Source organism: Sylvia atricapilla, chromosome 2 (genome assembly GCF_009819655.1).
Source record: "Sylvia atricapilla isolate bSylAtr1 chromosome 2, bSylAtr1.pri, whole genome shotgun sequence".
Lineage (NCBI taxonomy): Eukaryota > Metazoa > Chordata > Aves > Passeriformes > Sylviidae > Sylvia > Sylvia atricapilla.
The window spans coordinates 46,189,907-46,476,281 of record NC_089141.1 but is presented as its reverse complement, the minus strand read 5'-3'; the positions used below and the strand labels follow the sequence as shown (position 1 = coordinate 46,476,281).

General features: G+C 42.3%; 2 protein-coding genes across 4 annotated transcripts; one reads left to right on the top strand and one right to left on the bottom strand.

Moving 5' to 3' along the window:
• Positions 1-57,261: 57,261 nt before the first annotated feature.
• SLC7A1 (solute carrier family 7 member 1) lies at positions 57,262-89,702 on the top strand. 3 transcript variants are annotated; one of them, XR_010742928.1, is made up of 12 exons: positions 57,262-57,331; positions 68,871-69,254; positions 73,266-73,424; positions 75,632-75,806; positions 77,651-77,775; positions 79,309-79,531; positions 80,316-80,455; positions 82,156-82,258; positions 83,975-84,186; positions 84,522-84,670; positions 85,501-85,692; positions 86,818-86,900. XR_010742928.1 is itself a non-coding variant. In XM_066313134.1 (12 exons), the coding sequence occupies exons 2-12, from the start codon at positions 68,885-68,887 to the stop codon at positions 87,628-87,630; spliced, it is 1,875 nt and encodes a 624-aa protein (XP_066169231.1). In that variant the 5' UTR covers positions 57,262-57,331; positions 68,871-68,884; the 3' UTR covers positions 87,631-89,702. The 3 variants fall into 3 exon arrangements, 2 of the variants coding, with proteins under 2 accessions (XP_066169231.1, XP_066169232.1); XM_066313134.1 differs by lacking the exon at positions 85,501-85,692 and adding an exon at positions 87,521-89,702 and having other exon boundaries at positions 86,818-86,926; XM_066313135.1 differs by lacking the exons at positions 84,522-84,670; positions 85,501-85,692 and adding an exon at positions 87,521-89,702 and having other exon boundaries at positions 86,818-86,926.
• A 4,151-nt stretch (positions 89,703-93,853) lies between these two features.
• MTUS2 (microtubule associated scaffold protein 2) lies at positions 93,854-255,852 on the bottom strand. The gene is made up of 13 exons (XM_066340362.1): positions 252,447-255,852; positions 246,219-246,459; positions 236,578-236,784; positions 154,015-154,176; positions 140,216-140,424; positions 114,228-114,294; positions 108,682-108,896; positions 104,916-105,021; positions 103,067-103,140; positions 101,510-101,608; positions 101,045-101,164; positions 98,613-98,710; positions 93,854-95,528 (listed from the first exon to the last, which is right to left on the bottom strand). The coding sequence occupies exons 1-13, from the start codon at positions 254,736-254,738 to the stop codon at positions 95,312-95,314; spliced, it is 4,107 nt and encodes a 1,368-aa protein (XP_066196459.1). The 5' UTR covers positions 254,739-255,852; the 3' UTR covers positions 93,854-95,311.
• Positions 255,853-286,375: the final 30,523 nt, after the last annotated feature.

Here is a 286,375-nt window from a genome sequence, read left to right as displayed (position 1 = left end):
TGATCTTTTCCCTATGCATGAAATAATAGATGTCATGAAGGAAGGGGAGGATGATCTGGAACCCTTCTTATTCTGAAATACCATGAAGGGACTACATCTGTCTCCTATACCATTGTGCGTGTGTTATAAACAATCACACATGTGAGGAGTAATATTGTGGTCATAGCCCAGAGGTCTGTGCAGCCCTTCAGAAGGACCTTGATGGGGTGGAGAAATAGGCACAGAAGAACTAATAGTCAGAAATTCAAGAGGCAAATGCAGGGTTCTCCCCCTTGCACCAGCACAGGCTGAGGGAAGGAGCTCTGCAGAGAAGGTCCTGGTGGACAATAAGCTGTCCCTGAGCCAGCAGTGCCCTTGTGGCCAAGAAAGCCATCGGTGTGGATTAGGATGGAAGAGCATTGCCAGCACGTCGGGGGAGGTGATCCTGCCCCTCTACTGTGCCCTGGTGAGGCCACGGCTGGAGTGCAGTGTCCAATTCTGGCCTCTGCAGGACAAGAGATGTGGAGCTCCTGCAGCTGGTCCAGCAGAGGATGCCTGGGGGACTGGAGCATCTCTCTTATAAGGAAAGGCTGATGGAACTGGGCTTGTTCAGCCTCAGAAGAGAAGACTGAGAGAGGACCTCATCAGTGTCTGTAGGTATCCAGAAGGAAGTGTTGGGACAGCTCCAGGCTCTGCTCAGCAGTGCTGAGCAATAGGGCAGAAGGCACTGGGCAGAAACTGATGTGCAGGAAGCTCCACTTGAACATGAGGAAGAACTTCTTTACTGTGCAGTGACTGGAGCACACTGGAGCAGAATGCCCAGAGAGGTTGTGGAGTATCCCTCACTGGAGACGTCCAAGGACTGTCTGGGTGCAATCCTGTGTCATTTACTCTGCGATGGCCCTGCTTAAGCAGGGAAGTTGGACCAGATGACTGACTATGTTCCCTTCCAGCCTGGCCCATGCTGTAATATCTGGTAGCAGTGAAAGGGCTCTTCTGTTTTCTTAAAGGATAGCAAAATTATGGCTTTGGAAACAGTCATGGGGATTAGCTCAGCTGCCAGAGGAAGGAAGCGTGGCTGTGTAATATTAGAGGCTTTGCTAAGGTGCTGCAACAAGATTCATGTAATGCTGATCTCTGCAGTTTATGGATACCATTCCTTAGTACACTGCATTTGTGACAAGAAGGAACCATAATTTAATTTAGCTGGGAAACATACAGCACTTTTTATAAAAACTTCCTTCCTCTCTCCAAGTAAGAAGGCAGGCAGGTGTTTCTGGGCTAGCCAGAAATCAGGAGTGGTTGCTGCTGCTTTCCAGGGGAGTAAAGCTTGTGTATTTTGTAGCTCTGTGTGTGCTCTGGTAAGATTTCTTACACTAATCTTGCTTCAGGAAGTAAATTGAGGGATGGATATACTTCTCCGTCTAAAACTATCTTGCTAACTTTATATTAAGTGGTTAAACTTAAGCAGATTTTGAGCTGTATGTCCTTTGTAAATTGGAGCATTTAAGAGCAGTTACACTATTGAAAATGGGGAATTCTGTGCCTAAATCAGAGGAAATGCCAAGATCTAAATATGAGTTATTTTCCTTCTTTGTTTCTGCTGCAGTACTGAGGTTCTTCCTAGATACCCTGTCTTGGCCATAGCTGTGAGTTTCAAGCTTATTTTCAGAGCACAATAAAAGGTTTAGTACTCAAGAGGCTGATGATACTATATGGTTCATGATAATAAGCTGTTAACAATTCTAAAAAATAGGATAATAAAGACATATTTGTCCTTTTGTGCCACATGTACACACCTGTGAAGAGATTTAAAATGTGACAGCTAGTTTGCTTGCCAATTTATTACACTAGACTGTATAGTTACAAAAGCCTGGTTATACTCTGGGTTTTTCCAATACTTTATTATTGACTTTTGCTGGGCTTTTTTTTTTTTTTTTTTAATTAAAGTTGTTGTTGTTGTTAAAAGTTTAGTTTGGGGTTTATTTTTAATTAATCTTGAAAAGGAATGACCAGTGAGATAGAAAATAATGAAGGTTATGAAAGTCAAGCTCACCAAAAAAAAAAAAAAAAGAGACTGTAATGGTCTTTTATCAAGCACATGGTGTGGATCATAGTGACAAATGAAGTTGCAGTTTGGAATGTGAAAGACAGCATAGGTAGAGGAAGCAAAGTATTCTAACAGCTCTTATTTTTGAAATTATCTGGACCAGTCTGTGTCTGAGTTTTGGGCATCATGGGTAGATGCTTCGTATTTCAAGTTCCTTAGGATTTTGAAAATGCTAACAAAAGTAGTGAGACAGCAGAAATATTACAGAGAAATTGAAAAGAATAAGAGATTAAAATAGCTACAGTGATGATTAACACAGACAAAATAGATGGAGAACTTTTATTTTTATCTTGTAGCTTTATAGGCCCAGTTTTTACATTTGTAAAGTAGAGGTGACAAATTCAGATTTGATAGAAACATTTTTTCATTAAATGAATGGCACTCACTGCCACCAGAAGTAATTTGAGGAGAACAATTGAACTAGATATAAAAGTAAAAATGGCTTATTTTATCAATGAAAATTGATAGAATTTACAGAATTATCAACATTAGTGATGCCAAACTCTTTCCCAACAAGGTAGTATTTTTGTCCTTCAGACATTATGTTACTTTCAGTGAAGAATCCAGCTTTAAGGGGAAAAATACTTCTGGCATGTTACCACCTCCATTATGTACAAGCAAGTGCATAATGTGAGCCCCAGGGCCAGCGTATCGTGTGCTCCAGCAGTTTATCTCTACAAACCTCCTGCTTCCCAAGAAGAAATTTTGGTTAGAGTCGAGGTGATGTTTGTGCTTTCCTGGAGCAGGCTGGAGGGAATAATTTACTGTGTTTTAGTGGGTAGAGAATGTGAACTACAGTACCTTAGGGCACAAGCTGCTGCCTCTTGAGTGGTGCCAGATGCAAGAACCCTGCTTTTATCAATTCCAAGGATGCTGAATTTATAGGTAATAAATGTTTTGACACTTCTAACAGAAAATACTCTTCAACTACTATTTTGTTTAGATAGAGGCAAAGTAGGGGGATGAAACAACAATTTTCCTTTTTTTCTTTCATCTATTCCTTGAACTAAAAATCAGGAAGAAACAATGAGAGAAGTTTTATGTACCTACCATAGGATCAACCATTAAATGTCTGGTGAAAATAAACTGACCAGCAGCTATCCATGCAAAAAGGAGCAACTGTAGGAAAGAAGTGATCACTGCCCACAGTCAGCAAGTGATTGCCAGGGTGAAGTAGCTCAGGTTGAGAAGGAGAGGCAAAATGGGGTGACAAGTTGTCACTTTGGGACTTTCAGATAGCAAAAAAAGGAGAATAGGATCTTGCACCAGTCATTAGGGAGCAGAATAACAGAGGGGAACTGCCTGTAGAGGTTCGATTGGAAAATCAATGTTTTAAAAACTCCATGATACTGAAACTCTATAGTGGATGGATGATATTGGACTTCCAGAATGAGGGAAATACATACTGGTATATGTCTTACTTTCATATGTCTGTTGCCTGTGCTGGCTAATTTAAAGAAAGATTGCGTTTCAGATCTTGAATTTATGCAGCTTGTGTGTGCCTAAATAAGGTTGTTAATCCCCAATAGTCCCAAGGTTATGGCTGTGCTGGAGCTGGCAGTGGAGCTCCAGGGTGCCCTGCTGACTGAAAAGTCATCCCTGCAACTGTGCCCACTGTGTGAGAGTAAAAGCACAAAGGTCTGGAGCGGTAGAGAATGTGAGTTGGTAGGGATAAAATGTGGGATTTTTAAAGGGCTTGAGTGGGATAAAATATCAGTGTGGTGACTCAGCAGGTGTCCAGACTGGGGAACTCTGCCAAATCCATGGGACTGTACCATGAAGCTGTCTTTCGGTGAGTTTGATGGGTGCTCTGGAAAGCAAACAGGCAAGAGTCTTCTCTTGCACTCTTGCATTAATCGAGCGGTGCCAGCCAAACCTTTTGGTTCCTGTCACCATAACTGACAGCAGCCCAAGAAGGGTCTGCTCTCAACAAACAGATATGAAGGCTGCCTCAGGCTGTATTTTTCTTGTGCCCTGAGCAATGACCGTCTCTGGCTTCATCACCAAAATCTTTGAGCATCACATTGTTCTCCTGCCGGCAGACAGGACCCCTCCATGGCTCTGGTTGTTGAACTGCCTAAAGGAGAGGATATGGGTAGTCTGAACTGCCTAAAGGAGAGGAACATGCTTTGAGCTTCCACTGAAGTGCAGACCCACTGATCATGACACTGGCCAGCCCCCAGCTCCAGCTGCATTTGCCTCTTTCCTTTGGCTAAGACTGTGTTGCAGCAGAGAGCCTCACTGGTGACCAAATTAGTGAGCTACTGGCCCTCCTGCAGCTGGAGGGCTGTAACTCCTGGGGTGCTTTTCCAGGTCTGATCATGCGAGTTGATGTGGGTCAAGAGCACCCTAAGCTCTGCCCCTACTGCAGAGGTGAGTGCTGTGCTGGCTTCTATGGAGACCATGGGGAACAGGCAGGGGAAGAGAGCTTGTGGGGGATGGTTTGGGACCTGGCCCTGTTCCTCTTCTCTGCTGCTGGAACTCCTTGTCACAGTGGACCAGAGCTGGGATCCCAGGCCCTGGCTTCAGCACCCCGAGCTGCCCTGGGAGGAACTCGCCTGGGGGCTGCTCAGCTGCCAGTGCATTTTACCATCTCAAGGTTTGCAATGATTAGAGTAATCCTGAGCTCCCGGTTGGGAGGCTGGGATGTAACTGAAGGGCCGGGACAGCCTGAGGCAGCCCTGTGCTTGGAGAGCCGCTGGGGAGGTGCAGTCAGTGCAGATCACTTCTGCCAGCTCCCCGTGGCTGCACAAGTGCTCATCTGTGCCCCAGCCCCTTGCGAGAAGTGACCTTGATTACCACGGTGCTGCACAGCCTGACCTGACTGCCAGGGAGCAGCCTCACTGCCCCTTCTTGTTCCCGGAGCCAGCACCCACACCTGAGCTGGTAACTCCTCAGGAATCGAATGCTGCCATCAGCTCCCTGGAGGCATGCTGCCACCAGTGGGATGGGGGGACCTGAGCTTCCAGGAGGTCTTGCAGGGTACCAGGTCTAAGCTTTCCTTTCCTCACTGGCCCGGCAGCTTGCCCTGGGCTCCAGGGATGTGGGGGTTTTGTCTTCAAAGACACAGTTTCTTCTGCCTGGCGGTTAAAAGTCCGAGGAGGTTTTTGTTCGTCTGTGTGCCTGGCTGTTCTTTTTTCCTCCTGAAAGTTAATAGTTAAACCCTGGAGACAGCAGCCAGGCACGGAGAAGCCTGTCTTTACCTCTGGAAATTAAGGCAGCTGGAAGGTGTGCTGGTTTGTTGCCTGTGTAGGTGCCAAACGCCCACCCTGCCTTTGAGGAGGGCTGGGTTATCAGTGAAGTAGGGTTGTGCATGGGTGGGAGGATCTGTCTGTGGCAAGGCTTGCATGCACAAGTTCATGGGCTGCTTGAGGGAGCCTGGTCTTAAAGACGTTGGGTTGGTGTTGTGGTATCTACATCTCTAAGTCAGCTTCCCTTTGATTCAGTGAAGAACTTTTCTCCCGTTTCCTGGAAAGGGGAACCAGTGTGCAGAAGTTCATCAGCTCTGGTAACAGCTCTGCTGGAAATAGCTGCCTGGAGGGCAGGTGTAGGTATTCCCCTGTGCTCCAAGAGGGAATAGTTGGCCACAGATAGCAAACATGGAGATTCCTCGCATGCTCCTTGGAGTGAAATATTGCTGCTGCCAGGAAAAATCTGACCGGTTCCTCTGATCCCGGTAGGCTGATTCCAAAACCTAAAGAGATACCTCTCCTTTCTCAGGTGAAAAAAATTGAAAATGGAGACAAGAGACATTTTTGTGTTGGTGGATTAGGGCAAACACTCTAATCTTACACCCTAACACTTTAAAACATACTAACACTTAAAAAAAAAAAAAATAGAGCCTGGAGATAATGAAGCTCCTGAGAGTATGACATAATTGGCGTTCAACAGCTCACCTTTTCAGACACTGAGAGCTATTCAAATGTGAGTGGTTCAGTTCCTACCCCCTGGGATGAATACTCCCTGACTCACCAGATGTTTCTTTGAAGAAGGCAAATGGGATTTGCAAAATCTCAGAGTGAAGCTTATTATGTGCTGAGTGAGAAGGTGACAGAACTTGATAGCCCTCCAGAGTTCCTGGCCTTGTGTGGGGCCAGAGAGTGGCAGCCCCAGCCCCACCGGCACCGGGGTGGGACAAGGGAGAAGGGAGAAGGGAGAAGGGAGAAGGGAGAAGGGAGAAGGAGCCCAGCAGCTGCGTGATGGAGCTGCCTCAGCCCTGCTCACCTGCATGAGGAGGTTTAGATTAGCAATGTGGGCATCCCTAATTGCACCGTGGGGCCAAACAAGTCAAAAGGGTTGTGAGCCAAATCTGAAACAAAGTATTTGTGGAAGGAGAAAGAGATCGTAGGTTCAAATCCCCTGAAGCAGCATTGCTGTCAGAGATGCCAGTTTCCAAGGTGAAAGAGAGCACGGTAATGGAAGGGGAGGAAAAAGGCAGAGTGCCATTCAGCTGGAGAAGCAAGCAGGCTACTGCAGTGTCTCAGCATCAGCAACAAAAGGCTGCTTGTAAATAATGCTGCTTCCAGCACTTTGGGATTTTGCAGACTGTCATACTGAGGCTATATTGATCCCTAGATACAGGTACTAAATTTTGACATCTGATAGTCTGTTACAGCTGCATTTCTTGAGCTTGCTTCTTCATAGAAGTAGTTTCTACTGCTGAAAAGAGCTTTGGGTTAAGGAATGCTCCAAGGGAGATGAGCTGGTTTTGTAAGGAAGCACAGAAGTGACTGGTGAGGGGAGCTGAAGCCATAGCTTTTCATGTGACATTTGTGTCAGGTCCTGACAAGGGACTCACTGCACCTGCAGATCAGGACTTTCCTCCCTGTACCTACTGCCATTACTGCTTCAGGGTGTTTGTGCTTACTGGTATTTTTTTAAAGGGTGAAAATAAGGTCTCACCAAAGGATAATTACCAGAGCAGGCCCTTTTTGTCACCTTTACAGTACTGTAAAAGTAGCTTGACTTTCAGTCCCAGTTTTGTAATGAAAACGGTATTTTTCTACTGAAAACTGGAAAAAAAGGACTGTGTATGATACACTAAAGATGCAGAAGCTTGTAATAGATGCTATTATTAATTTCTAGACTGAGAAGCCTGCCATGATGTTGGCATCTGATTCAACAAAAATTTCTTCTTCTCCTGTGTGATGTCCCTTCTTTATACCTCTTTTGAGCACTGAATTCACTTGATCAACATGAAAAATCACCTTTCTGGGCAATGTGACATCTTGGCAATGCTGGACCATCAGTCATGCTGTGGTGAGAAGTATTTTATTCTTATGGCTACTCCATCACTGCTCCCTCTTGGGACTGCTGGCCCGAGCATGGACAGAGGCAGAGGTCACCACCTCTGCTCTCAATCACACCCTGGATGAGGCTGCCAGGTTTTCAGGTGCTATCGAGAAGCTATGAATGGGCAGGCCTCTGAACTTCTTTAGGAAAACTCTGAAATAATTCCCCATTTTGTGTCTCTGTATAGATCCTGTACCAGTGGTCAGTGCACTTATACACATACCTTTTTTTTTTTTTTTTTTTTTTTTTTTTATGTGGCAACTACAGGATTTTGTTGGCCAAGCTGCAGCAGCAGGAACCAATCTCCTTTCCTCCTGTGAGGTAGGCATCTTTATGATGCAGTTGTGTGCAGAGCAATAGCTGTTCTGCCAGTGCAGTCATTACTAAGCAATCCCAAGGAAGGTTCAGCAAAAACAGACGAGAGCTGCCTCACACACATCACACGGGGAAGGAGGAAATAAGGCTGCTGTACTCTGACACCATATAGAGAAGGCTTTAGTCTATAGATGGGAAGGTGGGCTGGTGTGCAGGTGCACCATGTGATGACTGACTTTGGGCTGGTGTAAACTAACATATTGGAACCCTGGGGAGTAAAACAGAGGGCTATCTGCTCTCACCAGCAGCTGTTCAACAGCCACATTCTCAGATTGCTCTTCCAGTGCATCCTCTCTTTTGGGCTATTTTGCATTTGTCTTATGCCATGCTGCAGGATTGCATTCACCACGTGTTGAGAAGGAGGGAAGAGATATTTTTTTTCTGAGCAAGTTAATACAACTCCAAGCTGACATAATATCCCCATTAGGGAAAGGGCAGACGGTAAAGGAGCTTGCACTGACTTTGCCCTATTTAGCTTCACTCCTGTGTTGGTCCCTCAGTGCTTTTTTGCATCTGTCTGAAAACCTGAGGATTCACCTTATATGAACACTTGAAGCTCGTGTGTTACATGGTGCTGCTGTGCCAACTGGTCTGTTAAATCTGTCAAGCCTAACTGGCCTGTTGGACTATTGGAGGGCTATGTCTGTCAGATAGATTTTGCTCAGTCTTCCTCTGCCCAGACTACCCTGGGATTATCAGCAAAGTGAAAATTGCTGCAGTTTCCATTCCTTCCCTTCAAAGGCTCCTTGGTCAGCCGTTGGAGCCGTTTGGTTTGGCAATTGCATGTTGTTCTCTCAGCAGGCACCTGTTCTGCTGAAAACATTTTGGAAATCAGAAAGGCTGATGCTCATTTACATGAAGGACTGCATGTGCCATGAGGGAAGTTTCAGCATTAACAGATGGGAAATTTGCATGTGGATGGAGCCTTCCGTGCCTTTGTGTCAACAGTGATGCAAAGGGCTTACAGCCCATTGAACCTGGATGACACTCGCATCCTTAAAATCAAAGCAATTCCTAATGGACAGGGGACAGAGTCCTACCTGAGCACCACAGAAGAGTAGCAACTGCAAAAGGACTCATGAAGGAGCTAAGATCTCTTGGAGTCTCCTCCAGGAGAAATTGTTTGAAATGGCTTATGGCATGCTGGAGACCCACTTGTCAACACAACCGTTTTACAGTCTTTAATTAGCTGAGACTTCATTTTGTCAAGCTGTCCTTGTTGCAGGAAATGATAATGCACTAACAGAAGCAGCCAGTGCAAGGCTATTGATTTTCAGATGTGTGCTGAAAAATGAGGAGCACAGGAAGCAGACTTGGCTAGTCTCTGTAGTGGTTTGAAACAAAACGAGTGAGAGGCTCCAAGTCAGAAATACAACTTAATGAGAAGAAAAGGGAAAAAAGGTAAAATAAAACAAATGCAATAATACAAAAAGGCCACTGACAGAGTCCGAATACAACCTGAGCAGGGTGATGGAAGCAGTCCAGGTGAGGTGGTCTTCCTGAAGCAGTGATCCCGTAGAAATGTCTGGTAGCTCTTGTCTTCTGGGAATCCAGTGGGTGAGGGCTGCCTGTACTGTCCCAAATCCCAGCTTATACCCAGGTGAGAATGCTTGGCTCCTCCCCCTGGGCAGAGCATCTCACAATGGGATGATGAGTCATACAGGGGGTCCTTGATGGCCCATTAAAGAGAGATAACTTCTGGAGGGAGTTATCTGTGAGTCATGGGCAAGGCATTGATGGGTCATTAACAGAAGGCACCCCAGAGGGAGGGGGGCCTGGGAAGAGCACTGCTCCAACAATTGGATTCATCAGTCCGTGAGGATGGTCATAAAATGTGCACATCCTATGCTACAACCCAGAACAGTCTCCAAGGACTGCCAATGGGGAGGAGTAACAAAAAGAAAAAGGACTGAGAAATGTGGCTGTCTTGCTCATGGAAAGTTTTCTGTTGATTCCAGTCATTGCTTTGTTTGCACTTGGCCTGTGTACCAAACGTGGTGATGATGTAAGTTTCCCAGTGAAAGACTTCATCCCTTTTCTGAATGCAGGATATCTCTGCCCTTTTCAAGACCACAGTCAAGTCCCTTTGGGAGGAAGATCCCCCTGGATATCTGAGTAAGTCAGCAGGCTGGATCAATCTTCCCCTCCCACAGTTTTCCTTTGAGGACTTCCTGCAAGGGTCTTTCTCTTGGTGCCTTGTTGTTTTGCTCTGTTGATAGGACATGAGGGCACTTTTATCTGCCCAGATTATTATAGTAGCTCTTCACAGGTTCTGTTTTATTCCTCCTCATCTTTGTCATGTCCACTCCTTGTAAAGCAAGCTACTGATCTCACAAAGACTATGGTTAGCATGCTTCTAAATAATTACTGAGAAGAGTACAAAATTCGTGAAGAGAGGAGAAATTAGTTGTGCCACTAGAAACCAGCTTTTTGAATTTACCATCCTCATCCTACTCTCCGCTGTGTTGAAGAGTAAAAGCAAAAAGCTGTCTAGATGAGGGGATAATGGGTTGTGCTCTACCCACAGCCCAGTAAGTGGGGTACCAGGGGCCATCATGGGCACCTGTCCTGTTTAATTGTGTTAACCAATTACCTGGAGGAGGCAACAGAGGGCACTTATCAAGTCACAAATCTAACCTTGCTCTGGGCAGCAGGTTGGACTAAAGACCTCCTGAGGCCCCTGCCAGAAGCATCCAAGGGTCCTAAGATAAATAAAACTCTGAACCATTGTTGGAGCTACAAACTATAGCCTGGTACAAACTTACCCTCTCACACACACAGCAGCTCTAGCCTTGTTTGGTGTGTATCTATTTCCAAACAGTTTCCTGACAACTACAAAAAACCCCAGAGATACTTCCATTAAAAATTACTCCAGTGAGCAGTCATACCAAATTATGTTGCTGACTGCTAGAGCCAAAAGCTATTTACTCATGATTTTTTCCCAGAAACCTTCTTGCTTTAAACCAGGGAGAACTACAAAACTGTTTGTCACGATGGAAAAGGCAGTCCTGGTCTTTGAAGTGGCCCTGGGGTGGATGGGAAGAGCAGGAAGAGCTGTAGCATCCTCTGAGGAGGATCCATGGGGACAGGAAAAGAAAACAGTGACATGCATGCTCTGGTCTAGAGGAGGAGAAAACTCTGACCCTGCCTGGAATGATGGCAGGTGATGAGGACCCTTACATACTTAAAAGCTTTTGCCTTCCAGATTCGAGTGAGGCAGGTAACCCACATTAAGGTAAATGTAAGAAAGGTCAGGCTGAAAAGGGTAATTTATTTTCTCTCTTACATTTAGCAGTGTGTACAGTTCAGGTAATTCTGCCAAAAAAATACATGGGTAATGAGACAGGAGTAGGAGGCAGTTTGTTTCCTGTCTGGGCCATTTTTTCCTCTGGCAGATACCTTATAGCTTCAAAAAAAAAAATTGTACAGTTTCTGCTAAATAGCCCTGGCTTTCCTGTGCATCCTCTGCATGAAAGTGGTCTCCAAGCCCCCAAATCAATACATTCCTTCCTGTCCTTCTGAGATCACTTATCTGCCATGGCTTCACTGCTCTTGCTGCAGACTGCTGAGCTTGTTGCTTTGCTGGTAGAGCTGGGTGCACTGAAAGAAACCTTCGAATTCCCATGCCCCAGCTCAGTTTGCTGGTTCAAAGGCATTTTCCTCTTGTCACAGCAAAGGACAGTCCCTGGAAGCTGCAACTTGTGCTGCCACTCCAGCCTGTGCCATATCACCATTCACCATTGGTGGCATAAAAAGAACGGAGTTCCTGATGAATGAAAAAACCTTCTTTACAACAGACTGAAAGTGCACCTGGCCTTCACTACAAGCCCATGCAGTGGAAACCCAGTGTTTATTTTGGAAGGTACCGGGGGGGCTGTGCTGATCCCCCTGCTGTCCTTGTCTGTGCTGTACTCCCAGTTACTCCTGCACCACCCTTCACTGGGCAGTAAGAGGTGACTGAAGACACTTTTACTCCCTTTAACGTGTTTTGGCTACTGCTTAGCTAGATTTTGAGCTTTTGGATTTTGGACTCAGATGACTTTAGGTTACACCTTGATATAATGTTGATGGAAAGCCTGGGGAAAACCCTCCTGAGCTCCATTCAGTGCCCCCTGGGTGTGTGCCCCATGCCAGGGGCTGCTGTCTCCCCCTCAGCTCTCTGCCCTTGCCAGGACCTGCAGTGCTGCTCCCAGGTCCCATGACAGGGACTGGGGCATGTAGCACGCACCACAGCTTTCACAGGATCAAATGGTTTCTTGTCTGAATAGATGAAATCCATCTATTTCATAGCAATTTAGGCAGCGGAGCCACTCACAGTGGAGTTTCAGGGACAGAGACAGCAGCTGCCCACTGCTGCAGCCCTGAACCTCAGTGGGCTCAGACAGACCCAGAGGCACCTCCAAACCAGGCAGTAGGGGATGAGTGGGGGATAGCTGTTCTAGGGTGACTTTATGGCCTTAACTCAGGACAATAGCTCAGCCCTGGCCCTTCCCCAACCACAGACAGTGTGTGCACATGGGTTTGTTCTGGCATGTCTCTCCGAGGGGTGAATTTCATCCTTGATGCAAAAGGCTTCCCGAGCCACAGGCATTGTGGATCCAGGAGGCTGTATTGGCACCTACAAGCTGAAAATTTTTCCCTCACCTTCATAATTGACATAATTATCCAATTATAGGAGTGAGATGTTGAACGAGATTCATGTCAAAGGGGGAGCCAGGAGGATGGCTGCAGTCAGGTGAAATTCTGGCTAAAATGCAAAATCCCTCAGCTGAGGCTTCTGCTTGAACACCAGGAAATTTCCCCTTGTCCCTGCCATTTAACAGAGCCACTTCCATTTTCTGGTGTTCCTGATTTTCAACAGGAGCCAACCGGGACTCCTGGCAGAGGGTAGGCATTCTTTTGTGATTTCAGGAACACAGAAAGCCTGCTAGTGTGCCCTTGTCTGGCCCTGATAGATGGGCATATTCCTGCCATGGGAGAGCACCCTGAAGGCAGCTCATGATTGTCAGGGTACAGCATATGCTTCGCCTCCTATAAACCACAGAGAAGAGAGAGAAAACGGGAGGAAATTCATCCTGGGATGTATTTAGCTTATATGCAAAACTTTATTTTATTGGCTATTTCATGATGGCAGAGTCTGCTCCAGATCAGAAAGCCAGCTTGGCTGCTGACACTCTGCCTGCAGAGGAGGGCATGGCTGGCTCTGGTGGCTGCAGGTAATTGTTCCCTGTTTCTCTGCACAGTGTTGCTGCGTCCTCAGCACAGGCAGACTGCAGTGAGGAAAAAAGGGGAGGCTGCACACATCCCCGGCAGCACTGAGCATGCTGGCTGCAGGAAAGCAAAGGGGGGGTGAATAGTGACCCCTTCCCTGCCTGAGGAACCACCCCTGGGTTTTGCCCATCTATTTTGTTGAAACTGGTCTCTGTGCAGTGGTGCAGAGCCATGGCTGAGCTCTGAAGAAAAGAAGGCATTTGGGCTCCTGAAAAGGCTTCACTGAACTGAAGTAACTGGAAACAAGTTTCAGAAGGGCTTCTGGCCCCTTCCCTGCCTGCTGCTGCTGGCATGGCCCTGGCATCCCTCTTCTTGCACTGGCTTATTGACCCAGCGATTGGACACAGGAGATGCTGGTCTTGTTCACATCTCTTAATGATACTTTTAAAATTTGCTTTTTGATCTTTTTCAGTGCCATAGATCTAAAAGGCTGTCATCACCTTGTAGGGCAAAGCCTCTTGTGCCTTCCTCCAAGGAGAAAATGGAGGGTTGGCATAAGTTATCCTTGGAGTAGAGGTGATAGGCTGTTTCCCCTGGGCCCCCTGCTCATCTTTGCTGTGTGGTGCTGTAGGTGTGCTCTTTGGGGAACACCCTGGGTGTCCCTGTCTGTCCTGCCAAGAGGGGTGAAAGGAGAAAAGCAGAAAGCTACAGCTGCAGAGAGCTCAGGGGGGCTCTGGCTGGGCACCACCTGAAGGTTGTTTGTGTTGTTCTGCTGTGACTGCTGCTAGACAGAGCAGAAGGAAACATGGCAAGAGAAGGATCAATCTGCTCTTCTCCTGAAGTCAGAAGCATTCCACAGATAATGCCTGGCAGGAGCCTGGCAGGCAGCAGTGCTGCCCCTTACAAAGGGGTGGATGACTCCTGCACCCAGCCTTACTGCTTCAGGCCACTTGTGCCCTCCTTTCCCAAATAAGATGGATAAAAATGGCAGAACAGGCTTTGTCCTGGACTCAAATGGTGCACAGCTTTTTCTGCAAGGGAGGCTCAGCTAAATAAGGCTTAACTGACTCTTTTCAAGGAAGCTGAGCAGCAGGTGAGCTGGGAGCCAGTGCTGTGTGAGTGAAGGACCTGCTGGCCATGAGGATGTCTCTGGAAGATGCCCCACCAGAAGCGTGGAGGGAGGGCAGATGCACAGTCTGTGGGCAGCAGTCACACATCCCCACTCTGGACCTGGGTTGGGGCCATGGGTACCAGATGAGGAGCACTAGGCTGAATTCCTATTTAAAGGCTTTTCCATCCTTATTTTCTGTGACGCTGCTTCTGGGCTCAGGAATGAATTTCTTTGTCAGCCATAGAAATAAGAAAGTCTGTGTTAACAGGAGATTTTTATTGCTAGATATCTGTATTATTTGACGTTTTGCTCTTGGTTGCCCAGGACATGGAGTGAGGCCAGAACAACCTTTTCACATCATCATAGAAACCACTGCTGTCACGGCACAAGCACTTAATTTTAGCTTAAATTTCAGAGGAAATGAGGTCCATAAACTCACACAAGGCATCTGTCCCACCAGCCAGGCTCTCAAGCTGGGTCTGCTTGCTCTCAGCAGCTTCTGATGCCACTGATCAGCTCCATCTCAACCTGCCAGGCAGGTGTTGGTCCCAGCAGTGAGAAGATCATACAGGTGATGTTAGGAGTGATGAATGGCTGCATGGGTGAGAGGTCTGGAGACCCAGATGGGAAAGGCAGGACTGTGAGCTCAGCTATCCATTGCTACTGTGATCCACTGATGGCCACACAAGGAGCTAGGGGCACGACACCAGCATGTGGAGATGGCCTGCCTCCCACTGGGGACAGAGGTGGGAAATAGGACATGAGTTCTGCTGTGAGAAAATTTTCGACCCAGTTCTTGAGGAAACCTATCTTTTCTTCCTCTGCTATCCCCAGGAAAATCACTGCCTGCAAAGTGGAGCTTGATCCGGACAGCCGGGAAAGGCAGAGGTGGGGGAGAAGGTGCCTGGGGCTGGCCTGGGAGGCACAATTATTTCCCCCTGTTTCCCTGTGGTCAAATCAGGGCAATGCATCTGCATTTTGTGTGAGGTCAGAGGAGCCAGGCCCTTCAGCTCCCTCCCTGCCTGCCCCTGCCTCGGGGCTCTGCATGCCTTTAGGCAGCCACATGTTCAGTATTTCAACTCCTATTGCGTAGGTTGCGACCACAGCTTGGGAAATCCTGATTTATATTGCCAGTGAGTGCAAAGCCTGGCAGACGGAGGCCAGAGCACCACTTGGCACAGAACAAGGAGACAAACACTCCTTTTTTCTCCTCTGGATGTGCTCTCTGAACTCAGGACATTCTGGGTTCATGGACTCCACGCTGCAGGACGATGGAGTGCAGTGAGGAAGGGTTTTTCTATTTTAAATTCAATATTTTGAATAGCTGAGAGGAAATCCTGCCTCATTTATCCTCTTTTCTGTTTTTCAGACCCTTTAAACATATAGGCTTCCTTTAAAAAAATCTTTGTGAGATTTTACCCTGAAATAACTCCAAATCTCATAAATTCAAACACACTACGTATTCAGCTGCCAAGCATCATAATCCTCACGGTGAGACTGCAGGGGGAAGCACATTTAGATATTATCAGGGCTTGCTTTGCCACATCACTGGTTTTATGGGAATAAAACTGTGTTGCAAACTGAGCTGCAAGAGCCAGTGGCTTAATGACCTTAACTTTCTCTAGACTGTTATAATAACATTTTTAACAGATCCCAGGTGAAAAGTAACCTACTCTGACTTATAGATGCCATTTTGCTGTATCCTAACAGCTAGCCAATATTTAGAGACTTGAAAGCTATTTTCATCTGGAGAGAAAATAGCCCCAGAATGGTATCCAGCGTATTTCAAGTATTTTTTTCTGCTGTTGCTTAGCATTTGTGTTTGTTCCCATTGGTCTTTTTACTTCCCTTTTTAACATTATGCCTGTTCAAATCTGTGAATATCCAGGCAAGCAGTTTGTTGTCTGCAATGATGTAGAAACTGCAGACATCTTATATCTGTCTGGAGTAGTAGCTTTTGTGCCAGCTGACATGGATGGGAACTCCAGGCTCCCATGTGACAATGAAGCTTCTCAAGGGCAAAAAGATGACCAGGTTTTGACTGGTGACCTCCTGTGAACCAGATTGAGTTATGCCAGAAAACACAGGTTTGAAACCCTGAAAATCCTTTTGACCCCAGCTGATGGAGTCAACTGTGCATACATCTGTTTGCGTGATGTGACTGTGCTCCCCTCAGACCCCTCAGAGGAGCAGCCTTCCTCTGCCAGGACTTGCTCTTTCAGGAGCCTTTTTCCCTTCCTGAGCACTTCCAAACCAATGAGCTGTGAAGCAGAGCCCTGGGGTAAACCCTACCACATCCAGAGGGTTCATATCCCCAGCCTTACCCCCCCCTCCCCCCCTCCCCATTCCAGGGCCTGCACATCTTCTCCGTGGGTGTTCATCGCTGTGATGGCTTGGGTAATGTGGAGTGACTGTATGTGCCCATAGCTCCAGAGCAAACAATGCCATGATACAACGCTGGGCCCAAAGCATGGGGCAGTGGGGATGCAAAGGTGGGGGGATCTGAGCCATTCTTCACTTCCCACCTTCCCAACCCAAGCAGCAGCAGCGTTGCAGACCAGCTCTAGGGACGTCCTCTCTCACTGGACCACGGGAGGAAGGATGCAAAAAAATCAATGGGCAGTATCCATTTACTGTAATGGGCTTTTGTTTGGGTCAATGGGCTTCTTCCTCCTATTAATCACCACTGCAGTCCACTATGCAAAGGCAGCACTTGAAGCTAAAAGGGAATAAAATCCCATCGCTGCAGGGGATGAAGGCAACCCATTAGCTGCGCATGCGATGCTCTCTCACTTGCGTAAGTCCTGCCTATCTGTCTGTCAGTCTGTCTGTTGAGACCGACGTTACAAGGAGAGAAAGGGCTGGGCTCTGCTTATATACCCATTTTTCACTGCTCTGAAAGATTACTCAGAAATAAGTGGCCAGCACACAGGTTTCCCCAAATAATCCTTGACATTTCTGAGAGCCAGACATTTTCCCGTGCTATTCAGCTTCCTGACAACCTTCTGACTTAACTGGTGATGAAATTAGGTTTTAAAATTACCTAGTAACCCTTGCAGCTCCTTATGGAGAAGCCTCTATCAGGAGTTTGTCCCATGATGGGAGCTGGGTGAGGCTCCCAGCTGTGTGCCATGAACAGTCCTGTGGCCTCATGTTCTCCCAAATTCCCTCTGGGAGCCAGCTACCGCACATGCTCTCATTGCTCTCCGTGCTCAGGGATGAGGAATGGCAACAGGTGTGTGGGAAGCAGACCTTCCACCCCTAGGGCAATCTCTCATATGCCTCTCCCAGCGGAAAGCAGCAGCAGTGAGGCACCTATAGAGGGAAAATTGCTCAGCCACCAGCGCTGGACCCAGGTGCAAGATCCAAGAGCTGGTGGGACTTGGTGAGAACCAGGGCTTGGCTTCCGCCAGGCTGATGAGCCTGTGAGTGAGAAATAAAACTCTTGGTGATTAACAGACTTTTAAATAGAGCTAGGACTTGGAAGCAGTCCAGGGAAACACAAGCTGCTCACAGCTATGCCATGGCACACAAAGGAGCTACACCCGTCAGATAAATTATTCATTGCCACTTTCCCAGCTCAGCTCTCTTGATGACCTGGTACCACTGATGAAAAAAGGACTGCAGGGAATAACCAAGGGGGGACTGAAAGATCAGAAAGTCTGGAGAGAGGCTTAGCATGCAGGTGAAAATCATGTCAAATGGAAACCAACAGGAAGAGGCAAAGATTGAATTGGGAAGTGGAAAGGGAGGACAAGCTGAAAAACGTGGTGAAGAGCTACTGGAAGTGACTAGAGCTGTGAAACTGGCACCAGGAGGGGAACGATTCTAGAAACTGCAAGGACTGCGTGCACTCCCAACATTTTGCCAAGTTAGGAGTGCATGCGTTTAAGATGGCTTCACTGAATGGGTCAGGATGTGGAGCATGGGAATGGCAACAACTCAGGGATGGGGACCACAGAAAAAAGCCAGAGCTGCAGAAAATAAAAGAGGATGTGATGAGGGAAACAGCTAGTAGGAGAAGCTTCCCTGTTACTGAAGTGTTGGAAAAGACAGCTGAGATGACTTGGATGCATGTCAGAAATGTCGCCTAAGAGATGCCTTACATCACAATGCACATGAGAGTGCCAGGAATAGAAGAGAGCTGAACACAAGGCAACCAGTGAAGAGCAAAACTGAGCTAAATAGTTTGAAGGCAAGGGAGATTTCTCCAAGACCAACAGGGTAGAAAGAAAACCCTACTGAGCTAGGAAATAAGCTTGGATGGACTGGGAAAACAACATAGAAAGCCATCATCATTTTCTTGGTTCACCCAATTAATAGAAGAGTTTTAAACTCAACTCATCCAAAGAGCACTTCTCACCCAGCTGTTGGAGATACTGCTGGTTCCTAGGAGGGCTGGCAGGGAACTAGAAGGAGCTGCCACATCCTGGGGAGAGGATTAGGATCCAGCACTCACCTCCAGCTCTACTCATAGCCAAGACACCGGAGTGCACTCATGGTCCCTTGTGTGTTTGGTGGACACCATTCACGGACAGGACTGAATATTTTATTGAAACCTTTGAAATAACAATCCTCAGACTGTCTAGGCACCTACACCTCACTGTAATCCTTTGAGTGGGGCTGGTACTGGAAGAGCACCATTCTTCCAAATTTTTCTGTTACCAGGTAGGAACCATGAGGCATCACAGCTGCCTGCTGTGAGTGGGGATAGTTAAGGAAGATTCTCCATGCAGCTATTATATGGTTTTCCGAGGTTCATCTTTGCTTTGATTTATATGCAAAGAAATTTATATGCACCTAGCTCATGCTTTGGAGCTTTGAAGTGTACTTCAGGTAGCAGCAAAGGGACAGTGGATATTAAATGAATAAGGAAAATGAAGAAAAGCAGTAAGTAGAAACACAGAGGTATCTATACAAAGAAACTGTCTCATCGCCTTTTTTCATAAAGATTAAAAAAGTGCCTTATGTAGGCCAGGATATTTGGCTTTCAAGAATTCAGATGGGAACGACTTAGTTGAAGGAACAAATATGGTCAAGAAAGAAAGCAAGAATTTTGATTTACATTGTAGAAGAAGTGCTCCTCCTCCAACAGGACGGCTTGCACTGCAGTGGTCCTCATGCCCGCCAAAGCCAGGAGGGGGGCATGCCTTTGGGTGCAGCTACCAGGGAAAACTGGGATGGGAAGCAGTGCATCAAGAGAGAATATGGTTACTTAAAATTCATTAAAAGCAGCACCTCACAAGCTGATGCAGGCTGTGCGTCTCATTCTTTGCTTTGGGGGAGACACCCCAAAGCCAAGAATCTCCTTCCTCCCCACCATCAGTGAGGTGCACTCCTTGGCATGAGCACCTGGGTTTGCAGGACCTCTTCACTACAGGAGGATCATGATTTATCGAAAACTAAGGACGTGGATAATGTGTTTGCATATTTTTCTTACTGAAAACTTGTAGCCTAAATACACATGCAGAGCTGGCCTTGTTGATAGATCCGTCAGGGCTTGCTTCTCCAAGATTAAGCTGTCAACCTGTCAAAAGCAGCTGCTCAGAGCCTGAATTTTGTTCCTGCTCCCAGTCATTGAGTCTAGCTATTAACCCAGCACTGTCAAATCCACCACTAAACCATGTCCCTCAAACATCTACTCGTCTTCTAAATACTTCCAGGGCTGGTGACTCCACTGCTTCCCTGAGCAGTCAGTTCCAGTGCTTGAGAACCCTTCCCATGAAGAAGGTTTTCTAAAATCTCACCTAAATCTCCCATGGAACAACTTGAGGACATTTTCTCGTGTCCTGTTACTTGCCACCTGGGAAAAGAGACCCCCACCTGGCTACAATCTCCTTTCAGGAAACTGTAGAGAGCAGTACGATCCCCCCATGAGCCTGTTTTTCCAGGCTGAAAAATCCCAGGTCATGATCAGGATTTTGGCAGAAAATAACCATTTTCTGAGAGAAAAAGAGCTGTATCACCAAATTTTGCACATTGTTAGTGTTTCACTCAGAGGAATGGATATTCTCCAACAGATCTGGATAGCTCCTGGTACTATAACCAGCTTCAGGTGCTAGGAAGGTCACCCACGGACCCTGAAAGCTCTCATTCTGAGACATGGACTTTATCAGGGGAGATCAGGGCACAAACAGGACCAAAAGGCTTGTGAAACTGATGAAACTTTTAGTTCTAAAGAAATACTTCTGACTTGTGGTGTTTGATGTGGATGCTAACAGCCACGTTCTTCATGTTGTCTTACTGTGATGTGGATTTAATGTTTAGATTTTTTTCTTTATAGAAAAAATAATTGCTTCATCTATTTTTTATTTCATGTTTTCATTTATAAGACACAACTATTGTCAACCTGGAATACTTATAGGGAGCAATTAGGATAATTGTTTTTATTAAGGTAACACCAGAAAGCCTTCAGTGAGGGAGAGGTCGCTATTATTTCACGCATTGTTCAAAGAAAGGGCAGAGACTGTTTTTGTTCTACCTTGTTGTCTCTGTCTTGCTCTTTATTTATTTGAAAAGGTAAACAAGCCCAGAATACAGACTGAGCAAGAGCTGAGAATTTTGCCCAGTGATGTTGTTGCACAGTAGAGCTAATGCTGTGGAGAGTTGTCCCCAGGATCACAGCTTCCTCCCAAATGAAAAGCCTGGGGGGTGCTTTTGGGTTCAGAGATTGCTGAGGCACATGAATCACTGCTTTGCTGGCTATGGAAATATTGTGTCCAGCACCACTGCAGTAGGAAGTGCAAATCATGTGGACTGAACTGTACCAGGTGTAGGACGCTGAGTACTCACAACCTCATGCCAATGCAGAGCTGCTTTGGAGGCCAACAGAGAGGGTGTTCACTCTGTGGAGAGGGCTGTGGCACTGGAATCCTGCTCTACGTAGGCAGTAGAGATGAAACAATCTGCAATAAAACCAACCTGGATGGTGATGAACAAACTTGTCCAGTGAACAGCGCTACTAAGGGCTAAGCATTAACATAACAGGTAGCTGAACCCTTAAGTGTCCTGCTCAGACGCTCCTTATGACACTGATATCCAAAAAAGTGGTTTAGACAGACTTCCCAGTGTTGGCTCTGTATAGACTCGGAGGAGCAGGGCTTGTGTTCCAACCACAGTCTACTGGCACCTCCCTAGGGTGTTCTGAATGCTTCTCTTTACAGACCATGTAATCAGGCAGGGTCTGGGCATGCTGAAAAATAGGGCTTTGAATTGCTCATTACTCTCTCAAACATAAACTCCACAGGAGGCGCCAGTGACAATTGTTGGTATCATAGAAAATTACCTCAATATCATCTTAGTCACTTTCTGAGACGTTTGTCTAACCCAAGACAACCATTGATCTGGACATAGGTTCATTCTTAAATAATGGTTTTCCACAAACAGAGCTTTAGAAGATATCCCTGATTAAAAACTTAATTATTCCATAAACAACTTTTGCTTAATTGCAAGCTCCAGCTGAAGAGACCCACTGGGACATTAGGGAATTAGAGCTAATGCAAACAGAACCCTGACGTGTTTCTTCACAATATTGTGTTAAGTAAAATCCTTTAATTCCTCCAGTGTTATTTTAAAGAACTGTGTGTGATAAGTCAGCTTGGTTATATGTGCTTGTGTGACAAATTGCCAAACATCCCACAGGGCAAATATGAAAAAACAACAGAGAAGTCATTCTGAAGAAATGATACTTTATTGACTTTTTTGTCCCACTTTCAAAGGCCATCAATGACATATTGTTGAAGACTCTGATTTCACAATTTCATTGCAATTCCAGAGGGTGGGTAGCAAAGCAAATCTCACGTTGGCATAGCATCGATTGTATGATTTTTCTTTTTCAAACCTAAAAAAGAAACAAAGCAATTGAGGGAAGAGTGACAGAGAGCGAGGAAACAATGACAGTCCTTGATTCACTCCTTTCAGATATCCATGACAGCTGCTGCTGGTCTGTTACAAGGACAGGATTCACACAGAAGAGGATATGATACAAAAGCAAAATCCATCATCAGGGAAATGACTTTTGAGCAGATCAAGAAAATCTGGATCCTGTCCTTGGGTTAATTTGTTTTTGGTGGTTTTTTTGGTGGGTTGTTTTTTGTTGCCTTTTTTTTTTTTTTTTTTTTTTTTTTTAGAGAAATAATAACTAGAGACACAGGTATCTAGTTAGTCTAGAGTGGCATTTCTTTGTTTTCTTCTTTGCAGTCGCCAAATACTGCTGTTCCAGCAGATCAAAACTGAATAAGGGCTTTTACTCTGTGCCATATCATGCTTCTGTTCTGCAAATGGTGTTCACTGGGTAGAGGAAGCAGCGTATGACAAACCCATTTGCTCACGTAGGACCACAGCTGGGGTTCAGCAGCAACACCCTGGAGCTCAGCAGGTGTAGAGGAGCACAGCTGTCCCCATGGGCTCCACTCGTGCACAGCTGCACCAGCCTCCTCCATCCACATCACCATGAAGATTTGGGGCCTGCTCTACCGTTTGGTTTCTACCATCTTCTCCAAACCTTTCAAAGTCCCATATCACACACTCCCTAACCAAAGGTCACCCAAAGGTCACCTTTGATTATTCTCTTTGCCATATGTCTCATAGTTCAAGGGCTGGTTCTCTGTTGTGGTTTAAAAACAAACTAAGTAAGAGGCTCTAAGTCAGAAATAAAATTTAATGAGAAGAAAAGGAAAAAAATAAAATAGAATAAAATAAAATAAATACAAAAAAGAAAAAACCAGTGACAAAGTCAGAATACAACCTGATCAGGGTGATGGAAACAGTCCAGACGAGGTGGTCTTCTTGAAACAGAAATCTTGTAGAAAGGTCTGGTAGCTCCGGTCCTCTGGGAATCCAGTGGGTGAGGGCTGCTTCTACTGTCCCAAATCCCAGCTTATATCCAGGTGAGAATACTTGGCTCTTCCCCATGGGTGGAGCATCTCACAATGGGATGATGAGTCATGGAAGAGAGCTTTAATGGCCCATTAAAGAGAGAGATAACGCCCGGAGGGAGTTATCTCTGAGTCATGCAAAAGGCATTGATGGGCCATTAACTGAAGATGGTGATAGAATACACCCTAAACTACAACCCAGGACAATCCACCCCTTATTTTATTACCATCTACAACATGCCTAAATCAATACATTCTTACAGATGAATGCATATATACATACAGAATGAAACCTTACACACTGCTCTTACTTAAAATTAAGTTTCCCTGTGGTACACAACGGGTTTCTCTATCTTTCTGCATTACCCACCAAGTGTAGCCAGGTCTTTGAGCAAAGACAATTCCATGGACGGGTCTGCCTTTGCCTGAAGTGGGATTAATCCAAACACTCTTTCCTAAAATGCCCTTCATGTGTACCACAGGTACTTTGTCTCCATCCACTGTGTGTAAGGGTTCAGACTGGGCAGGACCACCTTGATTGACAGACCCTCGGGTGTTAACTATCCATGTGGCTTTGGCTAAGTTTAGTTCCCAATTCTTGAAGGTTCCCCCACCAAGTGCCTTCAGGGCAGTCTTTAATAGTCCGTTGCACCGTTCAACTTTCCCGGCAGCTGGTGCATGATAAGGAATGTGGTATATCTATTCAATACCATGTTCTCTAGCCCAGGTGTTTATAAGGTTGTTCTTGAAATGGGTCCCATTGTCCGACTCAATTCTCTCAGGGGTGCCGTGTCTCCACAGGATTTGTTTTTCAAGGCCCAGGATGGTGTTCCGGGCAGTGGCATGAGGCACAGGGTGGGTTTCTAGCCATCCAGTGGTGACTTCCACCATGGTCAGCACGTACCGCTTTCCTTGGCGTGTTTGGGGAAGGGTGATATAGTCAATTTGCCAGGCTTCCCCGTACCTGTACTTCAGCCATCGTCCACCATACCAAAGAGGCTTCATTCGCTTGGCCTGTTTGATTGCAGCGCAGGTTTCACAGCTGTGGATGACCTGTGAGATGCTGTCCATAGTAAGGTCCACCCCTCGGTCACAGGCCCATCGATATGTTGCATCTCTTTTCTGATGACCAGAGGCATCATGGGCCCAACGAGCTAGGAATAATTCTCCCTTGTGCTGCCAATCTAGATTTACTTGTGATATTTTCACCTTGGCAGCTTTGTCTACCTGCTCGTTGTTGCGATGCTCCTCATTAGCCCGGCTTTTGGGTATATGCGCATCCACATGTCGAACCTTCACGGTCAGCCTCTCTACTCGGGCGGTGATGTCTTGCCAAATGTCAGCGGCCCAGATGGGTTTTCCTCTGCGCTGCCAATTGGCTTTTTTTCCAGCGATTCAGCCATCCCCACAGAGCATTAGCTACCATCCATGAGTTAGTGTAGAGATAAAGCCTCGGCCACTTTTCTCGTTCAGCAATTTCTAAAGCCAGCTTTAGAAATTTCTGGACAGCTTTAAGCTCTGCAACTTGACTCGATCCACCTTGTCCCTCGGTAGCTTGTGCAACTTGTCGTGTGGGGTTCCATGCTGCAGCTTTCCATTTCCGGTTAGCTCCTACAATTCGGCAGGAGCCGTCAGTGAACAGAGCATATCGTCTTTCAGTCTCCGGTAGCTCATTATATGGTGGGGCTTTCTCAGCGCGTGTTACTTGCTTCTCTTCTTCTTCTTCTTCAGACGATAATCCAAAAGTTTCACCTTCCGGCTAGTTCGTTATAACTTCCAGAATCCTAGGGCGATTTGGGTTTCCAATGCGGGCGCGCTGTGTAATGAGGGCAATTCATTTGCTCCATGTGGTATCGGTGGCATGATGTGTGGAAGGAACCTTTCCTTTAAACATCCACCCCAGCACTGGCAGTCGGGGTGCCAAAAGCAGCTGTGTTTCAGTGCCAATCACTTCTGAGGCGGCTTGAACTCCTTCATAGGCAGCCAAGATCTCCTTTTCTGTGGGAGTGTAGTTGGCCTCGGAGCCTCTGTAACTTCTGCTCCAGAATCCCAATGGTCGGCTTCGAGTCTCCCCAGGCACCTTCTGCCAAAGGCTCCAAGACAAACCATTGTTTCCAGCTGCGGAGTAAAGCACATTCCTCACATCTGGTCTCGTCCTGACGGGGCCCAGGGCTACTGCATGAGCAATCTCTTGCTTGATCTGAATAAAAGCTTGTTGCTGTTCAGGCCCCCAGTGGAAATCGTTCTTCTTGCGGGTTACCAAGTAGAGAGGGTTCACGATCTGACTGTACTCAGGAATGTGCATCCTCCAAAAGCCTATGGCACCTAGGAAAGCTTGTGTTTCCTTTTTGTTGGTAGGTGCGGACATGGCTGTGATCTTGTTGATTATCTCTGTGGGGATTTGGCGACGACCATCCTGCCATTTGACCCCCAAGAACTGGATTTCTTGAGCTGGTCCCTTAACCTTGCTTCTTTTAATGGCAAAACCAGTTTTCAGCAGAATTTGGATAATTTCTTCTCCTTTCTTGAAGACCTCCTCTGGTGTATTCCCCCATATGATGATGTCGTCAATGTACTGCAGATGCTCTGGAGCCTCACCCTTTTCCAGTGCAGCCTGGATCAGTCCATGGCAGATGGTGGGGCTGTGTTTCCACCCCTGGGGCAGTCGGTTCCAGGTGTACTGCACGCCCCTCCAGGTGAAGGCAAACTGAGGTCTGCACTCCGCTGCCAAAGGAATGGAGAAGAAGGCGTTGGCGATATCAATGGTTGCATACCACTTTGCTGCTTTGGACTCCAGCTCGTACTGAAGCTCTAACATGTTTGGCACAGCAGCGCTCAGTGGTGGCGTGACTTCATTCAGACCACGGTAATCCACTGTCAGTCTCCATTCTCCACTGGATTTACGCACCGGCCAAATCGGGTTGTTGAAAGGTGAACGGGCCTTACTGACCACCCCTTGGCTTTCCAGTTTGCGGATCATTTCATGTATGGGGATCACAGAGTTTCTGTCTGTGCGGTATTGCCGACGGTGTACTGTTGCTGTGGCAATTGGTACTTCTTGTTCTTCTACTTTCAGCAGTCCCACAGCAGAGGGGTCATCTGAGAGACCAGGCAAGGTATTCAATTGTCTGATGCCTTCTTTCATCACTGCGGCTATCCCAAAAGCCCAACGATATCCTTTTGGATCTTTGAAATATCCATTCCTGAGATAGTCTATGCCGAGGATGCATGGGGCCTCTGGGCCAGTTGCGATAGGGTGTTTCTGCCACTCCTTCCCAGTTAAACTCACTTTGGCCTCTAATACAGTCAGTTCTTGGGACCCTCCTGTTACTCCTGTAATAGAAATGGATTCTGTTCCTACATACCTTGATGGCATCATGGTACATTGGGCCCCAGTGTCAACCAATGCCGTATATCTTTGTGGGTCAGATGTGCCAGGCCATCGGATCCACACAGTCCAGTAGATCCGATTGTCCCTTTCCTCTTCCTGGCTAGAGGCAGGGCTCCCCTATTTTTGGTTATCGCATACGTTGTTCTCTTCCTGTAAATGAGTTGCTGAGGTTCCTTCAAGAGGATCAGTCATATCATCATTCCTGTAACGTCTGGAGTTCTGTGCACGAGAGACTGGAGCAACACTGATTCTAGATGAGCTTTTTGTTGTAGGCATTTCTCTTTTCAGTTCACGTACCCGGGCTGCTAAGGAGGAGGTAGGTTTTCCATCCCACTTCTTCATATCTTCTCCATGCTCCCGAAGAAAAGACCAAAGGTTACCTCGGGGTGTGTATCCTCTCTCCCTGGCTGGGGGACGCCTGCTCCTAATCGCAGAGACTCTCGTCGGCTCTGGTGAAATATCGTAAATTTCTTCCTTAAGTTCTTTTTTCAGTTTCTGATGGTCTTTTTCAATTAAGTTCCTGACTTGCTCAGCCAGTCTTGTTTCCACAGATGAGACATGGGCACGAACTGGGGCGGTGACAGTGTCCTCGTAAATCCTTAGTTTATTAGCCAGGACACCCACCTTGTCCTCACCTTCTTTCCATTGCAGTGTTGCCAGGTAACGCGAGTACATTTCTGGTCCAAGCCGTGCAAATCTCAACCACATCCGTGATGTGCACTGGACATCATCTGGGCTCTTAGGAAATCTCTCATTTTCTGCAAAAATGATCTCCAGCACAGCCAATTCCCTTAGGCATCGGATACCTTGTTCTATTGTGTTCCATTTTCTTTGGTGCACTAGGAGGTCTTCTTTACAAAGGTATCTGTCTTTCACACTTGTTAGCAGTCGCTGCCAGAGGCTGAGAGTTTCTTGGGTTTTTCCAATTCCCTGGTCAATGACCACATCCCGGGACAGTGATCCCAGTTGCCTGGCCTCAGTTCCATCCAGAATAGTGTCATTGGCTGCAGCATCCCAGATGCGGAGCAGCCAGGTGAGGATGGACTCGTTGGTCTGACGGGTGAATTCCCTTCGCAGGTCACGCAGCTCACCCAGAGATAGAGAGCGGGTGATGATCTCTGTCTCTGTCTCTTCAGCTGAGTGCGAAGGTCCTGCTCCATCCTCGTCAGTCGCTATGCGGACTGATTTGCTCCTTGATTTCTTCTTCTGAGTGGTGGCAACTGCTACTGGTTTAGGCTGTTCCGGTTCAGTGACAGTTTGTGTGGAGATGCTGACAGCACTTTTGGTTCCTTTCTCCTCTGTAACAGTCTGTGTAGTCGTCGATGCTATTGCTTTGCTTCTTTTTACCTTTTTTACTTCTTTAAGAACATGCTCCAACACACCATGTAGTGTTTTGATTCTAAGCATGGTGCAGAGAAAACAAAGCAGGACTAACAAGAACATTATGCTGTCCTTGGCATCCAGAGGGTACTCAATGTTTTCAAAAACTGCTGTGTCCTTCCTGAAAAGCTGGAAAAAATCATTCTTTACTCCTCCCCACAGGGGCTGGGTGAGATTGTTGAGGCTCTAGACGTAGCATCCTAGACTAGAACAAGAATACAAAACTGGGTATATATTCTGAATAATGTTCATTGCCTCAGATTTTATCAAGCAATGGACATAATAGACCAGTAAAGCAATTTTAGTACCATATCCTGGTCTACGCAGGAGTATTAAGGCCGGCAGATAGTGCCCCACGTTTGGAAAAATATAGAGAGATAGGTATAAGACACATGTAAGCATGTTGGGCATCATAACAGACAGGTGTCTTCAATAAAATTGTAATTTCTGACTTTTCTTATTGCCTCTGCCCCACGTTGGGCGCCAAAAATATGTTGTGGTTTAAAAACAAACTAAGTAAGAGGCTCTAAGTCAGAAATAAAATTTAATGAGAAGAAAAGGAAAAAAATAAAATAGAATAAAATAAAATAAATACAAAAAAAGAAAAACCAGTGACAAAGTCAGAATACAACCTGATCAGGGTGATGGAAACAGTCCAGACGAGGTGGTCTTCTTGAAACAGAAATCTTGTAGAAAGGTCTGGTAGCTCCGGTCCTCTGGGAATCCAGTGGGTGAGGGCTGCTTTTACTGTCCCAAATCCCAGCTTATATCCAGGTGAGAATACTTGGCTCTTCCCCATGGGTGGAGCATCTCACAATGGGATGATGAGTCATGGAAGAGAGCCTTAATGGCCCATTAAAGAGAGAGATAACGCCCGGAGGGAGTTATCTCTGAGTCATGCAAAAGGCATTGATGGGCCATTAACTGAAGATGGTGATAGAATACACCCTAAACTACAACCCAGGACATTCTCTTTTTCCTCCTTGCTGTTTAGGCTTCATATTGAAGCTATCACCATCTTTTTATCTATTGATACATATTTTTACCTATTAGCAGTGTAGTCCCTATCTCAAAGAACATTGTGGGCTTGACAAGAGCAATCTGTATCCTCCAACACCTTCAATGGCCTTGAGCTGTTAATTGTCAAAGACTACTATGAATGACATCAGGGAAGGATCTGGTGCTGATCATTTACAAAAGCAATAATTTTTGAATGCAATCTTCAAAGTGAGCTTGTGATGTGAACAATAATGGAAGAAGGGGAACTGGGGAGAGCTGCATGCTGAGGAAGCAACAAGGGATGCCAAGAATGAGCCTAATTGCAGGTGAAAGGGTAAGACTACAGACAAGCCAGGCAAAAAATAACGAGGCAGCTTCTGCTAAATTACAGCACCAAGCTATGAGTGAATTGTTCCCATGAAGTGGTGTCACAGGCAAACCCAAACTTTGTGTGGGCCTTTAGAAGTTTTTCTAATATTCTTATTTCCAGATGTTGCTTCTCAGGTTTTGGGTCCTGCTGGAGATGGCACAACATTAATTCAAATGTTGGCAGTCATTGATGCTTCTTCCTGAAAGGCTGTGAAGTGCTGTTTTTCTTAACTTTTCAAATGAAATGTCCTTGAAATGTCAGTAAGTGTGACAGTGTGATGAAAAGGATTTACAGCAGACCTGCCTGGAATGTGTATGAGGGGACAATGACAAGCAAAAAAGACGAAAAGAAAGTAGGCAGAGCTGTAAATGAGTGAAAAATATAGGGTTTATTTATTAAAACAGAATTTAGTATCACAGTAACAATCTAGTTCTCCATTACACCAGAATATGTGTTATATGTCAGCATCTCCTGCAAGCATCAGAAATATCATCCTGTTTCTCTTAGCAGTGGGAGCCTTTCTTTCCTGCCAGATTTTGAATCTGATTTCCAGATTACCTTAATTACTTTCCAACTGAGTCAAGATACTGGAATGTTTCTTTTGGAATTGTCCAAAATGAGCTTTTTCTTCTTTTCTTGGAGATTCACTTCTATTTCTGGACAGAGTTCATGCAGTTCTGAGTGTTTAAATTTTCTTCAGCTGACCAGTGGCAACGGTAGTCCCACACACAAAAGGCTTCGTACAAACAGGTCCTTGGCACTCCTACAGATGAAATGCATTAAATGACCTGTGTGAAACTGCACAAATCAACAAGTATTTTCCAGCAAACTTAGAGGAAGGAGAATAACCTGGACAACCCTGACCAATTTTGCAGCTAGTCCTGTGGTGAGAGTGGCTGATGAGAAAGGAAGTGAAGGACGGAAAGATGCATTGAGACACTTATCTCTGTCATGTCTTGATTAATGCAACTGAAAGGCAGAAGCTGTAATTGAACACGGGGTCGGTCCTGTGCTGAAGTCTCTGACAGAGAGAGGATCATGCTTTGAGGAGAGCTCATAAGCCAAGATGGTTTTGGTACATGAATATTGCTATGTATTATGTTTACCTAAGCATTAAGGAGGGAAAAAAAAAAAGAGAGAAAGAGAGAAATGAGCTCTTCTCTGAGTTTAAAATATTAAACAGAAGCTAAATGATTGGTTCTGAGCCCTAAAAAGCCTCCTGACATGAATCATTGATGAAGTGAAGACATGGACCTTATTTAATACATCAGTTCCTAGAATGGGACTTGGGCTTTTTATCATGGAAAAATGTTCCCTGAAAGTAATGGCTTTGTCAGTGCAATCAGCACTATCCAGAGTTTACTGCCTTCTGAAATCAGTGATCCCTTGTGGGAGGTCCAGGACAATACTTGGTTCTTGTGAGTGCTTGTCCTTCCTCATGCACAGGTGCTTAAAACAGGGCAAATGTAGCTGGGTGACATAGCTATAGTTCATGGGACTGGATTTATCTGTATGCTGGGGAATGAGCTGATTGCTCTATGTTTTTCATGAGCTGAATTATTTTGCATTCTGGTTATGAATGTAATTCCTTACGGAGAAAGACTTCCTGACTGCAGTTATATTTGTTCTTGCTACAGAGCCACTCCCCATCTCAAAGTGCTTAATTTACTTTCCTAATGTTGTCAAGTTGCTCTCAAATTTAGAATTCAAGCTTTGATGTAACAAAAATACCAGGTAAGATTCTCCAAAGTACAAGTAGTCTGAAGCCTGTGTAGAATTGCTGCCCTGGAGACTGGTGAATTAGCTGAGAAATTTTTTTAGAAAAAGATATGGAATAAAAGAGCTATATTTGGATGCTCTTTTAAAATCAGTGGCTGTCTAAGAATGGTAGCTCCTAGCCAGCTTCATTGTGACTGGAAAATGGATCCATCCAGAGAGGTCAATCACACATATATCACACAGACTGACAGCTCACATTCTATTACCTTCCCTTAATGCTTCATTTCTAAGTTATAATTATTTTAATGGGTGATTATTCTATTTTTGAGCAGTTTAAGGAATTTCTGATATGGGTAAGCAGGTGTAACTTTTAAAAACCTTTGCTTCATATAAATTTTCTCTATAATTGATCATATCATCTCCATGATAGAATCCCTAAAAAATTATCTAAACCCTATTATTTTATCTCCTTTGAGATATATATATCCATTAGACAAGGTTCTCCATTCTTTCTTTAATTATTTGCTCTGGCAATAAAATCTTTGGTGCCTGTTTAAGAAATAAACCTGTAGTTCAAAAACTCCCAGTAGAAACTGTGGTGAATATAATTTCATTATACACAGCACAGAAAACATTCTATCTGCTGAACCCTTTGTGGCCTACTGGGAAAGTCCTGGAACAGAGAGAGGAAAATGCCTCCTTCTACGGGTTGCAAATTTGATCATATCTAAGTTTTAATTTTGAGCTGGGACCGCAGTGCCAAATGAGTCACTGGACAGATGAAGAAAAAATACAACAGACTCCAGTTTTCTTTTTTGTTTGTCAGCCTTGTCATGGCCCTTTTTCGCATGCAGGACAAAAATAAGAGTTCTAAGCCTCCTTTATTCTTGAGGAAACTGAAAAAGCAACTGTCTGGGCACAGGAGTTCCTAATTAGGTGGTCAGTGAATGAGAAAGAAAGGCATGGACATGAAAGCTGTTCACACCAAGTCTGTCAGGAGAGAGATTCAGGATAGAGTACTGTCCCTGCCAAGCAAACTGTGCTGAGTGGACACCCAAGGAAGAATATCTGCTTTTCAAGGACCACCATTGCAAGGAAAGGCTCTGGAGTTACTGGTGCATCTGCTTCTCAGGCTGAAGTCTGGTGTGGAGGTGGGTACATCTGTCTTGGATGTTCTCCCACTTACTGCAATTATGAAGAGGGGATTACCCAAGGGTTTTCCCTATTTTGAATGGTGACAAAGGCAGATGTGCCAGTCTGTGATGAATACACTGGGAAAGGGGAGCTGCTGCAAAACACTGTGTTCCCTTCTTACGGTCAGGAGGTAGGAGGGCAGATGGGTCAGGATCTGGTCTGGTCCTCTTTCATATAACCCCAAGAGGGTGGCTGGAAGGAAGCAAGGCAAGGCAAGCTGTGGTAAGGAGAAAAGTATATAGTTTTCAGATACAAAACAAAACAAATGGAATCCTGATGTTTTTTTTGACTAGTGTGTGAATGTACATACCATCACCAAAGAATAAATTCTTTCAAGAGGCCTGTGGTGTCCAAAATATCCACAATGTTTTCCTATGCTCATATTCCTACTCATTTCCTACTCTCTTATTCCTGATGAATATATATATATGTGGAGCAAAAATTTGTGATAAACTGGAATAAATGTGCTGGTAAAAAAAAGGACACAGTCACAGTATTACACAGTAAAAATAATAATAATAATAATAATAATACCTAAAAATACCTCATGTGTATGACCAGCTCCTGCTAGACAGATCCTCATTGTCTTCATGACTGTTTCAATGTGCTCTGTGAACAGGCAGGTCTCCAAGTGAGGTGGCAAAAGCTACAGCCTTTGGGAAAAGTCAGCTCTTTCTGGCAGTCCAAAGATTGACTTTAAGGGATTAAAACCAGTATTAGGATAAACCCCATGAAGTGCAGCTGGCCCAGAACTGCGTGATACTGGTCAGACATGAAACAGTATTATTTGCTGGTGAGATGAAACAAGAAATCTCCTCTTCTTTGACAAAGACATGGGAATGTTTCAGCCTGCACCGTTCTTGGATGAGCAGAAAGTATGTCTTTGTCAGCTCTCCAGGAGGATGGGTGACCTTTTGTCTGCATTCCTAGCTGAGCTTCATTCAGTGTCCTGAAGGGCAAAGCTCCTTTGTTTGTGTTTCATCAGCCTGATTTGCTGAGTAGGTTTCAGCCAACTTTTGATCTGTGGCTGGTACCACACCCCTAACAAGCCAACAGTCAGTTCTGCAGTCAGCCAGCCCCTGCCTTCAGGCAATTGGCTCTTGAGAGGGCACCTGCTGCGGCAAAAGGCTTCCCCTGGGCTGCCAGGACCACAAGCTAATTGCCTCATCCCTCACATTTGGATTCACTGCACTCCCTGGGAGAGCAAGCTAGGACAACCTAACAGGAAGAATTGCTAGTGATCAGCTGTGAGAGCTCCACAGAAGCCTGTGGTGATGTTTTTTCCCTCTGTGGGACAGCATTCCTGAGGCATATCCCATCAGCCCAATCTCACCATATCCTTCTTTCTCAGTGGAAGATCTCCTTTTTCAACGTCATGGCACTGGCACATTTTGCTGGCAGAAAAGAGGTGAGCTTTAAATAGAGCTAATGATCGTCTTGTAACATAATTCCTCCTATACCATCATCACTTCCTTTTCTGCACTTCAGTCAAAGTACCACGGTTCAAAGATTGCCAGGTGCCAACCATTTCGGGATACCGTTTTTTGTTTCCAATAAGTTGGTCACACCCAGGTAAGAGTTCAGCTCCTTGGTGGTGCTCTGTAGATGTCCTTAGCTGGCTCTTGCTGGGGGAGTACTGGACATGGAAATGAATGCTTTCTCTTGTGCATCCACATCTGCTTGCATTCAGATGAGTCTGGCTTTTTTGAAACAGTCACAGCATTTTGGCCAGATGACCGCAAAGCACCCAGACAATAAAGCCATGGACTACAATGTGGTGAAGGTCTTGTTTGGAAAAGCTGCTGCAGTGCAGATTATTGGTGACATTTCTTTAACTCTTGGCATCAAGTAATAAGATGGTCGATGTTTCTTAGGGGACTACTGGACCTTGCAATGTCACCTGCTGCTTCTTGGAGTTCTTGGTTTGTGTATCTGCTGTAATTGCTTTCCCTGGCATCAAATCAGTGTCAAGCTACAGCCTCTCTGACACCCTGTGATGTCTCTCACAAAAAATAAAAATAATTCCTGTAACATTTAATCGTGAAACCTGCTGGTGAATTCCCTGTGCAGTGCTGGGAATCCACTACACTAGGCTTTTGCATTTTCAAAGGAAAACATTGAAGAAAAACGTGTTTTCAGCTCTTGGCCCACCAAATACAGAACAGAGCTGTTCTGAGGGTTTGTCAGCCTGATCCTTGGCTAGACTGCTTGAATCTTATTTTCCATTTGGTCTAATCATCCCCAGCCTTGAAAGAAATTGTTCTGGAGGCAGCATCTGGCAGTGGGAGAACCCAGACCTCAGGGCCATTGTTAGAGCTGGATTCCTGCAGAGAACATTCAGAAAACTCTCTCATTCTCTTCCCAAGTTTTTTTCCCCTCCTGTCACCATAGAGCATTTTCTCGTTTAAATAAAAGCTGCCCATCTGTTCTGGTCTCCACAGCGTGCTTCTACTCAGCTTTTAGCAAACTAGCCTGAGGAAGTGCCGTGCTTTCTGGGAAAAATCCCAGCAAACCCCCTTCTCCACTAGCCAGTAAATCAAAGCCCACACTCCGGCACCCTCTGGCAGGAGGGAGCAAAGATGGTATTACTGCAAAGGGGGAAAGAATCCCAGGAACACAGAGAATAATAACAAGACCCGTGATTGGGCATTCCTGAGCAATAGCAGTATTTTAGAGGCTTATGCCAGAGCTACTTAGGACATGCTGGTGAGCTGAAGTGAGGTTCCTGCGACACAGTGCTCAAAAGCCAGCGATGCTGAAGGGAGCAGCCTCTGCCACTGCCTTAGTCTTGAGTGATTACAGTATATGGTACCACATATGAAATAAAATGGAAAATACCCCCAGTGAAAAAGGGACGCCATTCAGCCAAAAGACACAGCACAAGGACCTGCAGGCTCTGTGGCAGACACCACAGAGATGATATTTGTCATCTGGAAGGAGATGCAAAACCTGCAGCAGCACCAACATTGACAGAGGTTGCCAGTAGGTGCAAAGCACACATGGATGATCAGCCCCAAACCAAACTGGATATTTATTTAAAACTGGACACAGATGGCCAAGCTGGTGCATCTAAAAACAGTTTTATCAACACTGGAAGCAACACCATAGATAAGATGAGACATGCAGTAAACCCTAGAGACTACACAAACTGATCTTTAAAAAGAAGGGTGTGAAAAGCAAACTGAGAAAAGTACCAAAGTGAGTGTAAATTTGTTACATTCAATAATGTGTATGTGCAGGAAACAGAGTCTGTGTTATTTGGGAAATCTCATATGCTGAATTTCAACAGAAGAGATGGGCACCAAAGAAAGAAGAGACTGAAAGAAGGAAGAGATCAGAACTCTCTGATGGAGAGATTTTAAAGGACTCCTGTAAACGTGTTGGAAGGGAGGGATTTTGCTACATGCAAAGGGAATTTTGTTTTTTAAAATATACTTGATGCCAGATATTTTTCTATACTTCATCATTAGCAGATCTCTGGTAAAAAGGCTGTAAAAAGACAGCACATTGTCTTGGTTTGGGAAGACAGGTATCTGCCAGGGAAAGCTGTAGCTTCCCTTGGAATGGAGAATGTAAACCACCACCACCCTTTTTCCGATTATAATTTTTCAGTTAAAAAGGCAAAAGATTTTGGAAATAGAAATAGCAATTCTTTACTAGTATGTATAATAAAGCAAACAAGCAAAAAAAAAAAAAAAAAAAAACCAAAAAAACCCTACAGCATTGATAACAAATACAGTACCAAGAACTTCGAGGACTTCGCTTCACAAAAACCCAGGGCAGTTTGGTCTCGGTGCCTCTGTAGGATCCTCAGAGCACCAAGCTGGAAACAGTGGAAAAGTCCTGGGCTGGTAGCTGGAGTGGCAGGATATTTCAGCAGGCAGGGGCAGAATGTCCTGGCAGGGGCAGGGTGATGTGGAGTCACACTGTAGCAAGAGGAGCAGTGCCAAGGAAACCGCGACGGCGGGGCAGGGCTGGCCCAGCTCCCGCAGGGTGGCAGAGAAGCTCAGAATTCCAGGGCGAGCAGATGACAGTAGATTTCCCAGGACTGGACTCCTCCAGAGACAGTGAACTCTTCTGGCAGGAGCATGAATGCAGCCGTGCTTTCTCTCCGAACACCGAAAACCAGAGTGCCAGGCTGCCCCAAGCTCTGTCCTTTACCTGCCCCAAAATTCACGTTATCCCACCCCCCCCTCCGAACTTCGATCATCCTTTTGTTTTGTTAAATAGTCTTAAGTACGACACTTATGTCTCCTTGGTAACTTATGAGGAAAAAATTCTTTGGTGTAAAAAGGAACAAAAGCTAACCCCCAACACACATTTTTTTGCCTTCTGTTTGAGAGATATTCTTGTCTCCAACCACTGCTTAATTTGCATTCAGCAGCTCAGAGGTTTCAACAGGTCAACCAACAATTGTTTCTTACTGTGGTGAGGGATGGAGACTGCCCTCACAAATCTTTCAAAGAGTATCTGGCATAGTGCTGGTAAAGATGATTGTTGTGGTTTGTTTAAGTTCCATTATGAATGAGCTGTTCTGTATCCCCATTTCACTAAATTAATGGCTCTGTCCCGAAAGCTGTTTCCACCCCTTGAACTGTGAGTTGCACCTAACTCAACCCATTCTTCCTGAATATTTTAAGTCCATCCTTCCCTTGGGCCAACCCCTATCTAAACCCCTTCCGGGAATTCCCCTAATCCACCATGCCCCATTGGCCCATGTGACTCCTCCTTGTTCTCCTCCCACATCCTCTCCCTAATAGTTAGAATTTGATACCCGCCCCAAGACCTCTCCCACTGATAGCTGTTGCAGACTGCATTCTGGATCTTTTTTGTCATTGACTGTTCAGAAGAATAAGCCCTTCTGGGTTACAAACAGACGACCTCCCTCTCATTCCTTGTCCCCAACCTGCGCCTCTCTAAAGACCTCTGTACCATAGAGCAAGAAGCTCTAAGCCATGTCTCTCATCGCCTGCTCGGGAGACGTGACGCACTCTTGCGCAGTGCTGTGGTGGCTGAGCTAGCTAAAGGACTCTGGCACAGCACCAGGTGATGCTGCATTTGGGCTAAGAACTGGAAACAAGACCCCTTAATTCTGCATCTCATATACTAAGACCTGGGAAAACAGAGTAGCAGAGATGGTGCCAGCACACCAAGCTGGTCTGACACCAGACCAGCTGGAGCACTTGGGGTAGAGCAAAATGACAATAGTAGAGGACAGCTGCAATATGCTTGTCCTGCCATAGAGAAAGGTTTACAGAAAAACGTGTGTCTTGTCTTCCTCAAGCAACACCTGGAAGCTGCATAATACAGATGGAAAAAAATGGGAAGTAAATCTCATTCGGGGGAAAAAATTGAAGGAATGCTTAAAATCCTGCTGTAAGGGCAACACTTGGTTGGCTGAGGTAGCTCTGGGCAGAGCCAGAGGATAGATTTGTCCAGATACTTCAGCACAAGTGCCAACACATACACCTCGAAAATCAATAAGACATTTTAAATGAGTGAGGTTGTTTATTTATGCTGGAAGCTATGTGTTATGATCTTTTCAATTCTTACTTGCTATTAAATTTGGCTTGAGGAAGAAAAAGGCTCTCTTTAAGGGAGCCTGGTAAGAGCCAGGCAGAAAAAGCTCTGCTTCCAGAGCTGTGTCAGGCAGCCCAGGATGGTGGACGTCCAGCTTTGAGGGAGCCTGTCCCAGCTGGTGTCCCTTGCTAGGACTTATTCCAGAACATATTTAGCTTTCTACCATTTAAATGTACAAATGACTGCTCTGTGACTCAATTAATAGCTCCAGTGCTTCTGGGCTGGCTCTTTTGCTTGAAGGGCAAAAGGCAGGTATCTGTGACTATTAATGCTCCTATAATGTTGCAGACTTGTTTTGATTTTCATGACTGTAGCACTCCAGACCCAGAGCACTCTCAGCTGGCTCTCCCAGACTTGCTTTCCCACTTCCAGACCAGTATGTCATATATCTCATTCCTCAGGGACAAAGAGTCAAACTGTTCCTTCTGTTTTTGAGGAAACTTGCTACCATTTCTGATAACACTAAATTTACCAGGAAGCAGTGAACATCCATCTCCTCCCCAGGCAGTGGGACTCACTCTTGAATTCAACAAGCAATTCTCCGTCACCCCTCACTGAGTGACGGGGAAGGTGGGAGCCCAGTGCCCCTCCTGCCTGTGCTGTGCATGGCCACTGCTGGGCCATGATCTGAGCTCTGGTGAGCTTCAGCACACCCAGGACAAACCCAGTCACTGAGTCACCGGGCAGGAATGCAGTGGGTCCACGGTGAGGGAGTGCCACAGGGTGACAGACAGTAATGGTCTTGTCAGGCTCAGTGAACCCTGCTCAAGGTCAAGGCTCTGGGCCAAGTGGCGGGCCCGGGTTTTCCTAGTGATGGAGACAAGTTTTCACATAACACTTCCCTGGCTTCCAAATACCAGGAGAACCAGGCTTGTTTGGGGTGAAAACATTGCATAAGGTGATTAGGTATTTTCTGTCTGAATTTAACTCTGCCAGAACCTGAGAAATGAAACACAGTGGGGGAAGTTGGAGACAGCAAACACCAAGCTGCTACACTTCAGAGACAGAAAGAGTCTGAAAGGACAGGGCAAAGATCAGAGCTGACTCTTGTTTTGCTACTCAGATGTTTTGCCTCAAACACTCGTTTTTTTACTTGGAGACTGGAGGATGATATGTTGCTCTAGAGACAAGTATTAAAGGCTACCAGTGGGAGGGAAAGGCTGGGGAATTTCTAGATGGCACCACAACTGGGGTGGAATATAATTACTTCTCTGGAAAAAATAGCATAAACAGCAGCCAAACCCCATGAGGTCTTAGAGAATTGCATGCAAGATGTGCATTAAAATAAAGTCATATTACAAACCTAGGAGAGGGTAGTAAATGACTAAGAATACCCAGAGAGGAATAGGCCACATTAGGCAAGCTTAAACAGGACTCACCACATGCACATAGTTCTATGCTGAAGTTAAATAGCCACCTTCAAGTTTCTTGCAAAGGTAGCCCTTTCTATTTGAAGATGGCATAAAACATTCCTTCATGAATTCCTGGTTGTGATAGGCAGCCATCTCAGAGCAGGAGAGGGAGACAAAGGACAGGGGCTGAGGAAAACTCACGAGCAAGCACAGTGGACAGATTTTGCTGGAAAGTTAGTGAGCAGAGATACAGGAAACACATTCCTCTCTGGGAAAGATGTCCATATCTGCTTCTCACCACCTTGGTATGGTGCAGCTCCAGAGAAGGAACAGAAGAGAAGGAAGAATTCTCAAAGATTCTAGCTTGGGAAATGCTGAGAGTCCAAATTTATTCAGGCAGGCCCTAGAAGAATCGTTAAAGCAATTCACTCCTGAATACGACATACAAATTTTACAGTATGTAGATGATCTTTTAATCTCAGGAGAAAACCAAGCTGAAGTTAGACATACAAGCATCAATCTCCTAAACTTAGGAAAAAAGGGCCTTAAAGTCTCCAAAGAAAAGTTACAGTTTGTAGAGTCCCAAGTCACTTGCCTCAGTCACTTAATCAGGAAAGGATACAAAAGGTTAAGTCCAGAGAGAATCTCGGGTATATTGTCCATCCCTGCACCTGTCACAAAAAGAGATGTCAGGAAACTACTAGGATTATTCGGCTACTGCTGAATGTGGATTTAGAAATACTCCCAAAATGTTAAATTTCTATATGAGAAATTAGTACAACCCAAGCCAGTTGTGTGGACCATAGAGGATGAACAACAATTAGAAGACCTGAAAACCAAATTATCCACCGCCCCAGTCCTAGGTCTCTGGACCTCAAAAAGAAATTCAACCTGTTCATTAATGTGGAAGAAGGTGTTGCATATGGAGTACTTACTCAAGAGCGGGGAGGCCAGAGAAAACCTATTGCTTACCTTTCGAAACTGTTAGACCCAGCAGCAAGAGGGTGGCCAGCGTGCCTCCAGGCTGTAGCGGCCACAGCCATCATCCTAGAGGAAGCACAAAAACTAACATTACAAGGGAAAATCACAGTACACACCCCTCATGATCTAAGAACTGTATTAAGCCAGAAAGCCCAACAGTGGTTAACTGATTCAAGGATATTAAAATATGAAGTAGTTCTGACTGCTGCTAGAGACATAGAGTTAACCACCTCAAAAATCTTGAACCCGGCTCAGTTCCTCTTGGGGGAACCTGCAACAGACTCTGAACATGACTGTTTAGAAGTCATAGACCTACAAACAAAAATGAGGGAAGATCTTGAAGACACACCTTTGTTGGATGGGAGAGTGTTATTTACAGATGGGTCTTCCAGAGTAGCTGAGGGAAAAACGGTCTCAGGTTACGCCGTAGTTGAGAGCACGGGAGATGAAAGAGGGAAGCTGCCAGCCAACTGGTCAGCCCAGTGCTGTGAGATTTATGCCCTGAAAAGAGGACTTGACCTGTTAGAGCAGGACCAGGTGACCATTTATACAGACTCCCAGTATGCATTTGGGATTGTGCACACTTTTGGAAAAATCTGGGAGAAAAGAGGTTATCTTAAGTCCAAGGGAAAAGACCTGATACAGAAGAGCTTATAAAACTGGTACTAGAGTCTCTAATGAAACCTAAGGAAATTGCTGTAGTACATGTGAAAGGACACCAGAAAGGAAATACGCTCGAAGTGAGAGGCAACCAAATTGCTGACCAGGCCATTAAATTGGCAGCACAAAGTCCAGGGGAACGAACAAAAATCCTTACCTTGAATAATACCCCAGATAAAAGAACAGTAAAACCAATTTCTGATAACATTGAACTAAAAACAATAAAAGAGTTAGAGTTATATCAGGGAGAACAGGGGGAATGGCTGACCCAGATGGGAGAAAGTTCTTAAATAAAGCATTAGCCTGGGAAGTGTTAGAAGAAATACATGCATTAACCCACTGGGGCATCCAGGGACTTTGTCATCACTTCCTGAGGGAACATCTGTGTGTAGGAGTGTATGGACTAGTCAAAGTGATTACAGAAGGGTGCCAAATTTGCCAAAACATATATCAGAAAGTTATGAGGAAAGCCAGGCCAGGGGGAAAACAAATTGCCCTAAGACCTTTTCAAAATGTACAAATTGATTTTACCAAAATGCTGCCAATACAAGGATATAGACGCTTGTAATCGTAGACCATCTAACACATTGGGTTGAAGCCTTCCCCACAAAAAAAGAAACAGCTCAGGTCATAATCAAGGTGTTAGAAAATATTATTCCCCGATATGGCTTAGTAAACAACATCAATTTGGACTGAGGCCCTCACTTTGCAGCACAAGTACTACAAAACATCATTAAAGCATTAGGAATTAAGTGGAGATTGCATACCCCTTGGCACCCCCAGAGTTCAGGGAGAGTCGAGAGAATGAATAAGACCCTAAAAAATGTATTAACTAAATTAATTGCAGAGACAGGCATGAATTGGCTCAGGTGCCTGCCTCTGGCACTACTCCAGATCCAGGTCCACCCCACCCAGATCCGATATTGGAGTCTCACCTATGAAATGATGCTTGGACTCCCTTTCTTGTTAAATCCCTACAGCTCTGGAGAATCCTAGACAGGGAGGCTGAAGCCCAAAAGTATGTAAAACCAAATGGAAACACATTGGCGGACCTTAGAAAAAGAGGGCCTCTTCCTTGAGTCTCTCCCTTAGACACAGATGTACATCACATAAAACCAAGGGACTGGGTTTTGATAAAATCATGGAACCTTACTCCACTAACATCTAAATTTGAGGGTCCATTCCAGGTCCTGCTCACTACTCACACCGTGGTAAGAATGAGAGAGAAAGGCTGGACCCATATTACATGGGTTAAAGGACCTCTACCACCACCAAGTAAGCCTCCAGACTCAAATCCCACTACTCCAACTGCCATTCCATCTGAGTAGACTGTTACTCGAGATCCCAAGATACTCAAAATAACTATGAAAAAGAAAGCCAGAACTGGCTAAAGGGACAAAAAGACAGTTGCACAATTCTAGTACTTTGTTGCTATTGTTAACAGTTCTGTGTTAAAAGGAATTTTTTTAGTTATTGTTAAGTGTTGGCAAAAGATTGAAAAAAATATTAAGCACTTATTGTAGTTGAAAGAGAAAAAAAAAATTATCACCAATCTCTCATAGAGCATTCTTTAGAAGGAGCAACTAAATTTGAGAAAGTAGGAGCAAATAAATAGAGGTGGACCAGAAAAGACTCTAGAAATATCACCTAAAGACTTAAGACTTCCTAACCCAAGAGGCAAGACCAGGCGAGATCAAAAATGATTTGTACCGGACTCTTGGAGAAGCTAATCGTACTCCTACTGCTAGCTAAGTCAGCAGAGGAGGCATGCACAAAATGTTACCAGCCCATCTACAATAGGGAGAGCCTCCAATCCCTAGTGAGAGTCCACACTTGGGTAAACTCTACTTGTTTTGATACAACAAAACTTTCCACTTGTCAGGAAGATGGAAAGTAATATTGGGTAGCCGAAAATGCTACAAATTTTAGGCAGCGCCTCACTGTAGAATGCCCTATTAGAGAATGGTTTTGTTTTAAAGAGCTAGATAATCAAAACAGACTTGCAGACTTAATAAAAGAAAAATCAGTAGTCCTGAAAAAGAATAAAATTCATGAACCCCCAAGTAAAAATCTATTCATTGACCTTATAAAAAAATCAACCACGAGCTGAATATAAATCAACTGTTGGATTTGTGGGAGCATGCAAATGACGGATGCATGGCCTTGGGAAGCAACGAGTTTGGCCCCTTTAGACATTCTTAGGTGGAAATTAATGAGGCAAAACCCTCCAGAAGAAGGGAAAAGAAGAAAAGAATAATGGGACTTAAAATCCACCATAGTGGGAGAGGAGGTCATAAGGAGGACAGGGAGTAGGTATAAAACTTTCGTGGGAAGAATGGCATGTAAGAGGTACTTAGTAATAAGAGAATTAGAGCAAGAATGGGTCCCCAGCGAGCCTGAAACTTATTGGTCTATAAGGAAAAGATCATGGTGTATCTATAATGAGAGATATGAACTGCATGAATGCACAGATCGGAGAATCAACCCCTTCTGGGAAATTAAAGAGATCTCAGAATATTGGGAACACCTCTTTGACACCCAAAATACCTCCTTGAAGGCCCCATAGCACCTCTTTTGGATATGTGGAAGCCAAGCTTATACATACTTACCCAGAGACTGGTCAGGTAGCTGTACTGTAGGAATCATCAAACCGGCCTTTTTCCTCCTGCCCCGAGAATCAGGAAACCATTTAGGCATACCCATATGATACCTTAAAAAGAAATAACAAAAAGAGGAGAACCATAATCGATATGGGTAGTACCCAGACTTGGAAGGGGAAAATCTGGACACCTGAAGAAAACTCAAAACCTATGGACTAGCGACATGGGCGCAGGATGGGTCCTGGGGGTACTGAACACCAATTTACATGCTCAATCGAATAATTTGGCTATAAGCAGTGTTAGACATCATATCAAAAAAAACCGCATTGGCACTTGACCATATCAGCAACCAACTGGCCCAAACCCGAGCAGCTGTAGACCAAATCAGATTAGCAGTAGACTACCTATTGGCTAACGAGGGCAGCATCTGTGGAAAGTTCAATTCCTCAGAATGCTGCCTCAAATTTGATGACAAAAATGAAGTAATTAAGAACATCTCAAAGGAAATCAGAAAAACTGCTTATGTCAATGCCCAAGAATGGAAACCTCTTGTGTCCATGGATTGGTGGGAAAATTTTTTGGTCCCTCAAGGGTGCCTGGTGGAAGAAGGTAATATTATTCATTATAGGCAATGCACTGGCTAGTCTCCTCCTCCTCCCCTGTATACTCCCCTGCCTCATCCAAACAGTAACAGCAACTGTCCAAGCTAGTCTCCAGACTCTTGGTAGGCCAACACACATCATGAAACTAGAGTCCCAAGAAACCAAACTTAGCACAGTAGAAAAAATATTCTACCAATATCAGAACCAAAAAGAAAATATGCTCCCATGAATAATAAAAGTTTATGTGGGCAAAGGCCGATCAAAGAAATAGAGGGGGGTTTGTGATGAACAAAAATTACACAACTCTGATTTATGAAAGTTAAAGACTATAAGCCACTAGTTATAAAGTTATGTTGTCTGATAAAAAGAGTGAAAATGTTATTTACCACTGGTTATAATTGTTTGTACCAACCCTCTACCCTCAAAACTTCCCTATCCCCTCTCCCCAAAAGGAAAACCCTCTTACCTCCTCTATTGCTGCTGCTCCCCGCCTCTTCTGCACCACGCCTCCTAGTCTGCTCTTCGCCCTGATGCTCTATGACTCTGTCAAAAGTCCCAGCTATGCCCACTCTCCACCTCTGCTGCTCCTCGCTCATCATTCAACTCATAGCACCACCTAATATTAAAATAAAAAAAATCCCATAATGCAGCACTCTAAAAAGACCGCAATCAGCGCTAATTACCCCACAAAGCAATGAGCCAGAAAAGAGCCGACATCTACAGTGAGTATTACAAGAAGACAGTCCACAACCGCTTCGACAAAACTCTGCTCCGCTGTCTGCCTCTCGCCGTAACATCAAAAGTACTCCAAAAGAGGGACACCCCAAGACCAACGTGGGCCAAAAGCTGGGTTCCTGGGAACGCTTGTGAGGGCGAACTCTCGGCTCTGCAGCAGATTTGCCTGGCACCTCCTTCTCAGCGGTGACCAGAGGGAGCAGAGGGAGCAGCAGCAGCGCGTGCCACCCCTCAAGACCCCCACAGGAGCTGATTATTTTAATAAAGGCATTCAAAGAGCTAACAATTGTCTCCTGCCCTGATTATTTATTACAGACAGCAGGGTCTAGATAGGGGAATACTGGCAAAAAGAAAAAAAAAATAAAAAGAAAAAGAGCCATTAGTTCAAAGGAACAAAAATTTGGTAGCCAGTAACAGACAGCAAATTGGTAAACCCAAGTAATATATGGCTTCTTGTGGTTTAGGAATGGTCTTCTTCAATTTAGTAGTCCCACTAAAAAAAAAAAAAAAAAAAAAAAAGTCATTCCTCTCCCTCCAGTTGGAAGCACAAAAAGCAAAGAACACGGGTTGAGATAAAAACAATTTACTGGAAAGAGTAATGAGATAAGAAAACAGACAGTAACAGCAACAATATTAATAATCAAAGTAATAAGACAAAGAAATGATGTACACAGAAAGCCCCAGTAAATACTGGCCAGCTCTTCCCCACCACACCATGTTCTCCTGATTGAAAAAAATGCCCTTCTCCATGGCAGCCAGAAAGTCCCTTACCCCTAGCCCCAGCAACTGGCGTGAGGTGGTATAGAATAACTTCCCAGCCATGTCCACACTATTCCAGGCTTCCCTTCCTTACAGCTACTGCAAAAATTAACTCTGTCCTGGATGGAAACAGGACACTTACGTGTTAGCAAAAACATGAGCTGTGGAGGGCAATGACCCCACGCTTCATGAAGCAATGGAGAGACCAAAAGGATATTTCTAGAGGGTGTCCAGTTTTTGTGGGGGAGATGATGGACATATGTTGAGGGTTGAAGTCCAGGCATTTTCTGGTGTAATTAAGCAGATCCAAGTAAAAGCTGCATTAATAGCTTCTTTTTCAGGTTATATGCCATATTTGGGAACCTTTAAATAGGAAGGAGGACACTTCCTTCAGCAGCATTTCTCCCTGGTCACATCCAAGAAGGCTGCTTTCATGGCAGTAGGAGCCAGACTCAGCCTAATATGATTTGAACCAGTGCCCAAGTGTGTTGTCTCCACTGCAGGCATCGGGATGGCTCAGCAGTCACCCCGCTCAGTGTCTAACCAAGACTTGGGAGACTGCATTAGCACCACCAGCACTCTGCAAACTCCATCTACCTTATTTAAGCCAGCCAAACCACCCAGCGTCACTAGAGCACAGTCCCTGGGTGGGAACAGTTTTCCCCTTAGATGTTCTCCTTTTTGTGCCATGGGTACAACGTAATTTCTGGTGGAGAAACACAACCACCACCTCTGTGGAACACAGGTGCTCCACAGCTACACAGTCGTGGTTTTTGCTTTCCTTTATTTTTATGTCAATAAAGGAGTTTTTAGGGGGTTTCTTGGGGAGTTTCTCCATTAGCCCAGTGGGAAATTCCACGTTGCCTTGAGAATGTGAAAGAAATTAAGACCCACACGTGTATTTAGGTATTAACATCCTACTGAAACTGGAGGATTTAGGTGCCCAGATGTCTTTGTAGGTTGGTTCCTTCTTGGAGAGAGGAAGGTTTGGCGGTCAGAGGTCAAGCCGGGCGAGCGAGGGTCCGCCCCTTAAAGCCGGCACTAACTGCTGGGACAGGAGCCCCCCCCCAAACCGTGGGGACCTCCGGGGTGCGGACACCTGGAGTGTGGCCCGGCGGGTGACAGGGCGAAGGCCCGGCAACACCCGCTGTTAGCTGGGCCTTGATCCCCGCGGAGCAGCCGCCGTTCCCGGGCCCTGGGCGGGAGCTGGAGGCGGCTCCGCCGACCCCTCGGCGGGAAGGGAACGGGAGCGCCGGAGGTGGGCGGCAACGCCCCTGTCGCCCGCACGGGGGCGCCGCAGGCCGGCTCCTGGGCCCGGGGCCGGCGGCTCCGGCTCTGCCGCGGGGCCGGGAACGGGCCCGGGATGGGCCCCGGGAGGGAGGCTGCTCCTCCCTCAGCGATTCCTGGGCATTCAGGGTGTGAACACGCGCTTGGATGCCGACGTGGTTCAGTGTAATCATGTACACTGTGCTTAGCGGGGGTAGCCACAGGCACAGCCTGGTCGCTTGTGGCATGGCTTTCCTGGTTTTTTCCCTGGACCTTGCTCATGTGCCCAGAAACCATCATCTAGACCAGTGGCAGAGCGCGAGATAAGAATTGGCTATCATGGGTTGCCTGGGTTATAAAGAAGGACTGGAAATGATGCAAGGCCACTGGTTTTGCTGTACAGAAGATGCACATGGAGCTCTACCATCACAGTTTGGTCCTGCTAAAGAAGAGACTGTCTCTAATTCAGGGAGGAAGGTAAAAATAACAAAACTTCTCTATTACTGCAAGGACTAAGCAGGGGGGAAAAAAACCCAAACAAACAAAAACCAAAACAAAACAAAAAAAAAACCCCAACTCACAAAACCCAGAAAAAAATATTCTCACTGGAGAATATTAAAGCACTATTTGGTTGCATCCTGTGCCATGTGTGCTAAGGATGACCCTTGCGCAGATGTCCCACTGTGGTCCCTTCCAACCTGGCCCATTGTTAACTGTATAAATAAAAACAAAATTTAAAAAGGAGGAAGTGGGTCTGCTGCGTACAGAGCAGGAGGCTCTGAGATCAAACACAGTATTTGGATCACACTTTGGATCATCAAGGGCCAGACCTAGGGGGGTACACAGGCTTGTAATGCCAGGAAGTTAATTTAGCTCTGGGAACAAAATGTACAATGCTGAGGAAGATATCTTATTCTTCTGGCTAGTAAATGAAAGTCATGTTTTCTAAAAATTTCCTAAATCTACAATAACTGGTGTGGTGTCTGAGCTGCTCTAGAGGAAATGCCAAAGCCACCTGTTGAAAACCGTCTTGTCTGGTTCTACATTCACAGCAAATCTCCAGCCTCCCTGGCTACACCTGTTTCAGCAGATAGATAATGGTGAGGGCTCAGGATGGTGTACAAGTCCTCAACTGCCCACGGTGTCAAACAGTTCCTGCCACAGGTATGGTCTAAGCAAAACAGCCCACTCCAAGGAAATGCCTGTGCACAGTTCGTGGGATAGAATCAGACTGCTCTTCCCACTGAGCAATTCGGAGGTGGTCACGCTGCTATGGAGTTGTTTTGGAGAAGAAAAGGGTTTTGCTGTATGGATGTAAGCTGTGCTGTGCCATGTGCCTTCAAAGACAGAGAACAAGCTCATCTTCTTTGGTAACATTAAGTTTAGCTTCTGAGACTGGGATGATACAAATGACTCAGATGTTGTTGGGATATCTTGGATGACCTCAGTCATGTACTGTTATTTGTCATTTACCACTGGATAACTGTTTTTTTGTAAAAGTGGTAGACAACTGCTGCGTTTCTCCATTTACACATTTTGTTATGTCTTCCCATTTGGCTTGATAAATTTTGCAGGAAACATTGAACTGCTTAGTCAAAAGCAGCTCTGCCCTCCTCACTGCCTTATCTATCATGGTCTTCTGGTAGACAAGGCAGTCTGGCTGACAATTTCATACATCCAGCCCACATCTGTGCTCGGTAGTTAAACATAGGGCATGTCCCTAAGCACTGTTCCACAAACAGCTGTATTGACTGCTTTTTTATTAGTCTACTAAGCTTGCTGAAGACATAACATGGGTTAATGCCCACACTATTACATCCGCTTACCCTCCAAAGTAGGGTGCTTGTATGTAAACAGGGAATGGCCATAGGCTTGTGCTAACAGCTCTAAGGACTATTTGAAATACTGGTAGTTCGTATGGAGTGTTCCACAGATAAAAATGAACTAGGACAGGCTGACCAACTGCTTAATTAAAGAGCGAGGAAGGATTAAGGTGTAACCAATGATTTTTGAACCGAGTTTAATTCTAGCAAAAAGAAGAGAAATTTCAGAATAATTGTTTGCTTGGGGTTGTTGTTTTGTTTTTTGGGTTTTTGTTTGTTTGTTTGTTTGTTTGTTTTTTCCTATTATTAATTGGTTCTCGGTGTTCTCGGGTACTTCAGCTTGGCATAAAAGAGGGGTTTTTTTCCAGAACAATTTTAAGATCCATTATCTCAGACCACCACTCCCCCTATTTATGCAACCACATCTACACAGGAGATGAAATAGGGCTCTATGGCAGTGATAGGCAGAAGCAGATGGCAACATGACAGGTATTGTTGATCTCACATGGAGCAGGTGATGAAGAAACACAGTGGTGAAACATTGTTTTAGGGGTTTTTGTGACTTATTCCCAAAATGTCCTCCAGCCTCTCCAGGGGGTAATTGTTAATGAGCATGGTGCAGTTGTAATTGACATTTAACAATTTCTTTCTTTCTTTAGTGTTTATGCCTTTGTCTCTTAATCACTGAAGGATTATTCTACTGCTCTACCTTTATCTTGGAAAAGAACAACAATTCCTTACACTCCTCATTAATGAATGTGGTTCTCACCAGCATTTTTTTCCGGATTCCACCAAGTAGATAGATTTCTGTATGTTTGAATGTCAAAATAAGCACTGTACTAAAGTTTCAGCACTATTGATTACAGCTTCATAATTACTTTCTGTGTACTACTGTTTTGGTTTGGAAAGAAAGGTGTCTGCCAGGGAGCTTCCCTTGGAATGGAGAATGTAAACTCCCTCCCTCCAAATTATTACAATTTTGCAACTAAGAGGCTTTCAGGCAAAGAAATGGGAATAGGAATAACAATTTGTCCTGGGTGATGTATCTAAAAAAACAAAGCGTATTCTATTTCACCTGTTGAAAGCAGTTGGAGAGATTTTTTTTTAATTTTTTTGTAACTCTCTGGAGGAGAGGGCGAGTGCCTTCTGATAATGGGCCAGCTGTTAAGACTGGGTGGGGTATTGTTCCTTATCTCTTTTTACGACTTGTCTTCTCTTCAAGGGATATCTTCTGTTAATGGGCCATTAAGGCTCACCAATGACATGACACATTACATCATCCCACTGTGAGATGCTCCACCCAGTGGAGGGACCCAAACCATTCCTACCTAGATAAAAACTGAGATATCCAGTGTTCCCGCTGTATTCCCAGAGGTAGACCAGAGCCATCTTGCCATTACTGGACCCTTTTTCTACCAGACCTCTACTCCAACAGAATCACATCTGCCACTCCAGAAGGGCTCACTTTAGACTGTTTCTTACACTCTGACCAACATGGTGTCAGGTTGTATTTCTAATTCTGTCAGGGTTCCCAGGATTTTCTGGTTGTTTTGTTTGCTAGTTTTTTTACACTACTACATTTGTATTCTTAATATTTCTAATAAAGCAGCTGTTACTCCTATTCTGAAATCTTTGCCTGAAAAGCCTTTAATTGCAAAATTTTAATAATTTAGAAAGAGGGGAGGGTTACATTCCAAGAGAAACTCCAGCTTTCCCTGGCAGATACCTGTCTTGCCAAACCAAAACATAGTTCTTTACTAGGAATATTAAAAATACATATTGTAGTTGTACAAAAACCAAGCAAACAACAACAACAAAATTCTTAGAAACAGTGACAGTCAGAATACAACCAGATACCCTGTTGGTCAGGGTGTTTGGAATAGTCGAAAATAAGTCCTCCTGGAGTGACAGATGTTGTTCTGTTGGAGTAGGAATGATCCTATAGAAGGGTTCAGTAGTGGCGAGATAGTTCCAATCTTCCTCTGGAAATCTAGTGGAACACAGGCTGCCTTGGTGTTCTGACACTCAGGTTTTATCCAGGTAGAAATGCTTGGTTCCTCCCACTGGGTGGAGCATCTCACAATGGGATGATGTAATTGTATCAGTTGTGTGGTGAGCCTTAGTGGCCCATTAACAGCAGATATCTCCTTGGATAGAGGATGGGTCATGGAAGAGATAAAGAACACTGCTCCACCTGGTTTTAACATCTGTCTCATTAACAGAAGATACATGCCCCCTCCCCCCTGGAGTTACGAGGAATGGGTTATACAAGAGGTAAAGAACAACACCTCCCCAACCAGTTTCAACAGAATACACACTTCTGGTTACATATTGCAACCAAAGACATTATCCACCCCTTATTCTATTACTATTTGCATCATACCCAAATCAGTAAACTCCACTCTCCCTCTCTCTCTATATATACATATACAATGAAACCTTTCACACAATTCTTGCTTAAGATTAGGTTTCCCTGTGGTACACAACTGGTTTCTCCTTCTTTCTGCATTACCCACCAAGTGTAACCAGGTCTTATAGCAAAAACAAAGACAAGGATGGGTTTGCCTTTGCCTGAGGTGGGGTTAATGCAAAAAGTCTTTCCTAAAATACCTTTCATGTGTACCACAGGGACTTTATCTCTGTCCGCTGTGTGCAATGGTTCAGACTGGGCAGGACCAGCTTGATTGATGGAGCCTGGAGTGTTGACCATCCAGGTGGTCATTTCCCAATTTTTGAAGGTCCCCCTGCCAAGTGCCTTCAGGGTAGTCCTAAGTAGTCCATTGCACTATTCAACTTTCCTAGCAGCTGGTGCATAAGGGGTATGATATATCCATTCAATGCTACATTCTCTGGCCCAGGTGTTTATAAGGCTGTATTTAAATGGAAGTTTAAATGGGTTCTGTTGTCCAACTCTATTCTCCCAGAAGTACCATGCCTCCACAGGACTTGCTTTTCAAGGCCCAGGATGGTGTCCTGGGCAGTAGCATGAGGCACAGGGTAGGTCTCCAACCATCCAGTGGTGGCTTCCACCATGGTCAGCACATAGTGCTTGCCTTGGCAGGTTTGGGGAAAGGTGATGTAGTTGATCTGCCAGGCCTCCCCATACTTATATTTGGACCACTGCCCATTATACCATAGGTGCTTCACTTGCTTGGCCTGTTTGATGGCAGCACACGTCTCACAGTCACGGATAACCTAAGCAATGCTGTCCATGGTTAGATCCACCTCTTGGTCTCGTGCCCACTTGTAGATGCCCTTACGACCTGAGGCATTATGAGCCCATCAGGCTAGGAAGAAGTCTCTCTTATGTTCCCAATCTAAGTCAATTTTTGACACCTCTATCTTTGCAGTTTGATCTACTTGCTCGTTGTTTTGGTGCTCCTTATTAGCCTGGCATTTGGGCACATGGGCATCTACATGGCGGACTTTCACAGGTAGCTTCTCTACCTGAGTGGCAGTGTCTTTTTATTCATCTGAGTCCAGATTGGTTTCCCCCTACAGTGCCAGTTATCCTTCTTCCACCTTTCCAGCCAACTCCACAGAGCATTGGCTACCATCCATGAGTCGGTGTAGAGGTAGAGCTTTGGCCACTTCTCTCTTTCAGCAATGTCCAGGGCCAATTGAACAGCTTTGAGTTCAGCAAGTTGACTTGATCCACCTTCTCCTTCAGTAGCTTCTGCGACCTATTGCATGGGGCTCCACATGGCTGCTTTCCACTTTCATTTCATCCCTACAATGCCACAAGAACCATCTGTAAAAAGACCGTAATGTGTTGTCTTCTGCTGGCAGTTTGTTATACCGTGGAGCTTCTTTAGCCCTTGTCACTTGATCTTGTTCCAATCTATTTGCTCCATGTGGCATCCATGGTGTGGTGTGTAGAAGGAACCTTTTCTTTAAACATCCACCCCAGCACTAGTAGTCGGGATGCCAGGAGGAGTTCTGCTTCTGTGCCAATCACCTCTGAGGCGGCTTGAACTCCTTCACAGGCGGTCAAGATCTCCTTCTCTGTGGGAGTGTAGTTGGCTTTGGACCCTCTGTAACTTTGACTCCAGAGTTTCAGAGGTCAGCCTCGAGTCTTCCCAGGCACCTTTTGCCAAAGGCTCCAGGACAGGCCATTGTTCCCGGCTGCGGAGTAAAGCACATTCCTCAACTCTTGCCCTGTCAAGGGCCACTGCATGAGCGATCTCCCGCTTGATCTGAACAAAGGTTTGTTGCTGTTCAGGGCCCCAGTGGAAATCGTTCTTCTTGTAGGTAACAAGTTAGAGAGGGCTCACAGTCTGGTTGTACTTGGGAATGTGCATTCTCAAAAAACATATGGCATCTAGGAAAGCTTGTGTTTTTTTCTTGCTGGTTGGTGGAGACATCGCTGTGATCTTGTTGATGACATCTGTGGGAATCTGACACTGTTCATCTTGCCATTTCACCCCCAGGAACTGGACTTCTTGAGCAGGTCCCTTGACTTTGCTCTTCTTGATGGCAAAACCAGCTTCCAGGAGAATCTGAATGATTTTCTTTCCTTTCTCAAACACTTCAGTTGCAGTCTTCCCCCACACAATGATGTCACTGATGTACTGTAGATGTTCCAGAGCCTCACCCTTCTCCAGTGCAGATTGGATCAGTCCATTGCAGATGATGGGGCTGTGTTTCTACCCCTGGGGCAGTCATTTCCAGGTGTACTGCATGCCCCTCCAGGTGAAAGCAAACAGGCCTGCATTCTGCATCCAGAGAAATGGAGAAAAATGCATTAGCAATGTCAATAGTGGCATACCACCTTGCTGCCTTGGACTCCAGCTTGTACTGCAGTTCCAGCATGTCCGGCACAGCAGCGCTCAGCGGTGGAGTCACTTCATTCAAGGCACGATAGTCCACAGTCAGTCTCCATTCTCTGTCAGACTTGCACACAGGCCAGATGGGGCTGTTGAAGGGTGAGTGGGTTTTGCTGACCACTCCTTGGCTCTCCAGCTCACGAATCATCTTGTGGATGGGGATCACGGCATCTCAATTTGTCTGATACTGCCGGCAGTGCACTGTTGAGGTGGCAACAGGTACTCGTTGTTCTTTTACCTTCAGAAGTCCTACTGCAGATGGGTTCTCTGAAAGTCCAGGCAAGGTGCTCAATTGCTTAATGCTCTTTACTTCCACAGCAGCTATCCCAAGTACCCATCTGAGTCCCTTAGGGTCTTTGTAGTAGCCATTCCTGAGGAAGTCTGTGGTGGTGTGTTTTGTTCATGATTCGTTTAATATATTCCCTGCAATGGTTTGTTCTGTAACCCCCATGTTCCTCCCTATATGGTTTTTCCCATGTTCGGTTTTATGTCAATCATCTGTTATATAGACTCCTGGTCCTGTCTGTCACTCTGGGGCCTCTCCCTGTGTCCAGAAGGTTCCAGGGAAGGCGTCGAGTAATTGGGCAGGATCCAGGCTTCCCCCTCCCATTGTTCTCTGTATGGTTGTTACACTTGTCTGTTATGTTAAGAGCCACACCCTTGCTGTACCCAATTGGTCCCTGGTTGAACCCTCCCCTGTTCCCCTGTGTTACACCCCCTGTTAAATGTTGCTGCAGAGAGAGGCTTGTGGTCTCTCTGAGGCTGGTATCCCGAGGTGAGGACTCCACGTCCAGAGCCTCCGATAAACTCGCTTGGCTCTACTCCTCGAGAGTCCCTCCTTTCGTTTCTCCTGCCACAGCCACGCTGCACTCCTGTCAAGCCAAGACCCACTGTGTTGCTGTGGTGCCAGGGCTGGCCGGACTGGTGACACAGGCACCGCCGCAGAAGTCTATGCCCAAAATACATGGGGCCTCTGGGCCACTCACAATCAGATGTTTCTGCCACTCCTTCCTAGTCAGGCTTACCTCGGCTTCCAAAAGAGTCAATTCCTGTGATCCTCCCGTCACCCTGGCAATGGAAATAGTTTCTGCCCCCACATGTCCCAATGGCATTAGGGTACACTGTGCACCAGTATCAACCAAAGTTTCATATTTTTGTGGCACTCATGTGCCAGGCCATCGAAACTACACAGCCCAAAAGACCCGGTTTTCCAGTCCCTCTTCCTGGCTAGAGGCAGGGCCCCTCTGGTTATTATTCCCTTCCTGGGCATACATAATAGAGGTTCCTTCAAGGCGATCCGAGGTAGCATCCTCTCTTCTGTAATACGTGGCAGCTTGGTCATGGGAGACTGAGGCTACCCTTATTTTAGTGAAACTGCCTTGGTGAGTGTTTCTACCCCTGAGTTCACACACTCATGCTGCCAGGACAGAAGTGGGCTTCTCATCTCACCTTCCCATGTCTTCCCCACGGTCTCGCAGAAAAAAACACAGGTCAGCTCTTGGGGTGTACCCTCTCTTTACCTGAGGGACATTGGGCTCTGACTCCGGGGCCTGTGACTCGCACTGGTGCCATATAGGAAGTATTCCTCCTCATCTCCTCCCTCACCTCCCTATCTCCTCTTTGAGTTCCTTAACCATGGTAGACACATGAACTTGCATCAGGCCACTGATTATAATTTCTAAGCCTGTTGGCGACAGAACCCACTGTCTCTTGGTTATCCTTGGCATTAATTGTTGCAATGAAGGTGTTGTATTGAGGTGGCCCATGAGTTGCCAGATTCCACAACATTTGCCCTGTGCACCTGACCTTGTCGGGGTGATTATCACACTGTCCACAGCTCCCAAAGAGTACCTCCAATACCACCACTTCTCTCAGCTGTTGGATCCCCTCCTCAAGGGTCTTCCCTTGGGTGCTGTATGATGGTGCTCCTGTATTCTCTCTCTGTGGACAAACCTCTCCCTTACACTCATTAAAAGCTGCTCCCAGAGGGAAAGGGGGCCTGGCTCCCTTACACCTGAGTCCTGGGTCAAGGGTCTCAAATTCCTTGCCTGTAACTTTTTGGTTTTTTTTCCCTCAATGCCCTTGTGCTGCATGTTGGGTGCCAAAAAGTGGTGGTTTGGAAAGACAGATGTCTGCCAGGGAAAGCTGGAGCTTCCCTTGGAGTGGAGAACATAAGCCCCCTCCCTCCAAATTGTTATAATTTTGCAATTAAGAGGCTTTCAGGCAATGATATGGGAATAGGAATAACAGTTATTTACTAGGAATATTAAAAATACAAATGTAGTAGTACAAAAAACAAGCAAACAAAAAAAAAATCCTAAAAACACTGACAGAGTCAGAAGATGACCGGACACCCTGCTGGTGTCACCCTTGTGAAAAACGAGTTCCACTCTTTTTAAAAAGAATTATAAGTTTAATAAAAAATTAAGAAAATAGACAAATTAGGAGACAGAATAAGCGAAGCCTCTCGGCCGAGGAGGCTTGGCACAAGGTCTGCCCATAGCCCACCTCACCCTTTTAGGACTTCTATCTTTAAGGAGCGCTGTGTTGAATGTTCAATAGATGTTAATCAAACATTCTTCTTTTGACCATTTTAAGTATTCCCGATCATCTTATCTAATAGATTTATTTTGTGGGTGGCTCCACTCAATCTGGTTACATGGGTGTAAATTTTTTTCTGAGGTTTTCTGGTTCTTTTCATTTGGATAAGAAAACAGAAAGTTAACAGGTTTTTTATGAAGGATCGCAAGGTTACCCCTCCCAATAACTTCTGGCTTGGTGGTTTATATGTTACAAAGAAGAGAAAAAAAAAACCCCTCCAGTCTTAACTCTCTGGTATAATCAGAAAATACACATTAATTACCCTTCTAAACTCTTAATAATAAAATATAATACAGTGCAATTATACATATAGTAGTCATGTTAATATTTGCGAATAGCCAGCTATATAATATGCATTTTTAAAACCCTATTTAAGACAGTAGCAACCCTTATCAAAGTCCTTCTGTGGTTCTTTGGGATCTGTCTTCAAAGTCCAGTGTCCTTTTTAGGGGGCTGTTCTCCAACCCCCGCTTTTTGATTAAGTACAATATCATTGTTTCCCTTCTACTTTTTCAGCCTTGCAGAGCTGAGCTGGCACCCTGCTTGCATTTTGCATTACTTATGTTTTTGTTAGTTATGTACTTTATTTCTCCAAGGCTGTGCTGTTCTTTTCTACTGTCCTTATCAAATGAGTAAAATGCTGTTGTTCTGTCCTTATCAGAGGCTGTTCAGCCTGGACAAAAAATTGTGTGGAGACCTCACGGCAGCCTTCCAGTATCTTAGGGACACCTACAGGGAAGCTGGAAAGGGACTCTTTCGCAGGAACTGTAGTGATAGGACAGGAAGTAATAGGTAAAAATTGAGAAGGAAGGAATTTAGGTCAGATATTAGGAAAAAAAAAATTACTGTGAGGGTGGTGAAACACTGGAAGAGGTTGCCCAGGGAGGGTGCGGATGCGCCAACCCTGGCAGTGTTCAAGGATAGATTGGATAATGCCTTGAGCAACCTGGTCGAGCAGGAGGTGTCCCTGTCCACAGCAGGAGAGTTTAGGACTGGATGATCTTTAAGGTTCATTCCCAACCCGTAACATTCTATGATAATCCACTGCATCCATTTCACGGCATCTTTTGCTCAACCATGTTCTGCAGAATTCAGCAGGTCTAAGAGCAAGACCATTAGGCTGTGCGTTACACCTGAAGAGATCATTTAGTCCAACCCAGCGCTTCAATTCTCACTGCCAGGGAGCATGAGGAGAAAAAGAAAACCAGAGCAACTTTCCAGTCCACGCCGAAGAAGCGGCATGAGCGGTTCGCAGGTAGCCGCCCTGTGCCCGGCCCCACGCCCGACCCGGCGGCTGTCCGCTGGGGGCTCAGCTTTCCTGCACTCGCCAACGGGGGGCGCTCAGAGCACCGCGGGCCTGCGACGCACTCTCCTCCCCGCCAGCCCCTCAGATTGAAGCCCTTCCCACCTCTGCGCCATCATTCATTGGAAGGGCCGGGTGTGTGGGCGGGCGGGCCCGCGCAGGACCTCTAAAGCGGCAGGGGGGTGCTGGGGGTCGGCGCTGCGCTGCCTCGCCGCTTGCCCGAGCCCCCTGGCTGGGTGAGTCTGGGACGGAGCGGGCGGGGGCCCCACGCGGTGCGTCCATTTTGCGCGGTGCGGCGGGCGCGGCGCTGCGCGCTCCGGGCCGCTGCCGCCCTGCGGGCCCCGCGGCGCATCCCTGCCGGGGCGCATCCCTGCCGGGGCGCTGCCATCCCCTCCCCTCGCTGACCCTCTGCCCGGGCCGCCCGGGCCTGCCGCGGCCCCTCTGCCGCCCCCAGGATGCCGGCGGGAGAGGAGGGCCTTGGCGCGGGAGCGTGTGGCCCCGGCCGTGCTGTGCTGTGCTAGGCTATGCTAGCATAATCAATTAATTGATTGATTAATTTGGGAATTCCTAATTAATTCTGTTGTCAGCTGCTAGAAAGCTTAGTTTTGGAGCAAGGTCGTGTTTTTGTAGGTGCTGTATAGACTCGTGACAGTAAGGCGGTTGCAGCTCTGCAGAGGCTGCGGTGATAGTTCATTCGTCAGCTTGCTCTTAGCCCAGTGGTTTTACCACTTCCACTGTGGCCATTTACTTTCTGCTTGAGCAAGAACCTCATGGTGAAGTCCAGCATCAGCTGAACTAGCGGATGCCCTGCCCCGCTTGTCTTTGTCCGCCTCTGGACTCTGCCAAGCCGTGGGGACGAGAGGTGAAGATGTGATCACACGTGGCAATGCAGATATCATGTGGGACCCTCTGCAGTGGCACAGAATGCCCCTTGAAGCCATTCGTTCCCTCGGTGGTGCTTGAGTGTGTGCTGTCTCCAAGTTAGAAGCAAATACTACGAAAACCTGGAAACAACAGGCAGAATTAGGTACTCTACGGACTTCTGTTGCCTTTAGTGGTCATCTGATACGTTTTTTGGACAAACTTTCCATACAATGCAAAAGACTTTATAATGGCACAGGCTCCATAGCTGCAAGTGCTCACCCCGGCATAAAGCAGGAACAAGCTTCTGGATTGCCACAAGCTTTTAAAGGTACTTTGCATTCAAGGATTTGAAGTATCTTGAATTTTGAACGATCTAATAGGGTCAAACCGTGACTGTGCTGCATCCTATGCATGCTTTAGATTGTCACGTTTGCTTTGAAATAAAGCCTTTTCTTGGGCAGGGGAGCTAATGGGTGTTTAGTCCCCGACTTGCGCCACTTCGGTGATATTTATGAAATTTTGAGCCTTGCTGCTTGTAGGGCTGTGCTTAACAGCGAGGAGGTGTGTTCGGAAGGCACTTCTTGTTTTGAGTGGGCTGTAACAGAAACCTGAGGCCTACCAGGATTCAAATTCAGGCAGTTCAGTTGTGCATGTGGGCGAGATGCAATATGCTCTTGCCTCCTCGTGGAGTATATTCTTGTAATACTTTTTCTAAACAGAAGGAATGAGCTCAGAGAAGAGGAAGTTAGTAACTCTTTAACCATACCGGAGAAACCAGTTCCAAGGTGTATTGTTGAAAGATTTGTCACTCCCTCTTTTTTTTTTCTTTCTTCTGTCCCCCCTCCCATTTTTTTTTTCTTCCTCGTGTAATTTTTGCCCGATAACATTCATTCTCATGGCCGTGTGCCTCAGCTCTGGGGTGCTGCTTTAAGCTGTGTGACATGGTGAATGGTTGTATTTGGTTGCCTTGGAGTCCTTTTCCAGTCTTAACAATAGCATGATTCTAATATGACAGGAGTGAGTTTCAATCTAGCTGGCGTTGGGCAGTTGTATGAAAAGAAGAAAAAGTATGAATGATCCGAGTGTTTGTCTCAAGTAACTTGTGAAGTTTTTTGAAACTTCAAAGACTTTGGGAAGAGTTATGGCAGTTTTGCTGTAAGAGTAGGTTTGTACTTGGGTGCTCCCTCTTTATTGCAGTTGTTGCAATGTCACTGGCTACTGAAAACTACTTAAGGAAAGAAAAAGGCATAACTGAATCTGATGCTCAAACAAAACAAGGGAGCTATCACTTGACATATGATGGGCCCACTAGTTGCACGATTCTTGACTATTGCCTGTGGTTCCTGGGTAGTTTGGGGATGTCAGGAGCTGGGGCTCTCACCTTGTTGTGGTTTGTAGAAATCTAATGCCTCTTGCCCTGGCAGCGCTGGCTGGAATGGCCTTCCTCAATGGTGAATCAGCAGCTGCTGCCCTCGCCAGGGTCTCTGATGCTGCTGGACATCATCCTGTGAGTGGTATCATCATAACCTGCTTGGCATGTGAAGAAACACACGGATGATCCCCAAAAAATCTTACAGTCCTTGTGTGGGAACTGAAAAAGCAGAGGACTTTCACAGTGTTGCAGTAACCTTACATAGATAGAGGTTTGAAACAGAGTTGAATTTTAGGCTTTGAAATACTTGGAGCGTACAAGTTTTCTGAGCTGCAAAAAGTACAGAACAAGCAGCTATTGTATGCTGTAAAGGTGAACGTGTAGTGTTTATTGATTGGCTTAAGTAGGTGCTTGTAAGCTTTTAGCATTATCCTATTGGCTAAAAAACTTTTAAAAGGCCTTGTAACAAGGAGAACTTTGGCTTCTGTTGTTATAGCGTGAGTTTTACCATCTTTTATGTCTCTGCCTTTACTAAGACTGATAATGAAATAACTCATGGAGCGCCTCTCAATCGCCCCATTCCATAATTAGGGATTAGATCCAACACTGTTGTGCTTTGGCTGCTGCAGACAAACCGTCACAGATGTTGCAGCACTTTTTAGCCTGTTTTTTCCTTCGAAGGAAATACCTGGAGAGCAGATCAGCATGGTGCGGGGTACCATCAAAAACACAACAGCAGTCCTTTGCTTTTTATGCTCCTGTTCAGACCCTTACGGGGGGAAATGGTAATTATCATTTGTTTCGCTTACTTTCTCTAAAGCCATCTATTTTCTTTTGCAAGTCCCAGCGCAGGAGAGCTAAGCAGAGAATATTACAGCCAGTTGTTTCCTTCTTGCTGGCACTTAAACCACCTTGCAGCAGCAGAACTTACTATACTTCAAAGTGTTTTGTTCTAGGTAAGTGACATGGGGAGAGATGGCACGGTAGGTGTTGTGAGAGGTGTTGCATTATACATTCCACCATACTTCTCCAAGACTGTCGTATCTAGGTCTCTCCCTGTATTCCCCCAGTCCCATGAACATAATTAGGAATGATTTCCTTTGATGCCACAATGAAATGTGAAAAAACATAATGTTTTAAAAAGTTCAGCAGAATGGATGATATTAGTAATTTTTCTCCTAATAAAAAGTGTGTACTTACTCCAAACATTGTATTTTGCTGATAGGGACACAATTGTTTTTTAGGATAGCAGTATAACTTCCATGAATGTGCTGAGTGACTTCACTTATCTCTGTCACTGGGTTGCAGGAGCATCTTTTGGGGCAGACCAGGCTTCTGTATGAAGGGCAGGGAGGTGCAGGTGGCAATTCCAGTACATTCAGAAAACTGAGTAAGATTTTAGCCTACAGATTGCATAACTATTACGCTGATGGCGTTGAATAAGAAGTAGATGACGAATGTGTTTTCTTGCTCATGGGAGTTAATTGAGGGAGTTTACTTCTCTAAGTTGTCATGTGCTTCCAAGGGAGCCTGAACAGGCTTTCTTCCTGGGGAGATGTGGATTGCAAGACCTGGTCTTCAGCCGCACAGATGGCAAAATAAACTAATTTAAATAAATAATAATAAATGTGTCCAGGTGTCTACAAGGTAGTGCTTGCTTCTCCTCATGCAAACCAGGGAGCTGAGTCTGCATGGTATTTTGCAGTGGCCTCTTGGCTAGGCCAAGTCTGCCAACTTTTTGCATTTTTTACCTCCTGGTATCACTGTATTGCTCTTGAATGGCCTGCAAATCAGTGGAAAAGCTCCTAAATTAATAAAGATATTTTCTAATTACTTTGCTAATGACTTTGTTTTGATTGCAGAAGCCTAAAGGAGTGATGTTGCATATTTTGAATTTTCATGGAGTCGTAGAATGGTTTGGTTTGGAAGGAACCTTTGAAGTTCCATGCAGTCCAATCCATCTCCCATGGGGTTATTCAAAGCCCCATCCATCCTGACTCTGAATGCTTAATTTGCATACAGAGTTACCCAGGGGTAGCAAAACCTTTCTCAGGAGCCTGCAATCTCCTGCATGAGGCGAGGGGCCCCACATAAAATTTCTGTTTCCCTTCCTCATTGAGCGAGTATTTGTCCAGCTCCCTTGTGTTAACAGTTCCTCTGCGGTTTGTGTTTCCTCTGAAAAGCTATTCAAACTCTTCCATCTCATTTACAGGAACAACACTCCTGCTTTCCCAGCAAAGGAAAGGGATCTTTTGCTTTAATTCAGTACCCTTAATGGTAATGTAGGAAATTTTTATTTGGGCCAGCATTTTTTTTTAAATTTGGACAGTTTTTTTAATTGGTGCAGCAGTGCTGGGAGCATGCCTGTTTGAGAAGCATCTGATCTGCAGACATGCTGATCCACAGGGGTGGCCACAGGTCCATGGTCCACCCCATCAGTCACAGGATGCTCATGGGTCACTTGGCAAGGGTGACCAGGGCCTGCAGCTGCCTCATGGTCCTGCCTCCAGCTGGAGCTGGCACTGCTGTCCATGACCTACCTGTTGGCCTCCACCTGCTCCCCGCTGCTCAGAGGCATAGCAAAGTCCAATGATTCATACCCACTTTGATCTGCCCCTTGTCTGCACCTCAAAGTCCCAACTTGGCTGTGCCCTTCATCCTGGAGAAATAATGGTGTTTGGGGAAGTCTTCTTCCTTTCTTCGGTCTGAAGATCAGCCCCATATTTGTGCAGGATACTTTTTGTTCTGCATCAAGGTTGGGGCTCTTAATGTTTTGTTTGTTTCCCCACTATTGTTTTAATAACAAACCAAGCTCTGTCCTGTCTAACTTACTTCCTTATCCCCCAGGGGATGTTTCCCACCTTCTTTCAAGCACTGTTGTCCAGGACTTTTAGCTAAGCAAAGATCTGTATTCATTTTATCTGAGTTTAAGGAGACAGAAGCTCACTTATTTAGTATTGTTTCCCAGAGCATTAATTTTTTTCTGCTCAATACCAAGACTGAGTCCCTGTCAGATTTTGAACGATGGGTTGTTTCAAATGAATCCCTGCCAATCTGTCTCAGGCTTTCATTTGGGAAGTTTAATTATCAGTGGAGATCCCCTTTGGTGTTATGACAAATTGCGGAAGTTAAATCAAGCTATTTTCTTGCAAGGTGTATTTCGAAGTCATGCAGAGGAACTCTTTGAGGAGACTGTACTAGAGCCGGTGGGAGACTTTTCAATTAGCTGCTTTTTTATCAGAAAATAGTGATTCCTGTTATTAGAGAGCTGTGATGCCCTTTAGCGGCTAAGCAGGAAGACATTTCCTTAACGTTTTTATCTCTGAGGAGCTGTGGATGGCAAATGCACTGCTGTCCTCCTCAAAACATCTGGGTGCTGTTTGGCGCTGACAGGATCTTCACCAGCTGAAATTTGAGGTGTTGAATTTGAAAACTCTAACCTGTTTTTGCAACACTTGGGTGGTGGAGATCTGATATTGTACCCTGTCCCAACCTTTTATTGTGCCTGCAGTTGGAAAGTGATTGTAACATCAAATTCCCCATTGCAAATTAAGTATGACATGGTGTGTGTTTCTGCATTAGGAGGATTAGTGTCTATCCAACCTTTTCCTTGTTGAGTGGCGTATTGTGTGCAATATTTGATGATAATCATAGCTGGAGCTTTGTGCAGAGGAAAGGGCATCAAAACTTCCATTTTGGAGACTTTTGAAGTGTGAATTCTGAGTGCAGTAGTCTTCTCATGACTTCCACAGCAGGAACCTCTGTCCTTTACTTTGGTCAAAAATGACTGCTCATTTCAAAATGGATTTTGTGTATCATTAATATAACCGAGATTGACTTATCTGGAGGTATTGAGACAAAACACGGAAGTTCCCCTGCTTTGAAATTTTGGGGAAGTTGAAAATTCCTATCTGAATTTGTGAAAAAGGATGATCTTTGCCATCTCAGAAATTGTCCTGGGATGAGGGGATTTTCTGGCCTTGGTACAGCCAGTAGACATGACAATTTGGAAAGCAATTGGGTGAGCTGCAGTGCTCTGGTGTTCTCCCAAAGGCAGTAATTGAGCACCTTCTTCATGTCCAGTGGGACTTGGTAGTCACCTTTCAGTAACTAATTGCTGGTCAGTGGGTCATAGAGGGACTATAAAGAGCACCTCACTGCACCTTTTCCTACAGAATAAAATCCTCCAGGTCTATGAGACACCTGGAGAGAAGTAGGCAAATGTTGCTTTGAAAATGTTCCTAATACTCAGGAGATTGAGGAAGGGAAACCTGCAGCATGCCCAGCTTTCAGTGACAGCAGGCTGGTCCCCCAGCACCACCTCCCTCGTGGTGTTAAAGGATCTGCTCAACAAAGGGAAGTAATATGATCCCCTTCAGACAGGCAGTACGCCTTTAAACAGGTGAATAAGGTTGGGTTTTGTGTACACTGCGCACCCACACCTGCGTGTGCCTGTATCTTTGTTTAATGTGTTGTTTGTATTTAACTGCCTGGCTCCCTTTCTTTGAATAGCAAACACCTTGCTAGTGGCTGATCTTGATTTTTAGTGACAGAATTGGGAAAGAATTTAACATTAATGTCCACATACATGCAAGTGTATGCACTCAAATGTAATCTAGACTAATGGATATTGAGGTGTATGCATACATTTTTTCACATATTAAAAAATGATAATAAAGAAGAAACAATTTACCAGCACATAGACAATACTTTTCTGGTTAAAATACTTAAGCAGGACAACATCTCTTCACACAAAATAAAACAAATGCAAAGAATTGCAGCTCTTTTGGTGGCCTTTGGCTTGGACTTCTTGCCATTGCTGCAGCTATAGTAAGATAACTTTCAGCTTTGCATAATGCTTGGTCATGCCTTTACTTTCACTGACGTCTTTGCTGGTGACTGCATCTGCAAATGGCTACAGTCAAAGTCCCTGAGTCGATCCTCAGCATTTGTCCAAAGCGTGTCTTTGCTAAACTGCCTGCCTTCTCCAGCACAGCTGATGGGGTCACTTGCAGCCACTTCAGGGACACACCCAGATGCAGCTTAGGGTCTGATGCCACAGCCTTTGCTTCTGTTTCTGAAAGTCAGAGATAAGTGCTCAGATATATGTTGGGAAAGCTCAGCATCTTCTGTAGCCATATTGACTCCGCTCTATTGCTTGTTGCAGAGTACCATAAAACATTGGAGTTTTTCAAGGCAAAATGTTTTGGAAGGGCATATCTGACACAGTTCCCACTCTGTGTTGAAGTGGATCATCACATCCACGGCTGATGTGCCTTGGTGACTTGGTTTTCTGAATGATGCTTCAGAAAACATTCAGGAGATCTAGTTTGATCCCTTACTTTATGACCTTTTGCATTTAGGAGTCTGCAGTCAAATCTGACACCCCCAAAATGCCTGTAATGCTGACAGTAGTAGTAGGAATTGAGGTTTTCCACCTCTTTTCCTCTGTAGGATTTCTGTCTGAATGATGCTGCCTTGGGGATAGGAACAGCAAAATGAGTCTTTTGAAAAGGCTTCCCAGAGGGGTTTGTTATCTTTGTTGATCAACTGGTTGGCATTATCACTACATGCTTGTTTAGCGACCATGTTTGAACTAAAAATACGGGGTGAAAACCATTCCACATTGTCAAATATACCAGCATGGTGCAAGCACAAGCTCTTTGTTCTGTAAGCTCTTTGTTCTGCAGACTTGCAGCAGTGATTATACAGCTGTATGGGGGATATTTTTCCTCAGCATCCTTTCGGTCTTCAACAAATGTCAGATTGTCCACAGGGCGTGACTTTACTGTGAGAGAAGGCAGTAGACATTTCCATATGTTTCAAAATGGGTATAAGCCTGCGTGGGACAATGTTGAATGAGGATTTCAGCTCACTCGCCCTCCAAGAAGATGTCTAGGAACTTTGTTGGGCAGGTAGCAAGGTTAGGCTTTGATTTTCTTCTATCCTTAGTAGAGAACTCCCTGTTCTGCTTAATCTGCTTTAGTTTTATGCTCTTCTGCAAATTGGAGAAGAAAGTTCTCAGGAGCAGCAATGCCTTGAAATAGGTAAGGAGTGGAGTTTCAGAAGTTGTAATCATTGAGGAAGTGATAGTATTTCTTACGTAAAATGGTGCCCTATCAGCTTATTTTTACACGTGGTGTTTTATGTTTAGTTGGACAAATGTTTATTATGGTTTCCTCTTTGCTGTCAAACACATGGCAGATTGCTTATTTTCTTATGGGTTTTTTGCAGAATGGGGAAGGAAATCTATCAACCTGATATAATAGGTATGTTAGCCATTACATAAAAGGAGTAAGAATATCTTATTTTATTTGAAAATACAATAGAGTCAAGACACAAAAAGTTGGACAGGGAACAAAAGTAATAAACATAAAATGCACTGTAAATAAAACACCAGTAGCAGTCGGACTATTGAAGTTGGTGGGAGCTTTGCCACCAACTTTAGTGGGACAGGATTCACCCAAGGATGTGGCCCCTGTCTCAGGGTCCACCCTGCTAGGCTACCTGGGTGTGTCCTTGCTTCCCACCACTCCCAAAGACCTCTGCTCCAACCAAAACATGGAGATATCCAAAGCCTTGGGGTGAAGCCATTTCCTAACCAAGGTCTGAGTGTCTGGGACTTACAGCTCAGTGTTTCTGATTAGAGAAACCAGAGCTGAGGCAGGGGTGAGAGCTAGGTGTGTGCAGAACAAAACTAATCAATATTCATTCAGATTCAAGTTTTTTCAGCTTGAAGGTGGTTAGGTACCATTCCGGAATAATATATCTATTCTTTTGTTATTCGGACTGCATTATGCCACAGGAGTACTGACCATGCATTGAAAAAAAAGGCTCATCTTTTCAAGTGAGGTTGGGTGTGGAGCCAGCCTAGAACAAAGGGTCACTTCAAAGTCAAGGATGACTGTTTCGGAAGGCAAAATCACAGCTGGATCCAACTTCTAAGGAGGGGAAAAATCATAATCTCTGCCAAAATCACCCTTTGATATGCTTACAAAGATAACAGATGATATGCAGAAAGTTTTGGGCAGAGGTGTAATAACTCTGTACTGCATCCTGCTAAACCAAAAGATTGTTCTCCTGAAAAAAATCCCGCTTGTCTTCATTGAAGGTCTCTTTGTCAAGCTACAGTGAATATAATTGAAAGTGAAAGGTTGATATGGTACCTGCTGTTTCAAAAGCAAAGAAAACATGTAAGGGATGCTTAGGATGGTGATTAGTGGCCTGTGAGATGAATGAGTGTGCTGTGCACAGAACACGGCTCCATTGCAGGCTCCTTGTTTGTTACCTGCAGGCTATAGGAAGTATTCTGTTCACAACAGAGATGCTCAGACTTTGAGATGCTTTTTGGGAAAGAGGGAGCTGATATCTTGTTCTGGAGTTCAGCTAGAAGAGCACTGTCTACTGGCATCAAGCCAATTGCAGGATGTTGGTCTTAATTTCCAGATCTGTCATAATTAAATAGCCCCTCTTTTAAGCAAATTATCTGTAAAAAGCAGTTCTGCTTTATTCTTGGATGGCCATAGTACAGCTTTGAACACCTGTAGATGGGCCCAAGGGAGCTTCCAAATGAAATTGCTTTGAAATATGTTTCTTCTGGGATGCTCTTGAGTGATACATAAACTTGAAATAATTCATTAGGTTATTTATTTAGTGAATAAATTGTATGTCCCCCCTGCCGCCTAGGACCTTGCCAAGTTATTACCCTGATCCTCCATCTCTGCACCAAGGGTCTGTTCCTCTCCTGGCGATGTTGCCCCTCGCCAACCCTGTTTTTGCCAAGAAAGTAGTTTCTCATGATGTATGTGTCTGTGACAAAGCAGAGACTGGGGACTGGTTACCCCTTCATTTTCAATGCAGAATTAAAACCACAAAGTTATGTTTGTTTTACAGGATACCAGATTTTGTTAAGGTAGATGGCTGTGTAAGAAGTAAAAGGTCTACCATTGTTGTTAGGTGGCATCCCAGAAAGCAACAGAATTCATAGGAGATACTCCAGTGCCACAAGCTTCTTGTCCGTTTAACCCAGTTCTAAGTTTGTGACTGCCCTGTCCCAGCTTTAGGGAGGTGGGCAGTTGTTCTGCCAAAAGCAGTCCTGGCTGACATGGATTTGGGTGAGGTTCAGGTGAAAAGGAGATTGAGTGAACAATCTGACATATGAATGCATTTACTTAGGTCTGTCTTCCTGCTGAAGGGAGAGGATAGTTTTCCCTCTCTGTATGTATTAGAACTCCCATGGTTAATGAAACAAGATTTTTGTAAGATTGGCCTAAACCCTGCCTTTCTTTTTGTCCAAATCCATGTCTGTTGGGAGCATGTTTGAAAGCTGTTGGTGGGGTACAATTCCTGACACAGTGAGCTGTAAATCCTCAGCCTTGTTCCTGCAGTTGTAATTACTTTCTCCTAGTAGGGGAGTTAGTGTAAAGCCAAGAGAAAGGGATTTAAGCCAGGACTTAGGACCGGTGTCTTGGAAAAGTGAAGAGGATTTTTGGTTTTGTAGTTGATGCTGTAGTGACAAAATTGAAGCATGGATTTAACTATTGCCTCAGTTAATTAAGTTTCTTAGCATGTATTTTCCCACCTTTTACACTAGGTTTTAGCTGGAGCTGATAATGTACCAATCTCACTGAACTGTACTGTAAATTGCATTTAGGAGTATTTTTGCCTGCTCATTATTCTCAGCACAGTATTGATGTCTGTGTGCAATGTGTACTGCTGGAAAGTGTATGCCTCAAACCAACATTGCATCTAAATAAAGTAACCTTTTTCCTTTTCCATAATTAATGAAGAAACATTTTTAAAGCCCTGTTGCTGAAGCCAGGCTTAATGGTGCAGTGTGGATATCAGGGTGGGGCTTTTGGAGCTAGAGGACACAGTCTGAGATGGAAGATGAGGTTCATCTATATAGGCTGTGGCCACACAGCCTGTAGATTTGTAGAGCAAAGCAGAGAAAATCTGATGTCTGCACAACGCACCTTACAGATGAGGTTGTCCTGGAGTAGCTATTCCCCCAGGCTGAGAACTCATCAGGTTGGGATGTGTTATGTACACCCTTGCAACGTCCTCAGGTTTAAGTTCATCACAGTAGTACAGGGTTTCTGCATTCCATGAGCTCTCAGCAGTGTAAACCAAAGTGTGTAAATGGGGCAACAACATTCACTTTAAAAGTACTTTCTTGCCCAGGAAAACTCCTCTTAAATTGGAAGGACAAAATTTGCATTTTTAGTTTGCTCGCTTTTGTGTGAACTGAGTGACTTGGGCAGGGTGGGAGCTGGACTGGAGTATCGCCTCTCTACTGAGATTGCACAAGGTTTGCAGCAAGACTGAGAGTGGAAAGCAGAAAATGCTTTGGTGTTATTTTAATTCCCTATGGTAGGTCTAGATAAAATGCCAAAGGAGACATTTCATCCTGTAAAAAGGTGGAAAATGGGAAGTTTCATTTGCTGAAATGTAACAGGGCTGTAGTACTGTACTGTGCAGTGGTGCTGATGTAGGAGGGTATTCTGATCTGGATAATGATGGCAGCATTTTCCTTGCAGGCCCAAGCAGGAAGATGGAGTGTCAGAAAATTACCAGTTTTGGAAACCAGCTTCTTCGTCGGAAAAATGTGGACTGCACTCGAGAAGACAGTCGCCTCTCGCGATGCCTCAACACATTTGACTTGGTGGCTCTGGGTGTAGGCAGCACTTTGGGTGCAGGTGTCTATGTCCTGGCTGGAGCTGTGGCGCGGGAGAACGCAGGACCTGCCATCGTTATCTCCTTCTTGATTGCTGCTTTGGCTTCAGTGCTGGCCGGACTCTGCTACGGAGAGTTCGGTGCTCGAGTTCCTAAGACAGGATCAGCTTATCTCTACAGCTACGTGACTGTGGGTGAGCTGTGGGCCTTCATCACAGGGTGGAATCTAATCCTCTCCTATGTTATTGGTAAGTGTGGTGAGTGTGCTGCAAGACTCTAGCTTTAGTTCAAGGTAGTAGCTTGGCCAGTAAGGTCACCCTCGTTTGGGTGCTTGTGTTGCTGTTACAAAATAGATGCTTCACTCTTGCACTCATGGAGGATTTCAGGACTCATCAGTGAGATGCATTTTTGACGGCTGCTGTCAGCTGGTGAGGTGAGTGTGCTGTTGGCTGAGGGCTTATTGCTGCTGGGAATTCCTCTGAATCTCCACCTTATCCCTCTGGCATCCCCTAGCTGCTGCACACTTGCAAAATAGTGTTCTCTCTGCTGAGAAAGGAGCTGCTTACAGAAAGGTGCTTTTATTCAGAGCATCTTTACTCACAGCTGATCAAGGATTAATTCTGGTCCCTTTGGGATCTATTTAAAGTATCTAGAGATAAGAGTTGTGTCTTGTGAATTGCTGCAGAATCTTGAGATGATCTGCAGGTTCACGGTCTCTGGAAAATACAAAACAAATCCCTTCTAAGCCCTAGACTCCCACTAGGAGAGGCCCTGGATCAAGCTCAGAGCATGTGCTGTGCAACTCAGCTGATGCATTAAAACTAAGTCACACTTTGCTAATTAAGGATTCGTGTCTTTTCAAGCACATTCTGGGCAGGCTTGTTATCACGCTTCTAAGGCTGCAGCAGACTCACCAGTTGAGACTGAAAGCTTGCTTGTTAAACTGAAAACCAACTGTATGCTAAATTACTGAGGGAGTTGGTTTTTTTAAAATGCATTTTATGGGATTTGTAAGCATTACCTTGGAATTTAGTTTCCATGGTGCTTGGAGGGTAAGATCATATCAAGAACAATATAGTGGCTTGGCAGCTGCTTGTCTGAGATCACGCTGGCTTTCCTCTGTGTTACTTAAAACATTTTTCTCCTCCTCCTTTAAAAAAAAAAAAAAAGAAAAAAAAAAAAATAAGAGAGAGAGAGAAGAAGAGAAGATGAAAAGCCAGAGTCAATTAAACTCCTCTCCTTAAGAAATCAGAGTCCTGTAGCTATTTTCTGAATTTCATTCACTGCAAGGCATAGATAAAAATGATCTTTAAAAAAGTAAGTGTATAATGTCCTCCAGACTTCTATGAGATGGGCTCTGCTTAGGCTACACGAAGAAAAATTGAACAGACTTCTTGGTAATTTTTCTTCTGTTCCAGAAAGGTAATGATAAATCGTCTCCTTCATGCCCTTCATCTAGTTGGTTTTGGGGTCCTTCCTACCATGATACTGGACGACCAAAATGGGTGACATAGCCGTGGTTGCTGCCCTATAACCTGATTCTGCAAATGCACAATGAAAAGTTTTGCCTACTGAATGTTCTGCTCCGAAGATCTGGGCTCAGAGTGGTATTTCTGAGATTTTTTTTTTCCCCTCTCATAATGGATTTTGAACAGCTACCTCAGTTCTTATTTCAGAGTTGACTGCTCACTGTATTGTCACAAGGCAGAAAATCCAGTAAAAAATAAGTAGATACTATCCGTGGATGTGTCCAAATACAGCTTCCTTATTTTTATTTGAGTTGTGTGTCAAGAATGTATTTTCAAACTGTCTTTTGCATATTTTGTGAGAAAGGGTGGCAAAGGTGGAAAAACACTGGGGGAGGATATGAGGTATGGGAGGTCTCTTTGTGTTAACCAGCTTTTCTCTCAGAGCTAATTGCCACTCTTGTGAGCAAGGACAACTCCCAGCAGCTTCTGGGGTGTGGAGGAGAAAGATACATTCGCTGCCACTGTAAGGCCCCAATCAACTTGCTCGATGAGACTTTCGAAAGTGTTTATAATGGTTCCTGTACTCTGGGTTAGACACATGTGAGAAATACCAAACAGATATTCTCAAGAAGTCAAAACAACACAAAAGTTCACTAGCAAACTTTTGAAAAGTAGGAGACTTTGGCGAAAGACTTAGTACAACATCTGCTCAACATAAGATACTTCTCACAGCATTAATTTAGCCCATCCAACTTAGGACACTTTAAACCCGTTCTGTGTTAAGTTACTCAAAATGTTCCAAGAAGAGGGAGTTAGAAGAAGGAGCAAAAGACAGAATATACAGAAAAGCACAGATAGCTACCAACACCTGGGTCCAACACCTGAGTTCCAGCAATGTTCAGATACAAACTCCAAAAGGAAGGTAGGGTAGAGATGTGCTGCACTCATGCTCAGCCTTAAAAACCCCTGGGCCTTTGTGGGCCCTCCTGCCAGGTGGGACTTGTGGTCACGTGGCCACTCAGGAGCTGGATTAGGCAGGTGGAGCCCTGCCCTTGGTGTGCCAGTGCAGGGCTGGAATAGAGGCTGGGGGCTGTGGGGGAAGGGCACTGCCTCACCAGGGCAAAGCTTGACCTGCTCACTCTCAGACACACATGCAACCCTAAATGTCTCGAGACATCAGAGGTGCATGCTGCACTTCAGAGCCAGGGCTTGAGAGGGACAGAAAACCAATTTCTTTCTTAATATAACACAAGCAGGAGCTGGGTGTTCCTGTCCTAGAATGTGAAATATTAGAACTAGGACAAAAAAATATCACTAAAATAGTCTTTTTCCTCAAATCGTGCCAAAGCTAACCTGAAAAATTGTAATGTGGTGTACGATAACTTTTGCAGTTTCTCAAGATTAAATCGATGGCAGTGATGTCCAAACTCTTAAAGGTGTTCACACCGTGCACTTTTCTGTCTTGATGAACAGAAGAGTCTCTAACAAGTCTGTTCTGCAGCTTAATTTTTATTGCTGTTGCAAAGCTGGATTGGGCAGGTGAGTGTTCCCAGCTGTGCTGCAGGTGCTGCCCACCGCTGCTGCAGAGGATTTGGCTGTAGGTGAGCACAGACATTGTTTGACAGGATTGCAGGTGCTGGAGTTGGGACCTGAACACCCACTCACAGGTGAGTGTGGCAGGACAGACTGTTCTGGGCGGAAAGGGGCCCCTGATGGCATCCCCTGAGGAGCTACTCTGCAAGCCAAAACCAAGCCAAGCTCTTTTTTTAACTAGGTAATTAGGTACTGTAATAATTATGATATGCAATTAGATGCTGTTATATAAAGTATGTACTGTATAAGACATTAGGAGTGTAGCAGTAGCCACCTTAACACAGGAGAGGGAGAAGTTGACTTTTACCTAAGCCTACTTTACAAAACGCTGTCGCTGTCTGGTGGTAGCTTTTTGTAACAATTTCCGTTCTCTAAAATTACTTTTGTGGCCCAGACACTGTCCCCAACTTGCTTGTCCTGAGACGCTGGGTTTAGTCATCACCCCAGCAAGCTGCAGGTGGTTGGATGCACTGAAATAGAAACAAAAAGCGGCCCCAGAGGGTGGAGCCTGAGCACTTACTGCAGGCCGGAGCTGTTCCGTTTGCTGTGGTCATCACCAACGTTCTGCAATAGGCTGACTTACGCTCAGAGAACATGTAAATTGTATCTGAGTCTTTTTCCTGCTTGGATGCTCTAGCACTAGAGGTCAGAGCAGACCCGAGTGATGCCAGAGTGCAGAGCTGGCCACTGGTGTGGTCCAGGCTCTGATGCTCTGGCATTGCACTGCTGGAGGGCAGCTGGATTCTGTAAGGCCTCTCTGTCTGGGCTGCAGCCCACCCAGCTGGGGCTGCCAGGGTCTTCTGCCAGCATTACATTTAGACCTCTCTGGTAATAGAAGTTACCAGGTGTGGGGGGAGATCAGGCCCTTGGGGGTGTAAGGAAAAGGTCAGTCAGGGCAGTATCTAAGGCAAAAAATTGAGGTTTTCAAAGAAGCCAGGCTAAAAGGGTTTTTCTCATCTTGTGAGCTCAGCATGAGTCTAAAGCCCACCACCTGTGTGTGTTACTGTCAGAGCAGATGCCAAACATGAACACAGGCTGTGGGCTGGGTATGGAGAGGAAAGGCTACTTCCAGGACCTGGAGCATGTGCATGGTTGCTTTGAGGCCCTCCATATTGAAAAACCTTACAAGGCTCCCCCAGGTTTGGAAGTGTGTGCCAGCCACAAAGGGTAGTCTTTGTCCTTTATTTCCTCTGGCAGGAACCTCGAGTGTTGCCAGGGCCTGGAGTGCAACGTTTGATGAAATCATAGGGCAACACATTGAAAAATTTTGTAAAAAATACATGACGATGGATGCTCCTGGAGTGCTTGCGAAATATCCAGACATCTTTGCTGTGGTGATAATTATCATCCTGACAGGTAAGGTACTGGAGAGGTTTGTGGGTCTTACACCTCCTTCGTGTGTAATCTCATAGTTTGCTTTTGGAACGAGCATGATGTCCTGATTTATTTTGAACAACATATTAAAGACTCTTTCTTTGCTAGAGTGTTGGATTGACCTATATAGCTGCTGTGGAGTTAGCACAGGGCATAGCCTTTTTACAAGGTTTTTAATTAGAGAGGAGTATTCTGTATATTTTTTTGAGGTACTTTTATGACCTTCGATCAAATTTTCTATAAGGAAGAAAAGAAAAGATGACTTGCTATCTTCAGTCAGGTATAGGAGTTCAATCCTTCCCTCCACAAATCCTATTACACAAGAATTTAATGCAGTTGGTCTATCAAACTTATTCCCCCTTTGATAATCTGCCAATTTTTGATGCTTTGAGCCAGGAAAGTGAGGGGAAAAAAGAAAGAGGACTTGATTACAGTCTCAAGTACTACTGTTTCTTTTTTTTTTTTTTTTTTTTTTTTTTTTTTTTTTTTAATATATATGGGCTTCAATTTGCAGAAGTGAATGCAGGACTCCAGAGAAATAAATGTCATCGAGAGTCAGTGCCTCTTTTTTTTTCCCCTAAAAATGTGCCAAATGTGCTTTGATCATAAATTGGAAGTTTTGACAACTCGCAAGATCAAAATTCTTCTGAATGTTTATCTCTACTTCAGCTAGATCTTGCAAAGCATTACCAAGTTTAGGCAAATTTAAAAAATTGCACTTCTGTACTCCTCTGCGGTTTCCAGCAGGCAGAACCTGGAGCGTCACACTAGCACGGTCATTCTGACATTTGCCACTCCGATTGGAATGGCCTTTCCACAGCGAGCTGTGCTCACGGGGACAAGCCTCATAAGCAAGGATGCTTTGGCATTTGGGTTTGCGTTTGGACCTAGGACTGCATGAGGGCTGCTGAAGCCAATAGCAGCCCTCTGTTTTCAGGATTACATCTGAATGGGAGAGATTTTCCTCTTTGTTCATTTGTATGCAATATGAATTGCTCTCATTTCAAATCAGAATCTGGTCCTTCACCTCAGATACAATTTACAAAATTTAGAACTCCTTACTTTAGCACTGCTGAGGTGTAAAATTATAATGGTTACTTTATAATAAAGTGGTTTGGGTTAATGCTGCTGCATGAAGCACATTCCATGGATTTTAATAAAAAAGGCAAACCATTCTTTTCTAAAAAAAAAAGCTTCTGAAAGAGCAGCTTTAATCCCAGATATCAAGACCACAAGTTTATTTGTGCTTGCACTGCCTTGATCTTCAGATTTCTAAAAAGTACCTTACAAGTTTTTGTGGGCTGGTATGCTGTCTTATCAAACACTCCTCTGATATGGCAGTCTCAGCTTATTTCCTATTTTGAAAGAAGGAAAGGTGAGTACACAGGATGCTCCTCTCTCATTGAAGTCCCTTGGGGTAGCAGTAAAAGAACACTCTGTCACGCTTCTCTTTTCCCTCAGGCCCATGTGAAGTTTTTTTACTTCTCCTTTGGCCTTAGATTTGAGTTAAAAGTTTCAGTTGTTAAAAATCAGGCACCTGAAGAAGAAATTAAATAGAGCTTGTAGACCTGAGAAGCCTGATGATCCTGTTTGCCAAGGTCTCTAGCCATGCTCTCCTTCAAGAAGACCAAGCTGAAATCCTTCTCTCACTGAACTCACTGGCAGAGCTCTTGCTGATTTAAGTGGGAGCAGGATTCCCAAGATGCCACCTTCTTCTTTGTCTTCAGCTCTAGAAGTAGCTAGTAGAAGCAGAATCCTCTTGGATTTCGTCCCCGCCCATATTTTGCCGTTTCTAAGGAAAGTTGAATGATGTTCATAACTTCTGCATTTGACCAAGACCTCTAAGACAATGTTTCTTCATTGAAAAGAAACTTTGTTGTACTTTCTCCAGGTCTCTGTATGGAGTTTGAGGCTGTGGGAGTAGTTTAAGTGTATTAGCAAAGCACTTTACCAGGGACACGGTCCACATGGGCATGATGGGTGGGAAGGTATGTCACATTCTGCAGCAGTAATGTCTGAGCTGGAGTCCTCATCCTACTTCTGTGTGAGTTAATCCTGAGCTACTTGGCTTTGTGAAGAAACAAGGTGTGATAATTTGGGCAGAGCACAGCATGAACACAGTTGAGCTATGTCTGCAAGTCCCCAGCACCTGCTGGTGAAATACCTGACCTCTGCCATTTCTTCCCCAGGGCTTTTAGCTTTTGGTGTGAAAGAATCTGCCCTGGTGAACAAAGTGTTCACCTGCATCAACATCCTTGTCCTTGGATTTGTCGTGATCTCTGGCTTTGTGAAAGGATCTGTTAAAAACTGGAACCTGACTGAACAGGACATTTACAACACCAGCCATAGCACTTTCAAAGACAAGTAAGTTGGATGTTTTCATCTCAGAAGCCAGTGCATTTTCAAAACCAAGTTTAAACAGGAGGTTGTGGACTGAATTAGAAAACCAGTGAATGGGATGGCTGCCTCCTTTGCTGGATACCTTGGAGGCAAAGCTGTCTTTGGTGTGTGTTTGCTGAAAGCAGGCTGTGCTGATGGGCTGAAAGTGCTAGGAGCAGGCTGTGTCTTCGTGGGCTCTGCTGCAGGATTAACCATTTCTAGCCTTATAACCAATATAGCATCCAAAGTTGAGAGAAAAGATCTCTTCAGACAACGTCGTACTCAAGTCTACACTGGTGCTTGTATGAAGCCATGTCCAAGTATAGCTGTGGGCTCTCTTTGTATACTTGAGCAATATTCTTGGGGCATTGTTATACCTTATAGAGACCTTGTCCTAAGTGCCTCAGTAAAGTGAAGGTGAGTTGCAGATTATTTTAATGCATTGCTTCAAGCATATAATAAATCTGTTTTTAATGACATTTTGCTGCTTGGCCAAAATTCTGTCATCCTACACAAGATCAAAATTAAGGAGCTTACAAGGCTTGCCAGTGAGACAAAGCTATTAATTTTTGCTGGAGACTGTACCACACAGAATAAGGGCCTTTAAATATCTCCATGTATATCAGCTCAGTCCTGACTTGATACCTAAACCCATTATGATGGCCCGCAAGGAAGCACAGTTGGGTGAAATCTGGTGAGATTCATAAATGTTGTGGGGATCAAATTTATCTTGTGTAAAAACTGCTTCTTGAGCATCTTTTCCAAATTCAACCTGCTGCAAACAAATTGCTTCTGTAGGACACGTCCCTTCTCCTTCCCTCCTGCTATTCCCATGCAAGGACCAACTACTGCTAGAGTTTCAAAGTATAAGTGCAACTCTTTGAGCTGTAGGACTTACTATTTTCGTAAAATCTGGGGTTTACTTTATCATTGTTTCCAGAGTAATCTACATTTGAGTTGTGTTATTTCTGTAGGCTAGTTTTCATCTAAGTCTCAGCAGAGTTTCTGTGAGAGAGTTCAGATGCTTATATGTGAGAAGACTTGCAGATTTGGGGTTTATTTCAGTTTAACTGCCTTAATTCATCTTTACAAAGGCTTTCACTGAAAAAGTGACCTAAGTCACTTGAACTGAAGAGTATGCTTGTTACATGTCACTCATCGTAAGGCACATGGATCTGGGGTCACAATCCAGAGTGCACTGGAATCAGCTTGTGTTTGTCTGTTGGCTTAAATGATCTATGGATAAGGCTCAGCAAATCATTTGGTGTGTCAGGGATCCAGGCTCCACTTGTCTCATGGTTACAGGCATGGTTTGGTTATGAGCTTCGCATATGGAATTTGGAAGTTGAGAATGGAAGACGGGGTGGATTTTAAATAATCATGACACCCTGCTTTCTACTCACCTACCCTTTATCTGAGTCCATCTGAAGTAAAAAGTGGATGGTTCACGTGTTTCTCAGTATTCAGCTTTTCCAAAAGCTTTTGTTTAGATGAATATATGTATCTACACACATGCAGTAATGTTAGGAGAGGATTTTTAACATTCTTGCTATTTTCTCCTTGTCTTAGCTAAGAGATTTTTTTCCACCCCACAAAAGAGGTGGTGGGAACAAACCATGAACCATTTTTACTCCATGCATTCCCCAGGCTGTTGCAGGCCAGTCCAAAGCTCAGCAGTGGGTAGGGCTTAGCATTTAGCTTGGTTTTTGTTTGAAAGAGAGAGCCTGCTTCTTCAGGCTTTGGCTTTGGATTTTGTTATGAGCTGTGTCAGTAGCTTTGTGACTCCCAGCTAGGCAGGATTACTTCTAACCCAGTTCCATGCCTTTCAGTCAAACACAGGAAGAAAAGCTCTACGGTGTTGGAGGGTTTATGCCCTATGGATGGAAAGGAGTCCTCTCAGGGGCAGCCACGTGTTTTTATGCTTTTGTGGGATTTGACTGTATTGCTACTACAGGTAAGAGGGAAGATGTCTTCAATCTGGTTGTGAGCCTGGCTGCTGGTAGGTTGACTTTCAGTAACGTTGCAGAGCACAGATAATAGAGAATTCAGGACATGGCATTTGTTGTCCCTCTGAATCTCAGCTCAAAATAGGATTTTGGCTCAGCTGCTCCTAATAGTGAATGTGCTGGATTTGCTCAAGTCCTGGAGTGCCCGAGTGCTGACTTCTAGCTGCTGTGGCACATGGATAAACTGTATAAGCACGAGATTCCTCCCTTCTTTGCCACTAGGGCCCAAGCTTGTGGATGGTCGGTGACAATAGTAACCAGGTCAGACTCCGCAGAAAACATGTCCAGGTTTACCAGCTAGGCGAACAGGGAAGGCCCAAGTTCACATGTCTGGTATGAGTTTGAACCTCTAACTCCAGATGATATGTTAATCAATAGGTTTTTCTGGAACAGAGTTCTTCAGTGCCTTCAGCTGAAGAGGCTCTGATGGCTTTGACTATTTTAAAGATCATCCAGAGAGAGAGGAAGCCTCTGGGGAGTGAACTGCACCCTAGACCTGTTCCTCAGAATCAGGAGTTTCTACTTGTGAAGGTTAAGAGGTCTTATTATGAGAGAGAAGCCATCAGCATAGTCATATTTCTTGGGGCTATGATGAGTCTTAATTCCCTGAAGAAAGGATTATCCTTAATTTCAGATTTGGCAAGAATGGTTGGAACAGAGGGAGGAGGGAATCATCACAGAGAGATAAAGCATTACTGCATCTTGTTCCAAGCAAGGAGTTGGAGAAGTGTTGGCTCCATTACTCCAGCCAGCCTGGAGCCTTTCCTTGCAGGAGAAACATTCATCTGCTTTTGACTTGCAGGTGTATGGATCTGTGTTTATCAGTTCATCCTGCTGAAATGCTGTACCTCAGGAGGTTTTGCTTTCAGAGCAGTTTTGTAGGACTAAGAAAATGCAAATCTGTTCTGTAACTGATTGGTGCCTGAGTTTTGGGTTTTTACACACATTTTTTCCTACTTGGTTGTTGAAAATTTTCCATAAAAGCTAGAGGGGGTCTTTCTGTTAAGAGGCATTTTCAAAGATCCATATGACTTTCAGGCACTATGCCTTTCTCTGGAGTGGATACCTATGGTGTCAATGGACATGCACAGATTTTCCCTATAGCTGCACAATAATTTCTTGTTCCATCATTTCTGATCATTGAACTCTTCTTGGGTCTGCACTATCAATAGGATAGACGGACTAGGATAGAAGGATGGTCTCTTTTGGGGAAAGGATTCTTTTTTAATCCCGATTGTTTCTGTGCCTGAGTTTACAAGGGTTCCATGAATGCATGTCAGAAGAAGTGATAGGAACAGCAGAAATGGGAGCAAACAGGCTGTGGTATCCCAAGTGGATGGAGCAGACCATCAGCAGCTTTATAGTCAAAGAGCACCTCTGTGCCCATGAAAACTTTGAAAGCCCCAGCCAGCACACCTGCTCTAAGTTGGGATAAAGGACTTGCTTGTAATTTACCTGATATTTAAATTTCTTTCTTCTAGGTGAGGAGGTAAAAAACCCTCAGAAGGCTATTCCTATTGGCATTGTAGCATCTCTTCTCATCTGCTTTGTGGCTTATTTTGGCGTGTCGGCTGCCCTGACGCTCATGATGCCTTACAACCAGCTGGATACCAATAGCCCTTTACCCAATGCCTTTAAATATGTGGGTTGGGATGGAGCCAATTATGCAGTGGCTGTCGGTTCCTTGTGTGCACTTTCTACAAGGTAAGACTCTTCTCTTGATTTTTGCATCTCTCAAGGCAAACATGTACCTCCATCTCCTTTAAGAAATGGAGCGGAGACCAGGGATGAAATTCAGAGCTACTGACCTCAAAAGGACCAGGATTTCACCCTGTGGTAGGTACCAGAGAACCAGGTGACCAGTATCAGTTGAGAAACTCTCATCTTAGCAGAAGACCCAGCAGGTGCATCTCAGGAATATAAATCTGGATTGAGTGACTAAGTCATGGAGGCAACTATGCAATGCAAGCACGGTTTGGGTGCAAGACATCCTGGCCTGCTGGGTGGAAAGCAGACTTGTGTCAGGTAGTGCAGGGTGCATCTTCATGAGTGCATGGGGCTTACCCTATCCGGGGCCATCTGTCTGCAGGTTACCTGCAGAACAGCCATCTGGATGGGAGGCAGGGCAGGCTGGAGACAGAACATGTCACCTCCTGAACTTTGAAGGCCTATTTCAGATCAACTTAGACGTACTCAATTAGGTGAGCAACTCACAGAGGCTCATAGGAGTTACAGCTCTTTTACTACCTGAAAGTCAGGCTGGTTTTATGCCCCATGGCTAAGTTTAACTATCCAAAATTGTAGAGCTGCACCTCAGTTACCAGCTATTAGTAACATGGGTGTTGAGAGGGAGCTCTTGAAGGAGAAGCTGAAGTGAACAAAAGCCACCTGTTCTATAGTTATGCTGCCATAAACTTGCTTTTGCTTGTGTGCCTGTGCTCAGCAGGAGGTCATATAAGTAGATTATTTCTCCTTCCTGTGTCCATAGTCTCCTTGGCTCCATGTTTCCAATGCCTCGAATAATTTATGCTATGGCAGAAGATGGACTTCTCTTTAAATTTCTGGCTAAAGTCAACGAGAAGAGAAAAACTCCCTTAATTGCAACAGTGACATCAGGAGCTACTGCAGGTAGGATTCAAAGTGGCACAAATCTGTGGAAAGGAGACATAAGCTCATCCTCAGGGAAGATAAGTCATCCTGACTCTAGCCCACTTACTAATTGGATATATTGCAGAATGCAACATCTCAGAGGGTGTCCTGGATTTCCAGGGCATGCCCTGGAGAGTCTGGGTGAGCATGAGTAGCTCGCTGTGTGCTTGTCCCTCTTTCTCAGAGCTCATTGCTGCCATCCTGTCTCATGCCAGGAGCTACCTTTATCTGCTCAGTCAGCGGTAAAAGTAATTAACACCCTGCAAGGTAGCAGCCAGTGGTGCCCCAGCATCCTTGTGGCTGTTGGCCTGGCTTGGCTGAAGACACAGCACCACCTGTAGGTAGCAGCTCTGCAGAATATGCCAGAGCAGCAGATGGCCTGTGTGGCACTGGCATTTGTTAATCACTTAGTCACAGCTGGCAGCCATCCTGGTCTCCCCTTCCTTCTCCTGGCCCTCTAGAAGTATGGGAATTAAACCTCCTGGACAGCGAGGATGAGCAGCTTACTCTGTTCTTGCAGCTGCCCCCTTCCTCATGATGCCTGGCAAAGAGGAGAGCCTTGCTGCTTCCTCTTTACCTTCTGTTGCAAATGCAGGATGAGCCATGGGTACACGAATGTGCCACTTTTGATGGGGAGTTGCTGCTGAACTGCTGCCCTGGGCTCTGAGCTCCTGTAAAAGGGCTCAGCTCCTGCTGCTGGAACTTGCAGAAGCCTCCTCAGAGCTTCCTTCTCTGAATACCTTTCTTCAATACCTCTTCAGGTGTTCTTGGGTCTAGACCATGGTGGGGTACGAAGAAGAGCAATATGAAGTTTAAAAAAATAAAGAAGCTTTGCAGTCTCATCAAAGTGGTCCATAGTGCCTATGACCAAGACTCACAAAAAGCTGCAGGGACAGCATTTGCCAGCTGAGTTTGAAGGCTGGGCTGGTTGTTGGGGTCCAGGTTGTGCATTAAGGCTGGGCTGGGCTCAGCTCTGAGGTCCCTACATTCTCATACAACTCTTGGTTTTTATATAAATATATATATATATATAACCTGATTAACCTGATGTCTGACTGTGTGTCTTTTATCCATTATTTGCCTTCTGAAAGCCCTATACAAAGTCCTGTACAACGGGGGTTACCTGGTGAGGGTATGTAAGCAGGGTGATCCCTAAGGAATGGCAACCTTTTTCTGGAAATCCCCATGATGACACCTGCTACTTCAAGATGCCTTCTTTGATGCTTGGTCCCGCTGCATGCACAAGCCTGATATCACCCCAGCTAAACTGAGACACCAGGGCAAGGTGCTGCCCATCCTCTGTTACTTCCAGCTACTTCTTGGGAGATAACTGTGACTTTAGGAGTGCTGCAGCGCCCCTGGGGGACTAACAATGAGGTTGTGGCTTAAACCTCTGCTTTTTATTGGTAGTTGGGTGAACACAGCTGTGTGAGACAAACAGGCTGCAATTGACTATAAGTGTTTCCTATTGTTTCAGCTAGTGAGGCTGGGACAGCTTGTGGGCTCTTAGGGTATTCATGCACTAAGGTCTGCCTCTCCTTGTCTTGGGACATCTTGAGCTCCCATACCAAGTCCTGAGCAACGGTCACATGTGTGCTGCATTGTTATTAACACTCCTGAGATGTGCATGTTCTGCCATGTTGCTGATTTTTCTTCTCTCTTACCTTCCTCTCCTACAGCTGTTATGGCCTTTCTCTTTGACTTGAAAGATCTTGTTGACCTCATGTCCATCGGGACCCTCCTGGCTTACTCCTTGGTAGCAGCCTGTGTGTTGGTACTGAGGTAAGAATGTTGAAGCTTTGTCTCTTCTGGCACACAGAGAGAATTCCACACAGCAGTTAGGTGCCCTGATAGTTTCTATGGGCACATCTCCAGCTACAGGCATGTGAAGAGCTTGTTTCTTTAAGCTCATAAGGGATTGTGTTAGTTGGATCTACAGGGACGTCCTCTGAACTTGGTTAACCCTTGTTCCGTGCTAGTCCTGCTGTGGTGAATTCTGAATGCCTCAGGGGATACACCAAGGGGTGTGGAGGAAAGATGTGTGATCCTGGATGCCTGCCTTGTTGTCACTCTTCTTCCCACTCTTGTCCCCTAGTGGGGATACCATTTCAGGTTATTCTCCTTTTGAAAGGGGATTTGAGATGAAGTCTAGCAGCAGGAAAAGAGCTGAGCATATGTTTTCAGGATCAGTGTATGTCTTTTTAGAAGGGCTGACCTTCTACAGCTTCCCAAACCTAAGCTAAAAATCTCGGGTCTTTAGTGCTTGGCACCTTACAGACAACAGCACTCAATAAATGAAAAAAAAGTCTGAAGATCATGTTACTGAAAAATACCTTCATGTCTTGAATGACTTACGCAGGATCAGATGGAGGCTTTCACAGCAATTGCACTGAACTAAACAGTCTTGCAGCAGATGAAGGGCCAGTGCTGCTGTGTAGTACCATTGCTTCGTGCTTGTGCTCTACTCCCTGCCGCTTGAAAATTCTTGCTGATTTACCTTGTCCATCTTAAGTTTCCTGATTTCCTAACCTACTTTTTTCCTCAGAGCTAGAAATGGTTTTTAATTTGTTTATGCAAGCTGCTGTACCTACTGCATGACATTTCCCCCAACATGAGTTGGCAGAGCCGACAGCCTGTTTTGTAGTGGCCTGGGCAGCTGATTTGTCTGCCTCTTGACTGCTTAATGATGTAGCAGCTGAATTGTTTGCAAAGCTGTAAGATCCTACCACTTGTTTCTTGCTGTGTCTGGACCCAAGGATTTCAGTGCATTTCACAATTCTCAGTGTTTAACAGATGCCTCATTGTGAACACATCCCCACAGGAACAGTTTTAAGATGGCTTTCAAAGTGGCCAGACTTTAGTCAGACTTGCGGCTGAGTGACTTGACCAAACCTTCTGTAAGAGAGAGCTGAGGCTGGAAGAGTGGTTTTTATTTATGGATCCACATGGCTGTGTGTCACAGCCCTGTTGAATGTGATATCCATACATTCAGCAACCATTCTTGCTTCAGCTCTTCCTTCCCTGTGTGGCAGCAGACAATCTGGCAAAAGACCCTGGAATGGAAGAGTCTGAGGCACTAGGGATGTTGCTGCAGGGCAGGATTGCTGTTAGCTCAGCTACATCCGTGCCAAAATGCAAAAGCTGAACTGCCACAGATGACATGATGGCCTGGTTACGACCATTAGTCTGTCCCTCTGCTGTTTCCTTCTGTCACCCAGTTATATCTTGGTGACATGGATGAGAGGGTTCATGAAAGGGAGCACTGTCCACTTTAAAACACTTACGTTACAACCAAGCTGTGGGGGATAAAACCTGGCCATATTTGCTTACATCATGATGACACAATTCCTCAAATTTCCCCTTGAAGCAGAAGGGTATAGACATGACATGGGCCTATTCTGGTGGTGTAAAGGTTTGGCATGCAGCAGTGACTGTCTGTATGGCTTTTAAACCTTCATTTAAAATCCGAACTAACAGGCTCTTTGTGTCATTTCCTAGGTACCAGCCAGAGCAGCCTAATTTGGCATACCAGATAGCTAGATCGACAGAGGAGACAGACAACAATGAGTCTGTGAGCAACAGTGACTCACAGGCTGGGTTTTTGCCAGATGAAGAGGAGAAGTTTTCCTTCAAAGCCATACTGTGTTCCACAGATTCAGATCCTTCCAGATTCTCTGGTTCGGTGGTGAACATCTCAACCTTCGTCATTGGTAAGTGCTGGGCAGTGTGTCTCTGGGGCCATGAGTCAACTGGTAGGGCTTTGTACCCACCATGGTGGGGAAACTCACCTCCCTGATGTGATATTGATCAGCTCTTGTAATGGCCAGAATAACTAAAGATTAAATTTCTGACTTAAGAAGAAATCCACAGATGGAGTGTCTGGGGGTGTATAGTGGGAACGGAGTATCTGTTACGGTTAGGGTTTTTTGTGAGTCGATGTTTTGTTTGTGAGCTTTCAGATTCTGCTTTGCCTGCTTATGATTTGTTCTTGGGTTTTTCTTGTATTTAAAAAAAAAAATCAGTAACCTTTGGTGTGTGTTCACAGGTTTCCTTATTGTGGGTATCTGTATCCTGACTTCCTTTGGGCCAAACATTCTGATAAACACTGTACAGATTATTGCTGCCATCCTTGTTGTCACTGTCATCTTCATTATACGGAAACAGCCTGAAAGCAAAACAAAACTCTCCTTTAAGGTGAATGTCCTGGGACATGTAGCTAGAAAAGAGGTGCTTGGGAGGTGGTTGGAGGAGGAAGTGCATGTGTTGGCCTGTATCAAAGGGGGTCACTGGCCAAATGGACGTGCATAGAATATAGGCATGTTGTGAACTTTTCTATCCAGGAGAAGCTGGAAAGGCAGAACCTGCTGCAGAGGTGCAGCTGGAAGGGAAGGGCAGGACCTTGCTTTTGAAAGCAGATGATTACAGGATAGGGAAGAGACAAGAGACCGGAGGAAAGGGGATGGTTGTGAAGGGCCACATAAGATCATGGATTCAAAAGGAGAAAAACCGCAAGAAGTAAACTTGTTTGTGAAGATCTAAGGCTCTAAGAAAGTGATCTTTCATGTCCTCCTTAGCCCCCATGGAGGCTAAGGAATGACCATTCTCTTTTAAACAGCCTTAGGTATGAGGAACTCTGTTGTTTTGCTGCCCTCTCCAAGCACACTATCCTTTATATATAAAGGATATTAAACAAACAATCATATTGATTTCAGGTAGTTCTCCAAATTATTAAATTATTTTTGGACTTGAATTGTATCCTCTAAACCGCTTTCATTTCAATTGCTCTTCAATTAAAGTTTTTCAGTAAATTCACAGATTTTAATAGCTTCATACAACCAGAGTTTTCCGAGGTTCTGTTTGCAGCTCATTTTGGGGTTATGGTCCCAAAGGTGGAAACAGAAATATTCAGGAGCAGAAAACTGAGGAACTCTCATCTAGATCTTATTTTTGAACATGCTTATGAGGAGATCTGTTCACACAGGATCCTTTGACTCAGGGTATTTCACCCCTTTTTTTCCCCTCAGCCATTACCCTGTCCAAGGAAAAAGAAAATTATACCTGTCACAGCTAAATCTGTGATCATAAAATCATAGAATCATTTAGGTTGGAAAAGACTTTTAAGATCATCAAGTCCAACCATTAGCCCAGGACTACCAACTCCACCTCTAAACCATGTCCCTCAGAGCCACATCTACATGCCTTTTAAACACCTCCAGGTATGATGACTTCTCTCGGTAGCCTGTTCCAATCCTTGACAACCTTGTTTCTTACCTCCTTGCTGTTCTTCGGGCTTTTACAACCTGACTGTGATTTTTCTCCAAAATCACTCTGGAAATCCAAGGCTGACATGTTTGTTTCCCAGTTGTTTTCTGCATTTTTAGTAGGTCATTTTCCTCCCTTCTTCAATGACTTTACCAGTCTACCAAGAGCTCTCAGAGTTGCTTATTTAATAGTTCAGAGATCACTTCTGCAGTCTCTGAGTACATAACTCACCCACCTAGAGAAATCTTATTCATCTCTACTGACGTGTCAAAGCAAATTTAGAAAAATATTATTCTCTTTACTGATTTGTGTGCCTATCCCCTTTTTCTAATGATGTGAGCAGCTACTTAACATAATTTTTTTGGCAAAGCTTAAATCAAGAAAGGCCCACATTTCAGCCTGTTCGTTTTTGTAAATCTCCTTTTCCCTTAGGAGTGAAGTTCGCTTTCCACTTAATTCCACCATGTTCAAAAAATTTTCTATTATTATAATTTGCATTGCTTGAATTTTTATTTGCAGTGCTATTTTTTGTATTTTTATTTTTGCATTTTGGCTTTGCTGTCTCGTTCTTCTTTGATTCTCAGACCACTAAGGCATTCTTACTATAGCTGTAGTCATCTCTTGCAGTATTTGCTGGTTTTCTTTGCTTTGGAATAATTTGCTCTCTATTGCTTCATTGCCCTGGTAACCTGGTGGATGAACCTCAGGAGCAACCTCAGGTCACTCCTCCTCCTCATATTCCCCTTACCTTCATCTTCTGGTCTTCAATAGGTGCTTGTCATGATACAGTCCTTGGTTTTTACTCTTCTCTCCTTTGCCCCACAAGTATTTAGTATTGCCACTAAAATTTGCCTCTTGCCTCCTTCTAGACCACAAGCTTTTAAAACATGTGAACAGCATCGTTCACATCCCCCTCCTGTGGTGGACTGATGTCCTTTTGGGTTTAACTTTGCCTTTTCTCAGATCTGGCAGCTGAAGAGTTGGTAACAGCCATCACTCCCCATTTTCAAGTGATGTGATGCTCTTTCCTGCTCATTAATCATGCTTGTAGATGTAACATATCCCTTGTTCTTTTTCAGGTACCTTTTCTGCCCTTTCTTCCTGTTGGGAGTATTTTTGTGAATGTTTACCTCATGATGCAGCTCGATGCAGGCACATGGATTCGGTTTGCAATCTGGATGCTCCTAGGTGAGTTTAGGTGAAAAATCTTACATTCAAAGTTACTAGATTTTGTTAACCATAAATTTATTGTAGTGTTCCAGAGAGGGATTCTGTACTCTTGCCATCCTTGGGCAACCCTGGTGACTTGACTCAAGCTGTTTAGCCAGTCTGTAACAAGCTTTATTTCAAATTCAAGGGTCTTGAAGCTTTTGTGTGGACAAAACATCAACCCTTGAACCATCTTATGGGTCTTGTTGCCAACAAGAAACCATAGAGCGTTTCTTGTTGGCTGGCCTTGTGCTGCTGTCCAGGTGATCAGGCTTGTGCTTCTGGAGCTGAACAAGCTGAGCTGCATCCCAAGATGCTCCTAGCAGCCGTCGATAAGGCTGAGTAGTCTGAAATGCTCAAATCAGGATCCTGTTGGGGGCTGGGATAGATTGACTTTTAAAGACTAGTACCTGTGTTAATGGCTTTTTTCCCTGAAGAAGATAGTGACTGTCTCCTAGAAGCTAACCACAAGGATGGCTGGGCTTATGCTGGTCTAACTTGTGTCAGTGGCCATGAGCAGGGGTTTCGGTTTCTTTACAGAGCTAACAGTACCCTCTCTCTTGGCTTCCACAGGCTTTATCATCTACTTTACCTATGGAATATGGCATAGTGTGGAAGCCAGCTATGCAGCCTCAGCAGAAGTGGAGAGGAACACAGACACCGGCTCAGACAGCTGTAAATGACTGTGTTTGGTGTACGGGCGACTGAAAGAATGGCCGCAGTGAAAGAAGCTTTGTGGTGGGGATCCTGAACCAGATTACACCTGTAATCAGTTATGCAGGAACAAGGAAGCAGAATGCAGGCCTCCCCAGCTTGGTCACTGCAGCTTGCAATTCGTTTAGCAGCACAGTTAAAAGGGACCACGAGATGAAAAGACACAACTCTGGCATATTCCCAGCAGCACTGGCAGCTCAACTGGGGTGCTTCCTTCTCTCCCTCTCTGTTTTTTTTTTTTTTTTTTTTTTTTTTTTTTTCCAGTGTGTAGAAAGAGAACTGCTTCTGTGTGCAAATGCTGCTATGAAATCAGGCCTCACAAATGTCCTTCTTTCAGTAGCCCCAGGAATTACCTCCCCACGGATATGCTACTTGATTATACATGGAGCAAATTTTGCAGTGCTATTGTCAGGCATAGACCAGGATCCATCCTTCACCCTATGTGAGCTGTACCCTCTGTGTACGCACAAAAAAAAAAAAAAAAAGTTTCTCACCAAATACTAGATTTCACCTGGATAACAAAGCACCTGCAAGATTTGCATTCTTTAAAATATCAGGTCTTACCTTTTTTGTTTTATTTAACAGGGTTTTTTAGCCACGTGCTCATATGCTTTAAAGCACGTCACTGCTGTGAAATGTTGGGAAGGTTTGTGAATTGTCAGGTGAGTGATCACTTGCCAGCACATAGGTAACACCAGCAGGTGTTTCTCCCAGCTGTATGCTCCACAGAGGAATTGCCAGCTTTAGGCAGGAAACAATGTGGTGCAAGTACTTCAAAGGCTTGAAAACAACGGGTGTCTCCAAAGAGCAGTCCTGTCTCTTTTTCTCAGAAATCACCAGTGGTGTGGCTGTAGTGGTGGGGGTGGCCAGCAGAACTGAGCTGGCTCTGGCACCAAGTGGAGCCCTATGTTCCTCCCCCCACATCAGCTGTGTGTGCTGGCTGCCTGGTGTTATAAACTTGGGTTTGGCATTGGTGGGTGGAGCACATTCCTGCCCTGGGTGGGGAAGCACAGGGGGATCCTCAGAGGCATGAAGTTCTTACATGGGCAACGCCTGGTGTCTGTACCCTGCCCAGGCGAGGCTGTGGGGTGTGCAGGGTCTTCTCAGTCCTGGCAGAGAGTGCAGCCCAGAAAACACCATTAAGCTATAGAGTCTGACTTGCTGAGGGGAGCTTTCCCTTTGGGGCTGGAGATGTCTCCAGAGCCTACCTATAGTGAGAGGCAGGAAATTTGGAGTTGAGACCAGCATCTGTATTTGAATGGCAATGTCTTGGGTTTGGCTGTAAGATGATTTTTTGCTTTAATTCTCTCTAATAGCTTTCCCTAGCCAAATTAATCCACTACCCCAAAAAGGCTTATTAAAGCACCATGAAGGTGAGCCATGCCGAAATAATGCCACTGATCTAAATTAATGCTTCAGCTTGTACTGAGAAACAAATCATAGAATTGTGGAAGGGTTTGGGTTCAAAAGGAACCTTTGAAGGTCCTCATCTTACCTGACATCAGCAGGGGCATCTTTAACTAGATCAGGTTGCTCAAAACCCTGTCCAGCCTGCTCTCAAACACGTCCAAGGTTGGAGCATCCCGTATAGATACTGCAGAAATCCCCTTTCCCAATGTAAGTGGATACTTTCCTAGATGTCCTTCATACTACTGCCTCTGAACACTGTACAATCTTTAATTTCCTCGTCAGCATGGCTCTTGCTGATGATGCAACAGGCTCTTGTGCCTGTCATCAAGTTGGAGATATGAACAGACCCCTGCATGACTTGCCCAGGGTCTCACCAGGCATCTGATGCAGCAGAAAGGGGAATCAGACCATCTCCTGGATTACATGGCTGAATTGTGAACCATTTCTGTTTCCAAGAGACTTTATAGCCTTTCTGCCCACTGAAGGGTTTCAGTCTTTTAATTCTAGAACACTGGGAGGCTTTTCTTGTCAGGATTGGAATTTGAGGACGTGAAGGCAATGTGTTCATTGCTTCCTAGGTGCACTTCAGGGTGTGTTATGAGTGCATCTTCCCCCACAGAATGAAGTTGGGGGTTTGCTCCCATCACAGGTCTTGACCATCCACCAAGCCTTTGCTCCTCATGCATATACAACATCTTACTCAAGCAGGGACAGATGAGTACAGAAATTAAAAGACATTTAAGTTGAAACCTGTATGGCTTAAACACAGTCAAGGTCAACACCCTCCACAGCCTCCCAAAAGGGACTAAAAATGTGGTGGGAGTGCAACAAATGAAAACTCAGACAGGATCCAAGGTTCGTATTGTACTAAAAATATAAGAACGCTTTTCCTACCTGGCTACCAGCTTGTGTTCAATGAAAACATGAAGCTTGTGTCCTTGCCAAAGCTTCATTTGCACTGAGCAAGCCAAGGGCTTGGTGAAAAATCTTTCAAGAGGATGTTGTCAGGCACATTCCTGAGGTGAGGTATGACCCCATCCGTTTTTAATCCTTGTGGCAAAGTCTGAGCAGCTCTGTGGCTCCCAGCAGGAGGACAGGGTGAAGGGGACAGGGGATAAGGTGTTGAAACTGAGTGAACTGGCACAGTGGGGAGTTCAAGTGTTTGCTGATGCACCTGAACCACTGGCAGAAATCTTCCTGTTACTACGTGCTGCAGCATGACGCTTCAGTGGAAACATTGCAGACCACAATCATTGTTCTGGGAGCCCCAGACATACTGGAAACAACCTAGAAAATGAGTCCATGGAAACACATAGCATGTGAGCCACTGTCAGGTACTGCAGCTGACTAGCCTTGCTGCCAGGAAGCTAATGACTGTCTAGCTTCAGTCTTTACTTTAATGGGGTAACCCTCTAATGGGATTCTGCTTTGTTTCCCATTCATCCCAGTTTCTGTGTGCACAGAAAACATGGCAGCACATACTGATCTGTGTGCATCAGCCCACAGGTGCACTGGCGCACGGATTTATTATCAGGAATATATTACACTTATCTGTACATCATAATTGAAATAATACAAACTCTTCCTTGTAATTGTTAGCCACATAATAAACGGGACCACAGAACTCCTGCTGCATGGGAAAACTGTACAGAGGCTCCTCAGAGTGTCCATGGGACACAACCACCATCAGTGCAGAGACAAAATACCTGATTTTGCACTTGACAGTTTTTCCTTTCCTCTCCCTGCCTGCCACCACCATGAGCCTTTGTCACTGTGCATCAACTGAGTCAACCCATCTCTCCCAGCAGTCACTGGAGGTGCAATCCCAGTAGGGCCAAATGGAACATTCCTAAAATAAAAAGGAGTTTTCCATGCCCTGCACTCACTGCTGGGTCTCCTGCCATCCCATGGTGGATACCTGCTCCCAGTGCCTGTCTCTGGAACCCCTTGGGAGCAGCTGTCGGCTGGTTTTATTGCTGCTACACCCTTCTGCATTGAGTAAAGATTAACAAAATCAAACAGCTTCCTTAAAGACAGGGATGATGAAACCCTTTCTGATTAGTGCTGGCTACATTCCCTTTCTTGCCAAAGGCCATCCTGTTTTCAAATGGGAAAGTCCCCACAGTGGCCATGGCATTTGGGAAGTTTCCAGCCCTGCAAAAGCAAACACTTCCCCTTGCTTGTCTTTGAACAAGGAGCATAGCATAGAACTATGGCCCTGACCCTACTGGGAAGGCCGAGCTCACCTTGCATGGTTGCAGCTCCCTGGCAAGAACAGGGCTTACCAGCTTGGCACCCATGGTGCTTCCACCCAGGGGTCTTCATTCCCTGGGAATGGCTGCCCCATGCCTTCTTCCCACTGTCCAAGTGAGCTGGGCTTTTCTTTTGCACCTACTTCAGCATGGAGAGGTAAAGAAAGACAGGACAGAGGGAAAGTATAAAAAAGGAGTAACCTTTTTTGGGAAAAAAAATCTGTTTCTGGGCTTGCACCAGAAGGAGCCACTCTTCACACTCCCCACAGGGACAGGTTGCTGGGTCCCTCTGGTTTAGGCAGAACTTCCTGCAGCTTTGCTAATGATTGGGCAGGCTCCAGAGGGTTTGCTAAGGAAGAATCCAGTGAGAGGCAGGATTGGGAGGCAAAAATTAGATGGGAAAGGGATTGGCAATGATACCAAATGATGATGGAGCTGGGTTCAGTCCCAGTTTTCCCACCATAACAGCCCCACTCCCAATTCGCTGCTGGAAGCATTTCTTGAATATGACTTTAAACCAACAAAGAAATAAGGAAAGCACCAGATAAAAAGGGGAAAGATTAATAAATTATAACAGGTTCAGCCAGCCTGTGCTGGGCTAATAATATCCTTTAGTGCATTTAAAATTTTGAGTAGCATCAAGGTAACAATTCCAGTTGTATTGTCTCAACCATTTTTACAAAGGGTAAAATGCAGAATCCTAGAAACTACCAACAAGTCACTCTGACTACTTTGATGTCCTTCTGCAATGGTGTGACTGTGTTGATGAGTGAGGGATGAGCAACTGATGCAATCTACCTGGACTCTGCCAGGCCTTTGACATAGTCCCACACAGCATCCTAAACTGGGGAGATGTGGCTTTGATGGATGGAAGCTGACTACGGAATTGGCTGGATGGTTGCATCCAGAACAGCTCAATGTCCAAATGGCAATCAGTAAGGAGTGGTGTCCCTCAGGAGTTAGTATTGGGACTGATACTATGTAATATCTTAAATGACACAGACAGTGGGATCAGGTGCATCCACAGCAAGTTTGTGGGTTGACACCAAGGTGAGTGGTTCAGTTGGTACACTGCAAGGGAGATGATGTCATCCAGGAGGATCTGGACGGGCTTGAGAGGGCCCTGTGAACATCATGAGGTTCAACAAGATCAAGTGCAAGGTCCTGCACCTAGGTCACAGCAACCCTTGGTATAAATACAGGCTGGGGGATAAAGAGGTGAAGAACAGCCCTGCTAAGAAGGACTTGGAAGTACTGGTGGATGAGAAGCTGGACATGAACCAACAATGGGTGCTCAAAACCCAGAAAGTCAATTGTATCTTGGGCTGCTTCCAAAGCAGTGCGGCCAGCAGGGCAAGGCAGGGGATTCTGCCCTTCTACTCCACTCTTGTGAGACCCAACCTGGAGTGCTACATCGAGCTCTAGGAATAAGAAGAATGTGGACATCTTGGAGTGGGTCTAGAGGAGGGCCACAAAGATCTTAGAGGGCTGGAGCACCTTGGCTATGGAGACAGGCTGAGACACGTGGAGTTATTCAGCCTGGAGAAGAGAAGACTCGGGAGATCTTTTAACAGCCTTCCAGAACCTCGGGGGGCGGGGGCGGCCTATAAGAAAAATGTAGAGAGACATTTTCCCAGGGCCTGTAGTGATAGGACAAGGGACAGTATTTTTAAACTGAAGGAGGATAGGTTTAGATTGGACATAAGGAATAAGAGTGGTAGGATACTGGAACAGGTTGCCCAGAGAAGTTGTGGATGCCCCATTCCTGGAAGTGTTCAAGGCCAGATTGGATGAAAGTCTGATCAACGTGGTCTATTGGAAAGTGTCCATGCCCGTGGCAGTGGGGGATGTACTAGATAAAGTTCCCTTCTAACCCAAATCACCCTGTGAGTCTGTGATCTCACTGTATCAGAATTATATTGGTGGAATGAAAGATGACAATGCTGTAGGTGTTGCAAATAGCTGTGCAGTTGGCGAATATCAAAATGATTAAAGTTGTTCTTGGTAAGAAGGGGCTCTGTGTGCATGTGCGTGCTAGGTATCTATCTTTCAGGTTGAACTTGCTGGACACACTAAAATCTAGTAATGCATTTCAACAGTAGTAGCTGGGGTGGTGTGATCTATTCTAATAAGATGCTCAATTTACTCAGTATCACAGTACCATGCAAAAGCTGCTACAAAAATAAATTTCTCTAAAAAGGAGAAAAAAATCATCTTTCTTTTTAGCACTGTGGAACGTGCCACAGGTGCTCTGATGGTGGTTGAAGCTGTATCTAAGCTGTAGTCTGTGAATCCTGAGTAATTCCCAGGAAAGCTGAAGCACAGCTCCCACTCGAGCAGGATGGCAAGGCTGTGCAATGCCACCCCTGTGTGTGCAGGGCCTGCTGGTGCCACCACGTACCCGGGTGAGAAAGCCACCATCCCTGCAGCACTCCTGCACCTCAGGGATTTCCTCCAGGTACTGTCGCCCTGCTGACTTTGACCCCAATGCACAGAGCAGGCCTGCATGCAGCTCTTTGCCCTAAGCTGGGTAGAAAAGCATCCCACAGATCTCTTTGTTTTCTTAATTATGCTCAGGGTTATTTTTTCTAGTTAGCAAAGCCCATGAGGGCCTTGCAGACAGTCTCACCCCTACTATTCCTTGGCCTCACCATCTCCTCAGGTGGGAGGTCATCCCAAGCCTGGGTGAACATTTTTGCTTCCAGATGGGAAAGTTAAAGGTAGTTTAGCCACTCATTTCCATGAATCTTCAAAGTGCTCTGTAACTCTGGATAAGCTGTAGCAATGTGAATAATGCAGATATGTGGAAGGAAAGAAATTCTGACCTCATCTGCACCTAGGAAGTTCGCTATGCTCTATTTGGCATTTTGAGGTGGAAGGAAGCAGAGCCCTAGCAGATGCCCAGTATCTCATCTTACTATTGGAAACCTCTCATCCAGAAAAGGTCAAGGATAAACAACTTATTACCTCCTTCTTGCTTCTGGGACTTGAAATAAAACAAAATGGACAGAAACCTACAGCCAGAGATTTTGTTTGCATCCTAACCACGACAAGGTAAAACAAGATCTGACTAGGACTGAAATAAAGACACTAAAATTGAACCATGTTAACCAGTAACCTCTACCAAATTTGCTAAAACTCTCAGTTTTCTTATCTCTAGCCTATCTCCACTTACAGTATCAATGCTAAGAGTTAGAAAGCAGTGGATGGTATGCGTATCTTTTCTGGTGTTCAATGCAAAGGTGATGGTTTTGAAGGCAGTACTGTCTTAGAGTTTCAAATTCGCTGGTGTTCATGTTACATAGAGTACCACTTGGTGGTCACTTGGAAGGCGCTTCTACTTCTGTGTAACTTTCTTCTAGGTTGGGTATAAATATTCCTGGGAGGCTAAACAGAAATGCATTTTCTTTAGATACAAGTCTTAGGCACGAGTTAGAAAACTGCTGACTGTAATGAAAATATATCAGCACTTAATAGTATCCAATAATATAAAAAATGTAATTCAGAACATCTGCAACTACATATATATGTGTGTGCGTCTATATATAGGTATAAAGAGGTACAATAGGTACATGTATATAAACACAGACACATATACAGAAATATTCACAACTTGAACTATATTTGTAACTAACCTGAAATACTGCAGCAAAAGTTCATTCCAATGAACCATTAATAGAGCATTTCCCAACTTTTGGCTCTAACCATAGTTAAAAAACACATCAAACTACGCCTTTTGCTATCCTAACCTTCTGCTGTTCTAGTTCTTGGCTATCTTTTTTGCTACCCTAATCAACATGTCAGAACCAAGAGTTTCTATATGGGGACTGTAAGAATACCCTGCCTAGTGTAAAGCTATGCAGCTACTGAACATGCTTGCAGCCATGAACCCTGGGCGCCTGTTGATGGTAGTACTTCCTTGGATGGTAAGAATTTGCAGATTGGAAATGCATAAAAGGCAGGGAGCCTTCGGCACAGAGCTGCTGATTCATCGCCTCAAGGTTCTGACTTTTGCTGGAGAGGAGTTCCCTGATGAGCAGCGATAAAAAGGAGTGGACGGTGCGGGTGGGAGTTTGACAGGGCTCACAGCATCTCCCTCCTGCAGCTTCCAGAGGAGCTCCTCGTTAGTCCTGCTGAGCTTCTTCTTCTCCTCCACCTCTTTCTCAACGTATTCTTGAAGATTTGCATTCTCCTCTGACAGTTGCCTGGAGAGAGAAGCAGGACAACCTGTTAGGCGCTCCAGGGCAAAGATGGTGGCATTCATGCAGCCAGGGCCAGGCAGGACAATTGAGCACCTCATCCCTTCCCCTCCCCTTCCCCTGCCTCTAGGGCTGCAGCTGAGCTGCCAAAGCTGTGGCACAGCTGTGCCCAGATCACTGGTGAGTGAGAAAGTCATCTCTGCAAGTCCCAGCTTCCCCCAAGTGTCTGATTCTGCATCCAGATGCACCCATGTCTTTGCTCTACACCTCTTTGAGGCATCTCAGCTGCCAGAGCTTAGGTGGGATGAGCCCCAGCCTTTCTCCCTGGCCTTGTGGCACTTGTGGAGTGTCAGAGTAAGTGCCAAGAGGGGTGGCAGCAGTTGCATCCATGATTTTTTTCAACTCGCTGCTACAGTATGCAATCGAAAAACAGTCTGGCCTTGCTATGCTCTGAATTTCAGCTGATGTCCTGATGCAGGACACAGCTCAACTTCAAGGCTTTCCCTGATTCCGTAAAAGGTCATGAAGTTATGGGTCCTTCTCCAGCTCTTTCATCCTTGGTCCCAAAATTGCCTCTATTCCTGACTGCAACCCTAGAGAAACTTCACCAGTAACGACCAAGGAGGTGTTCTCCCCAGTGAATTAACGGCTTTTTTTCAGCTGGGGCATGGAAATTCCCTATGGGCATAGGAAACTCCTATGGGCACCACAGCCTTAGTGAGTGTGCACTCATCAGCCAGGTGATGGGTTTTGAAACAAATGTGACAGGGCAGGTAGACTGTGGGACCTGATAGAGGTGTGTTTTGTGTTTTGGGCATGTGCTGACAGCACCTATGTCCCAAAGGTTGCATGCAGGAGCACCACGCTTCTGCAGGCCCACGACTCTTGGGCAAGAGCCAGCTCCTCATGTGATCAACCTGTGGCAGCTCTGGGCAGGCACCTAGCCTGATTTACTGGCAATTTAGGATTTTATAGAAATGAAGAGGGAGGAACCCGACCTTCCCCTGGGTGGTTTCAGTGTTCAGCAGCAGCTGGGTGTGGATTTTGGATGCATACAAAAAATTCTGTACAGCTGCTTTTCTGGGTATTGCCTGAGGGCGGTAGCAGATGTCATGGAGTGCTGGTCCACTCACCAGAATTCTATGAGAGGGTGGAGTTGGTATTTTTTATTTTGTTTAAAAGACATTTTTTAAGAATTTGCTTTTTTAGCCTAAATTCCTACAGAAATGTAGCTCAGGTAATCAAGAATCCATCTCTTTCTTCTCCCAGTCCCCAAAAGTTCTGAACTATGGAATAGTGGCTAGCAGAGCTACTTTTATCTCTTGGGGGTTGGAAACAATCATTCTTCAGACATCCCCAATCCAAAGGACCAAAAAAATGCTGGTTGATTTGGAGGGAGGATCTGAAATCAGATGATCTGTTCAAGTGCTTGGGGAAGTCCCAGCAGGGGTTCTGTGTAGTTTCGGCATCCAAAACTGGGTCATGATCTATCTGAAAGGCTCTTTCTTGTCCTTCCCTTTGTACCTGCCCTTGTCCTTAACTGGAAATATCTCTGTGGTTCACCCCTCACACCCCAGTGCCTCTGGGACCCCCTCCTGATGGTGCTGCAGAGCCTGGCTTTGCTCTGGCTCCCCTCCCTCCCCTCACTGCTGCTGGGCTGCCACAGCTGCTTGGGCACCCAGACTGCAGGCTGGCAGAAATAGCTCTAATCCAGGGCACCTCCCTGAGCTTGTTCACGCTGCACTTCCCAGGCAGTGCCAGTACAACAGAAATCAGCAGTCAGGGTGGTTATTGCTGCCAGGAAAATGCATGCTTTAATAACTCCAACTTTAAAGCCCTGGCTGTCCCTGGAGCTGCCCCACAGCTGTCCCCAAAGAGTTACTTGCTGAAAATTATTCTCCTTGAAGTTGACTTCTCAGGCTGACCTTGAATTCAGAATTTCTCCTAAAAGGTGTTTTTGAAAGCAGTACCTACACAGTTGCAGGCAGCAAGCAAAGTGTTGCCAGCAGGGAGTGGAGGGAGGGTGCTGTTCTCCCAGCCAGAGACAGGGAGCTGCAATGCAGAGATGCCAAGCACTGAACCAGGCACTCTGGCTGCTGTCAGGCGTGGAGAGAGACTGCCACTTCCAGGCCACAATTCATCCAGCCCAAAAGCATGTTTTTCAAACTGCTCTGGTGAACCAGACCTTAAAAATATCCAGTTTTCCTCTCCCAGCACAGAAATACTGTAGACATCCACCTCAGACAGTGAGATATGTACTACAGGTATTTACAATCAGGTGAGAGAAAACATAATCCTCACCTCACTCTGAATGTCAGTACAAGCAATGCTGCCTTTTAAGAATATCTACATGCTGGGGGCAATTTCAAAAGGCTGAGTCATTAAGAAATGAGGCATGAGAAAGACAAAAACTAAAATTAGAGATGAGACACGTGACAGTAAAAATTAAATTTTTGTCCAGTGTCATCCATTCTGGATGCAATGAGAGCTAGGTAGCTGCAGTGCTGGGCCAGGACCAGCTCTAGTTTTTCCCTCTGACACCTCTTCCAGCTGGCTCCAACTGTGGTCTCCAGCCTTACAGCATGATATAAACTCTCTGGGACAGGGACTGTCCTACGCTGGTCTTTATATGTCACCTAACAAGGAGCCTTGTCACCCTTGTCATGTTGTGATAAGGTTGTAAAAAGGCAGTGCTGATGAAAAAACCTGTCAAAGGTTAATCCTGCCTGGATTACAATGGCATTGTTAGGATGTCTTTCCCAAAATTTTCCCATTTCACATCCTCATTACTCACTGACTAGTGAGTCTCAGGGCACTGATACTGTGATCAGAATGACTGGCAAGCTTGTTCTCTACAGCATGTCAAAATCATGGAAATACATAGACAGATACATGGCCTTCCTTATGTTAAAGGAAGCAAACCCCAATATTTATATATATTTTTTTTTTAATAAAACAAGCTGAGCAGAACACAAATACATTTTCAGAAGGAAATAAGTTTTTCCCCTTCTGAAATAAGTGTCAGCCTTGGACAATTTAGACCCGGGGTCTCCTTTCAAGCTCAGACAGATTGCAAATACCAGCACAGACCTCGTTATGACAGTATTTTGCTCAATCCTGGCTCTGAGTTCTTCGTTCTGCTGTTGCAGCATGGTGATTTTTTCTTCCAGCTTTAAATTTTTTTCAACCTGCAGCAAAAGAAGATTTGTTAAGTCTAAAGAACACTCAGCACCTGAGCCAAGATAATTTGTACTATATTAGTCTGTGGAGCAACTTCTAAAATGTGAGGATAGGTGGAGGTGGTTTTCCTGACTGCAGCTGAGACTTAAGAGATCTGACTCACACCACCACATCGTACTGGTGAAGTACCTGGGGCCATCAGCAGAGCACTGAGCAGGGGCAGAGCTGAACCAGCCCTTACTTATAACTGAGGAGGAGGAGGGTCTTAGTATTGTTCAACACAAATAGATATTTTCCTCAGTGGTGCCCCCACAACTTTTGTCCCCCAAGGAGCCAGCGTTACCAGATGTTGGAGAAAGTGCTGGTGGCACTTGAGGAGCAGCCAGCACGGAAAGTTGCCCCGCACTGTGGTATGAGTGGTCAGTCTAGTGATGAAAGAGGAGTGCAAGATGGGATGACATGTGTCTCCCAGACATTACAGTCTGATATCCAGCCTCCAGGATTATGAGTCCTCAGTTATGGGGAGGAGAGAGTCACCCACCAGGGCAGATGAAGCCCAGCAGTAGCCTTAGAGTGCTGCTGCATTCTCCTGAGGTGGGCTGGCCTCTGGAGACTCTTCTCACTGCTGCTGACAGTGTCGGCTTAAATGACAGGCTTAAACCAGACATTTAACTTTAAGCTGTAATGAATTGAAATTAATCCTATCCCAAGCACAGGTAGCTTTAATTCAGCACAGTTCAAGGGCAGAATTTGAGGACATCAGTAACAGTGTGTTAGAACATCAGTAAGATGTACGGCCTCAGGTGCCCTGTTTTCCCCAAGATTTGAATTTAACATACTTTATCACCTTAGTCCTTGGTTTTCCAGCAGTTTGAATTTTGCTGAATTCAACACTTTTGAAAGAAAACAAGATAGCACAGGGTAACCTTATCTCTGTGTGAGCTTGGTTATTGAATTTCTCAACCTTTTATAAAGAAGCAAAATACCGTGCACGGGGGATAGCAATAACTCATACTTAATGGTGGAAACATCAGTTTTAGGTCGTGTTTTCTGGTATGTGCAGGTAATTGTAAAGGCTACTCTTGATTCTCAGATATTCTGGTCTGTCCATTTCTTTTGTTACAGCAGCACATGGATTCTGGCACTGTTTTGAAATGCTCTGAGAGGGGAATCACCATCATGGGGTGTCTCCCTGCTTCTTCAATAGTTTTCACCACCAGCAGATATGCCAGCTTCATTTCCAGCCTCCCTTTCAGCTGCCAAGGAGCCAAGGCTGACCCTGTGCTTGAAATGCCCTCTTGCTCCCTTGTGAGACACCAGAGCATTTGGAGATGTCCTGTAGATGTTCTGGGACTTACAAAGGTATATCTTGAAATGGAAAGCTATTGTGCACAGCAGACTCAGTGTTTTACTGTGATGAAGGGCAGGAGCAGGACTGTGCACTTACATGTGGTTAATGAGCACAGGTAGCTAAATGACCAGGAATTATATAGGCTGTTTGGGATTTTTTTTTTTTCCCCAGTGATTCCGAATGCTGGCTTAGCTCCAAGAGTAGCACGTTGGAAGATTCAGAGATAATAAGCCTCAGTTGCAGAGGCACTTTTCTCTACATCCACTTACTAAAGCATCTGTTCAGCAGAATAATCATCAAGAGTTCTCAGATTTCCATGGAAATGGAAACAAATCTTGCTGAATGCTGTGCTGAACCAGCTGCCACAGCTCCCAGCTGAGGTATTGCCTCATCCTGTCACCACACTGTATTTTACTATCACTGCAGGTTATGCTGTACAAAATGAATCCCTATTCCCACAAAAAAATGTAACTGATGGTGAACTGGGGAGTTCTTCTTTGGGGAATTCCACTAGCAGAGGATGAGAAAACAGCATAGTCTGCAGAAAAGCATCACTGGAAGGCTGGAGAGACCTTTTCTAGAGTAAGCCTTGCTAGAGACTGACTGCTTGCTGAATATTGCTAAGCCACACATGGCTCCCTAAATGCCTGCAGGAGCAGCAGCAAGACACATGGCTCAATCTTGTCCACATGCCCTCTGCAGCCCTAAAAGGCCACCTGAATCCTGTAGGGGCATATGGTGCAGGCTGGTGTATACCTTGGAGTACCACAAATTTCCCTTTCCTCCATTTTTCCTCCACTTCTCACCTTGCTGTCTAACCTACCATGCTGAGTAGGTACTGTATGAAGCAGCAACACAGATCAATGGATGTGAACCTCTTTGACTGTGTCTTGCCCCAGCCTCATGTGTGTACTCAACTTCATCTGCTGTAACCAAACTTTTCCTTTATTGCCTCTGTGATGTCTCCTCTGTAGGAAAAATGATAACTCACCTGTTTTTCTAGCTCCATAATCATCTTCTCCTGTTGGTGAATCTGCAGGTTCTTCATTTCCAGAACATGTTTTAAGCTCTTCAAATCTTTTTCTAAGTGTAGATACGGAGCTTGCACAATCTAGGAAATACATCAGTGGTTTGGATATGTCAGTCATACATACATCTTCAGCCATAAGAGAGAGATTCCTTAATGTAACCCTGTGGTTTAGGAGAATCATTGGTGTGAAAACTACCTGGATCTGGTCCTCTGCAGCCTATTTGACCCCTGATAGAGTCTCCTTGACACCCCTTAGGCTAAGATTTGTGTCTCTTCCTCAGAGCTCAGTATCTGAGGTCTCAGCCTGGGACCTGCCCCCTGTCCCTGGAGTGAGGATTCAATTTCTCTTCATTGAATGAGGTGATGTGTAATACTTAGAAATGTATCTTGATGCAGTATCTTGATATAGTTAGAGTGCTCATCTACCTTCAGCTGTTCCTCAGTGTTTTTCTTCAGAGCCTCTTCAAACCGATCTGCTTTGGCCTTAAGAGATTGATTCTGGAAGGTGAGGGTGTCTATCTGGTCCTGGGAGGGGGAAACACACCAATTAGCACATCAATTGTGTTATCAGCCCACTTACATTTGTACCCATCAGTCTGCACTGCCAAACTACTAGGGAAGCTAAATAAAGCTTACACACCCCTGTAAGGTGATAGTCTTTTATGTAAGGCCACTTGAGCATAGAATGGGGTATTTGATCAGCCTCAGGGAATCACAAAATCTCTGTAACACCTGTGGCTGATGCTAAATCACTCCATCACCTTGTGCTGGATGAGAATAGACATGTCCTTCTCCTTGGAAGAGCTGGCATTTATATCACATGCATCTGTGTGGTCCTTAGAGTCTAAATGAGGCAGGAGATTCCTGCTTCCTTCCCCTTTCTAACATGGTAATAATCAGTGATGAGTTAGTGGTGTGGGGTTTAAACTCTCATCCTTTAATCTCAAAGCTATACATGGGAACATGTTATTTTAAGTAATCATATTTCTGTTACCATCAAAGACATTTCTGTCTATACAACACCTGTAAAATCCACAGTTGCTGTGAACATGGTATTTTTAGCTTTCACAGTTGTGATTTCTTGTCTGGAACATTACATCAGCCCTTATTGCAAAACTGCTGACATGCCCCGAGCTGTTGCAGCAGTGCAGCAATATCTGCTAGTCAGGGCATTTAAAAATTGTAATTAATCTCTGCCTGTGAAAACAAACAGGACTTGCATTATTTGCTGTGGCATCTTTACTTGTTCACACATTTCCAAACTTAGCTTGTGTCACAGGGGTGCAGTTTTGCCCTTCACTCCTTGTGATTTCTTCATCTAGGGAGTGAGAAGAGCACGGAGTTTTTAGAAGGATTAGACGACTTTAACCTTGGTGTTAAACACTGGCATGTGGGAACTGTGATGTGCTCACCCTGGCCATCCACAGCCGGGCTGCACAGCCGGGCCAGCCCTGGGGAAACCCACATCAGGGTCTGCACTGCCCTCCGGTGGGACTGGAGATGTGTCTACAGCGTGAGACCGGCTTTCCCACACTCAGGCAGCAGGGAGGAGTTTAAAGCACAGACACAGACCCAGGCACAGGCAAGGAGAGGTCACTGTTTCTGAGCCCTGCGGGTGCCAGCTGGCGGGTACCATGCAGACAAGGTGATGCTCACAGCCACTGCAGGTGCTGGAGTCCTCCCCATCAAGCAGGGAAGAGCTCAAATTTGCCAGCAGACAGTAGGGTCAAAAAGACATTTCTTTCTTTATCCAGATGCCTTTAAGTCCCTTTGAGTTTTCTCTCTCTTGTGGACCAGCCAAGGGGAAGGAAAAATCCTGAGGGTTTGCTGCTCTATCCTAGTTTGGATAGGCAGAGCAGCAGAGGTACCAGAGCTGGTAAGAGGCAACAACCTGGTGTGCTGGCAGCAGGCATCATGTCTGGGGCTGCTCTGTCAGCTGCTCCCCAGCACCAGTTCAGGGTGGGAAATAAAGGAACTGCTCACCTGGAGTGACAGACGCAGCTTTTCAAAAGTCTCTTCTAGTTGTGCCTTTTCCAGTTTGTGAGCAGTGTTCAGTTCTGGAGAAGTTACACAGACATGACATTAGTGAATGAAGTCCAGCAAACCAGGGCCTGAGAGCACACATGTCATGAGCCAAGCACAATTTGGGATGCAGTTTTAGGACATGGATGTGGAATAGGAAAATGGTTGCAATATGCTCTGTGACCTTAGGTAAATTGTTCTGAAAATCAGAATTTCCTGATCTTTCACTGTTTGCAGATACCTCTGTTTCTATGTGACCAGATTCTGATTTTTCAGAACTGCTCAGAATTCTCAGCTCCCAGTCACTCTGAAAAGGGTTTGTCTGACAATGGGCCATTTGCCAGTTCAGACTGATTATCCCTAGATCAAAGGATTTAAAATTGGATATATTTAAAAGCTTGAGTTGCAATTTCTTTGGGAGGATAGAGAGGAGGGCCATCACCTGAGATGCGAAAATACAAATGACAGTGCTTCTCCCCAAGCTATGGTAGATGAGCTAAGAGGTGAGACAGATTACAGTAGTGAGACAGAGAAGACAAAAAACTTGATTAAAGGTTTTTCTGCTAGAATAACTCACCCTGGGCATACTAATAACCAAAGGTTTAATAACTGAAGTGAAATAAAGTTTAATAACTGAAGTGAAATAAAGTTTAATCTCTAAATCATTGGCATTAAATCATCACTCAGTGCAGTAGCAGCTGCCTTTTTAGTCTGGGGACACTGTATTTTTGTGTTTTCCCCCCCGAGGCGATGGTTCTGCCCTCTACCCCTGCTCGGCAGGCACAGTCACAGCGGAGATGGTTCCATCGCTCCAGTGCAGCGGCTGCAGTGCCTCTTCCAGGCACAGGAGGGCATTTCACACCCGCACCAGGAGCACAAATTTTGGCCACCAGACCCTTGATGAACCACAACTGATTTTTATCATTGGAAAATACTAAAAAAACGGAGAGATGAAAATACCCTCGAGCAAGAATCAGCTTTTTGCTTATTTATTTTTTTATTTACTTATTTATTTTATTGTTGATTTACAAATGCTGCGCTAGATACCTTCTTTTGCTCATGAGAGAGGGGAATAGACTGTTCTCAGTTCACATTATGCTCTGGACCGTGTCTCTAATTGACATAATGCAGAGCTAAGCAATATGGCTTGGTCTGGGAAACGTGGGAAAACCTACTAGAGATATTTAAAATGTAGAAAAAAATAGGGAGACTGTACAGTTTACTGTTAAATGTCAGCTAAAGCATGCACAAAACTATATGTTTAGTCACTGAACTGGTATGGAGGGAAGAGCTGTGTCTGCAGCATCAATCCTGTGGCCAAAATAAAGGTGACAGCGTTGAGGTGCAGATTTGCACCAGTGAGAGGCTTTAGTCTGCTCAGCATGGCCAGACGTTTGCTACTGGAAATAATGAGTCTTGTTTTTAGAAGCACTGTGGGTATTTAAACACCTAAATTGAGAGATATCCCGAGAGCTCCATCCTCCTGAGCATCCGAGGATTAGGCTCTTGAAAAAGCTTGTGTGTGAAGTGATGTGGAATTTGGATACTATTTTCAGCAACACATAGAGAAAGCCTTATCTTTGACCCAGAGACCCCCCCTCAGATAATCTCAGGTCAAAGTTAGATGCTGTAGACTGCAGATGTCTCTCCCTCTGCCCTAGCATGAACTTGGTGGTCCACCTCATGTGAATGCACTAGACCAACATTATTTTTCTGTGTAATCTGCTCTGGAGGAAGAAGCACGGTGTCACTACAGCACTAATTCCTGCTCTGGAGCAGCTGTGTAGTTGTTGGGTTGTCTTTGGCTTACCTTGAATCTTGCAGTCATTCTCATCCTGCAGCACTGTAATGGCCACTATGTGGTTATTTTCCAACTGTGATATTGCAGCTTCATGTACAGCTGTGAGATCTTCCACCTGTTCCAACAACAGTGAGTGCAGACATGGACACATGGTTAGCAGGCTGTGGCACACTGACAAGCCACTGCCAGAGAGCTCCAGTGGGCTGCAAAGAGCAAAGGGATCTACTGAATGTGGCACTTCCAGCACCTCAGCCAGTTTTGCCATGTTGATGCCTTCAGCTGAATGTAGTAAGGTCGTGTGTAGAGGCACTGCTGATGGTATTTTTGTTCTTTTAACTTAATGATGATGAAGAGGTACATAAGAAAGCAAAAGGTCCAAAAGCCCTTAGGTGGAGAGATGCTGTTTATTAAATGTTCAGATGTCTCGACATTTCATTAATCTAAATTATAATAATGATCACACAGCCCATGGCCATCATGGGAGTGAGGAGTGCAGCTGGAAGAGGGCTGTGGGCAGCCTGTGTTCCAGAGCACCCTGTGGGTTTGGGACTCCTTTGGTACATTGTTTGTCACTAGACTTGGCTAAAGGCAAAGTGAGATCCCTAATGATGATCTTTTCATATGAATCATCAGAGGAACTACAATAAGAAATCCTGATCAAGATTGAGTCAGTGGTCCAGAGCACTTTCTGAATGCAATGCGTCAATTTGTTTTCTGGGTTTGTAACCACAGTGATTTTGTTCTCTATATTTAACATAATACTATCTGTGATATGTGGCAAGGCAGAAGAACTAACTGTTTTACATTTACAGTGAAACAGCTGTTCTGTTCATGGCTAAGTGACTTTACTCCAAACAGCTTTATTTGCTCACAGTTATGTAAATAATGGTAGAAGTTTACTGCAGCTGAGTTTGCCTTGACTGGAGTAAATGGTATTTCACTGCTTTTAGTTGTCAAACATATATATTAGGTAACCCTAATTTGGCTTCTGGTAGGTAACCCACCAGAAGCTAAATTTCCAACCATATTGGATAAAACATGCTCTTAGAATGAAAATTGGGCATTTAACATGGAATTTAAAATTATGAAACTAATTTTCATAATAATGTTGGAAATAACTCAGTGGTGAAGAACTGTTTGCAAAATTATTATTTGCAAAATAATGGGGACTCAGCCTGCTGATGTATTGCATGACAGAGCTGAGAGAGGTGGGGGGCAGATGGCTCAAAGAGCTCCTAATGGGGCAAGGACTATCACCTGGCTTTTCCCAGAGCACAGTGACCTTGTATATGATGTCTGTAAGCTGAAGCCTCATGAGCATTGCCATGTTCTTTACCTTGCCCTTGCTGAAGCCTTTATTTGTACCCTAATTGCTTCTCAACTGAACAGCACCCCATTAGAATGATTATCCTAAACGCCAACACCCTCAAGAGGTGAAGGGGTCTCCTCTTGCTGTCACCATCCTTGGCAAGTTGTCTATAAAGCAAATTAAATATGTCCCAAATTATCTATAGGGATTTTTCTGCCTTCTATGTGTTTCATAGCCATATCTCAAATGACTCCCTCTAATCTTCCAGTGTGACGTCCTGTCTGCAGTTTTTCATGGCAGATATCAAGTTGGCACTGGGAAGCATCTCTCTTGATGTTAATAACTTACTCTGTGGGCTTGATCACCTCACTTAACACAAGTCATGTTTATTTCTGGCTATGGAAAGTACCTCAGGTGGGATTTTTAAGGCTGAATAAAGTAAAAACGAGAGGAGCTCTAGTGGGAGAAGAAGTTCAGTAAGCTGCTGGACAGAAGAGCTTGAGCTGAGCATCTCAAGTGAGAAACACTATCAAGACAGATCACAGCCTTTCCTTTGCAATTCTGCCTTCAGCTGCAAGGAGATGTGAGAATGCATGGGCATGCAAGATCATTTTGTGAGGGTTTTGGCTCTCATGCTCTGCTACCTCCCCAGAGGCAGCTGAACCTCCAAAACCTGACACGGGAACTGTGTCTCCAAACAAATAACAGCTATCTGGTAGTGAACTAAGTGCTGACTGAAGCAACACAGCATGGAAGGTTAAGCTGGGACCGGAAACCATGAAAGTGGGATGAGTATTTTCCAAATCAGATTTATGGATACAGAAATACATGCAAATCCATGGTCAGAAGGATTTTGCAACTGTTATTTCCATCAAGAATGCAAATTTAACCTCCCCTCATGCAGATAGGCAGTTCAAGGACAAGGCTCTTCTCATGTTCAGTGGAAGATCTCCATTTCCTTGCCTGAGGAATGTTTGTGAGCAGCTTTCCAGCATGGCCTGTCAGCCTCCGCTGATCCAAGAGCACTCAGCACAGGATGGGTATACAGCAGAGTAGGAATTCAAAGGGAAAACTTGGTAAAACTCATCCTGCTAACTGAACTATGAATTGAAAATGAGGGCTAAAACTCTGAGATACTTGGGTGACAGCAGCACTTTTCAAGCAATCGAGATGAATGTTTGTGTTATTTTCAGTAATCAGGGAACACAGAGCTCTGGAGCAAACCAAGAACTATTTGCCCCAAAGAGAGAAAGATGTGTTTCCACTTCTCCTCTGCGATGATGAATACAGTCACAACAGATGAAAACACAAGAAAAATAAGCATACTTCTAGTCAAGTCCTACAATGACCTGTATCACCCATTCTTGCACTGATCAGTTTGAGAACCAACATCTGTTCTTGTGGTCCTGAGAGCTTGCAGAAAACACTTCAAAGAGTAGCAGAGCTAAGCTATAAGCTATTTCAGCAAAAAATTAACTTCACAAATGCTGATGTCAGGTGATTCAGGAGAGGTAGCCTTTGCAGCTAAAGCAAACATCTTCCACCAGACAGACTGACACACTGACACAGTGAAAGGAAAAAAAAATTTCAAGGATTTTGGGAACACAACTCTTCCTTCATATCAGAAAGAAAAGCAGATATTTTGAAGTGCATTGCAAGAAAACCAAGTTGCATAAACTGAAATAAGAACCAAAAGACATAGCTCAGCATAGGTTCTAACCATTTACAGAGAAATATTTTGAAAAATCTGATTTAGAACATGAAACATTTAGAACATGCTATTTGATAGCACCTTCTAACACATCTTTAGAAATCAGCTCACGAACAGAAATAAGTAGGTTGTCCAGGACAAAACAGCCCAGTTGCATTAAGTTACATGTTCTGACAAAACCAGGTAAAAGTAGTTGCTTCTGAGGATACTCCTGTCTATACACAGAAAGCAAAGCAAGGAGAAACACCTGGGATGTACAGTCCAAGAGATTAGACTGAATGGCAGGGCAGCAATCAGGGCACACAGAGTGTATCACGTGCTCGATGTCTAGGCTGCATGTATTGCATGGGTGCTATCACTTCACTTGCCCTCTAACTAGCAGATAACAATGGGATGGCTCTGCTGGCCTTACCTGTGTGGAACAGGTTCTTATAACCCTTGGTTTTAGTCATAAGTTGACTATTATAGGTGGGTTGAGGAGCAAGTATGTGTGGGCAGCAGAGCTAATCTTAATATTTTTATTGTAAGACATCAGCAAGCATGTGAAGACAAGACATGGCAATGTAACAGACTAGTGTGTAGGAAAAAAGTAGAACTAATAGGGAGAAAGAGCAGTAAAGATATTCCAGTTTACATTTTTCCACGCATAACTCATTACCAGTGTCTTCATGTTGAAATGTTCAATGTATTTCATTACCTAAACCAAATCCGTACTACCATGAACTACTCTTCAAAGGCAACAGGTGGAGACTGACCTGATCCTGATGCTGCAATTTGGCTTGTTCCAGCTGCAGCCTGTGCTGCTCCTGCAGGCTCTCCTTCTTGGCATTGTACTCCTCCTGCAGCCGCTGCTCCAGCGCCTGCATCTCCTCCTGCTGCTGCCTGCGGAGCTGCCTCCCCTCCTCCTGGAAGCGCCTCTCCAGCTCCTCCTTCTCGCTCAGCAGCTTCTGCCATCTCGCCGTGTTGAGGTCTGTGGAGACAAGACCAGAGTCCTCACACTGCCCAGCAAAAAGCAGAGGCACTGGACCTGTTTGTAGAGCAATGAGCTTGGCGCTTCTTTCCCTCTGTTATACAAGGGATATGATTGACCATTTGCCAGAAGGACCTGTGTCTCAAACATCCCATTTTCGAGCTGTTCAAAGCTGCTCATCCCTTAAACCTGTCTCCAGCTCCAGCAAGGACTATTCAAATCCATTAATGCAGACTTGCTTAAAATATCTTTTGCATTCAAACCACTATCTTGTGTGCTTCATGGCATCAGAGAGTACAATGAAAGGCTGATACTGAAGGCAATCAGAAAGTGTGAAATTTTTACTGTAGTGATGTAACCCAGTGACTGTATCTCAGAATTCACACCACTGTTTTCCAACAGTTCTATCAAGTCAAGAAAAATCAGTCCATTTCCCCATTTGGTTCATCACCTTTCTTGTCCCCCATGTCCCAGAAAAGCAATGTCACAAACACTGTGTCTTCAGCATTTTGCTTTGCTTAAGAACAGTTGCAAAAAATCCAGATATTGAAGACTTGATGCAAGCTGGACAAGATCAGCCAGAGTACCTTTACAGAGCAAGTTTGCTCACTGGTAAAGATCTAACAGGTAAGAAGTGATTAAAATCATCATGACCATAACATTGAGAATACTAGAGAATGAGAAATGGGTTTCTAATGGCACTGCTAGATCTTTCTGATTTAGACCCATAGCTGATTTAGAAAGATGATCAGGTTTTTGAACCAATTGACGGAATATTTATCCTTGCCTTGCCTTTCAAAATGCACGTATCATGCACAGACCTGTATGGCACTGTAGGTTAGGGGATTGGGAGCAGCTGTCTCCCTGCTGAATGCTTCAAATCCATATTTATCCTATGACAACATGTTTGTTTAATACCTGTATCTTCCCCTCACTTTCTACTACATTGTCAGCTTGTGCTAATTTTTCCCAGGACCACAACAATTTGTCCAAGTTGCCAGTGCTGTCCCCACAGCTTATGTGAGGTGCACCCATGCCAAGGTAGTTTGGACTCCCAAGCTAACCATTCCCTTCCCCATGCAGCAATTTTTCACCCTGTTTAGAGGCCTACTTCCACACTCTACTGGACATCATTATCCAGATTTGCTCACTATGTCCAGACAGGTAAACACTGCTGGGCTCATGTTCTGATCCTGGTATTTTCTGGAGCACTGTGAGGGAGCCTGTCCCTGTCAAGCTCTCTGCTCCTTATGGAAAGAGAGTGAACCAGTGAGTTTAGCACCTCAGTGGCAGCACACAGAACGCTTTCCCAGTTGCCTTATATCCAGAATGGAATGGTACATTAGTTGGAATGTCTTGTCTCCTGGCAGTCTAGATTATAGCTCTAAACCCTCTCTCTTGCTTTTTTATTAACTTTGGCATGTAAAGTGATCCCAGAACAGGAGGGTTATGCTTGCAGCTCTGCCTTCAGTAGAATTCAAACTTACTCAAGCTTAAAATAGGAGATGTAATGAATCCCATCTCTTTCCAGCCTCTCTAATGAGATTACCCAGCACACAAGGAGGGCTGGTGAAACAATGTGCTCTAACCAAAAGTCCATCTGGAATACATCCTGCAATCTGAAATACAAGACTATTCACAAATCAGACACTGATGCTGGTGCAAAATGGAGGGAAGGGGAAGCAGGGAAAGTGAGCTTGCATGGCATATTCCCCATACACCAAACAGTGCTTCTGAAGGGAGAAAATGAGGCAATTTGCCCTATACAGAATATTAAACACCTCTAATGAGAAGGAGTCATCCCTATCATAAGTCTCAGACTAAGACAAATGAAGCTGAGGATTGAAGTGTTGAGGAAAAACTGAATCTCTTCTTAGTAGGGAGATGGACCTTTGGGCCGGGTTGACCTAGGACAGACATAGCAGAAGGCAACACCCATGAGAGCCCAAGGGTCTGCAGCTCTCCTGTCTGGGGGGGCAGGAACCTGGGAGAGCCTGGAGCCAGCTGTGGCTTCCGTATGTGGTCCTGGTGAAACAGCTGTGTCATCTCCAGCAGGAACCCTGTAACAGATGCCTGAACAGATGACCTGCTACTGGAAAACTGTGGATTTAGCTTTCAGGCATTGAGACAGCTCACTTTAACAGTAGAGCTTCTCTTGTAGAAAGAAGAAAAAATTACTCAGAAAAGTTATATGTATGTATTACTGACATGGAACAGGACAAGAGGAGCACAACTATTACTGGTCTGTTGTGAAGAGTTACACCCTGGTTTTATTTTTCCTCCTCTGTAGGTATCTCCATTGCTGCTTACAGGCTGGAAATGGCTCTGGCCTTTCCTGGGATGACAGTGTGCTGCGTTAAATGAGACCAGCTACTGCAGCTTCCCTACTCCCTCAGCACTGAGTGCACAACAAATGAGCAAAACCCACTTCAGGCTGGGCTGGGAAGGTGAGGACTTCACTGCTGGACTGACCTTCCTTCCCCCACCACACACAGTCAGAGCCACAGTGCAGCCTCCCCAGCCCTGGCACTTTGCATTCAGGAGTGCAGCTCCTGTGGGAAACTGGGGGCTGGTGCCTTGTGGCTATACAGAGGGACTTTTTCCTTCTGACATGAGAAATGGGCTCTTCTTCCTGACCCTTGGCCCCAAAATCACAGACAAATCACGGCCACCACACTCAAGTTAAGTGTCTTCTGACTGTGAGGGATATCCAGGAGGAGATGGCACAAAGGCTTTGGCTTCAAAACTCTTGAGAACACAGACAATACAAGTTTTAAACTTGACATCTCACTGCCTTTTCTTCACTTAGGCTTTTTATGCATCTCCATACCTCCTCTCAACACACCTCATGTCATTGGTCTGACAGTAAAGGAGCAGGTAATTTTGACATTTAATTTCCACTAGGCTGAAAGGAAACAGCTGGTATTCAAAACCTCTTCATTGCAAGAGACTCAGTGTTGCAGCACTGAAAAGTGCTTATATTTATAATTTATAAAGATCGGTGTCTTGAGTGTAGAACGATTGCTTGTCATGTTTTCCTAGCCTTGCTATTTCTAGCAAAATACATGAGCAAGCCTTTTTGCTTTAAATGACAAGTCCCCCAGTGTTATAGAGGCCAAGATTCTTCCCCAGAACTGGGCAGGGAGAATCACTTTCCTATTTCACCCATGCTGGTTTCAGATGTGGTGTGATACTTTCACAGGAGTGCTGGGGGTAAAAGTGGACAGCGTTGTTTGAGCTTCAATATTTTGTCTGGCTCCAGAAGGATGCAGGTCTCCCTAAGCTATTTTTACACATTTTACACTGCTATTGCTTCAGCAATGGTTTTATTTACCACAAGAATTTTCCTTAAACATATACTCCTACTTTTCTGAACAGTGCATTCTCTGTTGCAGTTTCATTGCTTTGCATAGCAAAATCCTGTAGATTCTGTTGAAGTTAAAGACTGCATGCTGGGAAAACCAAGCACATTCAGCACCCAAATTATAACTCTAAATTACAGCTATTGCCCAAACAACAAAGTGTTGTTCTCACTGTCTGTATCAAACCTGGATAGTCCAGCCTTGTTTTGCTGATTCATTCAGGTATTTGCATCAGTAAGTCAGACATGGTGAATTTACACATGAGAAATTGGGAATTTCTGACCAACACTCATGCTGTTTAGCTGGACTGGTTATTTTTAAATTAATGAAAACCTACTTATTAAAGTGATGGAGGCAAGTCAGAACTACACCTTGGTTGTAGTCAAAATAACTTGCTGTGATTTCCCCTGAATTTCTTCATAGAATCACCCAAGATTGCTGTTGTCAAATAAAGGACTGTTTCACTCTTTATTTGCATAAATCATGTACAGTATTGTACAACATACTGATTCATCTGATAGTGAGACCAAAATAATCCTCCTATAGCACAGGTGGGCTGTGTGTCTCCAGCAGCACCCTCATGTCTCCAGTAATAACCTCAGACTGTGCTGCTCTAGGGACTGCAAAGACCTGCACTGATAAGAAGCTCTCATGGACATGGCATTTACCCTTTTGCCTCCTCCACAGTTTTTAAACATCAGTTGTTTCACAAAATTAAGTTTTATAATTTTATACCAAAGTAAAACAGACTGTGCAGCAATTTTTGACTTATGTTGAAAAGCGTAGGCATTTACCTTCCATATGTAGGGATATATACTAGGATTTTTAATTGCTGATGAACTATTTCCCGTTCTGCTGAAGTGCAATACCTGCACATGTTCCTCTTTTTGTTGATCCCTACTAGGAGCGCTTCTAGCTGGCAATGTTGCATCTCAATGTGGCACAGAGAAGACTACCTCCACCAAACAGCTACCTGTGTCACTCACAAACAGCCTCTGCTCAACATCTCCATGTTTTCCAGAGTGATGGGAGGAAGAGGTGGCCTATAATGATTCCTCCCCTTCACAAAGCACAGGGAGGATCTGCAGTTCTGCCCATCCCACAAGGGTTTGGCCTGAGCCTCCCTTTGCTGGCCCTGTCATGCTCTGGCCACATGACACAATCTGTGCTTAATGGCTAACCCAGGAACTGGGCTCCCACATGCAAGGAAAGCATCCAGTCATCAGTGGTTCCAACACCTTTTGGTACTCAGGATGTCCTACGATGCAGTGGTCCTGCTCTCCATTTTCCCTGGGGCAGATGAACCCAAAATCACTCTCATTCTGGAGAGATTTAAGCCCAGAAGAACTCAGCCTGTTAGCTGAAGCCAGAGCAAAAGCCCATCTTCTCTCTCAGGAGTGGCAGTATCTTTACACTCTCTCTCCTGTCGAGACCAGAAACTAAAAAGGAAAAGAAGGGCATGCAGATATACAGGGAATACACAGACCAAATGGTATGCACTGCTCTTTCTGTCTTTCAGCCTCAAGGAAGAGACCTTAGGAATATCAACAAGCAAATTCTGAGCTTTGGTTTGTAGCTGAGCTGCAAAACACAGCCATGTTCCTAAGCTGGTGATGCATTCTCAGTCCCTGTGCACTGCAATGGTCCCAAGCTCCCATTTCTCATACACAGTGCTTTTTCCTCAGCAGTGCTGGGACTTGAGGACAGAAGCTATAGATTCATGGAGAACAATTTGTTTAGCAAAGATGATGTACCCCCTCCAATGTGTGTGGTGATGAACCCGTCTGCACAGTGAAGATGTGAAATAAAGGTTCCCTGCATAGGCACAAAGCCCTTTGCCACTGGACTTCAGAAAACACTTCATCACATGTATGGAGGTTCCCCAGGATCATGTCACAGGGAATCATAATAACTGCTTTCATGTAAAGTGAGAAAATGATTTTGTTGTTACTTTTCTTGTACTACTTACCAACTTCCTCCCTGATCTTTCCAAGCTCGACTCCTAACTCCTTTATTTTCACAAGGGCATTTTCATTCTGTTTAAGGAAAAAGAGAGAGAAATATGTATAGTACCCAGGTTTATCCCAGATAAGTACTTTCACATGTTCATTTAGTAAAGCAGATTAGATTGATTCCTCATTCTACTTTTTCTATTTTTTTTAGGTGAGGGGAGTGGGATTATAATGAACTCATTCAGTTTTTAAATCAAGCTTAGGAGCCATAACTCACTGGCTACAAATAACTTGTGTGTCTACAAGTACATGCACACACAGTCACGTGCACACAACAGTGCAGAATACTCTACTTACTCCTATGTGTCTAAAAAGGCATCTGTATTTTTTTATAATTTTGCGGTCAGCCTGCATACCGTTTACAGCTGGATTGCACGTACAAGATGGATTTCTTAAAGCTGTTAAATTTTTTTCATCTATTTAAGCCTGCATTTAACCACCCCCAATCATATTAATATGTTCAGAGAGTCAAACTTACAGAGCAGATTGCTGCACTCACACCATTCTATGCATGGTGAGCATTCCCATACAAACACCACTAATAACCTGATGTTCATGCCTCTCTCCACATCTATTTCTGTGATTTTATTTATTAGGGCTCCTTTCCTTGACTGGTCTCAAAAGAAATCTGAATATTTAAGGAGTAAAACAGATGAATTGGCTAAAGGAAAATGAGAACATATTTACATGAGCAATGTTAGGGTGTTACTACCAAAATGCAAGGACTTTGACAGCAGATATCTGTGCTGTGCAAACTGACAAACAAAATTCTTATCTCCATCCACTGGAGTCTGATTTAGTACAATAAATCCCAGCACAGCGGTTCAATCGTATGGGCACTTCAAATTGGGATGTATCATGAATCATGTTAGAAAGAAGACAAAGGAATATACCCCGCTGGGAAGGTCACTAATGATTAATAAAACTAGATCAGGTTACTATAAATATGTCGCGGGTTAGAAAAGATCAAGAAAACTTTAAGGACACTACAGAAAAATCATATTTAAGAGAAAAAGCAGTACAGTAGGAAATTGAATTAAAAAGGGTCCTAGAAACCAAATCTTTCCATATTAAGCAAGCAAGGCTAATAAAAATCTAGGGCACAGACAGGATTAGTTTGGCTGCAGGATACATAGCAGATAAAATAGCAGGTCAGTTCTGTATTACAAAAATGAAAGGGGGAAGAAACACTTCAGAACTTAATGTTTCTGTGTATTTTTCCTGCACCTGACTTTTAACTCTGTTAAGAGAAGTAACAAAACTTTATTTCTGATAATACCAGAATAATGGAATCTGTAATTTGAATTAATCTTTTAGCTATTGCATTTTTGGGAGGATTTCCACCAGATCCAAAGGACACACTTTCCAGAAAGTTTGCTGTAAATGGAGTGATAAACTGAACTGATTTGAGAGCCTTGAAGGCTTGAAGAGACCCAGATGATCATTCTTATTCTTATTCTTATTCTTATTCTTATTCTTATTCTTATTCTTATTCTTATTCTTATTCCCTGGAGACCCAGAGCATCTTTCTTATTCAGTTATGGGAAGAAGCCAGGAATGCAAGGCCTGGCTCCTCCAGTGACTCCTCCTGGCTCTGTACCCTGCCGAGTAATGCACAGGGGGCTGGTTGCCAGAACTGCAGAATGTCCAGTCCTGACCAACTGCATTAGGCCCAGAATAAAATTATGTAGCTTATTGTGAACTTTTTCCTAAGTAGTCAAAAAGTTGTGGAAAAATATGGAAAAAAAAATTCCAGATAAATACAGCCTGATACAAAACCAAACCAAAACAAAACTCAAAAATCCCAAAACAACAACAACAACAAAAACAAAAACAAAACAAAAACCCTCAAAACAAACAAACAAACAGAAAACCACCAGATGCCTTCACACAGTTTCCCAAACCAGCAGGCTGAGAGGAGTAAGGTTTCCCCTTTTGGAGAATACCATTGCATCTGCCAATATGGTCTATTTAACCCACTAGAACCATTTTAAGAAGTGCTCTAGGCAGACTGCCAGGCCTGGTGCCCTTGGAGGTGTATGCACAGGGATATGCTGGCTGCAGGACTTGCAGATGGGGAGCACCCACTCAATTACCAGCTCACATTCTTTGAAACAAAAGCCCCTCAAAGCAAGGGAGCTCTGCAGAAATTATTTATTGGCACCCACAGATAAGCAGAATTCAGTGGGATTGTACCCACTCTCTTTACATGAAGAAAATTAAAAGCAAGTAAAAAATCTACTCTTTTGGGAGAAAAAGTGTTTAAAGTTTTGATCCCCCATAAGAAATATTACAGGCTCCACATTTTACATGATGTTTTATCTTAGATACGGTTTTTCCTACTCTTGAGGACCCTTGGCAATGGCATCCTCTCCAAAAATGTGGAGAATTGCCATGGTGCTACCTTAAAAATGCTACCCCATAACTCCAGCTCCAGCATGAAGACCAACCCACCAGGGCACTGGGACTCTTGAATGCCTCCCACCACGCTGGGGCTGTGGTTTCCAGAGCAGAGCAGCCCCTAAGGCTGCCTTGGGCAGCCAGATCAGCACAGCTCAGGTGCCTTCGCTGTCATTTTACTGCTCTGCTAATACTTCTTGCACTGTGTTTTATTTTGGCCAGAGCTTCCTGTCTGCTCTTTGGGACCTCAAGTTTCCTGGGAGATCAGATGTGCAAGGGTTGCCCTCAGTGCCAAGGCCTCAAGTAGTCCCTCTTTCTCAAGGGGCTCTTCCAGAGAGCAACAGCATGAGTCCTTATCTTCCTCTTGTGGAAGAGAAGCGAAGTGCACTTTTGGCTGAACAGCAAATCAGCCTCACGGTTTCCTGGATGTGCAGTGAACTCACAAATCCCCAACATCTTCTGTAACTGCAGCCTGCTTTGTCAGTGTGACATGATAGGTTTGGGCTGTCCACCTTCCTGTGACACAGTAAACACGACAGCAATGCAAAACAAAAAAAGCCCCTGCTTGTTATTGTCAGTGTGGCTCTGCAGATAACTAGCACTCCACTGTCAGTGTAGCCAGGGAACTGGGAATGCCAGCACTAAGGAAACCAAACATTACACTAGAGCAAATCTGGATCTGACTTCAGAATGCAAATCTATCACGTTCAGTGCTGGGATTCCTATACATCCACTGTCAAAACATCAAAGCAATTCAAAAAATTCACAACCACACAAGGAAAGCATCCCCAAAACAAATCGATAAGAAACCAAGTCCAGAGGATGTCCCATTGGATTAATCATTCTTTTTTAATATTTATCTCAGCAAAGTATTTGAAAGAGAAGACAGGTAAGGAGCTGCCCTCCCCAGAGTTTTGTGCCCACTAAGGCTCAGCATATCAAAGGAGCTTTGTAGGGATTCTCCACTAGGTCACCACTTGGAGTTGAGGCATTGAGGATGAGCATCCAAGGGCCAAACCTAACTTAGGTTTAATAAGGTTCATCGACTGTACATACCTGTTTTCAGTAGGTGAAAACATCAGAGACTCTGTAAGGAGAATGTGCCAATATCCACTATTTCCAGTGCAGCAGTTAAATGGCAAGGAAGAAAAAATATTGCTTTGATGTGATCTGGAATTCCTTTTTTTTAATGCCAAAAAAGTGGAACAAGAACAGTGCATTTTGCACAAATTAAAATGTCACATTTACTTTTCACATAATTTTAATGAATGATGGATTGCATTACTTTTTAGAAAAATGATGACAAAGGTCTTCTGTTGGCTGCATCCCAAGAAATTACTCTGATGCTGAAGTAATTTTCATAAAATAAGATTACACTCATGATGGAGACGAAGAAAAACTACTTCCTCATTCCTGAGCTCTGCAACGTAATGATTAAGTCTTGTGTCTGGAATATGTCCCATCTCCTCAGACAGAAAGAAAAGTAGAATAAAACAGGTAGAATGATATGTTTGCCCTACTGCTCTGTTGAATAGAAAACACAGTAGCAACTCTTTTTCCTATCATCAGCTCTATAGCATACAGACCTCCAATATTTCTCTTGTGAAAGACTTGATGTTGGACAGAGTTTCAGCGAGTGAAACAGACACTAAAAATGGCACATATGAGTTCTCCATTCAACACAAACCACCCTGAAGATGGACTGAGGCATCACCTTCTTTGGTGCAACAGCTCCAGAAAACATGGCATGTAGTCAGGCAGGTAGGCAGAGGTATAGGAAGAAAGCAGGAATTTGTACAATCAAATAACAGTGGCCAAACCTAGCAGTGTAGCTCAGAAAAAAATCAGCTGAATTTAGAGATTACCGCATGCAAGAACCCAGAAAAATAACTTGGTAAGGAGATGTCATAATATGGACCTGAGGATGGGCAAGATGCTGGTGTTGTCCAAAGAAATTAAGAGAAGAAGCAGTGATGAAAGAGGCTGTGGGGAGAGGCTGAATGGGGCACTGAGCAACCTGATCTCATTGAAGATGTCCCTGCTCATTGTAGCGGTCTCGGACTAGATGATCTCAAAGATCCCTTCCAACCCAAACTATTCTGTAATTCTGTGGTTCTATGAAAGGCTCTGCTTTAGTTGCATGGAGCTTCAGAGGACAGGTGGACATCCTCAAGGAGACATCATCAGGGAGACTAGTCAAGATTTTACCTTGGACCAGGAATAATAGAGGGATGAGGGGGCAGATTTGAGGTTTGTCTTAGACGCTCTCTCCTCTGAGAGCTACAACCTAACCGAGAGATACTAATGAATTAGAAATACTAATTAGGTAAAGTAAACCTCCAGGTACTTTTTAACAATAGGTAGGTAATATTAGGTCCAGTATAGAAATGGAAATAGGTCAGATCAAGCAAGGAATGTCATAAAATTGCTCAGATCCACATAAAAAAGTCAGTAGCAGCTAGGAAGCAAACATGGGAGCCAGGAGTTACCTTTCCAAATTAACATGACTCTCCACCCTGCCAGCTTACATGTTTGGATTCTGAGATCCAAATTTATGCTGGACAAACACTACTCAGTTCTCTCAGTATCTCCTAAAAACTCTCTGCACACAGATGCTCTGTGGCACTGTTATTAAAACTGCTCCTCCAGAACAGCTGTCTTCTATGCAGAGCTTTAAATATACTAAAAGAAAAAAAAAAACCCCACATCCCTGACCTGCAAATGGTGCTTAGTCACTGTTGAGCTGTATTCAGATTTCCCTGTGGCAAGGTGATACATTATAATTGGAAAGAGAATCATAAACATTGGGAATTCTTTTGTACCAATAAATATTTCTGATGATAGTTGTAGAAGCAATAACTGAACCCACTGCAGCTGATATTCAAAATTACCTACAGTCTTCCTTTAAAAAGAGTTGTTTTAATGCTGCTGTTCAATCATGCTGGTTGTCAGGTAATCCTTCCTCATAACACCCTTTAGGTTAAGTTTACAAGCACTTAGACATTCCACAGTGACTGCACTTTGCCAAGTTTGATATTAGCCCACACATTTGTTCTTAACCTGGTTAGTAGCATATCACAAGCTATATTTGAACTATTATTAGGTAAATGGGAGACACTATCAGTTTTTCATTTAGCAGAGTTATATGAATATGCCATAAAACAAAACTCTAACAAGAATACAGTGCACAAACATGTATTTCTGCCAAGATATTTTTCTATTAAGCAAATTAGATGCATATATGCATTCTCTCACTCTTCAGTACATAAAACCCAGGCAAATTTCCAGAAGAATAATGGGAAAAACTATGTGTTCAAAGTGTCTCACAACTTCTCCTGCATATGCTATTTTCCTGCTGCCTGTAGCTGTGTAGTTACTTCTGCACTGACATTTCTTGCATGATACATTTTGGTGCCTAGGAATGTGTTTGATTTAGATTCACACAAATATAAGAAAACAGGTAGTTTTGTCTTGTTTAGGTTCTCCTAGACTGTAGGATCATTCCTCTGTTGGAGATGTAAAACTTTAAGACAGTTAGAGGCTGAATAATCTCTCTTCAAACTTTAAAGTTTCCTTTATAACTTGTACTCCACATGGCTATTAAAAATGTAAGAAAAGCAAAGTAGCAAACAGACTGTTGCTACAGAAGATGCCAGCAGTCCCTCCTTGTTCCATGAGCATCCAACCCTTCCATTTAGACTGCAGGATAAACTTATGTAAGGCACTGCAGTGCAAGAGAAAGCGACACTTAGACCTGTCCCTGGTGAAGGGGAGATCAGCACACTGCAAACAAGCCGAGCATCGCTCCCCTCTCCGCCACCCGGGAAGCGCATCCGCCACCGACCCCAGCGAGAAGCATCAGCACAGGCTCTAACACGGCTTCCCTTTCCCTAAAGGATAGAAAAAAGAGGCAAAAGTACCGTCTCGTCCTCGCACAGAGAGGGGGGAAAACACGTGGAGCAGCATTTGCCCATCCTGGCAGGACAGCCACCCACCGGACCGACACCCGCCGGACTGCCGCCGGCCTGGCCCGGAGCCGGAGGATGAGCCCCGGGCGGTGGCACAGTCACAAAGGGATGTCACGTCCCGGCGCGCCGAGACCGGCCGGGGGGACTTGTCAACCTGCTGCCTCCCGGGGCGCCGGGAGATGCCGCGGCGGCGGGAGCGGGGACGGGTCGGTGCCGCGGGGCTGCGGATCCCGGCGGGATCGCCCCCGGCCGGCGCTGCCCGCTGCCGCCCCGCCGCCGCACTCCGGGATCCGGCCTCTCCCGAAAAAGGTTGCTCCGGCTGGCAAAGGCTTGCCCACAGCAGGGCACGTCCAGCAGCGCCATCGCAGGGAAGTGCCGGGGGGGGCGGCTGCCGGGACGGGGCTGGAAACTTCGCAGCGACAGCCTCAAAGGCGCTGAAATCCGAGACGGAGCCTGGGCCGGGGTGCCGCTGGCTTCTCCGTGCCGCATCCACGGCCGCTGATCCCCGTAGTGCCCGTTCTGCGCGTCCGCTCGGATGGTGCCTTTAAACTGAGCGAGTCCCGGCGCGCTGCCGGCGCTCCTGCTGTCCCGCAGCGCTCCCGCATCCACTCCCGGCGCTGCCGCACTGGGCTCCTCCCGGCCGCCGTGCGGGATCTGCGGCTGGGCACGGCTGCCCCGCGGTCCTGCCCGGCCCTGCGCGGCTCTGTCGGCGCGCCCCCGGGCGAGCGCAGCGCTGCGCGGCTCCACGGGGCCGGGCGCTGCCCGCCAGCGGCTGCCGCCAGACTGCGACAGCGGCCGGCAGCTCGTCCGCGGCCGTGGGGGTGTCCCCCGGGTGTCCCCCGGCCTCCCGCGGCGCTCTGATCTCCCTGAAAGGACTTCCCCTGAAATCGGGGATTTAAATCGTGACGACGATAGACACCCGCTGGACCTCAGTGGCTCCTTATAATGCAAAAACAGATCTCTGCAGCGTACCCAGAGACTTTTGTAATCCTCCAGAGCTGGCGTAATTTTCTAGTCAGGTGTATACGCATTTACATCACATAACCTAACCCTGACCCGCACACACACGCGGGTGTGCTGCCGTGTCCGGTCCGTATCAGTTTGCCCACTGCGAACACATTTTCTTGGCCAGACGCAGGACATGGAGCTGCAGCAGGCTCATTTCTCCCGGGCTGTTGCCTTAGGCATGACATATTTTCCTCGAACAATTTACATTAAAGACAATGCTGGGAAAAGGCAAAAGAGTTCAGTGACTCACATCCAAAGTGGTATTTCTGCTGCGTCCACTGTTTAAACCTGAAAAACAGTATTTTCCTGAAAACCAAATCACTACCAAACACACAGAAAAGTGACATTGTCCTTACTGATGAACAGCTCTGCCTTCTGGTGGGAAAGATTCTCAGGTCTGTGCTTCTCTGGACAGGAATGTATTTGTTTAAATGTATGTTCAACTGTGACCGATGATGCCCAAAGTGATTTTAAAAATAGTAAGAACCCACAAGAATGTCCAACAAAACTGTGTTAAATTACATTTAAATTCTCATGTAACTTCAATTTGTATCACCTTATTCTCTCTCTCTCTCTCTCTCTCACTCTTCCTCAGCCCTGACAGGACTTCAACTAAAATTTTAGAATATCACAGTCAAGTAATTAAGACCAAACAAACCAATGCTAACAACATACACTCACCTAACAAACAAATAAACAAAAAGCCAAACCAAATTTTAAATTGCACTCTAAATACATATCTTTTAACATTTGCATTCAAGACCTAACTTTCTTTACAGCATCTGAAAATTAATTTGGTTGGCTACTGAACAGCTACAGATTTGAGGTAAAAAGAGACTTCTTTGTATGGTGAAATAATTTCATCCTCACTGTAGGAGCTTTTTTTTTTTTTTTTTTTTTTTTTTTTTTTTTTTTTTTTTTTTTTTTTTTTGCCACACAATCTGAAGTCTGTAATTTGGATCTTTTACAGTCCAAATTCCGACTGGAAACTTTCTAACTGCCATAGAAAAAAACCTAAGTAACCACTTGTAGACAAATTACCATGGCCATTTCTCTGAGCTGGCTATTAGAATTACAGTACTTAGATCCATGTCTGACTGTCAGGCAGGGAAAATAAAACCTGGTCATTATTCCTTTTGTTATGCTTTTAAAATGAAATACTGATCTCCAACTGCTTTGCTAAGAATAGGGGATTTGCTGGTTGCAGTGATTGTAAATCTAAGGTAAAGATTAGCTACCAAGGTCCGTGTATGACTTTAGTACCACTTGAGCATGGACTGGAAGAGAAAATGACATGAACTGGAAGAGAAAATATTGAAGTAAAACTTAAATTAGCAGAAATAATTTGTTGTCCTTTTGGCAAGGGTGAATTGAGGTCCCAGAGGCTGATTTAGGATTGATAACAGATAAGGATGTGCTTGGGAGAGCTTCTGGGCTCTTTGGTCAGCTTAGATCCTTTTGGATAAAGTGAAACCAAACTCAGTTTGAATTAAACCTAATTTTTCAAGGTGTGTAGCATTAAGATGAGAAAATGCCAAAGTTAAGAAAGCGAATGGAAAATAGAAACTATTTTAAAGAGCAGTACCTCAGTCAAATGCACAAAGAAGGAGAATGAAAAAATAATTTAGGAGGGGTCTCTGTGGTGGCAGCATGCTGACAGGTTACTATGTGGAGGACTTCAAGCACACACCTCAAGGCAACAATGCCTCAAGAATTAACGATAAAGGAAGGGAAATGAACATAGCTGAGACAGGAGCAAAACACTCAGCAAAGCAGGCACATCAGAGGAGAGGAGGAGTCCCTACGCCCAAACACCATGAGAACTGGCACTTTAAAGAGCAGGTTCAAAACAAGGTTTTTAAATTATTGATTCTTAATTTTAAACTGCTAGAGTCATCTGCCTGATTTCAGTGGCATGTGGCACTTGGTTCAAATACTGAGAGGCATAGTATTTTAAGAACACCTTGTTAAGCACAACAGAGCACCAAAGGCAGAGAGATCCACACCAGTGCAGACTGCTGCCTCTGTACTCAGAAAGAACTGGTATTTCTAGATAAGGGTAATAGGTAACTCTCACCTTTTGGGGATCGAGTGACCATGTGGTGCCAACCACAACATTGATCACCAGGCTGGGAGAGATTGGGAGTTTCTGAAGAAGGGAGGAGGCCTATGGGGACAGAGGACAAGGAGTTGCAGTAAATGGAGCTATTGGGCTGAGTTGGAGATAACAAACAGACCTGTTCAAAGATCAATCCTGGGGGCAAGTTATGCTATTCACTTTTGACCCTGGTCAAATATTAGTGATATGCAGTGCTGGGATGCTCTGTCCATCAAGGGGTGAGTGAAAACATCGTGCTTGTCAAGCTGGATGCTATTTAGGGCTATAGGAGTGGTCATGATAAGAAATATAGAATACTGAGCACTCCAAGGTCCCAATCACAGGGACAAATAACAGGAAATTCAAGTAGAAGATGGGAACTCCTCAGCTGGAAACAACAGCCAAAACCTGTGTTGCTTATCCAGTGAATAAGAACGATGTCTTACTGTACAGATCTGAATAAAGCAAAAAAAACCTTAGGCTCTAGAAAGCACTAAGAGCGAAGTTTAAATGCTTTAAGAAAAGCCACAGAGAGATCTCACCTGAAACCTTACACAGTTCTGGTCCCTTGTGTTTTGGGGATAGCAGTTCTGAGGCAGGGAATATATAGCCCACACCACTGGAGAGGTGCCATGTATTTACACACATCTGCTTTTTCTAAGAAAACAATGGTAAACTTGGAAAATTACAGCTGTCTATAAATATAGGGAGAGCACTAAGAGAGGCAGAAGTACCTCAAGGTCAAAAAATGTATTTACATAAGGATACAAGGGTGTGAACTTGGGCATACCTAAGTCACGGGAGATTCTGAAATGGTCCTCTAGTAAAACAGAGGAAAATATAATTACTTTCAGGTTGAAAATCAAACATTTTAGGAAAGAAGTTACAGGATTTGGAAACAGGGAGGGTCCGGATTTGATGACCCAGAATGAACTTTGCTAGCCTTTTTTTCTATCCATGCAATACTGCTTGTCTGTGCCTTGTCATGAATATATTGCTACGGATTTTGCTGATGATCCACACCCAGAATGTGAATGTGCCTCTGCCAAACTGCTTTGCATGGAGCTCTGTCCCAGCAGATCTGGCTCACATTTTCCTTCAAGGCAGAATGAAGAAGTCTGTGTATGAGACAGAGATCAACATGGGCTGGAAAACCTGCACTGTTAGTTAAAAAAACATTCTTCATAGAAGTTGTGGTTTTGTTTCATTTCTGGAAAGAGAAAATACAGATAAGTTCACAAAGAAAGGTGTTCCTTATGTATAGGATTAGCAACAAATGTAAGAATGTAAGAAGAAAGAAGTCTTATTAAATTAGTTTTTAGATAAAAGTAATTGCACAAAACAAGTGACTCAATGGAGAGTAATTTAGTATATTTACAAAATATTGTAAATATTTTACAGTATTTATTGACTTCAGTGGAAACACAATGTAGTTAGCGCCTGACAGGGTAAGGCCCCTAGGTAATTAAAGGCCAAAGAGGATACCTACATGTTCCTAAATGTCCCAGAGGAGTGGCTTAGTCTACAAATAAACTATTCTAATGGTAAAAAGGCACCACGGGGAGCAATTTTTCTCTACAGTGACAGAATCAATGCTTTCCTCCACAATGCACATAATACAATTCCTATTTACTATCCAAGCAATTCCAATATTTTACATCTATTGAACTAAATTGGGAGAGGTAGGGATAAATTAGCCACATTTTATAATTTACTATGGTCCCCAAATGGGGGACATTATTGTCTTTAGCTCCATAATGGTCTTTAGGTATCAGAATAAACAATAAATCATCAGGGTTCTATACATATATTCTAACATGTATAAGAAGATGGGATTCCTAACCATTAGCATCCAATGTTTTATGGAGGCTGGCTAACCTTCCTGGGAGAGATATAGTGCTTTCCCTGGATTTTCACAGTGCAAAGATACAGCCAAGTGTGGAGATGGAGATCCATGGAGAAGGAAAAACAGAAATCTTGGGAAAGCTCTGGGAGATAAAGGTAGTAATGCAGTGCCATGCGTGTCACAGAGCAGGAGAATCCTCAAGGGAACTGCATGTTATTCATCCTTTATGAAACTCTGGAGAGGCTTGCCGAGGGGCATAGCATGTGAAGTATGTCAAACAAGTATTTAATTTAATTCAAAGAGATAATGCTCTGAGGGCATGAGCAGCCAAAGACAGCACAGGAAACATGAAGGGATGCAAATTTGTTTGCAAGAGGACTACGAGGTCTAGGAATAAGCTGATAAGGCAGTATCCAGTGCTTATGGAAATAAACAAAAGAAACAAGGAGAAAGCTGAAGGAGACAGTGGTTAGTGGTGAGGACCAAGGAGACTGAAGATAGCACCATGGGAGTACAGAAAAACATAATCGGGAGAGAAGGCTGAGGTGGGGCATTCCAAAAACTGCTTCACCTGGTCAAGAAACAAAAGTACAGATTCAAAAAAGGGAGATGAAACTACGGAGAAAGGAAAGATTGTTCTGCAGGTGGCATTTCAGAGGACAAAGGGATATGCAGTGGTGAAGGGAGACAAGGAACAGGAGACTGCAGGAATGAGGAGAGATGTGACAGTCAGATGCAGAGGACCTGGGGCATAACTGAGACACTGCAACGTCTGTAATGTCTCAGCTCTGGAGAGTGATGGATAAGCCAGGCTATCGGCAGCTGCCGCCTCCTGGCATTCCCTGCGGTCAACAGCGGGAGGCGACGGTGACACCGACATTAAGCACCTCCAAAGGACGGCACGAGGAGAAGTCTGGTTGGCGGCATTCACTGGGGGTGGGATTTTGTTCAAGGCAGTGCAGAGGCAGAATAGGGCAATGCTATTCCAGCAATGCATTTTGAACAGGAGCCTCAGAAAATGATTGAGTGGCATGCCAAAGATGAGAGAGCAAGGCAAGGAGAAGGGACATCCAGCACACTTTATGTGATTATCACAACTTATTTCTCTGCATCTACTTTCTTCAAACACTGTTAGAGTCTGTGTGACAGAACATGCAGATGGACTTTGTCAGAATTTTGATATCTACAAGAGAGAAGCTGAGTGTACTTACAGAGCTGCAGACAAGTTGGGGAACTGAATCTATTTTTCAATAAGCCAAACACTGGCCTCAAAGACTGAAACTGACTTAGTGTCAGTATTGTTAATTCTTCGATTCTGCAAGCAGTATAATTTGAAAGCAGTCTCAATTAGTCCTAAATTCTCTTTCCAATTTCACTTATTGAAATTGCCAGTCACGCTGTATTTCTGTGAGTGCTTGAAACCAATGAAGACGAGTGCTGCTGTCAAAGGAAGTGTTTTAATCTTCCCCTCTCCTGGTCACTTGTCCCACCTTCCTTCCTTATAATCCCACAAGTGTTTGGGCACTGAATCAGGTGGGAATTAAAACTGAAGCAGGGATAAAGTGGTGAATCAGCTTTGCTAGGACAGGGCCAACTTCCCCAGGACAAGGAATGGAATCCACCCTCTGCTGTTAGCCAGGAGGAGAATCCTCTGTCACAAGCCCCTGAACCCTAATTTTGTCAGATTGAAAACTACAGTGGCCCAAGGAAGTAAAAAAAGCAAATACATTCACTATTGCATTTCATTTTCCTTGTTGGAGGTGGATTACAAGTTTTCTCTGACACAGCTCTCCCATCAGCACAGTTCTCCAGTTGCTCTCCAGACTTACACACGTGATTCATTATTTTCCAGGTTGGGGTTGTTATTTTTGTTCTTGCCTAACCTTACAAAAATAATTCAGAAAATGTAATATAGTGATTTGGGGATTTCTGGAGCTATGAGGATCAGTAGTGAGTTTCAGTGAGATGACTCAGCTAGAGCTGAAAGTCATGCCAGATGGCCCCAGAATGGCAATTTCCCTTGGATTTACAGTGAGGTTTCACATTTTGTGCATTACTCAGTACCATGAGGTTTTAATGATCCTCAGGCAACCTATATGGAAGCAAACGTTTTTTTTTTAATATAGTTTTTCAACTATACAATTATGCTATTGCATACTTGGATGAATAGAATGTTTACTCTAGAATTTAACAAATTAACACGGATTACATGCCCTCTGTTTCTCTAGTGAGAGAGCCCAGCCAGATGACTCCTTTTCTAATGCAGTTCTCATATAAAAAGAATGTGAGGATCTAAATAGAATTCCTTCAGAGTTTTGTTATTTCTGCTAGTGTAGCCTTACATTTATGTTAGTGTCAGTAGTTTACAAGGCCATGGGTTAAAATTCATGAGAGAACAATGCTTTATTACTATGTTTTCTAGTTCTTGCTATCTGGAACAGTACAAAGTAAGCATTCCAAATGAACTAGCTCTTGCTGTCAGGGAATTTGTATTTCCTCATTTGAAGTATCATTTATGCGCAATATCACAAGAAAAAATGCATGTTTTCACTGAACTCCTCTCCTGCCCTCTACCCAGGAATACATCCCCTGCAAAGTTATATCTGAATACCAAGCCTCTGAGTAGCTGCAAGCAGATGGCCAGTTTCTTAAATCAACTTTGCAGAGAAATATTCCCTTCTCCCAGCAAACAGGTAATCTCCTCTCCTCCACTCCCAAGTTACTCTGGGCCAAAGCCAATGACAGCTTCAAGCTGCTGTACTTTGAGGCCAAGCAGAGCAAGGCACAAGTGCTGACAGCATTTCTATGACACCAGTGTCAGTGGCAAAAAATTCCAGCAGCTTTACATGGACTAAGTTTCTCCTATTGGAAAGATTCTCAGTGCTCTGTTGAGAGGAACAGTACTTGCTACCATTAACAAGAATTCAAAATATCAGTTGTGGGCTTGGGAGGTTTTTACACATAGAAAACCTAGCTCAGATGATTTTTAGAACTCATTTTAGAAACGCATCATTTATACTAACTCCTCTGTAGTTAGAGTTGGTTTTAAGAAAGAACCATAATAAAAAGTTCTCAAATCATGATAATAACCACACCACCACCTTCTAAACTTATGAAGTGTGAGAATTGATTGTAGGAAGCTGCGTGTGAATTAGATCTCAGAGTAAGAGCAAGGCCAGAAAATTTCAGGAGGAATGCAGCTGAACCTTTAAGAGTTCATTTCTGGAACCAGATAGCTCAAACCTGAAAGGGGGGTTAAGCAAGACACAGGTTGTGGGCTGGGTTTATGATTCAAAAGTGAAGATACATACTCTTGGATGGCTGTGAGGACACAGAAGGAGGATCAAGGAGATACACTTTCCACTTGAAAGGATAGCAAAAAATGTCCTTGGAACACAATTACCATTTATATATATCTTTGAGTCATGGTCTGTTTAATCTAGATCCTGCATCGAGCCATGATTATTGCCAGAAAATTCAGAAGAAGGTGCAAGTAACCCTGTATTAGAGAGTGTGATGAAAACCTGTTCTGCATGGAAAACTCCTCTGAATATCTATCTGAAAAAGGCTTCCAACCTTAAAATAGGCATCTCCCCTCTATGCAACGTGCATTGCACCACCAAATATTAAATGTCTAGATATTCTTGCTACCGACAGATCTTAATAGACTTTAAGGGCAAAGAATCAAGGGGTGGATCAATCAAATAATATGATTTTTCAATCACAGGACGTGGTATTTTACACAATTGCTGTTCTATAACTACTTTTGATGAAAATATTCCCTCTATAAAGGCATCCATTGGCAAATTGCTGACATGAAGGCGTGGATCTGCTTTATCTTCTCATAGTGGTTTTTTTCCAATATTTGATAATCTCTAGTTCTAAAAGCCTGTACTTCCTTCATGTGTTGATGCTGCAAAATTTCTGCAAAAGTTTAGCAGTGGTTTCTGCTAAACTTTCCCCTGACTGGGGAAAGTGCTTTCTGGTACAGAGCAGTACCTCCCTATGAGAATTCTTCTGCTCTGCTCTCAAGCCACTTTGCCCTTTTTCACAAAGAAATCAACAGTTCTCTGCTGTCTCTCACAAAAAGGGATTTTTCCAGATTTCAGAGTTGCTTATAACTCTTCTCTTTTTCCTCCCCATTTTTTAATTGTCTTCTAGAGATGTGTGAGCACTAGTGCTAAATGTCATATATTCAGTGTCAGTCTCCCCAGTGCTGAGCGTCCAGGGATTGTCACTGCCTCCCTTCTACTGGCTGCAACTCTGCTTTCTCACCCAAAGACCTTGACAGCTTTTCATAACACTTGTTCACAGTAGGAGCTCACATTTGGTTTGTGCTGACACCAGAAACTCTAATTACTCACGGGTTTACTCTCTTCCAGCTGATGGCCAGAACACAGTTCCAGGCAGCGCTGGTTTCAGCCTGGCTTTGCTGCATCCATCACCCAAAACCAGTGCAGTGAGAATGTGAGTGTGTTGGTTTTATATGCTTAAAAGGGCAGGCAGCTTGCAGTCCACTCATCAAATATGTGGCCCTCCAGCTGCTAAAATCTGTAACCACAATCCACATGGACTTCAGAAGGGATATGAAATTGTACTTGAAAAACTGAAGATCAAATCAGGATTTCGCTTGTAAAGGAAGTGCTGCATTTTTGTCAGCATGTCCATATAGGAGGTTTTGCAGATGTGGCACACAGTCCCGAAGCACATAAGGTGAAATAGTTGTCATGGTCTATCTGTATTTTCAAGCCTTGAAACAAGCGCTGGAACAACCTCACATCTGCCAGGAATTTTGATCAACAGGGAAAGTTCCACTACGTTGCTGCAAAGTCCCTCTTGTGCGTCAGCTCAGAATACATCTGCTGATGGATCTACATAAGAGGACCTGTGATATTTACACTGTCAACCCCTGGGATTGCAACAGCAATTTTGGAGAGACAGGGAGTTGTATCAGCAGAGTGTTCTAGCTCAGGAGTACGTAGTGATGAGGGAACACAGTAAATAATCTGAAGTCTTTCTACAAATGACATTTTAAAATGCCTTTGGGGCAGGGGAAAGAAGACAAAAAGCTCTTTCAGGTGTGTCAAACACGCAGCAACTTCTAGAACTTCATTTCAAGTAAAGATTGATGAAATTAAGTTTTACATGAAACAGAAGATATTCCAAGATTATGGGAAAGAAGTTCAAGCATTATAGTCACATGAATGGCACCTACATAAATATGTGGTATATACCAAACTGTTACCCGTTTATTTTGAAATTAATTCTTTTTATGTATTTAGCCATTGCTTTGAGTCTGTTATGCTCCTTTGTGATGTGTTTGTTTTTAAGAATACCAGTTATCAAGAGGTGAAAGGAAAAAAAATCAGGCCAAATACCTGGAAATTTTTGCCAAATCAGGAGGTGATCTCTTTTTTTTTTTTTTTTTTTTTTTTTTCCTAGTCAGAGCAGAAAGAAATCCCAAAATATTTTTCTTTTGCAATACGGATCCCATTGGAAATGCAGAGATATCTGGACAACATCCAGTCCCTCCTAAACATTTTTCTTCTACTTTCCAGGGCAGAATAACTCTGCAGACACCTACATCTATCAAGCATATCTTTCCCTAACATGCAAGTTGACTGTGGGTTGTCATTGCCTCTCCAGAGGGCTGGGGAGCTTTGCCTATCAGAGACCTGCCTTGGTGCTTCCCTCCTGCATGGCTGCTCAGTATGAGACAGCTTAAATCAGGCAGCTCAGCATTACACAAGTTTTTCCAAGAGGCTTCAAAAACCCTTTCCAGAAGTGCAGCCAACTTCAGCTGCTGAAGGGCTCACTACTTAACTGTCTTGTGGTCAGAGCAATCCCCCAGGCTGAGGTTCAGGCTGAGCAAAGTGCCTATGCCAGGAACAGGAAGAATGTCCATGTGCCAGGTAATATGATATTCCAGATTAAGGGGGAAAATAGCTTTCTCTTCTCTAGAGGAGGCCAAGACCCTGCACAGAACTGAAGAGTCACGGGACCAAAAGGGTCCTCCTGCAGCATGCAGCCAAGTGCTTGGGGTACCAAAGCTCAGGTGTATAAAGGCATCTCCAGCCTCAAACAAGGTCCAAGTTCAGGCACCTCTTGGGTAAATGGTAAACACCAGTGCTCCCCAGCCACCACACCAAAGGTGCCAGGGCTTCTTGTACAGTCCATGTGCACATACTCAATATATCCCCTGAGGAGAAGCATCCCTCTGGGTCTATTCATTGACTGTAGTGTGCTAAGCAATTAAAAAAACCCTACAAAACTAAACAAGGAAGAAATAAAGTTAATTTTCCCCCACAGATGAAACCAGAGTGTGGTAAAAAGAATAGCTGTGGAGTCTGTTTGCCTCAGAAGCAGTCATCAGCCCAGCAGTGATGCTGAGGATATGTCCTGCTGCTCATTTCTGCAGCTGCCTGGAGCCATGCGCTGCACCACGGGAAACACCAACAAGGGCAGATGGGACAAACCTGTGTGGGATGTAAAGTATTCATCACACCCATTTGGTGTAAATAAACACGAACAGTGGGAGTATCCCTGTCTGCAGAAGTGAAACTGCTTACTGGGCTCTCTTCTACAGCCCACAGAGCTGCATATACACAACCATTGTTGCCTCTGCCCCTCCTGGTGTATGTGGGTTTGCTTTGACTTCTTGGCTGCCCTCACTATTGCACTTGAGTGATGCACTGGGAGGACATCTCACTGTCCAGTCCTCCTCCTGTGGTGCCCATCACTGTGACCCTGTTGGTGATCCTCTGATCCTCAGAGCCCTCTGGTGCTCTGGCCCTTTCCCCTGTAGAGTCACTGGAAACACAGAGCCTCTTCCCAGAGGATTCCTGAAAGCAGAACACTCAGCACAGTGTGCTCAGTGCATGCAGGTGTGTGTATCCATGCACACACACACAAACACGTGCCTTCCCATACAAATCCCCCAAGAAACTAAATATATGGTAATCTCTGGACTCAGTCCCTTTGACATGCCAGTTTTAATCAGGCTTTTGCTTATTTAGATGCTGAATGCTCCAGGATTGGGGCGTCATCTTTGTGTCATCCTCAAAATGTCTAGCACTCGTTGGGATAATTGTGGAATAACAAAAACCTTAATGTCTTAATTTCTATTAAGAATGCTATATAGAGGTCAAATATTAACAAAGAGGAATACATTAAGGCAGCCAAGTGCTTTCTGTTTTCAACAAGCCCAGTTCAATCCCATCATCTTTTTGTCCTTTGTTCTGTGTAATTTGATTAAACACAAGCTAATGTTAACTTAAACAGATTGTATTCCACTGGTGAATAAGAAGATAAAAATTGATTTTTTTAAGTGAGGCTAGCCTTTATGTTTTATGATGGCCAAACTCCTAGTATTCCTGCAATTAAAAAGCTGGCACATAGTTTGTTTGATGGACATTTAGCATTGCCAGACCTTTGTTATGGATAATAAATTGTTCCCCTTTTCTAGTCTGTAGAAATACTAAGATTGCTTGAAAAAACAGAAGTTCTATTGCACTGATCATTGTTGCCAATATTATTATAAGACCTATACGGGCCATTATTGGACATGTCTATATTAATGGAGCCATGTCACTTGACCCCACTTTGAGGGGGATGTAAAATCACCAAACTAAAATATTGCTGCCACGGGTGTGAAAATCCAAGCAAGGAAAAGGTAGGGAAAGCCATGGGTGTGTATCTGAGGGCAGGAGAGCTCCTGGGATGCTGCGATGGGCATCTCAGGGGAGGCTTCAGCCACAGAATGAGTGATTAGGTGATGCCTGAGGTTGGCCACCTAGAAAAGAAGGACCTGGATCTGCCAGAGGGACAGGTTACTGAAAAGTGACCACCAGCATGTAAATATGTGTCAAGTTACTCAGTGGTCACTGCTTCTTCTGGGAGGGGAACTCAGCATTTGACCTCTCTCTAGGCTGATTCTGACCTTCCTTCAACTTCTGTTCAAAAATTTCATTTTGAAATTACTTCTGAAGATTATCTGTGAATTGAGGCATTGCCTTCCCCTTAACAGCAGCTTTAAAGAGTGACCTTTGTTCTTGTCATAAATCTCTTATGCACACAAATATGTGTGCAAAACAAGAGAGGTGCTGAAAAGTTTGATTTTGAAGGGAGGCTCCGCTTTTTTACTCCCAAAGAGAGGATGGGAATCCTTTGACCTGGACAGGCCAGGTCTTGTCCACCCCACTGCTAATGAGAGTTATGGTTTCCTTATTCACTTCCTAAAAGGTATCTGTAAATTTTAATTTGTTAAGTATTTCTGTTCTTGTGTGGAAACAGAAAAATGCTTCAGTTCCTGGTGTGATTAATACTTTCATATACGAACCTTGCACCTATTGATCTACACTGAATTGTAAAACCTTTGTTCTGTTAGATTCTTACTAGAAATCTTGGTAGAATGTCCCTGGGGAGCAATCAATTGATCAATCAAAGGAAAAAAAAAGCCTCCAAAAAACAAAACACCAAAAAACAAACTATGATTGATCTGAGGATATTGCCTCTTTGCTGTAAGAGAGGAATTTGAAATGCATGGAATTTAAGAGAGGTACACATTTCCATCGACTTCTTTCCTGAACTTAAAGAACAGCACGAAAACACTGTGATTTGGGTTTCCCCTGTCCTCTGCATGATCAGAGGCCATGATAGCACTGGACCCTGTTACTCATCACTGCTTTTCACACCACTTCCAATGTGTTGCCAAATCCCCCAAGCCCAGATGTGTACCCAGCTTGGAGGCTGCCAACATCACAAGAACCACTTCCGACTCTTAGGTGTTTTTTCCTCTGAATGCAGTATAAAATCAAGGCTGTCAGGGTTACTTGCTTACACAGAGATCGATAATACAAACCAAAGGAGAAAATAAATCCACTTTTACCTGATGCTTGGCACACATCCTAAAAATATTTCTCTTCAAGGACAACATGTAAATAAAGAGGTCTTCAATTTTTAATGGCCATTTAAAACCGTTTCAAGAGGAACATTAGAATGCCTGGGGCTATTTCTTTTTTATCTCAAAATTTAAAATATTTATGTGCAACTAACAAAATTTTTCTCCAGCCAAGGATACAAACATAGTCTAATATGTTTGGGTTATTATTTTTTTTTTTCAAAACTAGGCCATGTAACTAAATCAATGCTTCCCAGGGAAGTGCTTCTTCCAATTCTTCCAAAATTAAAATTTGGAATTTTGTCACTGCAGTGTCTCTAAGAAGGCCACTGAGGACACAGGGAGAAGCCAAGAGGTTTCCTACACTTTTTTCCTTCTGTTTTGCAGGGCCTGAAGCAGAGCTGGCCATGCTGTCTAGAAGCAGTGTAATATCGAGGTACCCAAAGGATGAGGAGGAGAGAGATACTCAGCTGCCTTAAGGTTTCTTTTCCTATAGGACCTTACCTACTCACTGCTTGACTTTCAGCATACACAGTAATAAGCAGGCAGCCTACAGAAGGTGATTTCCTTAATTTCACAAACGCCAATCCATTCCTTGGGTGGACTGACCATGTGTGAGTGGCCTGCAAGTCCCATAGCATCTGCACTATAGAGCCTTCATTGTAATGCTTGCAAATGAAGGAGTACACCTCTGGATTCTTACTGCTCTGTTTTACCATAACTAATAGCCCTACATACCAAATCTTCTGCTTTTCTCTTTAAAAAGCAGTTTAGAAAGCTCTAAATTATGACAGAGCTTCTTTCTATTTTTTCCTCCCAAGTAAACAAAGTGTTTTGTTTTCCTCACAATAAAATGTTTTTGATTCATAACCCTAAACTGTCAGTGTTTGATGAGTCCAAAGTGTAATTTTTTTCAGGATACAGAATGAAAATACTGAGCTGCTCTGACTGCTCTGGTCTTCATCAGGAGGCAATGAGAAGAACGAACTTGCTCAATACAGACGTGTAGCATAACTGTAATAGTGAGAAGGGAGGAATGGCACATTTCTGAGGACTATTCTTGGGCCAAATTCAAACTTTTTTTGCAAGTGCTGGGAAACCATTACCCCTGAAAGCCAGAAGGTCAATCTTTCTGATGAGTGCTGTCTTCTTACCACTCTGCCAGCATCAGGCATGAAGAATAGATATATTTCTCTTGTTCTCTGAGACAGTTGTGAAAATAAACCATTTTCAGCTCAGCCTGAGATAATCCCTTGAAATGCTAGCCCAAATTGATGTTTTGGAGGCAATGGTGGGAAGTGCCAAGTGACTTATAAATAGCATGCCCAATTTTGCCTCTAGCACAAGTGGTCATTAGCATCTGGTTAAGGATGTTACATGACCCTGGGTGGCATATTGTCCATTCACAGGACAGGAACATTCTTCTCAAAAAGGCACACCAGCACATACCTCTTTGTTATCTGAATGAGGGAAAAGGTTTTCCTTGCCCATCTTAGAGTTTGGACAGGACATTCCTGTGTGTGTTTACGTTTTTGGAATCCATGTATTGCATACCCATGATTAGATGTGCAGACACACACTCTCTGGTTACTGGTGACATGCCTTTCCCAGTCCTGGCAGACACAAAGTTCTGGGATGTCATCAAGTACTGCAGTGTGGTCCCAACTCTTGTTCAGGGCATCTCTGTGGTTCCTCCATTCCCAGCTGATCCAGCTGCACTCATGCTGGGACCTGTCCTGAGGAGTTTTTCCCCCGTTATGAAAGCCATACCAAGAGGTCATGCTGGAGGTCTGGAAACTTCTCCAGGCCCAAGCAGAGTACGGGACAGACTGCTCCAGCATAACCCTTTCCCTTAGCTGCTCCCACCCTTGAGGTCTGCAGCCCAGAAAGGATCCCTTCTCCTCATATGCACTATAGTTCTAGAGTCCTCCTCTGAAATTTCAGAGGCTGAGCTAGGACTCCACGTTCTGCCTGCTGGGGCAGGCTGGATTGCAGAGAGCCATTCAGCCCAGTTTCCAGGACCTTGCTGCAGTTTGGCCACAGCAGCCCTCAACACAAACACTTCTAGGAGTGTGCCAGAGACAGGAAAGTGGATATTTTCCCCCTCCATTTTTATGTGCGGATTTTCTCTCCCACATTTGTCACTTTGGGTTACTCTCCTTTAGATGGCACTGTTACCACTTCCAAGAGAGATCAGCGCTGGACACCTGGCTGAACAGGGCTGAAACTGGGCCAGGACTGCCACTGTCACTGGGTTAACAAGCCAGAGCAGGTCAGGAGTGATCCAGACCAGGGCTCTGGAAATATTTGCTCTACAAAGTCCTCCTGGTATCACTCCAGGTCCTGTCAGTCTGTTGTTCACTTTGGAATACCAGCACAGCACAAGGGCTGTGTTGGCAAGATGAACATCTGACAGCGTTAAGGACAAACTTAATTTGCTCCTCTTCAGAATTAATTTTAAGCAATTCCAAAAGTCAAGAAGAGTCATGTGCATATATGAGGATCTTAAGCTAATACATCTGCTAATTAAATAATAATTAAAAGCCATGCTCTGCACAGGCATTGCAATCATTACTTTTCATGCTTATGTCAGAACCACTTCTTTAATATTTTTTATGTCTGCTGCCTCAGTTATCACTTGCTTCGATTGCCTAGGCTTTTCCCAAGGACAGAAAATTGGTTTAAGTGTAATTTAATGGGTCTGTATTAAATACTGCTTCTAGATGCCAATTAAAAGAATCTTGCCAATTAAGAACATTTTCAACTGAGGGATGATTCCAGGATACCATTCAGCAGTGGTCTGAAACAGTCAGAAAACAAATCCAATAAAATTGCAAGAAAATGGGCTTGTAATCTTAAAGTGCTCAAAGAAACTGTTGGTGGGGTCCAAAGCTCTTTATTACATACAACACTCTCTTTCTACACAGCTATACATGTCTATTGGACAGCTTGCACTGGTGCTTTCCCCAGCTTTGGAAAGAGAACAGAAACAATGTGAGCAAGACAAGAGAACAGCAGGCATGGGTAGACTCCTAATTGCATGCAAAACACTGGTCCTTGGGCTGTTTTCAAGACTCACTCCTGTCCTCACTGCCTAGGAGCACATTTTACGACAGATTTTAGGTCCAAATCTGAGAAAAATCTATGTTTTGAACATATTTTGTTGTGATGTAAGGAGAGAGAGACATTGGACACAAATGACTATCAGCCCAAAAGAGGGTCCCTAGTAACAAAATAGGATTGGGCCCTCTGCTAAACAAGAGTGGAACTTCTAGCTGGACAAATCAACCCAAACTTCTCTGGAATAAGGCTGCACCTTTTTCTTGAATGAATGCTTTTCCTTTGCCAAAGTGTAGTTCCACTCAGACCTCAACCATTTTGCCTGCAGGGTTCTCAGAAACAGATACACCCAACTGTTATTATTTTTACAATGTGAAAAAGTTGGTTTATTTCTTTCCATGCTGTCCTAACTCAAAAGCCAGCCAACTCAATTTTGCTCAAGCTTTCAGACAATAATACCACCTCAGAAAATGTCTACAGATTGTATTTTTGAATGACACTCAAAAACTTGTAAGCCTGTGTCTATGTTGCAAGACAAATGACTGCCCAGTTACACAACTGCTTGAGTAGTCCCAGATTGTCCCACTGCACGTAGGCTCTCAACTTAAGCATTGAATTTAAGAGTGCAGCAGCCTTAGTGCTGCCTGGAAGTCTCAGATGAGACAGGTGAGTAATTCCAGCAGAAATTCAGGTCTTTGGTGCTTTAAATAATCTTCATGGAGCTCTCACCTGCCTCCATGCACTAAAAATGGAGCCTAAAGCAACTGTACTCCTAAAGGAAATACTGCATCTGCATGGATCTGAAAAAAACCTACATCTAATCCTGCCCAAGCCTGCAGGTGCCTAAATTCTACAGGTGTATTATTTGTCACCACCAGGCACTCAGAGGAGCATTACTGCAATCCCCAGCTGGCCTGATAAATACAGAGGAGCTGGGAACATGAGGTGCAGAAATGCTTGGCCAGGACTTGGAGAGGACGCTGTTAAATAACGACACCTGAGTTGTTCCATTTAGGAGGCATTTTCAGGACAGATCCAACATACACCAACAGCAGGACAGTCATCTCAAAGCTCAGTTGCAGCAGCTGTTCTCATTTAAATCATATCCAGAGGAGATGAAGGAGATATGCCCAAGATTCCAGAGTTCCTCCAGAAAATTGTGAATGAGGCATGTGATGAGAAATCTCTCCCCAGTGGACAATGCACAGACAAAGCTGAGCTGACAATGCCCTGCCCTTTTTTATTTCCCTCTGATTTAAACAAGAATAATTCAGAGCCATCTCAAAACAAAACAAAAACCAAAACAAAACACCAGCAAACTGAAAAACACCCAACAAAAACCCCCCACCCCAAACCCACCCAAAAGTGTTTAGAAATACCCAACAAGTCCTGAAATATAGAAATGTCAAGTCTAAAGAAAAATAGAGGGTGAAGATCTTCTTGGAAGTTATTTAAAATACTTAGGACATTAAAAAATTCCCTGTTTTTCATTTTAGTGGATCTTCCCTGGCAAGATCAGCTCCTACTTAGGGAACACTGTCAACTATGATTATTTATTCAAATGTAATCTTTCCCACTTATATAAAAACCCCCAAAATAAAGAAAGTATTTCAGAATTTTTAAGACTGAATTTAGGGGTTTTTTTCCTTGCTTTTCTTTCTCTCATTTAACAAAAAATTTTATTCTTGTCCCTTCCAAAAGCAGACAAATAGGCGATCAAGGCTATTATCTGAGCCTTGAGTCCTACTGCTGGTGATTGTCTGCCTGTTTTATAAAGTAACCAGAACATCAGTTTAACCTGGGATGTTATAAAATACATGAGTATGGTGTGAACCAGGCCTGGACCTCAGAGCCCAGCTATATTTCCTAGACATTAAACAGCTTTTGAAACAAGCAGTACCTTCAAGTCTTTCATGGTTATTTTGGTTGTCTTAAAATTTATTCATTTTGACTTGAGTGAATAAAGAAGGTTCTCTAATTACCAGTAACATTTTCTTTATGTTCTCTATACCTGCTGTGTGTAATCTTCTACATGCTGAGATAATGTTATCCTAACATTTTCAGGAATTGGGAACCCTGTAATAGGGACACCCTGCCCAATTCATGGTGAACAGGAAGAGTAGATAATTATTGAGGGAAGTCAAATAGTTTCCTTCATCTCACAGCTTTGGTTGCTCACAGGCATTAATATCTTGGTTACACTTTCCATTCCAGCTCCAATAATCAGAGACTGGGGCTTCAAAGTTTCTGCATATCCTTTTCTCCTAAACACCCCCAAGTCTTTTTTATCTGCGTGAGGTGACAAACACCTCATTCAAAATCCTTCCTTTTCCAAGTTCCTGAACGCTTTTTTCCAAATATATAGCATCAAATTATTCAACTTATCAAGTTGGATGACATCTACACTTTATACACAATTTATTTGGCCACCCAATCCCCAAGCTTGGTGACTAAGCAGAGGTGCCAGATGTCCTTTGTCATTGCAGTTTTCCTTTAATATAATTCTACGAAATTTAAATTCCCTTCTCATAATAATCATTGTAAAGAAATTACATGGTTTGGTCCCAAGAACAAATTTTCAGTGACTTCATGTAATAAATTTGGGCAAGTGACAGGTGGAAAGGCAAAGAATCTTTTCAATGGTAAGAAGCACCTTTCACACTTACCTGCCTGAAAAAGTACTGTGTTGTTACAGCAAAGACATCAAAGCCACAGTTGGCCCTCTTAAGCTCATCTTGGATATTGATTAATTGCCGGGACTGCTCATCACACTTTTCCTTCAGTTTCTGAATGAACTGCTTTTCAGTGTCTCGCCCTTCTCCTGGTTTGGGGGAGAACCCATTCTTTGGGGTGGTTGGCCTTTGCTTGGGGTGTCCTACAAAGGAGAGAAGAAAAGACTATTCAGGTCACTTAGTTTACATGTACAGACATGACCTTTATGTGTTTCTATTGTTTCTATGGCCTTTGGGACTCATCCCTGCAAAAGAAAAAAAGGTCTGTAAAAAAGTTCACACAGAACTTTCAGTCTTCCCCCCTAAAAAAAAGAAGAAAAAAAAAAGAAAAAAAGAAAAAAAAAAAAAAAAGAAAAAAAAAAAAAAGGCAAAGTGAAGTATATATTTTAGAAGCCAAAGCTCAAAGCTTTTTAACAGTCATCTCACCTCAGGCTCTGAGCCTGAAAGTCTTCTACAAGCTGAGGACTGTCTTGAGACTGTATCACTGAGAACTGAGATCGCTGGAGGAAGGAATCACTGGAATCATCTCACCTCTGCTAGACATCTACAAGAACAGAGATCTGCATCTGATGCTGGATTCTCTTGAATGTCAGTGAGAGAAATGGACACTTCCAGGTCAGGATTCACCTTATCTTCTTGATGATGTGGAAAACAGGTAGATAACAATTCTACTCCACACATGGTTTCTTTGTTCACATGAACCCCCAGCTTGGTGACTTTACAGAGGTTCCAGTTTTCCTTTGCCTTTGCAGATTTCATTTTGCCTCTACACAGGACAGTGTGGGGCTGGAGTTGTCCCTCTCTGAATGCAAACATAGTATGGATTGCTTGCTATTGGGATATCACTATTACTTTTTACCTACAATACTGCAGTCTACCTTGAGAGTTCCCCTCGCTCTCACCTTTACAACGGGTCTAAAATGGCAGCACTTAGCAGATATGTACTGAAGTGCCACCAGGTACTGCACAGTGCACAAGAGTTACATCACTGGCTCTGCATGGCTGCTCATCTTGGCATCACTGATCACACCAGAATCACTTTGTGGTTTGCCTGCAGAAATAGGCCCAGACAGACTCTGGGTCCTCTGATGTGCTCCAAGTTGCTTTGAAGCAAGCCTGATGCTGTACAAAGATGTGAAAGCACTAGTGTAGTTGGTGTTGAAGGTATCAGTAAAAACACGATGTCATGTTCAAACCAGTGGCACCAGAACTAAAGCTTACTCATTTCAGGGCAGTGAGGCTTTTTTCCCTAAGTTCACATCCTGCTTGAGTCAACAATCCATTTCTGTGGATATACCCAGCTGTGAGGATGAAGCAAGTAGCGGTAGTGTTCTGGTAGTATTGGGCTGCTCAAGCCACTGCTTGGAAAATCTCTTGTCTTTACTTTGTTTGCTTTCTGAGAACTCTCCTCTAAAAACATTTATGACCAGCTGGGCATCACCTTTGCATAGCCTATTGATTTTTTTTTGCTATCCTCAGTCTTTTTTGCTACCCTTTTGCTACCCCTCAGTTGATGTTCTCTAGCTCATTTCTGAATACTGGCCTGGACCCTCCAGTGTCCAACAGATCCTCCCACTATTCACCAGCTTTTACCCTAGAAGCTAAAGTCAGTAAGAAAGGGAGAAAATACGAGCCAGAAACCTTTGTCCCATGTATTACTAGAGGTGGTGGACGTGGGTCCATTATTTACTAATACAGATTTTTCTGTAATAGTAGAAAAGGTTGTGAGTGCAAGAACATGAAAAAAGGGGACAGTTTGTAGTTTTATAGTCTTGTAGTATACGGTCCTTGAAAAACAATAGAGAAACCATGTTTACAACCAGTCTCCAGCAATTTATGTAACAGGGTACAGTCTTCTTCCATGAATACTACCTATTCCTTTCCTAAAAAGCCAAAGAATCCTTCCACAGAGATGCCTCTGATGGTATGAATCTGAGCCAATTTGTAAAGTAGAGCATTACAAATTCCAGAGGTAATTTTGTCAGATGTGCTTTAGATCTATTAGATCTTCAAGGCTGTGGTCTGGGTGTGCAAATAGACCCTAAGTGCAGTTTTACTAGATGAGCCAGGGGAACAGTGTGGCCTCCTCAGGAGCATACTCCTACTTTTTCAGATTCCCAGCTTGTGTGGAGCTGTTGGGGGCATATCTTCTATCTTACCCAGCTACATCCTGGCTCCAGGCTAAGCTTACAGGGAGCCAGCTCCAGCAGAGGTGCTCCCTCATGTCTCCAAGCATCTCATGGTGCAACTACAAAGAGCCACGAGTGCAAAAAATCCCCTTAACCCCTTTGAAACTCTTTGTGTCCATGACTTTCATTTGCGATGAAGAATACCGTGTTCTGCAGCATCAAGACTAATGCCATGCTGTTGGAAGACCTAAGTAATACAGCACAAGGAGTTTTTGTCATTAACAGAGTTCAAGCAGCATAGCTATTGCCCTCTTATCCATTTTTATATCACTTAGAGCCTGTCAACCTTTTTGTGCAGTAATAAGAAAATACAGAGTCTTCCATTCATGTCAAGGGGCTCTTAACTGTTCAGTAGGTAATACCACAAAACAAGAAATTCATAAAAGCAACAGCCATAAATATCTGTATTTTTGGTATAAAAATTTTGGGTGGTTTAAGCAAGATGGTGATGTTACAACAGAAGGCTTAGGGAGAAGTGTAGGAGAAAGCCTTTGAAATAATTTCAGTTTTAATTAAAACAGAAATGCATCAGGTTGCTTAGTCTTATATCTTTCTAGCTTTCCTGTTCACTGGAAGATTTGAAGTGCACATTTCTGTGTTGTCCTTTTCAGTATTATAATCTGTCCTTGTAAATTAAATGGTGCTATTCTCCTCAGGGATAAATCTGAATTTCTTGGTTCATTTGGGTCTGAAAGGCAGCTTACTAAGCCTGTTCTGCCATTGATGTCTCTCTTCTATTGCTCTGCACAAAACAGGGTGTATATTAATGATGCTGGCCCTGATCCTCAATGTCCTTTTTGCTGATGATGGGACCAGAGGGACAGACCCAGTGTATGCTGAAATCACTGTACCCCTTTGGTCTGCTTCAAAACCCCAAAGTCTTTTTTATCTACGTGAGTGTTTGAACTAAGGAGACATAACAAGTATGTACTCACAATTAACACTGTCCATGAAGATTTAGATGGGAAATGCAATTTATTCACCTATTAACTGTCCAATTTCCAACATTGTGGTAAGGAAAGTGAGCAAATTACTTGGAGGCAATTGATATCAAGCATTCTGTAGAGTGACAGATGCCAAAAACAGTTGGCACCATTCTAAAATGGAGTGGAAGGAGAGCACTTGCGTATATGGGCGCCTGTTCCTATATACAGATCTAAGGGATATTATTGCATCAAAGGATAAAACTGAGATCCCTGCAAGACTCGGCACCTCAAAAACTCTCTTGCAAATCTTTGGATTCAAAGCTCAAGAAATTTGTGTATGACAGTCAAAAACCAGCACTGATTAAAGGGACTGAATGTGAGAAGGCCAGTAACAGGCAAATACAGCCTAGAAACAGCACTCAGAAATTTTAGAACCTGTATCATGGCCAGATATAGCTGTGGTGGAATTACCTGTGAGACACATTTTCTCTCATCAAAAAGTGTAAATGATGCAGGAGTTTGTGATTCTGATGGAGGAAAGTCAATGACTGCCCCTTAGCATCAGCAACACCGTGTGTCTTCTTCTAAGGCTGCTTTGACTATTTTTTGAAATTGTTAAGTAGGTGAAAAAAATGTAATTATTGCTTTGTTACTGCTGTAGTTATTTCAAAAAATGCCAAAGGCTACTCTAAAAGCAATAAATGAAGATGAGGTTTATTTTCCTACTTGACCCTTAGAGTGATAAAAAAATTTACACTGGCTTGATTGCAGACAAGGAAGCTGAACAAATTCTCCATCAGTCTGATGGATGGAGGTCAGTTACTCAACCTCCCACGAGAATGCAGGAACCTTTGAGGCCTCATGAATTGGACACGCCAAAACTTTAGGCCTTGGAAGTTTTTAAGTCACCCGTGGAAATGCAAACCTCCTTGAGACAATACAAATACACTGTGCAAATATTCCAGTGCTCTATTTTGCTTTGTAATCCTAGTGGAAGCAAATCAGCTGTGCTGTAACACGCTGCTACAGCCACAATCAGTGCTGATGCTTAAACTGGACTCCCACTGTTATAAACACTGGTGAGCTTCTGGTCTGGCACTCTCTGCAACAAAATTCTTCGGATCTCTCTGTGATCTCACCAGGTGCAAAATAGCCTGTAAATTATATGACTCAGAGGACAGTGTTAAGTTCATCTTTTTACTCTAGTATCTTTGTAAGGAGAAGAATTTTGTGTCCTGTTGGTGCATGGGAAAATTAAATTTAACCTTCTATTTTCTTGATTTTGTTGGCTGCAAAGAAGAATAGGGACTGAGTTTAATAATAATGGAAGAAACTCGTGGTGCAAGTTATGGGACCTGGAGAGCTGTTCAACATGCTTTATATCTTGCCACCAAATGAAGCAACATGGGATTCTTTCCTCCCCAGTTATAACTTAAGTATCACATAGCTGTAAAAATGACATATTAAGTATTCAAGCAGAGTCTGAAAAATGGGGCAACAGAAGATAAACTTGAAATCAGTGAGACCACACTGATTTCAGAAGCATTTAGATCAACCAAAGGCCAGCCTCACAAAAGCCTTTAGGCACCTTATCCATTTGTTAATGTACATTCAGTAGACATAAATAGGGACAAGTTCTCTTCATTTTAGTAAATAAAAAAAAGGTATTCTTTAGAAATAATTCAGAAATAATAATAATAAATTACAACCATATGTTTGTTGACAATGTCCTAACAGAACTTTGGAGGTTATTTCTATACATAATCCCCTTTCCAGTTATGCACAGAAATAGCCCAGGAAATGTAGTGACTCTGCATAAAAGTAAGAGTAGATTCTGAGCAATACACCATCACTCCAGGTAATTGCCTGAGGTATCTTTTATTTTGCTATATGTATCTGTCATCTTTTTATGTAAGAAAATTGTAATGATAAAAAAATGTTCCTGTGCCCTTAAACATATAATAATAGCAACAACTCTTTGTTTTGAAAGAGAGATGACTGCATGGTTATAACAAAGAGAACAAAACTCTATTCAGCTCATGCATTGGTATGATAAAGCCTGCTGTAGCCAGCTTAATGAACCTTGGACACAATCAATCCTCACTTAACAATAGTAGGTCTGAGATTTGAGTGTGTTAACAAGAGATGCAAAGTCAACAAGTTTAAATCTTTCCTGAAACAGTGCTTTCAGGTTCATAAATACCTGGTGAATGCAGTTTAGTGGCTGTTACTGCTGATTTCTTAGGGGATGAGACAGCTGGTCTGCTAGCATCCTGATCTTTTTGTGCTTCTTTCTTCACACCTGTTTTAGAAAAAAAAAAAATCAAAGGTAGAAAGACATTTGGTTTATAATTCTGTTTGTCACTGTGCAGAACTCTGTCACAAAGATACACATCAAAATGACAAAATGTATTTCACCAATACATATCCTGGGCTATGCACAGAATGATGCTACACAGCACTTCTGTGTTGGATGCCAACCTGCCATGTCTGCAACCACAACTGTGTGCATGTGGCTGAGCTGACATGCACAGCATTAAAGAAGGACAGAAGAAGGCTTTACGCATTACCTTGGCTTTCCAGTCATCTACACCATGCCAAATGCCATTAAGGCACGAATAGCTGCACAGGTAAGCCATCCTATCTGTTCTCAGTGCTGTGTTCTTCTCTTTACCTTGCTGTGCAACCTCATTCTGGGCTGCAGGAGAAGTGGACTGTGCAAAGCTGACTGAAATTACCTGCAAGTCCCTGCCCTGTCACCTTTTCCACAGGTAAGGAAGCCTTTTCTAGAGACCAGCTTTCCCAAGATGGTCTTGTGTAGTCAAGAGAGAGGCTGGAAGCAGAAGCAGGCAGGACATGTCAGAGCTGTGCTGGATGTGGTTGCCTGGACACAGGAGAGTAGGTCTCTGTCTGTGCAGTAGGTCAGGCACAGAAGTGGGCAAACACCTGCAGGGCACAAACCTACAAGAGACTGGGCCAATGTGGGATGAAACAGGGCATGGAATATTTCTGAGAGGGCCAACTCAGCATCTGTTGTTATTTGTCCCACCACTGGAGCTCTCTGGTCAGGGCCTGGGGATGGTCTTGCAGCTGTCAGAGTTCTGCAGTCAGCGACTGCCTCTTGCACCAGGGAGATACAACTTCCTCTGAAAGCCAGAGTGGCCACCCAAGCTCAGCTCCTCCTGCCCACCCACAGCTCCCATCAAAATAGCTGTGGGGACCATGCTGAGTGCAGTAACATGAGGTCCTGCCCTGCTTGTTTGACCATGGTGTGACAGTCACACACACAGGATTTCAAGCAGAAAACATTCATCAAAGCAGTAAGAAGAAAGAGCAATAAAAAGCAACCCCCTGAGACAGTAATGTATTTTCCTATTTGCTTTCTTTTTTTAACCATTAGAGTTTGTTGAGGGCTGCATTTTAACCTGAAGGACTGTGTCACAGCCCCTGGATACACAGGAAAAAAAGAGAGATTTCAGGCAAATGACTTGCTATAGAGAGAAAATAAAGTTTGCCTTATTAACTTTCCTCTCTCCTATGAGTATGTTCACAGACATCTTATAGGAAAAGGTCCCACAGAATCTGAAATATCTGAAGCAGGAAAACAAAATCAGATTTTCTTGGTGGTGCCTAATGACAGTGGCAGTGCAAAAGCTGACACTGTCTTCCATTTTGCTTAATATGAGTGTGACCTGGCTCTTTCAACAGTGGAGAAAAATGGTAATTTTATATGGGGATCATAATCTTCAGGGTCACTTACTGGTTTATTAGTTTTCTGCTCCCTCCAAAGCCATACCTAGTCACAGCTGCAGTGTATAGATTTATTTGTGATGCATCTTTCACCCTTCCACTTCTGTCTGCATCAGGACTTGCATGCAGAGAGCTGCAGACGCAGCATTTGCCACACACCAGAAGCTGAGTTGCATAATTTCTAGCACTGTCTCTCAGCATTTGCTTGCAGAATGCTTCTGGAAAGAGCACATGCACCTGCATGTGCATTTATTTGTGGGAGGGAAGCATGGGACAAGTTCTAAAACCCTCTTTGTCTCTCTCCAGTGTTCATAGGCAAATCACACCATCAGCTGTCAGGGGCTTGTAAAGACTGAACACTTGCTCATACCGTTACTTTTGTCCATCTCCATTTTCTCTGCTGTTCATAAGTACAACACTTTGAGGCTATGATTCAAATTTGTGATTAATACTTTTATAGTGAAGTGACTGAAGATAAAAATTGCCCATGCCTGCCCCCTATTACACTGTGCTTTACTACAGAGTAGGACATAAAATAAGTTTATGGTGCCTTTTCATTACTAAGGATCAACCTGAGATGGCAGCTGTGAGACAAAAACAGGGCTTGTTTTATAAGACATAGTTTATATAGTAACAGAGTCAAGCATCACTTTTTCACAGTAATAAGGCTCTGGCTTTTCTAGGGCTTTCAAAATAAAAATATCATGCACAAATGGGCCATATACTGAGCTCCTCCATAAATTTTGCTATGCCAGATGCCAAACACAAGCAACAGTAGAGATATGTGTGTGCTTTCTTTATGCTCTCCTTAGGAATGTAAATAATTAACTACTTTTGGTTTTGAGACATTTTCAGTGAGGAACACCTGGGGAATTCATTCAGTCCCTTGACCTTAAGCACAAAATAAGAATCGATTCCCCAGTTAGAGCTTGGTTGGAAGAAAACAGCAAAGAAGCCCAGAATTTTGCAGAGGGCAAGGGAGGGTCTGTGGAGATCAGTGGGAACTATGCATGGGTGCTGCCTGGCAGGCACAGCTGCATGGGGGACAATGGCTCCAGAAAGTGGAAGGCCAGCAGAAAGAAGGTGCAAACATATATCTGGGCAAGGAAAAATAAGTAGGACTAATAACAAGGAAGATGAGGGTTCTTGTTCAGGTTACAAGACTAGGAGAAGCTCCTAAGGTCTGGTGGGGCAGTGGTGCAGCAAGCGGGTAAGGAGGAAGGGTTGTGCTGCCAGGGAAGAGCCAGCACCCAGCAGAGCCTCGCTGGGAAGGGGACAGGGACAGGGACACAGGGAGGTAGCAATTATTCAACTTCTCCTTCGTAAGTGGAAGGGCCCTGGTGGCCTCTCTGTGGCCCTCCTTAGAGGAAAGGGATTTAGAAAGCACACAGCAGGCAAAAGGAAGGATGGTCTGCGGGAACAAACTGTTATCATTTTGCTAAGCTCATCACCCACAGGGAAATTTTAGGGGAAGAGCCATCCCTGGCATTAGACCTCATATAAGAGCTTGAAGCTGAATGCTTTTCTAAAAATGGGGCTTGTTCTTGTCTTTTGAAACAACAGCTGTTAGTTGGTTCAAAGAGAAACATTCAGAAAACATGTTGATTTCCCGCAGGGAAAATAAATCTTTAGATTACAAGTGTTTGGGCTCAGGATTTGTCATTTCACAGAAATGTAGAATTTCAGGTTTAAAAAATCTGAGGGAGAGCACTGTTGTAGTAGTTAGCATAATGTGCAGTAGCACAGGGTATGGTGCAGCAGGAGGTTATAAAGTTTGATCTTTTCTAGCTTGATGTGCACTAAAAGTAATTCAAAGACTAAAATGCACAAAGAAGTCTGGTGCTCCAGGGCAACTCAGGAAAAAAAAGACAAACATTTTTCAGTTGTTATTATAGGCCTGAACACATGTAAAACCTCAAATCATATTCTGTCATGTATATTTTGCAATGTCAAAAGGTGTTACATGTGCAATCATAAAATAATAAAAAATACATGAAATTAAAAAGGAAATTAAGCACCATGAGTGTATATTTCTTGAACTTGCATACTTTTTAAATTTTCTTCCAAATTAGTCTTTTATAATGTATATTAAATCTGATCTGGAACAAAATTTACTTTAATTCTTAATGTTATTGCCCACAGAGTAGAAATAGGGAATTCCAATTAGCTCTTTGGAATTCCAATTAGCCTGCACATTAGCCTTATTCCTACTGTCTGCATGATCAGGACTCTTAGCACTGATTATCCCAGCAAAAAACTCCTGGCATCTCAGGAACTACCTTTAACTTCCAGGATCCCTGGAACAGTTTCCAAGGCTTTGCCAACTCCTACCACTGACAGAGGTCATGCAATGAGAAGTTTTGTTTCTGGTAGCCAGTAATCAAAGCCAAAAAGTACTAATCTTTATGTGAAGCGACCTTCCATTTAAGGTTAGGAATCTCTCAACATTTTCCCTCTTTTAAAAGCTACACTTGTGTAAAGAAATGAATATTTCAGGCCATAAGAGAACAACGAGCATAAATATTTGTTTGTCTTTCCTACTAGTGTGCATACATTTTCTTTTGAAAAAGGCCTCTAAACACACACTTCTGTAAAGGTGTTTACATTTCTTAATCAACATACACAGCCTTCTCCAAATGAAACAGAAGGAGCAAATGCAAAATAATTAGAAACACAAGGCAAGACATTCCAGAAATCACTTGGAAAAATAGCAGACAAACAAAACCACTTCTCCATTCCCCCAGCAGTGCTGAATGCTAACCTAGGAACCAGAGCAAAAGACACCTTATCCAAGACACCTTCTCACACACTGCAGAATTAGCACTTGTATTTGTGTGTACCTTTTTGAGTCTTCAAAAGCCAGTATACTGGGATAGGCTTCAGTTTGCTTTCATACTTCAGACTGAAAGCACACTAACAAATTGTACATTGAGTATTTATTCCAAAACAAATCCTAACACACTGTAGACATCATTAACAATTCAATGAGATTGACTGCATTCAGATGGATTCCAGCTGTTCTCAGGAGTATTTAGCAAGTTAACTAATGCAGTCTGCAAGTTTAAAAAAAAAAAACAAAAAAAACCAAGGAAATATCTTCAGTCACTCACAGACACAGGGAGCCCTTTTGAGCTTTCTTCTGCCTTTCCCCCTGATACCCACGACTAGTCATGTCCTTGGTGAGTAATGACACGTCTCTGCATGCATTGTTTGAGACAAAATGAGCAAAGCTGGAAATATGATGGATTCTGTAAGAATGAGAGCAGTCTAATTCCCTCTAGAGGCTCTCTACTTCCTGTGATCTATGAGACACAGGAAGACTGAATAGATAAGTAGATGTGGAAGAAAGACTATGTATTTCTTGAAGTAGAAACTGCTAATGCTTGTGCTTTTCCCTTTGTGTTTGTTTCAAATTTAAAATCAATTTGATAAAAAAAAGGATGATTATTTCATCGTTTTACCTGAAAATGGCTGCCTTGTTCTTGTATTAAAAAAACAAAAGTCTCTTTAGCTGGTGTTTAAAAAAATAATGGAAAAAACAAACCTGATTAAACAAATCATTCTTTGGAGTGAACAGAAAATCTCAGGGTAATTCAGAACATCCAACATTAGTTGAAGAGTTAAAACAACTACTCATCTTTCTGCCATTTTGCCTGGATCCTATGGCATTTTATTGTCTCCTCATCACACAGTTGTGCTGTGGCATGTTTTATAGTGGTTCCCAGAAGAAAGGTAGGAAAACTTGCAGATGAACTCCCACTTGCACCTGCAAGGTAGTGCTGCATATCCCTGTGTTCAGCACGGGAACAATGTGAATATAACCCACTGCACACGGCTATTCAGCTTTGAAGGGAAAGTGTCTGCAAGGGGGAACAAAGCAATAGCAGACTCTTATCCCTTCATCCCTGCAGAAGTGCTGGGGCTCACTCTTCCCCCCTCAGGTGACCTCAGCTCATCCCTCTTCCTCCTGCTGACATTGTGCTGTCTGGATTTTGCAGAATCTGATCAAAAAAAGCACATTTTACACTCTAAGATTGCTGGTGAGAGCTGAGATAACACTGGCCTCCTATTTTTCATCTTGACTGATTGCATTTAACAGCCTGTCCTGTTATATATGATTTACTGGTACTTGTAGAAGCACAGGAATTGACCAGGTGAATTTATTGAACAGAGCTTTTGATTGTCTTTAATTTAGGGGGCCAAGTAGGAACAAGCTGCTCAAATAAATTCCTTATTGACACTGTCATTGCACTCAAATTAGGATATTTCTTATGGATGACAACAGTCAGTAAATAATAACCAAATAGAAATAGGAATCCCATAACACACACACCCCTCAAAATCTGTAACAGGACATAGAAAATATAAAGTCCCACAGGTCTCTGATTTCATAGACTGTTGGGTGGCAGATCCAGCCTGGTGGACAGAACTAAGTCTCTGCCTTACTAACTTTGCCTTCGGCAGATATCCCCCCTTTTAAAGGGATATTTAAGCCAGAAAATCCATAAAAGTATGGTTCAAGTATTATATATTTTAAACAATCTTTCATCCGTGGAAAGAGGAAGTTTATATGAATTTCAGAGCTAGATTATAGTTGCAAAGTTCCTGATGGGGAGCGTCTTTCACCTACTGTTAAACAAAATATGAAGCAATATAGAAATGGTAAGTTTTGGTAAGGTTATCACTGTACTTCCCAAAGTAGCTAATATATATAAGTGAAATTAAAAGAGCTCTCTTTTTCTAGTCAAGTACTTGCTTTCTTTTCCCTTTTTTATAAGTTGACAGACATGTAAATATAAAAAGGGCTGTGCAATACACTGAAATCTAATTGAGTGCACTCTTCACAGACCAGTCGAGAGAGAGACCATCAGTTCATGTCTGCAAAACACTTTGCATGACAATGATCTTTCACTTCTATTGTCCCATGCCAGAATTCTGTTTTGATCATCTGAAGAACAGCATCATTTGCTGCACAGCAGAATCTAAAGAAGTCTGTTTTCATTATTTAAATATTTTTTTATTCCCTGCAGTCTCATTTATTTCTCAAGCCCTTTTAGTGAAATATCAAGAATATAATCTCTCCTGAGCAGTTGTGTCTTTTTTTAAAGTGAAAATTTACAGTTCATGTGGTCTTCTCAAATAACATCTCATACATGAAAGCTTTCATGTGATGTTTGATGGCTATTTTTGATTCATTAATATAGGTAGATATTTTCAGTTGTGAATTAATTTACTATTCATACATAGATAACATTATGTATGTCTCTGAAATACAAATGCAATTTTTATTGCAGTCTGATATTGCAGTCTGATATTGCAGTCTTTCAGAAATATTATTTATATTTAAATTACAGCCATTCTCTTTGTGAAATGCTTCCCTTTTTCCTTTCATAAAATATGCTGTATGCAATACACATAGTGCCTGTGCTCCTCAGCTTTAACTGTGGAGTGCTCTAAGCACTTCAGTTTAGTAACTGCAGTGTTTTGCACAGGAGGTTGGTCAGATGCTAAATATATATGCAATATCAACCTTATAGAAATCATTGTCCAAAGGATACCCAAAAAGAAAAGTTTACATGCTGTAGGTGTCTCTATCCCATTGGGATCTACACCCGGTGTTCATATGCTATTGCAAGACAGCCAAGATTAGGGCTGCTAAAAAACACTGTCGTCATAATTCCTTTGATTTATTTCAACCTTAGTTCCTATCAAAATTTTGAGGAACCATGACACTGCTTTAATTTAAAAAAAAAGAAAAAAGTGAATTGGCCACAGATACATGCTGCTAGCTTGGCTCATAAAAAATTAAACCAGAACATAGGACTAACATAGTTTCTTTTGTTTCTGTCTGTTATCTATAATAACAACTTCCTAAACTTGTCAGCTGCCCCTGTTCAGGAACTGTGTCTGACAGTTTGCATAACACAGGCAGGTAACCTTACTTCCATCTTTAGTTTCCTTCCAGAATAAAATAGGCAAGTTTATGACATGGCAATTACTGAGTTATCTCTTCATCCTTATCTTGACCCATGAGCCTTTTATTGTATTTATCTCCCTCTGTCCTGTTGGTTTGGTGGGTACCTGATGTCCAGCCAAGGTCAAACCACTACAACAGGTTCATCTGTCTTGAAACCAGGTGACAAGAACTAGCAATTCATAGTGTCTTTGTCTCATATTTTGCACTGATTTTCCCTTCCCAGCTCCATTTGCAATGTGTTACCAAACCCAATGGAACTTACCTAGAGATGAAACTCAGTTGAGTAAGTAATTTTAGCCAGCCTGGATAAAATCATTTATTTTGGAATCTAAACTGTTAGATCTAGTCTGAACTTGATGGAACTGGTCATTTGAGACATAACTGAATAGAGCAGAAGGAGAGTTTAGGCAAGAAACAATTTGGAAACACGACTAGAGTTTTTTGTTTTTGTTTTTTTTTTCTCTTTGTTTGCTTGCCTCCTTCTGCCTCTCTGAGTGAAAAAAACCCAAAGATTACTTAAACCTAGAAGCCAATATTCTCATCACTGCAAACACACCTAGCAATGAGTTACGTGCTCAGTTGAATGCTTTGGTCTCTAAAGCTATGCAATGTTTTGAAGAAGCTGCTTGTTGAGAACCAACAATATATACACAAAATCTCTGGCATGTGTAGTTAGGGACAGTAAATGCCTTCCATTCTACACATAACTCACAAAATGAGATGATAGCTGTGTTGTTGACTGTGTTTGAAAGAGTCTGCAGTGCACAGAGTTCAAATCAGCACACCAGCAATAGGCCAAATGAAAATTAATTAAAAGCAGGCAGTAAAAGAGCCTCACAGCAAGCATTTCTTGGCTTGATGCAGGTGGTGTTTCAAGTTTGGAGCACTTACCAGCAGGGGCTGTGGCAGTTTTTGGTGCTGGCAGTAAGCTCCTGCGTGGAGTCGCTGTGCTGCTCGATGCCTGAGTCGTGCTTTTGCTGCTCCCCTTGGGAACATCCTTAGGAGGTGCAGGTGCCCTAGGGGTGGTTTGCTCTTCATTTCCACAGCTGGAACCTGCAGGAGACCAGAATTGCACTAATTATAAGTCCATTAAAAATGTATGTGAACTGTGGCATACAGACCAAACTTCTATCAGCAGTTATAGTCTACAGTGACACGTTCTCATTGCAGCTTGGGCTGAGTTACACAGACTTTCTCCAGTATAAACCCTGAGGTAGAAATAAAGAGCTCCCAACAACTTCAGTACTGAGTCTTTTCAGCTGTTATAGTCTGATTCCAACAGGAAATTAAGAACCTCCTCTTCTATAAAGGTACGTGTCTACAATGCTCGTAAAGAAACCAAGGAATTCCTAAACATCTGGGTGGAAAAGCAGTTTATGGTTTTGTAGCTGCTAAAGGAGCCACACCATGCATTCACTCTGTCACTTGGAAGCTGCTGGTGTTTGAAATAAAGGGGAATAGCAGGGCTCAGTGGTGCAAAGTTTCAAATTCCCCTGCGCAGGTGGAGATTTCCCACAAAGAGTCCCTCAGATCACACTCAGACATTTCAATTATAAGATTAAAAAAAAACAAAGAAAAAATTCTGCCTTAACTCTCACATCCACTTCAGTCATGTTCTCATAACAAATATTAGGCTGCCAAGTTTTCCACCTTATATTGACCTCTTTCAAACTTTTTAATGGGTTTGGTTTCCTCCTGCTTTTACCATTTAAAGAATAATGACAGCCTAGATTCCTTGTAGACATAAGGAAAATAATATTTTCTTAACATTTGAGAAAGGAGTGTTGTTTTTACCTATCTGTCTATGAGGCCTAAGAGGAGCAAAAGATTACAGCAGATCTGGAGTTGAACATTTGCAGAAGAATGAACATTTTGTTTGAAAAAACGAATGGAGATAATACAAGAAATACAAAGGATGTCAGAAAAGGCCTACAATTTTTATTTCAATTGTTTTACAAAGATACAATATAATATTGGTTAGGTACTGCCTGCAGGAAAATGACAGCATTATCTTAATTATTGGCATGTCCAAGTCTCCAGTATTTTTAAGACATAGGCTTCTTGAAAGTGTGCAAGTAAAGAAGAGATTTCATTTTTGTCTTTTTTACTGAAAATCTACTAGAAAAAAAAAAAAAAAAAAAAAAAAAAAGCAGGTTGGAAAAGGAAATCCTCTTTCTGATAAAGGAAGATTATAACTTTTGACTCTGTGAAAACAGCTTTAAGTTTTGCTATGTCTTTGAGGCTGCTTGCATATGAGTCTTAATTTAAAATGTGTATCTGCATTACAAATGGACTTCTACAAATATATTTGACCTTTCCTAAGCCACAGTAAAACCTCAAAACTATGCAGTGTACTCTGCACAGGAACAGAAAGACCTGAAACATTTGTCATCTTTACACAGCTCTGCACAGAACAAATCCCTCAGCACATCAGGTTGGTGTTGAATATCCAAACTACATAGATTTTTCACCTGTGTAACAAACATTTAAGTTTATGTGCTGAATTAACTGCGACAAAACACTGCTGACCTCCATAAAGTCACAACAGCAGAAAATCTGACCCAACCTAGCCCCGTGTCCTCGGCAGCTGTGCACGAGGGCATCTCTTCTGCCAGGTGCCAGGGGAATGCTGCAGCTTGGTGCTGTCCACTCAGGCTGTCTGCACCACACTCCTGAAGCTATTCCTGAAGTGCTCTCATATCTATATATATGTGCTTATCCAGTCGGTTTGGTAACACCACTTGCAGATTTTTTTTCTTTCTTCAGCTATTTTTTTATAAGTTGCCACTGCAGAAGCACTAACCTTGAAGAGCAAATTACTCTTATTATTTGCAGAGAAATGGAGTTCAAGTGTTCTTTAATGGTTCTTTAAGTGTTCTTATTCTCAATTTCAACACTCATTCACTGCCCTCCAGTGAGGAGTGAGGGAAGGAGTGTGAGGCTGAGAGGGAGCAGGTGTTCCCTACAGAGCCTGGAGAAGAAGGGGGAAGCAGGTATTTCCCTGCAGCTGGTGGAGAGGACTGCGGTGGAGCAGACACTCACACTGCAGTGTGTGGAGAACCCCACACTGGCACAGGTGGACATAGGCCAAAGGAAGCTGGATCCATGGAGAGCCCTCAGGAGAGCAGAGCCCTGGAAGAAGCTGTGGGCCTGGACATGAGAACCACACTGGAGCAGGTTTACCCTGAGGGACAGCAGCCCTGGGTAAAGACCCATGCAGGAGCAGGAAGAAGTGTGAGATGGAAGAAATGGCAGAGAGGGACTGTAATGGACCGACTGCAACCCCCGTTCTCCTCCCACTGTGCTGCTCAGTGGGGATATGGGATGGAAGAGGTAGAGGAATTGGGAAAAGAGAAGTGAAACTGAGACTGGAAAAAAGTGGTGGGGGAAAGCTATTTCAGTTTTTTGTTTTGTCTTTTTTTCACACCTTTCAACTCTATTTATTTGTTAATATATTAAATAATTTTTCCAAGTATTTTTTTTTTTTTGCCTGTGACAGCAGTTGGTAAGGATCTCCATGTCTTTATCTCTACCTGTGGTCTTATTAATTTTATTTTCTTTCCTGTCCTGTACAGGAGGTGAGATAGTGAGACAGCAGCAGGGTGAGTACCTGGCAGCCTGCCCACAACAGCAGTATCAATACACCCAGGATTTGCTGAGATAAGGTCAACGTTTAACTTAAGAGACATTATCTCTCTGCTTTTCACTTATAGATGGAGATTGGAAAGAGACAGCGGGATACAGCAACACATGCATCTATAATATGCCCCCAAAAAGCAAATGTTTGCTGCTTCCATGGATATCACTAGGGCAGCATCTAGTTCCCCAGGAGCAGAGGTGGGGGAGTTTCACCTTGCTGCACATAGTGCTGGATTTCAGAGTTCAGATAGCATTCAAAGAAGAAATTAAATTAAAGACCTAGGAGAATGCTTATTTCTCATGATCTGGGAGGAAAATAAAGGCTTTCATTTACTTCAAGGAATCAAATTCTAGGAAAATCAGAAAGATTATTCATCAGATGGTCCATCTGTTAGTCCCTCATGAAATAATGCCTCCCACTATTATCTGCAGCAGGTGAATAAGTAGCATCTGCCTTTCCATGACACCACCTCTTATTTTTCAGTAAAAGCCTGTACATAAACACCAGATGTGCAGTGGGTGAGCAGTTTCCAGGTGACCACATCCTTTCTTGTATTGTACCTCTTCCCTCCTACTCCTCTACTTTGGCATTCTGTCTAAACCAGGGGAGACTCTGCCTGCCTTTGAAGCACCTGGCGAGTTGTCTGGGGGCTGCTACATAAAAGGCTCTGAATTTTTTCCGATTCTGTGCTCTCTGAGGAGCAGCACTGCTGACTTTGCAGTGCAGTGTTCTGCTGGGGCTAAAGGCCTTCAGCCTCACTTTTATCATCTCTTCAGTATGAGCCCCAAGGAATCCCACTCATCTGCTTCTGAAAATAAAAAAATACAGAAAAGAAGAACATTCCTTTGAAGACTTGCAGTTACTTTGGAAAGTCCCAGCTGCAGCCACTCTTCCCCTACCATTGTTTGCCAGTAGACATAAGAAAATTATGGCTGAGAACATATTGTAGGCTGCATGTTCAAAGAGAACCATGACCAGAATCCCACTGGCTCCTAGATGTCTTTGAACCACTCTCTCTCAGTATCTGTCACCACTCTTTTTACCATCTGGCTGTAGCTCATTTCAGGGGCTCCTCACCCTCAGAAAAGTAAGACTCTCTTGTATGTGTCACTAGGAGTTTGTGCCTCTTGTAGGTGCTCCTTTTTCTGAAATTATTTACAAATATTTATAAAAAAGGATAGAAGTATCACATGATAATATATATAACTGTAAAACTATCAGGAACATGAACGGGAAGAATTTTGCATGTGATGAGAAGTTAATTAAGCCATGTTGTGTGGCAGGTCTTGATCTGTGAGGAGACAGTGATAGGAAGGGCTGTGTTCTGGAACCCTACAGCTACAGAGTTCCCTGTCTGCAATCATGGGCAATAAAATCTCCTTTCGTTGGAGAATTTGCATCCTCTCTAGAAAAGCAGCTTGTTTGACAATGCCTATGGGTCTGTGTATTGCTGACAAACTGCAGAAGAGTGTTACAGCCTGAGTGCAGCTGCCTCTGCAGCTCCCTGTCCTGTGGGCTGCTATGAGCAGCTTGCAAGAATCATAGGCATGGAGTGAGTTTCCAGCTCTTCACAGCAGGTCAAGCATTCCCTGTGCTGGCAGGAGGCTTGGAGCTGATAGCTCCTGCCACAGCTGCAATCTCACTCCCAACACTGGGAACATGCTGGCATTGTACATGCTCACTGAAGGACAGGTATTTACCCAGGGTCACAGGAAGGCCTTTCCAGCATAAAGATCCTCGGACACTACTGATGCCAAGTTAATGACGATGAAGTTATGCCTATTTGTTGCATCAGTGATGCCGCTTAGCAATTCTAAATCACTTCCCAGTCACAGAACTGAAGAAGATTTAAAACAGGATTTAAGTCACTGTCCAAATTCACACAACAAGGAAACAGCAGAGACAGAGAAGTGAGCAGAAAAACCTGATGATGAATGAGGCTGGAACTACTTTTTCCACCTGCTAAACACTGGGACGTATTATTCCTCTGGGTTTTACTAGGCTGCACTTTTGTGCCCCAGTTTTCAAGCAAAAGTACAAGCACAAAGTGAAATTTAAAGTCACTGCCATGGGGAATGATCAGATGAGAAAAATACCTGAACTGCTGGAAATAATCAGGTGATGTTTAAAACCAAAACCTGCAAGACGCACTTTTCACTACCTTGGGACATTTTGCCCATTCTTCAGTTAATGCCCATTCTTTATTCCTGACTGTTACTTGTGAAGTGGTAAGGAAATTTTATAAAATGATTATCAGATATACAACCTCGCAAACGAGATTTTTATTTCACTACTTTAAGGGTTGCTGTTTTGAAGTCCAGCATATATTTCAGTATGAGGTTTCACAGTGTAATTTTCAAGAGACATAATTGAACAATTGAGCTCCATAGCTCAAGCTGAAACAAACCTATGGACCAAGAGGAACGGTGTGATCATTAGCCCTGAGGGCTAACCAATGTTATTAAGATGTTTTGATAGTACATAAGATTACTAGCTGGCTTTATTTATTTATTAGTAGCTGGTTTTATTTGCTTTGCAGAGACAGTGCCTGGTATTTACTAACAGGCTAAATATGCAAGAGATCAGGTACCAGCTCATGACAGGTTTCTTTTCCATCCAGAAAAGAAGATGCTTAAGAATTGATGTCCACAGAATGATTAAGCCTAACTTACTGAGCTCAAAGCTTTTCTTCCCATTGTTTTCTCTCTCTCTCTTTTTTTTTTTTTTTTTTTTTTTCCCCGGCTTAAAGTTGTTTGAGCAATAATTCCCTGTGGAGTATTTATTCTGTGCCTGATCATGTGCCTTTATAAAAGCTGACTTTTCAGAAGTCTTTACATTCAGAAATGAAACTTGCATTTTGAATTCATGTTAATTCAGGTTAATAACTCCCACCAAAATAAGGAGCCCAATTTGCAGTGCCTGTTAGCACAGCTTTAGATAGCTTTGGGGCTCTGCATTGGCATTGATTACCTCTGAGGCAGCCCTCTCACTGATAGGGAGGGAGTTTTGTGCCATCATTGATGATTAATGACAACTGTGATCAGCCATGGCTTTTGTACATTAACACACCTGTAGAAGTTTGCTGCATGTCCATTCTTCTCGTGCCCTCCAGTCCCAGAGCCAAGCATCTTTCTCCTGTGTCACCTGCTGCCTGATGGTCTGGGGCCTCTGGGCCAACAGCAGAAAGTTGTTGGGCACTTGAAGGGTGGGAACCCTGCAAGGTTGACCACCACCAGAAGAGCTGCAAAAGCAGCTCTGTGCAGATGCACTGGTAGGCTCTTCCTTCACCTCCAGCTGCCCTGACTGCTTCTGCAGTCAAAGGCTGTATCCTGCACTTGCAGTTGATCCAGGCAAGCAAAAGACAGAGGTGATGTTTCTGGCAGGGCAGAAAGAAGCCTCTTCAGGCCGTGCTTTCCTAACTCAGGTGGGAGTTGAGCTGCCAGGACAGCAGTGCTAACCCTACTTCCAGCAGGATGCCCTTGCACACATGGTCTTCATTCAAGGCTTGGTCTATCAGACTGTATTTACACTGCTAAACAAAAGCTGGCCAAATACTGTAGGCTGTCTTATCCTGACACCACCCAGGGTGATCATAGCAGCTTTTCCTGAGAGGGTTAGAGCAGACAAAACCATAGCCACAGCATGAAGAACAGGGTGAGGGATCAGGAAACTGGGCTTAGCCTGGCTTCCAGGCTTTCCCTTTCTCACTAGCACAGCTGGAATTGCAGCCAAGAAGCATCCACTGAGCCGGGCCATGTGTGCTCCATGTCACTGGCAAAGGAGGTCATTCAACTTAGTCTCCCTTACATCAAAGTGGGCTTAAGGAAAGCGGACATGTTTTGCCTCTGCCAAATTTAATTGAAGCTCCTTCCTTTACATGATTTACTGGTTTGGATGACACTGAGTTTTTGAAACCTAGATTAATTTTTGTGGCACAAACCCACCTTCAGTGTCCTTCATACATAATAGATAGCAGAAATACAGCTTTCTGCTGATACACTTCTTTATATCAATGCTAACTAATTAATTTCACATCACCAAATAAAAAATATATTTTAGGATCTAGTTATATGCATTTCTTACTTGAGTGGAGCCATGGGCTGCTCCCTCCTGAAGTGTTACAAGCCTCATTGGCCAAGGTGAAAATTTCACCACAAAGTAAAATCTCTGTATGTGTTACTGGGAATTGCAGACAACTCACTGACTGTGCCAGACTTTGGAATCACATAACCCATTTTATTTGGGTTTTGGTGAGATGTTACATCTCTGTCAGGAAAGATGAGCATTTTAGTATGTAATAAAGTCTGTATATTGGTGATGGCTTTTCCTGCCACTGGCAAACTCTACAGCTGCTTGGGTAGCTGAGAGCTTCTGCATGGCTGGCTAATTAAAACCCCATAGGACATGGAGTGAAGACAGCATAGTGTTTTGCTGATCAAATGTGATATTTTTCAGAAGGGATAATATAAGATTTTTGGAATCCTGCCAAAGATACCTGGGCTGCAGAGACATTTTAAAATGGGCCTCAGACATGACTGTGTATCTACCTTCTGAAAGAGGAATCTCCTGGCACTACTTGTTTCTGAGCTATCAAAGGTCATTCATGACCAAATCTTCCCTGCAAAGCTTCCTCATTCAGTGCATGGCTCTGATCACAGTGACAAGAAACATCCCACGTCAGGAATACTCCACTGAAGTGTCTCTTGTGGTACTTGGAGGAGCTGACGCAGTAGAATTATATACTGGGGAAATGTTTGCTTCTCTAACTGAGAAGAGAGAAACACACCTGCTGTAATCTTCTCCTAGACATATGGATTAAGATTTCTAACAAATCAGATCAGAGTAACCTGGTCTTACTCTGTAATTACTGAAGCCTTTCAATTAACTGTATCAAGGGCTGGTTCTTAAAACCTGAGATACACTTGAAAGCAAGAACCTACTTACAATATTTTGGAAGCTCTTCTTGCTGACGCAGGTTAAGAACATATTACATATCAGTAAAACATTTAAATTCCTCTAAGGTTTATTTTGGAAGAATAAATAAGTAGCTCTATCCAAACAACAGTTTTTTGGGGATCCTGTGTTCAGTACATTTACTGAAATGAATTGTTCTTGAAGGCTGAATTTGTTAGAAAAATGGTATTTGATCCCAGTGAGGGCAACTGAGGTGTTTGTCTTCAGTGCAACAAAATTTTGACTTAGGCTGAATGTTTTAGGCAAAAGACTACACTCTATACCAAGAAAAAGCATGTGAAGGAAAACAGAAGCACAGATTTACTTCAAGTGCTGCCTGACACAGTCACATTGTGTCTTAGAGAGGAGATGCATCAATACAGGTCCAAGGGCCACTTCTCCCTCTTGTTGCCCAGCAGGGTGGTCCTCTACACCACAAAATTCCCAGGCACTGTAGACCTCTCAAAGTAACACCAAGCATTGATGGCATTTTTTGCCGAAGATATGTGTACGATCCAATGCCTTCAGCTGCCAGAATGACCCCTGGGATCACCAGAGGCTGGCCAAAAGTTAAAACAACCAGAAAGAAAATACTTATAACATCCATTTTCTACTACCACTAAAGCACTAATGGCATGTATCAGCCTACTTAGAGGGAATTTTCCTGCACAGGAAGATTTTGATGTTCCTGGGTAGTCCTTCAGTCTCAGCACCCACACTTCTAGAAGCACCAGTTTTGTAGCATGACTTGTGCTCATGACCATCTGCTTTCATGGCACTGAGCCTGCTTCTGAACTGGCATACCAATTCCAACAGGGCACAGGCACCCATGAAAGACAGGATTAGATGTGACATCTGCTCTGCAAGAGGTTTCTCCTGATGGCAAGAAGTGCCAAATTAGAGCCACATGCTTTATTATAAGGAATGACATCTGTTGGCCCTCACAGCATTTTGTCATCAATAAATGCATCTTCCCTGGAATCACTGCTTTTAATTTGCTTGAACACTAGCTTGGAGTATTTTGACACTTAAAGGTATCTATAATCCTTGGGAGAAGTGCTAATCACATTCCAATAGTGATAACGAATTTCCACCAGCTTTAGCAATCCATGCTGGCTGCCACAGCTCAGCAGACTAGGAGAGGTTAAGCAATGCCCTAACAATTGCCAGTGCTTAAGGCATGGTAGAATTCAATCCTGCTCCTTCCCTGCCAAACCCACAACAACGTGTGTGCTATGGTTTACGTGGAATTATGCTAGATCAAAGAGCTGGTAAATGTGTCTGACTCCTTACGTGGCATAATGATGTCTTTAGAGCATGTGACACAGGCTAAGGAGGGGAGATGTCATACTGAAACCTCAAGGATGGAAGAGCCTTAGAAAGTCCCCAGTTAGTCACTAATTAATTGCATTTTATGAGCTCAGGCACAGATCCTCAAAGCTGCTTAGGAACTTAACTCCTATTTCATTTCACATTCAAATTTAACTCACTGTGCTTATTCTTAATCACCATCTCAGCCCTGAAGGAGTTTCAAACCCACAGATGTCTCCATTTCAGAGTATGAAGGATGCAAACAGCTGAGCAGAACCTCCCATGAATGCTGAACAGTGCTTTGGTTGGAGGAGAAGGGAGGTGATAGGCACCAAAGCTGTGCTTTGGAAACAGGCAGGGAGGTTTCTGAGCTGTTCAGAGCAGCCATTTGCTGTGCTCACATCATGTTCATCCTCTTGGACAATGTGCTGTTCAAGAAAAAAACATGAGAATCTGCTTTTCCCAGTTAATTTTTGCAAATTCCTGTGTAAGTAATGTGCAACATGTACAGTACTGCTCTGGGCTGACTCCTGTCTAGATCTGTGCTTTGTGGCTATTTTGGATGTAAAACAGAAAAAAAAAATCTATAGAAATAAAAATTTGGAAAAAATTGTTTGTGTAGTCCAGAGTTTCAACAGTCAGGAAACATTTTTCAGTGGAAAGCTTTATTTTTACACATGCACTGGCTACATTGTATATTTTAAGACTCCAAAAATTAGCTAGACTTGTAGAATTCTGCTGATTAAACGACTTCCTCAAAAAAACATGTTAACCTGTTCAATCAAACTAAGGTGTTTTTTTCTAATAAATATTGTCAGCTATGAGGAGCCTGAGTATAAAACTGCAATTCAAAACCACCAGGAGAGAGAAACAGAAGCAAAAGAAGCTTCTATTATAAATGGCATTATCCATAGAGAATAAACATAATTTTTTAACAATGTGACCGTTAAAAATTTTTCTTATCTCATGTTTACTAAAACCAGTGCCTTTAGTAGACGATTTTGGGCAAAATTAAATTATTTTACAATGCACTAATCATACAACTAGCAATACTAAATGCTGTGACCTAGTGATCCAGCTAAATAAGTTTTGTTTTATCTATGATTATATTTCTATGAACTGAAGTAATCTAAACCAATTGACCATGATATTTTGTAGGGAACAGATGTTTAATTGCATTTTTTTTTCACAAAATGAAAGCTCTTTAAAGTATACAAAGTTAAAATTCAGTTGGAAACTGCAAAGGTTAAATAGAGGAGGTTGATTCTTAAAAAATGGCAGTGACTTTCTAGAACAAGTAATTTAACTTTTCTATTTGATAAAGTATCAAAACTATTGTTCATTTGATCCTTTTACAGTTTTTTTCCCCTTCAACTTGAATGTATCTGACTGGTAGTAGCAGAATCAAACTGAATAGCTTCTCTTCATTACAATAAATGCTACTGATTAGAAATAAAATGTAAGACTCTTTCACTGGAGCATGCACAATGGATTTCCACAGGCACAGCCAGAGCACCTACCAGAGAGAGTACTGTGGAATGTTCCCCAAGTTTTTCCAAAGGCAACTACACACAGAATCTGTGCAAGAAGCAGGAGGAACGGGAATTCTGTGACCACTCTGAGATTTATGATGTGATAGGAATTACAGAAACTTGGTGGGAAAATTCTCAGGACTAGGAAACCACAGTGGATGGCTACAAACCCTTTCAGAATGATAAAAAGGGAAGAAAAGGGAAGAAAATGAAATGGAGTTACATTTCCTGTAAAAGAGAAAGTGAGCCATGGAATACTCCAAAATGTCCTGCTTTGGTCCCCTAGATCGAAAACAAAATGGAAAAAATGGAGAAGTTTCACAGGAGGTCCATGAAAATATGAAGGGCTCTAGAACCTGCCCTAGAGGAGAGACTGAAGGAGTTAGCTCTTATCTGCTTTAGAAGAGAAGGCTCAGGGGGGACCCAATCACAATATTCCAGTACTTGAAGGGCTCCTGCAGAGAGGACAGAGGCTCTCACTTCACAAGGAGCCACATGGAGACAAAAAGAAGGTACAAGCTGCACTGGGAGAGGTTTCATCTAATCATAAGAAGAAATTTTTTTACAGTAAGAACAATCAGTCACTAGAACAACCTTCTCAGGGGCGTGGTAGAGTTCCCATGACTAAAGTTTTTGAAGATGTGACTGGAGCGGTGCTAGGTAATCTCATCTAGGCTCCCTTTTCCACTATTCCACTACTTCTGCTATTCAGCATGTTGGACCAGATTATCTACAGATTTTCTTCCAACATGGGCTATTCTGTGATTTTATGAAAAGGGAATAATCAACAAAGACCCCCAAATTCCAGTGCCAGGATATAGTAAGGACTATACACCACTATTTGATCAGACAGTTTAAATATAAATTATCGTATTTTAATACCATTTATGCTCTAGATAGGTATTCCTTGCTGACTTTGTAAATGTGAAAGATACCAGTCGGATTACTCAGAAAATCTACTCTTCAGAGTGCAAACACAGCCTGGGCAGCCAGGCATGAAATTCCCTGTCTGACTGCAGCACCCCAGTGGTCTTGCCACATGCTCTGGCCCCAGGGAGCTTTCTCTGACTGGCTTTTGTGGGCAGGTGCTATGTTTTCCCATGTCAGCACATTGCATCATACTACCATTGAAATTAAACAAGTTATAAAAAAGTAATTAATCTGTCCCTGGTGTTCTGCATCAGCAGGCAGGTCGCTGCCAGGTTGGATCCATGACTGCAACATCCATTTTGGCATAATATAATACTGTGTGGATTGCTCCTGGCCTGGCTGGGGCACCTGATGACACTGCTTTTTTGGACAAGATTGTGCCTCTAAATCCACTGCTTTTAAAAAGCAAGATCCTCGTGTTACAAAGAGAAATAATTACTTGTACCCTCGCTTTTTCTCTTTTTCTCAACAGAACCTTTGAAGATAAATTCACTTGCTCATCTCTGGGATGTGGAAATGGAACTGCAGGATTAATGAGAAATATCCTGTTAAGTTCACCTCCATATGAATTGTTCTGTATTTAAGACTTGTAAGGGACTACTTAAATAAAAGCTTACATAGCTACATAGAGCATAAGGGTTATTAAGTAAAGCACAATTGCAACATTTTTGCAACATTTTAAATCCACGTGTTTTTTTTTTTTCAAGACGCCTGGAATTATCAACAGGAACAAGAACAGATTTGTGTATGTGGGGAGTGGGTAGGGATGTGAACGAATGTAAATTATTTTGAAGAGGCCCAAAGTACAGTTAAGAATATGATCTACAGCATGTTATACCAACACAAATAATATCCTTCTGTATCTCAGGCACACTTAATTAACTCTGCATGTATAGTACAAGTGCAGAAATATTAAACCAAAGTGTTGTCTACTGGAAGATTGTAATTCAAGTGATTTCCATAGTACTTCAGATTTAGGAAACGGTCTCCAAAGCCCTGTACTCTGGAGGAGGAGTTGGATAGCTCTTAGACCTGCTAATGAATGGCAGAGGCCTCAGGAGAGTCTAAGTAGTAGATCTTCCTTTGAGTTGTTTTGCTGGTTCTGCAGAGTTTCCTTCTCCTCCACAGTGGCAGGGCTCTCACATGGCTCTTGGTGCTTCTCTTATATTCCTGAATTCTGAAGGCAAGTGGTTATGCAAAAATCTCTGCTGCTATTAGTTTAAAAGAATTACACTAATATGAATAAAAAAAAGAATTACACTATGCTCTTTTTTTTTTTTTTTTTAACCTCCTTCTTCAGAACTTGTATGTAGTCTGAGAGCATCTCCAAGATCTTCCTTTTAAAGAAATATCTTGGGTTTTTTTGAAATGGCATGAGCAGTGATATCATACCACACCACTGTGATAATGTGGATGTTAAAGATGCATTTGGTCTAAGGAGTGCTTAAAAAGGTCTTCCTTCTCTCAGTTAAACATGAACACATATCTCAGGACACTTGAGTCCTAGTCCCTGACATATAAATCTCTGGGTGGTGGTACAGCTTTAAAGCACTGATACTGAAGACAAAGAAGGAGGCTCTTAGAGTATACAGAACAGTTTTACTGTTCTGCAGAAAGGCAAATTTTGGTTAAAACTGCATGTATATTGTTTGCAAGCTCCTTAAGATCTGGGAAACAACACAATGCACCAAATCCATTTGTTTCTTTCCAAATTTTCAAAGTCCCATAGATGAAGGAGGGAGTAGAAGATACTGCTGAGGCTCTTTGCAGAAAGGATATTATTCTTTACTACATCAAAATTAGAAAACAGGACAAGAACTTATGAAGAACGGCTCGAGGGGAAACACTTGGGGGTCCTGGTGGATGAAAATTATTGTCTGAGAGCAAGAAGCACTACTAGCCCCACAAGACACACGTGGAAATAATATTTTATATTACAGACCATAAGTCTCCTAAGTGAAGCATAGCCATTAGGAATAAAGATCCACTCCACCAGAATCCCAACCTCAAAAACAGTCAGTGGCTTCTCAGTAGCTGGGAAAAATCAAACAGCTTTATCTTTTATGAGTGGTAACAAATTTTTCTTCTGGAAAAACTGTTAGGAGTTTGTTTTGGTTTTCTTGTTTATACGAAGAAAATACAATAGAAGGCCTAAAAAACAATAAGGACTTTTTCAGATTAATCAACACACCAGATATCGCTGGTTTCTCTGGAAGGATTGTGATTTTGTTCAAATCCATAATGAAATTTTAACTGCTACACCCCAGACAGGATTCTTATCCTCTTTGTATTCTCTAAAATGTAGGGAAAAAAGAGTTTAGAAAAGGCTTCCTGTGAATTTGGAAATGTAACACATTTTGCTGAAAACCCTCTAAACTAAATAAATTGGGGGTGGTGCTGATGCTTCCTCAATAGTATTTCACCTTCTTGCTCTTGTTAGCAGAATGCAAGGAGTTGCAACAAATAAAAAAACTCTTTGGGCTTTGGATGATCTGGAAGACCATCCTATTTAACAATGCCAGTATCATCACCAACTTCTGCCCATCTACTTATTTTTTTAACAATCTGCTCTGTGAATAGGAGGACTAATGTAATCTGGTCTTCTTTGAATTTCTGTTCTGTGTGCTTTATACATCTCTGCTGCACTGATAATGCCAGCAGCACACCCAAGTGCCAGTTGTTCCCAGAACAACACTCCCAGCTCCCCATCAGCTCCAACATGAGCCTGTGGATCCTCATTGTGTCTGCAGTTTCAGTCTTTCCCTCCTGAAAAGGCCTCACAAAAGACACAGAGAACCCTCATTGCCCTGCCAAGGCCTCTAGCTGCTATTCAGGCTCTGGTGTTGTGGCAGGTTTTATTCCAGAAGGCCAGAAAGGCTCTGCACCACTGAAACCACAAGATAGGAATTTTCATAATGGAAAGCACTAATTTGGATCCGTGGTCTTCAGCAAGCTGCTAATTCTATGAAACCTGTAGAATCTGGAGTGGCTCCTCCCCTCAGAGCAGTTAAAAATGCAGGAGAGACGGAGAATTAAAACAGGACTAATCCCACTGAATTACATAGATTTTGTTTACTTGGGAAATCATGAAAAAAACTAATTTGAGAGAGAACCCCCAAATATATGAGTCACCGTGACCACATTTAAAAGTGAAACATTACCTGGAGGAAGAAGGATGACTCTTGGGACTGAAGGGAAGGAGGGAAAGCCCTTCCTTATGTCTGTCAAAAGGACTGCACTGATACTGGAAAGGAAGCATGGATCTGTGCTTTCCAACTGGTAAGCTGTGGGAAGCCTCTCTAATGCTATACAGACACTCCAATTTAAGCAGGAATACAGTCCTAAATTAGAAGGCTGGACAATAAGTTCAGCTGTCATGCATTTTCTACTAAAAGAACTATTTTTAAGAAATACATTATTAACTTAAATGCTACATGATTCCTTCAAAAGCTATGACTCTGAGTGGATTAGTCAAGTGGGAGTGCTTTCAGGCTATGCTTAATACATGTCTTATTAATTTAAAGTTTTATGATTGCCTTCAATGTGATTATGACCCAAAGTCACCCTCCATTGTATCTGTCAAAGTTGTTGTAAGACTCTTTATGTGGTGGAACAATCACTTCTGAAAGCCTGACTGTTTTTCAGAAGGTAAATACAAGTCTCTCAGTCAGATTACTTGAGCCTCAAGGCCTGGACTCCCTAAGGGCTCCCTTCACAAACCTGGGAGCAGCCAGCATCCCACATTACACATAAACACACATTTGCATACAAAGGATTTGCACAGGGTTATGTTTTCCATTTGCTCTCCAGAAGCAGAAGAAAGAAAGTAGAAGAAAGCAGAGAAAGTCTAATGAGGCATGAGGAAGAGCTGCTGACAGGTTCTCTGTCCTGGGCCTTTCCCAAGTTCCAGGTGGGTGGAGAGCAGCTGGCTCCCTTGGTACTGGGAAATCACCACTGGGTTTGCACTGGAGCAATATCCCAGCTGCCTGCAGCCAGGATGGATGGCTGTAGGTGGACACCTACAGCACATGGGGTTCCTGGGCTGCACAGCACCTGTCACCTGGACCATAAGGCCCCTTGTCACCTGGCAAGGGTTACAGCCACAAGCTGGTTACTGTGGGGTGCAACATGGCCATGGCTTAGAAAAGCAGCAACACAAGCAGAGACTCACAGCCACTGTCCTTCCCACCACCCAGGCCAGGTAAGACAGTATGTCACCTATTAATTACATGAATAAGTACTGCCAGACTATATTTAATACAAACTCAGCCTCTGACAACTGCTAACCTTCAAGATGAAAGTTCTCTTTGTTTATTGCTTCCCTTTATGTAAACATATAGACTGCTTACACTTCAAGTGGTTTTGCAAATATAACAGTCTATATAAGCTCTTTTATGTACCTAGAATGGGCATCCCTAGCAGGGCTTGGAGATAATTCAGGTTGCCTCTAAACAATTCAGAGGCACAGCATGAAACAGAGATAGAAAAGAGCCACAATTACAGAGATATCTGATATCTAGCAACAACAGTGACAACAACAATTCTTTGAAAACTGTGTAGGTGTATCTATGTCATAGTTTTAAATAGGAGCACTCAAAGGTAGCAAACACCTCAGGAAGAAACAAAGCCGAACTGTGAGAGCTTTTGAGTTTATACAGCCCTCAGCACAATGAGGCTGAAACTAGTTGTGCTCCTTTTTCACCCCTGCAGTATGGGTGCAGAGCAACAATAGATTGGATTGAATCTCTTTAGAACATCAAGCCCTGGATTTGGAGAGGTCACTGGAGAACAAAACATCAGCCCCAGTGGAAGACAACACACCCAGTTAACCCAATTTTCTGTTTTCACGGGTGATCAGCAGCAGAGACTGAGAAAAAAAGAAAGAACAGAGAAACAGAGCAAAAGAGGGCAAAATTCCTCTCCTCTTGTGTCTTTTCCAGGCTCAAAAGTGTTTTTTGTGTGCAGAGCCACAGAGGGCTTTTGCTTCTGTCGGCTTTGCTTGTGCCCATGGAACCTTTTAGCACTCACCACAGCAGTACCACACTTAAGTCCCTCCCTCTTTTGCTCTGTACCCACATTTTTTGCATTTCTGAACATCTTGCTGTTTCAGTGTAAAATCAGCATGCCTCTGATGATGAGGCAAATGCAGCCAATTGTGTTAACATGGTTTGCTGAAAATGGAGGCAGGCTGGCACCTGCACAAGCTCCTCCAGGCAGCTCAGCTGCAGGAGGAGCGTGGTGCTGCTCTGCTTGCCACCCTGCCCACTGCTTCCAACCCCAGAGCTCGCCCTTCCCTGGCCCTGCTGCCCCCTCACCTTCCTGCCTCCCACCTTTCACCTGGGAATGTGTTGTCCTGACACTGAAGTCAGCACAAATGCCTCATTTTGGAGCAAGTGCTGGTGCCTATTCCTCAGAAAGTGAAAAGGAAAACAAATCATTGAGGAATATCCCAAATGGATAGCTAAATGGCATCTAGGCATTTCCTAAGATCTCTGCCAAAGTGTATGGTCAGTTCACACATCATGCAGAAGTATTTGATTTACACAGTCAGCCTCTACCTGCATTTTGATCCCCATGCACTCTTTCTTCTCTGAGAAAGATGCTTGGCTCCCAGAGAGTTGGAGCAAGTCCAATATAAAGACCAAGCCTTAATCACCAGGAAAGGCTTAAGACAGAGGGTGGGTGGTCTCCCCTGACTTTCTTCTATCCTTTCTCTTCAGGTCTCTTGGTGAGAAGGCATATGTGTGTTGTGGAGGGGTGCTGAGTGTGCGGGGTGAGTCATTTGCTTTCCTCACTGAGCCCTGTTGCATACAGACTTCAGCCATGGAGAAGAAAAACAGACCTTTGCATTGGAAATGGCCTGGGAACCAACCAGCCTAAGGAAAACCACACAAATCATCTGGATACACAGAGCCCAGTTGCAGAGAAATGTATTTCTTGAGAGACCGAGTTACTTTTTGACACACACACACACACACACACATCGCTGCTCGTCAGGAATTAACTCCGGGAGTTTTATCGTAAGCCTTTGCCTTGGGAAAAAAAAAAAAAAAAAAAAAAAAAAAAAAAAAAAAAAAAAAAAAAAGGGAAAAGTGTGTAACGGCGGTTTAATTCAGGCTCAGCCTCGTCTTCCTTTTGCATGCATTTTGCCGTCGGTTTTCCCTTTCCCAGGCACAGGGAGCGTTTGCGATGCAGCGCGGCGGCCGCGGGAGGGCAGCGCCGATCCTGCCGGCACAGCCCGAGCCCGCCGCGCATCCCCCGGGATCGCCGCTTCCCACGCACAAGGGAAGGATTGACATCTTAGTTTACCTGAGGGGGAGGAACAAACAAAGGGCTACTTGTTTTCCTGCTCGGTACTCAAATCCTGGCTTTACTACTGTTTTCTGCCTGCGTGTTTGTAATTTGGTCAAATTAATTATTCATATAGCCGGGAAAATATTTAGATGAAAATTCTTCAGTCTGCTTACACAAGATAATGGAATAAGAAAATAATAAACATGGAAAAAATGCTAGAGGATGAACTGTTTCGAGTGAAATTGAATTCAGCATTTGATGGAGTGGGAGTGTTCTACAAATATGTTAAAAACGGTTCTTTAGTTACAAGATACACTGTAAATTCATAATTTTGCAACGAGAACAGGAGTCATTCATTGAACTGATATCAGCTGTCAGATACAAACAATAAGGTTAAAAGAAAATGATTTCTCTGGAAATAAACCAAAACACATTAATCTGTTCAATCTCTCTTATTCAGCGATCCAGGAAATAATCAGCCTGACTGTGCTGGTTTTGGCCAGGGTGAAGTTAATTTTCTTCGGCTGTTTTTCAGATTTGTGCTGGAAATTGTGCTGTTATCAACACAGGGATGCTTCAGCTGTTGCTGAGCAGCACTTGCACAGCACCGGGGCTTTTTCTGCTTGCATTGCCCTGCCTGTGAATGGGCTGGGGGTGCACAAGGAGCTGGGAGGGGACACAGCCAGGACAGGTGACCACGATGGACCAAGGGGATATGCAAGACCACATGGCATCATACTCAGTGTATAAAGCCTTCAAAGGAGGAAGAGGGAGAGACTGGAGAGATTAGCTTCCCAAGTCACTGTTACGTGTGATGGGGCCCTGCTCTCCTGGGGATGGCTGAACACCTGCCTGCCTGTGGGAAAGCAGTGAATGGATTCCTTGGGTTTTTTTGCTTTGCTTTCATGTGTGGTTTTTTCTTTCTGTGTTAAACTGTTTTTATGTCAACCCATGTATTTTCTCACTTCTACCCTTCTGATTCTCTCCCCCACCCTGCTGGTGGGAGTGAGTGAGCAGCTGTGTGGGGCTCAGCTTCTGACTAGGGTTCAACCATGACATGGTTTCTCCTTTGCTCATTTACTCAGAGCTTCTTTGTATTCCAGCATGAAATGGTCCTGCAAGAACTGAGACCATGGCCCAGTGCAGCACACTGCAGTGAAGGAAAAAGCGTGTTGCCATGGGTCAGTGACCAGCTTTTATTTTTGAAAATCAATAGTGTCAAAAAGCTCCACGTTTCATTCTGCTGCTGCACAATCATCAAAGCCTTAGACTAGAAGAACAACATGTGTAGTGACACCATAAAACACAAATGTGACCTACAATGTAGCTTGTGGGAAGGGCAGCACTGCTGGAGGGAGGTTGCGATGAGGATGCTAGAATTGTCTTGCCCCATACATCTGTAACTTCCTCAGGGCTGCCCTTGTCCCTGCACAGGTTAGTTGCCAGGTGACATTTCCCTTCACTTGTCCCACATCTCAGGAGGATCTAAGCAAAATTCATAACTACCTGAAAGAAGGATGCAGTGAGGTGGGGTCAGTCACTTCTGACATGTTGCAAGTAAAAGGATGGGAGGAAATGACCTTAAATTGTGCCAGGGGAGGTTCAGATTTGGAATTAGAAAAAAGTTTTACACTGAAAGAGTAGTTGGGCATTGGAATAAGTTACTCAGGAGGCTGATGGAGTCACCATCTCTGGAAGTGTTCAAGGAACATTTGATGTGGCACTTGGGAATATGTTTTAGGGGTGATTATGCTGGGTTGATGGTTGGATTAGACAATCTTCAAGGTTTCTTCCAACCTTGATGATTTTACAATTCCATGAAAATGCACAAAGACCTCCTTTGCTTTTAACATCGTATTACATCTAAAGGGAGCATTTCACTGTGATCCTGGAAAAAGGAGAGAGAAGAAGAAAAGGAGACAAAAGAGGAGACCTCCACTGATTTCCCCATCTTCAGCTTTTCCTGGACTAATGAAAAAGTGCTGAAATAAAAAAACCTGCCCAGAGAGGAACCAAGAATCAGGAGACACATCCAAGATTTTGCTAATGCCATGATGGGCATCCATACTAAGACATAAGTGACCAGCTGTAAATATGACTCAAACTATTAGGATTAACTTTTAAACATTGCAAGTCATGATATCAGGGGGCTTTGGGAGACAATGATTGTCTCTCAGTCAAGTAGGAGAAACCCCTAATGCCAAATTCAGCTTTTCACTATCACTTTGCCACAGAGGAAAACCCATTTTGGCAACTCCACCATCTCCTTCCCTGGGGATGAGGGAGGCAGTAGAAGATTGCTTCCTAGTTCTATATACCAGAAAAATGAAGTTTAACAAAGAGAAAGACACAAACAAGAGCAAAATAAAGCACCAGCGCACCAATCTTCATCTCATGCTCATTTACAGAATCAAGATTTTAGTAAGGATTATAAAATTCACAAATATTTGATACTGATAAATCTAACTGTAGTCATCTGGAGCCGATGTGCACCAAACAGCCAAAGATTCCCCAACATTATTTATATTCAGGTGTCTCTAAAGCTGCTGACAGAAAAGTACCACTCACTGACACTTCGTAACAGTTTGTGGTCTTTTGTGGCATTGGACATTCATGTCCAGTTTGAATTATCAAAAAGTTACCAGGTCAGGGTCCTGAAATGAAATATCCTGAAACCCAGAAACCAGTGGGGGAATCAAAGCATAGATCAGAATAAAGCTGAACTTGAATTCAGTTTTCACATTTGGCACTGACACTTTTGTGACCACAATGAACCCAGCAAAAAAGTTTCCCTAAAAAATTGACTACATGAATTTGAATGAGTGACTCCACAATCTCTTCATGATCAGCAGAGAAGAGGAGACATTTGCAAAACCTCTCTTCTGGGAAGATCTGAGTTATTTTCAAGAGCTGCCTGCTCCTCTCTGCTGATTAGAAAAGAGGCCTATGGTGAGTACTGCAGACTAAGGCAGTCTAACTTTGAGATATCTAATTAGGACAGATGAATCTCAAACCTAATCTGCTTGGGCCTTTGATATCTCATTTGCAAAATAATACAATGGACAATAATACTAAAAACAACGATAATGATGCTATTAATGCAGAGATGACAAAATGTAGCTAACCAGTCATCTGTAAAACACCATTTGATCCAGCAATGCATGAAGTATTATAATATTCAATTTCATTGTTTTGCTAAGCAACAAAGAAACTAGAAGGCAGCTAAGTGCCAATAAAGCAGAATAATATCTGCTGCTGCTACCACTATTTGAAGCTGGGCTGACTAAAACTAAGTACCATCTACCATAAGAAGGCCCTCCTCCAGCTCAGGACACACTTAGGAGTTTAGTGCATGCATAGATATAAATGCCCAAATAAGTTAATGGTTTAAACAGGGCAATTAATGTTGCCTTAGCGCTCTGCTGGATTGTAACCTGACACTGGACCTTCAAATGACTACATTTCCAAGAGAATATAGGATCTGTTGCAGTGGGTCAGGCAGATGCTCCATCTGGGTTTGTATGCAATGATAACAGTGCAACTGTAAGAGGTACATTTCAGGCTAAGAAAAATTAGGACAATTGTGGTGTCACAGTACATAGAGAATCCATTTAGTCTGGATGATTTTTGACAAGTTTAGCATTGTAGATTTCTTAACTTTTATCCATACATGTGTGCTATAGACTCAGAGTCACATCTTCAGAGGATATCAGCATATCATAACTCGATGTAAGAAATTTACAGGAATTTACACTCTGCAAAAATAAAGAAACCTTTCATCACTTATTCTGTCTGACAAAACAAGGTCTGCTCTGCTTGTTCCATGTCAGAAAGCTTCTGAAGCACAAGTTTTATCAAGACTTCGAAGTCCCTGATGTTATCAAATGCAATTCGCAAGAGTTGAGCTTTACCCTAAGGAGACAATCTTCCCTAAATCTAAGATATTTCATGGATTAATTCTTTTAAAGCATGAAGACATTAGGTGAAATCACAGCAAGCAATTTAATTTTAAAAGTCTGTTCTCTTAACTATAAATATTTAATAAGAAAAATGAAGCTATGAAAGAAGCTATGAATCAAAACTATGAAATTAGGCACAATGTACAGAACAGGACTCTTGTGACTGACCAGTTTGACTGGTATCTTATGTGGGAGGAATATAATTGTTGACCAACAGCACCAGATGTGCTTTAGGACAAAAAAGGGTAGAATGAAATGACTGGCCACTTCTTTTCATGTTTTGGTAAAGCACAAATTACTTTCCACCCATGAGGAAGATACATTGTATGATTAGATGCAAGATATTAAACTAAATTAATTGGATGTTATGGGATTAAAAAATAAACAAAAAAAGCATGCATTTGCAATCATCTGATTGACTGAGGGGATCTAATCTTTCAAAGATAAAATAAGCAATTTTCCGTCTTATAGTAGTCTCAATGAATATGTATTTTCTGCTGCCAAACTAAGAAACGTTTGGCAAGTACTTACAAAATAAGCATTAATAAAAAATTAAGCTTGTAGCTTACCAGAAGAAATCTTCTATATGTAAGCTGAAACTAAAGCCATCACAACTGTGGTTATAGTTACAACAGATGCTACTTCGTGAGCAAAGGAAAGGATAACTGGTTTTTTTCCTGCATCTCCATTTCTGCAATGATGGAGTAAAGTGCAACATTTTCTCACAGCTGGGATATTTGTTAAGATCCCTGTCCCACGCAGATCCTCTGGTGCCTAACAGTATGTGAGCTCATAATTTTCCCTTTCTCTCTGTCCAAACACTTACAGGGTAGCACTCCCTCGACACAGATGTTTACTTTCAGGAAATTTGCAGGGATTTAAAAGTTCTTGACCCCCTGTCAAATTCAGAGTTCAAAGGAACTACAAGAATTGCCAACACACATGACTGCCTGAGACACATTTCCATAGGAAGTCAGGCCAAAGGGAATGCATGTGGCCTCAGGTATTGCTCCCGTCCTCAGCACCCCTGCCATTTCAGATGGGTGTGCATTCTCTACCTGCAGAAAGGGTAACCTTCTTCTCTCTCTCTCTAGCTGCATGGAGAACTTATCCAAATGAGAAAAACCCCTTCAAAAGAACTATGGAATTAACCATGAGCAAAGATACTGTTAGTCACACACAAAACCCTGAGCCAACAATTAACGAGTTTGCTTTATATTTCATTGAGGTGGACGTACTCTAATAAACTATGTATTATTTTTCAGTGCAAGTAATTCAAGGTCATCTAAGATCAATGTACTCATGATTAAGCACTGATTAAGAATATGATATTAAAAATATAAATTGCTGGAAGGTCCAGGACATCTGGTATGACCCTTTTTGTTTGTTTGAGGGCATAGACTTGTGCTTACATTGCACAAAATGTACTGTGCAAGTAACTAATGTTGCAGTGAGGATGTGACACAGTAAAGAATATTTCAGGTCACTGTGTGCTGAACTCATGAATTGTATAACATTTTGTGAAGCACAGCAATCTAAGAAAATCTTACAAAACTTACAGTGAAAGGTATACATTTTGTGAAAAAGGGAAAAAAAGTTTCATTTAATGAACTGGGTCATTTAGTAAACAAAAGAAAGTTTCCAAAAGGGAAGCATTCTTTGTGAAGTGGTAATATTAATGATGGTATTCTCACTAGCATGAATCTCAGGCTGCCTGTTTTAAATTTAACCAAAAAATTATTAACCTCTCTATTTTCAGCAAAAAAGGCTTCACATTAGAAAACTGCAAGTGGAGTGTGGATTATTTTAAAATACGGACCGTTCAAGAAGCGCTGTTTAAAGCAGACAATATGCAAACCATGATCTGAAAAAGATTACTATATTAGGAAACCGAATTTGATTTTAAAAGGTTAGTTGGGGTAAATGATTGATTTTCACTTTTCATGCAATCAGAAATCAATTGTTCCAAAAAAATTGCCATCATATGCTTTTCTGAACTAGAATTGAAGAAAGTAGAGACCAAATTTGCAGTTAAATCTAAGACCTTAAAATATCTCAGATGAAGGCTGAGATTGACAACTCGACTCAAAACTCAGAAAGTCCAGCAAGCCAAGCAATAGTCCATGTCATCCAGTTTTAAAATCTAAAGACGACAAAATGACAAACAGAAGAAAAATGAAAAGGAAATGCTGCTTGGCAGTTCAGTTCTGTGACCTTTAACGTATCATTTTTCTAAACCTAATTTGCTGAGCAAATGTTTAAGACCCAGATGGACCTCTGGCCCATCCAATTTCATGCCAGCCATGTTAGAGATATGCCACCCAGGCACCTTAACACTGAGCTCCAATACCTGAGGCAGGCACTCATGTTTCTTCATTCAGCCGAAGAACTGCTTGCCATAACTGGAGAGCAGGAAACCTCATGGTGCCAGCAAATGTCTGCAGCCATGGCAAGGGGCTGCGATCTTCATGTAGCTCCCAGGGGCTTCTCCAATTGGATCTTGAGGAAAATCCTCCCATCTAATTATAATTTGGACCTGGGGCACTGATCAGTCACCTATGGCAGGACTGTTGTGCCACTTCAGGACACCATCCATGGCAAATTAAGCTGCAATGACACCTTTAACACCTCAGAGAGAGGAGATTTGGGTACATGCCCAGAAAGCAAGCACACAACCAGCTGCGTGGTGAAGGCAGCGCTGGCTGGCAGGGTGCATGGGAGAATCCTTGCTGACTGCTTGACTGCTGCAGGAAACGGGCTAAACCCTTGTATCTCATGGGCCTAATGCAGAGTGGGGTTAATTGGGGCTTCATTAGATAATTAATTAATTATTGGAACTCCCTTTGATCCTGTGAATGCCTTCCTATAGCTATAGTGTCATCCCCTCCTACATCTCCCCACAGTCCCCTTGGCCTAGCTGGTACAACTTTGTTTCTCTTCACACTCAGGTGGATACGCCTCATACTTGCCACAATCTGCCAATTCATAAGCATTTAACTCCCTCATCCTCCTCCCCAAAAGTAGCAAAGATTACTCATGTGAAAAGATGGGAGATTAAATCCTGTGCTAGAAAGTTCAACATCAGCTTCTGCAGAAACAGGGATTCACTCTGGCACAGCATCTAGGTCCTTATGGACATAGTTACATGTGTGTTTTATTTGCATATATTAGCTTAGCTTGATATCTGTTTTATCTTTACCAAATATTTTACTGCCTTCCCTTTCTTCCATTGCCCCAAACAATTCTCAGAGCTAAGAATTTGGTTGTCAGCTGTCTTCTTCTGGCATGTACAGTATCTAAATTGTTTGTTGGTTTGAATAATTTACATGTCTGTGCAGCCAGGATCTAAGAGCGAGGTGTTTATGTGAGGTCACAGGCAGGAAAGCAGATGAGACATTCTCTTTGATCCGACCACCTTTGTATCTAGTGACTTGTTGCCATGACTCTTCCACTCCTGTTTGATTTCTTAAATTGTGTGCAAGGTTCAAAGCAGTGACAATCCTTCCAGAGCAGGGAGTCGGGAGTTCAGACGCTTCGAAACACCATAAATGTCTGTGTAGGCATCATCAATATTTAGCAACCTAAAACCTTGGAACAAGCAGGTTTTTGACAAAAGCTAATGTTGTGACAACAGAGAAACAAAGGAAACAAATCTTCTCGGGAGTTTCTGCCAGCCCTCCTGAACCCAGCACCTCAGCATCATTCAAACAGCAGGAGAGGAACATAAAACTAGCATCCATTTATTTTTCAAGGAGGCTGGAAAGCTCATAGCAAATACAAGGCAAAACTTCCAAAAGGGTCTGAGGATATAATCTCACCTCAGTCACCATCCAGCAGCGTAACCTGGTACCAACTCAGCCCCACAGTTCCCTCACAGCCCAGTAGGCTGTGGGGCTGTCTGTGCACATGAACTGGTGAATGCACTCATTCCTGCAAAAAAATGGTGCAACAGCTGCTTATACAAGCACCCCTAAAATCCCATTCTGTCTCCTGACCCCAGAGGCTGAAGTGCAAGGTTACAGGCTAAAATGCAGCCACTTTTTCCAACATCTGAAATGTCCTGCTGAAGCAGCAGGTGCTGGTGTAGGGAGGGTAGCCAAAGGTCCCACTGCAATGCCTGGTGCCATGGTGACCCAAGAGCACCAACACTGCTCCCACTGACACACAGCCTGCCCTGCAGCTGCAAACCTGTGCAGTCCTCTGCTTCTCACAGGGGTGTTTGAGCTCCACAGCTGCTTGTAGGGAACAGGGAGGGTGGCTATGGAGGAATCTACACCTCCTCTGCAGGGTAGTGCACTGTAGGGGCATCCATGGACGGCAGGGAGAAGGAACTCTGCAGACCTGAGGTATTCTAGAAACACGTGGTTTTATTGCAAGGGTAAAGAGGGCTGCTGTCAGCCACCAGCCTCGGCTGAAGGGAAGCCCCAAAGAGAGAGGGAGAGAGAGAGGGGGGATGAGGTGAGGGAGGTAAAAAGGCTAAGAGGGGTAAGAGAGGTAAGAAGAGTGCTGGGGTCAGAGCGGTAGGAGAGGGAGGTAGAAGAGGAAGAGAAGCAAGAACCTTGTCCCAACACATTATATCTCCTTCTGTGTTGAATATTCTAATTTGCAGTGACCAACAGGCACAAGATACAAAACTTACAAACTTTGCATGCAACCTATGAGAACTACTAAATTACCATATCATCCTATGTTCTAAACTCTAAAGACTACACTTCTTATCTACTTTTTCCTTGATGCCTTGGCAAGGTGGAGACAAACTGCTTTCTTGGGTCCTTTTGTTTTCTGTCCTTCAACCTATCTCCAGTTAATCACCATCTTCCTGCCTGCCATGCCTACATCTCAAAGCTGTCTTTCATTTCTTTTTCACTCACAGGTTTTATATCTCCAGTATTTCTTACCAGACAATCATATCCATAAGCCCTTCTTGTTCCATCTTTCCCAACAGCACACTTCTGGCTGCTCAAGCTGGACTTGCAGCATTTCCCTGTCTGTTCCTCATTCCTGGGTAGACCCCAGGCAGCCATCTCTGTGACAGCACTGCCTGTCCCACTGCTGCTGCCCATGACACTTCTGGGTGCTTCTCTGGATCCCTCTGAGGGCCTCGCTGGGATTCCCTTGCTCACAGTGAGTAGTGCCAGTGGAGACAGTGGATGGTAAGTGTGGAAAGCAGTGCCAGGAGGGAACCACGAACAAATCCCTAGTCTGCTCTGGATTCTGTCAAAGCAAGATTGCCGCTCTGCACTTGTCAATATGTTAATAGGTTGGATTGACCTTCACAGTGTAATAAAGCTTCTCCAGAAAGCAGTTAAATCTTCAGACACCGAACTTGAGTCACACCAGCACTGTGCTCCTCAGAGTGTTTTTTATACATGTTTGTAATGAAAACATGGGTGTTATTAGGAAGATGATCTGTCTGTGAAAAAGAATCTTACAAAGAGACAGTAATGAATACACAGCCAAATAAGTATATTTATCTGTGAGACAAGTCTTTGGAATTAAATGAGGCTCAAGTCATCAAGTCAGGCATCTGTTCCATAAGCACAGGGAAGCTGTGCAGTCCCAAAGCAAGGTCTATTCCACTTGACAACATCAAAATTTTGGCTGCACTCTAGTCCTAAAATCATAAGACTATGAGTCATCTTCTGCTGGAGAAGGTAGTCTAAGGCTTAGAAAGTGTCTTTTTTGTTCAATTAGTCTAGAACAGGTTAAAAAATCATTGCTTTGATGACAGAGTTGACTCCAAGCTGGCAATACCCACACCTCAAAGCTAAAACTCCACGTTCCAGCAGGCTCCTTTCAAACAGCACGTGTGCTTAAGGCACATGCAGTGCAAAGTCTGCGTAAGCACTGTGCAGGGGACAATAAATAGTCACCAGACCTGCACCACGGCTAGGAAGAGGGCACTAGCAATGCTGAGCAGGACAAAAAGAGCTTATTGTCCCTCCTGCTTCCCCTATCCAGGTCCAACAAGGCTCCTCCCTGATTCTGAGCCTAGCCTGGTCCACTTCCACTTTCTGTCTCTCCCTGCAGCAGGTCCTGGCCCCCGGGGCAACAAAACTCTTTGGCTGCTGCAATACCTCAGGGTGGCTCTTTCCCCAGGGTTTAACTGCCTTAGGACTTACTGAATGCTGCCCAAATTGTGCAGCCAGACGGCAAATAAAATCTCCCAGCTGTGAGGTTAAATGCTCAACCCTCGCATCCTCCTAGGGCTGTCCTTCAAAGGCAGTGCTGCTCCAAGGCTGACAGGATGATGCTGGCCCCCAGGACCAAGTAATTCCTGCTTGCAGCTTGCAGTGAAACCTGGCAGCAGCCTCCCTTCACTGCGCTCAGTTCTTGCTTTCTTCAGGAAACATTTTCAGCCACAGGTATAACACAATCTACAGTTGCTTTAGAAAAACACAGCATTTAAATGTTCTGAAACACAGAGCATTAGTTTTCCTGACACTGCAGCTTTTATCTGAACTTGTTCCTCCTCTTGGGCTACCCACTGTAATTATAAGACAGAAATCCCTGAGGACTCTCATCCCATGCTGCAGCACTTCTTCAGCCTCTCAATGACTAATCAAGTACACGAGCATGAAGGAAATTTGTACTGTTGCCTAGTCTCATGTTTTTCTGTCTTAGGCTATACTGAGAATAAACAACTCTTTCACTTGACTGCAACATACCCCTTGTTTAACCAATCCATTCCCTTCCCCCTGCGTTACTACCAACAAAATACAACCACTCTGTACAGTCTTAGAAAATATCAGCATATATTCACGCCATGATTTTCTCCTCAGTCACTCTTCTAGGAGAATGATTTAACTTTTAACTCCTTTGGCAAACTGTGGGAGATGCCAGAAAATTTATTTAAATTCACAAATAATTTTTGCTTGGGAAAAAATTATCACAAGCCTTGCAGAGGTGGAAAGGAAAACTAAATAGAAGTTCACAGACTGGACTGGACCCATGTGAACCACGTGGATCTTGTAGAATTTTGAATATATTTGGTAAAATAATGGATAGTGAATACTGCATCTGCACAAAAATCGGGACTCATGAGGAACAGTAATCTGGATATAATGCAAAAGGGAGCAGTTTACAGAGTAAAACAAATGATTTGCAAAATACTTATTTTTAAATAGAGAGAATTTATGGCACTATGACTGCTGTTAGTTCCTCTCCTATATACCGTGCAAGCTGTGACCAGTAACACAGCTTTAGCCAGCACCAATAGTCCAGAGTGTGATTAGCGTCTGGATTTTTATTGTTCTTACCATAATTTATAGTACATCTGTAGAACTGAGTAGGTAAATTTAAAAAATAGTGAAAATATGGCCTATTACTGAAGTGGAACTGACACTGAATTTAAATTGCATTCAAAGTGTCTTATCAAGTAATAGGCAATTCATCATATCAAAATTCCCTCAACTGAAAATATTAATGATTAGACAAAGGCTGTTAGCCCACCATAGCTGAAAGGATATTGGTTTTATACATACTAGCTCTGCTCACACTAACAGTAATGCCAGTAGCTATATTTAGTATTGCTGCTGACATGTATTTAAATTTCAGGGCATGCTTTACAGGCAGAGGTTGGCTCACTTCAGTCAGAGGTTTTCCTCAGTAATAAATCTTTCCCAGTTTTGGTGTGTTCAAGCTTTCCTCCAATGGCCTACCACAGGCCTATTGAGAGACCATCAATTGATACTTTAAATAATATCATGCCTTATTTTTCAGTTATAACCTCTAGGTTTAAATGAATCATTGTTAGGAGAAATTTTGATTAGGAGACCACTGTTTTTGGGAAACCTCCACACAGAAGCAGGACCTGTGGTACATCTTGTGAGCTGTTCTTGGTTGGAGAAAACAAGAAACAAATATCTTCCAGAAAAAAAAAATACAGTGGAAAACCTTCTTTGTGGGAGACCAGAAGCTGAGCTGCCTTTAAGGGGGTAGGCAGATACCTGTGGGATAAATCACTGGAGAGCCACTGTAGTCTTTGACAGGACAGCACCTGGGAAAGGTCAGGCCTCATATTACAGCAGATGAGAAACTGCTGAAATTCAGGGCACTCTCTTAAGCATTTATCCTTAAATGTGACCCTGCCAAAATAGGTCCCTCAATTCCATCTTCAAATATTTTTAACTGTCTTTTTATTCTTTGTGCAATCTTACAGGCAGAGCTGAAAGTCTTAATCTGAAGTCGCACCTACACTGATCTCAACTTTCTCCACTTCACTTCTGGTTTTCATTTAACAAAGGGACACACAGACAAAACAGACAAAACTCTCATGGACAATAAAGTTGTCCCTAAATTAGAAGAAAAAAAAAAAAAAAGGACTGAACTATAAGGATGGGTTAAAAAACAAACAAAGCTTTTTATAAAGGAGACCAAAAGTCTTATGATAAATAAGACTCTTTCCCAGCTCTTTCTCAGACTTGTTCTTCTAAATTCACTTTCTGTTCTTTTCTAATCCAACTATGTACATGGTTTTGCATCTGGGTCAGTTTTACCACAACACCAAATGTTTAAACATTTTCAGCCACCGCAGAGCAGCAGTCCAACCTCCACAAATCCAACAAGCTTTGGTGCAAATACACCAAACCAGTCATGGCTATATCAACCCTGATGTGGCTTGAGGATACTGGCAACATGCACCTCACCAATCTATATTTTCTGAAGAGAAATGCTCCTACCCTCAAATAGGACTTGTGTTTAGGAGTTTGGATGGTGTACATACATAGCACAATGCAAAATGTAAACCCCAATGGTTATATGCTTCTATTCATCACAAAACATCCTGGAAAGGAGGGAAGGGGAAAAATCAACAAACAGTTGGGAGGATCATAAATTAACTTTTCCTACTACTGCCTTTCTTGGCGATCAGAAAACCCCCTCAGCTTGTCAATCTTAACATCAGAAACAATGGCCTTGAAGGTCAAAATGCAGCACCATGTAAGAGACTCCTTAAACCTCAAATCTGTCAGTGTCATCAGCATGATGCAGACTCTTTCAGTAACTGCTTCTCACACCAGAAACATAACAGTCTGGGCATCCTACAGTCCTGGATTTGCTTCCTTCTACCCAATGCACTGGATACCCTCCCAAAAATGAGCCACTGTACACTAGGAAAAGGATGCTCCAGATAATTGACAGAGGACAGAAATACCCAGTTCTCAGTGGGAAATTTGTTTTTTCAAATAGCCACTCCATCTCTGACTTCTCAGTCCCTGGCCCCACAAAAGTCTTAAAAATCTCTTTAAAAGCTGAGTCTGGGAACTGAAATTCATAACTCAAGTGGACACTTAAAATTATGGACTCGGAGAGGAAGGTGACTTTATAGCACTTAACAATTTTGCTGACTCCCAGATAGACCCTTGCTGTTTCACAGCTGGTTATTACTTTTCCTTCTTTGTCCTAGAAGAACTAATGCCTTTTTCAACTCTCACTTAACTAAGATACACCTCTTCAAGTCTTCAAGTACCAAGGACTTTTTTCCGGTACATCATCTAACTACTAATGTAATCAACTTAAGATCAAAGTAGTTTAAATATAGTTCAAAGCTTATGACATGTATACCAGCCCTGAGAAAGACCTCATGTGTCTGAAACCTTAGTTATTTTTCCCCCAGTTCTGACCTATATTCTAGTACATAATATTACTTTTCCCTGTAAATAGTTTGCCTTTTTATATCCTTGTACCACCCCTGGCTATAACAACACAAATACACAAATATTTCATCTTATGAAACACCAAATCACGAATTTCCAAAAAAAATTCACCTAATTTTTAAGAAATGCTAATGCTTTATAGCATCTGCATTTACAAAACATAGAATCATGCAAATGAGAATGATTTTGGATCTGCTCACATCTGATAAAGCCTGGGGAATACACACTATGGCTATTTAAATTTGGGGGCTTATAAAACCTCTGTGCATGCTGGATTCAAAGATTGATCTGTTTTACAACAGTCTATTTATCTGTATCAAAACACATAATTCCCGTGCGGAGTTAAAAGAGCACTTTATTTCCATACAAACACTAGAGAAGTCTTACAGGCGACTGAACTGCAAGGTCTGAGACTTTCCAAGCCTGTCCTTGCTTTGCCAGTTCAAGTTGTGACCTGCAACATGTTTCCCTTTCAGTTTTGTCTTGGGAACCTTCCATGCTCCTGACACGGGACCTGCGTTTGGAGGTGCTGTGTATGAGCATCCCAGTGTCAACTCAGATGCTGGGTACACTTTGTATATTTCAGAAAAAAATGTGTCAAGGGGCTTCTTAAACCCCCAAAGCCCAGCAGTGTAAGGTGTCCTGTGCAGGGAGTCCAACATGCCCTCCCAGATTGCTGGGATAGGGTGTTATTACCATCACCTTGGTGACCCACATCGTTTCATGGATCCTGGCACCTACACAGTTCTTCATCTTCCCTCGAAATCTCCAGAGATTATTTTTGCTTTTGAATGTCTGTCATCACTGCCAGGGGCTCGGCACACCCTGCTCAGGAACACCTGTGTGCAGCAGGTGCCAGTCAAGCATCGCTCAAAAAAATTGTGTTATTTCATGGTGTAACTGGGATTGCATAGCCAGGAAATATTTCCTGGATTTTTGGTTTTAGCTTCAAATCAGATTTCTTGCCTCAGCCTGCCGACCCCTGACTAAATAGCATTTGATAGCTTTTCTGGACATATTGTGTGAACCTGTCATTCCCAAGTTTTGAGAGCAGAGAAGGGAGGGAGAGGAAGCTGTTTGTGGAACCTCAAGGAGTGCTGAGGACACAGGGAAGCTCTGGCAGTAGCTGACACCAGGTAAAAAAATTGGGAAGAAACCCAGGAATGTAGCTAGGGCAGTAAATAAATAGATAAATAAATAAAAAGATAGTGTAACTTTTATTTCTGGGTTGAATCAGATAGATGTTTGAGATCAGAAGGTGGATTCTGACTCCATAATTTTTCATGATGCACCATTTTTCACATCAAGTGAAAATAGATAATGGGAAATGAAAATTGTTTTGCAAAACAAAGTTGGCAGCCAATTACCGCCTATGAGTTAACTATTAACTGTTGTTAATTTTGTCAAAGTTAATGTTATTTTCTGTCTTAGCTTTGACAATTATTTAACACAATTAAGACAATTTAACACAATAAACACAATTGTGCTTAACAGAATTCCTTCTATTTAATGTTTTTGCCACCTTATGTGAGAAGATTCCATTTCCACTGCTTTTCCTGTATGTCTAAATATGCTAGTTATTTTGGGTTTTTTTAAATTATTAAATCTCCCTTGAAAAACCACAGTGATTGAACAGATTTTTCTGATTTCCTGTGGTATCGTGCACACTGACTGTCTTCAGTGGAGGTCCCTGCCAGGAGCTGCCTCAGGGGATACTCTTAAGAATATATAATTCAAGTTAAACATTCTTCTCATATAAGCAAAGCAATTATAAAAAATTACACAATTAATTCTGATATTGGTATATTGCTGAGAAAGCCTCATTTAGTTTCCTGAATTTAATGCAATTCAAGAAAACACCACAATTTAACCACAGCAAATCCCTAGCTCTGACCCTTCAATATTTAAAGAGCAAATTCAGTTTTAGTCTCTGCCAGGCTCTGAAAACCTTTTTAAAACTCACCATTCATGACTAGCTGTGCTATGTGTGCATAGGTCTGGCATGCCACAGAATTATTCAGGAATCTTTCCACCTCACACAGCCACCCTTGTATGTTTTATGCATAGGACTGAAAAGGACTCTGTGCCACATTGCCACCTTCTTCCAGTTTTCCTTTCAATTTTTTATAGTTTTGCTAAAAAAATGCCAAACCAACACTGTGGTGATCTGTGGATGCCAACAGAGGGGTCGCCTACCCTCACCTGCCTCAGTCATGGGCATCAAATTAATCACATGGAGATTTGGAAACCTACAAAGTACAAGACAATTCAAGCTGCATATATTGGCAATGCTTAACGCCATAGGTACCAGTTGTCAGAGCAGTGCAGTGTGTCCCACCAGACAGGTCTACTCTAAGGTTATAAAACATTCCATTAATTATCAGTTCTAAAGGAGTCACTTCTTGCATCTAAGTGGACACGAACTGGTGAATCCAAGGCCATGAAGGAGTAATTTCTTGGATCTGATAGCCATTGATTCAACAATTCAGTTATTTTTTAGCCAAATCCTGTGCTTATAGAGTGGAAGAATATACACTAGTTTCAATAAAATTCTCTGAAATATAAATATATTTCAGTCCTTTGAAAAATAGTATTTAATTTATTCAGGCTTTTGATCACTTACAGTGAAATTCAATGTAGGACACATTACACCACTATGCTTTTAAAAAATGTTACTTGCTTATCTCAACCCAAACAGCACAATCATTTTGAGTCTGTTTTACTAAGATTCCAGAAAGTAAAGACAATTTATTTTCAATATAAATAAATCCTATCAGCGATGTCCATGGCTCAAATAAACTATTTAAGATCCTTCTTTCCTAATCATCTTTCCTGCAATAATCTTTCACCTGGTGGCTTGTGATATGATTTGGGGGAAGAATGTCCATGGTAATTTTGTATACACATGATGACAGAGAAGAAGGTAAGTCTGAAATATCACACTGTGGCAGAGGACTGTTGTTATGCAAAAGGTAATAAAGCTCATATGCCACTTCACTTAATATCAACAACAGTCTGTGGACATTATTAGGGATTTTGAGCTCTTACTTTTCAATAAACTTCAAATAACCCCTCTGATTTTTACAGCACAATCTGTAGTCCAGCAGTGATTTAAGGATTATATGTCATCCTTATGGATTTTTGACATGGAAGTCACCGGTTTTGTGTCAGCACACAGTGTTTGCTTCAAACTAGGTTAACATGAGAAGAAGTCAGGGAGCATTAGAAATACAGCAAACACAGATCATGCACTCATGCACTCCCTGAGGATGCACACAGCCTGCTCCTAGGTTTCCAAATGCAAGCTGAGAGAATGCACATACAGCTGAGGAAGGCACACAAATGAGATACGATGCCAGCTATGCAGATGGATGGATTACAGGAATATCCAATGCTGCAGGACATTCCCAGTCAGAAAAACACTGGCAAGTGATACCAGTGAGCATTCTCAGCTTGGTGTATTAGAGGAGGGGTTCACTTTTTGCATACCTGCAGTGAATACATGTCTGACAGTGACATGGCCTTCCAGACCAGTGTGTCCAGTCAAACCCATGACAGAGGCTTGCAAAACCACTTTGTGCTGACATGGCTCACACCCTACAGTTGGGCTTTGAACAGGATTTGAGCATCCACACAGAATTAACCTTAAAAACACCTTAGTGACTCAGTTGTCTATCTCACACCTCTTAGCAGCCATGATATTTTCACTCCACAATTTTTCAGATTCCTGTTTTCTCTGTTTCTAAGGAAGGTGGGTGCTGCTTTATGGGTGGGTACCACCTAGATGAGTGGTATTGGAGATCTGCATGGAACCTCTTAAAAATTACAAACTGCTGGTATTTAAGTCAGTCTTATTTTTTATGGATGTTGAGGTTTTTGTTTCTTTCCTCTCTCATATCGAAGAGACTAAATTCAGTTTTAATAAAAAATAGCAGTGGGATCTAAAAGAATTACAATTTTTACTAGTTGCCCTTTGAATTTAAATCAGAACTTTGTGTCTCTTCAGGTCTAATCTTTGCATTTCTAAAATTCCACAGCAATTTTGTTTCTATGACTCTTAATGACTTGGACATGGGTTATGCTGCTACTATACAAAGCTTTACATTGAGAAATTACCAAAAGTCACAGTTTTGCATCTCTTGAAACTGTGAAAAATGCTTCAATTGAGCCTTGTTGTTGAGAAACTATAGACCTACTTGATTTTCAAAACAGTTTCTGAAAACTGTAACAAATATAAAATAGATGACAGGCAAAATTCTCTAGATTTTCATTGTTGGCACCTCAACAGACTCAAGTCATAATTTCCAAAGACAATAAGCACATCCCTAAGGGATGGCATCAACCTGAAGGAAAACCCATGGGTGTCCACCTAATTATGAAAATATATTGAGTAACCAACACATAGTCCTTCAAACAATCAAGGGTAAATAAGTGTACAGGTCACCTTCTGTAGTTTGTCTTTGATTGTTATCCCCAACTACATGAAACTCTTACTCAGAATTAGATTCCTACAATGTCTACTGAACTGCTCAAATATTGCAAAGGAAATATCTTCATGTAAATAACTACACTTTGAAAAATTAATGTAATGTTAAAGATGGAAATCTTAACCAGCAAACTATCCACTGAAGTCAAAATTAAGGTTTGGCAACCTGAGCTACCTTTGCATCCCATACCACCAAGAAAGGGAAGTACTTCTGGAAGAAGGATGCAGCAAAGCAGAGCCTGGAAGCCAAGACCAAAGGGCCATGAGAGCTGTGTTCTGTGCTTGAGCCTCCAACACACTGCCATAGCTCACAAGTCCTCTGACATACAGACATGTAAAGATACTAAACTTCACATAAATACCTTGCCATACTAAATAATTAAAGATGTGGGATTTAACTGGTCATGGGGTCTTTGCCTACTCCCTTCCATCCTTTCAGCTCAGAGCAACATTTTTTCTGATTAAAAGATTAACTGCTTTAGTAGTTTAATTAAAGAAAAGACAGGTTTATAGTCTTAGTATTACGTAAAGTCCAATAGGCTCTCCATATATTACACCATTGGGTCCACTTTGCTTCCTCTGTTTGAAACAAGAAAATATTTTTATTTTAAAAAAGCAGGCAAAAGTTAATTTAAAAAAATTGTAGGCTTTTTTTTTTCTTTCTCCTCACAGTTTATTTAAAAGGGTATCATCAATAAAGTCTCATTCCCTCTCTGGTTATCAGTAAAGGATCTGTGGACTATCCCCTGATAATAAGGGAAAGCCAAGCCTCAAAGAGCAGAAGAGAAATGTATAAGGCCTGTAGTCAGTGAGAGTGACTGGCTGTATAATTCCCAGTCTTTGGAATGAAATACTGCTTTCTGTTGTCCTTGACTTTTTCTTCTGAAATGTCTTATAGGAGACTGGTCATTATTGGAATGTAACACTTTGTTGTCTTGAGGATAGTGAAAATACAGTTCACAAAAATCTGAGATTCATTCTGCTCTCAGCAGTAGGTTAAAATTACTGCAGTTTTTTCAAAATATTTGGTGTGCTCCAAACACAGCTAGATTAAAAATACAGTATCAGGGACAAGTCAATTATTTATTGTATAATGTTGAGCAAATCTCTTAAAAATTTTTGAGCATGAAAATAACTCATGTGTGACAAAACCAAGCCTCTAAGATGTACAGATAGGGAATGTATGGCACGACAAATTTTATTTCCTGAATAGGGATTTCAAACTTGTCAATCCTCATGGTTCAGGCACTACTAGGAAAAGATGGTCTTAAAACAGATGTGTTTTTCTCAGCTTTCAGATGTTTCATTATGCTCTGAAAACCCTTTTCTATCTTCCAAGCAGAGAAAAACAGCCCAGTTCAACACATGGGACTCTTAGTAGGGTACTAAGTATACTGTGCCTGCACTGCGAGAGCTGGGCTTTGGAAGCCTATTTGTCCCAGATGCCACATGCAAACTGTTCCCAGGAATCAAACCACGTTCCCTGTGGGACTTTCTTCTGAGTTTAACATCACAGGAATAGAAACAGAGGCAAGCAATCAAGGCTGCATTTTGTGTGTTTTGTGAATCACAAAGCAATGTGTGCCTGTGTTCTCAAGGCAGCAGATACAATGGATTACAAAGTAGGCAGGCCCTCTTTGATCCCTGAAAAAGGAGAGGGAAGCCATCCTGCTCAAAGCCCAGCTCATTCTGGGGAGGAAGCACATTTTCTCAACAGTTATTTTCTTTTTATCGATGTAGTCATTTGCAGCTCTCCAGAGGATGTGATGCTGGTGTAACCCCCATGATTGATGGGCAAGAGGTTATGAGGCACTGCCACAGCCTAATTGTGTGTGTCTGGGCATGGCATCCATTCTGAGGGGCAGCCTCTCAGAGGAGTAGAGGGACATCTCCACCCCAGCTTCACCCCGATGAGAAAAGTGATGTATAGGCCAAAATGGCACTGGTGCTGAGGATGGGCAGACACTTTCTATTGAAAACCCCATTTTCAAAAATCTATCACCTAAATACGCTTTAATAACTTGGAATAATTCCCCCCATCACTTTATTAGATTTCTTTGTTTATTCTTAGCTGAAAGGGTTCAGTGCTTTTCTTTACTTCAGCAGCAGTGCCTCCCTCAGCCCACAGGCTGGATTATGCTCAGGGAATAAATCCAGGCTGAGCAGTGAGAAACAACTCTTTGCAGCATATTATTGTTCTTGTGCAGAACTCCAAGTTTTGCTGCAGATGCTGGAAAACTCAAGTCTACTAGCACTCCACTGGATGAGAGGGTTGGCCAATGCTACTGGGAGGCTGTCAGTCAATGGGGCAGGAGAGTAAAGGATGAGAAAGGACAATAATTTTATGGTTAAGGCAACTGACTGCCACACTGGAGAGTGACCTGGACTGCAAAACCAAACCCCTCACTTTGGGAGAATGATACATCACCCAAACCAAATGTTTCACAGGTGGTTGCAATTTGCATGTTCCTCCTCCTCTGAGCATCCCACACAAGGCCTTCTGATGTGATTTTTGGAAGGGGTGTCTCTGTAAAGGGTCAGTGAGAAATGGCCTTTCAGCAAATAATGAAAATTCAGTGATAAAGAGAAATTCTCCTGCCTTCATGTTTGGAGCTGGCTACAGCGATTTGTTACAAATTCATAATAGAGTTGGAAAGCAGACTGTGGATAGGGATTGAAGTCACACTTTACACAAGGAAACTACCATAAAATGGTGGAGAAGTCTTTTGCTTTTGAAGCTTAATCCTTTTTGTTTTTCTGACAGGCTGGGGGTTTTTGTGCATAGCTACAAGTATTCTTGTCTCTATAATTGGTGTACTCATATACAGTCACGAAACCTTACAAAGCTGAAAGGATATGCATCTTTTAAAAACTGCCTCCAAACTGTTTTCATTCCTTGAAATGAGATTTTCATTAGTAGATGGTAGCTGGATTAAAAGCTGTGCGCTCGGCTTTTCTTCTAGGGTACCAAATATGAAGAATATTTAATGTGACAAAAACCTCACATGTTTATCAATATTTTATTAGTAGTGGAATGTGTCTTCCTCAATGCCTTTTGGCAATATTAATTTACTGTACTCTTCACAGTTAAAGGAAATCACCTGCTGTTTCATATCAATGTATAAAAGGAAAACAGAAGTCTTCAAGTACTCATTATCAGCTTCTCTTCATAAAGAACATCTTGTTTGTTTGATTCCCTTATTAGATTGCTCTTTTCTTTGTTATCCAGAAAAAATACATACAACAACAATAAATCTAGTTAATTGTGTGAAAGGCTTTCATGTACTTTCTGTGTGTACAGGAACAGATTTTGTACCTCTCAGTGTTCTTCTCATTTAAGTACATTAATATTTTCAAAGGCAACAAATATAATCTTGATCTCAAAGCCCTACAGTTAAAATATTACTTTAATTTGGAAGACTGAAAAAAAAAAGATTGAGAGGGATATGCAGAGCTAAAGATTTAGAATGCAAAATGTGTCTGGCATTGGAGCTCCTTTTAATGTGGCAGCAGGAACATAACAAATTTTCTGTGACCTTGCTTTGTGACCAGCTCATGTAATTTGGTGGAGGATGTCATTTGTAGTAATTACATATTGGGTTTCCTGCTGCCATAGTTATCCATGGTGCTGTGGGGCTCGGAGGAGCAGCGCTTCAGTGTGATGGATTGCTATGGAAAATTGACCATGCTAGAAAGCAACCTGTCTGAAAAAAAGAGGCTATCACACAATTGCCTCCTTGACCACCACCCCAGGGAAGGGTTTTGTGCATAAAAAGATGCATTTTAGTGATAGGAAAATGATGTTTTGCACAATATTGTTTCACTCTCGATTCTCATCACCCAATTTGTTTTATTTGAATGCCAAGTTCCCCAAAATTGAAGGTATCAACAACTAACAGTATTTTACACAGCCAGGGCAGCTTTCTCCAGTCTATTGAGAATATCAGATATGACCTTGGAGGTCAGATAATCTCTGGTGCCTGCAGCAGAATGGGATATTAAACATAAGCCGTTTCTGCAGTCACCCCAGAATTTCTCACGCTTCTCACATACAGAAAGAAAGGCTTCCTAACAATGAGAAGACAGATAATTCCCTCCTATTTTTTGCTTACTACAGGCTGATGTGCTGCTAAATCACTATATTAAGTATATTTTAATTGTAAAACATACATTTCCTTAGAAAGCTATGATTATTCTTTCACAACAATGGACTGCAAGTAGTGAGCAACATTTTTTTTTTCCTCATTATTTAATTTTTATCTCTGAGCTTGCCTCCTTTCTACCTTGCAAAGGCATGGCCCATTTACAGCCAGGTTTCCAAAATCTCAGCTTGTATCTCCACTGAATTTTTTCTGAGAAAACCCCTATTTTTCAGTTTTTCACTAGAAATATTTTGTTGAAAACAAATTTTTATTTTCCTTCCTATTCCAATTGTTTGCAAATGTCATGGAAGTCTTGTTCAAAATCCTACTTTTGGACTGAGGTATATTAAAGAAAGTTTCATTCTAAATTAAAAATTTAATGTATGCATTTTTTAACAACAACAAAAAAGACATTAGATAAAGGAACATATTTGCACCGAGTAATTGGAACATGAGAGCCAAAAAACTGTTTAGATTTGCAAAATGAAGAACATTGCAGAAAACTTTGCCAAGAAAATATTAACTCTATCCTCCTGTGCAAATGGATTACTATTATAATCTTTATTACATAGTCATATCCTGGTTTTCCACTACTCCTTTCAGATCCTAGTTTCAACAGTCTCCTGGGAACAATCCTGGGGATGCTCACTGAGCAGTGAGGGCTCAGTACCAATTCACCTCGTGCCTCCTGTGGTGGTCAACATTCAGGCTGTCCAACAAGTTATAACAGCCACAAGACATTACAAAGATAACCTTTTTTAAAAAACTATTTTTTAAATTTTGTTTTCACAGAATATTCTGTGTTGGAAAGGACCAGAAGGATCATTGAATCCAGCTCCTAAGTGAATGGTCCATATGGGGATTTAACCCACAACTTTGGCTTTATTAGCATCATGCTCTAATCAGCAGAGCTAATCTCAGTGCCATTTATATGATGATTACCTAAAAATGCTGAGTTCTTACACTCAGACTCTTTTTTTTTTTTTTTCATGGAACCACCTGTAGACTACCAACAGAATGACCAGGAACACCTCTGAATGTTTCTGGAACAGCCTGTTATTTCATATAGGCAGGCACTCGTGATGGGGAGCTCAGGGTTTAATGTTTGAACTCTTAAAGTTGAGCTTGAAGGACATATCCAAAGATGGTGAAGAAAGAAAACTAGAGCCTCCAAAGCTTAGGGAGAAATCTCAGAAATTTGCCTCCCAATTTTTCTCAGATTGATCAGAAATAGGTCATCCAAAGTACTGTGCAGAAAGATAAGTTGGGAACACTTAATCCAGCAATTCACAGAGAATTAAGAAAACACACACACAGATACGGCAAACTGTGAATTCATAGGAGTGTTTGTACAAGAAGAAGGCAATATCTCATTAGGGACTGGGAATCTGCACAAGAAAGACTAGGAATAGCTAGAAGGGACAAGTTTAATATGTAGTTTCTTTGGGAAGTAACTAGAGTCAGTTTAACAGAAATAATTAAACTGAAGATCAATGGCAAGGATAAACAAGGAAATACCCTGAGCAGATATCATATAATTTATTTGTTTTATGAATGAAGCCAGTCAGTGCTTTCCCTACACTCTACAAGCACAGCCAGGGATTGTCCAACATGTAAGTACTCATCTAGGAAAGCCATTAGCAGGAAGATAGCAGGAAGTGCCTCTCTCTCCTAAGGCTCTCAGCCAAACAAGTCATTAATAACTGAGGGGCAGACAGAGGTATATATATGAGGCAGGTAATAGAGTTTTAAACAATTACCAATGTAGAACTACAGACAGAATTGGAGACAACTAGCAAGCACATCTTAATATGTTTCTTCAGGACACAAGCTTTTGCAGAATAATTTCTGCTTTTCTATATATGTGCAGGCATGTGGGTTCTGTGTGCATGTGTGTGCACCCAGTATTTGGCAGATTATAGACATGGGCATGTAAATAAGCACCATGATTTGACTGCTACTAGAAGACAAGTTATAACTTGGAGCCAACAGGGAAAATTACTTTAAAAAAAAAGTAGAGAAAAAAAAAAAAAAGAGAAATCTTCAAGCAAATACAGTTTCACAGAACTATGAAAACTGCTGAAATCAAGGAAATTTGTAGTACAATATGTCATGGCCAATTAGACATAGCAGAAAAATCTCCAGCCAGTAAAAGTATTCATGTGCAATGCATTTTTGTTGAATGGATTCACTCATTCCTTTGTGCATTTACTTCTCTCTTATAGCCAATGAAAATGGCACCCAGGAGAAATTAGACACTAGTATTGCTGCATAAAGCTGGTGCAGGCCAAAACATGTTCTCTCTAAATCAGGATTATGACTACTTAAAAGATGTACAGCAAGAGTTTCCAAACCATTCTATAGAATTATTTGTCATATAAAACAATCTGCTTTACTAAAACAGGGCACTAAAAAGTCATAAACACCAGCTTGGGCCAGCCCAAAGAGCGGTCACATGGATGTGTTTTGGGTTTTTTTTTCCTTTGAGCTGTTTAAGATAACCTTTCATGTGTCCATGCAGGCACACATGTGCCTTAACTGGTGCCTGTGTACTTAAAATCCATGTGCACATAACAAAATGCAATATATGTTCCTTACAGCTCTTCATCAGATCTGTGTTATGATCCAAATTACGTGTCACACTTTCTCAGTAGTTCTTCATGAGGGTATTGAAAGTTATTTGCTAATAACAATCACAAATACAGCAAGTGGAAGAACTATTTTCATAGAATAGTAGAATAGTTTGGGTTGGAACGGACCAAAAGATCATCTTGTTGCAACCCCCCTGCCATGGGCAGGGACACCTTTCACTAGACCAGGCTGCTGAAAGACCATCCAGCCTGGCCCTGAACACTGCCAGTGACAGGGCATCCAGAGCTTCTCTGGGCAACATGTTCCAGTGCCTCACCACCTGCACAGTGAAGAGGTTCTTCCCAATGTCCATGGGCACATACCATGTGCCCTCTTTCTGTTTAAAGCCACTAACCATTCTCCTATTGCTACAACAGACAGAACTTTCTGACAAGACTGGCCAGAAGAAGACCCCTTCACACTGAACTGACAAAAAATGAAATATTAAAACATCTGATAGAAATTAGTAATTATGATTTGAAGTAAAACTGGTTGGGAAGCATTAAGAAGCCAAATACTCCTTTCTGCCTGTTTTATAGAGTGTGACTTGTAAAGAAACAGTGATGAACATGAGTGGCGTGAGCAGTTACTGTATTCATGAATGAGAAAGAAAGAGAAGAGTGAGGAAATATGTGCTGATGCTGTGGGAAAGATTTATGTCTCTGTTGTTTTAGACGGTACCAGAGCTAAGTGAAACTGCTGGTTGCGTGCTTCGTGAAGGCTTCTCAGTGTGTGCAGAGTTACCCATTCGAGCATGAAAGAGCAGCCAGGAAATTCTGGCCTTGAAGGAATTACTCACTACTTCAATATTAACCAGGTGTAAATTATTTAGCCTGCTCTTTACACAGATTTTCAGTTGAGGAGAAAGCAATGCAAAATCACCAGCAACTGTCAAATCTGGAGTCTTTGCCTCAGAAGATGAGAATGTGTTGAACTCTGCCAATCTCCCTTCTTAAATCACTCCTTATCAACCCCTTTATATTTCTATTAGAACTTTTTTGAATTGTATCACTCTTAGCTTTTAAGAGAGAGACACACAGTAAAGAACAATTACTACCAACAAAGTGGATCTCAGAATCACATGATCTACTTTGTCCCTTCAAAGGGATTGTTTTAAAAGGGGATGCGTGTTCCCCTCATATTCTGTAGTGATAATTTGCTCTTCAGTTGTAGAGAGGAGCATTACCTTCTTTTTCAAGGACCCTAACACCCTGAGTTTATGCCTAATGTGGTGCTGACAATAACTTTAAAAACATCTAGCAGGTCTTTTAGAGGCCAATACGACTGGAAGATAATGTTTATTATAAATTATCTCTAAAAACTATATCTGTAAACATTAAGCTCCACAAAAATCAATACATTCTCTACATTAAAAAACCCCCAACTCATCTATTATTTGTGCTGCTTTCAGTCACAGTTCTTATGGAGAGTGTTGTTGCCCAAGTTATCAAGGCATTATTAAACATCTCTGCCCAAGAAATAGCACAAGTTCATAACTGCAGATTTCCCTTTAGACTTCTGAGCTGTACAACTAGAGAGCCTGCCCAAGAGATGTTTCTGGGGTGCTCAAAACAAATTGCATACCAACTCGTGGACATCATAAAATAAACAAATGATAAATAGAAAAAAATCTTGCCATTACAAATAAGTGCAACAGACTAAATCAGAAAAAGGAAGGATATTGGAGTATGATTTTTGTTTTGTTTTGTTTGCTGGAGGGTATTTTTTCTGTTGGAGTGTGTGTGTGTTCACATCTCTTCAATTTAATAGTACTTATTGAGGAGAGACATTTCAGCAGTGGACAGTGCTGGTCCTTTCCTCTAGCCAGCCTGGGAGTCACCAGGAGCCTGCAAGAAATGTTCAGTGCCCCTGTGCAACCTGGTGATGCAGGTGCAATACACACCACTTCTAAGGATCTCCTTTGGATGACAGCACTTGCACAACCTCCCTCATGACCTTCCCTGCCTACAGCATCTGTTATTTAAAAAGGGGTTTTGTAATGTCCCAATTCAGTGCTTCTGCATTTTTTACTCATTAGCTACTTGTTTTATCAACTCTGAACATTGAGAACAGACTATTACTTCTTGCAACACCTTTTCATGACTTGAAGACTTACTGTATCCAGCCAGACTTTTCTTTCTTAGGCTGAAGAGCCCTGTTCATGTTAAATTGACAACAATATTTTGTTATAAGGAATGGGTTTTTTGGCTTCCCAGTTTTTTGTAGAATACAATTTGTACTATTCTAGCTACTGCACCAATCTTTTGAGGGTTTTTTCCCCTCCTTCTTCCTATTTCCTTTTTCCTTTTGCCTTCTCTTTCAGTGATAATAATAGTAACAAAAACCCAACAAAAACAAACAAACAAACAAAACCAAAACAAGACAAAAAAATTTCAAAAGTTAAAAGCTTAAAAGGAAGAGGCTGAAAACTTCTGCCAAAGAGAATTAATTTGTTCCCCTTTGAAAATATGAATACACAACTATTTTCACATTTTCTGGGAAAAACAGCAATAGTTTTCTGCCACCTGAATACACAGTTGGACATATGCAGCAATACCTAAAAAAAAAGCTATGAATGTGCTATTATTTCTACTCAGTGCAAAAGTAAGACAAGGAATGCAGTTACAATTATGATGACACATCTGTGATTCCAAAAAGGAGACTTTCTAAATGTAGGCAGCTTCCATTATACTTGAGTGAGTTAAGATGAATGAAAGCACTGATGAAATAATCTTGACTATTATAAATGTGTAAGAATCAAAGCAGGAGAATTTCTGTTCATACAATGCTGCTGAAACATTCCTATAATGCTTAAAAATGTTCTATGTGTCTCATATTTGGTAGCAAAAAATAGCAAAATACAGCGACTGACTGGAGAAACTGTCACTGCCCTGATATGGTTAGGAGCTATATCACACAGTGCTGTTCAGAAGCTTAAAAGGTGTGGGGTTTTTTAGCTATTTCTACGTAGAAGTTCTTCCCAAGTCTCTTTTGTCCTATATTAAGAACCTTCTGATTTCTAAATTTATTAAAATTTCAGGTCTAAGTTTCTACACGGCCTTGTGTACCCAGATGTTTTCAAGCCAACACGGTCCATTCATTTAATATTTTCTGTATCCTCACGTATCCCCCATCACAATATTTAGATGCATGACTATGTAATAGTTAACATGACAAATCTTTGTTTTATCTTATATATCAGGCTGTTCATCCTTCTGATCACTTTAGTAGCCCCTTTTCTACATCTTTGGCATGAAGGATACATTTATGCTGGAAATCAGGGAAAGAAAAGCAAACCTAGAGAAAATTTGTGGACACTTCTCTGCAGACACCAGCTTCCCCGTTCAGCTCTAACTGAAGTGAAAACTGCAGTGTTCCCTTACAGTATTTGCTAGCAATTCTCAAAATGTGAATTGAAATAAATCTACCAAAATGAAGAAACCATTGCTGGAAACTAAATGGCCACCTACATGCATTTAGAGGCTACACCTCCTCTGGGCTTTCACTTTGCCCAATTATCAGAGACATGGGAATTTCCCCTCACTTGTGGCTATGGACAGTTTTCTGCCACTGGCAGGCCTTTCTGCCTTTGTTCCAGCTGGAGTTAAACTCTTTGTATTAATATGAAATTCTAAAGGAGGTCTCGACAAAGTCTTATGAGGTGGTGTTCGTACTCCTCTCCTGAAACAATCCTTTCTGTGAATCTCTGGGATTGTTTCTGATATTTTCAGAGTCATGTGCCATTGATTATATTAATGGCCACAGGGTAGAAAATACAACCAGATCTTACCATTGAAGTTTTTCCAGCTGATCCTCTTAGCTTGTAGTAAAAAATTCTGTTATTAGTTTCTAAGTGCAGGAACTTGTATTTTTGTACAATTGAATTTCATCCCACTTATATTACTTGAAACTTCAAGGTCATCTGACTCTTTGTATGATAAACAAATCTCTTCTTTATTGATGCAGCTTTCACACCTGAGATAGTCAGCAAATTTCATTAACAAATCCCCACCAAGGTCAGAAATTAAAATACTAAATAAGATTAGTCCCCAAATCAGTTTTGGAAGGACTCTATTAATATCTTCACCTTAGCCTAATAATTCCCTTTTCAGTGACACTTGAGCTTGTTTTTCTCTGGCCTGTTCCTCACCAATAATGTAATTTGTATATTAATGCTGTTTTCTCCAGTTGAAGCAACACTGTTTTTAGGTATATTGTATCAGCAATTTAGGGAGCTGGCATCTCCTGTGCCTGTGGACTCTGTTGTCCTACCAAAGAGCCAAACAACCCCTTTAAAAGGAAGTGCCAGGAATAAGTGCCTGACTCTCATGGGTATCCAAGTGCACTCCTGTCCCAACAATACATGGAAAAATATTACCCCGTCCCAGTCAGTGCGAAAGCAAGGGGAAAAACTTTTCCCAGGTGACAAAGGAAGCAATCACCACAGTGTCTCCCCTGCTGATGGCTGCTCCTACTACAAACACCAGTGCAGAAATGGAGGTCAGAGCTGCTCCTTTCTTGGGAGAGAGGGCCTTGAGAAGAAGATGGGAGTATAATTCCTACCCTTCACTTGTGGTACCTAAATGACTCCCTCACGGATGTTTCTCTGCCCACCCTTGTTAAAGACCCTGATCCCTTGATCCTTCTCTTTTTTTCTTGCCAGTAAGACAGAGTACTCTGTCATCACACACACACTCAGTCATCCTGGCTCTTTCATCTTTAATTCATGATTATTTTCTTTTCTGACAGAGAAGATTTATTCAAACAAGAATCACTTGAATACTAGCTGATAGCCTTCTTTTTACAAGCAACCAGACTAGATTTTCACAACAATCGCTACATGCTAGCATTAGCTTAACCTAAATGATGCTTCCTCAGAAAGTCCATAGTGCCTTCACCTTTTATATTACACACTAAAGACCATATGGAAACTCATTTAAAAAGAATGAAGTGCACTGACCTTCTGTCTTATTGCAACACTTCCAAAGATCATCAAAAGCCAGTACAAAGCTATCCTGACAGATATATGGAGCATGGTGTATTCTTTCATTGTTACCAACTGAAAGCAATTTTTATCAATTACACACACATCAAGCACAGATTACACACTGGCTACAAGTCACTGCTGTCCTTATGGTTATTTTCAGTATTCTGCTGTGTTGGAGCTGACAACATTTAGAACAGAAAGAATCACTTTCATTTAAGCAGTGAGGGATAACAACTGCACTTAGTCCATACCAGCAATTAAATGAATTGAGCCAGCATTCTGTAGAGCTGCTCATTCAAGTATTTTATTTAAATTTTACTTCTTTCCCTTTGAACGAAGTAGGCAGACTCCAACCCTGATGGCATTGTACAGTGACTGCAATGTGAAGGAACAGCACAAAGGGGTGAACCTTCAACTGTGATAGCTAGCAATGAGACTGTGGGCTGAGGAAAAAACAGATGACAAAAAACATCAGCAAGAATCAACTTTGGTGGGCATTTTTGAGGACCACAGGAAGTACCACGAAGCCCTCATGATCCATTTTTTTAAAACACTACCTTTTAGATATCAACTTAGTTTCACAGAAAGTTCAATAGGTCATTTACTTCAAAGGAAAACTGAAAATGCTCTTTAATGTGTAACATTTTACTCATGTGAGGGAGGGGGAAAGAGAGAACAGGAACAGGTTTGAGAGTGACTTGGATCATGTACTGGAAATATTAGTGTATTTTGGATTCTCTACTTGAAGCAGCTATTAAAGAATTTTCTCAAGGCCAAATTAATTTAATGGCAAGACAGTTCAAAACAATGTCAAATTATGCATTTTTAAACAACACTGAGGATTTTTTGCACCAGCAAATAGTATGCGAGTTTGATTTATGTTTTTCTAGTATAGTCAGGATTTAGCATCAAACCCAGAATTCATCTTTTGCCTCCTCAGTTTAAAATGTTCAGTGTTTCCTAATCTAACATGGAGAGCTGGGAGACAAAAATAAATGGAGCATACTACTTGCTGTTCTATTTTTGATAGCTCACTGATTTTCTTGAACACTACTGCTTACAGCACGTGAAAGATTTCTCAAGGATAGAAATATACAAAGTACAGACAGGCCCTTTTCCTTTTGTTGTCAGTAAATTGGTTTCCAGTAATCTCAGAGGAAAAAAGAAATGGAACAGAAGCATGCACCCCAACATGCGGTACAGGAAAACCAAAACACATTATGCCAAGTAAATGGTGCATGCCTCTCGGGTAATTAAATGGATGCAGGAAAACATCTGGACTCTTAAAAAAAGGAGTCAAGGGAGTGACTGCTGGAGAACCAGACAAAGAAAAGAAAGACGTTTGTGCCCAAATTTCCCTCAAAATTAACAAACACCACACTGACAGCAAGTGCATTGACAGTGGCAGTGACAGCTCCCCAGAGCAGGCCTGCGCCAGCGGACCGGCGCCTGAGAACAAAAGACGTAACCCTAAGCATGAAAGAGCCTTGATGGAGGAGAGCTCATTTCAATAATACCCCAGCTAAGCTCCCACCTTCTACCTCCAGGCTCTTGTGATTGGATACACGTCTGCGCTGCAGCTGGGAAATGTGGCTGATATACGTGTCCGAGACAGATATAATCTAATAGTGGGGCTGGTGTGATGATTATCCAGACAGCATGAGCATATCAATCTGTGTGATAGCCACACATCCACTGGTGGCACTGCTGGAACCACAAGCAAGATGTATGACCTTCTTGAAGGAAAACCCCAGTGTCCTTGACCTGCAATTGGAAGTGAATGTACAAATAGACATTATCTGATCTTCAAAGATTTACTCTGCAAGACAGGGAGGATGGAATTCCGCTCCAAGTGAGGCACCTGTACCTTGGTACAGCAAAGCAGGTGGGTCTCTGTGAGCTGGGTAAGCTACCAGCACCTCATCAGCAACCTGGAAAACACAGGTGGAGGAGTATAGTGGATTGTTCATCTCAGGGGGACACCAACTCACGATCAGCTGAACATGTTTCTGTGCTGTCCCCAGACTGCAGTCTGTGCCAATCTATTTTAACTGGTCAGAGGAGACATTTTCTGATGACAGTGCATCCTGATATTTTCTATATCAAGATTTACTTTTGCTCTGACCTTCTGAGTGCTGTTGTCTTATACCAGGACCTGAGAAAGCAATATGTGGAGATGGAGCTCCCACAAAGATCCATAGATACTGCCCTGAGCTGTTACATAGAGAGGCCAGTCTGCATAAATCTGAACTGAATCACTTTCCTGACTGTGTGAGGGGCATCCCAGAATTTCTATGTGGATAAGATCTCATACTTCAAAGAAGCAAGAAGAGGGAGAGCTCCAGGGATAATACAGATATAGGAGGTAGAGGTGCTTTCTTAAAAGTCTTTTTCTTTCTCCATGGTATAGACCTTGCCTATGGGCTATACCTGTGATTTAATTGTCCTTAAAGTATAAAATAAACATGTATCAAGAAACAAACTCAAGCACTGGATTCTTGATTGTCCTTAATGATTAGTTCAGTTTACTAACCATGCTTTTTGGCTATTCCGATGACTTGTTTCCAACACAGTTCTGCTACAGAGGGAGCTAGTCCCCAGTTACCCATTGCCAGTTCACACTGCTTGACTTCTGAGACAGGAATCAGTCCCTGCTTCCACTTTACCCAAAACTGTGTCAAATTCCCAGACCCCTGCCACTCATTAGATCTCCAGCTAGAGATGCCAACTGCCCAGCGACCAAACTCGGGGGCCTTGGCCACAAGAATCACCTATGAACAGCTCATGAGTATTTAAAAGCCAATGGTAAGCCATGGTCTATATGAGGTTGAGTCCATGAAAAGATTTACTTTTAAGACAAAGGAAATGTTGCTTTAGTATGTTCAAATGCTGCATCATCCCCTCATTCGCTGTAGTATTTTATCAGCATTTTCTTCTTCCACTGAAAAAAACATGGAATGTCACTTTGAATTGTAAATTGTCCCAAGAAAAGGGAAAGAAATGCATTACATATAGTCTGACTGCTTGTCACCCAGACTGCTTGTCCTTCTCAGTTACAGAGCAGTTTTAAAGAATTGCTAAGACAAAGTAAGAATGGTGTATCTGTCAATGATATTCTGAGTAAAATCATGAAGGACCTGGAGAATGATAAAGGCTGAATAAACATTTAAAGTTGTCAGGGTTAATTTTTTTCTATTACACTTTACCTTAAAAGTTCACAACCATGAAGTCTCAGCAGAGAGGTAGATAGAAATTTTCCTAACTATGATTTTATACAGGAATAGCTACTACTTAGCTTACTCATTTGCACAGAAAATAAAGGGTGAAGAAGCAAAATACACACTAGGGGGAAAGTGACAAGACAGATGCCTAAAGTAATTCACAGAAAATCTCTACAAGTATGAGTACCTAGTTGCCTAATGTCACCTCCCGTATTGTCTCTGAAAGGAAAGAGACTTTTCAAAACAATCCCTGCAGGTTTCTGCTGGAATTTACATTTTTGTAAATATAAATATCCTGGACCAACAGGGTCACTGTGTCAGGAAAATGTAAAATGATCATTACAGACACACCATTTTTCACTTTCAAGACATCACCAGTCAATGCAATCAGTGCGGTTTTATTTCTTTGATCTCATTTTGAACTACATAGCTCCAATACTCAGGTCCTTCCACAGAAACCGGAGTTCAAGATGGGAAAACTCAGTACTTTGGATAGTGTTTTGTCTCTACCACAGCAGAAAGATCAGGCAGATGTGAGGGATTTTTATCCCCAAAGGGGCAAAGCAATTATTTGCAGTCGGAAGCTAGTGTATGTAGTGAGAACAGCCTCCCTGGACCATACTGTGAGAATAAGTGAAGAATCCTTACTCTTCTTTCTGCCCAGTGAGAGTTCAAGAGCTTTTGCCAGAACACTCATCTTTTCTAATTGAAAAGCATTCTCAAAAGAGTAAATATATAACCACTTATTTCACTCTAAACATGAGAGATGAGAGCACAGAATTTTTATATTTACCCCCTTAATAAAATGATCCACCAAGTGCTTTGATTCCCAACGTATTTACTATCCAGTGCACCTCAGTGTTTTTACCTTATCACAGGAAGTGTCATCAAGGTACAAAGAGCCCTTCTGTACCAGCAGGAGGAAGGTAGCAATATCTATTTGGTTGCTGGTCAGATGCAAAGACCAATGTCACTTGGTCTATTCACATGGAGGAGACTGAGGGGAGACCTTACTGCAGTCCAAAACTTCCTTGTGAGGGGAAGAGAGGGGGCAGGCACTGATCTCTTCTCTGTGGTGACCAGGGTCAGGAGCCAAGGGAATGGCACCAAGCTCTATCAGAGAAGGTCTAGGTTGGATATCAGGAAAAGACTCTTCACCCAGAGGGTGGATGGACACTGGAACAGGTTCCCCAGGGAAGTGGTCACAGCACCAGCCTGATAGAGGTCAAGAAGTGTTTGGACAACACTCTCAGGCCCATGGTGTGATTCTTGGGGATGGTCCCGTACAGGTCCAGGAATTGGCCAGGGTTGATGACCCTTGGTCCCTTCCAGCTCAGGATATTCTATGGCTCTTTTAAGTTTAAAATCAGCTAACACTGATGTTGGCAGTGAGAAAGGAAAAACACTGATGGGTTGAACTACAAACATAGTATTTGTCCTACCAGCACATTGCCATCAGACTACACCATTTACTATGACAGAGTTACAGTAAATGTAATGCCTAATCATGCACCAATACAGGCCTTTGAGATTTGGGAGCAATACTAATAATTATTGATGTTAATTAGCCTCACTCGGAGTTCTTTTAGACAAGTTTCTACACAAGTTTCAAGACTAAGTTGCAGGCTCTCGTTATAATAACATGAAATTTATTAAGAGCGCTCATCCATATGCCTGTAGGCTCATTTTACTAAATAAGGCTTCCTATTGTCACTGTCTTATCTTTGGAATTTATGGCTGTATATATAACAAAATGCAAGAAATTAAGTTACTAAATTTGTTGTAAGTGGAAGAAGAAGAGATAAAAATATATATTCACAGATGTTCCCAAATAGCAGATGTAAGAATGATTCCTGCTTTCAGTTAGTGTCCATTACTTACTGACTCTGGAAATTAACAGGAAGCCATACATAGTGGAAACATTTTTCAAACCCCAGCAATATTTCATGAAGATTCTTCTTGCAGTGTTTCAATGCTAAGAAACGTTTTGAGTTGTCTGACAAAAAATCAGAAGTCATTGTCCAGAGCTCGAACAGAGGAGCAAATGGTGAGAGGCTACATTCAGTTATGGATTCATCCTTAGAAGAAGAGGTAGGAAGCTTCAGTGAGGTCAGTTAAAAATGTTCTTAGCCACAGACATTGACCACCTCCTTCACAGATGGTTATGTGGCTGTATCTATGTGATTCTTGGACTTTTTTATCCTGACCATAACTCACTGATTTGTGTTCCTGCCTTAAGTGCAGACTGGCCTCTTCCCCACAGACTGAACTTTCCTAATTAAAACATTTCAAAGTAATGAGGGATAGTTGAAAAGACAGATAAGCATTGTATTTCAGAATTTTATGAATTTCTGCTTAATATTTTGACCTACATCTAGACTGAGTAATTTAAAGCAAACTACTGGCATTGCTCCTGCATATCTATGAGCTGCTCGGCTTTTTCAGCTCTGAAATTAAGTTAATGGTTATAGCACTCCTGTGGTTTCCTACAAGCACTACAGGAAGTCCAAAAGAACTATAACTTTTTTTGGAAATTAATCCCTTCAGGAAAAGAATATAAATTAAAATAATTGCAGTGACATGGCAGCCTTTCAAAAACAATGCATTAATTATTAATCCCCTGAGATACAACATGCAGAGCTCTTTAATGGGTGCAAAATATATGTAGGAGGAGGTGGGTGAAAAGGATCTGCCTTGGACCTAATTTTGTTTCTCTGTTTCTTTTTGCTCATCTTGAGCTATTGGACATCTTGCAAAGCACAATCTGCAATTACTTGGCAGGTTGGAGAACTCTTCATCTTCTCATCTTTAAAAGCAATAGTTCAGGCATTAGAGCTTTTGCAGCCTTGACCTGCTCCATCTTTATGAAGACAGATGTATTCATGTCTAAATGGTCTATCTAGACCATTATGTGTACAAACAAAGGCATCTTTTTCCTTCCCATAATACAAAAGTGACTCCACTGGGTTCCAATGGTGGATGTAACACAACTTACTCAAATATACTGTCATATACAAATTGTTCACATTAAGATTACATTGTGTCCAATAGTTTCCCACTATGAAAACTACAAGGAAATAAAACCTCTTCTAGTTTTCTTTTAACAGCTAATGTCAGGAAGGAAAGGATTCTTTTTGCCATACCTTGCTTTATTGAGACTTTATCTACAATCACTCTTGAAGAGAATCTGTTTATACTTTCATATTAATGTTTGTAGATGAACATAAAGAGTACCAGGTGATTCTCATAACAATAATGCTGATTTATAATTGAGAGCATACAAGATACAAAATAAGCAGATAGTGTTCCATGACATCAGGAATAATTTAAACTGTAACAGTTGAACAACTCCTCCAAGTGAATGCACAAAGAAGGCATGGATGGGCAAATGTGATATTCAGATAGCAAGAGAAAAATTAGTGGAAAATACCTTGCAGAATTTCCTTGCTTCAATTAATCAATAGATTAAAAAAAAAAAAAAAATAAAGACAGGAAGGTAATTAGATCTTGTCTCATAAGACTTTAAGGAAAGTGAAGTAATCCTTGCCTTCATATCATTAAAGATAGAACATGATCTTGCTGACATGTAAAATAAGTTTTCTAAGATTTACAGCTTCCAAGCATCCTCAGGGATGTCTGTTCCTCTCTTTTGTGCACACGTATGTACCACAGGGGCCTCTGCTTCTCTGGTTAGTGTGATCTGCTGAGAGATGAAACTGCAGGGAGGGCTCTGTGCCCGGAGGATGGAAGGCACATTGCTCCAGCCTCCCCTTCCACAGCACTTATCAAATGTGCCTGGTTCCATCTTCTCACTGCAGAAGGTCCTCACCTGCCTGACTTTCAAAGGACAGGTCCTATTTTTGGGGCACAGCTGGTAGGAAAACATGTTGTACTGGATTTGTCTGGTAAGGCTGATGGGCCTAACTCTCTCTGCAATTTCTCTACTCCTAACGATAAACAAATACCACTCAGTTTTAAAGAAAGATTTTTTGAGTGCAACTTCCAAGCAAAAGCCTACATATTGCAGAATCAGAAGGACTAGAAGATCAATACAGTAATGCTGAGGCCTGACAAGAATGAACATGCCAGGAAGAAGAACAATCCAAAAATGAAACCAAATAAATCACCAGATGCCCCAGATGGGCCAAGGATTAGGTACTAATGGTGCATGTCCCAAAGACAATGATGAAGCACCAGGAGGGCAGAAGCCCAACAGACCTGAAGAATATGTCAGCTTTCAGACCTTAATTGTACAAACAGACCAAGACACTGTTATTCCTCAGCATACACTGTAGAACCCAGGGGGCAAAGTTATGCTTCTACTGTTTCTATTTTTCATTATGCTGGAGAAGTTATTGGGAAGTTTTTTTTTCATAATAGTTGCATAATTGGGAAGCTGCGAGATGCTCTGCTGAGACCTGTTCAGTAGGAAGCAACACTAGAGCTCCTCTCAGCAGCTGAGCAATTCAAAAACAAGATGTGCCTCAGTCTTGGGATCAGAAATCCTAACATAAAGCAGTACTTTCAAAACCCATCTTTTTCAAGTACTGTGAATACCATCATGGATGTCCCTACATGTCTCCTGTTCAGTTTTCAACAGCTTGATCTTATTGGCATTACAAGCATGGGCTGGTAAGTGTTTAAATTGGTTTATTCACTTACTGTGATTTCTAAGACACATTCAGTTCCTGAGGTGGGAACAGGTAGAAATTATGCAGATTTATTTTAAACAATTACTGACAGCACTGATAAACCATTCCAAATGATGCCATAATTTATCATAATCAGTTACTCAATTTGAACTTGCTCCAGTCAGAAGTGAAAAATTATTTTTAATCTTGTAAGTTGTCAGAGCAATGTCAAACCTTGTTGCAATCTACTCTACTAAATGCTGCAGAGAGAAGGCTGGGAGAGCTAGACGAACTCAAAACAATTTCATAACAATTTTCAAAACAATTTTCAAAACAATTTTCAACAATTTTTTTCTTTAAGAAGTGTAAGGTCTATCACATTCAAATGTTACAAACAATCACTGATCAATAAGCACAAACCTCCTTTTTATTCACTATTACAGACAAGATATTGCAGGTATATAGTAGGGGGGTCCTTTTTTGTGCAGGTGCAATATTTCTGCTAGCTGATAGCAATATTTCAGATGGTGATTATTTTTTGCCTGACTATTAAGAAGTCATTTGCCATTGCATTTAAGTGGCAGCTCTGAAACCACTGTGAGCATGAACAGTGCTGAATTGGCATATTTCTGAGCCAGCATGGAATAATTTGTGGGTAAATCTCCAAAACAGCCCTGTAAACAAATTGAGGTAACTTCCTCAGAGATGAGCATACAAATGAAAAAATAATTATATTGTATTATGGTGCTCACTTGCACAGGTAATAACAACAACAACAACACCCCCCCAAAAAAAAACAACCCCAAAACAACAACAAAAAAACCTCTAACACAGTAGTTAGAACCATCTAAAGTATTGGTTCTCCTAGGACTTTTGACTGACAGGCTGGTAGGCTGTGCTTTCTCTAAATTAATCTTTTTGAGTTGTGAAATTTTAAAAGATTGCCAGGGACAGGATGCTTTCTTCTGGTTGAACATTTCACTCATAATTAACACACACCCTCATAGCAGGGTGACTCAGTTCACTAGCCATTTATTTCTGACAGCTAAGAGGAACAGAACTAAGAAAATAGAGAAACTTATCCTAATGTGGCTTTCTGAACTCTGTTAAGTTTGGACCTGAAGATTTCTTTCTGCTGTGGAACAGCTGGTGCACCACTGCTCTAGGATGCTAAGATTATTTTCTCTTCCACTTCACACATCAAAGACCTGTCTTTGATAACTTTCATGAGGCAATATAAATGCGACCAAATAAGACAACAGGTCACACCAACAGCTCTGAAAGTTACACAGGACAAACCCATGTGTATTAATCTGCCTTTTGTGCAACAGGCAATTAGCCAATCCATTTTTCATACCTCTTCCACTTAAAATGATGTCTATCTTCTATCACTATAGAAGTAGGAAAATAATTTGACTTTCTAATTCTAAAGTACTTGTACACCATCTAAAATAAGGAAAATTGTATCTAGCCATGGTTGGGTATCCTCAGACAGTTTTGGCCCAGTTTCATTTCATAGCACATTAGCTAAACTTATACTCTTCTAATACTCGTTAATCACAACACAAAGAAAACACCTAAATGCATGGCAGGCAACAAATTACAAATAGTACAAATACTCTTTGAAAAGAGCAAAGGCACAAAGACATCATTGTAAATGAGAGTATCTGGGACTTCTACTAACTGGATTTGCAGCCATGCATGGATATGCCCCATTCATTTTCAGAAAGAATGGTGAGGGGCATCAACACTGGGGTTTTTTATTTTTTAATACTTCTATTGCAGAGTATAAATAGGAATCTGTTCTTTGTTTTGCAATACACCTTTTCTAACTCTACACTGCAAAATACAGTCATCTAAACATAAAAAAGATCACTGAAGACACAAATAACTCAGATGATTAAGGATATAAAGAGAAATAAAAGCAAAATTTCTGTCAAAATACATTATCTGCCATGAAGCTGGCAAAGCTCTATGAGGACACAAGATTACTAGGCCATACATTTGCTTAGTTTTACTTTAGTCTATTGGGAAAGTCTCCCTTCAGGGAACATCAATGGAAGTTTGCAATTGTATGTCGAAATGCAAGAGTTTTAAAAAAAGAGAAAAGAAGTAATAAGGAAGAAAAAATAATTTTCTTGCCAAAATGAAGTTGTAGGTGCTCTCAATCTCTCTACAACTCAACAACTTTTTTATATTCTTGAGAAAGAAGCAGTATGTAAGGTGGTGAATCTGCTGAGGAAATAGAATTATTTCAGTTACACAAAATGACTGAGAATGGAGAGGAATTCCAGGAGGATCTAATCAAAGTGGATGATTGGGTAACACAACAGCAGATAAATTTTAATGAAGGTAGGCATGAAGCAATGCTTAGTAAGTAAAACTGTTCACTTCAACTTTATATTTACTGATTAGCCAGCATATTTGGGGGAAATATGCTAGCAATTGTGATAATATTGTCTACGTTCTTCTCAGTGTGATAAGAAAAGGTCATTGAGAAAAAGGGTTTTCTGTGTGAGTATTGTTTATTTTTCTCTCCTCTCAGTGTCTGCTTGTCAGTTTGTTCAGTGTTTTGGATGCACATGAAACAACAGTTCACTTTTCAGAAGGAGAGCTGGGAAGGGTAAAACTCCTGAGATTAAAATTTTAAGAGATGTCCCTTTTTTCCCCCAGCTCTCTAAAACATGTGAAAGGAACGTAATTTTGAAGAATAGAGCATTATCTGGTCACAATTAGGTGATTCCAAATGCAAGTGAAAAAAATCTTACCAGCTTTGGAGCTAATGCGATCTGGTGCCTTGTATCTTCTGGCTGGATCCTCTGGTGTTTAAGAGAGAGAGTTCTTTTAATGAAGGTTTCTGCAGAGTGGGAGTCTGCCACTGCCATTCTCCTGTGAGGATTTCTTGCTTTTAAAGACGATGAGCTCATTTTTGCAGGCTTTATCTCAGTAAGAGCAGCAGTAAAATCTTACCTCTTATTTGTAGCTGTTTATGATGAGATTTATGTCTCTGATGAATTTGGTTGGATACGGTCAATAGTAGTGCCACAGCTTTGGAAATAGGACACATGGACAATATGAGACTGGTGGTCAGAGCTGACCCCTCCCAGACCTGAACAATGCAGGTTCCTCAAGACTGGTCCAAAATATGTTATCCACCAAAACACTGGCCAGACTCATCAGCAAGTAAGAGCCTCTGTATTTGGGGAAATTGGCCAGCAATGTCTCCCCATTGTGTCTTGTAGTGCCAAGACTGACTAATTTATCTAAACAGCAATACCAACAATGTCACCATTTCTGGGGCCAGACATGGGCAGCAGTAAATCACGGAATGCATGATTGCCATGGAGTAGGTAGTCCCACAGACAGTCCTGCAGGCAGAGGTAAGAGATACTGGAAAACTTACTGGAGCTCATCCTGCTTTCCCTCTCCAAACCTGACAGTTTAGTCCCTGGTATAAATTGATTTCAGCTGTATAGAGCACAAGCTCCTTATTCAGCTGGATGCGCCACAGTTCATGTATGACAGAGAAATCCCCACTTGAGGAAATTGGAAGTGGCCTTTGGATGTGCATCATTAACTGTGCCACAGGCAAAGCAGTGAGAGCTGTGTTCTGCAGAGAACCGCAGCTGCAGTGAGTGACAGCACCCCTGAGCTTTGTGTAAAGAGCAGGGCATGTGGAAAGGCCATAATGCACTTTATGGAGAAGGAAGAAAGCTGCCCACTGGGAACATCCCAAAATCCCAATATATCATCCTCCTAAAGAAAGCAAGGAGGAAACTGCTATGGCTCTGCCTGCCCCTCAAGTCCCCTTTTGCTGGAGTGAGGTTCAGAGAGCAGGATGAGAGGTGGCAATATGAATTTAGGATGTTATCCTTTCCAGCAGATTATCCTCCAAGGACAACCAAGCTGTTATCAGTCCCTATATACAAGGGGTCTCGCTGGAGTCCAGTGTGTTCTGTGAGAAGCTCCTCATTTTTAGAAGTGCAAGTTGAAAATGCATGTTTACTCTGAACTTGTCTAGGGATTTACATAGCTATGTGCATACTAGGCTGGAGATCCCAGTGTGCTGAAAGAAGTTCCTGCCCTTGATGTCTTGTAGCATCAAATGAAAGATCCAGAAACAAAATAAGAAATACAAGAATATAAGGAATACAAGAAAATATATATTATCAATTACTAAGTGTTCACATTGACCAGAGCTTAGGCACATAAAAAAGGAAAAAAAAAGCCCCAAACCCAAAGTACTCAAATTAATAAGGTCTTAAGGTAACATTCTTCCTTAAACCAATTTCAACAGCAAGATTAGCCTGAGGATACTGTTTGCCTGATCTCCTCTTGCCCTGTGATCATCTGTGGACTAGGAAGCCACAATCAGTTATAATCACACTTTTTTAAAGAAATAGCATGAATGGGAAATGAGATGATCAGTAATCTCTTTGCTTAGAGAACATGCCGACTCCTCAGCAGAGGAAGCTATACTTGAAGGCATTCATATAGAAAGGGTTTCACAAAGAAGAGAAATACAACGGCACAGATGCCAATAGGATTTTGCCTAAAATATGTTGGAGGGAAATAATAAACCTTTAAAAAACATCTATTCCATAACAAATTTTACATTACTTACATTTCCTCAGATGAACTTTCTTGCTGCCTGTGCAAACATTTTTGGCCATTAACAGAAATAAAGGCACCGTGTGAAATACAGCAAGTATCAGAATCTCAAGGACTTCATGCAAAAAAAATACATCGTGGGAAGCAGGAGCTATCATTATTTTAGTCCCTTATTTGCTGTTTCCTAATGCAAAAAACCCCATGTTGCTCCCCAGCACCTCCGAACTCTGTATTACTGTTCTCACTCCTGTTAAATATGCAGCTGGGAGGTAATCTGCTTAGCAACCAGCACAAACATATTGCACCAGAGGAAAAGGAAGGTTCTTTGACAAGCAAACTTGGCTAGAAGCCAGCTAAAAGACCCAAAGGCACCTCAGTCAAATGTCTGTGTTTTCTGAATAAACTATAAATTAATAAGAGGAACAGTGGGGACAGACTAAGACAGCAGTGATTTCAGGGCATTCCCAAGCAGGTGAGCCACTGCTTGTGCACACTGTTACTATGGCAGGTAGACAGAACAAATGAGAAGTAGTTGGCTCTTAGTGCAGATTTTCCACTGTGTAATCTGGGTCTGAAACAAAGAGTTTGGCCTCCTGGTGGCCCCAAGTCACTGCAGCACCGTCCCTGCAGCAGCAGGGGTGAGTCCTCGACAGGAAGGTACCAGGTTGCCCTGATATGGCCACAAGTATGCTGCACATGCCAAATGAGATTAATAATTTTGGGCCTTAAAAACATTTCCACAGTGGAGTGAGCAATCAAAATGGCATTGTACTCGGGGTGTTCTTAATAAAGGCACCACAACAGAAGTGAAGGACCAAATTTAGGCATCTTTTATAGTCAGACAGGAAAAGGAGGAGCAAGGACTGATGTAACTGATAGAGACAAAGACTTTGAGGTAGTGGCTTCAAAGTTTTCCAAATCCATCCAGTGCTACCTCGGCATGGCTCTCACATCATGCTTCCAGCCTGTGCAGAGATAAAACACTGTGAGATAGGCAAAAACATCTCCACAGCAAGCAGCTGTCCCTCTGGCTCAAGCATGAGCATAAAGTCAAGTGCACCCTTCTAGCCCACTAGAGCATGTTGTTGAATTCAGCAAGAAATCACATCCCTGCCCATGTTTCCCCACCATGCCCAGGACCTGGGAAGACAGGCAATTTCTGCTGCCCATCTTATAGGAGAGGAGGCAGCAAAAGAAGACATGTAAGAACCCTTCACTGCAGCAGTGAGGACTGTAAGAAGATCCTCAGCTGCTCTTCAGGCTAGCCACTGAAAACATGCTCTCAGAATTTTTTTCACACCATGTCAGAAGACCCAAGAGCTTCAGGGGCACAATTTGGGGACATAAATGCATGAAAACTCTCCTGAGAACTGATAAGGTACACCTTCATTCTGCAACATATGGCTGAAAATTTAAGAGAGGCTGGGACACCTCCAATTCAAAAATAATTGTCAAGGATGCAGCATAGTCAGAATGAAAAAACATAAATTTTGGACTCCATTCTGAAAAAGGTCAGGACAATAATGACTCTAATGAGGCAGAAAATATCTAGGAATGAGTCTTGGCTGCTTCAAATAGCATATAAGGCAGATCAAGGCAGACCATATGTTCTGCTAGAATAAAACATATGCTTTAAAGGACAAATGATTCATGAAGGGTTGGTTAAGTGGGATACATCATGTGCAGGTACAGAAGTTCAGGATGCTGCTACTACAAGCAACTGTCTGAGGGGAGATGACAGCCCACTACATTATCTGTACATGGGGGTAAAATTGAGGACAAAAAATACCATAGTTGGGATGGCAGTATTGCAATCCAGTTTATGAACATATAAACATGGAAAATATCACATAACAGGAACTCTTGATCTTGACAGAAATAATCTTTCCATTAATCTTCACTTGATTACAGTGACTGTTTTCATAACAAGAAAAGCTCTATCTCTGATGTTCCACGTAGCTACATAAGAATAACAAATTTTGGAGAGAACTGTGGACCATCCATGATGACAAACAGAAAGCTAACAGAGTGGAAAGCCGGCAGCGCAAAAGTAACCAATGTCCATAGCTCATCTTTAAAGATAAGCCATGGCATTGGAATTTAAGGTATGAATGGATCAGAGCTGACTCAATAGAAAGTAACATTTTAGTTACCTGTACTACTCACTTGCTTTGTACAAGATAAAACAAAAGTGCCCTGGGAGGTAAGGGAGGCTGGGAGGCCTAAAACCAGCAGGAACCTCAGGAGGGGGCACACAGTTCTGGCAGGCTTTTCTGACCATACTGAACCACTTCTCATGTTGCTAGAGCCACAAGTAGCTTGCACACAGGGAGCATTGCAAGTGCCAGAATCTGCATATCTGAATTTGTCTCCTTGAGATGAGATTCATCCATGTAATCACAAGAGCCTAAAGGCCATTTTTTATATTTTTATGCCCCTGTGACATCTGCATCACATTGGAGACTTCATATGGTCAAACAAGGTGAAGGGAATCTCCTGGGCTTTCCAAGTCAATACAAGAAACCTACAGTCACACAACTGAATCCCTCTCAGAGCATCTTCCTTGTGCATTTTATCCAGGCACTATTCTTCATTATGTGTTCAATACAGCTCATCTATCTCATTTGTGATAGGAATCTTTCTTTTTTTGACAAAAAAAACAACCCCCAAAACTCTGCAAAATCTTCCACAATTGAAAATATGTTTATTCTCAGAGGATAATAAACTGTCCCACAGTCAAGGCCACCCTATCCAAACAAGTCCTTTCCCAATCAGGCTTTCTCAGGCAATATTTAGCCAGACCTGAACAGGTGGCTGGAGAGCTGAACCTTTCAGGTTCATTTTATAGGATAAACATGCCATTTTAATGCCTCTGACATGGCAGTGTCTTCTCCACTGCATAAGCAGCATCCTGTCTCCGGCACTCACAGGCAGATCTCCAAGGCACTACAGGTTTACAGCCTTGAGTTTTGTTTATGGACAGAGCTTTGTGGCACAGAAGCCCTGTTTATATTTCAGCTACTTTAGAAGGCAAGAAGTGACATGGAGTTTTTAATGCCCCTCGTGCTGTGGCAAGATCTCCAGGGCTCTTGCAAGGGAAGGGGCTGCATTTCCATTTATTCTGACCACACTGTGACTGAATTCAGAGAGTATTGGAAGGAGCTGAGTTTCTCTTAGTGAAGAGAAGCTCATGAGCAAACTGAGCGGGTCCAATTAATAGAGAGTATCCTGCCCTACCTCCGGTTTCTGAATTGGACCCTAGGAAAAACAGATAGTTTGTCTGTATGTAAATATGCTCACTGTTAAACTCCCCCTTTCTCCATAAGAACTCGCTATCCTACAGTGCAGTTATTTGCAAACTAGCTTAAAGGGCTCATTCCCTGCCAAAATCTACTTATGGGAGAAGGAAGGAGGTTTATTTGCCCTTGACACCGGAAGTACATTTAAGTTGGAATGACAATTATGACCCTTCTCCTATGCAAGGTGAGTCAGTGCTCTCTGAGGAGGTTTCAGCTCCAGATGGTGCAAGAGCTACATGACAGCAAAGAGTACTGGTCTGATCTGTAGTCAAGGAGGAACCTCAAATGCCATTGTTTCAGTGGGATAGGAGGAGGAGGATGTGATGTGTCTTCAGAGGAGGAAGTACCTGAGAGCGAATATTCAGGGCAGGTGTACCCTTAGTACAGATGTACCCAGCAGCAGCTCACAACAGGCAAGCACAGGTCATGGTGGGCTTTACCTGCAGTGTCATGACCCAGTCCAGCATGGTCAGTTGCACTGGGGACATGGAAAAAATCCATTTTGCTTCTCCAGAAATAATTCTTGTTCACCATGCAAAGTTCCAGTATTGATAATTAGCAGCTGGCATCTGTTACACAGCTCCTAGAAAGGCCCACCTTCCATCTGCTGATGCAGATGGGTTGATAAGGTGAGCCCAAAATGTCTATCACCTCAAAAATCCAGTGCTACTTCAGCTGTCTGTGCAAGCAATATCACACTACTGACAAGGCTGCTCCTTTCATCTCCCCCAGCAGCAACTTGGGATACTTGTTTGGCATGGAAACATCACTGCTAAGAGGACTCAGGGACAGGGTGACGTTAGGTCTCAAAGTGTACATGGAGCAGATAAATGGGGTAGTGGTGTAGAAGAACTTTTTAAGCAAACAGCAATGGATCTGAGGATGGACAGAAACCTGAACAGTACTGATGCTGTGCAAGGCACATCTCAGAAATGCCAGAGATAGGCATTCATATCAAATCCTCTGACAGGATGTTTAAAATGAAATTGCTTAGATAGCAACGAATCAATCCACACGGCTGGACTACTGTAAGAAAAACCAAACAGTAAGTGCAATTTCTTTTCTTATTGCATTCTTCCATTTTAACTACAAAATGTACCATTTGAAACATAGAGAATGAACATTGACAGCATCTCTCTAAGCACAGCTAGTTATGAGGCTAGACATTAAAATATTGAAAGCTGCTTATAAATATATACATATTACCAGTAACAAATCTAACAGCTTCTTACAGTGGGGTTTATGATGACTTATATTGGTGCATGCATACTGATAAACACACCTCAATTGCTTCAGGAGAGATATATACTAGACATTGTAATATTTACAATAATAATTTTTTTCCTCCCTCTCTGGAACAGAAATAGTTCATAGGTAAAGGGTTGTAGCTAGTGACACTAATAAAGCATTCAGAGACTGCAACTACTCTGAAATGCAGTTTAAGTCACATTGAGACCACCACTGTACCTAAAAGGAAGGAAAAGCATTTACTTTTCTTCTGTACTATAGAGAAAATTTACATTAAAAAAACCTATTATTTGAGTTCAAATCTTTCAGGCAATCTCCAGTCAGTTTTCTTGGCACAGTATCTGATAGCACTGCAAGTTTCAGCATGCACATTTCCTAGTAACTAAGCTACATTTAAAAGATCTTTTAAGGGCAGAGCTCACCACCACTGCGTGCAACACAGGGCTGTGCACCCACCACAGAGCTTCTGGCTGGAGAACACCATTTGCTCAGCTTGCAAGCAATGCTCATTAGCTCCTGCAAAGTCCTCAGTATGTTCACAGGGTTCAAAAATTATTTGGATTAATAAAACTGAAATCAACTCCCACACAGGGCAGTGCAGAGGACAACTGGGTCACTAGATCTCCAGTGTGCAGATTCTTAAGCGGTTATAAGGGCATATTTAAGAGATCAAGTAGCACTATCCAAGGATTCAGAAGGATTTTAAATGATGACATATTTATTAGGTAAAATATATATATAACTCTTGATTGTTTTCAGCAATGCAATAAATGGATGCAAAATCTTTCTCTAATGTAACTTCAGCTGCAGTTCAAAATGAGGTAGTATAACAAATGTATTTAGGACAATGAAAAAAAAAAATTCCTGTGTGGAAACAGGACCAAAGGCTTTATTCAGAATCCTTTGAAGAAAAGTCTCCTGTGTTTTTAAATCAGCAGTGTGCTGGTGCAAGTGCTGCATGTTCATAAAGTATTAGTATACCCTTTCTTGCACTGGGGTCCCTCTAGTATTGGGTAGGTTAAGCAATTGCTAGTATCAAATTAATTGACTGATTTCCACTAGTAACAAAGTTACTGCATCTTAAATTACAGATAAACTATTCCAATAGATCAGGGGAGAAAATGAATAAATGTATCTTATTAAAAAAAAAAAACAAAAAAACAACAACAACAACAACAACAAAACCCAAACCAAACACCAAACCACAAAAAAACCCCTCAAACAATTAAAAAAGTAAACATGCTCAAGCCATTGTAAAGGTAAGATGTAAGATGTATAGATCAGCCAAAAAAAAAAATCAGAATATTTTAGCATTTTTTAATTTTTAAACCAGATATATAAGTATATGTTTACCCAGTGTGGCTGAGATGTGCTGTGGTTCAGCAAGTATCATATAGCTAAGGAGAGGGTGGAACATCTTAATGTATTCACTACTGCACAATAATTAATAAGAAATAATTTCTTGCAATTGCAGCTCATGCTGGGCAACATCTCCTACAACCTCATTTTAGAGATACTTTTAGTTTTACTTTATTGAGTTGGTGAAGTGAGGTCTGATTAGAGCAAGCAGCATATACCAGCTCTTCTTTTTTAAAATGCTCTACTTCTCTTCTCTAATCCATAGCTAAAAGGCACAAATTTTCCCAAATAGAACTTTAAATTGGATGCCCATCTCCATTTATGGAAGGTTTTGAAGGTGAGAGGGAAGAGGATAATGCATATTTTAAATTTCCATGCCTTCAACCTGCAAGAGAATGGAGCCGTAGAAGTTCAGCTGGGTAAAAGCCATACCAAGAGCAGTCAGCACATAAATACAAGAGGCACTGCTATATCTCATATTTTTCAAGAAAAAGGACCAGTCTGGGGTGGGCAGTCCAGATCTTTTAGTGATTCCACATGGTACATTTCTCTAGAAAAGGCTTGCAGGTAGTGTGTTTGCCAGTCTTCAGAAGGACTGGGCAGGGAGTTAGGTCATATTTTTGGCTCTGCCTGTTCTCTCATTGGTATCCCTAGGCAAGTTCATATCAACTCTTCATATCTTCCTTGACCTTAATAGGTGATTGACTTCCATGATGAAAAATTGTCCTGGGTTGTAGTTTAGGATGCATTCTATCACCATCTTCAGTTAATGACCCATCATTGCCTTGCCCATGACTCACAGATAACTCCCTCCGGGAGCTATCTCTCTTTAATGGGCCATTAAGGCTCTCTTCCATGACTCATCATCCCATTGTGAGATGCTCTGCCCACGGGGAGGAGCCAAGAATTCTCACCTGGATATAAGCTGGGATTTGGGACAGTACGAACAGCTTTCACCCATTGGATTCCCAGAGGACTGGAGCTACCAGATCTTTCTACGAGATCACTGCTTCAGGAAGACCACCTCATCTGGACTGCTTCCATCACCCTGGTCAGGTTGTATTCTGGCTATGTCAGTTGTTTTTCTTTTTGTATTGTTGCATTTATTTTATTTTTTTCCTTTTCTTCTCATTAAATTTTATTTCTGACTTAGAGCCTCTCACTTGGTTTGTTTTTCAAACCACAACAAAAATTTTACAAAGTGGGGTTTATATTAGCTTTCTAATATAACTAGTCTAGGTGAGGGTATCACACTCAGGCAAAGCAGAAGAAGTCCAATGGTAAGGAATAGAAAATTATTAGAGTCTTTGAAAGCATGGCATAGGAAAAAGCTGAAGCACATGGATTGATTCATTTCTACAGAAGGGAAATGAGATGAGACATGACAGGAGTCTTCAAATATGTATTAGGCAGAAACAATTCACTGCATGTGTATTGGGCAGAAGAAATTTTGTGCATCCTCTTCCGACAGAACAAGACAAGCAGATATAAACTCTTGCAAGAGAAATATAGGTTAGATGTAATGAATTATTTTCAAAAAATATAACAGGAGCAAACTTCCTAGTCAAGGTCCATTCTTTAAACACATGATAAACAACAGTAGAGGAAATCTGGCCCAAATCATGCTCAGTATTACAGATCATCCATCAAGAGCAAGGACTTCTCACCATGCTGCCCTGTTGTCAGTGACCCTACATCTCTGATCTCCCTGAGAAACCTTTGTGAAATGCCTTACATATATTCATCACTATTTTTTAATGGAAAAAGTATCTTATCTTACAAAGTCTTTTCTGGCTGCATTCTGGCTATACCTTTACTTGTGCGCTAGAGCATAGTACACATTAGGACCATGTTTCTAGGATCATGTCTTGTCTATATGAAAACACTTTTAATGTCTAACTTCAATCTTTGCTATTTTTTGATTAGCTTGTTCTAATTTCCCTGCAGTTCACATGACGCAGTTCACTGTTTTCCCTGAGCAGTTTTAACAGGGAGGCAGCTCAGCTGCTGGTTCTGTAAAAAAGTCACCCGTGGGACTAACTGAGCTCCAAGAAACTGTTTCATAAATTTGAATACTTTGATATGATAAATGCCAAAGCCAGCTTTACAGAGATGAAGGACTATATCTACTTCACTGCTGAAAGATGCCCATGGAAGTTCTCCCTCAACTCAGAAAATCTGGAGGGGACATCATTGCATCACATAAAAGCATAAATCTTCCTAAAACTTTCCCCAAGGAAGCAGAGCTTTGTTCCACTGGAGCTGAGAACAAGTGGCTAAGTGTGACATTTGTGTCAGAACACTTCAAATACAGTCTCGAAGAATTACCATGCTTCCCCTGACACGGTTTGGGTGAACTTCTCATCCAGTGCATTGTTCCCACAGCTGGTGGTCATCTTCCCTGTTTTGGTCCCACAAAACCCATCTCTGAGTCTCAGACCAAGTATCCTGGTAAGCAGGTTCAGAGAGCTGAAGGCACCTTGGCTTCAAATAACCCACATAAACCTTCCAATAAGCTCCAAGATGGCTCATGTGAGAGCTCTTCCTTTTCACAAGGCAGTGATAAGGACACTTGCCTGCCTCCCAACAGTTTTCTGGAAGAAAACAAATTATTATTTACCAACAGCTTTTTGACAGAAATTTCTTTAGAAGTATTGATATATTAAACAGCCTTTAAGAGCCAAAAAATTGACTGAACAAGTTTGTCCACTGAAAATAAAGGTTTCTGTGTCTAACTATATCATGCAACACAGAAATGCTAAAATCTGTCACCACACTGCATCCCTTCAGCCAGCAGGATAGTGCAGGCAATTTCTATAGAATCAGTAGAGCTGGTACTAACACTACTGCATGGAGAGGCTCTCCATATTTCAGCTGACTGGAGCTCTTTTTGCAGCTGTAAATAGATTAACCTTCAAGTGTCTAATAATCTGTTGTGAGGGCTTTTTTAAACAAAAGTAAGATATTTGAAAACAGGCTGCTTTTTATCTGTTATTTTTGGAGTTCCCACTTGCAGTCACAGTGGAAACACCTTGTTCCCAAGTTCCCTGGATGATATCAGTTCCCAGCTGGTGTTGCAGCAGACTGCTGGAGACCTCTCCTTCCAAGGTATACAGAGCTGACTGGACCTTATGAAGCCAATGAAAACAATTATTCAAGTTAGTATGAGTGCAAGTGATCCTTAAGCCCTTAATTACTCCCTGTACTTGTACTGTTTAATTCCCATGCATCACTCCGAGTTCTTGGAGAGCTTGTCTTGAAGCCCTGTGCTGAAAACCCCTGTGGCTCATGGACAGTTTAGGACTCTTGATGCAGAGTGGGTGCCAGGGCCACCCCCAGCTAAGCTGTCTCTTCTCATGTCTCACCACTTGCAGATTGTGCTGAAAATTTTTATACCGTGTATCCATTTCCTTTGAATCACTACTGGAAAAACTGCTTCATCTGCAGGACAATATTGCAAAAGAAGAAGGAAAGTGTAAAACCTAAAGACCCCTAGCCCTTACCAGATGAACAGCAATTTATAGAAGGTGATTTGTTCGTGTATCGTTGCTAAAATGTTGCCAGAACTGAATAGTTAAAAATCTGCTAAACAGATAGAATGCTATGGAAGTCCAATGTCAACTGTGGCTTATTTATCTCCAGGTCTGCAAGCTAATGATGAAGAAAAGTTAAATTTAAATAAATTTATTCCAAGTGCAACCAAAATGCTGTAAATAACCTACCACTTCATATGCAGGAATATGCACTACATATCTGGGGACATAAAACACGCTAAGTGCTGTACCAACCTAGTTTATTTTACTGCAGTAGGCTCCTACATCTCGTGTCCTACTCTCAAGGCAAAATTGTATTAGTATTATCAGGACCAATGCCAAGACAAGGACAGGGACCAAGAAAGTTGAGTGTTTGGTCCTTAGCTGCACTCCTGGTGCAGCGGGATCCCCAGATTCCGAGCGCCACAGCGTGAGGTGAAACATCTGAAGGTAGCAGCAGCCAGTTCCTCTCCCCCACACTCACAGCCAGCAGCACCTTGTTAGCCACAGGCAGGATTTGTGCACACTCACAGGGCTAATGAGACTGAGCACATTATCCACCACAATTGGTTCACCCAGCCCCAGCTGCCAGTGTGAGATGCCAGCACACCTAGCCTGGCTCCAAGTGACAGCATTATATCAAGCAGGGAGCACTGGCAATGGAGGTTGCAAAAAATTCAGAAATCAAAGTCTGGGGAAAACTCTGACTTCGTTGCAATCCATCCAGCACAGCTTCCTTCCCCAAAAAACTTCCCTCTAAAATACCTATACAGTGAGGTAAACTTTCAAACAAGCATGCACTATTTTCCTGCAAGCATTATCAAAGCTAATTACATATACATTTCATTAGTTAATTACAAACTGCAAAAAAAGCAGGGTGAAGCTTTGCTTCTGCTGTAGTAGAGTGCAAATGTTACCAAAATTCTAATTTAGCACCAGTCTTCCAAATGATCACTTGATGCCACGCAAGTGATAGGCAGCAGCAGTAAAAGAGGGAGTTCCTTGTTTAAAGCAATAAGAGAAAACCAGCAAAACAGAGATAGTGCACAGGCATGTTGGAATGAAATACTAACAGAATGACCACATTTAAAGAGCTATAAATCGACATTATACTGTATTTTAGCAGGATAATCATTCCAAATATCTGGCTTTATGGGCAAGGGAGAAGTCTAAATGGACTTTGCTGCTTTGCTGCAACTCTGCCAAGATGCTTCCCACTGCCCTGGCTAAGAGCAGAAACCACCTGATGACTGCTGCTGAGATACCACTCAGGGAAATGTCTGCCATCAACCCAATTAAAAGAAAAACAAAATCGACAATTACAGTAACAAAACTGTGGGTTCTAAGAAAAAGCCAGTCTAATTTAAAATGTACCAGTCCTTGATGTTTTAGACTAGTTGGGCTTTTTTTTTTTTTTTTGCCTTTTTTTTTTTTTTTTTTTTTTAACATGATATCTGGCCTGCTTCAAAGTGGAGAATACCAAATGAATTGTAGCTGCAAATTCTCTACCACGACAGTCCACAGTTTTATCTTCCAGCTGTGATTGATAGCAAGCTTCTATCACTTAGTGAGCTGCTTGGAGGCTTTTCTCAATTAATCTGAATTTTTTATCTGCAGGTACTTTTGATTCACACAATGGGGAGAGAGATGACAGTTCAGGAGTGCACACATTCCCCGAAGCCATCACAACTGAGCTCCAGAGCAGGATTGTTGGTAAACCATGCATAATTCAGTACACTTCTTAGAGCAGCTATCACTTTGCCAAAGAACTGGGACTGAGTTGTGTGCACAAGACACAGTTTCTTAGCATCAGCTTTTTTCTTCTAATTTTTTTTTTTTTTTTGCATCTTTCCTTCAGATTTAAGCCTTTTTAAATGACACCTTTTTAAACTACATCTTAGACATTTTTAGAACATAAACTATTCTTTGGAAGGCATACAGAGACTATGACGCTACCTCTTATTCTTCTTTCCCACACAGTTTGACAGTGTACAGGCCTGTTCTATATCTAAATTTACAAGCTGTGACAAGTGATAAATATCCTAATTCTAAAACACTATTGTGTACCTCTGAGACAATTAAAATTCCTTAGATACCTACATGCAGTACATAATGCATTTAGTCAACATTAGAACATGTCAGAGAAAGAATGTTTTGTCCCAGGACATATCCAAGCATCTAAAAATAGTCCTTCATTTTAAATAAAAGTTTTGTAATAATATTCATTGGGAAATCCCCTGTCCTCAGATTACAAAAGTAATATTAATTCCTAGAGTGTCTCATGTGTAGTAAGAACTGAGGAGAAGAGTTTATAAAAGCATCAAATAAATTATATATTCTTTTTTTTTAGGAGAAAAATTCTGGTTGGAAGTGATGCATTTTTAATTCTCTTGTTTAAACTCAAAAATCACACCGTACACTTGAGGGCACAGACTGAACTCCAGTCCACACTATTCCATAGAGTTTAGCAGTAGGAGAAGACAATACAAGGGTTTCCAAGATTTGGCCATAAGATGTTTTGATTGAGGTATGCCATTTTATTCAAAACTCAGCATTCCTCACTTAGTTTTGCTTAGTTTCTCTGGAGATTGTGCGTACCTTTCCAGGAATGGCTGGCAGGAGCACAGTGTAACTGTGTGTGACAATGTGTGACAGACAGGAAGTTAACCACTGACTAAACTTCAATATTTCACTATCAGGACACCAGAAATGGACACTATTTCTGAGATGCATGGCAGTGGTAGGAGACAACTCATTTACCTTCATTTAACTTCATTCTCTGTTTTTAATGGTGAGGTAGAAGTGCGTATCCTGACTCTTCTCTGCAAATTAGAAGCTATTTTCTTTCTTTGTGGTAGCTTAATTAAGGACTTTAATGGAATTAATTTTCTTTGGGAGGCTTACTTTAAATAAGAAAACAAATAGAGAAGACTGATCTCATGTCCAACTGGAGAAAGGTTTGTGGCATGCAAAAACTAAATGATCTGGCCTCGTTTTGTCTCACCAAGGTCCACTGTGCAGCATTAGTGTCACCAGAAGTTGCTGCTGGCATTAGTCCAGCAGCTGGCCAGTGTATGCATCCATCTCCATTGCCTTCTGGTTAGCAGTTTCTGCCTTTTTACACAGAAACACACACTGCTCAATGCCTAATGGCCCAATCCAGGCAGAGTGCACTAAAATGGCAGAGTACCCTTATGACTGCTTGGTGAATCAACACACAGTGAGTGATGTGCCCCAGTCTGAGACAAACCCCACCGACGCACAAGCCGATGTCAAGGTTTATGTGGGAACACTGACAGCTCTTCCAGAGAGGTCCAGTTGCCACCTATGAATCAGAGCACTTTATTCTCTCATCCTGAATGTTCATATTTCTGCATAACTATTTCTGACTCTTTAGCTTTCTGTGGAAGTAGTGATGGCAACTTACACTGTGTCAAGACAGATGAGCAGCTCATGAAATTGAGAAGAGCATTTAGTCAAGATTTACACCATGTAGCCCCGCTTAATTGACTCCTTGCCATAAGGAACAAACAGTCAAAGGCTTGTTTGTAAACCACAGAAATGACAGCACTTTATCCTCCAACCACACCAATTCAACAGGTAGACTCCTTAAAGCTGCCATGTGGGAAGCATACTACCATTTCTTGGGCTCACCTCCAAGGGACTGAACGTCTGCTGCTGCTGGTGGTGGACTCACTGATGTCTTGTGTGCCAACAGCCCACAGTTTCTGATAACTCCCACCCTGGTGGAAAGGATTGTGCAATTGCTTTATTCAGCTTAGTGTTCTCGGATGGAGGGTCTCAGTCTGTCATTTTTCTGCCAGTGGTAGCTTTACTTGTTTGAGACTTTAGTCAGCTTTCTTCTAGCATTTAAATTAACTCTGGAAATCCCAGGTTGAAAGCCTATGGTCTCACAGGTGTCTCACACCTGTCACAAGACAATGTTCCACTACATTCTGAGCTTTTTACAGCCTCGTGTTATCTTGTCCAGGCCTCTAGAGATTGTCAAGCAGCAAGCCAGAAGGAAGTTGTTTAAATGGCAATTTTCAAGTTATTGGATCACAACTAATAGACTTATGACAATAATGAAAGCTGCAAAAGATGCTATTCCTTCCTTTATTTCAGACACTCTTAAAAGCAACTGGAAGACTTACATAAATGACCTCAATTTTAACCTGTTTGGACTAGTTTAGCGTGATGGAAAAAATTGTCATGAGTGATATTCCAGCCCAACCTCTACATGGAGAAAGTTTTTCCTCTAAAAATAGTGCTGCACTCTTTTGGCTGTAACACTTCTCACGCTGCTAAATTAGAATTCACAAGTCTTCAGCAGGATTCCTAATGGGATCAAAGATTAGAAACATCTTTGAAGTTTGTCTTCCTTTGCTCCACTGTTAATACATACCTGCACTAATCCACCATGATTCTCCTCAACTAATCAGTCACTCTCCCTCCCAAAAGGGACAGTTTACAGGCTTTTTCCAAATCCCCATTTGTTTGTGTTCATTATCCACACTTCATTTTGCAAGAGCATACCATTTTGTTAATTGATTTTTCATGTTCTCTAAAGAGGACAGTTTTGTTTGCTGAAACCATTTGGTCTAAATGCGATTTGCCAGCAATATTTACAGTACTTATAACTTTGGTCCTGTTTATTGCTGGTAAGGCAATTGGACTGAACTGTATGTGTGACAAATTCACAACATTTTAATTTTGATTACAGCTGTCAATAATATGATTGCAAGGAGATCATCTCAGTTTCACTTTTTAAATTTGGTCCTTGTTGAAAGAGAGCAAAGAAACACTGAACCTCAAGCTTATTTGCTTCTTGTTTAGAAAAACAAGCTAACAGCTTCACTGACCCTAAGCAGAAATCACACAAGGGAAAACATAATTTTAAAAACCTTTTCAAGATTTACATAACTCCAAACTGTGACACAAGTATTTTTCTTTGTTTCACTGTGACTCAAAGTTGGCTCTTAACTACCATATTGAACTTCTTGTGTCTTTAAATTGATACTCATTTTTGAGGGGGGGAAAAAAAGTTATCTTTGGAAGAAAGCCTACTATCATAGAGTCTGTAATGATTTTTGTCACTGGTAGTAATTGGTTCAGTCAGGCAACTGTTTGATTTACTTAAAGATTTCAGAGCCAGAATGCCTCACTGTGCTCACTGGCTTCAACCTCACAGACAATACAAAATGCAGAACTGAACCAGAAGCAGTATGTGGTGCTTTTTGAAGATGTGTCTTTATGGAGTTGAATGCATCTAGATTACCACAGGCTTGAATTTCAGAAAGCACAAAAACTGCAGATGAAGTCGATGGAATACGCCAGTGATGAGGCCCATAGCCAGACATCCAAAATTAACCCTTTTAGAGTACTGATATATGTACTGAAATGAAATGCATGAGAGGGACATGGTGAAGCAGAAAGTTTCTCAAAAGTCCTGCAAGGTCATACTTCATTAGTGGGAGACTATGGAGATTTTAACTGTGATTCTTTTAGAAGGCAAGGGAGAAAAAAAGAGAAAAAAATTAGAAAAAAATAAAAAGAAAAAAAAAAGCAAAAGGGAAACGGATGAATTCTCATTTCTTCAAAGCTTTATTCCTTAATTTTTCTCTGGGCTAAATTAAAAGATTAATCCATTTCAATGAATACCCACAGGGTTCACTTCTAAATTAGTATTTCCCCTCTCAACAGATAGAATAGGAAGATTAGAGTATGAAAAGGAGACAATTTATAGTGAGTTTTCTGGTCTTAAGAGGGGTTTTAATTTGGAAGTGACAGACATATTCCAGCTGCTGCTTGTCTTCATATTTTCAAAAGGACATTTTAAGTGCCACTGTTCCAAGTGCTGAGTGTCCCCAGAAAGATGAGTGCTGTGCCTGTGCCTGTTAGGGGCTCTGGACAGGCCGAGGCTTTTCCCCAGACTGTAAAATTCACACTGCACTATCAGCTCTCTTCTTCCTCATGTCTCTCTCACATCCCTACCAGAGGGAATATCCTTCAGGATCACTAAAAACTAGAGGGTTTAAAAAATATGATATAAAGATTGGGGAAAAAAAAATTGTTTTAACAATGGCTTCACTGCTTTCTTTGTATCCCTCTAAGAAATTAATGAAGTTAATCATACTGCAATAAATAAAGTAGTCATCATCTCCTATTGCCCAGGGAAGCCCAAAATCAATCACAGGGCACCTTTAAAATAAAGAAGAGGCTGATGAAACATCCCACCAAGCAGTTGCGACAGTAGTTACATTCAGGACACTGATCATTGAATCAACATCTTCCCACAGAGTTAAAGGACAGACACACTTTGGGTGTCTGTAATGGGAATAATCTAATCCTGGGGCAAAGCTCTGCCTTCTCCAGTGAAACTGGTGTCTGGCAGCCTAGTGTACAAGTGGTTTGAACTACTTTTTACCCCTCTGCAGATTAAACGCTAAGAGTCGCCATGACTAAATTAGGCGCACATAATCAGTCAAATAATCCTCTGTGGAAATGAGCCAGGAAAGAGGATTTGTCCCTATCTGTTTCTTCCTTGTCGTCCCGTTACCCAATACATGTGCAAACGTTTGTACTCTCCCACCCCATTTTACAAACAGGAAAGTGAGGTGGATAATTTAAGCCACTTTTTAAGAGCCAGACAGAAATAAGTGCCAAAAACAGGAACTGGAGCTGCCGGGTTTGAGCCAGGACAATTTTAGAACACAGACACAGAATCTCCCAGACTGGACTTCTTACACTAAAACCACAGATTTTATATGGCACTTTATAACAATAACAAGTATGATGATTAAGCACTTGAGTTGAGCTGGCACTAGAGCTTGGTAAATTCTTTCAACAGTTCTTTGCTCACAAAAAGCAAGCTTTGCAGAATTCAGTTTCATGGATTTCTTCAGTTTTGATAAACTTAAGTCCAGCAAAACTGAAACTCCTTTAAATATTTCAGGTTGGCATCTTCATATAAAAGTAGTTCTGCATTTCCACACCAACTTGATCTTCCTGCCTCTACTTATCCATTACAAGGGATGGCAAAGATCCTCCCAGTGTGGAACTGCTCCCCTCTGCTATGTGCTCTGCTGGGCAGAAGAAGATGTAACAATGGGGATAGCAAAGACATTATCTAAGCTATTAAAATAATACCACATTTAAAACACGATCACAAGCACCATATCTAAACCCCCCTGAAATTAATAGCCAACTTATACTTCAGCACTGTTGTTTCTATCTTTGCAAACAGAGAGAAACCTCTCTGCCCACACTCCCAAACAATTATTTGAATTTTTTTCCCCCCATCATTTAGCAACTAGAGTATGGAAAGTAAATGCTGCTAAGTAAAGGCAGCTAAAATGTCTTACAGCCCTTGCTCTTCCTGGCTGGCATACTGCACTTTTCCAGATGCTTCACCCCACAAAGCTGAGAATCTCAATACTGTTCTATTTTAGTCCTATTCACAGTGAAATGATGGCATAAAGTGATTCTTCCATGAAGGCATTAATATCAGAACAAGATCAGAAGGGAAAAAAATTGAATTTGTCATGTAGAAATCTGAACAGAAAATCAGCCATAGAAATATGATTGGAAGGTATTTTCATGCAGGAAATTCTTCATATTTACATAATACTTATGTATTTAAGAAAACCTGGTATACCTGTCTACCAAGTGACAATTTTGAATGTTCTACCCATTTTGGAGGCAATTAGGCATCTATTCAAGTCTTCTGTGCTCGCTTTAATTTCTTCATTTCTCCACCCACCTGAATCTGAAACTTTGACATTTTTGCTTATTAAAATGGAAATTCAACATTTAGCAAGGCCAGGTGATGCAAGATCAAAAATAAGTGAGAAATATATATATACTGAGGAAAGAATCATGGAGATTTGCATCAATAAAGCATGCAGTTTTGTTCTTCTATAATTTTTTACAAAACAATAGCTGTCATGAGATACTAAAACAAGTTTTGAAATATTCATCACCATTTTCTTGTTCAGTCTCAAAATAAATTGCTTCAGCACTCAGAGATGTGGGTAGATATTGAATAGCATTATGTCTTTTAGTCTAGCACGTCGACGGAGAAGAATTGCCTCTAACACCGTGCTATTGTTCTATTTAAAGAATCTTAAGCAACAGGGATTTCATCACTTGAGTTGGAAGATTATTTAACAGACTAGTAGACCTCATGACTATGAAGTATTTCCCAATATTATACTGACATTCTTCAATTTCCTGAACTCATTGCAGTTGGCATACCTTAACTCATTCTGAACAACCCACCCTTCTTCCAGTCCTCCAGACATCAAGTTCTTCCACAGTGCTTGACAAACTCTTTCCCACGTGGTACTTACAGTGAGTTAGGGCAGGACATTCGGCTGATCCCTCAAAATGCAGATACAAGTGAGAGAACTCTAAGCCCCTCAAATCAGTAAAACAGAAGGTACAGTCTGAGCATTGTGTTACCTCAACTGCAGAATCACAAGATAAATCTGGGAACCACATCCCACAACTGTGAGCCTTTCAGGGATGATGTGAACCACTAATGCAAATTTTACTGGGGCAGACACAAGGGAAGCTTCCATATGGTGTATTTAAAATTCCAAAGGAAAATACACAGAGGTAAGTATTTTGTTTAAATTTGAAGTTTTCCTTTATGTTTACACAATTGTTTCTCTCCACTCCAAATCATAGTGGTTTCAACTTCAACATGACTTTCTAGTAATTCAGTCTTTCTCATATTTTGCAGAATACATTCACACTCCTCTTAGACTAAAATACCTCAATTTTTCAATTCTAGTCAATTTAGACCTTTAACAAGCAACAAGTTTTTAGACATACAACCTCCCCCTTTTATAAATAAAGAATAATGATTTAAAATATCAGGCTTTTTTTTTTTTTTTTTTAACTTCAAAAGTAGGACACCAGTGGTTGGGCTAAATTTGAATTTTTTAGGTAATCTTGAATAAAAGTATTAGTGGACAAACCTATCTGTGGCACAGAACAGATCTGTGGAGTACTGACAGCAGGATCTGGAGCTGATCCTCAGCCTGGGCTTTCCCAGAGCTGCCCCTACAGTCTCAACACAAAATTGGGCAGGACCTCATAGAAGCAGAGCCCCGTTGCAACTGATCGTGATTAGCAGCTGGTGGCAAGCCTGTCACTCATGGCATGTTATTGGCAAAAAGCAACCTGGCTGATACACACAATCCTGAGATGGAGCTCCAGGAAAGACCCGAGGACATGCAGACAAGTACTGAGCAGTGTGTCCTGTCTCACCATGGGAAAAAGCTTCAAATTCAGTTAATTGCGTCAATATGAATATGTGATGTATCACCATAAAGTCAACCAAGAAGCACAGCACAGGCTCTGTGCACATCCAGGCTTACTGCTTTTAGAGGGGTCACAGGAAGGGGAGAAATCTAGTGAAGAACAAAGCTGCCACATCGTAGCTCCATTAGCAAACTTCCCCTCAACACAAACATTATGTCTCCTTATTCTAAACAAGTGGGTTTTGCTCCCTAGACAGAGACACTAGCTGAAAAGAAATGTGTTTAGGCAGAACTAGCACCACAAGACATCTGGCAGACGAGAGAAAAGCAAGAACAAGATCTCACTGGGGTGCCTTAAAGAATCACTGTTTACCCTAAAATATTCTCTCCCTAAAATAAACCAGTGTTTTCCTCTCACCTAGCCATAGTCACTGGCTTTTTAGTAACTTGCACTATGTCATGATTTTGAAACGAGCCCCTTGATTTTCATCTGTTTATAACAAATGCACACTTGTAAGATGTTATCAACTACTTTTGTCTCCCTGACATGCAGAGATGCTGCTTAAATAGAAAATAGTATTATGTGTGTTTGAAGACTTCCAAAGCTAGATGATTTTGCATTTTTGTACCCTACTGAGCTAGGAAATTAATGGTGAAACTTTTTCTTGTCCTCTAGGAGACCTGATTTAGTCAAAGACATGATCTCAGGTAGTAGCTACAGGATCAGCTATTTATTTAATTTAAATAAGACTGTTCTTCCAGCAGCCAGTGATGGGAAGAAATAATATGTCATGCTAAGATTCCTGAGCCAGTACTTCTCCCCTACATCCTTTCTGTGCATGGTGAAGTGCACTGCTGTTCTGTGTTAGATAAGCTGTGGTAGCACAGAAAGCAACTAATTTGTACTCCCTGGGTGCCTGGGCAACCAATTTAACTCTTGCTGGCACACAGAATATAAATAGAAAAAGATGGCACCGTTTCATACAGATAACATTTCTATGAAAGTTAATAAATTAACACTAAAGAAACATTTTTCCTTCCTACCTATCTGCCCCATGAACAGGAGTCATGTTGTTTTTAATCCAAAGCAAGCAGGTGATGTTAGGTGTCACCTTGTGTGATGACTTACCAAGGGCTGGCACCCTAAATGCCAGGTGTGCCCTCACTTGCTTGACAACACACCTTCTCCTTCCCTCACCCTTTGTCCAGGAGGAAGAACTGTCCTTTTGGAACTGAAGAAAAATAGAAGACTTCTGGGCCAGACATCTGTGCATGTCACAGGAGCCATGTGAGAGAGAAGACCCCTGGGAGGGGCTCATTCTCTTGCTCTCACTTGGAGGTGGAGGGAAACCACACAACAGCTTCCATGAGTTATCTAACTTGGCAGCAAGAGCAAAGTCATAGGTGCTGTTTCTCATCAGGTGATGGGCTGCCCATCTCTACATGAATTCATACAAGCAGAACACTTACCCTGGGTAATTATCATACCCATTAAATTGATCTTGAAATATGTACAAGCCAGTCACAACATCCTGGTCCCAACATTAAAGGGTGATACCATCCTCAGCTGAGTCAGCTGAAAGCAAATGCTTCCACGTCCTTCCAGTAACTGGAATGTGGTTTCAGTTTTTATGGAACAAATGTACAAAGATAATATAAAAATACACCAGAAAAATCAACTTCTTTTAAGAGAACTGAAGAATAGATGCAACTTTCTATGTCTGAGATTACTAATGCTTCTTCCACAGTTTTTTAAATAGAAATTAGTTGATTCAAATTCAGTAGTGTCCTGGGTTGCAGTATAGGATGTATTCTATCACCATCTCCATGAACTGATGAATCCAATTGTTGGAGCAATGCTCTTCCCAGGCCCCCCTCCCTCTGGGGTGCCCTCAGTTAATGGCCCATCATTGCCTTGCCCATGACTCACAGATAACTCCCTCCAGGAGCTATCTCTCTTTAATGGGCCATCAAGGACCTCCTGTATGACTCATCATCCCATTGTGAGATGCTCTGCCCAGGGGGAGGAGCCAAGCATTCTCACCTGGATATAAGCTGGGATTTGGGACAGTACAGGCAGCTCTCACCTACTGAATTCCCAGAGGACCGGAGCTGCCAGACCTTTCTATGGGATCACTGCTTCAGGAAGATCACCTCACCCTAACTGCTTTAATCACCCTAGTCAGGTTGTATTTAGACTCTGTCAGTGGTCTCTCTGTCTTATTGCATTTGTTTTATTTTATCTTTTTTTCCCTTTTCTTCTCATTAAATTGTATTTCTGACTTGGAGCCTCTCACTTGTTTTGCTTTCAAACCACTACAAGTAGCTTGGAGTATTTTGCTTTTAGATTTGTATGAACCTGTATACATCCAGTGTGTTCAAGGATAGTGCTGTACCTACAGATGTCATTTTTTTCAGATTCCCACCTGAAATTGCTAAACAACAATACTACTTGCAGAGACATAGCTTAGATCTAATCAGATACCAGGTCTTATATCAGATATTAGATATTCTGTCCTTAACACAGGTTTTATGTAGATAAAGACTAAAAGATTACAACACCAGATAAAAGGACCAAAGCATAAATGTAGGGTAAAAGCACAAAGTGAAAGAGGTTGACTAAACTCAAAGTTTATTACGAAATAATCAAAAATGAGTGATCAGTCCAACAGTAAAACAAGATACAAGCATGTTTGGAGACACTAGAAAAGTTAAAAGTCCCTGCTGACATTAGTCTTTTGCATTTCAATCACCCCATCTAAAGGGGAAAGCAAAAATCCTTAGGGTTTTGGATTGTATTAATAAATTGTATTTATTTTAAATTATTTCAAATTAATACAAACAGTGAAAGATTTAGGAGCCTGCAGCATCTTGTCTCCTCTGCTGCTTAATGTCACCTGGTGGCCCTGTCTGCACCCCTCCTGGGCGGATACCACTTGCTTTGATATTGACACAGTTCAGGCTCAATCCAGTCTTCAAAGAAAAACGGGCATGAAAATCCCTCAATCCCCCTTTGTGTTCTGAGCCCAGGGCATGCGCACATCTCCCAGGGACTGCGCAATCCAGTGGGTATTATCTTGTACTTAATAAAATTAACAGCCTTTGCAGAAAATAGGATTTGGAATAACATTTCTGCCAATGGGATCATTCAAAGTCTAGTAGATGTACCACGATATCAGTCCTGATCCCTTTCATATCACTGGTAGTATTTGCTCAATTTTCTGAACTAAATTTTTCCTACTGAATATTAAGAAGCAGAAGAAAAGTAAATGAGGAAGACTATATCTCTTATTTTAGATAGTTTTTGTCCTGGTCTGCATTGGCTGCCATGTGCTTGCCAAACACAGTTCACTCTGTTTATTTACTATTTCAGCTTGTAAGAAGGGATTGGTTCCAGGATTTGGTTCCAGGTAAAACCAAAACACAAGAAAGACTGCCTCAGATTCACTCTTAATGCAATTTTCTCTGTATCAGGGAAAAATATCTCCTCAGAATTCAGGTCCTATTCTACTGTTACTACTAATATTTTAAATAGCTGTTAGAATTTAATGATTGTTTATTAATATTCAATAATTATTAATAATATTTTTTTAAAACTTCACTGAGAAATCAAGACACCAAACCAAAGTCAGTGACACAAAAGAGATTAGTGAGTACCACAGATTTCATTAGTCCTGAACTATATGGAAACTACCGTGGGGACAATCCTGGAGCACATCTGTCTATTATCCCTCCAGAAAGAAGGGCATTTTGGGGACTTACGGTTAGTTGTCCTGCTCTGGTCACTCTGAGTGCTGTCATTGGACTGGTTGCTGGAGACAGAGGACACACTCGAGCTCCTGACAAAACCGAATGCAGCCAGCTTAGCTGCTGGCAACCGTGAATAACCCGGGGGACGGAGTCCAGAAGGGCAGGGCTTGGGGAGATTTGATTTTGCAGTACTTGGACATGATCCTTTCTTGAGATCAACTGAAAAAAGGAAAAAGACACTTTTGTTAAATAAATTTAATGGGAGACACTGAGCATTACCTGTATCTCCCCGCTACTTAAAGGCAGTATTGAGATTGAGTAAAAGTTTTAATGGCTGCAGTGACATCCTATTCTTTGCTGCATTGAAAAGACATTTGGTAGAAAAATTACAGGTCACAATAATTTTTAAAAGGTGAAATGTGCCAAGTACCCATGGGGAATAACTCAAACTTCCAGCAAAATAACATAGTTCAACACTGCTAAAAGTTTTTTTAATGTTATCTTCTTCAATGCTGTATCACTTTCTAATTTTCCATTTAGTATGCGCCAATTAAAAAAACTCACAGAGAAAAACACGCTATGCATAACCTCCGATTTTGGAAAGTATTGTAGACCAGCAACAATCCTCTTCAAGGACACAGGACTTCTTTGTATTTCATCAAAGAAAACACTTCTTTGAAGTTTTTCTTTCAAATTGCACTAAAAAAATCCCTTTTCTTGAGCCAAGCCTGGGAACAAGGACATGACCTGTGAAGTTGTACTTTTATAACATACCACTGGCCATTTCCACTGCTGGACTTCTTGCTAAGACATCAGCTCATGTGAGTGATATCCATGAAGTCTCAGACAACTGCCAGTAGCAGGTTTATGACACCTGAAATTATACCTGGAGTTAGACCACAACAGCAGCTCAGCTGTGACGTCTGCCTGTGGTTACTAACCACTCATCTGTCTTCAGCTTCTGTCCTAACCTGTATGCTGCTGCTCTTGCTCAGGCAAACTTTTCTAGGCAAATACAGAAAATTTTCAGGTTCATAAATATTCCTCTTTCCCTTCACAGGCCAAAGGTCCATGATCATGGCAGTCTTGCCTTCAAGGTCAAGGACAAAAGATTAGAGTTTGCTTTTGGCTGGAAGGTCTGGATACCAAGTGACTCCAGACCTCAAGTGTACATAAATTTGAACAGAGATTTTCTTCCTAGATTGGAGAATACCAGATTCCTGTTCCTTGTGGAATCCTGTGCCACAAAATTACATATTTTTTTACAAAAATATTGACCACAACCTCCAAAACCAGATGCTAGAGTGTTTAATCAAGATGAGTAGGATAGAAGGCAAGGCACCATTAAAAGCTATCAATATATTCTGCTAGAAAATACCACAAAGTCACCCTTTTTCCATTCTTATTCAGTGAACACTATTTACACACTAGCCTGGCACAAACTTCAAAGGAAGAAGTGAACATTTATAATATAAAGAAAAATACAAATTAACTGCACAGTAAGAATATGGTCATATTATTACAGTATTTAATTCTTTTGTAAACTATGTAGGTCACAGCCTTATTAATTTTAATGAAGCATTTCACTTTGAGAAGACTTTAGAGAAAACAAGGCTAACTCCTTTGAGCAGAAAAATGTTACAGGGATTTTGAAAGATATTTGTGTACCTCCTCACAATACTAATGCTAAGCTTTGTTTAACATAACTGAGCCTTTCCTTTTGAAACAGAAATAGGTGTAACACCATGGTGAAAATAGTTTTAACACATTCCTGTAAAGACGTAAAAAAATGTTACTTGCTCAATGAATAAAACAATTTATATACTCTAGGCTCTTAAAAAATGCATTTTTCTACCCACTTTTCCCAGGTTGAGGTCTTTATTAAGACTCAAGGAGATGCATGTCTGCAGCACCTTTCCCAGCCCGGAGAAGTACATGCTGTGCAGAGTAACCCAGATGAAAAGAACAAATATCTCTAGTGAGTAAAAAAAGACTGCTAAAATTCCCATTCACTTTTCTGGCACCAGCAGAGGCAACTTTGGACTATGATCCTGAATGTGGCTTCATTTGGATATTGTGAAGAGGGGCTCAGAAGCAGCCATGGGTTCCAGGTGCAGGTGAAGGGCAGAGCAGACACATTAGCACAGAGGAGAGACAGGCAGTGATGGTCACCATCAGTTTACTGCCAGGTTTGTGCAGTGCTGCTTTGACAGTGGTCTCCTGCAGCTGATTTATGGCTAGATGCAAAGCACCCAGACTTCTTCCAAACCCACTGCAAAATATTGCACGTGCTGCATCAGTGACAGGACCAAGCCCAGGCAGCCTCCAGATCTGAAGCCAAGACAAGTGCTCATGGTAAGCAGCTGCAGGTGCAAGGAACCTGACCAGCTCAGAGGCAGCAGGGGCTGCCTCTCATGGGTTTTACAGGTTTCTGAAAAATGCACCTGGACTACATAACCTGAGATTTCTTTTCCTCGATGATCTCTGAAAATTGAGGTGGAGGGAGAGATGTTTCCATTTTACAGCAACAAACTATAAATATCACAGACTTCCTCAAACAAAATAGGGGAAATACCACTGGGGCAGTGGGATAAAGTTAGAAATGGCTTTATTCAAAAAGCATTTCAAACATGCATGGCCTAGGGCGATGTGGCTCACCTGAGACTCCCAGGTCCCCAGTTCAGCCACAGGGATGCCCACATCAAGTCCCCAGACTGACTGTTCTCTGCAGTCTGTGACCAAGCATCACGAGTGTCACTTAAGAATTTCCTTAAAACCAAAAAGTTTTTGTGACAAACTGCCCAACAATCTTTACCTTTTCTTCAAAGTCCTTCCAGACTTGGGCAGAGGATTCAGCGGGTTTTTTTTCTCATAGTTTTTTTATGTGTTTCTAGTTTATAACTTCAATTCTAATTCCCTCTGAACTAACAATATTTTGCATCTTGAACTCATCATCACCCTTAAATTATTTTTTCACTTCTCCTCTTTGTAATCCCATTCTTCTGTACCATGAAGACCTGGGGGCAGGACATTATCCTCATTAGGGATGCATTCAAATCCTTAAAGCTAAGTAATTTTGTGTATCCTTTCTCATTAAAATACATGAGACATCAGCCTATGGTATGTACTTTCTGTTCTAAATATTATCAAGTTTTCTCATGCATGTTTTTTGCTTTATTTCTGTTCCTTAAAAGTATAGAAGTACTCCTGCAAACAAGGTCTGGGAGTTCAAAACAAAAGTTATTTTAATGAGCAGCTTTTATTTTAATAAAAATCTGCCCAAAAAAAGCTGCAAAATCTTTCTAGTTGCCTCACTGCCTGAAGCTAATTATAGAATTAAGTATTGTTGTCTGTATGCACACAAGTGATTTTCTATGACATTTCAAGCTGTTCCCATCCAGAAACATAAAAATATTTTGAGTTAGGGACTGACTGACACAAACTAGATGTGCCTGGGGACATTTAATAAAAGTCTGAACTTCACTTCTTATGTGTCCCACTGCATGAGAATTGCATCTTTGCGCACGGGTAAAAAGCAACTTTCATGTAACCTCTCTGTGAAATTTGAAATTTTTTTAGCTGCAATGAATGAAAAATTAAAGAAATGAGTTATACAGATATGCTCTTATGAAAAAGAGTAGCAGTTCAAGACTTTAAAACTCCATAATTTCGGGATCCTTGGCAAGTCTTTGTTACCTGGTCATAGGGCTTTTTGGTTTTCTTTGCTTTCCCTTTTTTTTTTTTGAATTTTTTTTTAGCAGCATTTCTGTTGAAACTTTAATCATTAGATGTCATTTTCTCTCACTTACTGATGATCTGAATATCATTATTCTCATTTTGTATTGGGAAATCTGGGGTAAAGAACTTTCCTCCAATGTCACTGCACCAGTCAGAGATAATACAAGCTGAGTTAACCCAGCTCAGAGTTAACCCAAACATTGCCATCTTTGCAGATTAGAAACAAATCATAAAGGTGAGCAACCTCCTCTGCTACCACTTCCTTTGTGGTTTCCCTGTAGAGATATAACAACTTCTCTCTGAACAAGAACTGATGAAAGGGGCTTTAAAACAGAGGCTTTCATGATTTACACCTAAACAGCAGTGAGCAGGCTGGGCCCAGCTGTCCTGATGGTCTCTCATCCAAATACTGTCAAGCCTGGGACAGTTCAGTTCCAAAGGCCAAACAGTTGTCACTGCTGAACATTGACTAATTTCTAATGGGTCAGTCCACCATCATATGTGGGTAGTAAATGCTCACCTCCTCATGATTCAGATTTAAAAGCACCAAAGAACTGCTCCCTGCCTTCCCAGCTCCCAGGCAAACCAAGCCTGGTTAGCACATTCTCAACACCCCAAGAACTTGTCATCTCACAATTCATTCAAGCTGCAAATGTCTGTGTTTGCTTGGCAGCTAATGTGAAAAGCACGGCATCCCTCAAGAACTTGCAGCACAGAAATCATCCCTGCATGAGTCTCACTAATTGCATTTTTCACTGGCAGCCCAGAGCAGCCAGAACACCTCTCTGCACTGCAGCTGCATCTCATCTGTCCACTGCCTGCTCAGAAGGGCTGTGGAGGTCCAGCCAGGGACAATGCTTGGCTCTCACCAGGAAGGAGGCAAGGCAGGAAGTATTTGCCTGTTCCTCCACCCAGATTGCTCCACATACTGCTCTTATGAATGACAGCTTGCTACAACTGTCATATAGACAACCCTTCTAATACGATGGGGTTTGGTCCCTTGAAGACATAGTAACTGGAGCAGAGAGGTGGCAGATGGCCATGTCTCAAGTAAGATGACAATGTCCTTAAAAAACTCACAAGGAAGTGTGTGCAATCCTTTGAATCCTAATTTTTTTTTTAATGAAATACAGTCAGATTGCTCTCTCAAAGAAAACAGGGAGAGCCAATTGAAAACTCTGCAGGTTAGTGGAAGACAGAGAACATTTTCCTCTCTAAACTATTCCCTTGCTCCTCTTTCATCAAACAGTTGAGAAGCTTGCCAGTTCAAACCAAAGTACCCCGGACTGCAAGTACAGGCAGAGCTGGAGTGGCAGTAAGGCAACATTTCAGGAAGTAGCCTCAAAACCTCTTTTCTATCAACAAATCTCATTTACATGTTCAATTAATAGGTCATTATTAGGTTATTTATTCCTGAGAATAAACATGAAAATAAAGCTTTCCTGCAGGGAGAAAGCTGTAGACATATTGTGGCATCTGGGATTAAATACATTATACATTTTCAAAGACACAAATAAATGCATATATCTGTGTCTATCCAAGGAATGAGAAGTATCCTCTATCCAAGGAATGAGAAATACTGCAAAAAATTGTCCTGATTTATGGGTAAGTTCTATCTTTAATGAAAGTTGACTTGTTTAGAAATGAGAGGAGCAACTAGACCCTCGGGACTGACAAGTTTAATGCACAGAGATGTGATAAAGAAGTAACATTTCATTAACTCACTCTTTGAGAAAAAAATACCCTAAACACTACTGAAAAATGTAGAATTAAGTTAAATTAATGAGCATAATTAAAGTGAAGTTTTAAAGATGAGATCTCTGTTGCACTTTTCAAAATCAAACATTAATTCCATCAAAATAATCAGCTAATGAATGCAAATCCTAACACACTTGCTTCAAGAAGTCTTTATAACCAAGGAAAACATATTAATATTTTACATGTTATAGACACAATATGCCTCAATGCTTGTTTTGAATTACAAGTTTCCCATAGAAAGAGCAGAGTTTATTTACATAAAACAAACAAATATTAAGCTTTCAGAGACTCTTAGGCACCTATAAGTATATAATAATTCAATGACCTCATATTTTACCTACTTTGTAGAACTCTTTTTCTTACAGTCAGGTTGCTTGTCTGACCTTCCTGAGGCAAAGCACCACCGAAGGAGTAGCACTGCTTAATAATGCATTTGCAGCCAGTACCCCCACATGTCCTGTATCCTACTGCTGTAGAAGGATCACTGGACCAACCACACTTTCGGCATTACACTTAGAGATCACACTTGAGGGAGCACTCATCATTACTTTACTTTCTACTTGGCATAATGTAAAACTAACAAAACCCTTAATGCACTTATAATACTTGCAGTCCATCACAGCAGTTCAGGGGTTTAATTATCAATTACTTCAGAGTCAGTTTTACGAGGATTAGTATTATACATGGGCCAAATCCCTCAGCTTATCAGTGCCGCTATACCAGACTGCTGCATTATGACTGGTATGGGAAAGGGGAATAAAATCCTCATTATGAGGCACTGCTGCTGTCCTCGATACTGTGCCACAGCAATTTCAGTTCAAAAGCCTCCGTGGTACTGCACGCTTTGTCACGGGATAGCAACTGGCTAGATCCCTCAGTTTCCATTACCTCAGGACAGGACTGATATCTCTAGGGTTGGAAACTGGATTAAAAGCTCAGGATCAAGCTGCAAGAGATGCTGATTAGCAATCTTGAAGGCAGGCCTGGTGTCCCTGGCAGAAAAATACCACTTAGTGCCTAGCTGCTTTTGCTGAAGTTACCCAAGTTCCTACACCCCACAATGCCCGTGAGCAAGTCTTGCTGGCTCTGCATCTCAGAGGCTGACCATATGTTCATGCATGTCATTTGATCATGTTTGCAAATATGACTCTATCAAAGCTGTGTTTAATCCTGTTTTTCAAACAGCGCAGCAGAACCAATTATGCAGATCAAATATACTGCAAATAATGCTACAGCTAACAGCCAAATAAAGGGAAAGAGGTTGAAGATGGTGTTGAGTACCTGAACACAAAAGGCAAAAAGGTGTCTGGCTCTACTATGAGCCCCTCTAATTAATAACCCAACAGCTCTGGCATGCCAAGGGTTGCTGTCCCATCCATCCCCTCCATGGCAACCAGCAACACATCTCTGGTCTGCTGTGTGCTCTGCCGTGAATACAGGCACAGGAATCAGTTCTCTGATGCCTCTGCACTCCTATACCAGTCTTGTCCTATCTTCTGTCACCTCAGCCTCTTTCATGAGCAATTAACTCTTCTTAAAAGTAAGTATTAAATACAAAAAGTCTGGTAAACTGACCTAAGAAGTTATGCATTGCTGAGAGAAAGATTAAATCATTTGAAGCATACAAGGAAAAAGTCTTTAGTCAAGGAAAAGGTGATTGTAAGAAAATCTTGAATGGATAATTGGGAAATAATATACCAAAAATAAATGCATGTAAAGAAATCAACATAAGATTTCAGAAGTACATGAAAGATAAGAGGAGGTATTGAACCAAAGGAGAGCAATGAAAAGTACTTTGCAACAGAATAAGCTACTGCAGAAAAATTAAACACATTCTTCATCCTGCAAGGAAAATGGAAGGTGAGATGCCAGAAGTGAAAACAATGTGTCCTGGGGTGGACAGTGAAAAACTGGAGACATTAGCAACCTCTCCAGTACAAGCCTCATGTAATTTGAAATCCATAAAAAAAGTCAGAGCCCAAAGACCAGATGAGGCACACTTTGGGGTCCTGAAAGAGATGAGAGATTATTGGACTACCAGGAGTTATCTTTAATAACCTTTCTGAAACAGTGAGGTATCAATAGACTAGAGAGGAACAAGTAAAACAACAGTTATAGGAAGGAAATTATGGAGAGCCATGAATTAAATTTGACCTCCAAAGCAGACAAGGTCTAAAAAATAATCAGTGCTTTTAAAAAATTAAAAATGTTAAAAATAACAACAAAAACAAAAACAAACAAAAAAACCACATCCACTTTTGAGAAATATGAAAATGTTAAGAAACACAATTTCAGTGGAATAGAATCACAGTAACATCTTGTGAGATTTACTTACATATACTTCTCATGCACTGGCTTTTTTAAAGGCTGTACTACAGACACAAAATGGTACTGATGAGCTGATCCTGTTTACATTTTAGAATGTCACATAACATAGGAAGACAGTAAATGAATACATGCAAGACAAGCTCCTGTATGGATTAAAAGTGGCTAAGGAAAAGTCATGTCTGCTAGCATCTATGATGCAGGATAATGTGGATAATGGATGGGTGATGAACAAAAATGAAGGTAGTGTTCATTTCTGAGGATCAGAAAAAAAATGTTTATTTGATAATAGGTCCTGTTTGCATTTTCTCTCGTATCTACCTCCCAAATTGGCTCCTGTAACACAAGGGCTTACCCTACTCATATCCTGAACTCACAGACTTTGCAGTTTCATTTAAATGGAAATTATGATCCAATTACCTGTATTCCCATGTTCAGTGCTGACTAAACTCAAGTCACAGGGCTGAAACAGTTTTTAGAACTGAGTCTGCAATCTTGGGGTGTCTCAGAAGTCACATACAGCTGAGTTTGGTCAGCTTCTGCTAATGGCATCAGCACAGATAAACTCCAGATGCAGGGTCCGATAGTAAAGGATACTAGCAAGAGGCACTGCATTACAGAGAACCTTGATTTTACTGATAAATCCCAAATCCTGTCAACCTGTATTACTGACTGAGACTATCCTTTCAGGGTAAAGTCGAGATGCTCTGGTGCATTTCCATTCTAAATTTTTCCAAATTTCTCCTGTTTCTTAGTATGGAGAAACAGACACTGGGGAGAGATGGTAATAATTTTCAAATACCTGCAAAGAGGAAAAGACCCCACAACTACTCCAGATGAAAGAGGACATAAACTGTAACAAAGGGGGTTAGGCAAAACACTAGGGAACACTTTTAACTTGAAAATAGCAGCTGCATTGGAGCAGTCCTTCTTTTGGAGGCTCCAAGATCTCATATTGAAGGTTTTTATAAACAGTTTTTCACAAAAAGGTTAAATAAGCATACATCAGAAGGAATCCCATCCTGGGGCAAGAGGAGGGATCATATGACCTTAAGTCATTAATTAACTTTAGCCCTTACGGCTATTTTTAAAAATCTCTGCAGCATCCTAGGCTGTTATACAGCTGCTACACTCCACTCTGGCAATGACTGATTTTTAGTTGTCTCTGACCTTGCTCCTGTTGAAATGTGCATGTTTTTAAACCTCCACACTTTTCCAGGCTACTAAGGAGTGTCCTGTAGAAGTAATTACTGTCTCTTCCTTGTGACACTGTATACTTCTCCTTCCAGCTCTTCTTGTGCTTTTCCCTCCCCTCTAATTCTGCTCAGGGTCATGCTGAGCTGGGCAGAAGCTAGGAAGAGAAAGGTATTAGAAGTGTTGTCTCCAAAGAGGTGTACACCAGGCCTTCAGAGAATCAAGATCTCTGTTTTTGAATGTTTGAACACTGCCCAGGTATTCAGAGCACAACATGGTGGGGAATGTCAAATCCAGACCGAACAGTGGGGTCGTCATGATGGAAGAAAATGTCCCATTACCTTCCCAAAGATTTTTCAGGCATTTACAAGGCAGAGGAAGATAAAAAGTGAAAAATGAGAATTATTATTGAAAACTATTCCTTTTCTTTGGCAATGACCTGCTAAACAACCTTTGCACAAGTCCCAGACTCCCTAGTCAGCCCTACTGCAGGATAAAAAGACATATCTCAAAGAGTGCTGTTGGAGCTTTGTAGTATCAGGTCAAAATGTTATTCATTTTTTGATTTTTCTGTCTTTAAAAAAAGTATCTTATTGGTGACTACAGTAAAGGGAAAGGAAAGAAAGCTCATACTTTACCTGAAGCATCAGGATGGTAGAGGCTGGGAGCACTTGTTATTTCTCCTTGTTGATGGAGACAACTCCCTGAGGACCTCTGACTTGCAATGAGAATCCTGCTCTTGGCAGAGGGCAACCTGGACACTGCACCCAGCCCTAACTGTGGCTTCAGGATCATGGCAGATCGATAAAAGCTTGGTGGCACCTCATAGTGACTGTACGGTGGAGGGCAAAATTCATCTTTCGCAGGCCTTTCCCCAACCTGCAGAAAAACCATTGACACAGATATTACACAATAAATCAGTAAACCCAGACAATATGGAGCTCCAAATTGCTTACAAAGGCTGAATTTCCCTCCTTGTGTATCTGGTCTTCAGATTCACACTGCAAACTTCCAAAAAGTTATGGTCTTACTATATGAATGGCTGTTCAAAAATACGAATATTACACTCTCAATATGCAACTACACCCAAATAAAGAATTGATGACTTCCCCAAAAGAAAATGGACAAATGGAAGACCTTCAACTAGTGAAAATGAGCATACTGTTAAGTCATAAAAGGTTATATTATTTACAGAGGTAGATACACTAAGAGAATGTGTAAGTGGAATTTTTATTAGAAGTTATTGAAAATATTCTTGCCCAGTTCTGGGAGAAGTTGGTTTTAACTTAGCTAAAAATAAAGCTGGAGGTGTTTTAGGTACATTTTACCAGAGAAATTGTACTGCCAAATAATTTCTGTGATAAAAAACCAAAACAAAACAGTAGGTTCTTATTGCAAAATGTTCCTTGCAATCTGTGCCCCTCTAGTTCCTGGAAAGAGAGCTGGTTGTGGACGTGAGCACACTTCTCTAACTTATGCTTTCAGAGGCCTGTTGAATATTTCAAATCACAGCTAGAAAATCCATCTGAATTGGATTTTCTCCATGTGAGTTGGAGGAAAAAAACCTATCAGATTTGCAAATGTGAAACTTTTACTATCTATCACAAATAGATGCTGTTTTGTTAAAATCACTGACAAATCTCTCAGTATTTTAATGGGCATTTACTGTAAGAACAGCAGACTAAGTCCCAAGCTGGAAGCATTTCCAGCTCATAGCTGGCTCACAGCACTGAGGAATGACCTGGTTCTATGATTCAGCCCTTGCATCTTTGTGCATTCAAGCTGGGCTCTGGCTCTCACCTTTCTGTGTTGCTTCATGACTCAGGACAAGACTGCAGAGTTTTCATCTCTCACATTTGCAAAGAATTGTTTGCTTTTCTGAGTAGAGCACCACTCCTTCACCATTTTCTTATAAAATGCAATATCATCATAATATAGAAAAGAACCTATGAATATTTTTTCAGTCAACCCATTTATGCCATGGGAAAAGAAAAAAAAAAGCATACGAAATAGGAAATCTGAACTAAATTTGTTTAAAAATTAATCAAAAAGTGCCACAGGCTACCTAGGAAGAAATGTAACTGCCAATTAATTAACTCTGCTGTAAGTTATGATGCATATAATATGCCAAATCAATTTCTATTTAGCAATTATAAGCATTAGAATATGCACTTCAACATTGGCTATAAAAGCTTTGATCCTAGCTCCTCCAAGAGCTTTAATCCTAATTTAGCAAATCTTTAATATGCTAAAAGACAAAACTGGCCTAAAACTATGAAATATAGAACATTTGAGGCCTTTGCACAGGAACTAGGAGGGCAGATGCAACAAACATTGAGCTTTATAGTTTTGCCCTATATTTCTTCCTCTGTTTGCAGTCCTATTTCCTGCCATTAGATCTTTCTCTTTCCTTTTTTATTATACTCCCATGACCTATTTTAAGTTAGGATGCAGTTTTTTGCTGTACAATATGAATGATTCTGTAGGCTTGGACTGCAGATGTCTGGCTTCTTACTTTCAGCTTCTAGATATGAGATGGCTTTCTGGATAAGCCTCAGTTATCTCCACTCTCCCTGATAAATTTATTTCTATCAGATTACGCTATGCATACTATCATTTCATATTTAAATGAAAGTTAAACACCAGTGCCAAGTATTTCAGCATAAGGAAAAAGAAAATCTTTACATATAGAAAATAAGCATTTCTTATAAACTGAGTCAGTTTATTCAAATCTTCTCTCACTCCTTTTTTTTTTTTTTTCTTTATTGAGAGTATGCTAGGAGTAACAGAGAAAAGCAACTAACATGGACACAAAACCGATTGATCACAGCACAAAACCTCGTCTCAAGCTGAGAGAAGTGAGGACTTAAAAATAGAATAATTTAGATTGGGAAAGACCCTTAAGATAATCAAGTCCAACTGAATTTGCCCAAGTATCTTTCAAGAATTAGATATTTTTTTAAGATCCCAATTTTGGAGGACATAAACGTTATGAAGATAAACTTTTTTTCCTTTCTATTTAGCTGTTAATTCATGAAGTGTAAAATTCAACTTTTCTCAGTAGAACTACATAAAATTATTGCCATTTTAAAGCTCTTCAGAAAGATATGGATTAATATGGTCTCTGTTAGCACCCTGTACTAGATTTTTGTATGAGTGACTTCTAGAGACGTGATCTGTTGCAGCTTGTCCACCAAGAAAGTCAGCCTAGAGTTTTTTCTGTGGGACTGTCTGGTCATTACCCATACACCCATGAATTAATTTGTTAGAACGAGCCAGAAAAGTCTGCAACAAATACTCTGAGCCTGCAGGAATTTCCACAGGCTGGGTATTCCTAAGCAGAGCTGGCAGCATGGCCAGCAGGTAGGGATGCCCAACACTTTCTTTCATGTTACTTTGTTTATAGCATCATCAAACATTAATGCCTCGAGGAAGAATTTGCTTGTTAAGTGTCTGCTTCAGGCAATTCTTTGGGAAAAGAGTTGACAACATCAGTTCAGGCAGTTCAAATAGCAGGATCAAGGGGACAAAGTTTTGGGTTGACTATATATGAAACAACTTCCCCAACTGCTTTTAACCTCAGCAGGCTTTTTTCTTTCAGCAGACTTTGGTCCATCCTCTCTGGAGCACAATGATGCCTGTGCTGGGGAACAGACCCAAAGCAGTGGTTGAATAGGGCCAGCACAGTCTTGGTGAGGCAGGCAGGAGAGCTGGTGATCAGCAGACCTCCTTACGGACCCTCACTAGATCAAGGGTCTTGGCAGCAGCCTTAAAATAGTGAATAAAGTGTCCAATGACCACTCTCCAATGGCACACAGACTGTACCTGTACGGGTAAACTCTCAGTCTGCAGATCAGGCTGATCCATGCTGGTCCTTGGGAGCAGCCTCTGGGTGAGCACGCTCTGGCAGAATTGGGTCCTGAGCTGGGGAGTGTGCTCCCAGTCCAGCAGTACAGACAATCTTTCCTAAGCCTTGGAGGCCATCTCATTTCACAGTTCAATTCACTAGGACAGATAGAGCCTTTGGGTCCCTGTTACTTGATTTGCCCTATAACTTCCCACAGAGGCAACTGGGAGAACAAAGAGCCCACAAACATCCACTGGTGCTGACTAGAAGAGGGTGAGCTCCACAGTGAGATGGGGAGCCCACGATGGGATGAAAGATGTGGATAGCAGTGACCTGCCCTGGAAAACAATTGGTTTTCTTAAGCATTTTGCATTTCATCTTGAGAGGTTTTCTTTTCTTTTTTTTCTTTTTTGATGAAGATGGGCATGAAAGATCTGTCTATACTCTGCCAATCTTCTAAAAAACAGCACTAGGGGAGCTGCCAACTACACAGGCAAGGCTGCCTGTTCAGCCTTAGCTCAATTCTGCTGTGGACCCAAACCCTCAGCACAGCCAGACTGCCTTTGTGCTGGAGCTGGGATTTTTGTCTGAGCTGTCCTGAGTGGGCTTTTGGTACAGGCAGCTCAAGAGGCCCTGCAGGCTTCCCACTGCACAAAGGTAGCCCCCAAGTCTCTCTCATAGAGTTCTCTGGGCCTTTTCTTGAAGTCTCCTGTCCAAGATGGCACCTTCCTATTTCTTCTACGCCCGGCACCCAGAGGAATATTTAATTGTTCCTACCACTTGGCTGAATGATGCTTAGAGATTACAGGTTTGACCTGTTAACCGATATTAACACTATCATAGCTATATAAGGAGCTACTGAATGCTAATCAAAGCTCTCCAAAGTCAGAACTGGATGTGTGAAATACGTCAAACTGGGATGTTTTTCTCTAACCAAGACAGTGGCCATCATGTCAGAGTCTCCTTGTCTCCAAAACCTGTGAGTCTTCCACGTTCTCCCCTCAGCTCAGTGATTTTGATCTATTTCAATGCATCCTAATTGGTTTCTTTTGGATTACACATCACTCATCTGCTACTAACCCATACTGTGCACAGTTGCTCCTTTAAGCATCTGTTCACCTCCATGGATTGATAATTTTCCTTTCTCTTGATCCATACTGAGCCAATTCAGGCCCCTTTGTATTCCTCCAGCTGGCAGGACAGCCAGGTTACTGCTTTTAAGGTGGCAGTCCAAGAAAGCAGATTCCACCCTCTGTTTCAGCTCCTGACTCGTGGGCTAATGCAAACTCATAATGCAAACTGTAGTTTGACTTTTTTCTTTTCCACCTCTTCCCCAGTCAGTCCAGCTTCTCTGAAGAAGCAGCTCGCTTGGGTTCAGGTATTCCCTTGTTGAAATACCTACCAAAAGTCATATTTCTTGGAGGAATAGGGGAAGATGCTTTGTAACCTCTCCAGCCCATAAGTGCCCTACTTCTAACCCTAACCTAGAGAAAATCACACAGCAGACTTGCCACAACCCGAGTCCTTCTCATGCTAAAAACAGTCCTCAGCAGTGCTCAGAAGTCCGTCCTTTGTTCACAGATGTGTCTGCTGATTATCAGAACCTCAACTCTCACAGACACCTGTGGTCTTCAGAGGGTCATGCCACCAACAGCCAAACAGCCAGTGCACAGTGTGGGTAATTTTGGCTTTCATTCCATTGCCAAGCATTAAACAGTAATAACCTAGAAATTTCCCCTCACCTTACAAGGCGATTGTGAAGATATACAAATAATGGCTGGAATAGACAAACTCCCAAAGATTTTAGTAATTCTTTCTCCAGACATAAAATATAAGGGACAGAGCTGAAAACTGAAGTTAAAGAGAAAAGGACAGCAAACACTGTTCTTTCTGTGTTGGTGATGAGAAATAATTATAATCTTTGCTCACTTCAGTAGGTTTCTGTTTAATATGCCATAAGGGTCAACCCACACTCATACACAGTATCTTAATTTGGGTATTTGCCAGGTTTTGACTGCCAACACTGTCACTAATTTATTTCAATGCTGTTTCTTGGATTGAAATCATAAGTACGTAGAATGAGGTAGGGAGTAATAACACCACAAAACACAGAGCAAAAAAACATATCCTTTTTTAAAAGACTCATTCAAATAAAATCACCTGTGTTATCTTCAGTGTTTATATGAAAATCTTGCTTGTTGAACTACCACAGCTCCCAAGCAGTGGATGCAAGAGCACACAGACACAGCTTGCTCTTCCCTGTTCTTTCTCCACCTACCAAACAAGCTCATCCTTCCTCTACTGTGCTCACCTTCCAGCAGGGATTTCAGGAACCCAAGGCTCCTGCCCAGTTTAGCAAGGCAGAAATACAGTGAGTTATCTGGGACCAGAGTTATCTAGAGGGATTTCCATCATATTTTGGCTGCTCAGAATGGCTTTCTGGGGAAAAGAAGAAATCTTTTTTGACATGTAGGTCTGTGTAAGAAACAGCATTAAAATTAGTCAAAAGTAAATCTTCTTTTGTATTATATGTATAATACAAAAAGAGCTCTGGTAGTCCCTGGGTTTCCATACAGCTAAACAGAATGGAATTAGTTTAGACTCTAGTGCTCTAACTACAAAAACCTGCCAACTTTCCCATTATGAAGGAAAAGTCTGTATGGGCAAATAACTGTATTTCCCAAAGCTATTCTCTGGGAAGTAAAAAAAAAAAAAAAAAAAAAAAAATTACTCAATTCAGCATGTCTTTTTCTTTCTATTTACCCTATTTATAATACTAGCAGGTGACTCATTTGCTGCAAAATGCTGGAAGAGCACAGTGAAGATGTCCAGTAACAGCTAAGGTATCACAACAGGGTCAGTACCAGAAACAGCTGGGTAAGTTTATCCCTAATGATCACACACTGTTTTAGGATTTATTTCTTATTTGAGGTTTGAGAACAAACTTCAGGCAGCAGCAAATAAGCAAATGATCACCACTCAACACACAAAAGCAGCTGTCTCAGCCGCAGAAACTTACCTCCTGCAGAAACTTCTCGCTCATCGGAGTGAAGTGATGACCTGGGGGCCTAATTCCTGACACTACCAGTCCAGAACCAAAGAGTCTTGGTTTCTGGAGGTCAGGTTTAAATTTGTCATACAGGATGCCAGCAGGCTTTGCCTCCCCTCCGTTGGACGCCTTCTGCTCCGCAGGGATGGGCACGCCGCAGGCGGGGCTCTCGAAGGGCAGCCCTGCCGGCGCGAACAGGGGGTCCAGCTGCTCTATGGAACGAGGGTTCCTCCTAATGTACGTGATGATTTTAGGCCTCACAGGTTTGGGCCGGGGGATGGCAGGTTTTATCTCAGCGCCTTCTTCCAGCTTTTCACTGCAGTCACTGTCCGCACCGGCCTTATCTGTGAGGGAGCCCTTGGGGTGAACCAGGATAGGTTTTGGGATGGCGCTGCTGCAAGCAGTCTTGATAGGCACTTTAGGGGATATGTTTAACAACTGTGTGCTGTCAGTGGGAGGTAGGACTGGGGAGGGTGACAATTTGTCATCATGAAGTGCATAAAGGTCTTTCAAATTAGTGTTGGACAGTGTGGGCTGACCATTAACATCCGGCGTTGCCACCGGGCGCACGGGAGTTGGGACACAGAAAAAGACATCCGCCTTTGCTGGAATGTTACAGCTCTCTGGTGCTTCCTCTGGAGGATGTTTCTGTGCATTAGCTGTTTCTTTACTTGAAACAGAAACATTTGAGGTTTCCACATGACTGCTGTGACTGTCAGGTTGTTGGTTTGACACTGTCTCTGCACTGAGTGCTCTGTGATGCTCTGAGGGATCAGAGGCAGGCACAGCAGCATCCTCAGTACTTTCTTTGACTAGCATCAGTTTATTCTCATTAACTTTCAAGGGTTTGCTGTCAGGTCGATTAATATCATGTATAGGAGATATCTGTTCATGCACTGTTTCAGTGCAACCTGTGTCAACCTCATGCAAATTTTTGTTTTTTCTCGGTGTCACTTTGATGCTGGATTTGCTACTGCAGTTGAGTGGAAATATTGTTTCCATTTCCTCATCAGTAGAATATTCCTCATCAGCCTGGCTGGTTGCCCTGCTGTCACTGTCGTTGCCTCCTCTCCCTTCCCCACTGATGGTGACGCTATCATTTTGCAATTTATCATCACGATGAGTTACTACCTGGCTTGACAACGGGTCCTCTACTCTATTACAGGTGTCTTGAAAATGGGATAATTGAACTTTTGACGTGTCAGACCCAGGGCTTTTCTGTTCCTGCACTGCTGTATTTTCAGCTCTTGGACACCCCAGGAACTCTACCAGCATAATTCTCTCTATCTTTTGTGGACATGTATTTTTATACTGTAGAGATGGTGCAGTCCTAAGATCCAGTTTTTTACTTTTATCACCCTGACCTAATTGTGCTTCTGATTTACTAGCAACCTCATTGAGCTTAACAGCTGAATGTTGAGAATGAGAAGTATGCAGTGTGCTTTCAATGCTAACATTTGGTACATTTTCTGCTTTACTTGTTTTCTTGTTCCCTGAGGTAGATGGTTTGGAATAAAAAACAGTATTTTCCTCTGAGGTATTGTCAAGTGGACGAAACACCATCCCAAGAAAATGATCTGTGGATGTTTTTTGGGATTTCTCTGTACTTCCCACCAACTGGTGAGACCTGTCGATGGAGTCCAATGATGCAGAAAGCAGACGTTTACATGACACGCGGCCAACGCCATCTTTTGCAAATGTTTCAGGCTGAGGAGAAAATTTACTCGGTCTTCCCAAAGAAAGCCTTTTGATTCTCTCCACCTCCACAGTCCTGGACATTTTTCCCTTAGGAAAGTTCTGGGTGAAGTCAATATCACCTTTGGAGACAACCTCCAGGTTGGCATCATTTGTGCTACTTTTTAAATTGGACAGACTTTGTCCTCGGCTAATCCTGATATGCCTTGATATATCCTTAGCTTCGCTGGTCCTACAGTCTTTCCCCATTTCCCTGCTTGTGGTGGAGGGCAGCTTACTTTCCTGTACACTGTTGTGACAGGTTCGAGAGTCTTTGAAGGTCAGAAGTTTATTCTGCTCTGTAGGCAGATGACTCACTTTCTCTGTTCCTCCAGAGTATATATTCCCACTCTCATCTGTCAGATCATGTTTCTTAACATCTCCGTCAGTGGTTCTAACTTTTGTTACAATTTGGTTGGCATTGGTATCCCCAACATTCACTAGGCTTTCATTATTGTTTCTTATTTCACTGCGGTTGTCCTGAAGCTGGGAATAACATGACTTGTTTGGAATTAGTGGAGCACTCATTTTGAAGCTTCAGGTGACTGCTTTTCTTTTTTCCTTTTTCTTTTCTTTTTTCTTTTTCTTTTTTTTTTTTTTTAGCAGTTCTAATTAATGAGAAGGTGTTTTCCCCTATCAGATTAACTTTTATGCATGCTTCAGTTATATATTTAAATTGGAACTGATGAGTAGAAAATTCATCATCAGAAGGCTTGAAGTCTCTCCTCAGAGTCACATTTTTCTGCTGCTCAGTTTTCTCTTCTGCAGCTTCTGGACCTAGGAAATCTTTATGACGTGCTGTAGAGAGGTTCAACAAAAGCAAAATAGATCTGCCAAGTTCCCTCTGAATGAGAGCCAGTTAATCCAGCCAACCTAAGGGGGAAAAAAAACCCAAACACAAATAAAACAAAAAACCCAAACAGACAACATTACACCGATGTCAGGAATTATGGTAACTAAATCAAAGTTAAAATCAACAGCACTCCCAGGTATAGCCCCAGGACAGAGTGTTTTCAAACACTTTAAATGCTGTTTCAATCACAGCTTTGCTCCCAGCAAAGGTTCTTAGTGTAGCACAGATCTCTGACTCTAGAAGTTACACAGCAAAAACTGTCCTGGTTAGAGGAGTGGTTGTTACTGGTTTTAAGACACATAGGTTTACAACTGGAAATAGGCAAAAATAGCCAGGTGAGGATGGGGTCTAGTTTTGAGGGTCTAACATTTGCATATTGCTTCAACAATTATTACACCAAGAGTGGCTACCAAAGCATTTAAAGCATCACTGTATAGATTATCTATAAATAATAAAATTCCAGGTCCATAGAAGTTGTTTACGGGTTTCTGTCCTTGCCTTGTAGAAATCATTGCCATTCTTGTCCTGACACCCCATCCCCTTTGATATTTTTTAGCCAGATCTATAGAATCTAAGAAAGCAAAAGCTATGGCTGGAGGCATGCAAAGAAAAAAAGTATTTTTTTCTGAGACAGATAAATGTGTTTATTTTTAAATATAGAGGATTATACACCAATCCCAATACAGTGCATCTCCTTTTGGCCCCCTCACACGTGTGGCTTCAGGAACCCAGATTTTGTCCTCTATACCTCCAACAAGATAAAGGTGAGATTTCTGTCTATCTTATGCCAAAATTCACTCTCTGAGGTATTCCTTTTATCCTGGGGGTTCATACCCTTCATCATAAAGGAACATGGGCATTGGAAATTGGAACATGCTCCACAGTTCCCAGAAGCTGGAATTCAAAGCACTTGTGATACTCCCAGCTGAGCTGGGTTTCTAGCCAAGGGCTCACAGGGGCACTAATTAGAAGTGCTGAATAAGTCCAGTGCTCTGTCTACAGTATCTGGGTGCCAGTCTGGGTCCCTGTGTTCACTGAAAGTGTGTAAAGAGGCTGAGCTGGTGTGCTTCAGAGACCAGACCAAGCACTTTGGCTTGATGTTGCTAGTACAAATTTATTAACATGAAGGTCAGGAAAGACTTGGCCCCTCTCAAACACAGGGCACTGCTCAGCCTCAGTACACTGCCAGTGGAGACTAACCCGTTAAAGCTGACAACAATGGACTCTGCACCCAACATGCCAATTTCATCTTTTCTTGTGACATCCAGTCTCAGATTAGGGTTGTCAAAGACTTGAAGAACCCACTAGATTCAATTAACATCCATATAATTATCCAAAGATTTTTTTTTTTTCCAGAATATTGCCTAGTTAACTTTGTAACATGTTTTATGACTACCATTACAATAACAACACAGAATAATGGTTCTCTGATTGTAAACAATACAAGGTTCCATTCTGCTATAGAACATACGGGACTCCTACTAAATTAATATAAAAATATAATCTATTTTCCTGTTAAGGAATGCAAAGTTTGGAGCTTGGTTCAGTCAATGGGTTGAACATTTACATATTGTGATAGGCCCATTTGGAAGTAAGATACATGGTTTTGTGTTACATTTGGGACCTTAGATTTGATCATTCTTCTGTAAATAGCTGCTATTTTAGAACCTTTGGCTTCTATTTTCTACAGGATAGTTTATTTTAAATGGCGCTGTCCAGGCTCAACTTCACTATGCTCTTTGGAGTCAGTGAGATGAAAAGACTCAGCTGTGTCTGGGTTCTGCTGGCTCTTCCTCTATCTTTTATTACTCATCTCTCTTGACTGATGTTGGCTGACATACAGACATCTGAAGCCACTCCCTGCTGTGGAGGAATGCTCTGAGATGAGAGGGATACGAACTTCCTAAGTCTTCAGATGCCCTCCTCAGCACAGGAGAAGGGAGTAAGAGGAGTCTCAAGCCCAACAAAGACAACACTATATCACTTAGCAGCATATCACTAAGGACTCTGGACAAGAAACATGTCTGCCATTTCAAAGACTGCACTTGGTACATATAAGGATATATATGGATAAAATTTTCTTGATACTGTATAATGTAAAAATATCCCCTCTGAACCACTGAGAGTAGAAAATTAAGTCATAGCTCTCCATGTCACAGCATCTTGGCAGTATGTAATAATTGTATTTGGGAAAAGAAAAACCAAAACAAAAACCCTTTACAAAGTGATGTGAACATGCTAGACAGCAGAACAAAATTATATCCACCAGACTATGTTTAGCTATGAATCCTAGAGGGAGAAGAAAAGTTCAAGGGGCCAGAAACACAATTAAATACTTCTGTTTAACTCCAGCAGTGTCAGGTTCCTTCTAAGATGTCTATCTTTTATGAGCCTCTATTTTAAACTTGAGCCCATTTAATGATGATCTAGGAAAGAAGCCTACAAGAGTTTCTTCCCATCTGATATTGCAGTTCCTCCACTACACTCCAAGTTACATTTGGCCAGCAGGTCTCACCCTAACCTCTGGAGACATCAGGAAGAGGGAGAAGCTGAGCTGGATGATTTTTGCCCCAGGACATGCAGCAGAGACTGCATCAGCAGAGCTCAAGTTCGTAAAATAAAACTGGCTGGAAAAAGAAAGCAGCAATTCTGAATAGCAAGAGTGGTGCTTTTTTTTTTTTTTCTTTTTTTTTTTTTTGGTTAAACAAGCAGTGTAGAAATATTGTTATCCTCAACAGGAATTGAAAAAAGAACAATGGTGAAGAATTTCACACTATTGATTGGTTTTTCTGTTTTCAATCTGCCACAAAAGTAGAACAGCAATAATTATGAGATATGCAAAGGAATTATCAAAACATGTGGACAAATAAAAGTGGAAATAAAGAAATAAAACCTGAATCATGTTGAGAATTTTGCTTCCTCTATAAACATTTTCTAATGCAGGCTGTTACAGCTGCTTACCCATCCCAGTACTGAAAGTCTAAAACCAGAATATTTACATTGAAAACATCTGGGAGTTCTGGTAACATTGCACATGGCTCAGACTGAGCCTGTCAATGCAATGTGTATGAGAAGCACCTGAACACTTAATTAACCATCTGCCACCGAACTCATGCCGCTTGCTACTATCATAAAACAAAACAAAAAAAACCAAAGAACAAAAACCAATGAGTTTGTAAATTGCTGGGGCAGAGCCAGTAGCCTGGGAAAGATCAGCCATGGGCCAGCATCCCCCATCAGCTGCCCACTCCTGCAAGGTATACACTCTCAACCCAATGGGGTAGTGGGTCCTGCTGCCCAAGAAATAGGATTACACAGGCAGTTGTCCACCTGGAGAAGAGAGGGTTCCAGGTAGACACCCTATTGCAGCCTTTTAGTACTTAAGGGGACGTTATGAAAAGGAGGGAGAATGACTTTTTACATGAGCAGATATTCACAGGACAAGGAGAAATAGTTTTAAAGGTAAAAGAAGAGAGATTTAGATCAGATATTAGGAAGAAATTCTTTAATGTGAGAGTGGTGAGGCACTGGAATAAGTTGCCCAGAGAAGTTGTGGATGCAAAAAACAACCTGATTTAGTGGAATGTGTTCCTTCCCATGGCAGGGGGCTGGAACTAGAAAATCTTTAAATCCCCATTCCACCCAAACCACTCTATGATTCTATGACACATGGAGGGGACCTCTGCACCAGCCCACCTGCAATGACTCAGAGAGGAGTCAGGAGGTCTGATGTGGTCTTTGTCCTCATAGAGGGCAGCTTCAACTGCTTGATCACAACTCAGAGCACAAAATGAGAAATTGCCATTCCTCCATCTCTGAGCCATTTCCCTCAGAGACTGTCATGATCAAGAGCTCCAAGTTCTTAAACTCCTGGAGTATCCTGGACTGAGGCACAAACTCAGCTCTACTGCCCCCTGCACAAGCAGCCCACATCCAAAGGATGAGAGTCTTGAATGCATTACAACATCCACAGATAAACTCCTGCAGAAAAAGACCCTCAGGAAGAAATCTTGGCCCACGAGAAAGACACTCCTCTTGTCTGACCAGTGCACTGATGCAGAGATGGATGAAAGCAGATGAGGGATATATTTGTATGAGGTGGGAAATAGATGCAGTTTTTACAGTTTCTACAGAAAACTGGCATGAACAGATGCCTCCTGATAGGCACAGTTGTCCCAAGAAATGCCACTGGGGAGAGCTGGCAAACCAGGCAGAGCCTGGCCGAGGTCTTCTCTGGGAGACAAGATACCACCACATCCAATGCCAGCCCTGCATGCTGCCAAGAACTGAGCCCACAGATGAAACAAATACGGTGCTGGATGGAAAGGAGGTGGGATTATCTCCTTGGGAAGCCCAAATCTTCATGAAGAACTATTTGTAATGGTGACAGAAGCTGAAAGCTGATACTAGGATAAAAAAGGTCAATAAACCTTTTGGAGTGGGTAATGTACAATTGGAATTAATTAAAAGTCATGGAAAAGTGCTCACCCAGGCATGTGATAATTTTGTTAATGTGATCTGGAAGGGTGAGAACTAAGATTTGGATACAGTCCCCGACATCTTCTATTCATAACGAAGCAGACACAGCTGTTGGAGGAAATTACAGCATAATCTTATCTTTGGCAGATCCTGTGGAATCATTGCTGTCTGTCATGAAGAGGACAGTCCTTCAGAGACACAACTCTCTGCCTGACAAGCAATTAGAACATAGGCAGAGAAGACATGACAGAGCAAATGTTAAATTTTTACACACTGGAAAGTGGCAGGAAGACAGTTCTGATTCAAAAATAAAACTGAAATTATTTGAAGATATTAAAAGCTTTTGTAGAGTGTGGCTCTGTAGCATTTCCAGAATTTCAGTGTTTTAGTGTGTTTAATGTCTTATAGTCAATAAATTTTAATTATTTCATTATTTACATGATTTCACACTTTATACCTATATAATTATAAAAATTACAACAGAACAGCTTATGGTTTCACAGGCCAAGGCAATTTTTCTGTTATACTTTAACTTTTATTCAATAATAAAACAGATTTCATTTCATCCAAGTCATTGATAAATTTATGCTGGTCTATCAAATCAATTTTATAAAAACTATTATGAACAAAACAGACTTTAAACATTTGCCATATTTAGCTTCAAAATTTTCTCAATCAAATATTTTCATTTTCAGTTCCAAATAATATTTCAAGATCAAATTTACTTCATCTTGCCAAGGTTTTCAAATGGCAAATCAGGTGACACAGAAAGGTTACTTCCCCTACCCAAATTAGTATTTTTATTTTCCTAAGTGACAGGGTGATAACAAGCCCAGTGGAGAACTCCTGGTTCTTGCTTTCACTAGACTCAGGATGAGCCATTTCTTTTTGGCTGTCTTCACTGTATTTCCAAAGAGATTTTTTGGTTCAAGCCTTCAGTAATACAATTTCCTTATACAACACACCTGGGAGATGCCTTGGAAGCAGCACCACTTCCAGTTTACTGGAAATAACCACCACTGCAACACTCCTGAAAGCACAGCCAAAGGTAAAGGTGCTAAAGCAAGGTTGTCCCCTGACCTTCCCAAAGGAAGGGAGGGAGGCAGCACCTGAAACAAGGGGACTGAAAAACAAGCTGCCAGCATGAGACCCCAACCCTGGAAATCACTGTAGCAGCTGGCAGTATCATGGTGTGTAATTGGCTCGCAAGTGCAACTCTCCTTTGTGAGTAAACTGAAAAAAACCCCAAAAAACAAACAAAAAACAAACAAAAAACAAACAAAACCATGACACCACCCCCCTCCCCCCAAAAAAACAGAAAAAATGTTCCATGCTAGAAACATTTATATGTATCCTTAATTGGCAATGTATGGCAACTGGAGGACACCAACACAGCAGAGGGAGCACAGGGAATAAATGCTTCTCATTTGGCTGAATACCCCTCTCAGGCACTGGAGTATTTTATCTCACACGTCCTGCTGAGGATGGGAAACAACCGTGACCATGTGCTCTTGGCTAAGGGAACCTACATTTTCGTGGTCTCCCTGGGGAACAGACCCGCAATTTTTCCTGCCATAGCAGTGGCAATGGCAATGCAGAAGCAGAAATTTTTGTAGAGCTTCATAATTTATCTCCAGTTACACTGTGAGGATCAGTATGTCTTCAATGCAAACTCATCAAAAACCTTCCCAAATAATGTATGTAATTTTATTTTTGTAAGAAAATTGTTAATGTATGAGTTTGGTATTTTGGGGTTTTTTTTGTCAAAACTGCATTTTGTAATAAAATACTCTAATCATTTATTACCTGTGAGGGCTGAATTCCCAAAGTGCATTATATGAAAAGTATCCTGCTGACTGCTATTTCAAAGGAGTACAAGATTTGGGATTAAAGATTCTCATTATCAAACTGACAAATTATTTTCATTATTAACATCAGTCAAGTCTCTACCAGGCATAAGCCTGAATAGTTGTTTTTCAAGACTTCTTAATTTTTACATTTCTACTTGCTTTCAAATATTCACAGCTGGATAACACAACATACTCTGATATATGCAATCCTATTAATTAGTTATCCCCCAAAAGGCAGAAGTCTCTGTCTTAGCAATGGAAACCAGGAGGCTGATTGATAACCACAGCAACTAACCTTTGAACAAATGTCTGATTTTATTTTAATTCCAGATAAGCACGCCTGGCTTAAGGTGTAGGAACAGCTCATACTTTCTGGGGCACAATGCTGTTCAATTTGAGGACTTAAAAGAAAAACAAACAGCAGAAACCTCAGGGAAAGCCACTGTGAAGACAGTATCAGATAAGGGCATCCTGCCTTTTTGAGTAGTATGAGCTGGTAAATCGAGCAAGGAAAGACCTCAGCCCAAGGTGTGTATATCTTTAGTGCCACAGCCATGAGCAAAATGCAGGCAATACAAGAAAGGCTTGAATAAAAAGCCCAGAGGAGAGAAAATTATCATTTATCACCCCAAGGCACCATAGCACAAATGAAAATGGCAAGAAAGAAGGCAGTAAAGAAGTCTTCTTGGAGAAAAACTGCAGTCAAGGCAAAAACTGATTCCTCCCAAACAAGTGCAAACAAATGGAAGAAAAATTATGTATCAAATCAAGTCCGTGCTGCCACAGTGCAGCCCATCTGTTACACGCTGAGACATCACCCAGGGATCAAGCCAGACACGAGGCATGGGAAAAGCCCTCTGCACTATTTCTTTTTCCCAGAAGCCAGAGGGGCACCACACATGCCACTCTAGGTCACAGTGCCACTGATGTGAACAGGAGATTGCAGTGAAGTTGAGAGAGGCACCATCAGCTCCCACTGTTCTCTTTCAGAAGGGCAGGAGCAGCAAAGGGATTCTGCCCATCCTTTCTTCTGCCTTCACCCCACAGAGCCCGGCCAGTAACTTACTGTGTCCCTCTCTATCCAAAGACATGAACTGCAGATCATCATAAAATCTGCAACAGCTGGACAGTGGATGTGTGGGGCCCCAAAACACTGCTTAATTTATTTCTGTGCAGCACAAAGCCTTGACGCGGAAAGGGATTGTGAAATGTTTCCAAAATGATCATTGTTTTTTTTGCTAAGACTGCTAAATCTTTCCTGGCTTCCAAAAAACATCTGGGAGACAGAAATAAATAGATTTAGTTCTAACCCTCAAACATGAAAAAAAGTTCATAAATTTGCTTCCTATTGAGCAAAAACCCCAGAAACTCAGAAGCTTTGTCTACTCCAGCAAATTTACCCACTGCTGATAAAGCACTTACAGCTGGTACTGAGCTCAGTTAAACTTCAAGTGTAGCCAAGGGTAAACTGTCTTTCCACATCATTTTTTGAATTCTACTGAAATCAACGGCAGGTAAATCTGTCAGTTCTTAAATTAATACCTAAATATGAATTTAGAACCCTAATTTTAGATTGCTAGGTTTGCACATTTCAGTCTGAACCACAACCAGTTCTGTAATGCTGTCAAATTTTGGAAATGCTACTGCAGTCAAACTTTGTAAACATTACTGCAATCCGTCAGTAAAAACAGAAACAAATGTGAGGCATTATCAGAAACTCTGCTCATTTGCTTTAACCTCAGTAAAAAACATCTTCCATAATTTGATCTATATTTCCAAAATGCCACTGTATTTCTAAAGTATAGATCAAACATTGGAGATTTGGAAATTTACATTTCCAAAACACAGAACAAATTATGACTTGTGACCACAGAACTAAGGGAGGAAAAAAACACTGTTAATTTGTTTTAAAAAGCAGTGTCAGGGTGAAAATTGTTTTAAAATCCAGACTGGGCTCTGGAATAGAGGAGCCTGCTTACGACAATTACTACAACCAAGTGAAGGGCGTAGATCCAAGTGTGGTTTTATTCCCACTTTTGCTTTCCCATCAGGCTCAGTAAAGAACATGAAGTAGGTTTCCAGTATTAGTAAGTAGGCGGAACATATACAGTTATTCTGTTCAGGCCACCGTGACTCAGAAGCTGGAATTTCAGATGCCATGCTGCCCTCCTGCACCCACGTGCCTGTGGAGGCCAAGGGCTCAGCAAGGCAGAGCTGGCAAGGGAGTTCTTGCCTAAGAGCACAAAAGGCAGAATGCAAAATCCTAATATTCAGAAAGGTGAAGTGCAACTAATGCATTACTCACCTGCTGCTATTGGTCCTGAAAGTGTACTACAAGCACTCCACAGCCAACACTGCTCTGTAAACAATTAAATTTTTTCCACTTAAAAAATTTTGTATCTATTGCTCAAAACCACTTAGAACAAATTGTCTGTCAAATGATTGCAACCCCATTTTTGTAAATAACAGAAATTTGATTCAGCTACAGAACTCTATCGCCATTCCTTGCATGTGTAAATAAAATCAGAAAGACTCATGAACTTAGGGATTGTTTTCCCTATTGTATTTTTCAACATCAAATTTATATACAATAAAATGATGGGATTTAATAGCTTTTTTTGCTTGTGTTTATTTTTTAATGCTGTTAATTAGCACCCAAAGTTGTGCCCCAGGCATCTCCTGTACCTATCAGATACAGATCAGCTAAAACTCAGCAAGTCCCCACCTCCTCAGCCCAAAGAGAAAGGGATGTTTTGAGTTCAATGTTTCAACTTGCAGTAGTCCCACTCTCCACTTACCCCAACCATACAATTGTTTTCCTTCCCTTCTGAAGTTGGGAAGAAGTTCAGGCTTTGAAGCATGTGCCAAGGAGCTGGGCTTTCAAGGCAAAACACTGAAATCAGGTAAAAGAAATAAAACTGGGGTGCTGTAAAGGAGCACCTGCAAATTCTCTTCCTCCTTCCTCCAGTTTGGCTGCATCTGCAAACTGAAGGAAGAAGGATGTAGTCTCCCAAGGAACTGCTCAAGACTTTCCAGCTTTGCTGGTGGAGCTGGTTGGGGGATGAGTGCTGGTGGAGGAGGACAAGCTGAAAGTGAGTCAGCAGTGTGTCCTTATAGCAACAAAGGTTAGCCATGTAATGGCCTGCTTTAGCCAGCCAAGGAAGTGACCCTTCCCTCTGCTTGGCATATCCAAATATCCAAAAGCATGAGGCGTCTGGAGCACCGTGTCCAAGTGTGGGGCCTCTATCTGCTGAGACTCAAGAGGATCCAGAGAAGGGCTACCAAGAGGGTTACAGATCTGGGGCATAAAAGGTGTGACTATAGGGCCAAGGGGTCGGGTTTGTGTTAGCATGAGAGACTGGAGCATAGGAGTGACCTTAGAGCTTCTTCTTAACTACCTAGAAAGGGGAATAATAGAGAAGACAGAGCCAGACTCGCCTCATAGATGTTCAGCCAAAGAAGGAACAAAAAGAAAATCAAGCTGCAATAATGAACATAAGAGGAATGTAAGAGGGGGAAAAATGTTATAATGGCAGTGGTGAGGCAGAGGGCTTATACAGTCCACATCCTTGGAGGACTCAAAAGGGTTCTGAGCATCCTGAACTAAAATTGTTCCAGTTGTGAGCATGGCTTGGAGTAGGTGAAGTAAGACAGAAGTCTTTTTTTTTTTTTTTTTTTTTTTTTTTTTTTTTTTTTTTTTTAATCATTTTTCTATGATTCTGAAAGCAGCAACTTCAAAGAGAGAGAAACAACTTTGCAAGAACACACTGCTGGAAATGCCTCTGAACAAGACACAGTGCAGCCTGAAATTATTATTTTTATCTGCAGTAAAGTGAATTTTGCCCAAAAAGAGTACATAGAAAATGTAGCAGCCATTATTTGCTCAGCACTCCAGGAATGGAGAAGAATCACCTGTAGTGTAAAGCTACGTTGCTGTTTTGGGTTAGAAGAAGCAATAATGCTGGAGCCACCAAGAATGAGGCAGAGAGAGGGTACCTAACATTTATCAGTGAGTTACAGTAGCTCAGGTAAAATTGGCAGGCACAAGTGTGAGTGCTACACTGAGATCCTTTTTCACTCAAAAGTGTCAGAGAAACAGGAGGAGAAATTCCCTCTGTTTGACATCTGTGACATTTTTGTCAGTGAATTATTACTGCCAGAAAATTATAGTGTCTATTTCCTTCATTATGTTAAATTAATTGTTCTCCCAGTGACATACAGACAAGAATAGACTCAGTTGCTCAAATTCATCTTGGTGAAGCAAGTTATAGTTTTAGGCTACTCTCTGGCATGATGGTGTGTGAGAGAGAAATGGTTTGACTCTGTGCAAGTGCTGCTCAGCAATAAAGAAAACATCCCTGAATTATGAACACTGTTTCCAGCACAAATCCAAAACACAGTCCCATATTAGCTGCTGTAAAGAAAAAAAAAAACTCTATTCAAGCCAAAAGCAGCACACAAAATCATGCTAAAACTTCTTTTATTCTACCTGAATCAGCAGCATATTCCTTCAATTAAATGCTACATTCTATTAGAGTAACAAATTCCAAGTTATAAAGGTAATTACACACATTATTGAAACAGAAGTTTCAGAAATGTGTGTAAAAAAAGAAGGAAAATAAGGAGAAAATCAAAAAGAACTGAAGAAAAAAGGCAGACCATTTCAATCTGTAAGAAGGAGGAAAAATTGTACTACAACCAACTTTACCACTTGCAAAATGTATATCTTAATCTGAATAAATATGTAATGATGACTAATGAGTAATACTGCAAGAATGCATAGCTGGACATGGCCAAGCTTTGGTCTGAGCTGCAGCAGGGCAATCATCCTGCCTGCCCTTACCCCCTTCACTTATATGGATACCATTAGAACTTCTGGACTGGTCTTTGAAACAGAGAACTCTCCTATGATGCCAATACAGCATCATCTGCTTTCAGCCAGAAAGTGAGACTGTGCCTTTCATTTTCCCAAAGCAAAGAAGTCTCAGTGATCCAGAGTTGCAATTTTTTTTTTTCTTTTTTAGTTACTTCAGCACCTAAGAAAAAAAGTCTCTAAATAAAATGTCTACTGTTGGCCTCCTTCAACCTCATGATCCACAGTGCACCAGTAGACAGGTAGTCAGTATATTCACTCATTGTGTCCTTAACTGGAAATATACTGTAGATGTTTGGAAACAGTTATAAAAGAAGATAGCACTGGAAAACAGCCAACAACAATTTACCTACATGCTCTCAAAGAACTACTGAAGGAATGTTTATGGACTAACTACTGTATTTTCCAATTAATTCTGAGTACTTTTAATATACATAAAAGTTGTTTAGAGTGTTAGGCAGATCACAATACAACCCTCAGAAGTAGAAATGTTACACTCATGGGAAAACTAAAGATTGCTTTTCCTTGAAACTTCAGAGATCTGAACCCCATGTACAGCTCTGAGCATGTTAATGTTTCAGTAAGAAATTGCAGGTCATCACGAAAAATGTAAGATAAATGCTAAGTAGGATAGAAGCATCCCATAATTAACCTCTGCATGCTGGTAAGGTAGTTCATCAAACATTGTACTTAAATTTCTTATGGGGACATGGAACTATCATTAAATGGTTTTAAGAACATTTTCGATAAATCTTAGAAATTATGCGATTCTAGATTATTTTGCCTTGAAGAAAGGAATGGACAATGTGACCTCCCTCCCAATCTTATTCTGTAACTTATCTGTGAGACTTTGGGAAAAAGCAATAAAAGAAATGAATATATGCAACATGGATAAATAATGACTATGGGAACTATAAACTCCTGTCCAGCAAATGCTTCCATACATGCTGAACTTTGTTATCTTCAGTCATCTCACAGATGTCAAGGGGATGACTCAGAGCAGTAAAATTATGGACACGCCACAGTGTTTGCACTGTGTGAGTACAATAACTCTCACTTCTGTACAGCATGAGGAAAGATGACTGTTCACACTTCTATGCTGCCTCTTTGAGAGCTCCCAAATAAAAATAATTAATGTCTGGAAACGTCTGGCTAGAGAAGAGCTCCGCACAAGAGTTTGTACAAGAAACAGTTGTAGGATTCTGGACATAAAAAAAGTCATGGGGCAATGAATCAGTAAGTTTGTAATGCATTTGTACACTCATTTGGAGGGTATGGAGATGAAATAAGAATGGTCTAGTGTCAGAAGCTCCCACTTTTGCAGTCAGGATGTCTTGACACCAAATGTTTTAGGATACTGGCACATTCTTGCCATGATCTGTAGAGAGACCTTAATATTGTCAGTCTCTAAGAGAAGCGGTTTTGTTGAATATTACTTTTATACAGTGAACTTCAATACAGGATACTTTTATACAGTGAACAAGTGGATGAGTCAATGATGATTTGCAGATATAAATCCAAACATATACCAATTTTGTGGGGGAGTATTTCTCAGGATGGAATCTGAGAGCTGGTCTGGCTCTGGCCAAAGCACAGACAGTAGGCATGATCCCTAGACAGAGCACGGGATCTTCTTGGAACGCTTACACAAAAGGAGTGATAAAGGCTGTTAAGTCACACCTGGCTTGTCTCTACTAGACTAATACGCATTATGTCAGATAACCACTTTAATGACTTTGATGTAATTCCTTAGAGGGTTGGATATGAAAAAGAAATAGCAGTTAAGCTGGTCTGTCTAACATACAATACTAGTAAAGTAACACTATTAGTGGTAATAGAAACAAAATGAGAAAAGGAAAATTAAAGTGAAATGAACATTTCTCCTGCTGTGACTCAGTCCTGCAGCATGAGCTTTACTAGGGGCATTTTTACTGCCATGAAAGGTGCAGGACCAAGCCTATTGCTATAATCATTAAAAAGTGATTAAAAGAGAGTATGGAAAAATAAACACCATGAAACTATTGTCCTCATGCTACAAAATGGATTATATATGGAGCTTGTTCATTTAGTCTCATTGTTCACTTACAGTAACTTACACAAGGCAATAAGGGAATATAAATATCCAAAAGCACAATGGAGGAAAGAAAATATTTCCTTGCCAGGAGTAACACTAAAGAAGCAGGGTGCCTCTTGGGTATTCCACTCTTCTCAAAGTGAATTAACTTTCAAGAAAGTTTCCACTGGTTAACTGACAATGATGGAAGTAAATACAATACAGAAACTGCAAGAGTGCCTTTTTATTAACTGTGTGGTTTGTCTTCTTTTATTTGGCAAAGTGTCTAAATACCGTTGTGGCATTATATTAAACCATCTCACAAAAGACTCAATCAGCTAATGTAACATTGCTGGGATTGAAAAAAACATAAAGAAGACCTATTTATAAATAGCTTCTCTGTGTTCAATGTTTTGGCGTTTTTACTCTTTCAAGGAAGGAAGGCTGTTGCCAAAAACTACCTGCCAGTATCATTTGGCAAACTTTCTGTAGCGTTATCTGATCTGCAGAGACATTAAATCTGTACTGCAAACACACATTCAACAACTTATTAGAAGGTGGAATTTGTGGCCTATTACACAAATACATATACAGTTGATAAGGCATAATAGAACAGCTGTTGTGGAGATATTTCTCCATAATTCACTGAATGCAAGCAACATATGCAGCTGACATCTCACTGAAAAACCTTGGAACGCCTGCTGACAGAAGTGAGTGTGCACAAGCATTATCTATGGTGCCATTCTCTTATACCTTTGCCCCCCTTTGCTTTTTTTGCATTAAAAAGCTGCATCTTACACTAACTATAGGCTGCATTTTAAAGCAGTTATGTAGTTATGTAGGAGCTTTAGCATCTGAATCACTCTACACTAGGTAATTTTAGAAGTAGGAAACAGCCACGTTAAAGCTTTTCTTCCCTGTTTGCGCATAAAGTTAAGTTTAAATAACTAAAATATGTTTTCAGGAATGACACACTAGATGGTAAATTTCAGCCTAGACATAGAATTTTTTAATTAATTAAAAGAAACCCTTTACAGAAGGGTTTTTGTAAGACAGGAGTTTTTTTAGAAAAACAGTGATAGACTCTTCACTGTACAACAGCAGTGGGCATTGCCATAATGCAAACGTAGGATGTTACAAGCTGTGGGGACACTTCTGCAGATCTTAAATCCATGCAAAACCTATCCAAGACCTTAATTACTTCCTCTGTAATACATGTATACCTAATCATGTTTCAGCTTTCATCTTCCCTCCTTCCTCTCTCATAGTCTTGACATCTAATGTTCTGTTCAAACTACAAGCAAGCAGAAAATTCTTTTATCTTATCCTTGGGGAAAGTGCAAAGCATCAATGAGAAGTAACAAAGTCTCTACAATATCTATCCTCTTCATTAATTGAAAAATGCCAGTCAGTTTCATATGTTGCAGGAATAGGCAAAAAACTCTAGTGGTGTGAGTGCATAAGGAGTCAGATGGCATGTCTGATCCAATTTCTGTTATGTGATATGAAGCCTGTGCTCCTATCATTGACATGAAAGCAAAGACATACAACTGCACTGGCAGCAACTGAAATGAAATCAAATTTTTTCTGCACTTTTGTGTTACTGCACATACTTACATTTTTAGGATGTTCTTTAAAGTTATATGATCTAGCAAGGGCATTTTCTGCTAAAATACAAGGCTCACAAAAACAAAAATAAGACACAAGAAACAGATTTCAGAATTGACAGGTTACATGTGTTAGGGCATTATTGATTTTGATTCTGTGAATTGATTTTTAGGATGAAGGGAATATTAGATCATAGAGATCACAACTATATTTGATCATACAGTTGAATCTTGGGTATTCAAAGGCATTGTATGTTGACACAAAGAATGTGGATAAATTAAAGAATTCCAGTGCCTGAGAAACCAGGCACAGACATGCAAGATGAAGGTATTAGAAGGCCTGAGATCTCTGCACAGCAGGGAGTTGATATGCTGCCTGCACCAGCAATGGTCCAGGCCAGCAATGATGCCCCCTGACACTGAAAAAATTATGAGTTCTCTTGTCTTTGCTAATTTCTTCCCAGTCTAAAACCTGTTCAGGATTTGGAAGCTGAGCATCTTAACAAAGGTTCGTCATCCAAGTAATCAAGAAATAATTGTTTGTACCTCTTATCTCTGTTACTCAGAGACATATCCACCAGTGTTTCATCCACAATTGTTTAGAGAACACAAAAATCCCACAACCTAAAGTGAGCCTGCATTCCTCCCTCCTCATCCCCCATCATATATAAATTAAAAAAAAAAAAAAATTTGGTAAATTGCATAATAACAATACCACCAGATTAGTGAAGGCCACTAGCAGAAGTCCTGTATCATAATTGCATCAAGGAATTTTAAATTCTAAGCTATTACACGCACAAACTTGTATATTGCTACTTGGGAATGGCTCAATATCTCAGTGTTTAGAGAACAGTTGGAAATTACCTAATTTTTTCTTGCTCTTACTTTAAATATTGAAGTGAGGACAGTGGAAGAAGCCTTGTGTGAGCAGCCTTGACCTAAACACAGCAGCTAAAAGCCCTGGGTAAGGCACATGAAGTTCGAATTTGTTTTTTTTTTCCAAAACCTGTGTACCCAGAGGGAATAAAATACCTATATATATTAACAAACATATTAACATGTGTTTATATCTAACAAACACTTGTTAGATATAAACTGTCCTGGCTTTAGGACAGGAGACTACACTATGGGAAGCATATGTGAGTTCTTCTGTAGAATAGCTCTTATCACAAAAAAAATCTCTTTGGATCAGGTTTTGCATATAAAAAGAAATTATCAGTGAAAATTATCCTATGTGAACTGTGTTACTTTGTTTACACAGAATGTCCCCTTTAATTATTTTTTTTAGAATGAGCAGTGTTTCAAATTCATCATGTCAGATGAAGATACAACAATTACACCTTTCAGTCGCAATTACTGCTATTTGTGCAAATGTTTTCCACCCATTTGGTTTAGCTCTATTGTTGTATGAGTAATATTGGCAAGAATTTTTCCAAACAACAAAAATGCCCCTTTGACACCTCACTTTTTTCAAAAAACACATTCATTTATGTTCTCATAGAACAGCTCCCTTGGTGAAATTACATACTTGTAATTAAAAAGGATATTAAATGATAAATAGATATATGATTTCTCTTTTATCAAAAAGATAAAGGAAAGAAAGTGATATGGTAGCACTATCTTGACTAAAGGTACACATAGCTAGAAATGTTCGTGGGCAATGAGACAGCTGGCTTGAAATGACCCATCAGCCCACCTTTATCTTTCCAAAAATTATTATCCCCCAAAAGAGGATGGATATTTGTAACTACATCCTTGGTGTTCAAGCACTGGAGATATCCTAAGGAAATATTTGGGAGAATATTGACTTCCATGGACCAAAGTTACGCTGCCACTCTAAAGATTTAAGAAGGAGATTAATGGGTGGTCAGGAAGGCTCCCTGTTAGATCACCTGCACAGATATGGCTGGGTAAAATAAAAGCAAATGTAGCTGATTAAACAGTGACTTTTTGGGATCCTGTGAAGAACCTCACCATACTCCAGACTCCAAATCCCAATGAAATAAGCCTGAAAGGCAGGAATCAGCCACTGAATAGTAATGGCCTACTATTCCTGAAATGCTTTTTCTCTGTGTTTTTGACTTTTCACTCTAGAAAAGAGCTTATGCACAAAATACCCCAGTAAAAATACAATCATACAAAAATACAAAAAAACCCCCCTCATTTACATGGTATTTGTGGCTTCAGATTAAAAATCATATATGTATACAGTCAGTGGAATCCCCCAGAGTATCTTCTGCCCCATTTCTCACATGGACCCCAAGCCAGAGTCAAACCCTGTCAGGAGATGCAGGGCCTGGAGCACCCCATACCTTTCTACACCAAAATGTCCTTTCCTGCCCAACTGCCTAGAGCACTGTGTAGGACAGGCTTTCATTCTCTAGGTGCACCTGAACCTTGCATAAGTTCCTGGCAAGAAATCATAGAATATCTGGTATTGGAAGGAACTCACTAGGATCATAGAGCCCAGTTCCTGCCCCTGCACAGGACACCCCAAGAGTCAGGCTGCATTCTTGAGAGCATTGCTCAAAAGATTCTTGAACTCTGTCAGTGTTGGTTCCATGACCATTTCCCTGGGGAGGCTATTCCAGTGCCCAACCACCGTCTTGGTAAAGAACCTTTTCGTAATATCCAGCCTAAAGCTCCCCTTCAGGCCATTATCTCAGGTTCTGTCACTGGGTACCAGAGAGAAGAGATCAGTGCCTGAATGTTCACAGCAAAAATCTGCTGTCTTTAACAGAACAGGTTTTCACCCCTTTAGGGTTACTAATGCAGGTCAACTTTTTCAATCAAAATAACCCCATCATCCCACTAAAATTCTATAAATTTTTTGGCAGGAAAGTCTCTATCTTGTTTTTATTTGTTGTTGTTCTGTTTTTATTCTTTTAAAGTAGAGATGAGAAGAATGGAGTTATGACAATGTAAGTATATATTTTAGAAGTTAATTCTGAAAAGGCGTTTCTTTTCCCCTCCATAATCCAGTAATGCAGTCAATAGTTTTTGGGCAGCTTTTTTTACTTGACATTTCAGGACAAAGGGGTCCAAGTCAACCGGCATGAAGCCACACCATGACCTACAAAGAAAGTGCAAAGCCTGTATTAATGAGCCTCATCCCACAGTGGATGCAAGAATATCAGAGTGCTGAAGAATATTTGCAGAGATAGGAGAAGGAAAGCTGAGGAAAACCAGGAAGGCAGGAAACAGTTCATCAATCTTAATGGATAATGAGATTATTTAAAAAAAAATTAAAGAGAAGTGTAGAGAAATCCATTATTTGCAATGGAAGGACAAATAAAAGAAACTGAAATAGGCTGATAACCACGAAGATGATAGGGAAGTACAAACATAGAAGAGAAGGAAATTGCACCCACTTGCAAATAACAATTCTTGCTTTTCTCAGGCAGAACTGTCACTCACAGAAAACCCTTCGGACTTTGGAGAAGTTGAAAAAATGAAAGAAAATCAAAGTATTTGCAATCAAGACTTAAGAAGTTAATAAAGTCAGGCTAAATAACTCCCTGTTACACATTGTTTCCCAGTATTTTGTGAAAAAGGACACTCTAGAGCAACCATATCCTATTCTCATCTGATCTAGATGCTGAGAAATTCTTCCCTCTCCTTGCTCTCTCACAGATTTATTTTGTATTAATTAGTTTTCTTTGCAATGAGATCCAGACTGTGACCCTTGCGCCCACCTGGAAACCTAAGGAGAGAGCTGCTCAGCTCAGAGAGGTCCCCAGTGGGTTGGGGAGCATCTGTCTGCCCTGACACACAATCAACCAACCTCCATAATTTTCTCCACCAGCTCTCAGCCAGCCCTGGCCTAGCCCTGACCTCCTTGGCAAGAGGAATATTACAGTCAGCCAAGTCCTGGCTTAGCCCGATCCCTGTTTGATCAGTGGAAGATTATGTTAGGAGCTAGGAGCTCTGCTATCTGAATGCAGCATATGAGCATTCAGTTTGGCTTCTGCCTCCTTGTCGTAATTACTTGATAATCACCATCAGCACACACACCTTCCACAGGCACCTCCCCTGCAAAGGGTCCAAAGCTCTCCTGCCATCAGCCCTTTTTCTGTCCTTGGAAAGGGGATCACTGGGTGAGAAATTGTGGCATGAGGCCATTATCCTTCTTTATCATAGACTGGGGGATGTTTTTTCAGAAACACAAATGCAAGCAAAGTGATTAGCCATGGCTGTGCCCTACAGAAATAAAACTGCTTCCTTCTGATAAGCAAAGTTACTGTTTTGAATGTGACTTCACCTTATTCTGTGCTGCTACACAAATCAGGGATATTATCTTGGAGACAAGGACAATAATGAAAATAAAGTACTTCCATCACTTCCGTGATGGAATGTTCGATGCATCAATATTATCTTGCTTAAAACCAGAATGTTTTACAAGAAAAAGTCTGATGTCACATCTGGCACTGGTGGCATCAGGCTGTGTCCAGGTCTGTTCTGGTTCCAGCACTTGATTTCTGTGGCAGTCAGTAAGCTCATAACACTTTTGTCTTGCCCTCATGGATTTGTAACACAAGTAACAGTTAAAACCCGAACACTCAACCGCTGGAACTGCTGGAATCAACTGATCACAAAGTAATTGCAAGTTTCTGATGTGATGCAGCCAAAACAAAGGCTAACACAATATTAGGGAAGCTTTTTCAGCACAGACTCACATATTTAAGTGTCTCTGTATAAAGCATTGGTGAGATACCAAGGGACCCAGCTGGCAAGCCACGTTCAGTGCAATATGCAGATAATGACATTTAAGGTAACTGAGGGAGATATAAACCTCTTTTGGAAGAGGAGCAAAGAAAATGTGTCTTGTTTAGTCTATTCAAACAAAAGTAGAGACAAACTGATCTCTCTCTCTCTCTCTCTCTCTCTCTAGGGGAGCATAAGGGGGTTAAACTAAGAAAAAATAGCATAAGAATGATACATTATAGACTATACATAAGTTTGGGTCATAAAAACAAGTGAGTTTTTACAACACAGCAGTCAATACAGCTAGAAGAAAATTCCCGGCCTTTACATTAGAGACTTTTGCTATCCAGGTATTTCTAAAATAGAAGATAGGGAAATTTGGGAGGGATTAGATGATGTGAAACTTGTGGCAGGTGGTGTAGGACTCATAGACCAGAAAGTGCCCTCCAGGTAGGTGTTAGAGTGAAACTCTGCTAAAAAAAAGATGAGACAATTTGACCCTGCTATTGGGAGTCCTTGCCTATCAAGAATCACAAAAACATGCACACACAGCTCTGATGGGAGCAGGGCTGTACTCCCATCCATTTGGGAACTTCTGTACAGCCAGTACACAGAACCCTTGAAGATCTTAGCAAGGCTCAGATTTGGATTCCCTGTCTACACAGAGTCAATCTGCAGCTAAGCAAACACATTGTTATGATCCTTCTCCATTATCAGAAACAATTATTCGCTGTAAGAAGTCATTCCATTTTCTTTTCAGCCCGACTTGGCACAAAAAAAGATCAAAGTAATGTATTTAAGCAGAGAAAATTTGGAAATAAGCCTAATCTCATTAATTTGGAGAGACCTCAGAGATTGACTATGACATAACCAATCCAAGATAGAAGAGCGTAATAAAATACATTACAGATATTTCACTTAGAAGTATAGATTAGTAAGGAGGTATTATTTGAAATGTTGCAGCACAATGTTAGGGTTGGGGGAAACTAGAGAGATTTGCTTAATCTTTAGTGATACGGGCCTTGCTCATTCCTGGCTCCACCTCAGTCTTCGTTAAAAGCAGTAAATTGAAGGTGTGCCAAGTAATTTATAAGACCAGATCCTTCATTGCCTTAGCACCTTTGAATCCATTGTTGGGGATTGACTCACATGCTTCAGATGTCTTTCACCTGCTTGATTAGCATGGGCCACTAAGGACATCCAAGAAAAAACAGAACAAAGCCTAAAATCAAATTACAAAAAACATAGAGATTGGAGTGCATACTCCACTTCTTTTTGATTCCTGGTGAGCTCCCCACAGATTTTCTCTCCTATCTTGCCCCTCACTTGCTCTGTATGTTTAACTCACTTGCTTTTTTTAGTCAAAGGCTGTTCAAGGCTCGCCAAAAAAATGTGGTATTTGGTCAAAGACTGTACAAAACTGTTTGTACACTCCTTGTACTTCAGACAGCAAGGTCCTGTTCTCAGCTGGATGCTCTGTGAGGTAATGCAATATAAATAGCAACTGGAAAGTTAAGACAGAGCACTCAAACCTCACATCCAGCCTACTCCCTTTGTACAGACATAGCTCAGGCACTCAGGGCACAATCATGCTGTGAGCGAGCAAAAGATTTAAATCATCTGTGATGCTTAGGTTTATCCTGTCTAATGCTCTGTCATTCAGCTATTCAGTGGGAAGACATTTCATACTGCACATCTCAGGGTCATTTCAATTTTTCTACCCTTACATGTTGCTTAAGCCAACCCAAGCTGCTGTGACAACAGGCTGGTCCTACATTGAAAGGAAAAAAGCTTAGAGAATCTGGAGCAAGGATGATATGTGAAAAAGAGCATCAGTCCTATAATCCAGAGAAGGGCCACCAGGCAGTTGTTTGTGTGAGAAAAGTGGGTCTCCAGAGCACTGAGCAGAAGTGAGACGATGAATAATGCTGTTGAAAACTGTGTGGCTGGGGACCGTAAATTAAAAACACCACTGGTACTAAACTTGTTTATTATTAGCTCATTATCTATCTGCAATAATCTGCAACAATGTATCCTTTGCTTTTATATTGGTAAAAGTAACTAGAATCAAGATTTAGGATTTGATTTACTTGTGATCCATCACTCACAAGACATAGCAACAGATTGTCTTAGTTGTGTTCAACACTGAAATCTCAATTGGCAATATCCCAACCAGTCCAGTCTACTCCCTATTCCATGCACAGATCCAAGAGGAGCTGCAATTCACTGCAGTCTGTTGTTATTAAAGACCAGCATTTGTAGAGTAAAGGCTATGATGAGAGGAAGGACTCATCTCACCTTTCTGCAAGCATCTACAGCTGAACTAGTCACCTTAAGTTCCTTTCACAAACAATAGAGAAAATTAAGTGTTTCCAAGGCATGATTCATTCCACTCATTCTATCTACCTATCTCAGACTGAGATTAGTTGATTTTCTCTGCTCAGCTAAACACCGCCTGAGGGGTGGTTGAGACCTAGGCACCCACAGTGCAATCCCTGCATCTGGTCGGAGTCTCAGGCTTGGAGGTCTGAAGTCTGGTTTTTGGACTCCAGCCAATGGTAGTGAAGGGGAAATAATTTCATAGAGCAGAGCTTCTTTTCAACAAACTTTTATGGCCCAGAATGTAAGCATTGAGTTTAAGCAAGTCATACAGGCATACTCTGCAACCTGCTGAGAGTAGGCAGCTCTTCTTGATGGAAATTCAAGCTGAACCTGTGGCTGAATCATCCTGACTCATTCATACGGTTAAACTCAAGTAAATCTTGGCTCCCTGTTCTACAACAGTATTTCCTACAGTTAGAATGCTGGATCCTATGGGCAAGGCTCTGGAAGAGCCTTTGAAAAACAGGTTTGACTCCTTCAAGGAAAACCACCACCCAGGCTTCTGGTAGCTGAACGTAAATTAAGCAGTCAAATAGTCTGCTTTGTAAAAGTATTCATCTTCTTGCAGTTCAACTGTTTGTCTTCTGTTGCAGAGGTGACTCAGCTGGTACTTTACCTACCCTGGACTTAAAACTACAAAGAGGTTTTAACAGCTTCTCTGGGAAAGCCACACAGTGGGAGCAGAGTGTTGCTGTACATGGAACAGATGTAATTCTCTGGGTCATCACTAACAGCATCATTCTGGCTCTATAGCACAGGTGCCCTCAGTGGGGTAGGAAGAGCCCCTTCAGTCAGAGTCAGGGTTAAGAAGACACTGCATTAAGAGCAAACTTTTGAGTTACGCTGTGCTAGAGTTGTAAGAGACTCATGCAAATAAGGAAAACCTTTGCCAAATGCAAAGGTAACCAAAGAGAAAGAATAAAGGTTTTGATCCACCATTCATAAGAGATTTCTAGGTTGACTCCAGCAGTCATTCTGATAAGAAACAGTGAGTGACTGTACCCCTCAAGCAATTTAATAATCTAAGATGCTGAGTTCAGTAGTCTCATCTTATCTGTTCCTTTCTCAATTATAAGCAATGGTGGCTTTTTTCATAAAAAGTTATACGCTAGCTTCGGGGTTTGGGTTGGGTGATATTTCTGAGCACAGTGTGGAAAATCCAGAGGTGTCTCCCAAGTAAGAATACCCTTCTCCCTTGAACAGCAACTCTGCTTCATTAACAAGGTGCTTCTTGCTACCTCATAAATCTGACCTTTTCCATTTTATTCCAACCCAACTTTCATAAATTCCACTACTTTCCTGTTTCCACCCTCAGAGTAAAAAGATTTATTTTTCCTTCCAGTCACCCATCCCAAAATCATTTTTATCTTATATAAACTGCCCGGTATTCTTTAAACTCTTTGATTCCTTTTTTTTTCTCTCTGAAGGGATAACGCGATGTTTCTTCCCTCTCTGAGGTTCTACCAGAGATTTTCTTTTTATCAATGAATATAGGTCAGTGAATTTAGACCATATGTGTTGTTCCACTGGGTGATTGTTCCATTTTTCAGTAAATAAGGCAGGACATCTGTCTAAACAACACAAAAACCTAGAGGGGCTTGTCACATCAGACTGGTTTTGTACACCTTAAGTGTTAAAAGACCTTGAAGACTCAGTAAGTCAAAGAGAACCTATGGGCACTTTAATCTGAAATTATTCTTAATAAGAGCTCTGTAGATAAATCAATTTAAAAGGAACAGTTCTTTGATTGGATGTGGAACTACACCAGAATTCTGTGTTGGGATGAAAATCATCATCAATCAGAATCTAGTGAAGTCATTAAGGAAAAAACAGTTTAAAGTTTAGTATTTCTAATATTTTGAAACCAGGAATATTTCTATTATAATATTTCTAATGGCTACATTGATTACGTCAACATCTTTGATCTAATTATTGATGTGTGTCTCCATGGGCAGCATAAATATTTTTAATATCGATAACCAATGAAGCATTTTTTATTTGCACATTACAACATAATAAATATTCTATCTTAGTTACAAGGTATATAAAAGTAAGTATGTCACTTCTCTGAAGAAGAAAACATGGAAGTTAATCAATGCATAAGAGTCTTACACTCCATTTAAACTGCAGTGCCTGAGAGCAGTTACACCTAGAGTACAACCCACGGAGCATATTGTTAGGAAGGAAACTTTGACAAGCTTTAAGAGGAAAACTGTGTTAAAAGAACCCAGATTGTTTTAACACCTTCTATTAACATTCACTTAATCCAGGCTCTTAAATCTGAAAATGGAAAAATCTCCAGAAAGTTCTGAAATAAATACTACGGTATACACAGATGGTGATGTTGGGGCAGAACGCCAGCACACGGAATCACAGTGTTCGGCGAATCACAGGCAAAATAATTAATGGCATTTCTAGCAGCATAACACCCTGCAAACATACATACTGCCTCGTGGAGTACTTGTCAGCAGTATTAATCTGGGAAATAATTAGTCCCTGTAAAGTTCTTTCACACTCTTTCACCAGATGGCCAGGCAAGATCGTCAGCTAAAATCCTGCTGTTTCAGCACTGGAGGAAATGCCAAGGACTGATGCTTTATGCTATCCTGTGCAAGGTCTGGGCACAGTACACTGTGCTCGTGGTTTCATTCTCCCAGGTACTGCATAGCAGCACAACATGCTTCACAAATCCCACCAGATCATTTTCCAAGCATCACTGCCAAGCGTGCTTCACACCCCAACATTTGCAAGCCACTCTGCAGAAAGTTCTGCCATCTGCCAAAACACAGGACCTCTCCAAATGGAATTAGATCAGAATTTGTATATTTAGAAACAAGATTCATTCCAGAAGAGACGGCATAAAAAAAGAAAGATGTTAACAGTAGCTCACAATTACAGTGGCCATCCAATCATGTAGAAGCTCCAGCCTGACAGTCAACTAACCTTCACTTGATCACTTGACTTTGTTATCAAGCAAACATTTAAGGAACTTCCCAGTGGCATATTAACTGTTTCCACAAATATCCAATAGTGGTTTACTCTACACGGGCTGTATATCTGCTACTGATTTGATGGCAGCCTGGCAACATAGAAGTGTACAGCTGGGGTAGGGCTATCCAGCAGAAATGCATACACTGGCCTAGAATCACATGCAAAGCACTGGAATATGAAAACATACCTTCTATTTTGTTTGGGGTCCCTGTATCCTAGAGCTAGCTCCAAGACTCTGGAAGTCAGAGAAGAACAGTTTTTTCTTAGAAACTCAAGACCTGCTCAAAGACATGCATTACTGGATACAACATTTGACAACGTCTGTAAGACTCATAAGCAGCAGCACAGGGAATTCTGGAAAGTTAACACTTCTCCTTTGAACAAGGAGCGGTGAGTCTGATTTGGCTGACTAGGGAAAAAAGAAAACAAAATAGGGCTCTGAGCAGCACTGCTGTGGCTGTAGCTGACGCAGAATTTCCATTTCAAAGCCTGGTTTTCTATGTCCTACTTCTTCCTTTTAAATACAAGCTGCAAGTTAAAACTTGGCCCAAAGAGTTCACCTGTCACGTTTAGGAATTAAAGACTGAATCAATTTGCTAAGAAAAAATGGAAAAGGAAAAAAGATACTACTGTTAATACAAATATATTTACAAAAAGAATCTACTGTTCTTTTGAGAAGGCTGTGGGGAAAAAGAAAGCCTTTGGCTGCTTGGTTTTCAAGAGGTCAACAGCATGCCACAGCTGCACACTCCTGCAAGGCCCGTGACTATAAAGCCCAAGATGGCTCTTCAGATGTGCTTGTCTTCAGTACAAAGTCATCTTAGGTCTTGACATGAGAAAGGAACTTCAACTTTGCAGGTTCAGCATTGACAGTCACTGAGTGCATGTTAAAAGAAATAACTTGTTTTGAGCTGTGCACCAGTCTAGTCTCAGTCAGAGTTAGCCTCAGCTGTTTGATATGTCAGAGTCTGGCCTGAAGGACACAGTTCAGTCAGTCAGTGACCAAATGACTGACTGATACATCCAACCCTGCCTGATAACATCCAAACGCTGGATGGCTTTCCAGGGGAGGAGGAGTAAGCCTTTACAGAGGTTTCAGCCATCTAGCCCTGAGTGCAAACACAGAATGTATGTTCTATCAAAATCCTATGGAGCTCAACATGGTACTTCAGTCACTTAGGGTGAGCCTGAACTGCAGCACTCCTCCAGGAGCAGTGAACAAAGCAGATGGGCTTTTCCACACAGCTGCCTCCACTGCCTGCCTGTCAGAGATGCAGAAGCTTTCGAGACCAAATACCACCATGCTACTTATCTGTGAAAACAGGGAATTAAACAGAAGGGCACACGGTGCAGGATTAAAGCTACTTTACTCTTCTGAGCAGCTGTTGTATCAGGTTACTCCTAACAGCATCTAGGCACCTTCCAGTAGTCTGTTAAGTGACGTGGCTAATGTCTGTTATCTACGGTTCACTCACTTCTCCGTTCTGTGTGATTATTCCATCAATACGTGGCAACTTTCCCACTTTATATGTAGCCATGACCTTAGCTGTCTTTGGCACATTAATCAGTATGCAGCTTGCATTTTTCAATGGCACAAAGCTTTTTCTGTGGATAACAAAATCTAGCAATGAGCACTGCCCCCTACCTCACAGTAACTACTAAAACACACCAAAGTAATCCCTGGTGAGCTTTGGGGATGGCTGGAGATCAGGCCATGGGAGTGATGCTTTGAAGAGTCTGAACGCTACAGCTGAAATCTACAAAAACCATCAGGGAAATCCAGGCATTCGTTTTCCCTGCAAGAGCAATGAACATTTCAGGCAACAAAGCAGTCAAAGAGGAGATAATTAAAGAAGACTTACTGAATAATTTATTTTGTGAAAATGAGGTTTAGTGTTTGGTGTTGCTTATTTAAGGAAAATGTCAGCATTTCAATGGAAAAAGTTGTTTTCTGAAGACACAGAGACATGAGAAACACTAAAATATTAAGAAGTGCATTAGAAAACAGTGATTACGTTTTAGGATCATTAAAGTAAAAATGTCATGACAGCTCTGCTTTATTTTATAGACATTCTGCCCAAGACAAATATTTGTTGGTACATTAGCCTGGCTTGCAACATTTTCTATAACATGAAGAAACTTTAATAGGCTAATTATAAAATCAGAATTGATTCTTTGGAAAGCTACATTTTGGACTCTGCTACTGTTCTCCTAGCATACAACAGCCATGGTTCTCAGCAAATATTTAGATTATATTTGACCAAAGCTAAACTATCAAACAACATTATAGTCACTTCACAAACAGGGACACAGATAAAGCAGAGATTCTTAATGTTTTCTTTGCCCCGTCTTCATCACTGATGACAAGCTAAGAGAGTCCCAGTGCCCTGAGCTGGATGACCATGGCTGTGAGAATGATAAATTCCCAGTGAGCCCTGAACTTGGGCAGGATCTGCTGCTCTAGTTCAGGCCATGGTGTATGGGTGCAAACCAACACGTGTGAGGGTCTGGAGCAGAGAACTGCCCCCAGCAAAGTGTTTCTCCTCCCAGTTTAGCTCCATTACAAGAGACAGTGGATGCTGGAGTAGTTGGCACTTGCTCACTTTACCCAAAAATGGGAGATCACATCGGCAGAGAGATCAATCTCACCTAACTTTCCATGCCTACACTGTAGACACAAACCCTAATTTTTTACAAATAGGCATTTAAGATTAGCATTTACACTTATGTCACAATCTTTGTGCAGAAATAATCCCTGTAAAAGCCTAAAATAATCCTTGCGAATCCCACTCTAGAAATACCAGTGTCTGTACTGACTGAACAGAAATGCAAGCAACTACTTGGAACAGGAGCCTCAATATGTGCCTGCTGCTAAGCATGACAAATGCCATCCAGGATGTGATGGGGTTTATTAGGCAGCCTCACTAGGAACAGATTTAATGCTCAGTGTAGCTGGAGCCCAGGAGTAACAGAGACTGTAGCCTGACATGCCTTGTGCTGATGTTTGTGCCAGTGTTGGATCTTGCTATTTTCCCCCACCCCAGAAAAAGACCTGCAAGGTCTGACCAAGCAATTAGCAGGCCACTAAGTTGGTAAAGGTGAGGCACTGGCTGAACTGAAAAGGTTTTGGAAATGAAAGAGAGGGTAATAAATTAACACAGTACTATCAAAATAATCTCAGTTCCTCTAGAAGGCAGCGAAAAGTCAGCAGAAAATGATGTCAGGAAAAGAGGCAAAGGGAGATGGGAAGGGAAAACTTCAGCCCCACCAGAGACCATTTCCCTGACTAAAGAAGGTCTTTCTCAGCCATCAGGCAAAACATAGTCTTGGCTACATGAGCCCTTAGCATTTCCCATGACACCGGGTAGGTAGAAACCCTATTCCCAGCATCATGAGGTCAGGATCACAGGACCCTTTTGGTTCTTTACTGCTCCTTTAGGCAGAGAACCAGGACAGACCAGGGCTATACATCAGTTTTCAAAATACCTTTGAGGGAAAGCAAAAGGAGATCACCTTTTACAGCACAACAGCTGCAGAGAGGAGTTTACATTAAATAATACTTTCAAGAATAGTGAGTGGGGGCAAAGATTAGTTCAAGATTATGAGCAGCTGATAAACACCTTTTGTCAGATGAAAAACTGATTTTTCCTCTTTATATCTATAAATATGCTAATAGGAAAGGAAATATGATGCCATGGAATAAGGCATCTTCACATCATATCTAATTATGCATCCCTAAAATGAAACTTCCTAACTTGGTTTGGGTTTTTTTGTTTTTGTTTTGCCGGGAGAATTATCACATGAATTATCATTGCTTGTCACTCTGAAAATAGGAACTTAACGATTTCAATTACAGCTGACTATTGGAATAAAAACCTGATAAAACATGTGGTTCTTGTAAGGTACACTGATTCCTTTAGCTGAAGATTTTTTTTTTCCTGGAACATGTAATCGTAGTATCTGTATTTATTATGGAATAAACTCAGCAATGAGTGGCATAAAATGAACAGAAGAGTGTAGTCACAAAGCATTCAGTCACACATTTTACTCATTTGTACGCTGTTTATCTTCTGGTATATGTCACAAAAAGTAATCATTTAAATAAACAAGTTCTTTAGTAGGTAATAAAATGTTACTGAGTTTCCAGTCTCACAACATGTGCTACAGCTATAAATCAGATTATTCCAAACTCGTACTGATTTGCAGCACTGGGAGGCATTTTAGAATTGCCACAATTGAAAGGGAGGCACTGGATTTTTGTTTCTCTGTGGTTTGTCTCTGCAGCAATCCCAAGAAGGCCATGGGTGTTTGGAAACATGCCTATGCCTTTTCAGCTACATCAGCTGTTGTAACATGCAATGTTACCTCTCCTGCAAACCTTGCCTAACGTTTATATTGCCCAATTTTTTAAATGAGTGTAAACCATTTTCGGATGTCAGTTACGGTTATTGCTGGAAGTGTTCTGCTGTAAATTACCAAATGTGGTGCACTGGGAAAAGCTGCCAAGAGGTGATACAAAAATTACTTTGATTAGCACTGGCATCCCAGATGCAGAAGAACAAAGCAACAAAAAGAACATCTCTTATTGTACTAGCCTCTCTGGTTTTGAGGTGCATTTGGTGCATCTCTCTAATTAGAGACGATAGCCTGCAACTAGCCCCACCACCCTCTGCTTCTAGGCTCCTTAAGGAAGAAAAGGTAGAAGCCAGCCACGCATTTTTACTGATCTCTCTACTAGTCTTCTCTTTTGATGAAGATGATGGCATCCATGAGGAAGATAGGGGTTTTCCTGATCTTGGATGACTAAGCTGGCCAGTAACTTCCTTTGTGGAATCTCTCTGTGTTCAGCTCATGTCCTCCACCCCACAGAGTGTGCGCTGTCCCAGGAATGTGAGGAGGACTGGATGGCTTGGGAAAGGGATTTCACAGTGCTCTAGGATGCGTGAAACCTTCCTGACAGCTCAGAGGATGCATCAGAGTGATTAATGTTGCATGCTGCCACCTGAGAACATCTGCAGAGAGACAGGGAGATGCCTCATCTGTCCCTTTCAGAAAAATATCATCCAGACAAGGAACAGGTTAGTGTATTTTGGACAACTCCTCATGCAAGGGCGGTCCCAATCCTATAAAGACCTCTCTAGAAAAGGCTTTGCATTAAAAGCAGTATATTAACTTCCCTCTGACTCGTGCTCACAGCATGCCTGAGAATCTTACATAACAGCAAATGACCCAAGCAAGGAGAGCACAGCACCAGTTCAGAGAAAAGTTGGACAAAGCACTTAGACAAAAATTTAACTTCTCAGATCCGTACTGGGTAAAGAATGACAAAATTCCTGTTCATCTCCTCATATTTTCTCTTCTTTATATGTGAAACGAGGCAGACTTACACAGCATTTTATCAAATTCTAATTTTTTCTATGTAACAAACAAGGAATTTTGAAACTGTTTCAAAATCTGAAATAGCACTGGACACTCTCTGAAACATAAGGATTCCAAATTTTGGCATGAGACCATACAGTCTACTTTTAGCCACACTTGAAACAAGTGAGAAACACTCCTTGGAAGCTGTTAATACACAGCTAAACTCTCTCATCTCTGCACAGTGCTCAGGAGGTTTGGGAAATCATGGTTAGGAGGCACCTATGCTGAGCTGGCCCTGTCAAACACACTCAGTCCACTGTACCTGGGGGAAAAATCTCTTAGAGGGTCTCATGACAAATTTTTTCCATTAGTCTCTCAACAAAAAGAGACTAGATCACTTCTGGATCACCTCTCCTATGAACACAGGCTGAGAGAACGGGAGTTGTTGAGTCTGGGGAAGACAAGGCTCTGCGGACACCCTACAGCATCCTTTCAGCACCTAAAGGGGGCCTACAAGAAAGGTAATGGGCTTTTCACAAGAGCGTGTGTCAATAGGACGAGAGGGAACAGCTTCAAACTGAAAGCCATTATACATGATGGGGCCCTGCTCTCCTGGAGATGGCTGAACACCTGCCTGACCATGGGGAGTAGTGAATTAATTCCTTGTTTCCAGCTTTTACGCTTCCAGTTCTCTCCCTGATCTCACTGGTGGGAGACTGAGTGAGTGGCTGCCTGGGGTTAAACCACCACAGTGGTCTAAGTGATTATGAGCTAACAGTGTTCTGCTGTCTACATTATGGGCATTGGTAAAGTTCAACAATGACTGCATCAGAGGCTTCTTGTAAATTCAGGATTTCTCTAGGAACAGAAACAATGGAGACTATGACATCAATTCAGAAAGAATTGTGACACAATTTCAGAAAGAAAGAAGAGTATACCAGGCAAAGGAGACAGTTGAGAGATTGACATGTGGCAGACATTGGCCATGTGGTTCACTCTCAGGTACACTGGA

What these genes read in the sequence shown, in the direction of transcription:
- SLC7A1 (XM_066313134.1), top strand. Translation starts at nt 68,885, where the DNA reads ATGGAGTGTCAGAAAATTACCAGTTTTGGAAACCAGCTTCTTCGTCGG. An exon ending in AAACAAAACTCTCCTTTAAG is followed by an intron (nt 84,671 to 86,817) that starts GTGAATGTCCTG and finishes GTTCTTTTTCAG; the next exon opens with GTACCTTTTCTGCCCTTTCT. An exon ending in TGCAATCTGGATGCTCCTAG is followed by an intron (nt 86,927 to 87,520) that starts GTGAGTTTAGGT and finishes TGGCTTCCACAG; the next exon opens with GCTTTATCATCTACTTTACC.
- MTUS2 (XM_066340362.1), bottom strand. Translation starts at nt 254,738, where the DNA reads ATGAGTGCTCCACTAATTCCAAACAAGTCATGTTATTCCCAGCTTCAG. An exon ending in CCAGAGCAGGACAACTAACC is followed by an intron (nt 154,177 to 236,577) that starts GTAAGTCCCCAA and finishes GGTCTCCTGCAG; the next exon opens with GTTCCAGCTGTGGAAATGAA. An exon ending in AAAGATCAGGGAGGAAGTTG is followed by an intron (nt 108,897 to 114,227) that starts GTAAGTAGTACA and finishes TTGTCTCCACAG; the next exon opens with ACCTCAACACGGCGAGATGG.